Here is a 280,013-nt window from a genome sequence, read left to right on the forward strand (position 1 = left end):
GGGGGGAAGAACGATGGTGGCTACGGACTTTAATACTGCCATAATTCCTATCTTTGGCTGTCTTTAGGATATGTCGGAGTAATAGGGCTGAGGGAGGGGTTTTCCATCTGCGGAAACTAATCCTCTAGATTCCCACAGAGGTAGGAATTCGGTCAAACAGATGCAGATATATAAACTGTCAGAATATATGTCGGCTGGGGTCGGGAACGAGTCGGGGTGATTTACAATATAAGCTATGGCTGCTGGTTCTGCTGCCTGTGAGCCTAAATGTCCTGGCAATTTCAACGATATTTCTTCTAGGGCGTGTCCCTGCGCGTCCCCTACACATATACCGCAACCGGTAATCCTTTTTCCGTTTAAAACTGTGGAGGAGCCTTCCAGATAGATCCTAAGGGGTGCGCCTATGTCTGTGGGCTGGGGTCTCTGGGGTGTAGTACCTGGTTTCGGGGGAGCTGTCTTTCGTACAAAGGGCCCTGTATTGTGTCTAGTGGATACTATTTCACACTCATGTGGGGTACCTGCATAGTGTAAATTATCAGTGAGGAAAGTGTGTGTCTTTGTCCTCTTTACTGTTATGTCCCATCCCTGTAAGAAAAGGGTCCAACGGGCTGCGTGAATCTGGCTGACTGTGCCATCCTTAAGTCTACCAATAAGTAGGAGTTGTGTTGGGGTGTGCTCGGTTAAAATGGCGATGGGGTTGAGTCCTGTAATGTAGGCGAAGTATTGTACTGCCCAAAAAACTGAGAGCAGGTGCCTTTCGCAGGCAGAAAATCCTTGCTCGACTGGATCTAATACTCGTGAGGAGTAGGCCATGGGGCCTAATCGATCATGGCGTTCTTGGAGGAGCACAGCCGAAAGGGTTCGGTCGGTGGTTGCAACTTCAATTGCATACAGGGAGAGTGGATCTGGGACCTGTAATGCGGGGGCTGTGCTGAGGGCTCTCTTTAAAGCATCCACGGCATCCGTGTGCTGTGGAAGCCATTCCCAAGGTGCCTGCTTCTTGAGAAGTTTGGATAGGGGCGCTGCCTTTGTGGCAAAACCGTCAATGTGGTTTCTACAGTAGCCAACCAGTCCTAGAAATGACCGGAGGGCTGTGACATTATGGTGCAGGGGTAATTTGACGATCGAGTCGATTTGTTTCTGCTCGATCTCGCATTTGCCTTGTGTGATTCCTGTACCCAAGTAAATCACTTTTTCCTGTAAAATCTGGGCCTTTTTGGGGTTCATTTTACAGCCAATTTGTTGAAGGAGTCCTAATAGTTCGGCGAGAAGTGCAATGTGCTCTCCCTTAGTGTCCGTCGGTAGAAGCAGATCGTCTACATACTGGACCAGACAATCGGGTCGGGATAATTTTGCGAAACCATTTGCCAGCTGTCGGTGGAAAATGGAGGGGGAATTGTGGAAGCCTTGTGGAAGGCACGTCCACGTATATTGCTGTCCCTGGAAGGTGAAAGCAAATTTATATTGGCACGCTTTATCCAATGGAATAGAGCAAGAGCCATTGCTAATGTCCAAAACTGAAAAATGTTTTGACTGTAGTCCCTGTTTGAGCATGGTCTCGGGACTCGTGGCTACGGTGGGGGCTGCTACTGGGGTTACTTTGTTTAGTTCCCGATAATCAATGGTCAGTCGCTATGATCCATCGGGTTTCCTGAAGGGCCAAATTGGGGCATTGTTTGTTGAGGCTACTGAACGGAGTACGCCTTGGTCAAGCAGACTCGGAATAACTTTTGAGATTTCTCCCTCTGCTTCTTGGGGAAAACTACTGCTTTTGGGGTCTGGGTTCGGGACCTGTGATGTTCACCAAGCCAGCGATCTTGCCACAGTTGTGCTTGTGCTGTGCAAATGCTGCTTTGTGTTGCTGCAGGACTTCCCTAACCTGTTTGTCCTGACTAATGGCTCGATAGTCGAACCAGAAGTCTACTGCGCTAATTCTATTTTTATAGTCTCCAACTGTGAGCATGGCGGGGGCTCGTGCTGCCTTTGCCATTCTCCATACACATTTGTTTACTGGATTGAATGATAGATTGTGGGAGCTCATAAAATCAATACCTAAAATGTGTTTGGCTGTCTGGGGTAGATCGACCAGAACTACAGAGTGTTTAGTCTTAATGTTCCCTATCTGGATTGCTACAGGGGCTGTGATGTGTCTCTGCTGTAAATGCCCTGTAAAACCGCTGAGAGTAATGGTGTCCGTGGTGGGCCATGTGCCTCGCCGAAACATCGTGGAGGAATTGAGCGTGGTGCGGGACCCTCCTGTGTCCCAAAGAAATTCTACGGGGTGTCCCCGGACTGTGCCTGCCACTACCGGTCTCCCGGACTTGTCCCAAAGGATGTCACAGACCCAAGTTGGGGAGCCCGAACACCATCAGTCGGTGCCGTTCATATCTGCATTATCAGAATGAACGCTAACACTGTGAATTGGCTTTGCCCTATTCTTATTTAGGGTGCCTGTCTGCTGGTTTCTCTGCTGTTTCTGGGGCACATTGCACTCTCATGCGTAATGTCCTAATTGGCCGCAATTATAACACTCCTGGGATTTAGTTTGCTGTGGGCTGTTTCTTCCCTCGTTTACCCATGCGGGGTTCTGGTGCGACCTAACTGGATGCATGTTCGCATCTGCCTGCTCTTCCTCTGCTCTACCATAAGCTGATTTACCTTGAACGGACTGTTCCCAAGCACGGGACAATCTCTTTAAAACCCATTTCTCGTTGTGGGCCTCGTCTGAGGGGTCGTAATTTGTGCAAGCTCTCTGTCCTGCCTCTGTTGCATGAAAGACTAGGATGCAATTCCATTTGGCCATATTATCTGGGGTGAAATGGGCGCGGGCTAACTCTCCAAATACCGTTGTGAAATGAATCCACAGGCGTCCATGAAACATGAAAATCGCTTATTGGGCGTGTCTTAGGTGGCCGTTGGCTTTGCTTTGTTTGTGCTTTCGGTTGGGGAACTGGCGCCGGGATGTCTGGAGCTGGATCGGTTGCTTGAGTGTCTTTCCTTTGTTCCCGGAGATGGGCCATCAATATGTTAATTGACCTACAGTTTCAGTCCCGTCTGGGAGCTGCCTTCCCAATACGCATACAGGCTCTGTGCCTGCTTGCTTTCCTAACATTCTCCACAGTTCCCTACATTCTTTGCGAGCGTTCATTTTGTATTCTGGAAGTGGCCATCCCAGATGGCTACAGTATGTTGTTAAGTATATCGTTATTTGAATAAAAATATTTTAAAAAAGAATTGAGATTTTATAACATAAGTGATTGAGTTTTGAACACAGTAATTACTTTGGTATGTTGCAGATTCCATAGAATACATTAGCCACTAGAGGGCTTTATTTAAAGAGGAAGGAAGTACTGACTGCATTGAGAGGTTAAAGCACCACGCAGTTTCATTTTACTTATGGCTTAAAACCCTTATGAATAAATGTTGCCTCGCAAACTGTGAATGCTGTCAGTTAAGCAGCTCAGGTAAAGTTTGTTTTCCTTGTAAAGGAGGATGGTTTCAGAATACTGTTACTAAACTCTAGAATTGCATTCACCAAAATTAAAAAGGGACAATGGAATCTTTTCATTGCTAATCATTTTTACGATTATGTTTTATATGTTATGTTGATAAGATCTATCATTCAGCCATCAGGACTGTGGCAGATGTAAAGATTAATAATCATAGAGGAATTTCTACAAATGATAACTAGCAGTGTTTCATATTAAATACATTATTGTAACTCACTGATCTGAATCCACCACCACCTCCTCCCTCGTACAATTAGCACCTTGATGATTGTCCTTTGCAAAAAAATGACTTTGAAGTAAAGGACAATTTAAAGTTTTTGCAGGGTGGCAATCTCTTGGAGATGCACTGCAAAAAAATTGAAGATGTGGTAGTGAGTGGGAATTGCCGTGAGCGTCCCGGCACTCGACCCAGCGAGGCCGGCAACGCAATTCATTGTAAATTGGCCTACTTAACAAGCCCGCATAGGCTTCCCGTCGCAATAAAGGCTTGCCAGCTGCTTCGGCAGCTCCCTGCTAACGAGGTCGAGCAGCACATCAGCTACACTTGCTCAGCCAACCGCAGCTAGCTCACAATAATGGCACCCAGGAGACCGGCCCCAAGATTCGGAAATGCTGACATTTGAAGGCTGTTAGACGGTGTAAAGGCCAGGTGTAATGTCCTGTTCCCCCAGGGTCCTGGAGCGTGTGCCACAAGGCAGCCACTGCTGCCTGGGATGAGGTGGCGGCAACTATAAGCTTGGGAAATGTGACCAGGAGGACGGCTTTCAGCGCAGGATGAAGGTCAACGACCTACACCAGGCATCACGAGTGAGTAGACACCAACCCCCCGCCCCGCAGGGAGCATCCAACCCCCAACTCCCCATGCAACCCCCAGCCCTTCCTCCACCCCCCACTCCTCAGCCCTTCTTGCAACCGCTCCTTCACACCCCCTCTCCCACCACTGTGAACCACGCCTGTGGCTAACGATGACCTCTCTGTGTCTCTTCAGGAAAGGCTCTCCCATAATCATCGGGAAAAGTCCCAGACTGGTGGAGGGGTGCCAGATATAAGAATCCTCGCCTCCTTTGAGGAGCGTGCCCTGGAGGTGGCGGGGGTGGCCGAGGACAGATTGAATCCCCGCAACTGCGCCACGCCGCCCCGACGCCGGCACGTGATACTCCTTGGAGCGGAGAATCGGTATCATTGGCGCCGGCGCGTTTGGCGCGGCGCCAGTCGCGGGCCGCTCTACGTGGCCGGGCCGCCAATTCCCCGGCCCGAATGAGCCGAGCGGCCGCTCTAAAAAGGCAGAGTCCCGCCGGCGCCGTCCGCACCTGGTCGCATCCGGCGGGAACCCTGCGCGCAGGGTCGGGGGGTGGGGAGGGTGGCTCCGACCCGGGGGGTGCCTCCGACCCCAGAGGGTGCCTCCGTTGGGGCCTGGCCTGCGATCGGGGCCCACCGATCGGCAGGCGGGCCTCTCGCTCCCCAGGCCTATTTTCCTACGCGCGGCCCCTGAACTCCCGTGCCATGTTGCGTCGGGGCCGGCACGTCAAGGGAGGCCTCGTTGAGGGAGGCTACCACTCCAGCACAGTGCTAGCCCCCTGTAGGGCCAGAACCCCCAGGGGCCTGTTCACGCCGTCATGAAACGTGACGGCGTGGACACTCTGCCGCCGAATGGGAGAATCCATCTTTTGTCTCCACTGCAAATTATTTTATGGCCTCAAAGTTCACAGGGTGTGGTCTAGACATCACTATTGCCCTGTCTGTGCTCCACAACACTGTCTTATTGGACATCTATTATGGGGTGGGAGAAGTGGGACTGGGAATTTGAGAAAGTCCGGAGGAAAGTTGTTTATTTTTGACTAGAACAATGCAGGTTACAGGTGTTTACAATAGAAGATTTCAAAATTAAGAAAGGAGACAATTCAATTCCTTTTCTTTTTGTTCAGTGATAATTTCATGGCTCTAATAATACATATTGAAGAAATTGATTTCTTTGTCTTGTGAAATAGATAAGTCACCATTATGGTAATGTCCCATCCCATCCACGCAAGTTGAAAGTTCAATGTGTGGCTTAGGAATATAAAAAGTACAGTAGTAAAGTTAAACACAGAAAAACAAGCCATCAAAATAGTTAAGTAACTTCAAAAAATATCAAAGGTCATGAATAGATTTCATTTAGAAAAATATTAACTCCAGCCAGCTATCAATTTTACAATTATTGTTGATTATAAATTATATTGTTTTCTTTTATATAAGATTCCCTAATGTTTACCGTCGATCTCAGAAAATGAGACAAAGGGCGTGATTCTCTGGCCTCATTACGCTCTCGCTCAAGCGAAACGAGGCCGGTGAATAGTGGGAGAGGCCAAAAACGAGATTCACACCAGGTACCAAACAGTTTGCAATGCAACCGGCCCCCTCCCAGAGGCAAAATCGGGATCTCGCTGTAGCGTAACGAGAAATCAATTCTCACAATTTAAGTCCCATTTCCATACAATTAATGAGAACCACCCATTATCCAATGGCCTTCCGTCATTCAGTGGTCTCCCCAGCAAGTGCAGCACATGATTTCAAAATTTGCAAATAATACAAAGATTAGAAACATTGTCAACTGTCATAACGGTAGTCTTGAATTTTGTAGACATGTTGGTGGTTTGGGCAGACAAGTGGCAGATGAAGTTCAATGCAGAGAAGTATGAGGTGATTCATTTTGGCAGGACGAATACGGAGAGACAGCATAAATAAAGGGAGAGACTCTATAAGAGGTGCAGGAATAAAGGGGCCTTGGTGTATATGTACATAAGTCATTGAAGATGGCAAGGCATATATCATCAGCTTTATTAACCTCATTTGGAGAATATGCTGCCTCTTTTTGAAAAGGCCCACCAAACCATACAACAATGAGGTGGTCCAGAATGCTGTACCCCGCCAAGCTCTGAGTGGCTTTCCAGGGCAGGGAATACTATTGCACTGCACCGGTGGAAGAAGATTAATTTGTGCACAAGCATGGGCTGGGGAGGTGTGGTAGTCACCACTAGCAGTATTATATGTATTACAGTAAGGCACGTATAATAGAGGTACATGGGTAAATCCCTGCCTGCTGGCTCCGCCCAGTCGGCGGCTTATAAATGTGTGTGCTCGCCGGTGCTGCAGCCATTCTGGTTCCAGCTACAGGAGGCACAACATCTTTGCTCAATAAAGCCTCGATTATTCCACTACTCTCGTCTTTGTGGTAATTGATAGTGCATCAGAAGGCAACAAAACCAGCAGTGAGCCAGACATTTAATCTTATCGGTCAACAAAAATGGAGAGACAATTTGCGTGGGACTGAACCGCCTCGTCTTCAAATATTACGTTGAGTCTCAGAAAGGAGGGGGTGAGAGCAGTATGACGCAGGAGGGGGTGAGGAGGAGGGAAGGGGGAGAATTGTTGCACATCGGTCGGGGGGAGGCATAGATTGACCCGGGAGGGGGGAGCGACCACTCTAGCGGGTGGTAACACAAGGCAGTACGAGTGAGGGGAGGGCGCAACACCTGGCAGGGAGAGGATGCCTGGTGACAGGGAAGAAAATACTCTAGATGGGGGCAGAATAGGGGGATATATGGAGGGGAAAGGCGAGGAGGAAACTTGTAGAGACAAGGGGGGAGGGGGCTGTCAGAGCAAGGGGGAAAGTCGAGGGTCGGGGGCGGTGGTGGGGGGAAGGGGACTAGGCTGGCTATGACAGATCGCACTTGACGGCAAGGAAAACAAAGGCACCACAAACAACCACGTTGGAGAGCCTCTAAACAAAGGGAAACCCTGGAATGCAGGAGGACATCCACATGGCGTACATAACAATGCGGCCATCTTGGATGGCCCTTGGACAAAAGGAAACCCCGGAGCGCAAGGGAACAGCCACATGGTGAGTACAGTGACCAAGGCCATCTTGGATGGCCTCCTAACAATGGGAAGCCCTGGAGTGCAGCGGTGCATCCACAAAATAAGTATGGTTGATCCCGCAGGAGGGGGAGAGGAAGAAAACCCTCAGTCAGAATAGTCACCTGGAACATCAAGGGACTTAACTGCCCAGAGAAAAAATCTAGAGTCTTTGCCCACCTGTAAAGTCTGAAAGCCAACATAGTCCTCCTCCAGGAGACCCATCTGAGGGAGAAGGATTGACTGCAGGTAAGACAGAGCTGATTGGGGCAGACGTACCATTCGTGCTACGGGAGGTGGGCTAGGGGAGTGGCCATACTGCTCAATAAGAGGACAGCATTTCCAGCAGCGAGAACGGTTAGGGATGCAGGAGGATGGTACGTCATGGTTAGTGGTGTCCTGGAAGAGGCACCGGTGGCCCTTGTAAATGTGTACGCTCCCAAGTGGGACGATGTGGAATTCATGAAAAAAACCATGGCGGACATCCCCAACATAGACACACAATGACTCATCATGGAGGTGTGGGGAGGGGGGGGGGGGGGGCGGCTTTTAACTGCATACAGGACCCACGGACAGACAATCAAATCTCAAATCGGGGAAGATGTCAAACATGGCAAAAGAACTGGGCAAGTTCATGGAACAGTTGGGGCAGTGTAAGAAAACAACGACATATCTCCAGATACCAGGACGTTAGTCAAAGAGCTGCTGGATGCGGGCGACCTATGGAAGGGAAACTGTGGGGACCTGAACAGCGACTACTGGAGGAAGTACATTCCCCCCGGATGAGAGACGGGAAAAATGGGAAGAGGGACAAGGCATTGAGAAAGGGGAAAGACACTGGTTTGAAGCATTGCACAGGGCGAACTTCACCTCCACATGTGCAGCGCTCAGCCTGACACAGCTAAAGGTGATGCACAGAGCGCACCTAACCAGAACCCGAATGAGTCGGTTCTTTCCAGAGGTGGAGGACAGATGTGAACAGTGCCAGGGAGGCCCGGCCAGCCGCACCCACATGTTCTGAGCCTGCCCCAGACTTGCCAGCTACTGGACAACCTTTCTTGAGGCAATGTCCAGACTGTGGGAGTGAGGGTGGAGCCATGCCCAAAAGTGGCGGCCTTCAGGGTCTCAGACCAGCCAGAATTCTTCATGGGGAGGGGGTCCGATACCCTAACCTTTGCCTCCCTGATCGCCCTCCGGAGAATCCTGCTCAGTTTGCGATCGGCAACACCACCCAAGGCTGCAGACAGGTGGAATTTCTCAAACTGGAGAAAATAAAATTTGCCATTTGAGGGTTGGAAGAGCGTTTCCACAGGACATGGAAGCTGTTCACCAACTTGTTCCAGGGTTTGTTTGTAGCCAGCAACTCATAGAGTAAGGTGAGGGAGAGGGGGAGACTCAAGCGAGTCACAGAATAAAGATGAAACGGAAAAGGGGAGAGACGGAAGGTGGGGGATGGGGACGCGGGGGAGGACACTCGAAGAAAACGAGAGGGACAAGGGACTAAAACTGTAGTTAGACATCTATAAATACACACCCGGGCAAACTAGCAACAGCAACATGGCCACAGCAGGGGTTCATGGCCACAGCAGGAGGGAAAGCAATTGTATGTAAATATCTATGATGTGGAGATGCCACCATTGGACTGGGGTGGGCACAGTAAGAAGTCTTACCACACCAGGTTAAAGTCCAACAGGTTTGTTTTAAATCACTAGCTTTTGCACTCACCTGACGAAGGAGCTGCGCTCCGAAAGCTAGTGATTCGAAACAAACCTGTTGGATTTTAACCTGGTGTTGTAAGACTTGTAAGACTTCTTAATGTAAATATCTGCCCTGACTTCTGCCTGTCCTTTTACCGCCTTTTATTTCTTGCTCATTTTGGGTTTTTTTTCCTCTGGTCGGCGTTATGTAAAGTATAACATATGAAATACAAAATGTGAAAACCCAATAAACACTTTAAAAAAAGGTTAATGCCGTAAAAAGGGGGGTTTATCCTCCTTCACTTTGACGGAGTTGGATTGCAATACTAGGCCTCGAGAACCTGCCTGTATCTCACCTGACCTGGATTGGAAAGTTGGGCAAGACAGAATGGAAGGAATTTAGTGTAAGTAATTGGGCACAGAATGGCAATCTATGCCACTCGAAGGAAGTTATGGCCCTCTGGAATTGGGCTCTGACGTTATTTTGGCTATGTCAATTCCTATGAACATTCGGGCCAACGTTTCAAAGGATTGCTGATTGCTACATTCAAACCAATGTTCATTTGCTTCCGATTTTAGTTTTTACCTTGAGTCCCTGCCATCTCTCACAGTTCAGGGCTTACCTTGGTGCTCTTGATGGGCCTCACCCTTGCAGTAACTAGACACTTAAATTATTTCTGGTATGAGTCAAAGAGCTTTTATTGGACTGAGCCACACCTTGATAAAATAGCTGGAAAAGTTTATGGTTAACATTTAGCGAACGGTTTAGCTAATGATTTACCACAGGGTACAGCTGGGATATATTCTTACTGAACATAATTCACGTGTCTGCTCCGTTCATTGCCGTAGGATTTATTAATTCTTTGATTCTGTTTTTACAGCAAAATGAATTTCACTGGAAAATATAAATTTACGAGTGAAGAGAATTATGAACAGTTTATGAAGGCTTTAGGTAAGGAATCATTTTCTGGTAACGCCATCATTTGGGTCATATGTATATCAATTTTCATAAAGACCTTTTTTTCTGGAAAATGTTGGGAAAACAGATTTAATGGGTCACCACTCAAATAATGACTGGCACAGAATATGTTTGTGGTGATTTTACTGAAATGGTGGAAGTGAATAGAAAATGTTAATAACCCCATTTTCTTTCAGTTGAGTCGCCCCACTGACTCAGTCAGTTTGTCCCGTAGGTTTCTGACAAGTACTAACCAGAAAGCTTTCAGTTCCACTCATAGTCTGTGTTGCCTTAACTGATACGTCGCATGAGGGATGTTACAATGTTTGAGGGATATTACAATGTTTGAGGGAGTCAATTTTGCCCAAGGGTTTCAGCCTATCTACAGTCAGTGAATCTCTCTGGAAGTAAACATATTTGGATGTTGAACTGAGAATTGCATCAGGCATGGCTAGGATAAACTGGACACAATAGCTTACTAACATTTACTGGCACATGAATATGGTCACTGGGAAAAGCAGCTGAGTGCAACCATGCAACTGTCAATAAATGTGCTTGTGTCTTCAGCAGAGCAAGAGGAAGGGGGAATCAGTGAGGGGAAGAAAAGGACTCATTCAGAATTATTCTAGATAACACTGGTTACATAAATCTCTCCTTTTGGCCCAACAAAGCATATCTATTTTTGATAACTCTCCACCTCATTTCTCTGCCTGTCCATCATAGACATCAATGCCCTCTTCAGAAATATAAATAGTGTTTCTTACCAACATTTATACTGTCATGATATGCAGACATGTACATAATGAGATACAGACAGGCAGCTAATGAACACAGAGAACAGGACATAACCAATCAGCAGAAAGAACACTTGGGGGTGGCTTCCCACTATAAAAGGCACGAGGCACTCACACTCTGCCTCTTTCCACAGGGGACATCTACAGAGTGAGTCGGGTGTATATATCACATAACACCTACGGCACATGGCTAATAGCTAATCTAGTTCAGTCAGACAGAGTAATCACATTTAGGTTAGCAGAGAGTCGAACTCACAGAGAAATGAGCTAACTGTGTGACAGGTTCAATAAATCAAATTGAACTAACTTCAAGGTCTGGAGTATCTTTCAGTTATAGCTGCATCCAGTTGCAGTCCGTGTTATCTCAGTGTGCTTAACACGTCATGGTACCAGAAGACCGCTATCCCTAGGTGGTTTACCTCAATCTGTTCCATGACGACCAGCAAATGTATCCCGGCACCATGGAGAAGATCCAGGCTCCTCAACAGCTGCGGACCTTCGGGAATCTCGGTGCCAACTGGTGGACTTTCAAGCAAAGGTTTCTGCTGTACATCAAAACCTCAGACCTCAAGGGTGCGTCTGATACAAGAAAGATTGCAGTTCTCCTCTCAACTGCGGGGGATCAAGCCATCCAACACTTCAACTCGTTTAACTTCACCGAAGGCCAGGACAAGACAAAGTTTCAGACCATCCTGGACAAGTTTAATAGTCATTGTGAAGTGCACACCAATGAAATCCTCAAGGCTATATATTCAAACAACGCCTACAAGGTAAAGATGAATCTTTCAACTCCTTCTTAACTAATCTCCGTCTACTAGCGCTGTCCTGCAGCTTTGGTGATATTGCTGACTCCATGATCAGAGACCAAATCATTTTTGGAGTTCTCTCTGATCCTCTGAGAGAGCAGCTTTTAAAAATCAAGCGTATGACCCTGTCAGTCGCGATTGAAACATGTACAGTGCATGAGCACGCCAAAAATCGGTATTCCCAATACAAATCGGCTGAAATTGAGAAACTTGCCTTCCACGAAGCAGAGAGTGTGCAGGCCATCACCCGGATGCAGTGCCTCAGCATTGATGAAAGTGGCCATTTCACGTGCTGTTCCCAGAGCCCCACGCATGCACGATGCGAATGGGTTAACGAAGCGGTCGATCACCACACTGCGCAGATGCGTACATCTAACGACCGCACTGCGCATGTGCGACGACGCACGGAGCGTAACGACGTCATGACGTGCCCAAACTGCGGCACCATCCACTTAAAGAAACACTGCCCTGCAAGAGGCTGGCGATGTTTAAATTGCAGAAAGCCTGGACACTGTGCAGCCTTGTGCAGGTCTGCACCACCAGTCAAGGGCTAGTGCTCCCAATTCCAACGCAGGCGCATTCGGAGTGTCCAGCAAGGTTTACAGGATTCTGATCCTGGCAGTACAACGGGTCCAGAGGAAAATTGCCTGGACGCTCCCTACCATGTGGGCATCATTACCACACGTGAACATGCCTCACCAACATCTTCACAAAGCCTGCCCATCCTCACTGTGGATTCCAAGGACGAGTGGCATGCTGTGATGCAAATAAATCAATGCTCTATCCAGTTCAAGCTGGACACAGGTGCTTCTGCCAATCTCCTTTCACAGGCAGATTTCAGCTGCATCAAGAAACAATCCAAGCTCCTTCCAGCAGCCTGCCAGCCCCTGGACTATAATGGCAATGCCATCACAGCACTGGGATCCTGCCATCTGCTCGTCTCCAACAGGAGCATTCACGCAAGGCTAAGGTTTGAAATCGTCAAGCCATACAGGGCCTCCCTGCTTGGTGCACATGCATGCAAGCTGCTAAACCTTGTGCAGCGGGTCTACACAATGACCTGCCCCAACATGGATCTTTAAGCCGGCATTGACAACATCCTCGTTCAGTATCCGGATGTGTTTGACAGGATGGGCACTCTGCTATATCAGTACAATATCCTGCTACAGCCTGATGCCACGCCTGTGGTCCACGCACCACGCCAGGTCCCAGCTCCACTGAAGGAGTGCCTGAAAGCGCAGCTAAAGGATCTTCAGGACCAGGGCATCATCTCCAAAGTTACAGAACCGACTGACTGGGTCAGCTTGATGGTATGCGTAAAAAAGCCTTCGGGGGAGCTGCACATCTGCATTGATCCCAAGGATCTCAACCAGAATATAACGCAGGAACACTACTCTATCCCGAAGCGGGAGGAACTCACAAGTGATATAGCACATGCCCGGTTTTTCACTAAGTTAGATGCGTCACATGGATTCTGGCAAATCCAGCTGGATGAGTCCAGCAGAAGGCTCTGCACCTTCAACACACCGTTTGGCAGGTACTGCTACAATTGTATGCCGTTTGGCATTGTCTCGGCCTCGGAGATCTTTCACCGCATCATGGAGCAGATGATGGAGGGCATTGAAGGGGTTCGTGTGTATGTGGACGACGTTATCATATGGTCCACAACCCCCGAAGAGCACATCTCTCGTCTCCAGCAGGTATTCCGCCGTGTCCATGCCAATGGCCTCAAGCTGAACAGGGCCAAGTGTTGCTTTGGCATGTCGACACTTAAGTTCTTAGGTGACCAGATATCTCAGCAGAGTGCGCGCCCGGATACAGACAAGGTCAAGGCCATCGAAGCATGAAGACCCCTGAAGACAAGAAGGCGGTGCTGCGCTTCCTAGGCATGGTAAACTTTTTGGACAAGTTTATCCCAAACCTGGCCTCACACACCACGGCCCTCAGACACCTGGTGAAAAAGTCTACTGCCTTTGAGTGCCAGGCAGCTCATCAAGCAGAGTGGTTGGAGCTGAAAGCCAAGCTCACCACTGCACCTTTATTGGCATTTTTTGACCCTGACAGGGAAACAAAAATCTTGACAGTTGCAAGCCAGGACGGCATCGGCGTGGTGTTGCTCCAGCGCGATGACACCTCATCCTGGGCACCGGTTGCCTACGCATCACGGGCGATGACACCCACCGAGCAGCGGTACGCCCAAATTGAAAAGGAATGCCTGGGCCTTCTCACTGGAATTCTCAAGTTCCACAATTATGTCTACGGCCGGCCGACGTTCACTGTCGAGACGGACCACAGGCCTCTGGTTCACATTATCCACAAGGACCTGAACGACATGACGCCCCGGCTGCAGCGCATCCTCCTCAGTCTCAGAAGGTACGACTTTGAACTCGTGTACATGCCTGGCAAGGAGCTCATTATTGCAGATGCCTTGTCCCGCACCATAATCTTGCCTGCTGACCCGCCGGCATTCATCCAACAGATTGAATCACAGGTGCAGCTGTGGGCCAGCAACCTCCTGCCGTCGGATGAAAAGGTGATCCGCATTTGCGACGAGACAGCAAAAGACCCTCTTCTACAGTGTGTCAAGCGCCACCTCGCCAATGGCTGGCAAAAAGGGCAGTGCCCTCAATTCTTCAATGTGAAGGACGACCTGACGGTGGTTGATGGTATCCTCCTCAAGCTGGACGACATTGTCATTCCACTCAGTCTCCAGAGCTTGGTGCTCCGGCAAATCCACGAGGGGCATCTGGGTGTCGAGAAGTGCAGGCGCAGAGCCACAGCAAGCTGTCTACTGGCCTGGGATTAATCAGGACATCTCAAATATGGTCCTCAACTGTCTGACCTGTCAAAGCTTCCAGCCAGCACAGAGCAAGGAGACACTTCAGCAGCACAAAATCGTGACCTCCCCGTGGTCCAAGGTGGGCATCGACCTCTTTCACGCCAATGGTCGTGTTTATATGTTAATCATTGATTATTTTTCCAACTACCCAAAAGTCGTGAAGCTCTCGGACCTCACATCCAAGACCGTCATCAAGGCCTGTAAGGAGACGTTCTCTAGGCATGGTATTCCACTCACTGTCATGAATGACAACAGTCCTTGCTTCAGCAGCCAAGAGTGGTCAAGATTTGCCCAGTTATATCAATTTCATCACGTCACTTCCAGCCCACATTACCCGCAGTCCAAGGGGAAGGTTGAGAAAGGGGTGCACATAGTGAAGCAGCTCATCTGCAAGGCCGCGGATTCGGCTTCTGACGTCAACTTTGCACTGCTTGCGTACAGGGCAACCCCTCTGTCTACCGGCATGTCACTGGCTCAACTCCTGATGAACAGGGACCTGCAGATGACTCGTTCAGCCACACACTTGCCTGACCTGGATCACCTTCCGGTGCTGCAGGAGGTGCAGAAACTCAGGGACCGGCAAAAGCAGGGCTATTTGCCTGTGCTATCCCCGGCGGATGCTGTTCGGATCAAGCTACTTGATGGAGGCTGGTCAGATTCAGCTGTCGTTGTTCGACAGGCTGCTCCTCGATCGTATGTTGTGCGAATGGCTGATGGCTCTGTTGTGCTGCGAAACAGACGGGCACTGCGCACAGTTGCCCGCCCGCAACCACATTCTTCATTCTTTCCATCTGTTATTGTGTCACCTCCTGATACCTCGAACTACGAGGCCACCAGTCAGGCTTCCATCCCGCCTATCAAGGCGCCGTGGTCCTCACCACCACCTCTCCGGCGGTCGATCAGGATCACACGCAAGCCCTAGAGACTGGACTTATGAACATTTGTTTTGTTTGCTATGTTCTGTTTTCGCACATTAGACAGCTGTCTTCACATGTACATATGTTCCCATCTGCCATTGTATGTAAATAAGTTAGTTTTTCAACCTACACATGTAAATACTTTCACATATGCTACAGAAAAACATTTCAGAAGGGAAGAAGTCATGATATGCAGACATGCACATAATGAGATACAGACAGGCAGCTAATGAACACAGAGAACAGGACATAACCAATCAGCAGGCGGAACACTTGGGGGTGGTTCCCCACTATAAAAGGCACGAGGCACTCACACTCTGCCTCTTTCCACTGGGGACATCTACAGAGTGAGTCGGGTGTATATATCACATAACACCTATGGCACATGGCTAAGAGCAAGTCTGGTTCAGTCAGACAGAGTAATCACACTTAGGTTAGCAGAGAGTCGAACTCACAGAGAACTGAGCTAACTGTGTGACAGGGTCAATAAATCAAATTGAACTAACTTCAAGGTCTGGAGTATCTTCAGTTATAGCTGCATCCAGTTGCAGCCCGTGTTATCTCAGTGTGCTTAACACGACATATACTACTTGCTCCAATGGCCCTTCTTGGTTTTAAATTATGTCCTGCAGTTTATACACAGGGAGAAAGGGATCTGATGCACTCTCAAGGAGAAAATAAATCCTTGTATTTCAGTCAAGGAAACTCTCTGCTTTCTATTGTTTCACACTTTCCATGATTAATGTTTTAAAAACAAACCAAGGGACAACAACCTCACACCTCGTGACACAAAATTATAAGTTAGGAACCATTCCTACTTACTTGGCGCTGGGCAAGGGAATGCAAGAGATTTCATTTGAGAAAGATACAATTTTATAAGGTATAATCAAGCCATCAGAATATTACCACTTTTATTATAGTTTTGCCCAGCTAGAAATTTCTCCCCTTGCAATTTCATTTTCTCGGTCCCTGAAGCCATGCTCTGTGGAGAACATGCCCTTTAATATGAACTGTACAGTAATTAAGCTGAAAACAAAAACACCACAGGCATACTGGTGTGATAAACTGAGGCAGCAGCAGTGAGCAGTCTAATCCTCAGAGTACTGTTAGGTCGAGACCAACCAGCCTGAAAGAAATCTGACATTATATCATTATATCTCCTGCTGCAGAAATAATCATATTTAAAAACACATCATGCACACATTTTTGCCTCATTTTTCCTCTTTCTTTTGCTCCATCTTTCATTCCACATCTTTGCTTGCCTCAACTCCCACTCCTACTGTTTGCCCCACCTCTCTTCCTCTCTCTTTTCTGTCTTCTCTCCCTTCTTCTTTGCTTGCTTCATCTCGATTTGCTTTGTCTCTCTTCCCCTTTCTCCACCTTTCCTTCACTCAGTCGATACTTGCTTTATTTCTCTTCCTCACTAGCTGTGTTTGTCCCTCTCTCTTCCCCACTCCTCCCCCTCCCCACATTACCTCCTCTTTTGTACTCTCTTATTTTTGCCTTGGTGCACAGGCAGTAATTTTCTATCTCCCTTTCATAAAAAATTATGTTTGTCATGATGCAAAGGTTGCTGGGATATTAAGTAGTATAACCAAGTGTAGAAATAGATTAAGTGAGTGGCACGGAGTCTGCAAAACCCATGCTGAACCAAAAAGGATAGATCCAAATATTTTTCAAATGGTAAAAAACTAGAAATGTTGAAGGTCCAAAGAAATTTAGGTGTCCATGTGCACAGATAACTAAAACGCAGTTGTCGAAGTGCCAAATAAAAGTTTAAAGGCTAATGCCGGCAGCACGGTAGCATGGTGGATAGCACAATTGCTTCACAGCTCCAGGGTCCCAGGTTCGATTCCGGCTTGGGTCACTGTCTGTGTGGAGTCTGCACATCCTCCCCGTGTGTGCGTGGCTTTCCTCCGGGTGCTCCGGTTTCTTCCCACAGTCCAAAGATGTGCAGGTTAGGTGGACTGGCCATGATAAATTGCCCTTAGTATCCAAAATTGCCCTTAGTATTGGGTGGGGTTACTGGGTTATGGGGATAGGGTGGGGTGTTGACCTTGGGTAGGGTGCTCTTTCCAAGAGCTGGTGCAGACTCGATGGGCCGAATGGCCTCCTTCTGCACTGTAAATTCTATGATAATATCCACTCATGTATATAATGAGATGCAGACAGGCAGTGATTGACACACAGGATAACCAATGGACACACACGACACAGAACAACCAATCACCAGACAGGACACCACTACTATAAAGCCCACAGGACATTAAGACTCTCCCTCTCTCACAGGACACAGCTATTGAGATAGTCAGAGTGCACAAGCCAGTGAGCACCATCTCCATGTGGTAGAGAGCTAGTCTGGTCAAGCCAGTAGGAGGTTATCAGCTAGATTAATAGAGTGTCAACCCACAGCAGATTATGTACAGCAATCAGCAGGTTCAATAAAACAGTGTTGGACCATCTCCTATGTTGGAAGCCTGTTTCTAGTTTCACTGCATCCAGTTGCAGTCAACGTTGAACCAACTCAGTTAACACATCAATGCTAACTATATAAAAAAAGATAATTTGCTTAAGCAATTCAAAGTCCTGGTTCCACCACATCTGGAGTGCTGTATACATCTCTCAGCACCAAAACTTATAAAGGACATATTAGCCTTGGAAGTATTGCAGTGCAGATCCTCCAGAATGTTACCAGGGCACCAAGGATTACATTATGAGGAGAGATTGCATAAACCCAGCTTGTATTCCCTGGGATATAGAAGGTTATGGGGTAATTTTGAAAATAATTGATGGGGTAGCTAAAGAGAATTGCTGCTGGTGACCAGAGGGTACAACCCTAAAACTAGAGCCAAGTTTAACAGATAGAAGTTGGGGAAAATGTCTTGAAGCAAAAGGAGGTAGAAATGTGGAACTCTCTTCCACAAAAGACAGTGGGTGAGATTCTCCGTCCCGCTGCACCCGTTTTCTGGTGCGGCGTGCCCCCGCCGGCAGTGGGATTCTCTGCCCCGTTTCTCACTGTGGGCACCCCACACCGTCGGGAAATCCACGGCCGTGAGTCCACTGCCGGTGGAACGGAGGATCCCGCTGCAGGGGAATCCAACACCGTAGGGTTGAGCTCAATCAATTTGAAATCTGAGCTCAGTTTCCCAAACCAATTGTATTAACGTATAAGGAGTCCAGTTAGGATATAGTTCAACCACGATCTCCTTGATCGGCTGGAACAGGCTTGAGGGGCTGAATGGCCCACAACTATGTCCTCCATTCTATTGAAAAGCACTTGTGTCTATCCTCCAGGTTCAGAATTAGAATGGCATGGAAGCACTTTGGTCCAGGCCAAACCCTTAAGTCAGCAAAAGGGGAAGACATAACAGTGTAACTGCTGGCCTGCATTCCAGGCTGCCTGTAATGCAACCCTCTAAGTGCTGCTAGAGAGGACAGGAAAAATCATCCAATCTCTAAAATAAGTAAAAACGTTGTCATGTGAGAGTTCCTTTAAGACATGGATGTTTAAGCAATGTACCTTTAAGAAAACAGTAATGTCAGAGAGTGGGTGGAGCTGAGGTCAGGTCAGCCATTTTGCAGTTTAGTTTTGCAGTTTGAAAAGAGCTTGGGGAGTGTCTGTGTTTGCAGTGAGCTGGATCTCTGCCATGAAAGACTATCTCTGGATCATCTGGGCAATTTAAACTCATAATAGTAAAGCCTTTAACCTGATGTGATTCTGTTTAAAGGTGTTAAGTCTCTTGGAAGTTTGAAGGAACATTTTGAGGAATTATTTACTGTTGCAATATTTTCTGAGTTATCTTTGAAGTAAGGGGTGTTAAGAGATCCAATGTTTATTTAAGATGTGAAGTTGAGTTCATAGAATAAACATTGTTTTGTGTTTAAAAACCCACGTGTCCATAATTGTAATCCCACACCTAGGGAACAGGCCGTGTGCTAGGAAAAGCAACAAATACATTAAAGGGAGAGGTTGTTTGAACTCCATGATACACTTTGGGGTTCTGAAAACGCCTCGCCCACAACAACGTTCAATTAATTTCAACCCAAACCTGTTGTCATCCTTTTTCATGCATCTTGACATAGGGTTGTCACCTTTGGTTGGAAGTATACCTACTACACCCAGTCAAACACCACTTTTTCCCCCCAACTCTAATACTTGAATAACTAATAAACAAGTGGTTGGAGAAGATTTTATTTCATTTCTGTATGATTTTGTCCTCCGTTTGTTCGCAGCAATGTCCAGGAGATTTAATTTATGGAGACTTCAAGTCTATCCTGAAGGGTTATGTGGTAGTCGGTATTAGAGGTATTACGGTACCATGTAATGCTGTAAGACCATTAGTGTAGGAGGTACTGTTTTCATTGGTTAAGCCTGCCTGTTGGTTCCGCCCAGTAAGGCGGAGTATAAGAGCCCGTGTCTCCCCAGCAGCTGCCTTCTGTACCCGCGCTGCTGGGGGAAACATCTAGTGTAATAAAGTCTTCAATTGGCTCCAATCTCGCTTCTGGAGCTATTGATCGAGCATTAATTTATTACACTACATTTTAAAGAATGGAGCTCCGAATCAAGCCGGAGTGTCTGTAACTCAGCCCCCACGTGGCAAACTCAGCAGCAACCTGCAAGCACAGGCTGGCCTGTTTCAATGGATATCTCAGGATGGCCACAATTACACCCACGGAGGACCAGAAAATGCAAGTTCTGCACTCGAGGGTGAGTCCTGAGATCTACACTCTCATCGAGGATGCGGCCGATTTCGAGGCCGCAATGAATCTGCTGAAAGAACACCTTTTTTTGCCCTGTAAACCAGGTCTACGCCCGACATCTACTAGCGACGAGGCGACAAATCCCTGGGGAATCGCTGGAGGAGTTCTACCATGCGCTCCTGGTGTTGGGGAGGAACTGTAACTGCCCGCAAGTTTCAGCCAGCGACCACACAGAACTTTTGATCCGGGACGCATTTGTTGCAGGTATGCTGCCCTCCCAAATCTGCAACGATTGCTGGAGAAAGAGACACTAGGCCTCAAGGAGGCATGGGCCCTTGCTAGCTCCCTGGATGTGGCCTCCCAAAACGCCCGCGCTTACGTCACCGACTGCGCGGCAGCCCCTTGTGCAGCGTGGAACCCCCCGCGACCGACTCCGATGCATCTCCAATGCCCCCACAAACTTGTGCTGCAAGACTGCCAGGCAATCCCGGAGGGCCCCGCTGCTATTTTTGCGGGCAAGCCAAGCACACCCGACAGCACTGTCCGGCCCGCTCATCCCTCTGCAAAGGATGCGGCAAAAAGGGCCACTTTGTGGCGGTATGCCAGGCCCGGGCGGTCGCTGCGGTCTCCGGAGGCGAATCGAGACCGCCACCATATCCCTCTCTATGGGCCACATGCGGCCAGCGGGTGCCGCCATCTTCCTCCTTCAGGGCCATGTGTGGCCTCCGGGCGCCACCATCTTGTCTCTCGGACACCACGTGTGATGGATGGGTGCCGCCATCTTGTGCATCCCCAGCCATGTGCGACCAGTGGGTGTCGCCATCTTGGCTGGACTCTCAGGACCCCGACTTGGATAACCACACACCGCTCGAGGAGAACATCCAACTTCTTCCACGACTAGCCTCGGTGACCCTGGACTAGTCTCGGCCCCGAACACTCTCGACTGCAACGATGACCGTGCTCATCAATGGCCACGAAACATCCTGTCTGATCGGCTCTGGGAGCACGGAGAGCTTCATGCACCCCAACACGGTAAGGTGCTGTTCTCTCCCCGTTCACCCAGTTAACCAAAAAATCTCCCTGGCCTCCGGGTCTCATTCAGTGGAGATTAAGGGGTTCTGCATAGCGAACCTCATGGTCCAGGGAAAGGAGTTTAAAAATTACCGGCTCTACGTCCGTCCCCACCTCTGCGCTGCCGCACTCCTAGGGTTAGATTTTCAATGCAACCTCCAAAGCTTAACCTTTAAATTTGGCAGCCTTATACCCCCCCTCACTGTCTGCAACCCCGCGACCCTCAAGGTCGATCCGCCTTCCCTGTTTGCGAACCTCACCCCGGATTGCAAACCCATCGCCACCAGGAGCAGACGGTACAGTGCCCAGGACCGGACCTTTATTAGGTCGGAGGTCCAGCGATTACTGAGGGAAGGTGGCATTGAGGCTAGCAACAATCCCTGGAGAGCTCAAGTAGTGGTTGTAAAGACCGGGGAGAAGCATAGGATGGTCATCGATTATAGCCAGACCATCAACAGGTATACGCAGCTTGACACGTACCCTCTCCCCCGCATATCCGATCTGGTCAACAGAATCACACAATACAAGGTCTTTTCCACGGTGGATCTAAAGTCCGCCTACCACCAGCTTCCCATCTGCCTTAGCGACCGCAAATACACTGCTTTCGAAGCAGATGGGCGGCTCTACCACTTCCTAAGAGTTCCCTTCGGTGTCACTAATGGTCTTCCAACGAGAGATGGACCGAATGATTGACCGGTACGGTTTGCGGGCCACGTTTCCGTACCTCGATAATGTCACCATCTGCGGCCACGACCAGCAGGACCACGCCACCAACCTCCGAAAATTCCTCCATACCGCAAAAATCCTTAATCTCACATATAACAAGGATAAATGCGTGTTCAGCACCGACCTCTAGCCATCCTCGACTACGTAATGCATGATGGAGTTATAGGCCCAGACCCTGAATGCATGCGGCCCTCATGGAGTTCCCCCTCCCTCACTGCTCCAAGGCCCTGAAACGCTGCCTGGAATTTTTCTCTTATTATGCCCAGTGGGTCCCCAACTATGCGGACAAGACCCGCCCGCTAATCCAATCCACGGTTTTTCCCCTCTCGACAGAGGCCCGCCAGGGCTTCAGCCGCATCAAAGTGGACATCGCAAAGGCCACGAGGCACACCATAGACGAGTCCCTCCCCTTCCAAGTCGAGAGCGATGCGTCCGATGTAGCTCTGGCGGCCACCCTCAAACAAGTGGGCAGACCCGTGGCCTTCTTCACACGCACCCTCCACGCTTCATAAATCCGCCATTCCTCAGTTGAAAAGGAGGCCCAGGCCATAATAGAAGCTGGCCGGCAAGAGATTTACTCTCCTCACTGACGAACGGTCGGTGGCCTTCATATTCGATAATGCACAGCGGGGCAAGATAAAGATCGACAAGATCTTACGGTGGAGGATCGAACTCTCCACCTACAACTATGAGATCTTATATCGTCCTGGGAAGCTAAACGGGCCTCCTGATGCCCTATCCCGCAGCACATGTGCCACGCACAAGTGGACCACTTCCGAGCCCTCCACGAGGACCTCTGCCACCCGGGGGTCACTCAATTCTTCCATTTCATTAAAACCCGCAACCTGCCCTACTCCATCGAGGAGGTCAGGACAGCCCCCAGGAACTGCCAAATCTGCGCGGAGTGCAAACCGCACTTCTACAGGCCAGAGAAAGCACACCTGATAAAGGCTTCCTGTCCCTTTGAACGCCTCAGTATGGACTTCAAAGGGTCCCTCCCCTCCACCGACCACAACACATAGTTCCTGAACGTGATTGACGAGTACTCCCGGTTCTCATTCGCCATTCCCTGCCCTGGCATGACCGCAGCCACCGTCATAAAAGCCCTCCACAGTATCTTTACGCTGCTCGGTTTCCCCGCCTACATACACAGCGATAGGGGGTCCTCCTTTATGAGCGACGAACTGCGTCAATTCCTGCTCAGCAAGGGCATCACCTCGGGCAGGACGACCAGTTACAACCCCCAGGGAAACGGACAGGTAGAGAGGGAGAACGGAATGTTCTGGAAGACCGTCCTACTGGCCCTATGGTCCAGGAATCTCCCAGTCTCCCGCTGGCAGGAGGTCCTCCCGGATGCCCTCCACTACATTCGGTCACTGCTGTGTACCACGACCAACCAAACACCTCATGAACGTCTTCCTGTCTTCCCTAGGAAGTCCTCCTCCGGTACCTCGCTCCCAACCTGGCTGGCAGCTCCTGGACCCATCCTGCTCCGCAAACACGTGCGGGCGCACAAGTCGAACCCATTGGTCGAGAGCGTCCATCTCCTCCACGCTAACCGTCAGTACGCCTACGTAGCATACCCCGACGGCCGACAGGATACGGTCTCCCTAAGGGACCTGATGCCTGCTGGATCCCCACACACCCACCACCAATCCCACCCTCCCTCCCACCGGCGCACCCCACAGCCGCCCCCTTCCCAGATGGATCGTTCCTCCCACCGATCCCGTCTAGGGGTGATGAAGCTGCCGACGAAGCCGAAGCCACACTCCCGGAGCCACAGATGCCCGAGCCGGCGCCTGCATCACCACTGAAGCAACGACGATCGCAGAGGACAACCAGGGCCCCCGATCGACTAATTGCTTCATTCTGAACTGTAAATAAATTTTGTAAATAGATGCGATGTAACGAGGCTAAACCACTGTACTGATGTATACCTTAACCTCTACCACTGTGTAATGCGAGGCCACCACCCCCGCCAGACTCTTTTTTTAAAAGGGGGTGAATGTGGTAGTTGGTATTAGAGGTATTACAGTACCCTGTAATGATGTAAGACCATTGGTGTAGGAGATACTGTTTTCATTGGTTAAGCCTGCCTGCTGGTTCCGCCCAGTAAGGCGGAGTATAAGAGCCCGTGTCTCCCCAGCAGCTGCCTTCTGTACCCAGGCTGCTGTGGGAAACATCTCGTGTAATAAAGCCTTCAATTGTCTCCAATCTCACTTCTGGAGTTATTGATCGAGCATCAGGTTAGTAACCTTACTTGGGGTATGAGGACAATTGCATACCTTTGTAATGAATGAAGCATAGAATCATAGATTCATAGAATCCCTACAGTGCAGAGGTAGGCCATTTGGCCCATTGAGTCTGCACCGACCTCTGAAAAAGCACCCTCCTTAGGCCCACACCCCAACACTATCCCAGTAATCCCACCTAACTGTTAGACATTAAGTGGCAATTTAGCATAGCCAATCCACCTAACCAGCAAATCTTTGGACTGTGGGAAGAATCTGGAGACCACAAAGACACGGGGAGAATATGCAAACGCCACACCCCCAGTCAGCCAGGGTCAGAATCGAACCCGGGTCCCTGGAATGTGAGGACAGCAGTGCCAATTCCTGTGCCACTGTGCCACCCCACATGGGGGGGAACATGGGGAAATTGGATGTGCAGTCTTACTGGGGAAATGGTGCACCCATTCTTCTCTTTTTCTGGGCTCGTTTTTGGGATGGGAGCATCGCTGGCAAGGTCAGCATTTGTTGCCTTTCCTGAATTACCCTTGAGCAGGTAGTGATGAGCTGCCTACTTGAACCTCCGCAGTCCATGTGGTGCAGGTACAGGCAATATGAATGGCTATACGACAGACCGAATGAAAAAAGTCTGTTTGTTTGTTGTATTGCTCTTTTCTTTAAATTTTGTACATGTGGAACAGCAACTGAACAGCTGATTGACATCTGAAGAAATCTCCACAAATGATTGATCAGTCTGTCTGTGAGAAATGATATGTCCATATTAATTTTAGCTCTGCGTGTTAGCTTCTGTAGGATGGTGAGAAGCTGTTACTTACGGTGTTTTAAAGGAAAATTCTATGCCTGGGATTCTCCGTTTCTGCGGCTAAGTGCCGGCGCCAACAGAGAATCCGTGGTGCTCCACGACCGGAAAATCGGTGCAAATCCCTCACCAATTCTGATACCAGTGAGGGGCTAGCACAGTTGCCGTGTGGAATACCCGCGGATCGTGTGGGGAACGGCTGTAGAATCGCCGGGTCCCAGGCTGTGCCTGTGCAATGCTGACAAGCTGCAGCTGCGCATGCCTACGCCCCCACCGGTTGCACCGGGAAACATGGCGCCTGCTGTGCTGGACCGCGTACCTGCCCACACAAACCTCACAGCCCATCCCCTGGTCATGGCCCGCCATTCTCCCCAGCCCTAGCAGAAGCCCCCCCCCCCCCGGCCAGCGGCACAGATCCCAGATGTGGCAGCGCTGGACACTGTCCGCAGCGGAATGCCAGGTTCCTGACCGCTGGGACTATACGTGGCCCACGCCATTGGGAACTCGCCCACTGCGGGCGGAGCATCGCGGGTGGGCCAGCTGCTGATGCGTCAACGACATTGCGACTGCGCGCAGCGCGCATCCCGATGATGCCGATTTGGAGGGGACGGAGCATCACCAACTGGAGTCAAACCGGCGCCTGCCCCGATTCCGGTGTCGGAAGCCATTGTCCGCCTGATCGCCGATTTCGGAATCGGGCTAAGGAGAATCACGCCCCTAATATTTCGAAGGCCAGCTGCAATAAACCAAGCCCATCAGTATTGATTTAGATAAAGTGAAAATTAGTGTTTGCGATAGTATTCCTCATCATGGGACGTCCCTTATAGCCTCTGCATTAACATGGTACTTACTATCTACTCTGCAGGTGTGCCGATTGAGCATGGGGAAAAAATGAAGTTTGACACAGAGATTGTCCAGAATGGGAATGATTTTACTTGGTCTCAAATTTATCCATGCCACACAACAACAAATACATTTATTGTCGGAAAGGAGTCGGAATTTGAGATACTGAATGGTGATAAAGTCAAGGTAAATCTGCAAGTTGCCAGCTGAAGAAGTGAATTTCCTTGGTGTTTCTGCATATTGGGTTAAATGTTAAGAGGTTTGGAAATCCATGCACAGCAGTATTAAACTAAATATCCGCCCTTCACGTTTAAGTCTGGGCAGTGGGTATCAGGAGGTACAATGGGCTGCTTTGGGCTATTTGAACAAGGGAGCACCATACCCGAGCATTATTTCCTTTAACGTTTAGATGTTATGCACAGCCAGTTTTCTCAGTTGGTGTTGTGTGGTTGCTACGCTTGCTCAGCTCGGCAGAAACAATGAGCTGGGTATTTCAGTAGCGTCAGGACCCTGGTACCAAGCTCATATGAGCCCACCCATGCCGCCAGAACGCCCTCATTTGCAACTTTTCAGGTCATACTCCTAATTGGCATAGCTATGACATGACGAATTGGTGCCATAAAGTTCTGTTTTACATTGATTTCATTCTGGAAGATCCGGTATCTCTTTTTGAAAGTATAATTGCATTTTATTACCATTTTTAAATCAAAGAAAAATGAATAATTCCAAACCTATGAAAGGTTTAGGCTTGAAATTACTATCAAACTGCCATGCTGGTGCGTACAACTTGACACACGTAATTCTCCACTTGTTGAGTCAAGTTTAACTTTCCCCCAAAAAATGGGTAATTGGAGGTAACCAGGCAAGCTGGTTAGATAGACATCTAGAAACAAGGCTCCTTGTTGTTCTCTTGGATGTCACCTACCTTATGGTCAGGATCGACTACACCAGTCAGTGTTCACCAAAAGGAAGTGGACTTTGCTTGACTTGGTTCATCTCTGGCTCATGGCTCCCTGAATAGTACTCTCAATTAGTTATTTGTTTTGCGAATGCTAAGAGTTCAAAGCAAAGATTAAATTAAGACTGTTAAAACAGGAATTCAGGATTGTGCCACCAGCTTGATTGTCATTTAACTCCATATAGACAACGGATCATTATCAATACTTCAGATGCTACAACTTTTATAGATTTACAATAAAACAAGAAATGGATCACAGTCTAAATATATAGCAGTGGGATCTGTTTTTGAACACGTGCGTGTTGCCATGGAAGTTGAATATATTCTGTTGAAAGTGAACAGTGCACTGTTTAATCAAAATTAAAGGCTTGTTCACTTCAAATTATCTAGAATAAATGAAGCCCAGAGACTAGTGGGAACTAGATAATCAAAAAATATATAGTTTGCTATCTAATGGATAGGAGCAATGTTTAGTGCAGTATTCTAACCAAAGAATCCCAGATTCAATTTGGCGCTGCACTCACTCCATACGACGTATGATCAGAAGTAGGCCACTCAGCCCATCGAGTCTGCTCCATCGTTCAATGAGACCATGGCTGATCTGACATAATCCTCAACTCCACTTCCCTGCTTTATCCCCATAACACTTGATTCCCTTACTGATTAAAACTCTGTCTATCACGGCCTTGAACATACTTATCGACTCAGCCTCTGCAACTCTCTGAGGTAAAGAATTCCACAGATTCACTACCCTCTGAGAGAAGAAATTCCTCCTCATCTCGGTCATAAATGGGCGACTCCTTCCTCTTTGATAATGCCCTCTGAATCTAGACTCTCCAACAAGAGGAAACATCCGCTCAGGATCTACCCTGCTAAGCTCCCTGAGAATCCTGTATGTCTCCATAAGGCCACCTCTCATTCTTATAAACTCCAATGATCACAGGCCCAATCTACTCAACCCCTCCTCGTAGGAAAATCCCTCCATACCCGGGATCAACCTAGTAGACCTTCTCTGTACTGCCTCCAGTACCAGTATATCTTTCCTTAGATAACGGGACCAAAACTGTTCACAGTATTCCAGGTGTGGTCTAACTAGTGCCTTGTATAGTTTTAACAGTACTTCCCTATTTTTATAATCCATTCCCTTTGAAATAAAGGCCAACATTCCATTTACCTTCCCAATTACCCGCTGAACTTGCATGCTGGCTTTTTGTGATTTATGCACGAGGACCCCAAATTCCTCTGTGCTGCAGTTTTCTGCAGTCTTTCTCCATTTAAATAATATTCAGCTGCTTTATTCTTCCTACCAAAATGCATAACTTCATATTTCCTACGTTATATTCCATCTGCCATCACCTAACCAGTCCATGGTGGCACGGTAGCACAGTGGTTAGCACTGTTGCTTCACAGTGCCAGGGACCCAGGTTCGATTCCCGGCTTGGGTGACTGTCTGTGCGGAGTCTGCATGTTCTCCCCGAGTCTGCGTGGGTTTCTTCCGGGTGCTCTGGCTTCCTCCCACAAGTCCCGAAAGATGTGCTTGTTAGGTGAATTGGACATTCTGAATTCTCCCTCGGTCTGCCCGAACAGGCACAGGAGTGTGACGACTCGGGGCTTGTCACAGAAACTTCATTGCAGTGTTAATGTAAGCCTACCTGTGACACTAATAAAGATTATTATTATTATTCCTCAGCACCACTTGCCTTCCCACCTATTCAGGGCAATAGTTGGAGTTATCGCTACCAGAAGGGGGGTTAAATGAAATAGCCAGGACTTTATTTCAGGACAGGGTGTTATTCAATAACATACGTAGACTTTGAATAAAGATTATCATATTCTGCAGGCAGTGCAACTCTGAACAGAACTATCAGCATTTATGGAGCTAAACCCCAATAGGAGTCGGCACTGAATTTTCAGGAGACACCTTGCCAATCTCATATTCCACAATTTAGAAGAAACTTCTAAATTGGTTAGAAGATGGAACACGCTATCACTTGAAGTAGAGGTTATTAGCATAGGTGCATTTAAGAGGAAGCTAGATAAGCATGTGCTGGAGAAAGGAATAAAAGGATATTCTGGGTATAAATTCTACGTAATTGAAAAAGGGTTCTTTTTGTTTTGATTTCCTTCAGACCACAGCAAAGCTGGAAGGAGGGAAACTACTCATGAATTTTTCTAAGTACGTTCATACTGCTAAGATTGAAGGAGACAAACTGGTTGAAGTGAGTATCCGGTTTGAAAATGTTTTGAATGTTGATTTAATTATTTTTACATATAGGACTGTTTTGTTGCACAGTGGTCCTGCGATTAAAAACCAAATTTCTTCTTGCAAACAGATATCAGTGTGTGATGAGATCACTTTAAAAAGACTCCATACAAAAACAGTTTAAGATGATGAGGACTCCGGTCTCCAAGAACTACTGTGGACAATAAAATAATTCCACAGTAAATAAATAATTCAGCATTTCTGAAACATTGTATTTGTGCGCATAAAGGAAATAAAATGCCAGAGGACGAACCATTGAATAAAGTTGTAAAATGAGAATTTTGGTGTGTTTCTGTTTGTTCTTTACCATCACCAATGTTTGTCACCAGTACAGCGTTAAGAAATAACATAAAAACAGTCAGGCACAAAATTATACTGTAACTTTTATGTTAAGCTCATAGCAAGGGTTTAGACGTCATAGATTATCATAGAATTTACAGTGCAGAAGGAGGCCATTCGGCCCATCGAGTCTGCACCGGCTCTTGGAAAGAGCACCCTACCCAAGGTCAACACCTCCACCCTATCCCCATAACCCAGTAACCCCACCCAACACTAAGGGCAATTTTGGACACTAAGGGCAATTTATCATGGCCAATCCACCTAACCTGCACATCTTTTGGGCAGTGGGAGGAAACCGGAGCACCCGGAGGAAACCCACGCACACACGGGGAGGATGTGCAGACTCCGCACAGACAATGACCCAAGCCGGAATCGAACCTGGGACCCTGGAGCTGTGAAGCAATTGTGCTATCCACAATGCTACCGTGCTGCCGTACTTGCATCAGTGCTGTTCTGGACAAGGGAGTTACCTTCCTTTCTTTGCTGTCTAAGCTGTATTATTCATTCAGTGGAAGCCTGTCAGGTAAATAGGACGTGCACCGTTTGTACATGCAGACAGGTTCGACCATTAGATGCGGCTGCTCTGTTCAATAAGGTCAATGGATTACTGAATGCACTGGATCAGATGATTTTATCCAGTACTGTTGTCCAATGAGTAGAAACATGGTGAAAGCCTTAATCTACAGCTCATGCAAGTTCTATTAATTGACAACAATGCATTTTGAAATCAGATGATAGAATACTCTGGATAGAATCTGGTGGAACCGCAATGCTACTTTTTAATAGTCAGCCTCAGCAATCGACAGAGCCATATTTGCAGCTCCAAAGGCAGCAACATCCCTTATTTTAAAAGCTACATTCAGAGTAAAGAAGAAAAAAATGGAAACGTGGAATAAAGCAAAATGCATAGCAACTTCATTCGCATCTGTGAAATATATTTCAGATATGACTCTCTCTCCTCCCTCTCCCTGCAATCCACCCCCCTCCCCAACATCTGAACACTCAGGAGCATGGACACGTATTGGACCCATGAACATTTCATTTGTACATCTGCCGACACTTGGAGCTAAGGTTCTCCCATGCCACATTAAAGATTTAAGTTTCTAACTTCACCCCTGCATGTATTCAGGCCCTTTCAGGCTCTCTGCTGAACATGGCAGTTACAGGGCGTCATTCTCCGACCCCCCGCCGGGTCGGAGAATGGCCGTTGGCCGCCGTGAATCCCGCCCCCGCCGAAGTCTCCGCTCCCGGAGATTGGGCGGGGGCGGGAATCCGGCCGCGCCAGTTGGCGGGACCCCCCGCTGGATTCTCCGGCCCAGATGGGCCGAAGTCCCGCCCAGGAATTGCCTGTCCCGCCGGCGTAAATCAAACCTGGTATTTACCGGCGGGACCAGGCGGCGTGGGCGGGCTCCGGGGTCCTGGGGGGGGGCGCGGGGCGATCTGACCCCGGGGGGTGCCTCCACGGTGGCCTGGCCCGCGATCGGGGCCCACCGATCCGCGGGCGGGCCTGTGCCGTGGGGGCACTCTTTCCCTTCCGCCTCCGCCACGGTCTCCACCATGGCGGAGGCGGAAGTGACTCTCCCCACTGCGCATGCGCGGGAAATTGACAGCGGCCGCTGACGCTCCCGCGCATGCGCTGGGAAACTGACAGCGGCCGCTGACGCTCCCGCGCATGCGCCGCATTTCCGCGCCAGCTGGCGGGGCAACAAACGCCATTTCCGCCAGCTGGCGGGGCGGAAATCCCTCCGGCGTCGGCCTAGCCCCTCAATGTTGGGGCTAGGCCGCCAAAGATGCGGAGACTTCCGCACCTTTTTGCCGGCGTGATGCCCGTCTGATTTGCGCCGGCTTTGGCGCCAGTCGGCGGGCATCCCGCCGTTGGGGGAGAATTTCGCCCACAGTTTCAGTCAAGCAGGACCCAAGCACCTTGGGCGCAATTCTCCCATCGGGAGACGAAGTCCCGACACCGGAGTGAAAACCGGAGTGTCTCACTCCGGCGTCGGAGGCCGCTCCCAGCCCCCTATTCTCCCGCCCCCGGGGGGCTAGTAGCAGCGTCGCGACATCCTCCCCGCGGCCGCCCCGCAAGAAGATGTTGGATGGATCTTGCGGGGCGGAAGGAGGTCCTCCTTCAGAGAGGCCGGCCCGCCTATCGGTGGGCACCGAACGCGGGCCAGACCCCTTTTGAGGCCACCCCCAGTGCAGGAATCCCCCTCCACCCCCCCCACAGGCCGCCCCCCCAGCGTTCCCACGCTGTTCCCGCCGGCAGCGACCAGGGGCAAAATTCTCCGTTTTCGGCGCAAAGTCCGCCGATCGGCGCCAAAAACGGCGCAAATCCGACCTTCATCACGCCGCCCCAAACGTCGCAAAGTCTCCGGCCCGGAATAGGTTAGCAGCGACATGACGGGATCCGCGCTTGCTCACGTGCTTCACGCCGTGCGGCGTCATACACGCCGCACGGCGTGACGGCTCATCAGGACGCACTGCTCCCCCCCCCACCCGACCGGAACACCCAACCGGAACACCCGACTGGATGGCTGGCCGCCGCTCAGCCCCCGAGGTTCGAGTCACGCGATGTGGAGGCGCTCCTGGATGCGGTGGAGCAGAGGAGGGACGCCCTGTATCCCGGGCACGGCCGCAGAGTTGCCCCACGCCACAGCCGGCGTCTGTGGAGGGAGGTGGCAGAGGCCGTCACCGCTGTGGCCCTGACACCACGGACAGGCACCCAGTGCCACAAGAAGGTGAATAACCTCGTCAGAGCAGCCAGGGTGAGCCTCCTCCCCTGCCCGATATCCATATCCCCCATATCCCCCCTCCCCCATATCCCCCTCCCCCATATCCCCCCTCCCCCATATCCCCCCTCCCGCGCGCACACAACAATAGGGAGCATGTGAGGACTGGAGGAGGCCCCGCTGATGAGAGGCCACTGACCGAACACGAGGAAAGGGCTCTGGAACTGGCTGGCGGACCTGAGGACCGTGAGGTTGCTGATGCAGAGGTCGGGGGCGTACTAGCAAGTGAGCCACCGACAGCCCGTCCCCATATCCCCCCTCCCCCATATCACCTGATCACTGCCTGCGTGTCTAACCATGCATGCTTCATTGTGTATCGCAGGGGCAAACGTCGAGGCACCCATCCCCGCAGATGCAGACCGCCCGCATGATGCCCCTCGGAGGCCACGGGAGACGGAGAGACCCGGACCCTCCGCCATGCGACGCCCGCATGATGCCCCTCGGAGGCCACGGAAGACGGAGAGACCCGGACCCTCCGGCATGCGACGCCCGCATGATGCCCCTCGGAGGCCACGGGAGACGGAGAGACCCGGACCCTCCGGCATGCGACGCCCGCAGGATGCCCCTCGCACACCACGGGAGACGGAGAGACCCCGATCCTGCGGCATGCGACGCCCGCAGGATGTCCCTTGGAGACCACTGGAGACGGAGAGACCTGGAGCAATAGGGAGACGACGCCCCCGTCTCGTGCGGATGCGACGATGCAGGCGTGTGCCACCCAGCGACGAGAGGGGCAGCCACAGGCCCCCGTCACAGCCGAGCCAGGACACCACTCCCCAGGACACCATTACCCAGGACACCACTACCCAGGACACCCCTACCCGGGACAGCACTACCCAGGAAAACGAAATACCGGACAGTGACACAGAGTGGATGGGTGGAGATGAACCCCCACCCCAAAGTGCCATGGACTCAGAGTGGGACGAAGAGCACGACACAACGCCACTGCTGTCACCAACACCCTCCACCATCGCAGAAACACTCACCTCGGTTGTGCACTTTAGTGATGAGGCGTCTGGTACACTCACTGGTGTGCACAACACAGCCGTCCCGGTACAGCAGGTGGAGGTAGGAGCAGCAGAGAGGCCGGGCGGTCGGAGGGCAGCCTAGCCCAAGCGAAAAACTGCCGCCCAGATGGATCCCGGGTTCCTGGAGTTACCACACCCACCCATAGATCCGATGCAACCACCGAACCGGAGACGAGCGATGAGGGTGACGGCCGGCTTGCGGCGGCTGCAGTCGCAGGTGGAGGAGTCCACCCGCGTCCAGGAGCTGGGAGTAGTGCTGGTCATGCGTGCCACCCAGGCCGACACCGCACGGGTGGCGTCCGCGGTGGAGGCAATGGGTGCGACGGTGTCAGACATGGGGAACGGTTTGCGAGACCTGGGGCTTTCCGTGCAGGCGGCGTCTGTGGCCCAGGACATGGCTGCACTCTCACAGGAGGCCATGAGCCAGTGCCAGCGCCAGATGGCAGAGACGCTCAACGCCATGGCCCAGTCTCAGCAGTCCATAGCCCAGTCTCTGCAGGCCATGGCCCAGTCTCAGCAGGCCATGGCCCAGTCTCAGCAGGCCATCGCTGAGGGCATCGGCGCCATTGGCCATGTGCGAGCCGGCGTCGCACAGTCACAGACAGGGTTTGCCAATCCCCTGAGCTCCATGGCTGCAAACCTGCAGACCCCTGTCGATACCAGCACGGGCCTCCAGGACTGGCAGCGCCAGGTGTCGGGGGGGCGTCGGATGGCCAGTTCGTTCGCATCCCCCACACATGTAGAGGCCTAGGGGCCATCGGGCACCCCGAGGGAGGAGGAGGTGCTGTGGTCCGTCCCGGGTCCCCCTGTAGGGGAGGTCCCGGAACACCGCGACACCTCGGACTCCCCCCCTTCCGTCCCAGGTGCATCGGGTGGGCAACGGGCAGGACAGGCTGGCAGCACGCCATCCCAGTCGCCCGGGCCGCAGCCTGGCCCATCTAGGCCAGGATGCCCCAGGAAACGGCCGCCAAAGGGATCCCGTGTCAGAGGGCAGGAATCACAGGAGTCCACCTCCAGTTCTGCTGTGCCGTCTGGGGAACCACGTAGACGTAGTCAAAGAGCCCGTAAGGCCAAACAATTAGACACTGAGTAAGTTGGCACAGGTGCAGGGCACAGATGAGTTTTAGGGGCTAGGGCACGTGCATGAACTCCTTTGGTTATTAAAGTCAATGTTACACCTACAGAAGCTGCCTTTGTGCTCTGTCCAAAGCGTGCGGGGGTGTCATGTACGTTGAGCGCAAGTGTGTGTGTGAGGGGTGGTCTTACCTCAGCCCCAGGTGAGTCTGCCCCGTTCCCCCTGGGCCGCCATCAACATCCCCCCGGGAAGAGGACGGGACCGTGCGCTGCAGTGTCACAGCCGCATGCAGGGATGGTCCGGGTGGATGGTGGTACTGTGGCCATGGGTCAGACATAGTCCAACGATGTGGAGCCAGGAGCTCACCGCAGGGCGGGTTGTCATCATCCTCCATGGCCTGCAATAGACACGCGTCCACCCGCAACTGTGTGAGCCCGGCCCGTTGTGCCGCAGGTGGATCGGCAATGGGGGGGGTGGTGTGCATGCGGGTGGGGTGGGTGTGGTTGGGGAGGGGGGTGAGGGTGCTGGGTGGGTGGATGGGTGGGGGGTGTGGGTGGTCGGCTGTTGCCATGGTGTGCGGTCTGTGGCCATACTACCCGATTCCCACGCCCATCTAGTCAGTGAAGCGGGCGGCTATCAGTCTGTCCCGTGCCCGCTGGGCCAGCCGGTAACGGTGGACAGCCACCCGCCTGTGTCTACCCCGTCTGCCCTGACCATTACCCCCATCCCCCTCATCTGGGGAGGACTGCGCCTCTTCCTGCTGCTCCTCCACTCCGCCCTCCTCTGCCTGCGGCACATCGCCCCTCTGCTGGGCTATGTTGTGCAGGACGCAGCACACCACAATGATGCGGCCGACCCTATCTGACCGATACTGGAGGGCGCCCCCAGAGAGGTCCAGGCACCTGAAACGCATCTTCAGCACGCCAAAGCACCTCTCTATCACTCCCCTTGTCGCTACATGGGCATCATTGTAGTGGTTCTCCGCCTCATTGCGTGGCCTCCGTACAGGCGTCATCCGCCACGATCGCAATGGGTAGCCCGTCGCCCAGCAACCAGCCCCTCAGCCGGGGATGGCGTCCCTCGTACATGCCGGTGATGTATGACCGCGACAACACGTATGAGTCGTGTACACTGCCCGGGTAACGGGCGCAGACTTGCAGGATCATCATGCGGTGGTCGCAGACCACCTGTATGTTCATTGAATAGGTCCCCTTCCTATTGGTGAACACGGCCCTGTTATCTGCAGGTGGCCGCACGGCGACGTGCATCCCATCAATCGCGCCCTGGACCATGGGGAACCCGGCCACGGCAGAGAAGCCCACGGCCTGGGCATCTTGGCTGGCCCGGTCCTCAGGGAAGCGGATGTAGCAGTGCGCAATGGCATCTAGGGCGTCTGTCACTGCCCGGATGCACCGGTGCACCGATGTCTGCGATATGCCGGACAGGTCCCCACTCGGTGCCTGGAATGACCCCGTTGCATAAAAGTTCAGGGCCACCGTAACCTTGACGGACACGGGGAGAGGGTGTCCCCCGCCAGTGCCACGCGGTGACAGGTGTGCCAGCAGGTGGCAGATGTGTGCCACGGTTTCCCGCCTCATCCAGAGTCTCCTCCTGCATTCCCGGTCCGTGAGGTCCTGGTATGACTGCCGGGGCCGGTACACACGGGGCGCCCTCGGGTGCCTCCGTTGCCGTGGGGCCGCGACGTCCTCCTCCCCCTCCTCGTCTTGTCGGTCAGGTGTCCCTCCAGCCTGGGCGGCTGCCGCCTGCCCCTCTGCGGCAGCCTGCGCCGCCTCTCTGGCACGCTCCTCCTCATCCAGGGCAACATGGACATTAGCGGCTGCCGCCACGGCGGCCAACATCGCTGGCTGATCGGAAAATATGACGGCCTGGTGGGGGGGGGGGAACAACGACATGTCATCATTGCCCATACCCCCTCCTCCCCCCAGCCAGGTGGCATGGACCACATGGGTCCAACTGTTGGAGACTGGCACCTGGCCAGGTGGACAAACTCACTTGCCCTCACACCACCCCTCCCCGGCACGGACCCCATCCTCCTCCCCGGCACGGACCCCATCCCCCCTCCCCGGCAAGGACCCCCCCATCCTCCTCCCCGGCACGGACCCCCCCATCCTCCTCCCCGGCACGGACGCCCCCATCCTCCTCCCCGGCACGGACCCCCCCATCCTCCTCCCCGGCACGGACCCCACCATTCCCCCTCCCAAGCATGGACTCCTCCCTGGCACGGACCCCCCCATCCTCCTCCACGGCACGGACCCCATCCTCCTCCCCGGCACGGACCCCCCATCCTCCTCCCCGGCACGGACCCCCCCATCCTCCTCCCCGGCACGGACCCCATCCTCCTCCCTGGCACGGACCCCCCCATCCCCTCTCCCCGGCACGGACCCCCCCATCCTCCTCCCCGGCACGGACCCCCCCCATCCTCCTCCCCGGCACGGACCCCCCCCATCCTCCTCCCCGACACGGACCCCCCCATCCTCCTCCCCGGCACGGACCCCCCCATCCTCCTCCCCGGCACGGACCCCATCCTCCTCCCCGGCACGGACCCCCCCATCCTCCTCCCCGGCACGGACCCCCCCCCCCATCCCCCCTCCCCGGCACGGACCCCCCCATCCCCCCTCCCTGGCACGGACCCCCCCATCCTCCTCCCCGGCACGGACCCCATCCTCCTCCCCGGCACGGACCCCCCCATCCTCCTCCCCGGCACGGACCCCATCCTCCTCCCCGACACGGACCCCCCCCCATCCTCCTCCCCGGCACGGACCCCCCCATCCTCCTCCCCGGCACGGACCCCCCCATCCTCCTCCCCGGCACGGACCCCATCCTCCTCCCCGGCCCAGACCCCCCCATCCTCCTCCCCGGCACGGACCCCCCCATCCCCCCTCCCTCCCCCGGAGCCCAGCCCACTCTAACCACCCCCCCCCCCCCCGCCGCACACACACACACAAAGCCCTACACACACCTCTCCCCCACACATTCAGACTGCGGCCACGCCATCGTCTGTCCAGCGGCCAACCCCCCAGGCCGTCACCCACCTCCACGCTGGTCGGCATAAACCTTGAGCACAGGTTGACGCCGATTGAAAGGAGGTTTGATTTACGCCGACGTGACCCGTCATCACGTCGACGGGACTTCGGCCCATCCGGACGGGAGGATATCGGCAGCCCCAAAATCCATTGCCTTACGCCCACCCGTGCCATTCTCCGAGGTCTGCGGCGCCATTGACGCCCCGCCGACTTCTCTCCCTTCGGAGATTTTGGCGGGGGCGGAATTCACGGCGGCCAACGGCCATTCTCCGACCCGCTGGGGGGGGGGTCGGAGAATGACGCCCCAGGTGTGGGCGGCGCCGGCGGGAAGCCGTCGTGTTGGGTAGGCCACTCGACCCATCCGGGCCGGAGAATCGCCGCTCGCCCGTTACATACGGCGAGCGGCGATTCTCCCAGCGGCCAGCCGTGATTCTCGCCGCGCATGTTTTTTTTGGGGGGGAGAATCGCGTGCAGGTGCCGGGGCGGCGTGGCGGGACTCGCGGGGCGGCCCAGCGATTCTCCCACCCGGCGTTGCGGGGGAGAATTCCACCCCTTATACCAGATCTCTGCCTATTCAAAACCCTAACTGAGCATGAGGCTCAGTATAAGTACAGCCCAACTCTGCAACATCAAGACAACGGACAGAAACAGACCTAAGGCAGAAAAGAGACTTGGAATAAAGATACCCCCGAACCAGTTGAATGTTGAAACAACAACACTTGAAATAATTGGTTTAATACAATGTTGAATTTATTTCCGCCCACACCCTGACACACCATTAACCCTCAGCACCAGCTCCACCATCTGTCTGTTTTTGGAACTTACATATACAGAATTCTTAGGCGGGACTGCAACATGCCTGTGTGTTTACTCAATTTGCTCATTCTTCCTCATTGCTCAGTCGATGGTTTTAAATAGGGATTAAATTATGAAAGAAACAACAGGATTTTATAAAGTGCATTATGTACATTTGAGGAATATAGTATTGATATGGTGTTGTTAAAATGCTTGTGGACCACACTGGTGTTACTCCCTCAACTTACCACCCCAGTTACCATTGTAGGTATAATTTCAATGTTACAGAGTCTAGAACAGATTATTTCTGTCCTCCCTGAGCTCACCTAAGCACACATGGGTTACAGTTTGACAGATGTCTCAGTAAAGCTCCCCACCTTTTGTACTTCACAATTGCTGATATGGTACAAATGCTATGCACGGTAGCACAGTGGTTAGCATTGTTGCTTCACAGCACCAGGATCCCAGGTTCGATTCCCGACTTGGCTCATTGTCTTAGCGGAGTCTGCATGTTCTCCCCGTGTCTGCGTGGGTTTCCTCCTGGTGCTCCGGTTTCCTCCCAAAAGACATGCTTGTTAGGTGAATTGGACATTCTGAATTCTCCCTCAGTGTACCCAAACAGGTGCCGGAGTGTGGCGACTAGGGGCTTTTCACAGTAACTTCATTGCAGTGTTAATGTAAGTCTACTTGTAACACTAATAAAGATTATTATTATTATATTGCACAAACGTTCATTGGTTTGGGATATTAAAGATGCCAGTGCTGCCTAGAAATTATGAATACTGGTGTCCTAGTAAAGAAATAACTGATTTTTTTCTAGGTTAGTGCATAAAAATTAGCAAGTCGATGATGAGGGAGTTATCCATTTGACTGAGGAATGAGAAGAAAAATTGAGGAAAATTCTGTGTCGAGTGTGTGGCGGCGCAGTGGTTAGCATTGCTCCTCACAGTGCCAGGGACCTTGATTTCATCCAGCCTCTTGTTACTGTCTGTGTGGAGTTTGCAATTTCTCCCTCTGTCTGCATGGGTTTCCTCCAAGTGCTCCGATTTCCTCCCACAGTCACAAAGATGTGCAGGTTAGGTGGAATGGCCATGATCAATGCGCGGGGTAACAGGGATATGGGGTAGGCACGTGTGATGTGTTAGGCAGGTTAGTTCGATGTGGACTGCACTCGATGCCGGGAAGTTAGAAACAGGCATCTAACACAGGAGAAGATCCAACACTGTTTTATTCAACTAGGTGAACTGCTGTACATATTCAGCTGTGGGTCGACACTATACTGATCTGACTAGTGACCTTGTAGTAGCCTGACCAGACTTACTAGCTACCGCATGGTGTTTGTGCTTGCTAGCTCGTGGACTCTGACTGTCTCAGTGGCTGGGTCCCGAGAGAGCGGGAAACCGAGTGCCCTCTGGCTTTATAGTGGTAGTGCCAGTCTGGTGATTGGCTGCACTGTGTTGTGCGCTTACTGGTCATCCTGTGTGTCAATCACTGCCTGTCTGCATCTCATTATATACATGAGTGGATATTATGACATCTCCCCCCTTTTTTTTTCGAGTTAAATAAATACTGAGGTATGTATATATATATATATATATATATGCCTGACTATATACAAACGGTGATTGAACAAACGTATATACATGGGAAGGTGTTGATAGTGCAGATACATGGCAAACTAAGCAATATTTACAAGAGTTAAGTCGATGGATTCAGTCACAAAAATTTACAAAAGTTAAGTCTACAGATTCAGTCTTTGTAGCGGGCAACGAATTCTTGTCGATCACCGCAGAGGTGGATCAGGAGCTGCCTGCACATGGAGAGGTGGGATCGCTGCCATTGCGGTGGTCGCGTGGGCCGGCAGGATCGCTGGCAGATCGGTGGCCTGGTGGCAGTGTACGTCCGGAGGAAGCATGATAGCCGGCGGAGCACTGCGGTCAGGTGGTGGGCATGGAACTCTTCGCAATACTCGTCTGTTGCACCGTAGCAGGGAGCCATCAGCCATGCGAACAATGAAAGACCTTGGGGCAACTTGTTTGACGACAACAGCTGTGGCTGACCAACCGCCCTCAGGCAACTGGACGCGAACATGATCGGCTGGAGCCAGCTCAGGTAAATCCGTGGCATGAGCATCATATGTGGCCTTCTTTTGGGCCCGGGACTGCTGCACTTTTTGTAGTACCGTGAGGCGGTCAAGGTCTGGAACATGGATGGCTGGAACTGTGGTCCTCAGTGCGATTCATGAGCATCTGCGCTGGAGACAACCCAGTGGACAGTGGGGTTGCCCTGTATGCCAGCATTGCCAGGTTGAAGTCGGAGCCTAAGCCTGCAGCTTTGCACAGCAACCGCTTGACAAGATGGACCCCTTTCTCGGCCTTCCTATTTGATTGCGGGTAGTGGAAACTGGAGGTAACGTGATGGAAGTTATAGGACTGTGCAAAATCAGGCCATTCCTGGCTATAAAAGCGAGGATTGTTGTCGCTCATTACCGTGAGCGGTATCCCGTGCCTGGCGAACGTTTCTTTGAAGGCTTTGATGACCGCCTTATACGTGAGGTCGGACAGTTTCACCACTTCTGGGTAACTGGAGAAGCAGTTGACCAGGAGTATGTAGTCACGACCCTTGGCGTGAAAAAGGTCTACACCTACTTTGGACCACAGAGAGGTCACGATCTCGTGCTGTTGCAGTGTTTCCTTGGGTTGAGCCGGTTGAAACTTCTGACCAGTGGGGCAGTTCAGGACCGTGTTGGCAATATCCTGGTTAATGCCCGGCCAGTAAACCGCCTCCCGAGCTCTGCGTCAGCATTTCTCGACTGCAAGGTGACCCTCATGGAGTTGACCCAGCACCATAGCCTGCATGCTTTGAGGAATAACGATCCTGTCGCGTTTCAGAAGGATTCCCTCCACAACCGTCAGCTCGTCTTTAACATTAAAGAATTGGGGACATTGTCCCTTCTGCCAGCCATGGGCAAGGTGCTGCCTCACACGATGCAGTAAAGGATCCTTGGCCGTTTCCTCACAAATTTGGACCACCCGTTCGTCAGAAGCTGGGAGGTTGGTGGCACACAATTGCACTTGCGCTTCTATGTGGCAGATGAAGTCACCTTGTTCACACGGTGTGGTGATGGACCGGGATAGGGCATCTGCAATGATCAGCTCTTTGCCTGGCGTGTAGACAAGTTCGAAGTCATAGCGGCGGAGTCGAAGAAGAATTCGCTGTAACCGTGGTGTCATGTCATTTAAATCCTTCTGGATTATGTGGACTAGAGGCCTGTGGGCCGTTTCCACCGTGAATTTTGGCAGGTCATAAATGTAGTCATGAAACTTGACTATTCCTGTCAGGAGACCCAGACACTCCTTTTCGATCGGGACATACCGTTGCTCAGTGGACGTCATGGCCCTGGAGGCATATGCCACTGGAGCCCAGGACGAGGAGTCATCTCGCTGGAGGAGCACCGCCCCAATGCCGTCCTGGCTTGCATCAGTTGATATCTTGGTCTCCTTGGTTGGGTCGAAGAATGCTAGAACTGGGGCTGTGGTGAGCTTTGCCTTCAGCTCACGCCATTCCGCTTCATGTGTGGACAGCCACTGGAATTCCGTTGACATCTTGACGAGATGGCGGAGGGCCGTGGTGTGGGATGCCATATTGGGAATTAATTTCCTGAGAAAGTTGACCATCCCAAGGAAGCGGAGGACCGCCTTCTTGTCCTCCGGGGTCTTCATGGCGTTGATCGCCAGGACCTTGTCGGCGTCTGGCCGCACACCCTGCTGCGAGATGTGGTCGCCTAGAAACTTTCTATCAGATTGACCAAATGAGCACTTGGCCCTGTTGAGCTGAAGACCATGTTCATGAATTCGCTGGAAGACCTGCTTGAGGCGAGCGATGTGTTTCTGGGGCGTTGTGGACCAGATGATCACGTCGTCCACGTATACTCAGTTGATGCCCTCCATCATCTGCTCCATGATGCGATGAAACACTTCGGAGGCAGATATGATGCCAGAAGGCATGCGGTTGTAACAGTAGCGGCCGAACGGGGTGTTCAACGTGCACAGCTTGCGACTGGACACGTCCAGCTGTATTTGCCAAAAACCCCGGGAGGCGTCCAACTTAGTGAAGAATTTGGCATGAGCCTTCTCACTGGTTAACTCTTCACGCTTCGGGATCGGGTAGTGCTCCCGCATGATGTTGCGGTTTAGATCCTTGGGATCAATGCAAATGCGGAGCTCCCCTGATGGCTTCTTTACGCAGACCATGGAGCTGACCCAGTCTGTTGGCTCCGTGACCTTCGAGATGATGCCCTGGTCTTGGAGGTCCTGTAGTTGCTTTTTCAGACGATCCTTGAGGGACGCCGGCACCCGGTGTGGTTAATGGATTACAGGGGTGGCGTTCGGCTTGAGCAGTATTTTATATCGATACGGGAGCGTGTCCATTCCATCGAATACACTGTGGTACTGCGTGATAATGTCATCTATGTCAGCTTGCAAATTTCCATCGGGCGAGGTCGTCGCCGGTGACGATGACATGGTGTGGACTCGCTGAACCAGGTTCAGGAGCTTGCAGGCGCGAGCACCAAGCAGGGACACCTGTCAGGCCTGGCGATTTCAAATTGTAACATTGCTTCGATCGCCTTGTTGGATACCCCTAGTTGACACGAGCCGCTGGCAGCTATGGCATTGCCATTGTAGTCAAGGAGCTGGCAGGCCGGTGAAAGAATGCTTGGTCGGGCCCGGATGGTGTCGAGGTCGGCTTGTGAGATAAGGTTCGCAGACGCGCCGGTGTCCAGTTTAAATCGGATGTGAGCCTTGTTAACTGTGAGGACAGCACACCACTCGTCGTCGGGATCCACACTGAGGATCGAGAGGTGTTGCGCAGGTGTGGTGGAGGCCAGCTCATGTGTGGTTATGATGCCCACCCGACATGGAAACTTCAGGCCAATGAAGGCAAGCATGCCGTATGCCTTCTTGACTACCTTCTCCACTTGTGTTGCCCCTTTCAGTGACCTGTGGACCTGTACACCTAGATCTCTCTGACTTTCAATACTCTTGAGGGTTCTACCATTCACCGTATATTCCCTACCTGTATTAGACCTTCCAAAATGCATTACCTCACATTTTTCCGGATTAAACTCCATCTGCCATCTCGCCGCCCAAGTCTACAAACGATCTAAATCCTGTTGTATCCTCTGACAGTCCTCATCGCTATCCGCAATTTCTCCAACCTTTGTGTCGTCTGCAAACTTACTAATCAGACCAGTTACATTTTCTCTCCAAATCATTTATATATACTATACAATGGTCCCAGTACTGATCCCTGCGGAACACCACTAGTTATCGCCCTCCAATTAGAAAAGCACCCTTCCATTGCTACTCTCTGCCTTCTATGATAGCCAGGTCTGTATCCATCTTGCCAGCTCACCCCTGATCCCGTGTGACTTCACCTTTTGTACTAGCCTACCATGAGGGACCTTGTCAAAGGCCTTACTGAAGTCCATATAGACAACATCCACTGCCCTACCTGCATCAATCATCTTTGTGACATCTTCGAAAAACTCTATCAAGTTAGTGAGACATGACCTCCCCTTCACAAAACCATACTGCCTCTCACTAATACGTCCATTTGCTTCCAAATGGGAGTAGATCCTGTCTCGAAGAATTCTCTCCAGTAATTTCCCTACCACTGACATAAGGCTCACCGGCCTGTAGTTCCCTGGATTATCCTCGCTACCCTTCTTAAACAAAGGAACAACATTGGCTATTCTCCAGTCCTCCGGGACATCACCTGAAGACAGTGAGGATCCAAAGATTTCTGTCAAGACCTCAGCAATTTCCTCTCTAGCCTCCTTCCGTATTCTGGGGTAGATCCCATCAGGACTTATCTGCCTTAATATTTTTCAAGACGCCCAACACCTCGTCTTTTTGGATCTCAATGTGACCCAGGCTATCTATACACCCTTCTCCAGACTCAACATCCTTCTCTTTGGTGAATATTGATGCAAAGTATTCATTTAGCACCTCGCCCATTTCCTCTGGCTCCACACATAGATTCCTTTGCCTATCCTTCAGTGGGCCAACCCTTTCCCTGGCTACCCTCTTGCTTTTTATGTACGTGTAGAAAGCCTTGGGATTTTCCTTATCCCTATTTGCCAATGACTTTTCGTGACCCCTTCTAACCTCCTGACTCCTTGCTTAAGTTCATTCCTACTTTCCTTATATTCCACACAGGCTTCGTCTGTTCCCAGCCTTCTAGCCCTGACAAATGCCTCCTTTTTGACGAGGCCTACAATATCTCTCGTTATCCAAGGTTCCCGAAATTTGCAGTATTTGTCCTTCTTCCGCACAGGAACATGCCGGTCCTGAATTCCTTTCAACTGACATTTGAAAGCCTCCCACATGTCAGATGTTGATTTACCCTCAAACATTCGCCCCCAATCTAGGTTCTTCAGTTCCCGCCTAATATTGTTAGAATTAGCCTTCCCCCAATTTAGCACATTCACCCTAGGACCACTCTTATCCTTGTCCACCAGCATTTTAAAACTTACTGAATTGTGGTCACTGTTCCCGAAATGCTTCCCTACTGGATTGGATTGGATTGGATTGGATTTGTTTATTGTCACGTGTACCGAGGTACAGTGAAAAGTATTTTTCTGCGAGCTGCTCAACAGATCATTAAGTACATGAGAAGAAAAGGGAATAAAAGAAAATACATAATAGGGCAACACAACATATACAATGTAACTACAAAAGCACTGGCATCGGATGAAGCATACAGGGTGTAGTGTTAATGAAATCAGTCCATAAGAGGGACATTTAGGAGTCTGGTGACAGTGGGGAAGAAGCTGTTTTTGAGTCTGTTCGTGCGTGTTCTCAGACTTCTGTATCTCCTGCCCGATGGAAGAAGTTGGAAGAGTGAGTAAGCCGGGTGGGAGGGATCTTTGATTATACTGCCCGCTTTCCCCAGGCAGCGGGAGGTGTAGATGGAGTCAATGGATGGGAGGCAGGTTCGTGTGATGGACTGGGCGGTGTTCACGACTCTCTGAAGTTTCTTGCGGTCCTGGGCCGAGCAGTTGCCATACCAGGCTGTGATGCAGCCTGATAGGATGCTTTCTATGGTGCATCCGTAAAAGTTGGTAAGAGTCAATGTGGACATGCCGAATTTCCTTAGCTTCCTGAGGAAGTATAGGCGCTGTTGTGCTTTCTTGGTGGTAGCGTCGACGTGGGTGGACCAGGACAGATTTTTGGAGATGTGCACCCCTAGGAATTTGAAACTGCTAACCATCTCCACCTCGGCCCCGTTGATGCTGACAGGGGTGTGAACAGTACTTTGCTTCCTGAAGTCAATTACCAGCTCTTTAGTTTTGCTGGCATTGAGGGAGAGATTGTTGTCGCTACACCACTCCACTAGGTTCTCTATCTCCCTCCTGTATTCGGACTCATCGTTATTCGAGATCCGGCCCACTATGGTCGTATCATCAGCAAACTTGGAGATGGAGTCCCTACTGAAACTTCTACCACCTGGCCAGGCTCATTCCCCAATACCAGGTCCAGTACAGCTCCTTCCCTAATTGGACTATCTACATATTGTTTTAAGAAGCCCTCCCGGATGCTCCTTGCAAACTCTGCCCCGTCTAAGTCCCTAGCACTAAATGAGTCCCAGTCAATATTGGGGAATTTGAAGTCTCCCATCATAGCAACCCTGTTGTTTTTACTCGTTTCCAAAATCTGTCTACCTATCTGCTCCTCTATCTCCCACTGGCTGTTGGGAGGCCTGTAGTAAACCCCCAACATTGTGACTGCACCCTTCTTATTCCTGATCTCTACCCATATAGCCTCGCTGCCTTCTGAGGTATCCTCCCGTAGTACAGCTGTGATATTCTCCCTAACCAGTAGCACAACTCCGCCACCCCTTTTACATCCCCCTCTATCCCACCTGAAACATCTAAATCCTGGAACGTTTAGCTGCCAATCCTGTCCTTCCCTCAACCAGGTCTCTGTAATGGCAACAACATCATAGTTCCAAGTACTAATCCAAGCGCTAAGTTCATCTGCCTTACCCGTAATACTTCTTGCATTAAAACATCTGCACTTCAGACCACCAGACCCGCTGTTTTCAGCAACATCTCCCTGTCTGCTCTTCCTCAGAGCCATACTGGCCCTATTCCCTTGTTCTCCCTCAATGCTTTCACCTTCTGACCTGTTGCTCCGGTACCCATCCCCTGCCATACTAGTTTAATGATATTTGGAAGTTCTTGTGAATATTCCACTTTCCAAATATCTCTTTAAACCCATTTCCCTCTGTAATGACTTAGTCAGGCCTTTGAGATTGGCCAATTACAATACGAGTTCCCTGATTAGTAGCCCAATCAGGGAACACCTTTCTCTGTATATAACAGGGAGTGTCAGATCCGCTGCACCCCCAGTGTAGGCAGCAAGCGTAATGCACCTGGTTGTGTAAATGAAAGGAATTCTGCCTCCGTGGACTAATTACACCCTCCCTTCCCGACACCCAAGAATAAGTGAGGAGCTCACAGACCTCTTTGTGAAGAAGGTGGAGACTATTCAGCTGCATCACCACTTTCCCCTTTCCTTTTTTTAAATAAATTTAGAGTACCCAATTATTTTTCTTTTCCAATTAAGGGGCAATTTAGCGTGGCCAATCCACCTAACCTGCATATCTTTGGGTTGAATGGGGAGAATGTGCAAACTCCACACAGACAGTGACCCAGGGCCGGGATTCAAACCCAGGTCCTCAGTGCCGCAGTCCCAGTGCTAACCACTGTGCCGCATGCCGCCGCCCCCTTTCCCCTTTCCCAACATCTAAATCTCCCCCCCAGCATAACAACCACCAGGCGTCCTCCCGCCTAGACTTTTAAGGTTCCATTTTTCTCTAGTTTTTATCCTATCTTCTCTCATGACTTTGAGAGACTGTCTTCTCCATGAAATCTGCTTCCTCTACTTAAGTCCTGTTAAATTGCTGGCCTCTCTAGGTCACATGTTAGCTGACCTTGTGAATGTTCCATACCCTTTCAAAATTACCACCACCACCGCATCCCCTTACCAATTAGAAAATCAACCCAGGACCTCTTTGACCTTGCAAAGTCCTGACCCTTTTCTTCCAAAGTCCTTGAGTATCTTCTCCCTGACAGACCGCAGCAGAAGTTCATGCACTTGGTGTCATATTTGACCGTGAAAAGAACTCTCGACCACATATCTGTTCCATCACCAAAATCCCCAGTTCCATCTCCATAACATTGGCTGACTCTGCCCCTGCCTCAACTTGTCTGCTGCAGAAACCATCATTGGCAGCCTCATAACCTCTAGGCTTGAATATTCCAAATCACCCCTGAATGGTCTTCCATCATTCACCCTCCATAAACTTGGGCTCATCCTCAATTCTATTACCCTTATCCGAGCTCACGTCAAGTTTAATTCACCCAGCACCTCTGTGCTCACTGAGCTACATTGGCTCCCAACCAGTAATACCTGAATTTTAAAATTGTCATCCTTGTCTTCAAATTCTTTAATGCCTCCTCCCCCCCTCTCTCTATGCCTTTGTCCAGCTCCACACATCTTCAAGAACTCCCACTCCTCTAATTCATGCCTTGTGCACATTCATATTTTCAGCTACCTGGACCTCAAGCCTGGACACGGGGAGACAGCGGCATAACGGTATTGTTACTAGATTAGTAACCCAGAGACCCAGAGTAGTGCTCTGGGGACCCAGGTCAAATGCTTGTTGATGGTGAAATTTGAATTCAATGCAAACCCGTAATTAATAATCTAATGATGACCCTGAAAACACTGTCGAGGTTGAGAGTTGTAAAAACCCATTGGATTCACTGATGTTCTCCAGTGAAGGAAATCTGCCATCCTTACCCGGTCTGGTCTACATGCGACTCCAGGTCCACAGCAATCTAGTTGACTCTTATTTGCCCTCTGAAATGGCCTAGCAAGCCAAGCCATTCAGTTCAGAGTGTGGACGGCACAGTGGCACTGCTGCTTCACAGCGCCAGGGACCTGAGTTCAATTCCAGCCTTGGAATACTGTCTGTGGGAGTTTGAACGTTCTCCCCGTGTCTGCATTGTTTCCTCCAAGTGCTCCGGTTTCCTCCCACAATACTAAGACACACATGGTAAGTGGATTGGCAATGATAAATTTCCCCTAGTGTTGAGGGACACTAATCCACCCAGGGATATGCAGGTTAGGTTATGGGATTATGGAGATAGTACAGGGTGGATGGGTGAGTGGACATGGGTAGAGTCGAAGGGTCAGTGCAAACTCGATGGGCTGAATGGCCTCCTTCTACACTATAGGATTCTATGATTCAGGGGCAATTGACCTCCATAAGCCTAAAAGAAGAGCCCAGGAATGGTGCACATTCTCCAGTGTGATAACTTACATAATATGGGGCAGCATGGTGATGCTGTGGTTAGAACTGCTGCCTCACGGCACCGAGGTCCCAGGTTCGATTCTGGGTCACTGTCCGTGTGGAGTTTGCACATTGTCTCCGTGTTTGCATGGGTTTCGCCCCACAACCCAAACATGTGCAGAGTAGGTCAATTGGCCAGGCTAAATTGCCCCTTAATTGGAAAAAATGAATTGGGTACACTAAATTTATTTTTTAAAACTTACATAATCAATCATGTGGGTAAACGTCAGACACGTTGGCACCTAGGCAAGGCTCTCGGGGAAACACAGCAAGACCCTTTGTTAAAAATAGGAATGAAAAGGCAGGAAATCACAACGCAGCAGGTACACTGCAACCAACGATTAAATTGCCCTCGGGTCTTTGTCTGATAATGTTCTGCACCCAAATGTAGGAAAATGCTGGTGAAAAACTACCAGCAGACAACACTCTTCTGTGGCGACCTCTCTATGGATCTCCTGCAATGGAGCAAAGTTTTCAAAATACTCAAAAGCCACATGAAGGAACAAAGGAATAAGGGGACAAACTACCCCTGGTTGCCATGGTTCATTCCTTGCTTTGCAACAGATCTATTCGTCACTAATACAGAACTCTCTCTATGTTGGTACAGGCAACTCGGGCACTGTGGTTTCAAGATTGTTCACTTAGTTAATTCATGCAGTTTGTAATTTCAAACAAATGTTCCCCCACCTCATCAAAAGAAAAGAAAAGCTTGCATTTCCAAAGCAGTTTTTTCAACCATTGGACGTCTCAAATTGCTTTACGGTCAATGAAGTACTTTTGAAGTGTGGTCACTTCAAAGTACTTTTGAAGTGTGGACAAGTGTGGCCAACCTGTCCACTGCAAACTCCCGCAAACAGCAATGTGATAATGGCCAGGTAACCTGTTTTTGTGATGTAGGTTGACAGATAAATATTGGCCAGGACACCAAAGATAACTCTCCTGCTCCTATTCAAAATAATGCCATAGGGATATTTAACATTCACCCAAACAGGCAAATAGGACTTAAAATCCATATTTTAAATGAAACATTAAAGTCTTTTAAATTGGTTTATCAAATTTGATCAATGATACATCATGACCTGGGAGAGGGGGTTAGCCTTTCTGCCATCTCAGTGAACTAACTCCATGAGTATTGCACCTTTCAGGTCTGCAGGCAAATCCAGCTTCCTTCTCTGGTTTGTCCTGTCAGCTGATCACAAAAGGACAGCAGTTACATTGCCGCTGGGTGAGACGAGGATCATTTCCCCACTGTTCCCATTCATTGTCCAGAGGTTCCTGTGGGATCAGCACATGCCCACATTGCCGAGCTCGGCAGGGAATAATCTCACTTAAATAGTCTACCCAAAATCTTTGTCAACACTCACACATCAATAATAACCATCTGGAAGATGCATAAGAGGTTGAAGAGCGATCCTGTTAATGTTCTACATGAAGACATCAAAGCCCTCAAGAGAAAGGGACAGAGGGGAGAAAACTCCGCAGAAAAAATAATTGTGACTGAGAAAATTCTACGTTGTTTTGTTTAATTGTTTTAAGAATATTGTGGAACGTTTTCAGAGGGAAAGAAAATTTTGTATATCCAGAGTTATAATTATAAACAAGTTATTTTCAAGCTGGAATTCAACCACACAATTTGGAGTTTGCAGTTTTCTGATCCAGCCCCATCTACTGTTGACAAAGGGAAGTACAAGTAGCGAGCAGTGCATATGAAATTCCAACTGAAGGCAGGGATTATTACATTTCCTATTAAATCAATTACATTTAATCCATTAAATTAAATCTATTAAATTACATCCTATTAAATTTTATGATTTTTCACCAATTTTCTCCCCTACTGACTTGCTGGCAAACAGATCCTAGAGTGTCCAAGTGGTTCAGCTTCACATTTGAGTTGAGACAGGCTATTCAACATTGGAAGAGCAATGAAGGCATGCCGTAAATTCCTGGTTCCCCAGTATCTATTGGAAATTCCCAGGTAAGGGTTCTTGCAGCATTTATCCAGAAGGGCTAATTTCCCCTGGACAATTGCACTGCAGTGGGAACTATCTGACAAAGCGATTTTAATTGCTTACTTCAGATTGTTCAGCCAGTGTTATTCTTTTTTTCCTTCTTTTTATATAGAAATTTAGAGTACCCAACTACTTTTTTCAATTAGGGGGTAATTTAGTGTGGCCAATCTATCTAATCTGCACATCTTTTGGGTTGTGGGGGTGAAACCCACAGAGCCAGTTTTACTCTAATAGTTACTCTGAAAGAGTTGGAAGAAATAAAAGCACTTTTAACTTCAGCGTAACTATTTTAAACACCCAGACCGAACCCTGTATGGGATATTCCCCACTCAGGCCCCTGCCTCCCCCCAACGAATCACTCCCCTCCCGGGTATTCCCAAACCCCTCCATGACCGCCCTGGGATTTCCCCACATCCTGAACCCCAGTCGCATTAGACACCCCCATCTCCACAATCCACTGCCCGATTCTACATCACCAAATCCCAACCTCACTCCCCTGACCAGGCATGACCCCCCCACAGATGTTGAGTCCCTCCTCCACCCCCGGATTCTTGACCCTAACCTGACCCCTCCATCAACTCGGGCCCCTCGCCCACTCTCCCCAATGTCTGAATCCTGACCTCTCACCTGACCCCCTCAACCCAAGACCACCCCACCTACCTCCAACCCAACCCCTTCACCCCCAACATCTGACCTCCTTCACCCTGCAACATCCAATCTCCCAACTCCGCCCAACCACCCCTTCAACTCGACACTACACCCCAAACCTAAGATTACCCCCCTGACCCGACCCTTCCCCCAACCCGACATGACATTCCCAACCTGGCCTTCCCAAACAACAAAACTTTCCCGACCAGCCAAATACCATCCGCTTACCTACATCCTGGCCTGTTAATTTACTGGGCCCTTTAAATCTATCTTTACAGCAGAAGGCACAGTAAAAATGGAGGCGAGGCCTCCATGAGTTTACTGGTCCTGGAGCACTGTGGCCTTCGGCATTCTTTCACTGCAGGCCCCAAGCTTATCCAGCCAGCAGAGATTTCAACTAAGCTTTCCAAGCTGGTCAGTATGCTTTAACTCTTGCAATTCCAACAAGCCATCACTTTCCGATGCTGGGTGGAAGTTATGACCCTTGGAAAAGCATTTTCATGCAACGAGTGGTTAGAATTTAGAATGTGCCGTCTGAGATTGTGGCGGAGACAGGTTCAATCGAGGTACTTAAAATGGGATTAGATTGTTATCTGAAAAGGAAGAATGTGCAGGGCTATGGGGAGAAGGCAGGTGAGTGGCGGTCAATAAATTGCTCCTAAGAAGAGTTTTCATGCCAGAGATGATTTGCAGGTACTTAGCATTGAAATTGGTGTTGCTCCGAGGTGCTCCAGCAGACCTAAGCTTTCTGCACAGTAGTAATTCCCCTAGGCCAATGACAAGAGCCAGGAGAGGGTTGGTACGAACTGAAGGAGGTGAGGAAGTAACCGAGGATAAACTAAGGGATGATGCAGACATAACTGGGAGTGAGGTTCGACTGCTAATGTAAATTGAGAGGAGGGAGAAAGAGAAGAGGTTTGGTAGGAATTGGGAAGGAGTAATGGCAGAAAACTAGCAGAAACAGACAAAAGGGCTAGCATGAAATGATGGGGTAGAAATAAAGAAGGAATGCGCTCGCATATCAACCAATTAGTAACATTCCATATAATTGATGTGAAATACCTCATAGCACTTCATGGGCAATGAATTATTCTGAGTGCAATCATTAGTATTTTTATTCCTGAAAAGTGGCAATGCCTTGCACACAAAAATAGGTCACAAACAATTTTTGCCCCCAAAAACTGATAGTGCTTGAGGGATGCATCAGGGCAGTGAAAGAATTCACTGCTCTTCTCCAAAATAGTGCCTTGGGATTTTCATCATTCACTTACAAACATGTCCAACAAGCAGTGTCAGCCTTGACTATGTGCTTGGCCAAATCTTTTTAAGACCGTATTGACATTGTGAGGCAAGAATATTAAGGGATATGAAGCAAAGACCGTTCTATGGTTTTGAGGAATATAACAGCCATGATTGACTTGACCAGCTGAGCATGCTGAATGAGCTGATGGCCTAATTGTGTTCCTATGTCTAACGATGATATGCATTATAAATAGATCAAGGTAATAGTTTGCCTTTGCATCGTGACACAGAAATAAGAAGTCCATTCATCCCAATGAATCTGCATAGATTAGATTTCCAACCTCAACCTTGCAGCAGGGTGAGATATCAGAGTTGACATTAGCTACTACGTCACCAAGGGAGGAGTTATTAAAGATGGGATTAAATGATCCCAAAATAATCTCAGTCATTTCCCAGCAGTTAGTTCAATGACAGGAATGAGTCTTTGTGCAGATTATACGTCATAACCACAAAAGCGCGGCACGGTAGCACAGTGGTTAGCACTGTTGCTTCACAGCGCTAGGGTCCCAGGTTCGATTCCCGGCTTGGGTCACTGTCTGTGTGGAATCTGCACGTTCTCCCCGTGTCTGTGTGGGCTTCCTCCGGGTGTTCCGGTTTCCTCCCACAAGTCCCGAAAGACATGCTGCTAGGTAATTTGGACATTCTGAATTCTCCCTCAGTGTAACTGAACAGGAGTGTGGCGACTAGGGGATTTTCACAGTAACTTCATTGCAGTGTTAATGTAAGCCTACTTGTGACAATAAAGATTATTATTATGTGCTCATCCATGACCAGGAAGTACTAACAAACTGTGTGTCATGATATTCAGATAAACATCATGGTGCAAACATACATACACACTGATGGACAGATCAATGGACCAATCAATACACACACATCACAGCCAATCACAGGCAAGAGCATACACACAATAAAACGGGAAACACATTTCTCGCTCATTCCAGCAGGAGACAGCTCAGGGCACAGTGCTCACAGCAAGCAACTCAGACATTCACCAAGTGCTGAGTGCTTCTCCAAGATAGTGTTAGGGCTGGGTCCACAGGTTAGAGGGTAATGAACGAACCACAGTAACCAGTTTACAGATGTTATTAGTGTTAGTAATAAAACTGAGTTGTACCATCCGCAACCGTGTTGGTTCGTCTATGTAGCAGAGCACCCAACACGACATAGTACCAGGATTGGAACCCAGTAACAGTGAGACCTACCTACGCAACTTAAGGAATCCGCCATCCTGCGCCATGGACACCATCAGCCCGCCGCAGCCGCTCCAAATCGCTGGAAACCTCGGCGTCAACTGGAAGCTGTTTAAACAGCGCTTCCAGTTCTTCCTAGAAGCCACAGAAAGGGAGAATGCTTCGGACACCAGGAAAATCACCCTCCTCCTCGCCACAGCAGGGCAACACGCCATCCACATCTACAACTCCCTGGTGTTCGCGGAAGGTGAGGACAAGGCGAAGTACAAGACGGTCCTTCTCAAACTCGAGCAACACTTCAGCGCGAGGTAAATGAGAGTTTCGAGAGGTACCTCTTCCAACAGCGCCTGCAGGGTAAGGATGAGCCTTTTCAATCTTTCCTGACACACCTCCATATCCTCGCGCAGTCCTGCGGTTACGAGGCCACCTCCGATTCCATGATTCGGGACCAGATTGTTTTTGGGGTCACCTCGGGCACCCTACGCCAGCAGCTCCTCAAAATTAAAAGCCTCACCCTAGCCACCACCATCGAAGCCTGCGTCCTCCATGAAAATGCGACCAGCCGCTACTCCCAATTCCAGGCGGCCGAATCGGCACGGCAGGGATCCTATGCGGCCGAATCGGCAAGGCAGGGGTCCTACGAGGCCGAGCGGGTCCAGGCGATCGATTTCCTCCAGGCCCGCAGCCCGGAGGAGGGCGGCCATTTTGCGCGCTTTCCGCGGCCTCCCGCGCTTGTACGCGCCAAAAGAGACGTCGACGCAGAGGGACATGACGCGCAGGCGCGCTCTACGCAGGACCGAACTGCGTATGCGCGATGGCGCAACGAACGTCATGACATCACGACGTGCGGCAACTGTGGATCCGCACATTTAAAGCGGCAATGTCCGGCAAAGAACCGACAATGCCTCCGCTGTGTCAAGATGGGCCACTACGCTGCCAGTTGTCGAGCAGCTCAACCTGCCAACGCTCCCCAATTCCGACAGCCTCGCAGGGACGTGCGGACCATTCAGCCTCCGTACTCCGAGTCATACCTGGACGATATACAAACCGGTGATACAGACGACCGGGAAGCCTTCCGTGTTGTGGTCATTGACAGGAACCGGATGTCTCCAAGCAGGACCCACCAGCCGATGCCAGTGAACAGTGTCAATCCGGGTGATGAATGGTGTGCCACCCTAACGGTCAACTCGAATTCGTCGCCCACCTACTAGGCTGGACTTATGAGCCTGTTTGAACATTGAACTCACTGACGTATTATGCCACAATGATAATATGTTTCTCTTTTTGTCGTTACAGGAGTTCGTTTTGATGCTTAATGTTTACACATGTTTTGTTTATGGTACAACCTCATTGCTCTGTTGCACCTGACACCTTCCTATGTATATAGTTTAGCCTCATGTACATGTTGTAGATATTGCACACACACATTCAGCTGCATTCAGTACACATCTATATTTATTACCACATAGGCACATATTCTTGTAAAAAAGGGGGATGTCATGATATTCAGATAAACATCATGGTGCAAACATACATACACACTGATGGACAGATCAACAGGCCAATCAATACACACACATCACAGCCAAGAGCATACACACTATAAAACGGGGATCACAACACTTCCCGCTCATTCCAGCAGGAGACAGCTCAGGGCACAGAGCTCACAGCAAGCCACTCAGACATTCACCATGTACCGAGTGCTTCTCCAAGATAGTGTTAGGGCTAGGTCCACAGGTTAGAGGGTAATGAATGAAGCACAGTAACCAGTTTACAGATGTTATTATTGTTAGTAATAAAACTGGGTTGCACCATCCGCAACCGTGTTGGTTTGTCTATGTAGCAGAGCACCCAACACGACACTGTGGACACCACAAAAAATGGATAACAACCTTTAAAAGGGGCGCTGGTTCTTTTAAGCCCTGCAATCCTTTCTTTTAACTTCAGTTACTGGTTTCGGTATGTGCTGAAATATTTCCTGCCTGTGGAGCATCAGTGAGAAGTCAGTGTGGACAATTCTGAAGGTCAAGGGAACCTGTCTTACATGTACCCTCGTCTTTACCATGAACGGAGCTATAAAAATACAGCAATTGTTGTAACTAAGCAATAAACGATGAAATTAGTATGCAGCACTGAGTCAATGGCCTCATCAGCAGAAGAGGTGTGCGTTTATTGCACCCGGGCTCTTGTGCTGCAGTGCACTGACCTCAGGAAACTTTCAATGTGAACTCGTGCAAGATTATTACACACTTTTATCTCAAATTCCAGCCATTTGTGCCCATTTGTTTATCAGGGTGGGTGAGTGGATCCCGACTCTTTCTTCGTGCCATGCAGTTCTGAGACTCAGCTGGGAGACAACGTTCAGACTGTCAATGTGGGACAAGTGTGTTGAAATATACAAAACCATCCTTGTTTGTTTCGGTTTTCTTTATCGGTCTTCGGATTTTCTCTTTTGGTAATTTTAATTTTTCCTTGGTTGTTTTTGCGAGTATTTTCCGCTCTTATGCAACTTGTAATTTAACTTACTAATTGAAATGTGACACATAAACTGTGAAAACCAATAAAAACATTTTTTTTAAAAGGAAAATGTTGACTTCTGGGGCATCATTCTCCGACCCCCCAGAGGGTCAGAGAATGGCCGTTGGCCGCCGTGAATCCCGCCCCCGCCGGTTGCCGAAGTCCCCAAAGGGAGAAAAGTCGGCGGGGCGTTAATGTCGCCGCTGCCGCGGAGAATGTCACGGGTCTGCGCAAGGCAGCCGATTTTCGGCCTGCCGATATTCTCCCTTCCGGATGGGCCGAAGTCCCGTCGACGTGATGACCATTCACGTCGACGTAAATTAAACCTCCTTTTCATCGGCGTGACCCTGTGCTCCAGGTTTACGCCGACCAGCGTGGAGGTGAGTGACGGCCTGGGGGGTTGGCTCTGGGCAGGCGATGGCGTGGCCGCAGTCTGAATGCGTGAGGAGAGGTGTGTCTCGGCTTGTGTGTGTGTGTGTGCGGCGGGGGGGTGGTTAGAATAGGCTGGGCTCCAGGGGAGTGCCGGGAGCGGGTCCGTGCCGGGGTGGGGGATGGGGGGGGGTCCGTGCCGGGGTGGAGGTTGGGGGGGGGGTCCGTGCCGGGAAGGGGGATGGGGGTGTCCGTGCCGAGGTGGAGGTTGGGGGGTGGGGGGGTCCGTGCCGGGGAGTGGGATAGGGGGGTTCGTGCCGGGGTGGAGGTTGGGGGGGGGGTCCTTGCCGGGGAGGGGGATGGGGGTCCGTGCCGGGGTGGAGGTTGGGAGGGGGGGGTCCGTGCCGGGGGGGGGGGGGGGTCCCTGCTGGGGAGGGGGATGGGAGGGCAAGTGAGTTGGTCCACCTGGCCAGGTGCCAGCCTCCAACAGTTGGACCCATGCGGTCCATGCCACCTGGCTGGGGGGAGGAGGGGATATGGGCAATGATGACATGTCGTCGTTCCCCTCCCTCCACCAGGCCGTCATGTTTTCAGATCATCCAGCGATGTTGGCCGCCGTGGCGGCAGCCGCTCATGTCTATGATGCCCTGGATGAGGAGGAGGAGGAGCGTGCTAGAGAGGCGGCGCAGGCTGCTGCAGAGGGGCAGGCGGCAGCCGCCCAGGCTGGAGGGACACCCGACCGACAGGACGAGGAGGGGGAGGAGGACGTCGCGGCCCCACGGCAACGGAGGCATCCGAGGGTGCCCCGTGTGTACCGGCCCAGGCAGTCATACCAGGACCTCACGGACCGGGAATGCAGGAGGAGACTTCGGATGAGCCGGGAAACCGTGGCACACATCTGCCACCTGCTGGCACATCTGTCACCGCGTGGCACTGGCGGGGGACACCCTCTCCCCGTGTCCGTCAAGGTTACGGTGGCCCTGAACTTTTATGCAACGGGGTCATTCCAGGCACCGAGTGGGGACCTGTCCGGCATATCGCAGACATCGGTGCACCGGTGCATCCGGGCAGTGACAGGTGCCCTATATGCCATGGCGCACCGCTAAATCCGCTTCCCCGTGGACCGGGCCAGCCAAGATGCTCGGGCCGTGGGCTTCTCTGCCGTGGCCGGGTTCCCCATGGTCCAGGGCGCGATCGATGGGATGCACGTCGCCGTGCGGCCACCTGCAGATAACAGGGCCGTGTTCACTAATAGGAAGGGGACCTATTCGATGAACGTACAGGTGGTCTGCGACCACCGCATGATGATCCTGCACGTCTGCGCCCGTCACCCAGGCAGTGTACACGACTCATTCGTGTTGTCGCGGTCATCCATCCCCGGCATGTACGAGGGACGCCATCCCCGGCTGAGGGGGCAGACTCACCTGGGGCTGAAGTAAGACCACCCCTCACACACACACTTGCGCTCAACGTACATGACACCCCCGCACACTTTGGACAGAGCACAAAGGCAGCTTCTGTAGGTGTAACATTGACTTTAATAACCAAAGGAGTTCATGCACGTGCCCTAGCCCCTAAAACTCATCTGTGCCCTGCAACCGTGCCAACTTCCTCAGTGTCTAATGGTTTGGCCTTACGGGCCCTTTGACTACGTCTACGTGGTTCCCCAGATGGTACAGCAGAACTGGAGGTGGACTCCTGTGATTCCTGCCCTCTGACACTGGATCCCTTTGGCGGCCGTTTCCGGGGGCGTCCTGGCCTAGATGGGCCAGGCTGCGGCCCGGGCGACTGGGATGGCGAGCTGCCAGCCTGTCCTGCCCGTTGCCCACCCGATGCACCTGGGACGGAAGGGGGGGAGTCCGAGGTGTCGCGGTGTACCGGGACCTCCCCTACAGAGGGAGCCGGGATGGACCACACCACCTCCTCCTCCCTCGGGGTGCCCGATGGCCCCCAGGCCTCTACATGGGTGGGGGTTGCGAACGGACTGGCCATCCGACGCCCCCCTGACATCTGGCACTGCCAGTCCTGGAGGCCCGTGCTGGTATCGACAGGGGTCTGCAGGTTTGCAGCCATGGAGCCCAGGGGGTTGGCAAACCCTGTCTGTGACAGTGCGACGCCAGCTCGCACATGGCCACTGGCGCCAATGCCCTCAGCGATGGCCTGCAGAGACTGGGCCATGGCCTGCTGAGACTGGGCCATGGCCTGCAGAGACTGGGCAATGGCCTGCTGAGACTGGGCTATGGCGTTGAGCGCCTCTGCCATCTGGCGCTGGCACTGGCTCATGGCCTCCTGTGAGAGGGCAGCCATTTCCTGGGCCACAGACGCCACCTGCACGGAAAGCCCCAGGCCTCGCAAACCGTTCCCCATGTCTGACACCGTCGCACCCATTGCCTCCACCGCGGACGCCACCTGTGCGGTGTCGGCCTGGGTGGCACGCATGACCGGCACCACTCCCAGCTCCTGGACGCGGGTGGACTCCTCCACCTGCGACCGCAGCCGCCGCAAGCCGCCCATCACCCTCTTCGCTTGTCTCCGGGTCGGTGGTTGCATCGAATCTATGTGTGGGTGTGGTAACTCCAGGAACCCGGGATCCATCTGGGCGGCAGATGTTCGCTTGGGCTGGGCTGCCCTCCGACCGCCCGGCCCCTCTGCTGCTCCTACCTCCACCTGCTGTACCGGGACGGCTGTGTTGCGCGCACCAGTGAGTGTACCAGACGCCTCATCACTAAAGTGCCCAACCGAGGTGAGTGTTTCTGCGATGGTGGAGGGTGTTGGTGACAGCAGTGGCGTTGTGTCGTGCTTTTCGTCCCACTCTGAGTCCATGGCACTTTGGGGTGGGGGTTCGTCTCCACCCATCCACTCTGAGTCACTGTCCGGTATTTCGTCTTCCTGGGTAGTGCTGTCCCGGGTACTGCTGTCCTTGGTAGTGGTGTCCCGGGTAGTGGTGTCCTGGGTAGTGGTGTCCTGGGTAGTGGTGTCCTGGCTCGGATGTGATGGAGGCCTGTGGCTGCCCCCCTCATCGCTGGGTGGTCGCTCCCGCACGTGACGGGGTGTCGTCTCCCTGTTGCTCCAGGTCTCTCCGTCTCCCGTGGTGTGCGAGGGGCATCCTGCGGGCGTCGCATGCTGGAGGGTGCGGGTCTCTCCGTCTCCCGTGGTCTCCGAGGGGCATCCTGCGGGCGTCGCATGCCGGAGGGTCCGGGTCTCTCCATCTCCCGTGGCCTCCGAGGGGCATCCTGCGGGCGTCGCATGCCGGAGGGTCCGGGTCTCTCCGTCTCCCGTGGCCTCCGAGGGGCATCCTGCGGGCGGTCTGCATCTGCGGGGATGGGTGCCTGGACGTTTGGTCCTGCGATACGCAATGAAGCATGCATGGTTAGACATCAGGCAGTGATCAGGTGATACGGGGGAGGGGGATATAGGGAAGGGGGGATATGGGGACGGGCTGTCGGTGGCTCACTTGCTAGTACGCCCCCGACCTCTGCATCAGCAACCTCCCGGTCCTCAGGTCCACCAGCCAGTTCCAGGGCCCTTTCCTGGTGTTCGGTCAGTGGCCTCTCATCAGCGGGGCCTCCTCCAGTCCTCACATGCTCCCTATTGTTGTGTGCGCGCTTCTCCTGTGGGGTGGGGGGGGTGGCAGGGGTAAAAAGGCAACACTGTTAGGCAGGTATATGAATGCACGCCATCGGTTGCGCGTGCATTGCAGAGGTTAAGGTTAGGGCTGGATTCACTTGGGGATATGGGGGAGGGGGGGATATGGGGGAGGGGGAGATATGGGGGAGGGGGGATATGGGGGAGGGGGGGATATGGGGAGGTGGGGATATGGGGGAGGGGGGATATGGGGAGGGAGGATATGGGGGAGGGGGGGATATGGGGGAGGGGGGATATGGGGGAGGGGGGGATATGGGGGAGGGGGGGATATGGGGGATATGGGGGAGGGGGGATATGGGGGAGGGGGGGATATGGAGGAGGGGGGATATGGGGGAGGCTCACCCTGCCTGCTCTGACGAGGTCGTTCACCTTCTTGTGGCACTGGGTGCCTGTCCGTGGTGTCAGGGCCACAGCGGTGACAGCCTCTGCCACTTCCCTCCACAGACGCTGGCTGTGGTGTGGGGCAACTCTGCGGCCGTGCCCGGGATACAGGGCGTCCCTCCTCTGCTCCACCGCGTCCAGGAGCGCCTCCACATCGCGTGACTCGAACCTCGGGGCTGAGCGGCGGCCAGCCATCCAGTCGGGTGTTGCGGTCGGGTGTTCCGGTCGGGTGGGGGGGAGCAGCGCGGCCTTATGAGCCGTCACGCCGTGCAGCGCGTATGACGCTGCATGGCGTGAACCACTGCGCAAGCGCGGATCCCGTTACGTCGCTGCTAGCCCATTTCGGGCCGGAGACTATCGACCCATTTTTCCGACGTGACGCAAGTCGGATTTGCGCCGTTTTTTGCGGCGATCGGCGGACTTTCCGCCGATAACGGAGAATTTCGCCCCTGGTGTTCAGTAGTTAAATTCCTGAGGAGACAGCAAGCCTCCAATGCCTTGCCCCAAAGGCTGAGCCCAGGCAGTTAGCATCAGTTTGACAAGACAGGGGAAGTTAGGAAAACCAATTCCTTCTGCAAATTCGGCACAAGAATTTTCCAACAATTCCAGTAGATATTCATCGAGCTGATTTGTTCCCTCTAACACCCAAGCTCAGTGAGACCACCCGGACTTTCCCTCCAGTTCAGTAAGGAGCTCAACACAGACCACATTTTGAACATTCCTGAGCCAAAGACTGTGCTCCATTCGACTTCCCCCTTACACAGATGAGTATGAACTGCCCCGGTAATTTGGGGTGGTGTTTCCCCTTAACAAGGGAAAGCTACTCTGTATAAAAGCCTGACCTGGGTGCAGGTGGAGGAGGTTGGCCCTTTGGGGAGAGGAGTGGTAGTTTTTTTATTTCTATGTATACAGGGCAGCATGGTGGTGCAGTGGTTAGCTCTGCTGCCTCACGGCGCCGAGGTCCCAGGTTCGATCCCGGCTCTGGGTCACTGTCCATGTGGAGTTTGCACATTCTCCCCGTGTTTGCGTGGGTTTCGCCCCCACAACCCAAAGATTTGCAGGGTAGGTGATTGACCACACTAAATTGCCCCTTAATTGAACACAAATAATTGGGTACTCGAAATTTAAAAATCTCTCCTGTTTGGGTTCTACACTGCAGACCCAGAATTTGGTGATATGTGGGAGTCAATAAACTGTGAGCAGATGCTCTGTGGTGACAGAAAGGTTGTTCAGTGCCACATAGCAGAGACTGAGGAGACTCTCTTAATGTAGCAGAGATTGACAAGATTCTCCACGTAGCAGAGACGGAGGAGACTCTCTTAATGTAGCAGAGATTGACAAGATTCTCCATGTAGCAGAGGCTGAGGAGACTCTCTTGGTGTAGCAGAGATTGACAAGATTCTCCACGTAGCAGAGGCTGAGGAGACTCTCTTGGTGTAGCAGAGATTGACAAGACTCTCCACGTAGCAGAGACTGAGGAGACTCTCTTAATGTAGCAGTGATTGACAAGACTCTCCACGTAGCAGAGGCTGAGGAGACTCTCTTGGTGTAGCAGAGATTAACAAGACTCTCCACGTAGCAGAGTCTGAGGAGACTCTCTTGGTGTAGCAGAGACTGAGGCGACTCTTGGTGTAGCAGAGACTGAGCAGACTCTCTTAATGTAGCAGAGTCTGAGGAGACTCTCTCGGTGTTGCAGAGGCTGAGGAGACTCTTGGTGTAGAAGAGACTGAGGAGGCTCTATTGGTGTAGCAGAGACTGAGGAGACTCTCTTGGTGTAGCAGAAACTGAGGAGACTCTCTTGGTGTAGCAGAGACTGAGGAGACTCTCTTGGTGTAGCAGAGACTGAGGAGACCCTCTTGGTGTAGCAGAGACTGAGGAGACTCTCTTGGTGTAGCAGAGACTGAGGAGACTCTCTTGGTGTAGCAGAGATTGACAAGACTCTCCACGTAGCAGAGACTGAGGAGACTCTCTTAATGTAGCAGTGATTGACAAGACTCTCCACGTAGCAGAGTCTGAGGAGACTCTCTTGGTGTAGCAGAGATTGACAAGACTCTCCACGTAGCAGAGTCTGAGGAGACTCCCTTGGTGGAGCAGAGACTGGAAAAACTCTCAATGTAGCGGAATCTGAGAAGACTCTCTTGGTGTAGCAGAGACTGAGGAGACTCTCTTGGTGTGGCAGAGATTGACAAGATTCTCCACGTAGCAGAGTCTGAGGAGACTCCCTTGGTGGAGCAGAGACTGGAGAAACTCTCAATGTAGCAGAATCTGAGAAGACTCTCTTGGTGTAGCAGAGACTGAGGAGACTCTCTTGACATAGCAGAGACTGAGGAGACTCTCTAGGTGTAACAGAGTCGGAGGAGACTCCCTTGGTATAGCAGAGTCTGAGGAGACTCTCTTCATGTAGCAGAGACTGAGGAGTCTCTTGGTGTAGCAGAGACGGAGGCCACTCTCTTAATGTCGCAGAGATCGAGGAGACTCTTGGTGTAGCAGAGACGGAGGAGACTCTCGTAGTGTAACGGAGTCTGAGGACACTCCCTTGGTGTAGCAGAGTCTGAGGAGACTCCCTTGGTGTAGCAGAGTCTGAGGAGACTCTCTTGACATAGCAGAGACTGAGGAGACTCTCTAGGTGTAACAGAGTCGGAGGAGACTCCCTTGGTGTAGCAGAGTCTGAGGAGACTCTCTTCATGTAGCAGAGACTGAGGAGTCTCTTGGTGTAGCAGAGACGGAGGCCACTCTCTTAATGTCGCAGAGATCGAGGAGACTCTTGGTGTAGCAGAGACGGAGGAGACTCTCGTAGTGTAATCGAGTCTGAGGACACTCCCTTGGTGTAGCAGAGTCTGAGGAGACTCCCTTGGTGTAGCAGAGTCTGAGGAGACTCCCTTGGTGTAGCAGAGACTGAGGCGACTCTCTTAATGTAGCAGAGACTGAGGAGACTCTCTTTGTGTAGCAGAGTCTGAGGAGACTCCCATTGTGTAGCAGAGATTGAGGAGACTCTCTTAATGGAGCAAAGACTGAGGAGGCTCTTTTGGCCTAGTAGAGTCTGAGGAGACTCTCGTGGCGTTGCGGAGTCCGAGGAGAATCTATTGATGTAGCAGAGTCGAAGGAAACCCGCTCGCTGTAGCACGATCTGAAGTGAATATCATGGTGTTGCAGAGCCTGAGGAGACTCTCTTAATGTAGCAGAGACTGAGGAGACTCTCTTGGTGTAGCAGGGACTGAGCAGACTCTCTTAATGTAGCAGAGTCTGAGGAGACTCTCTCGGTGTTGCAGAGTCTGAGGAGACTCTTGGTGTAGAAGAGACTGAGGAGGCTCTCTTGCTGTAGCAGAGACTGAGGAGACTCTCTTGGTGTAGCAGAAACTGAGGAGACTCTCTTGGTGTAGCAGAGACTGAGGAGACTCTCTTGGTGTAGCAGAGACTGAGGAGACACTCTTGGTGTAGCAGAGACTGAGGAGACTCTCCTGGTGTAACATAGACAGAGGAGACTCTCTTGGTGTAACAAAGACTGAGGAGACTCTCTTGGTGTCGCAGAAACTGAGGAGACTCTGTGTAGCAGAGACTGAGGAGACTCTTGATGTAACAGAGACTGAGGAGACTCTCTTGGTGTAACAAAGACTAAGGCGTCTCTCTTCGTGTAGCAGAGTCTGAGGAGACTCCCATTGTGTAGCAGAGATTGAGGAGACTCTCTTGGTGTAGCAGAGACTGAGGAGACCCTCTTGGTGTAGCAGAGACTGAGGAGACTCTCTTGGTGTAGCAGAGACTGAGGAGACCCTCTTGGTGTAACAGAGACTGAGGAGACCCTCTTGGTGTAGCAGAGACTGAGGCGACTCTTGGTGTAGCAGAGACTGAGGAGACTCTCTTGGTGTAGCAGAGACTGAGGAGACTCTCTTGGTGTAGCAGAGACTGAGGAGACCCTCTTGGTGTAGCAGAGACTGAGGCGACTCTTGGTGTAGCAGAGACTGAGCAGACTCTCTTGGTGTAGCAGAGACTGAGGAGACCCTCTTGGTGTAGCAGAGACTGAGGCGACTCTTGGTGTAGCAGAGACTGAGCAGACTCTCTTAATGTAGCAGAGTCTGAGGAGACTCTCTCGGTGTTGCAGAGTCTGAGGAGACTCTTGGTGTAGAAGAGACTGAGGAGGCTCTCTTGGTGTAGCAGAGACTGAGGAGACTCTCTTGGTGTAGCAGAGACTGAGGAGACTCTCTTGGTGTAGCAGAGACTGAGGAGACTCTCTTGGTGTAGCAGAGACTGAGGAGACCCTCTTGGTGTAGCAGAGACTGAGGAGACTCTCTTGGTGTAGCAGAGGCTGAGGAGACCCTCTTGGTGTAGCAGAGACTGAGGAGACCCTCTTGGTGTAGCAGAGACTGAGGAGACTCTCTTGGTGCAGCAGAGACTGAGGAGACTCTCTTGGTGTAGCAGAGACTGAGAAGACTCTCTTGGTGTAGCAGAGACTGAGGAGACTCTCTTGGTGTAGCAGAGACTGAGGAGACTCTCTTGGTGTAGCAGAGACTGAGGAGACTCTCTCGGTGTAGCAGAGACTAAAGAGACTCTCTTGGTGTAGCAGAGGCTGAGGAGACTCTCTTGGTGTAGCAGAGACTTAGGAGACTCTCTTGGTGTAGCAGAGACTGAGGAGACTCTCTTGGTGTAGCAGAGACTGAGGAGACTCTCTTGGTGTAGCAGAGACTGAGGAGACTCTCTTGGTGTAGCAGAGACTGAGGAGACTCTCTTGGTGTAGCAGAGACTGAGGAGTCTCTCTTGGTGTAGCAGAGACTGAGGAGACCCTCTTGGTGTAGCAGAGGCTGAGGAGACTCTCTTGGTGTAGCAGAGACTGAGGAGACCCTCTTGGTGTAGCAGAGACTGAGGAGACCCTCTTGGTGTAGCAGAGACTGAGGAGACTCTCTTGGTGTAGCAGAGACTGAGGAGACTCTCTTGGTGTAGCAGAGACTGAGAAGACTCTCTTGGTGTAGCAGAGACTGAGGAGACTCTCTTAGTGTAGCAGAGACTGAGGAGACTCTCTTTGTGTAGCAGAGACTGAGGAGACTCTCTTGGTGTAGCAGAGACTGAGGAGGCTCTCTTAATGTAGCAGAGACTGAGGCGACTCTTGGTGTAGAAGAGACTGAGGAGACTCTCTTGGTGTAGCAGAGACTGAGGAGACTCTCTTGGTGTAGCAGAGACTGAGGAGACTCTCTTGGTGTAGCAGAGACTGAGGAGATCCTCTTAATGTAGCAGAGACTGAGGCGACTCTTGGTGTAGAAGAGACTGAGGAGGCTCTCTTGGTGTAGCAGAGACTGAGGAGGCTCTCTTGGTGTAGCAGAGAATGAGGAGACTATCTTTGTGTAGCAGAGACTGAGGAGACTCTCTTGGTGTAGCAGAGACTGAGGAGACTCTCTTGGTGTAGCAGAGACTGAGGAGACTCTCTTGGTGTAGCAGAGACTGAGGAGACTCTCTTGGTGTAGCAGAGACTGAGGAGACCCTCTTAATGTAGCAGAGACTGAGGCAACTCTTGGTGTAGAAGAGACTGAGGAGGCTCTCTTGGTGTAGCAGAGACTGAGGAGGCTCTCTTGATGTAGCAGAGAATGAGGAGACTCTCTTTGTGTAGCAGAGACTGAGGAGACTCTCTTGGTGTAGCAGAGACTGAGGAGACTCTCTTCATGTAGCAGAGACTGAGGAGACTCTCTTGGTGTAGCAGAGACTGAGGAGACTCTCTTGGTGTAGCAGAGACTGAGGAGACCCTCTTGGTGTAGCAGAGACTGAGGAGACTCTCTTGGTGTACAGAGACTGAGGAGGCTCTCTTGGTATTGCAGAGACTGAGGTGACTCCCTTGGTGTAGCAGAGTCTGAAGAGACTCTCTTGGTGTAGCAGAGTCTGAGGAGACTCTTGGTGTTGCAGAGTATGAGGAGACTATCGTGGTGTCACAGAGACTGACGAGATTCACTTAATGTAACACAGTCTCTTGCTGTAGCAGAATCTAAGGAAGCTCTCTTGGTGTAGAAGGAATGGGAAGACTCTCTTGGTGTAGCAGAATCTGAGGAGACCCTGTTGGTGTAGCAGATGTCATGTTCTGGAGACTGGCTGATATGAATGATGCACTACATAATATCTAGTTCTTGACTAGTTAAAACAATTTATTATGAAATAAATGTGTGGTAAAGATAAATGGAATAAATATATACCAAACTACTAGCTAACCAGCAATACTAGAGCTACTGCAAAATACGTCTATCCATCAACATGACCTACTCCCAACTCATGGAGTCACATGGAAGGTTTACAGTGCTACCTGGTGGTCGGAGGTCATGTGCAATATTATATAGAAGATTGCTTATGTATATCATCACATCCCCTTTCGTTTGGAAATGTAGTTATTTACATTCATTAGATAATTTTTCAATATGATGTGCATAAATATTTACATCTTTAAAGTATTTACAGTCAATTACAAATTCAGTCTCTCAGGTTTACGGCTTAGACTTGTTGAACGTCTGAGTGGCTGCAGAACTTGTGAAGTTACTTCATCTTCGTTTGTAGCTGTGGACGCTGCTTGTTGTTCTTCTTGGATCCACTTTTTGCGGTTACATCACAAAACGTTGCTGAACTTTCAGCAGAGCTCGTCTGTTTCTCCTTAAGACAACGCGTTCATCCGTGATGATGAGAAATGAATTTGGACCTGCTTGTACCTTTGCACACTTTGACCATCCATTCCCTTTGAAATCCTCCAGTCTGACTGTGTCATCTGCCTGCAATGGTTGGAGTTTTCTCGCGGATTCATCATCAAACCTCTTTGTGAATTTGCCCTCAAATCTCCTCTGCCTCCTTTTTTGAAAGAACGGTTGCCTCTCTCTACTTTTGGATAACGGACTCTTTCGGCAGTTTGAACCGAAGCTTCCTACACCGTGTGCAGTTTTTTAGCTGCAATCTCCTACACTATGTGCAGTTTGTCCCATTCCTTCAATATCTCGGTTGATGCCTGGCCAACAGGCTGTGTCGTCGGCTCTTGCACTTTTTTCTTCCTGTGTGCCCTTCCTGAATTTTACTAAGATCCACCGTCCTTAATGCTTGCGGAATTACTATTCTCTGTTTTTGCAGCAACAATCCATTTGTATCACTCAACTCTGCTCTTACATTATAAAAACTTGAGCAGGAACTTGGCCATCCCTTGTGGAGATATGTTCTCATCTATTGCAAATCTGCGTCTTTGGTGGTTTCTTCCTTTATTCTGACACAACCAATAAAGTTTACCCAGTCTGTAGGTTCTCCTATGCGCTTAATTACGCCTAAACTGTCATCCTTTCTGGCGCAGCCTCCAATTTGTCTCTCAATGGAGCTGGTAAATGTCTCGGTGCACGAATCACTGGCTTCGTGTTCTCCTTTAATTTGATTTTGTGAGTGTAAGGTAATGTACCAAAGCCTTCAAATATCTCAGGAAATTCCTTCAGTATGGAATCTACTGATGCATATTGTCTGGTTGCAGTGTTGTCTGCACTGTAGACCCGCTTAACTCCTCATACGCTTCTACTCCTAGCAGAGATCCGCATTCCGCCTCTACAATGGAAAATTTGATAATGTGAACTCCGTTTTTCACATTGGCATCGTGCTTGCATGCTCCTAACGACGTAATTTAATTTCTGTTGTAGTCTCTTAACAACACCATTTAGTTTACTATTTACGGTTTAATTCTCAGCTCTTTGAAATCTGACGAATTGATTAGGTTGGCCCTCGCACCTCTGTTGAGTTTGAATGTTATTGATGTGTCATTAATCATTAAGGGCACTGTCCATTTGTCTTTTTGAGTATTTGCATTTAATTCACTATTGCTGCAAATTGTCAAGAAAGCATTGTCGTTTGGCATGACTTGGCGATTCTTGTCTTCAGTGGAAATCATGTTGACAAAAAATGTGTCTTCAATGCATACTTCATCAACAGTGTTGATAACTTTTGCTTGTTCTGCTTTTTTCCTAGAAAAGCATTGTGTCGAAAAATGATTTCTGCCATTACAGTTGGTGCATATCTTTCCAAACGCTGGACATTGTCGTGGAAAATGTCGTTTGCCGCATCGCAGGCATGAAATGGCGCATCGGATCAGCCACTCAAAATGGCCCCCGGTGCTGGGGCCATGTTTTTTACTCGAGTGTGTCACTACACTAATGGCGTTGGCCGCCTCGTCTGCCTTCATGCCAAAATGCCGGACATTCAGTGTGATGATCTGCTTTGCTGCAAGCTCGATAGCGTGACATATTTTAATAGCATTGTCAAGTTAAAACTCGATTTCTCTTAGAAGTCTCTCACGTACCTTTTCATTGGAGATCCCAAACACAATCTGATCGCAGATCATTGATGACAGGTGGGTACTAAAATTACACGACTGCGCCTTGAACCACAAGTCACTCAGAAAACTATCAAATGACTCACCTGCTTTCTGGGTGCACGTGCAAAATATATAGCCCTCAAAGGTTTTTTAGGAGAGCAATGCCGATCAAATTGCTTGAGAACTTCATCAAAGTTCTTGCTACCTGCCTCGCTTTCGAAGACAAACGTGTTAAACATTTCAATTTCTTGGGGAACTGCTACAGTGAGCAGCAACACGATTCGCCTCTCATCGGGCTGTGCCTGCAACAGAGAGTTTGAACTGCTGCTCAAACATCCGCCAATTCTTGTCTATGTTACCGGTAACCCAAAGCTGTTGAGGTGCCTTGATACCTTCCATCCTGTGCTTCGAAGATACCTTCCATCCTGGGCTTTGAGTACAAGTTGGCAGTAGTTTATGAGGTTAGTAGAAAAAAATATGAGTTTTCTTAAAGTTTGTTCTTCTTCTCTGGAGTTATCTTTAAATGTTCGGATCTTTGCAGAATCTTTTTGTTCTTAGTCGACCATCAACCCTGGTACCATGTCATGTTCTGTAGACTGGCTGATATGAATGATGCACTACAAAAAATCTAGTTCTTGACTAGTTAAAATAATTTATTATGAAACAACTGCGTGGTAAAGGTAACGGGAATAAATATATAACAAACTACTAACTAACTAACAATACTAGAGCTACTGCAAAATATGTCTATCCATCAACATGACTTACTCCGAACTCATGGAGTCACATGGAAGGTTTACAGTGCCACCTGGTGAGACTCTCTTGGTGTAGCAGAGACTGAGGAGACTCTCCTGGTGTAGCAGAGCCTGAGGAGATTTGTTTCATGTAGAAGGGTCTGAGGACACTTTCGATGTGTAGCAGAGACTGAGGAGACTCTCTTGGTGTAGCAGAGATTGAGGAGACTCTCCTGGTGTAGCAGAGATGGAGGAGATTTGTTTCATGTAGAAGTGTCTGAGGAGACTTTCTATGTGTAGCGGAGACTGAGGAGACTCTCTTTTGTAGCACAATCTTAGGAGACTTTCTTAGCCTAACAAATTCTGAGGAGACTCTCTTGATGTACGGGAATCTGACAACACTCTCTTAATACAGCTGAGACTGAGGAGACTCTCTTAATGCAGCAGAGACTCAGGAGACTCTCATAATACAGCAGAGACTGAGGAGATTAGTTTCATGTAGCAGTGACTGAGGAGACTTTCTTGATGTAGTAGGGACTGAGGAGACTCTCTTAGCGTAACAAATTCTGAGGAGAATCTCTTGATGTAGAAGAATCTGACGAGACTCTCTTAATGCAGCAGGGACTGAGGAGACTCTTCGCGTAGCACAGGCTGAGGAGACTCTTGGCGTAGGACAGACTAAGGAGACTCTTGGCGTAGCACAGACTGAGGAGACTCTTGGCGTAGGACAGACTGAGGAGACTCTTGGCGTAGCACAGACTGAGGAGACTCTCTTAATGCAGCAGAGTCTGAGGAGACTCTCTTAATGCAGCAGAGACTGAGGAAACTCTCCGAATGTAGCAGAGTGTGAGGAGTACCTCTTAATGGCAGGCGGCACACTGGCACAGTGGTTAGCACCGCTGCTTCACAGCTCCAGGGACCTGGGTTCAAATCCGGCCTCGGGGGATTTTCTGTATGGAGTTTACACTTTCTCACCGTGTCTGTGTGGGTTTCCTCCCAGCGTCCAAAGATGTGCAGTTTAGGTGGATTGGCCATGTTAAATTGCCCATTAGTGTCTAAAAGGTTAGGTGGGGTTGCTAGATTACAGGGATATGGTGGAAGCGTGGGCTTAAGTAGGGTGCTCTTAGGCACCACAGTGGCGCAGTGGTTAGCACTGTTGCCTCATGGCGCTGAGGTCCCAGGTTCGATCCCGGCTCTGGATCACTGTCCGTGTGGAGTTTGCACATTCTCCCCATCTTTGCCTGGGTTTCACGCCCACAACCAAAAATGTGCAGGGTAGGTGGATTGGCCATGCTGAATTGCCCCTTAATTGGAAAAAATGAATTGGGCACTCTAAATTAAAAAGCATTAACTAGAAACTTAACTGGACCAGTTTCCCCATGTGTCTGCTACACTTTTCCTTCTAGATGACAGTGTTTGCGTGTTTAAAAGATGCTTTTGAAGAATTATTTTTGTGTTGTTGTAATACACATTGCTGCCACTTGCACATACCACCATTGTGCGGTGGTGGCTGGGGTGATCAAATGGGCTGCTTTGTCCTGGGTGGTGTTGAGCTTCTTGACTCTTGCTAGAGTTGCACTCATCCAGGCAAATAGGGGGTGTTCCATCAAACTCTTGCCTTGTGCCTTGTAAATGAAGGGCAGGCTTTGGGAAGTCAGAGGATGAGTTACTCGCCGCAGAATTCCCAGCCTCTGATTTGCTCTTTTAGCCAGAGTATTGATTTGGTTGGTCCAGTTAAGTTTCTAGTTAATGATGGAGGAAGGTCATTGGTGAAGCAGCTGAAGATGGTTGGCCCTAGCACACTACCCTGAGGAACTGCAGCGATGCCCTGACATTAGCCTCCAACCACCATAAGCATCTTCCTCTGTGCTGGGTATGACTCTAACCAGGAGAAGGATTTCACCCTCAATCCATTGACTTCAGTTTTGCTCGGGCTCCTTAATGTTACACTGGGTCAAATACTGCCTTGATGCCAAGAGCAGTCACTCTCAATTCACCTCTGGAGTTCAGCTCTTTTGTCCATTTTTGCACCAAGGTTGTAATGAGGTCAGGAGCTGAGTAGCTCTGACAAAACCCAGACTGAGCATTGGCGAGCGGTTTATTGCTGTGTAAGTGTCACTTTCTCTAATTACAGTGGTTAGCACTGTTGCTTCACAGCTCCAGGGTCCCAGTTTCGATTCCCGCTCGGGTCACTGTCTGTGCGGAGTCTGCACGTTCTCCCCGTGTCTGCGTGGGTTTCCTCCGGGTGCTCCGGTTTCCTCCCACAGTCCAAAGATGTGCAGGTTTGGTGGATTGGACATCATAAATTGCCCATAGTGTCAAAAAAGATTAAGTGGGGTTACTTGATTAGGGGGATATGGTGGAAGCGAGGGCTTAAGTGGGGTGCTCTTTCCAAGGACTGGTGCGGACTCAATGGGCCAAATGGCCTCCTTCTGCACTGTAAATTCTATGATGTTTAATGGATCAGATATAAGCTCTGCAGTCCTGTCACATCCAGCCATGAATGGCGGAGGACAATTAACTTAATGGAGGAGGAGGCTCCACAAATATCCCCATCCTCAATGAGGTGAAGGCCAGCACATGTGATATGAAGAAATGGCTAAAGGTACTGGATAATGCAAGGGCCAAGGGCCCTGACAATACTCCAGCAATAGACTTGTGTTTCAGAACTTACGCACTCCTAGCCATGCTGTTCCAGTACAGTTACAAGACTAGCAACTACCGGGCAATGTGGAAAATTGCCTTGATATGTCTTATAGGCAAAAAACAAACAAATCAAACCCAGCCAATTACCGGCCATCAGTCTACTCTTGATAATCACTAAAATGATGGAAGAAATCATCAACAGTGCTATCTTGTGGCACTTGCTTAGCAATGACCTGGGGCGAAATTCTCCCCCAACGGCGCGATGTCCGCCGGTTGGCGCCAAAGCCGGCGCCAATCAGACGGGCATCGCGCCGGCCCAAAGGTGCGGAAGGCTCCGCATCTTTGGCGGTCTAGCCCCAACATTGAGGGGCTAGGCCGACGCCGGAGGGATTTCCGCCCTGCCAGCTGGCGGAAATGGCGTTTGTTTCCCCGCCAGCTGGCGCGGAAATGCGGCGCATGCGCGGGAGCGTCAGCGGCCGCTGTCAGTTTCCCAGCGCATGCACGGGAGCGTCAGCGGCCGCTGTCAGTTTCCCGCGCCTGCGCAGTGGGGAGAGTCTCCTCCGCCTCCGCCATGGTGGAGGCCGTAGCGGTGGCGGAAGGGAAAGAATACCCCCACGGCACAGGCCCGCCCGCGGATCGGTGGGCCCCGATCGCGGGCCAGGCCACCGTGGGGGCACCCCCCGGGGTCAGATCGCCCCGCGCCCCCCCCCCCCAGGACCCTGGAGCCCGCCCACGCCGCCTGGTCCCGCCGGTAAATACCAGGTTTGATTTACGTCGGCGGGACAGGCAATTCCTGGGCGGGACTTCGGCCCATCCGGGCCGGAGAATCCAGCGGGGGGTCCCGCCAACCGGCGCGGCCGGATTCCCACCCCCGCCCAATCTCCGGGAGCGGAGACTTCGGCGGGGGCGGGGGCGGGATTCACGGCGGCCAACGGCCATTCTCCGACCCGGCGGGGGGTCGGAGAATGACGCCCCTGCTCACTGACGCTCAGTTTGGGTTCTGCAAAGGTCACTCATTACAGCATTGGTCCAAACAGCACAAACAAATTAAACCCCAGAGATGAAGTGAGAGAGACTGCCCTTGACATCAAGTCAGCAATTAACTATGTGAGACATCAAGGAGCGCCAGTAAAACTGAAGTCAATGGGACTCAGGGGGAAACCCTCTGCTGGTTGGAGTCATACCGAGCACAAAGAAAGATGGTTGTGGTTGTTGGAGGGCAATTATCTCAAGCTCCAGGACATCACTGCAGGGAGTTCTGAAGCTCTGAAGAAGTCATAGGGGCTCAAAATGTTAACTCTATTTCTCTCTCTCTGCAGATGCTGCTAGATCTGCTGAGCTTTTCCAGCACTTTGCTTTATTAGTGAAAATCCCAGTGATGGTCATATTTCCTTTCTGTAAGTTAAATTTTGAAATACATTTCAACTTGTCATGTTCCAATTGGACACATTCATCTGAACCCATCAGGAAGAGACATTGATGACAAAGAGATCAATACACGGTCAATAACAAATCATTACATTAATGGCTCTTGTGTCAGGTCAAATTTACATAATGTGCCACAGATATGACAGTTAATTTCTATCATTTGAGGTAAGATATTTGAGTCGGTAACTAGTGCAAACCTACAGGATGTTGCTGTACTTTCATTACACAAGGTATTCTTGTTCTACAATTTGAATAAATCTATTGCATTATCTTGTGGAGTACTCATTCTACCACCTTCTGATGCCATGGTACCTTAAGCCGGATTACAATGAAGAATTAGCCCCTAAAATTAGTAAAAATTACCAAGATATTGGACACGCAAGGTATTCATTAGTCCACTTGAATTGAAGACTCATTTATGGCAATGGTCTGAAAAGTTGGATCTGAGGCGGCTTCTAAACATTTTAAAACATAACACTGCTTATATTGTTTCAGACTGTGCCTCTTGACAGTGTATAAAGCCCTCAAAATTATGTCAATAGGTCATATCTTTATGTGTGGTTCATCCCGACCTCACAATGGTTTAGTTTATCAATGGCAGCATGGTAGCACAAGTGGATAGCACTGTGGCTTCACAGCGCCAGGGTCCCAGGTTCGATTCCCGGCTTGGGTCACTGTCTGTGCGGAGTTTGCACGTTCTCCCCGTGTCCGCGTGGGTTTTCTCCGGGTGCTCCGGTTTCCTCCCACAGTCCAAAGGCATGCAGGTTAGGTGGATTGGCCATGCTAAATTGCCCGTAGTGTCCATAAGGGTTGGGAGGGGTATTTGGGTTGCAGGGATAGGGTGGAAATGAGGGATTAATGTGGGTCGGTGCAGACTCGATGGGCCGAATGGCCTCCTTCTGCACTGTATGTTCTATGTAATCTATGTAATTAGGTCTCCCATTGTTGTCTCTCACAGAATTTTTCATTCTTCTTATCAAAAAACACTCACTGGATGTCGTTTTCTAATTATGTCAATGCCTGTGCAAAATTCCGATTGGCTGAGAACTGGCAGTTAAAACCAATTGCGTCATTTTAGCATTACCTCATCTGACACACTTGGGAATTTATAACATTTATATAGCATCTTTAACAGAGTAAAATGACCCAAGGCACTTCACAAGAACTGTATCAAACAAAGTTTGACACAAGGTCACATAAGATGATATTAGGGTAAATTCTTTGTCCAAAAGGTATATTTTAAAGGCCATCATAATGGAAGGAGGAGAGGTTTAGAGAGGCAGTTCCAGAGTTTCAGGCCTGGGCTGCTGAATGCACAACCATCAGTGGAGGAGCGATAAAAATCAAGGATGCTTAACAGACTAGGATTGGAGTAGCACAGACTTTTTGGGGGGGTTATCAGAGATTACAGAGATAGGGAGGGGGTGAGTCCAAGAGAGATTTGGAAACAAGGTTCAGAATTTAAAAAGGGAGGCATTGTCTATTGGGAGCCAAAATAGGTCAGCGAGAACACAGGTAATGTGTGAAGTCAATTTGACATGAATCAGGACATGGGCAGCAGTGTTTTGGATGGACTCCAAGTTTATGAACGGTAAGATATGAGGAGACCAATCAGAAGTGGATTGAGGAAGGAAGGAAAAGAAATAATGAGAACGAAGAAGAAAGAGGTGGTTGTTAAGGATAAGAATGGAGTCATAAGATATAGGAGCAGAATTAGGCCACTTGGCCCATCAAGTCTGCTCCGCCACTCAATCATGGCTGATATTTTCTCATCCCCATTCTCCTGCCTTCTCCCCATAACCCCTGATCCCCTTATTAATCAAGAACCTATCTATCTCTGTCTTAAAGACACTCAGTGAATTGGCCTCCACAGCTTCTGCGGCAAAGAGTTCCACAGATTCACCACCCTCTGGTTGAAGAAATTCCTCCTTATCTCTGTTTTAAAAAATCGTCCCTTTAATCTGAGATGGTGTCCTCTGGTTCTAGTTTTTCCTACAAGTGGAAACATCCTCTCCACGTCCACTCTATCCCAGCCTCACAGTGCCCTGTACGTTTCAATAAGATCCCCTCTCATCCTTCTAAACTCCAACGAATACAGACCCAGAGTCCTCAAACATTTCTCATACGGCAAGTTCTTCATTCCAGGGATCATTCTTGTGAGCCTCCTCTGGACCCTTTCCAACGCCAGCATATCCGTCCTTAGATATGGGGCCCAAAACTGCTCACAATACTCCAAATGGGGTCTGACCAGAGCCTTATACAGCCTCAGAGGTACATCCCTGGTCTTATATTCTAGCCCTCTTGACATGAATGCTAACCTTGCATTTGCCTTCTTAACTGCCGACTGAACCTGCACATTAACCTTAAGAGAATCATGAACAAGGACTCCCAAGTCCCTTTGTGCTTCTGCTTTCCGAAGCATTTCCCCATTGAGAAAATAGTCTATGCCTAGATTCCTCATTCCAAAGTGCAAAACCTCACACTTTTCCACGTTGTATTTCATTTGCCACTTCATTGCCCACTCTCCTATCTTGTCCAAGTCCTTCTGCAGCCCCCTTGCTTCCTCAATACTACCTGTCCCTCTACAGATATTTGTATCATCTGCAAACCTAGTAACAGTGCCTTCAGTACCTTCTTCCAGATCATTAATATATATTGTAAAACGTTGTGGTCCCAGCACAGACGCCTGAGGCACACCACTAGTCACCAGCTGCCATCCTGAAAAAGACCCCTTTATCCCCACTCTTTGCCTTCTGCCAGTCAGCCAATCCTGTATCCATGCCAGGATCGTACGCTGAATACCATGAGCTCTTAACCTATTTAACAGTCTCCTCTGCGGCACCTTGTCAAAGGCCTTCTGGAAATCTAAATAAATCACGTCCACTGGTTCTCCATTGTCTAACTTTCTGGTTACCTCCTCAAAGAACTCTAACACATTTGTCAGACATGACCTCCCTTTGACAAAGCTGTGCTGACTCAGTCCTATTTTACCATGCACTTCCAAGTGCTTCGCTATCTCATCTTTAATAACAGACTCTAAAATCTTACCAATGACCGAAGTCAGGCTAACCGGCCTATAATTTCCCGTCTTCTGCCTCCCTCCCTTCTTAAACAGTGGTGTTACATTAGCCACCTCCCGGCCCTCTGGGACCCTTCCTGCCTCCAGTGATTCCTGAAAGATCATCACTAATGCCTCCACAATTTCCTCAGCTATCTCTTTTAGGACCCTGCAGTCCATCCAGTCCAGGTGATTTATCCACCTTCAGACTGTTCAATTTCCCCAGAACCTTCTCCTTAGTAATGGTCACTGCACTCACATCTGCCCCCTGGTTCTCCTGGAGCTCTGGCATCCCACTGGTGTCTTCCACCGTGAAGACTGATGTAAAGTAACTATTCAGTTCGTCTGCCATTTCTTTGTTTCCTATTATTACTTCTCCAGCCACATTTTCTAGTGGTCCAATGTCTATTTTTGCCCCTCTCTTACCTTTTATATATTGAAAAAATCTCTTCCTATGTTCCTTTATATTACTAGCTAGCTTGCACTAGTAATTCATCTTCTCCCCCCTGACTGCTTCTTGTTTCTGGCCCCGTTTTACTTCCCTCCGACTTCCTACATCTGATCCCATCCCCCTGACGCATTAGTTTAAACCCTCCCCAACAGCTCTAGCAAACACCGCCCCCCCCCCCCCCCCAGGACATTGGTTCGAGTCCTGCCCAGGTGCAGATCGTCTGGTTTGTACTGATCTCACCTCCCCCAGAACCGGTTCCAATGCCCCAGGAATTTGAATACCTCCCTCTTGCACCATCCCTCGAGCCACACATTCATTCTATCTATCCTGACATTCCTACTCTGACTAGCTCATGGCACTGGTAGCAATCCTGAGATTACTATCTGTGAGGTCCTACTTTTTAGTTTAACTCCTAACTCCCCGAATTCAGCTTGTAGGACTTCATTCCGTTTTTTACCTATATCATTGGTGCCTATGTGCACCACGACAGCTGGCTGTTCACTCTCCCCCCCACTCCCCCAGAATGTCCTGCAGCCGCTCCAAGACATCCTTGACCCTTGCACCAGGGAGGCAACATACCATCCTGGAGTCTCAATTGCGTCCACAGAACCGCCTGTCTATTCCCTTACGATTGAGCCCCCTGATGTGTTGGGTGTTCCGGATCACAAATAGGTCACCAACACTGGAAGTGGTGAAACTCTATTTTATTATAAGGTTAACTATATTAACATACTTGAACTGTGGGTAAAGGCAATACCAGCTTTAACTGTTGACCCTTGCCTAGTCCTAACCAGGTGATGCACTCAGCACATGGTGAATGTCTGTGTTGCAGGCTGTGAGCTCTGTGCTCCGAGCTGGCTGCTACAAGAATGAGCGGGAACTCTCCTGTCTTTATAGTGCGTGTGCTCTCACTGGTGATTGGCTGCAGTGTTGTGTATGCTGATTGGTCCCACTGCATGTCCATCAGTGTGTGTGTGAGTGTCTGCACCATGATATACTGGTGTATATTATGACATCCCCCCTTTTATATAAAGAATATGTGCCTGCGTGACAATAAATATCGTGTAGTGAATGTACCTGACTATGTGTGTGCGTGTTATTTACATGACTATGTACATGATGCTAATCTATTTACATGGGAAGGTGCCTGGTGCTGAGAAATAGGATGTCACACCACCAACAAAATGAACATTATATACAAACTACTGGAACGATAAAACAGGATAACAGAACAGATCAAAGAGACCAACATCGTAAAACTCATAAGTCAGGTCTCTGAGATGGGTGACAAATTCTGGTTGACCGCCTCAAGGGTGGGTCAGGAGCCACCGGCTGAGGAATGCGCTGGGTCACGGCAGAGTGAGGAGGATGCAGAGTATTCGGAATCTCCACATAGTCCAGGTTGGGGACAACAGGAGGGCGTGGCACCGGTGGTGGATCACGTAGTGAGCGTGGAACGAGATGAAGGGCACGCCGATTGCGGCGGCGAATGGAACCATCTGACAGACGAACCAGGAACGAGTGGGGAGGCACCTGCCGAAGAACCACAGCAGTTGCAGACCAGCCACCCTCCAGAAGATGGATGCGGACGTTGTCATCCGGCGCCAGAGCAGGGAAATCAGTCGCCCGAGCGTCATGTGCTGCCTTGTGTTGTGCACGAGACTGTTGCATCCGCTGAAGGACCGGAACGTGGTCGAGGTCTGGGACGTGAATGGACGGCACCATGATCCTGAGGGTGAGACCCATGAGCAGCTGGGCTGGCGACAGGCCCGTGAAGAGTGGGGCCGAACGATAGGCCAGCAGGGCGAGGTAGAAGTCGGACCCCGCATCGGCAGCCTTGCAGAGGAGCCGTTTGACGATGTGGACGCCCTTTTCCGCTTTGCCGTTGGATTGGGGGTACAGGGGACTGGATGTCACATGCACAAAGTTGTACCTGCTGGCAAAGTTGGACCATTCCTGGCTCGCGAAGCAGGGGCCATTGTCCGACATCACAGTGAGTGGGATGCCGTGACAAGCAAAGGTCTCCTTGCAGGCACGGATGACCGCCGATGATGTGATGTCGTGCAGGCATACGACCTCTGGGTAGTTTGAAAAATAGTCTACAATCAGAACAAAGTCCCTGCCGAGCGCATGGAACAGATCAACGCCTACCTTAGACCAAGGGGACGTGACCAACTCATGGGGCTGTAGGATTTAACGTGGCTGGGCCGGCTGGAACCGCTGACAGGTGGGGCAGTTGAGCACTGTGTTGGCGATGTCCTCATTGATGCCAGGCCAGTACACAGCCTCTCATGCCCTCCGTCGGCACTTCTCCACGCCAAGATGGCCCTCGTGTAGCTGTTCCTAAACGAGCTGGCGCATGCTGTGCGGGATCACGATGCGGTCCAGCTTCAGGAGGACACCATCAACTACTGCCAGATCGTCTCTGATATTGTAGAACTGCGGGCATTGGCCCTTGAGCCACCCGTCTGTCATGTGGCGCATGACACGTAGTAGGGGGTCAGCCGCAGTCTCGCGGCGAATGTGGATAAGGCATTCATCCGTGGCCGGCAGATTGGAGGCCGTGAAGGCCACATGGGCGTCAACCTGGCAGACGAACCCCTCTGGGTTACATGGGGTGTTGACTGCCCTGGACAGAGCGTCGGCTACGATCAGGTCCTTGCCCAGGATGTATGGGAGCTGGAAATTGTACCGCCGGAGTTTAAGCAGAATGTGCTGGAGGCGAGGGGTCATATCATTCAGGTCTTTTTGTATAATGTTGACCAGCAGGCGATGGTCGGTCTCGACAGTGAATTGGGGGAGGCCGTACACGTAATCATGAAATTTGTCGACCCCAGTCAACAGGCCCAGGCACTCCTTTTCGATCTGCGCATAGCGTTGTTCCGTGGGGGTCATAGCACATGACGCATATGCAACGGGGGCCCATGATGAGGCCTCATCGTGTTGCTGGAGCACCGCCCCAATGCCGGATTGGCTGGCATCTGTTGAAATTTTTGTTTCCTTCGTGGGATAAAAAAATGCCAATGCCGGGGCCGTGGTAAGCTTGGTCTTAAGCTCCTCCCATTCGCGCTCATGGGCGGGAAGCCATTGGAAGTCTGTCGTCTTCCTGACCAGGTTCTGGAGAGCTGTGGTATGGGAGGCGAGGTTGGGGATGAACTTCCCCAGGAAGTTGACCATGCCCAAAAATCAGAGGACCGCCTTCTTATCCGCTGGCTTTTGCATGGCCGTGATGGCTGCCACCTTGTCCACATCTGGCCGCACACCCAACCGGGAGATGTGGTCCCCTAGGAAATTGAGTTCCGTCTGGCCGAAGGAACATTTGGCTCTGTTGAGGCGAAGGCCTTGGTCCCGTATTCGTTTGAAAACGCGCTGGTGGCAACTGATATGCTCCTGCAGTGGACCAAATGATGGTGTCGTCAACGTAGACGCGCACACCCTCAATGCCCTCCATCATTTGCTCCATGATCCGGTGGAATACTTCTGATGCCGATATAATCATGCATGCATAATTTTTCACCTCATGCCAGTCTAACAATCTAAAACAATCACACAAAAAATAAAAAAATGGAGATTTCCACAGAATGGGCTGGTTTTCTACGATCCTTTCAAGTGCAGTAAGTTATGTAAATATAACTAAGTCAGACACGTCAACAACATGGATGCTCCCCAGCTTGTATATATGAATGGTGTTCTCAGGCAGGACAGCGATTGGAATGCTGTTGTTGGTATTGGTGCCTCTGAGCTGTGGAAGTGAGTGTGTGTGTGGTGGGGTAGGGGTGACTGTGTGGGGTGTGTGTGTAGGGTGTGTGGGAGTGTGTGTGTGGGGGGTGTAGGTGTGCGTGGGGTATGGGTGTGTGTGCGCGTGGTGTGTGTGTGTAATGTGCGGGGGGTATGTTTGTGGGCTGCATGTGGGGGGGGGTGGATTGTTGGGGGGGTGTGTGTGTGTGTGAGTGAATGTGTGTGTGGAGATGTGTATGTGTGTGTGTGGAGGTGTGTGTGCATGTGGATGGAGGTGTGTGTAAGTATAATGAGCAATAACTGAATAACTGTCCAACACTTGAATAAAACCCTGGGGAATTGCTGAATTGGTCATTCTGAATTCTCCCTCTGTGTATCCGAAAAGGCGCCGGAATGTGGGGATTTTCACAGTAACTTCATTGCAGTGTTAATGTAAGCCTACTTGTGATAATAAAGATTATTATTATTATTATTATTATTATTAATCTCCATCCCAGCAGTTTTATATTAGAAAGATGTTGTTTAGCTGAGCCAGGTGCACAAAGGGGTTCCTGGTTTGACTCTTGCTCTGTGCTACGTTCACTGACCTCAGTTTGGGATGTCTACAGTGATGCCTCCACAGACCATCAAGAGTAACTACAGCCCAGGGTTCCTGCTGCTGATCACCTTCCAAAATTATAAAGCGCTTGCGAAGTTTTCAGCAACACATCAGAATTGACCTTGAAAGCCCAGGCGATGGTCATTTAGTTTGCAGGGCTATGGGTAAGAATAGGGAAGAGGTAGTTCAAAGAGTCAATATAGGCAAGATGGGGTGGGTAACCTCCTCCTGTGCTGTATAATTCTATCTTTCCATGATTCTAGGGAATGAATGATGAATATTTGTGTGTTCTGTTCCAATAGAGTTCTGATGAAGGACCATCTCTGAGCACTTTCTTTTTTGCCTGTCCTTCAGTTACCCTGCTGTGCATTTACAACCTTTTTACAAAGATAGATGAGTCCATCTTTAGTGAAGTTCGCATCAAGGACAATGACATCTATGTCAATGACATTTCCAGGGCATTGTACATTTTATGCCATAAAAATTATGTCATTGCCTTATATCATACACATGAATATAAAAATTTGGTTAATAAATCATAAGGGTGTGACTGCTCCATGAGTATAAATTACAGGCAGGCTAGTCACTGTATTCACTGGTTTCTTTATTTCCAAACTCACAGAGTGCCTGATCCCAGCTCTATCATTATGGCTTTCTCCGGCAAGTATGAAGTTGCAAGTCAGGAAAACTACGATGAGTTTATGAAGGTCCTGAGTAAGTTACACTAATTAACTGTAATAGTTTTAGTCAAATAATGTTGTAATAAAATGATGTTACTAATTATGTTAATTCTGCTAATGTTGGTCCTAATAGCTTTACTGAGTTGAACTTCACTGTAAAGGATCTTGAGATTTTTTTTTAAAGCAGCTTTCTAACAAGGAACACATACAACAATGTGAATGGTGATTTGTCACTGGGTGGAAGTACGAACAAACACGAGGTGCAGCAGATATTGCACTGACTTCAACACAAATGTGCCCCAGAGGTTGCTGGGGAGGGTCTAATTTGATCACAGCTTCTGTTCAACTATTGTTTCAGTTATTGTACATCAACAGCGTATTAGCTTTGTTGACTGCTGCCCTGCATTGGTTGGAGTCCAATTTAGATTTCGAGGTCTCGTTCATCCTCAACCGATTCAACATCATACTTTTTTGTCATCCGCTTTGCAACCTTACATGCAGTATTTTATGCTTGTCTGAATTAAGATTCATCTCTCATTGTTTGGCCCTGTCACGTTTTGCTCCACTCATCTGCAAATTTGACCAATTTGCTTTGGAATCCATCCAGTCAGTGTAAATCAGATTGAACCAAAAGCTTAGTAATGTCCCCACCCCGGACATTACTGCTCTAATCAGTACCCATTGCTTTCTCAATAATAACATCTCTTTTCATTTAACCTTGTGTTACGTTGATTTTGCTGACAAAATGAAAGGCACGGCCTGGATAAGGATTTGAACAACAGCTTAGAAAAATTATTTGGTGCACTTGAATGACCCAAAAAAGCAGCAACCTTCTGTAATACGGAAAGATGTGCTTAGATACAAAGAAACTGGAGGTTGGATTCGACAACAAACCTGATACACTAGTTATTTACCTCCAGAATATCCTGCTGATACCATTGAGAAGGGAAGGAATGCCAAGGTAATCACAGAAGTGACCCAAAATGGAAATAATTTTACTTGGTCCCAAGTTTATCCGGGAGGTAAAACCATGAAGAACACGTTTGTGATCGGCCAGGAATCAGAGATGGAAACTATGGATGGCAAGAAATTTAAGGTGAGCTTGGAAAATGTCTGTGCTGTACAGAAAGCGTTGAGCTTATTCCAGTATTCCATTAATTAAACAGTCAGATATTATGAGCAAACAAAGCATTTAGAAATAACACTTTTAAAAAGTCATCATGCAAAAGGTCTACCTCCTGAACAGATGGAAGTGGACTTGAGTGTTCGGGTCTCTGCCATGTTAGCCATTTCTGCTTGGGAACACATTTAGTCCGAATATAACCCTTGTTAATAAAGTGCACTTTTATTAGCTTCTGCTGAGCTATGTGACCAGAGATGTTTGGCTAAAGGGGAGAAAGTTCAGGCAAGATTTTCATTCAATAATACCTACTGGTAATCTGCATGCATGGGAATTATGTGAAGATAGTATTGAGCTCAGTTATATTGCATCCTATGGTCAAATATTTAATGACCACCCACTATCTAGGTTCTGATGGGCAATGCCTGTATATTGGTGCTCCAATACAAGCCAGTGCCTACAGAAAGGGAAAATCTAGTTAAAATTAATGATATGGTTCTAATATTTATCCTTGAGGGCCGCAACATAATTTAGCTTCTCCCCAAAATACAAGACAAAACATGGAATCCACTTTTAAAATTCTGTATTGAACATCATCTCTGCAGGCAGCACAATGACGCAGTGCTTAGCACTGCTGCCTCACGACGCCGAGGTCCCAGGTTCGACCACGGCCCTGGGTCACTGTCTGTGTGGAGTTTGCACATTCTCCCCGTGTTTGCGTGGGTTTCGTCCCCACAACCTAAAAGATGTGCCGGTTAGGTGAATTGGCCACGCTAAATTGCCCCTTAATTGGAAAAAATTAATTGGGTACTCTAAATTTATTTTTTTAAAAGATCATCTCTGCATCTCTCATCCGAGGGAGAAGTTTTAAGAGTTGTAAATCCATCTCTTCTGGTTTTAATTTTAGTAACGCATGGCCTAGTTGATCTAAATATATAAGGGAAGTGCCATTTTGTTATGAGATTGAATGTCAAAATCACAAATACTCAACTGAGTGCTGAATCTAGTTTTCCTTTCGTTCAAAATCAGGCAACAGTTAAAATGGAAGGAAATAAGATAGTTTGTGACTTTCCAAACTATCACCATACTTCAGAAATTGATGGAGCAAATCTTGTTGAGGTAAGTGTCTCCAGTTAGAAAATAAACTCAATATGGTAGCTGAAAAATGGGCATCTGCTAATTTGCTTCATTTCTTTTTCTGGCAGACCTCCACATGCAGCGGTGTTGCTTACAAGAGAATTAGCAAGAAACTTGCCTAAGACAGCAAAACTCCAGTTACCAATTTGGAAATTTAAAATGTATCACTATACATTTCAACTATCTGTTTTATAATAAAAGGATAACAATTTGAGTGCTGTTGATTTGTTTTCTTAACTATACAATAGAATTAAATTGTATGCCACACAACCACCTGATGTTTTCCATACAGAGAACTACAGTTCTTTCCCAATGCTCGAGTCTGGTAATTGCAGTAGTCAGTATTGAACTGAGCCATGTAGGGTGGACTAGAAATATCCCTAATTCGGCCCTCAGACAACATTGGATTAGTCAATTCCTGAAAAGTGGATAGTGTTTGAGGACAGGATTGTGCTCACTCAAAAGTCAAAGATTGGCTGGCACATGAATAATGGCAGTTGACTAAGATACTGGAGGGTAGCTGATATACTTTGAGATGTAACCCAGTGTGAATACTGTCATGATATTCAAACACACACATCATGATAGACACACCAACAGACAAATCAGAACACACACCACCACAACCAATCACAGAAAGATATAAAAGCACAAACACGACACCTGGTGGTCAGTATTAGCTGGAGAGGAGGACAAGGACAGACCTGCTACACGACACACTCAGGGAGACAGCACGTGCAGAGTATCCAGAACGAACTGTATATAAGAGTTAAAATAAAATAGAGTTGTACCACATACAACTGTGTTGGCTCATCTGTGCACCAGAGCATCCAACACCACATGGTACAGGAGTGGATCGATACCTGCCGGCATACCTCAGTGTACACAGACAACCAGCAGTGCCCAGGCAAAATGATAGAGCTCCCGGTTCCGCAGCCGCTCCAGTGCTACGGCGATCTCCGCGAAAACTAGCGGCGATTCCGGCAAGTGTTCGAATTGTTCCTGGTGGCAGCTGAACTCCAAGACCTGGATGATAGCGAAAAAATTGAATTTCTCCTCACCATCGCCGGTGCAAGGGCAAGAGAAATATTCACAAGGTTCAGGTTCTTCAGGAGGCAGCAAAGGTACGATTACCAGGCAGTCCTGGACAAACTCTCCAAGTACTGTGAAGAAAACGCAATCCAATCGGCAAGTAAAGGTAAGAAAAGCGGCAGTACTCACCTCGTGGCTGGGATCCCGGAGCCCGAATTCTCAGAGGCCGAAATCCCGGGCCTGAGAGAGGGCTGGGACGAGGTTGGCGGCCATCTTGCTAAAGGTATCACGCTAGCACAGTTGCGCGAGCAGTGCGCAGAACCGGAAGTTTCGTTTGCGCATGCGCGAGATGCTGCGCATGCGCAGTCAAGAAAGCGGCCATCGGTAAAGGAACAGCGATCTGAGCATGCACAGTCGCTTCCTACGTGCTACATACCGAGCGTCAGGATGTCAGAGGCCCCAGACCGCACCAATTTAAAGGGGAAACGTCCCAAATCCAATTTAAAAGGGAAACGTCCCAAATCAAAAAAACAAAAATCTGTTAAAGCTGTAAAACAACCTTCCCTCACCTGGAATGACAGCACATTGCCGCAAATTGACCCAGGAGATGAATTTGACCTCCGAAGAACCCTCCGACAAGCAGTTACCTACGCACAAGCCGATGATTCCGACCTCGAATACTTCGATGACGATCTTTACAGTGTTTCCGGACCTCGCGAGCCCAATGATAGCTCCGTGGTCCTATACGACTATGACTCGGACGAACCTTTCGTGTTGCACATTGGCGGCCCCCACACTGAATCCGACGCAGATGCGGATTCATTTTTCGGATTTGAGGATCTTCAATCCAGCAGATATGACGTCCCAACTTATCAGTACCGGATGATGCTGCAGCCTGACATTAACAGACAGGGAGTGGTGCAAGCACACGGAGAGCGCCCTGCTGCCACACAGAGCGTGGTCCACGTCCCGCTCAACATTCCCGACTCTATGAAAGAAGACATAGAACATAGAACATAGAAAATAAGCACAGAACAGGCCCTTCGGCCCACGATGTTGTGCCGAACCTTTGTCCTAGATTAATCATAGATTATCATTGAATTTACAGTGCAGAAGGAGGACATTCGGCCCTTTGAGTCTGCACTGGCTCTTGGAAAGAGCACCCTACCCAAACTCAACACCTCCACCCAACACCAAGGGCAATTTGGACATTAAGGGCAATTTATCATTGGCCAATTCACCTAACCCGCACATCTTTGGACTGTGGGAGGAAACCGGAGCACCCGGAGGAAACCCACGCAGACACGGGGAGGACGTGCAGACTCCGCACAGACAGTGACCCAAGCCGGAATCGAACCTGGGACCCTGGAGCTGTGAAGCAATTGTGCTATCCACAATGCTACCGTGCTGCCCTTGAGAACAAATAAATCTACACTATATCATTTAACCGTAATCCATGTACCTATCCAATAGCTGCTTGAAGGTCCCTAATGTTTCCAACTCAACTACTTCCACAGGCAGTGCATTCCATGCCCCCACTACTCTCTGGGTAAAGAACCTACCTCTGATATCCCTCCTATATCTTCCACCTTTCACCTTAAATTTATGTCCCCTTGTAATGGTTTGTTCCACCCGGGGAAAAAGTCTCTGACTGTCTACTCTATCTATTCCCCTGATCATCTTATAAACCTCTATCAAGTCGCCCCTCATCCTTCTCCGTTCTAATGAGAAAAGGCCTAGCACCCTCAACCTTTCCTCGTAAGACCTACTCTCCATTCCAGGCAACATCCTGGTAAATCTTCTCTGCACCTTTTCCAAAGCTTCCACATCCTTCCTAAAATGAGGCGACCAGAACTGTACACAGTACTCCAAATGTGGCCTTACCAAAGTTTTGTACAGCTGCATCATCACCTCACGGCTCTTAAATTCAATCCCTCTGTTAATGAACGCGAGCACACCATAGGCCTTCTTCACAGCTCTATCCACTTGAGTGGCAACTTTCAAAGATGTATGAACATAGACCCCAAGATCTCTCTGCTCCTCCACATTGCCAAGAACTCTACCGTTAACCCTGTATTCAGCATTCATATTTGTCCTTCCAAAATGGACAACCTCACACTTTTCAGGGTTAAACTCCATCTGCCACTTCTCAGCCCAGCTCTGCATCCTATCTATGTCTCTTTGCAGCCGACAACAGCCCTCCTTACTATCCACAACTCCACCAATCTTCGTATCGTCTGCAAATTTACTGACCCACCCTTCAACTCCCTCATCCAAGTCATTAATGAAAATCACAAACAGCAGAGGACCCAGAACTGATCCCTGCGGTACGCCACTGGTAACTGGGATCCAGGCTGAATATTTGCCATCCACCACCACTCTCTGACTTCTATCGGTTAGCCAGTTCGTTATCCAACTGGCCAAATTTCCCACTATCCCATGCCTCCTTACTTTCTGCATAAGCCTACCATGGGGAACTTTATCAAATGCCTTACTAAAATCCATGTACACTACATCCACTGCTTTACCTTCATCCACATGCTTGGTCACCTCCTCAAAGAATTCAATAAGATTTGTAAGGCAAGACCTACCCCTCACAAATCCGTGCTGACTATCCCTAATCAAGCAGTGTCTTTCCAGATGCTCAGAAATCCTATCCTTCAGTACCCTTTCCATTACTTTGCCTACCACCGAAGTAAGACTAACTGGCCTGTAATTCCCAGGGTTATCCCTAGTCCCTTTTTTGAACAGGGGCACGACATTCGCCACTCTCCAATCCCCTGGTACCACCCCTGTTGACAGTGAGGACGAAAAGATCATTGCCAACGGCTCTGCAATTTCATCTCTTGCTTCCCATAGAATCCTTGGATATATCCCGTCAGGCCCGGGGGACTTGTCTATCCTCAAGTTTTTCAAAATGCCCAACACATCTTCCTTCCTAACAAGTATTTCCTCGAGCTTACCAGTCTGTTTCACACTGTCCTCTCCAACAATATCGCCCCTCTCATTTGTAAATACAGAAGAAAAGTACTCGTTCAAGACCTCTCCTATCTCTTCAGACTCAATACACAATCTCCCGCTACTGTCCTTTATCGGACCTACCCTCGCTCTAGTCATTCTCATATTTCTCACATATGTGTAAAAGGCCTTGGGGTTTTCCTTGATCCTACCCGCCAAAGATTGTTCATGCCCTCTCTTAGCTCTCCTAATCCCTTTCTTCAGTTCCCTCCTGGCTATCTTGTATCCCTCCAATGCCCTGTCTGAACCTTGTTTCCTCAGCCTTACATAAGTCACCTTTTTCCTCTTAACAAGACATTCAACCTCTCTTGTCAACCATGGTTCCCTCACTCGACCATCTCTTCCCTGCCTGACAGGGACATACATATCAAGGACACGTAGCACCTGTTCCTTGAACAAGTTCCACATTTCACTTGTGTCCTTCCCTGCCAGCCTATGTTCCCAACTTATGCACTTTAATTCTTGTCTGACAACATCGTATTTACCCTTCCCCCAATTGTAAACCTTGCCCTGTTGCACGTACCTATCCCTCTCCATTACTAAAGTGAAAGTCACAGAATTGTGGTCACTATCTCCAAAATGCTCCCCCACTAACAAATCTATCACTTGCCCTGGCTCATTACCCAGTACTAAATCCAATATTGCCCCTCCTCTGGTCGGACAATCTACATACTGTGTTAGAAAAGCTTCCTGGACACACTGCACAAACACCACCCCATCCAAACTATTTGATCTAAAAAACATGCAAGACTCCAGAGCGCAGTCCTCGCATGAACCAGAAGTGACTCCAGTGTCACAAGCCTCCACAGAGAGCTCGTGGACAGCCTCCACGATAGAAGCAACGCAAGACTCCAATGTGCGGTCCTTGCAGGAACAAGACCATAAGGGTCTAGCAACCTCTCCTGACCAACCAGCGGCAGACGATGCAAGTCTGCCATGCTCACGTGAACAGCAAGAAGGCTATAACAGCCTACCATGCTCCACTACACAGCAGCATGACCATGACGGTCTCTCATGCTACAATGAAGGGCACAGCGCTGAAGACTGTTCAAGCCCAACTGAAGACAAGCCAAAGGAATCGCCTCTTCCAAGCCCGAAGAAAAAAGGTTTATGCGCTGGCCTTCAGGATCATTATAGCCGAACAGAGATTAATAATGCTGCACGGTCACAGAAGGATGCTGAGGATTTGCTAAAGAAATTAATTGAATGTTTAACTTGCAAGGAGCAGACTGAGAATTGCCAGTGTTTTAGTACGGATCGAAAAAATGGACAAGACATTGATCCTCAGGTAATGGATATAACACAACCTGAATCATATCTACAGCAGGGACAAATGTCTCCCTTCAACACAACGCCGCAAAGTCCCAACTTCGGAGACCAGCAGTTAGTCAGTAATGACTCTTCAAACCTTGAGGGGAACATTAATTGCATTGAACCTATACACACTCCACTGATAAATGAGCAGAACATTGGAGCAAGAATCCTGAGGACACCGACATCGAGTAGCCAGATAACGAATTTCAAACCCGCAGCAGTTTCAAGTGAACCAAGTGTGCTTTCCACTAATGGTGAAGATGCAGATAAGGTCGACCCGATTATCCATTGTACCACACTAACCCCAGTGATTAAGCAGTTATGTATGGGGAGTATAATGTGGGCAATTGAGAACAGTAAAAGAGAGACTGTGACCATGCCAGTCCCAGCAAAATCAGACCCAGAGACCATGAAGGCATGTACATTAGACAAAGATACAGATGAGGTACCTGAGAAGAAAAGTGAAACGGAATGTTCTTTGGAAAATAGTACAATTTCACCCTCGATGGCTCGAGCCTCTCCACTGGTTGGTGCATTCCTGCATGTTCCGACTCCAGAAGTGCAGCTTCAGGGAATCTCGGCTGCCTCCAGTGAACCTGTTGGGACTCCGGATGGGGAGCATCGACGGAAGGCAGACCGGACTCCAGATGGGGAGCAGCCAAGCGCCGACTCTGATTCGCGCACGCCAGACCTTGCTCCGGACGGGCGGTGTCGCGGCCTCGGTGATGGCACGCTCAGGGTGACGGCGGATGCCACGGCGACAGGGAATGGATCACGTGGCAGTCCCACTGGGTCGGCAGTGGCGACCAGCACCGGCGGTCCAAGACGGACACACCAATTCGCGCCATCGCCAGACGTTGATGCGAGCAACAATTCCCTCTCCAAGGCGACATGCTTCGACGTTTCTCTGCGGAGTCGACCTTCCGGCACAGCAGGTGGCCGGAACCAGCGTGCACGGTCTCGGCCAACTTCCACATCTGGCACAGTCATCGCCTTGCATGATATTAGTGATGGTGCTACTTCGATGGCAACGACCCATCGGCTACAAGATGCTGTCCACCACAAACATAAAAAGAAAAAAGACTCCACCTTGTTCCTGGCATGCAGGGCGGATGGATTGGTGCCTAGGTGCAATCAGCGAGCTTTGCGCCGCCTTCCACGCTCGCAACTGAACCGTACGCACACGCCGGATCCTCCACTGGTCCCCAAGGATGACTTCGTGGAGATGCCACGGATCATGCCCCTTCCATCGCCACCAGAACCAAACCACAACCAAGGCAACACTAACAAAGATGTTGAATGTTATATTTGCACGAATGAAAAACCAAGCACTGCACGAAGTACAACAAATGGAAAAGTAGAGACTTCGGCAACAGCATCACCTCCAACAGTCCAAGGTGAACCAGTGTGAACCCAAATCTCCACAGCTGAACCGGCTTGAGGACCAGCCTATTCGTGAGGCGGTCACCCATTAGACTGGACTTATAACGCTGTTCATACGTTCAAAAAGTCAAACACTTCTGTATTATAACCTGCTGTTGTTTATCGTTCCAGATATCGTCTGACCGGACCACTGTTCAAGTTGTTTTTTTTCTCGCATTCATGTTTTGTTATGGTACAACCTTGTTAGTGTGACGCACCTGACATCGCCCCATGTAAATAGTTACGTCATATACACACGCTGTTGTAGAGGGTTTGAATATCTGTGTGTGTCTCTCTCCAGCTGGCACTGAAACTTCAGAGGCCAGGGGATGTCGCACTGGGACACTTCCACTGAAGAGAGCACTGATTCAAGCCTGCCGTTTATTCCTAACCGACAGCCTGAGACTTATATCACACAGATCTCCAGACCCCTACCAATACCCAGGTGATTCTCTCTCTTGCCGGTGGTGCAACAGCCACCCGGTTCCTACTCCACTAGAGTAGCTTTCCCAAGAGAGAGAATAGGACACTGCTGTTTATTCCCTAACCAGCAGTCTGTCCTGAGTGAATCGCTCAAGATGACCCTCGATTCCTGAACCCGGAATTAAGGTGAGGAGTATTTTAACAATGACTTGGTCAGAGGTCGCTGGTGAAAGATTGAAGAATTTAAACGACTCCAATTGTCATCAAATCAAGGTTTATTGTAAAACCCAGGTCAAAATCATCAACAGAAGAAACACAATACAATCTTATGCTCTAATATACACTATGTCTATTCAAAAGTAATATAGCGGACACAACGAAAATTCTTATGCTTACACAGCTTTTAGCAATATCACAAGGCACAAAAACAAGTTCCCTTCCCCAAAGCCTCAACCACTATTAAAGTCAAGGGAGTTTCGTAAGCTGCTGCGGAGTACTTACGGTCACAGGCTGCAGAGGTCAAGTCAGGGGTGCAGAGGTCGAGCCACGAATGAAGGAGACCCCCAATCGAAAACACAGCCCTTTTATATTGTTTTACCTGGCTTTGTCCTGTGGTCGGCCAGCCCCTTTTGCATTGAAAAAGGTAAGGTTTAAAGTTCCCGCTGGTCCTGCCCCCTTTGAGCCGGTCAGACCTGTCGAGATGGGAGTACCTCCCCTAGGTCCGCCTCCAGTCTGTTTTTTTGAGATAACGAGGTTGAGCTCCCTTGAAGATTTTCAAAGACTTCCATCTGCTCTGGAGATCGCTGCTATGTTGATGGGGTGTTGATTGGATTCTGCTCTGGTGGAGGCCAGGTCATTTACATCTGCATGGGGCTATGACCATCCCATTGTCCTGCTTGCATGCAAGCCTCCTGTGTATTCCCGTGCCCCTTTGTCTGTGTTTTGATGTTATCTTGTTGTCTGTCTCCTTCTTCCTTGTAGCTCCTAGGGGGGTGTTTGCAAATATTTATGTGTTTATGTCCCTACTCAGCTCAGCGGGCCAAGCCTGCTGGGAAAACTGGTTCTGTTCCCTTGGCTGGAAAGTCAGTTTACAGTCTCTGAGTTTCTCCAAAAGGGCCGAATTGCCCGAAAACCTTACAGATGCCCCTTCGATACGTCCCTACCTGCTTGGACCGTATCGACACAGGTGAAGGGCAATTGTTTGCCTTTGTGTGGACCGTAGGTCCCCCCCTCAGCAACATGCGAAATTACAATTCCCAAGACAGTTCCCTTAGTCTAGGCTACCCCTGGTTTCAATGAAAGGGAAAGACGAGACCATATCTAATTTAAGCAGACAGTAACATATACACATTTCACCGGAACCCCAAACGTAAGGGTCCCTGTACATATATCACAATCAAGTACACATTTCACCGGAACCCCAAACGTAAGGGTCCCTGTAACCCGCGAATCCATACAACTATTTACAATTGCATCTGTTTATTTCACCAAGGATCCTCCTTTCTTGGCTGCACTTCGCTTCTTCCCGATGAGGGCTCTTCATTTACTCTCCATCGTCGATACCTGCAGCTGAGAGGTTTAGTCCAACTGAGGCGACAGCACAATGTACCCCCTGTACAACATTTCCTTTGTGGGGCAGACACTAAACCATTCTCAGGCCCCCCCCTGGTGGTGATCGGACAGTTGTGAGGGTCGATCGGTTGGGCTGTGGGCAGGGGTCGCTTTACCTGAACCAGCAGTTCGGTAGCTTCTACAGTCATCCCTTCCCTGGGCGTTACACATCCCTCCCCACTGTGGTCAATTTATCCCGTTCCCTGGGTTCTGCCACCACCTTACAAAAGTGATTAATGCCCCTTGTGGGCACGCCTTGGTAGATCCCCATGAACACAAATAAATGCCCTGGTCAGAAGCCCACCACTTATCCCAGCAAACGGTGATCCTACCCGGTGACCCCGTGATGGTCCGGTAGGTGTTGTCCAGTCCGTTCCCAGTCCGAGGACCGATCCCTCATGTCCAGCCTCAGCTTCCTGGGCCACCACCATCTCCCCAAAGGAACGTCCCCCTCACAGGTTAAACACACCCGCCTGCCCCCAGTCACCCTAACCCGGTCAGTCGAAGGACTCTTCTGTCTCGCCTCTGCGGAGTTCTCCCGGTCCCACCATCGCCAAGATCCTCAAACTCCACATCGTCGGGTGCCCCATCTGTAAAAAACAAAACACATTCTTGCCTCTACAGCCCTACCTACCTTAAAGTGCATGGGTTCTATCCAGTGGCAGCAGCAGCTCCCGCTTTGAAGTTGCCGCAGCCTGTCTGTGGTTCTGTGTCCACAGCCCGGCTCCCCAGGGTCCTAGTGCCTGCCGCTATCCGGTGGCAGCAGCAGCTCCTGCTTTGAAGTTGCCGCAGCCTGTCTGTGGTTCTGTGTCCACAGCCCGGCTCCCCAGGGTCCTAGTGCCTGGTGCTTCATCATTTTACCCTTGCACCAGGCGCTTCTGTGTTCCCACGATCCTAAATACTTCACACACAACTACACACTAATTAGAACTAACAGGGGGAAAGAAAAAGGAATATGATATATACAATGCCACCCGTCTCCGGGTGGCCAAATTAAAACTGTGCCCCGCTAAACTGGGGCAGTCCACCTGTTTGGTCGAACGGCTCGGGCCAGACCGTCCCCTCCCGGGGGTTCGGGCTGCCCCTTGCCTCTCCTTTCCCAACAGGGTTCGGTGATCCCTCATCGCTCCCTTCTACTCGGGCCCCCTTACTGCGGGACCGGGTGACAGGGAGGTGTGATGGGGACCATCTTACCGGGGGCTTGGAGACCCGATTGCTCCTTCGTCCCCTGACTGGTTCCCAAACCCAAGGTGATACCTCCACTTCCTCCGCCTCCTTAGCCTCTATACTAAGGCAGGCCACCTGACCCACAGGTAAGGGCTTGGGAATCGTTCCTGTCCCTGGGCTGGGTGCTTGCAGCACTGTCGGTCTCTTTGGGACTGCCCCTTCGGGACAGCACCTTGTCACCGGTTGTGTGACCGTGGAGTCAGGGACCTCCCCCACCGTCGTTAATTCTACGGGGGGTTTCTCCACTACCACCCCCCGTCTTCCCCCCACCTTGCTCTTTTTTGTCCTTCTGGGGTGGAACAATTTAAATTGACTGATGTGGCGTTCGCATGGGTCCCACCTTAAGGGATTTAAACTGCAAATAGCCCCTGAGGCAGCCTCCAGAATGGGACCCTGCACCTGGACCGGACCAGGGTCTGGGGCTAGAACTACCCCTGCGCTCCCTTTTTCCTGAGGCTGCTCCCTGGGTAGTCATACGGGTTCTTGTGGTGTGGGTGCGGGCAGGCCCTGGCCCGTTGCCATTGCCACCTGTCCTGAGCCTTGCAAAAGGGCTAAAATTTTACTTATCTCGATGGTTCCCGGGGCAGCTGCTCCTACCGCCGGGGTCTGACTCTCTACTGCGGGAGCCCTCTCCTGCTTGCTAGGGTTTCTACATTCCCTCTTGAAATGCCCGGCCTTCCCACACCCGTAGCATACCGGTTTCTCGTCGGAGGTCCGGGTGCCCTCATGCTTCCACTCTCTCTTAGGGGCTGCTGGCGCGATTTCATGCACCCTACCCTTAAGGGGCTTGTCCTCACCCCTCTCCCCATTACGATATGCGAGGGTAAGTTTCCTAAGGACCTCTGCCTCATTAAGGTCCGGACTCTGCGGGTCGAACCAGTGTTCGGCCTTTGCTCTAACGTGGGGGAGACAGTTAGCTACGAGGGTCTTCAGCCAGTGGGCTGTTCTCTCATCTAAATTCCGTCTATCCGCGGGAACCCCGCATGCCTCCATATAGACAGTCCACAGTCTGTCTGCGAACATGGTGGGAGATTCCCCTGGTTGCTGCTTGGTTTCCCCCACCCTCATGAAAGGGCTCCCCAGATTCAAGCCCATTGCCTCCAGAACAGCAGTCTGTGCTGCCGCCCAGGTGTCAGGTCTTCCCCCATTCCCAGAGGTCACTGTCCTGCATAGCTGGGCATCTAGGGTTATCAGGAGCATCTTTATTTGCTCCCCTTCGTCGCAGTCATTGATGTTGGCAGCCTGTTCCACCTCCATAAAATGCAGCGACGGATCCCCCTTTGGAGTTAGTCTGGGAACGTGGGCCACCATCCCCCTGAGCGCGGATGCCCCATGAGGAACGATAATGTCGCCCTCAACCGGTCCCCTGTTTGCCATCCCCGCCGGGGGACCATACCTTCTTTGCCTGACAGGGCACATCTGCCCTACCTGGGGTTCCTGCTCCTCCTCCCACTGTCCAGCTCTCCTGCCTCGTTGGGTAGCCCCCCTGTCCCCGGGCTAACTACCCATATAGGAGACGCCGCTATCTGGGGATACACCACTGACCCCCCTTGGACCTGCCCCTGACCGGGCGGTCCAAACCCTACCTGCTGACCCGGCCCCATCACCGGCATCCCAGGCAGCGGTCTGTCCCCATCCCATGGGGACCCACATACGAAACCAGGCGGACACGCCGCCAGCTGGGGGTACCCTGCCGACCCCCCTTGGACTTGCTCCTGAACGTGCAGTCCGATCCCCCCCTGCCGACCCGGACACAATCCCGGTGCCTCAGGAGGCGGTCTATTCCCCTTGGCCTTTGGGGAATCATCCGCTGCGAGGAGCACCTTGCCCCTAGGGAACCCCCCTGGACCTACCAGGTGTATCTGTCCCCTGAACTTGGACAAGGTCTCCTCCAACTCCGTTATTCGTGCCTGGCACGGCCCATGGGCACAGTCCCCTACTTCCTCGCGAGCCACTCGGTACGCTGCCTGGATGTCCCGGAACATCCCCTCCAGCTTCCTACACTGCTCTGTACTCCGAGCATAGAGTCCCTGGAGCCTCCGTTCCTTTTCTTTACCCTCCACTATCTGGCAGTGGAGATAGTCCTTCTCACATCTGTTAGACTCGCTTTCCTGTTTCATTTCTGCCACTTCCCCCCGCAGTCGTTCCGCTGCGCTAGCCTCCTGCTCTAACTCTTCGATCCTTTGCTCTGCGTTGACTACCTGCTGAGACAGGCAAACCAGCCAAACTGCCTTCTCCAAGTGCTTTTTGTGCGCCTTACTGTCTGTCCATGCAGCCGCTGCCATTACCGGTTGCTCCGCATTGATTAATTCTGAGACCCAAGGTTTGGTGAGGTTGACCTTTTGCCACAAATACGAGGATATTCTCTCCTCCATTTTGCTTCGTTCCCTCACCCCCTCTGCCAAGTCACATACTCCAAACCACCGGGCTCCTGCCTGACTCGCCATTGTTGAGGGTGCCATCTCCGCTACTCCACTACTGGGCCGATATCTGGGGTTTGAATATCTGTGTGTGTCTCTCTCCAGCTGGCACTGAAACTTCAGAGGCCAGGGGATGTCGCACTGGGACACTTCCACTGAAGAGAGCACTGATTCAAGCCTGCCGTTTATTCCTAACCGACAGCCTGAGACTTATATCACACAGATCTCCAGACCCCTACCAATACCCAGGTGATTCTCTCTCTTGCCGGTGGTGCAACAGCCACCCGGTTCCTACTCCACTAGAGTAGCTTTCCCAAGAGAGAGAATAGGACACTGCTGTTTATTCCCTAACCAGCAGTCTGTCCTGAGTGAATCGCTCAAGATGACCCTCGATTCCTGAACCCGGAATTAAGGTGAGGAGTATTTTAACAATGACTTGGTCAGAGGTCGCTGGTGAAAGATTGAAGAATTTAAACGACTCCAATTGTCATCAAATCAAGGTTTATTGTAAAACCCAGGTCAAAATCATCAACAGAAGAAACACAATACAATCTTATGCTCTAATATACACTATGTCTATTCAAAAGTAATATAGCGGACACAACGAAAATTCTTATGCTTACACAGCTTTTAGCAATATCACAAGGCACAAAAACAAGTTCCCTTCCCCAAAGCCTCAACCACTATTAAAGTCAAGGGAGTTTCGTAAGCTGCTGCGGAGTACTTACGGTCACAGGCTGCAGAGGTCAAGTCAGGGGTGCAGAGGTCGAGCCACGAACGAAGGAGACCCCCAATCGAAAACACAGCCCCTTTTATATTGTTTTACCTGGCTTTGTCCTGTGGTCGGCCAGCCCCTTTTGCATTGAAAAAGGTAAGGTTTAAAGTTCCCGCTGGTCCTGCCCCCTTTGAGCCGGTCAGACCTGTCGAGATGGGAGTACCTCCCCTAGGTCCGCCTCCAGTCTGTTTTTTTGAGATAACGAGGTTGAGCTCCCTTGAAGATTTTCAAAGACTTCCATCTGCTCTGGAGATCGCTGCTATGTTGATGGGGTGTTGATTGGATTCTGCTCTGGTGGAGGCCAGGTCATTTACATCTGCATGGGGCTATGACCATCCCATTGTCCTGCTTGCATGCAAGCCTCCTGTGTATTCCCGTGCCCCTTTGTCTGTGTTTTGATGTTATCTTGTTGTCTGTCTCCTTCTTCCTTGTAGCTCCTAGGGGGGTGTTTGCAAATATTTATGTGTTTATGTCCCTACTCAGCTCAGCGGGCCAAGCCTGCTGGGAAAACTGGTTCTGTTCCCTTGGCTGGAAAGTCAGTTTACAGTCTCTGAGTTTCTCCAAAAGGGCCGAATTGCCCGAAAACCTTACACTGTACACAACACACGCACACACTCTTAGATGCACTCACGACACAATTATATTTATAACCACGTAGGCACATATCTTTGTAAAAAGGGGGGATGTCATGATATTCAAACACACACATCATGATAGACACACCAACAGACAAATCAGAACACACACCACCACAACCAATCACAGAAAGATATAAAAGCACAGACACGACACCTGGTGGTCAGTATTAGCTGGAGAGGAGTACCAGGACAGACCTGCTACACGACACACTCAGGGAGACAGCACGTGCAGAGTATCCAGAACAAACTGTATTATAAGAGTTAAAATAATATAGAGTTGTACCACATACAACTGTGTTGGCTCATCTGTGCACCAGAGCACCCAACACCACAAATACCACCTTTAAAAGCAGGAGGAGGAAGTTTCTCATCCGATATCTGAACAGAAATTGGGGTCTGGTATAGTATCCCAACAAATTACAGAGCAAAAATAGGCCTTAAGGCGCAAGTGGGGGTGCCCTGAATCAAAACCAGATGCTCCAAGGTCAAGTCCCAAATCCTGGACTTAAGGTCCAACGAAGGTATGTTCATAACCAGGTCAAACATGTTGAGTATCAACATTTAAATCCTTCAACATAGCTAATAGTGGGCGTTAAGAGCAAGTAAAATTCCTGTTCAGGCAAGATTTTCATTCAATAATACCTACTGGCAATCTGCATGCATGGGAATTATGTGAAGATAGTATTGAGCTCAGTTATATTACATCCTATGGTCAAATATTTAATGACCACCCACGATCTAGGTTCTGATGGGCAATGCCTGTAAGATGGTGCTCCAATACAAGACAGTGCCGACAGAAAGGGAAAATCTGGTTAAAATTAATGATATGGTTCTAATATTTATCCTTGCGGGCCGCAACATAATTTAGCTTCTCCCCAAAATCCAAGACAAAACTTGGAATCCACTTTTAAAATTCTGTATTGAACATCACCTCTGCAGGCAGCACAATGACGCAGTGCTTAGCACTGCTGCCTCACGACGCCGAGGTCCCAGGTTCGACCACGGCCCTGGGTGGAGTTTGCACATTCTCCCCGTGTTTGCGTGGGTTTCGCCCCCACAACCTAAAAGATGTGCAGGTTAGGTGGATTGGCCACGCTAAATTGCCCCGGGGCGGGTGGGGGGGGGGGAGGGGGGGGGGGAGGGTGTCAGTGTGGACCTGATTGGTGCCATCACCATGGGTTTTGATCCTCATTCCGGGTGGCATGGTGGCGCAGTGGTTAACACTGCTGCCTCACAGCACCAGGGAGCCGGGTTGAATTCTAGCCTTGGGTGACTGTCTCTGTGGAGTTTGTACATTCTCGCCATGTCTACGTGGGTTTCCTCTGGGTACTCTGTTCCTCCCTCAGTCCAAAGATGAGCAGGTTATGTGGATTAGCCATGCTAAATTGCCCTTTGTGTCCAAAAGATTAGGTGGGGTTACTGGGTTGAGGGGACATGGTGGGGGCATGGGCATAGATAGGGTTCTCCTTCAGTGGGTCAGTGCAGACTCAATGGGCTGAATGGCCTCCTTCTGCACTGTATGGATTCTATGATTATGGCTGGGCTTGATTTGGTACCTGCTTCCTTACATTTTCAATGATAGAGGTAATGGCACTGGTGGGTTGGACCTGCCTTCTGGTAGAGAACTGAAGAAGAGCAGTATCAACCTGGTAGGGAACAGCCTATGGCCAGAACTGCATAATTGAAATAATGATAAATTCACACAACACAGCGGAGGTATCCGATTTACAGAGTACACTTGTTACTTGCTGTACACATGAACATCTGAATTAGGAGTAGGACACTCGGCCCCTTGAGCCTGCTCCACCATTCAATGAAATCGTGACTGATCTGATTGTAATTTCAACGTTGCATTCCTGCCTACTGATAACCTTTCACCCCCTTTTTAATCAAGAATCTATCGAGCCCTACCTTGAAAATATTCAAAGATTCTGCTTCCACTGCCTTGGAAGCGAGTTCCAGAGACTCACGACCTTCCGAGAGCAAAACCTTCTTCTCACCTCGGGTCTTACATGAGCAACCTCTTAATTTGAAACAATGACCCCTACTTCTAGACTATGCAACAAGAGGAAATATCCTCTCTGTGATGATATGCAAACATGCAACCAATGAACTCAGAATAGGACACAACCAATGGGCAGTCAGTACTCTCAGAGGTGGCATCACCACAAGGGGGCATGACATGAACACTACAAAAGGGATGAGGCACTCACACCCTGCCTCTTTCCACAGACATTTAGCGAGTTAGACAGGGTTGATCAGCAGCATCAGACCCCAGCATGTGGCTGAGAGCAAGCTGGTACAGTTAGACTGAGTTACTACAGTTAGATTAGCAGAGAGTCGAACTCATTTGAGAACTGTGTTAATAGCTCATTTCAGAGTCTGGAGCATCCTTTAGTTAAGACTGCATCAAGTAGCAGCCTGTGTTATCCGAAGCAGCATAACACAACACTCTCCACATCACGCTGTCAATAAATACCCCTCAGGATCTCAAAGCTTTCGGTCAGGTCATCTCTTACACCTTTAAACTTTAATGGATACAAACCTAATTTAACCAGCCTTTCCTCGTAAGTCAAACATTCCTGAAATTAGTCGAGTGAACCTTCTCTGAGCTGCTTCTCCTGCATTTACGTCTTTCCTGAAATAAGGAGACCAATACTGTACACAATACTTTAGACGTGGTCATACTAATGCCCTGTACAACGAAGCATAGCCTCCTTACTTTTGTAATTAATTTCCCTCACAATAAATAACATTCTATTAGATTTCTTAATTACGTGGTGTACCTATATACCAATGATGATACATTTCTAGTCAAGATGGCAGCGAGCTTGACAGTGGTAGTGTTCCCATGGGCTAGTTGGCTTTATACCTCTAGGTGGTAGAGCCCTGGGTTTGGTGATGATGTCGACAAAGCCTTCGCGAGTTGCTTCAGTGTGTCTTGCAAATGCTATCAACTGCAGCCACTGTGTGCTGGTGGTGGAGGTAGTGAATGTATAAAGCATTGATGGGGTACCCATTTTGTGGGTTGCTTTGTTCTAAATAGTGTTGAGCTCGATGTTGTTGGCGACGCGCTCCTCAGGCAAGTGGGGACTATTACATCACACATCTAAGTTGCACCTTATAGATGGTGGAAATGCATTGCGGAGTCAGGGGTTAAGTTACTTGCCACCCAATCTCTGACCTGTCCTTACAGCTACAATATTTATGTGGTTAGTCCAGGTTAATTTCTCTTCGATGTTGGCCCCCAGGACGTTGATAATAGGGAATTTGACAACTGTAATGAAATTTAATTTCTCTTCTTGGAAATCATCCTTACCTGGTATTTGTACGACACAAGTGTTACTTTACCTGCCTTTTATCAGCCCAAACTGTTTCTAGGTGGTACCACACATGGGCATCAACTGTTTCATTATCTGAGGAATTGTAAATGGTAATCAGCAATGAACTTTTGGCATTATAGTGGAAGGAAGTTCAATGATGAAGCGGCTGGGCCTAGTATAGAGCCCTGAGAAACTCCTGTTTCGACATCCTTGGACTCCAACAACCACAAATATTTTCCTTTGTACTAGCGTGAATCCAGCCACTAGTGTTTTTTCCCCATTGATTTAAATTTTACTAGGACCCCTTGATCGAGCGCTGCCTTTATGTCAACGGAATCAGTCGAATTGATGTAGATTTATTGGCATGTGCACCGAGGTACAGTGAAAAGTATTGTTTTGCGGACAATCCTGGCAGATCGTTCCATGCATGAAAAACATAAGATATACGGTAAATTTAAATTTAAATACGTAGACCATGGACATCAGATGACGTATACGCAGTGCAGTGCTATAACAGTAAAGAAGATAAGCAGAGAGATCAGTTCATTCCATAAGAGGGCCATTCATGAGTCTGGTAACAGCGGGGAAGAAGCTGTTTTTGAATCTGTTAGAGCGTGCTCTCAAGATTTTGTGTCGTCTGCACCGTTCTAAAATGTTACACTTTAATAAATCTTTAAAGGAAGAAAAACACAATTTGGTGATGTTGAAGGGCTGGATGGGCACATGGAACAATATGAAGGAAGTCTGACAAACCCATTTGTTAATATTTTCGAACTTCATTTTGTACTGTGACTTTGAGCAGAGCCTTTCTGGTCTGTCGTGACCCTGGATTTATTGATATTGCAGGAGTTTAAGAGTGGGAAACATTGCTGCAACAGAGCATTTACCTCGATGAAGGAAGCAAGGTAGGGGGGAAAAATTTTTTTTTAAAATAATTTACTAAATTAAAAAATATTTTTATTGGCATTTCCAACTTTTAACAATATACAAGTTTGACGTATTTACAAAGTAGCAGCTCAAGTGTGTCTTATATTTACAAGCCAGTTAATGTCTTATGTACAACAGTTTTTACAAGCGTCCCCCCCCTCCCCCCACGGCCCCATCCTTTCCTTCCCTGTTGGAGGCAAGTTGTGTTTTTCTTTTTCCTTTTGGCCCCCCGCTGGTTTTTAAAATGTTTTTTAATTTGTTTGGTTTTGGGGGTGGGGAGGGAGGCTGCGTGGCCCTTCCCCTCCTCCCCTTGCCCTCCGTGCTTTGTTTTGTGCCGTCTTTGGCATCTCTTCCTCCCTTCCCCTTCTGCCCCAGTCTCTTATACGTGCCCTCCCTTATCTTTCTCTCTCTTTCCCCCCCTTCCTAGTCGTTGTTTATCTCTAATTGGCCTTGGAACAAGCTGATGAATAGCCCCCAGCTTCGTGGAATCCCTCGGATGGTGTACTTGAGCTTCTCCAGGTGGAGAAATTCCGACAGGTCTGCCAGCCTATCTGCAGCTATGGGTGGTGCTGACGATCGCCAGCCGAGCAGGATTCTCCGGCATGAGATTAAGGAAGCAAAAGCCAGGCATTGGTCCAGTTCCCCATATGAAGGACTGACTGGTCCGAAACCCCGGAGACTGCCACTCTCGGGTACAGCTCCACCCTCAGCCCCACAACCATGGACATCGCCTCGAAGAAGGCTGTCCAGAACACGACAAGTCTGGGGCAGGCCCAGAACATGTGGGCATGGTTGGCCGGGCCTCTTTGACACCGTTCACATTTGTCCTCCACCTCCGGGGAGAAAATTTTCATTCGGGTTCAGGTGGGTTCTGTGCACCATTTTAAACTGCATGAGGCTGAGCCTTGCGCAGGAGGAGATGGAGTTGGCCTTGCTCATTGCTTCACTCCAGAGTCCCCAACCCACTGCCATTGGGGCTGGTTTAGCACAGGGCTTAATAGCTGGCTTTTAAGGGCAGGCCAGCAGCACGGTTCAATTCCCGTACCAGCCTCCCCGGACAGGCGCCAGAATGTGGTGACTAGGGGCTTTCACAGTAACTTCATTTGAAGCCTACTTGTGACAATAAGCGATTTTCATTTCATTTTTCATTTCATCCCCAGTTCATCCTCGCAGTTCCGTCTAGCTTCGTCCAGTGATAGTCTTTCTTTTAATAAGTTTAGAGTACCCAATTCATTTTTTTCCAATTAAGGGGCAATTTAGCAAGGCCAATCCACCTAACCTGCACATCTTTGGGTTGTGGGGGCAAAATCCATGCAAACATGGGGAGAATGTGCAAACTCCACAAGGAACAATGACCCAGAGCCAGGATCGAAACTGGGACCGCAGCACCGTGAGGCAGCAGTGCTAACCACTGCTCCACCGTGCTCCCTGTCCAGTGGTGGCCTTGCCCTATCCAGTAACTGTCCGTATATGCTCCCACATTTCCCTCCCTCCTTATTGTCCGTGTCGATTAGCTTCTCTAGGAAAGTGGCTGTCGGAGCCCTGGGGTACCATGCCGTCTCCTTACGGAGAAAGTGCTTAATTTGGAGGTAGGTCCTCTGTCAGTTCATCTAAAGTCGCGGGTCTGTCCTCTGTGTAGAGGTTCCTAACCGTTAACGTCCCCCCATCCTGTCTCCACTTTTTAAAGGTGGCGTTGAGCATGGTGGGCAGGAATCTGTGGTTGCCACAGATGGGGGCCATGGAGGAGATCTAAGTTAGGCCAAAATGTTGCCTCATTTGTTTCCACGTCTTCAATGTGGCTCCACCACTGGGCTGGATGCATGCTTTGATGGGGGGATGGGAGCGCCCTGCCTCCTTTAGTGTTGGGTGGGGTTACTGGGTTATGGGGATAGGGTCGATCCCTTGCAGGAGGACTCCTCCAGCCTCACCCATGTGTTTGGCTCACATATCCATCTCCTCACTCTCTCGGCTGTGGCCACTCAGTGGTAGTTCTGTAGGTTCAGTAAAGCTATATTGCCCATGTTTTCCTCCTTTGCAGCATTGACTTATGGATCCTCTGGTTCTTACCCCCCACCAACAACCCACCAACCCCCCCCCCCCCCCCCCCCCCCCCCCCCCCATTTTGGGCTAGTTTGAATGGTAGTCCCCTCCGGCTCTGTCCCTCCCCCATTCAGGTTCACCCCTCCTTCCCCCCCCCCCCATTTTGGGCTAGTTTGAATGGTAGTCCCTCCAGCTCTGTGCCTCCCCCGTTCGGTTTCACCGGGAATGCCTCGCTCTTGCCAAGGTTGAGTTTGTAGCCTGAGAAGGCTCTGAACTCTCTCTCAAGCTGCACGATTGCTTTCAGGCCGTTCTGTGGGTCCGAGACATAGAGGAACAGGTCATCCTCATAGCGCGACACTCTGTGCTCTCTGCCCCCTCTTTGTATACCCTTCCAGCTTTTCGTGACACACAGAATGATCACCAGTGGTTCAGTTGCCAGGTGAACAAGTAGGGACAGTGGGCATCCCTGCCTTGTGCCTCTGTGTAGTTGGAAGTATTCAGAGCTGGTGGTGTTAGTCCGAACGCTCACCTTGGGGGCGTTGTACAGGAGTTTTGCCCAAGAGGTGAACACTGTCCATAGCCCAAACCGCTCCAGCACCTTGATGAGGTAATTCCATTCGATGGGGTCGAAGGCCTTTTCTGTGCCCAGGCAGTTGATCACCACTGGCGTTCTCGCCCCGGAGGGGGTCATTATTACATTCAGCACGGTGGTGCCGCGGTCCCAGATTCTATCCAGGCCCTGGGTCACTGTCCGTGGAGTTTGCACATTCTCCGTGTCTGCGTGGGTCTCACTGCACAACCCAAAAAAGATGTGCAGGTTAGGTGGGTTGGCTCTGCTAAATTGCCTTAATTGGAAATAAAAATTATTGGATAATCTAAATTTATTTATTTAAAAAAATATATTATTCAGCCACCTGATGGTTGCAGTTATCTGCCTATTCTTAATAAAGCCTGTCTTGTCCTCTGCGACCACCTCTGGTATGCAGTTCTCCAGTCTCTTAGCCAGGACAGTTGCAAGCATCTTCGCATCTACATTCAGCAGTGAAATGGGTCTATATGATCCACATTCCATCAGGTCCTTGTTTTTCTTGGGTATCATTGGCGTGTATTAGCATAGGAGGCAGGGTGCCCCTCACCAGCGACTCTGCGAACGTGTCCCACAGGTGTGGGGCCAGGCTTGTGCAGACTTCTTGTAGAGGTCCACCAAAAACCTGTCGGGTCCCGGCCCCTTCCCCGCCTGCAGGGAGCTGATACTCTCCCTGATCTCTCCCAGTCCTATTGGTGCTTCCCCCACCTATCGTCCCCCACGACTGACATGTTCAGTCCATTCAAGGAACCGCCCGGTCTGGGGGTTCGGAGGTGTACAGTCCTCGGTAGAATGTTTCAAATGATTGGTTGATCTCTTTTTGCTCGAGTCTGTGCGAGTCTCACCCCACAACGCAAAGCTGTGGAGGTAGGTGGAGTGGCCAAGCTAAATTGGAAAAGAAGAATGGGGCACTTCAAAATTTATTTTTTATTTTTATTTTTTTAAGTGTCTAAAGTAGGTGGGCGGGGACTGGGGGCGATGGATATTGGGACGGTGGGAGGTGTTGGACATAGATGTCGGTGGGATATAGAGGGTGTGGTCAGGACAAAGGGAAATCTAACAAGAGGTGGGAGGAGAGAATCCAATGCAGGTGGGGGTGGTGCTTAGTGGGGTGGAAGCAAGTCCCCTGTGGGATCAGGAGTGTGGGGGCGTACCGTGAGGTTCGATCTGGGTATTTTAAATAGTTACGTTGAACTTGGAAGTGTTTTATTTCATCTAGCCTTTTCAGAGTAAACTATTAGCATAAGCTTGGTGGAATGAGTCCCTACACAGTTCAATTGTCATGGGGAAGTTAGCAATTCTGGACAATTGATTTACATAGTTTGCTCTTTCCAAGGGTCGGTGCAGACTCAATGGGCCGAATGGCCTCTTTCGACACTGTAGTGATTCTATGATTCTAAGATACTTACCTTGGAACCTCCTAGAGGGATCTGCCAGCCCATCTGTGGAGTACCCCCAAATCCCATGCTGGGGAGCCAGCGTCTGTGATCCCCACCTCAGTACCCAGCAGATAAGTGCATTATGGAGTGGAGCACCAAGTCAAACAGACAGGAAAACCCAAGTTCAACTCCTAGTTTAGTTGATTTCCCCCAAGTCAAAAATGGGCTCACTATTTAAGCTCACTTGATCTTGAAGATGTAAAAATAAGTACTCAAGATTCTGGCTTGCGTTTGTTGAACCCTGATGGTGCAGGAGCGTGGATGTAGTTGAGAACAAGATTGGGTGTGGGTGTTTATGATCTCCACATCTACTACTGCAAGTAGTCACTGACTGAGTCAGACACAAAGCTCATAGAATTGCATCCCCAAACAAGCTACTACCTTCATATGGAGGGTAAAAGGATAAAATTGAGAAAGTAAAAGCAATGTCCTCTAAGTATTGATTGTTTTTCAGCTTTTGGTAAGTGATTTAAAGGTAACTATCAGTCTATTATTAATTTGTTCAAACTAAATTTTGGAAGACAGAGTTAAATTGAATCTGCAGCACAGAAAAGTGTATTTGGCCCAACTGGTCTCTGCTGGTGTTCATGTTCAACGAGCCCCCTCGCACCCTTCTTCATCTAACCTGATCCTTTATTTCCCTCCCCTGCATGCTTATTGAGCTTACACTTAAAAGCATCTAAACACTTAGCCTTAACTACATCTTCTGGTGGAGAGTTCCACATTCTCTTTGGTTAAATAAATTTCTTCAGAATACTCCATTGGATTTCTTAAGAATTATCTTATATTCATTAACTCTAGTTCCAAGTCATAGAATCTACAGCGCAGAAGGATGCCATTCGGTCCATCAAGTCTACACCGGTCCTTGGAACGAGCAACCTACTTAAGCCTACCCTATTCCCATAACCCAGTAACCCGAAAAACAGTATGACAAAAAACTGGTTAATACACTGGGGGATGGGGAGGGGAGAAAGAGACATCATTTTGAAGGGTTGAGGGGGGGGAAAAAGCTTCATTGACTAAATTAATCAAACTCAGGGGATAAACCCCATGGCCCGGATGGATTTCTCCCACTTATTTCAAAATAACCTAGAGAAGAGGTAGCAGAGGCATTACAAGACATATTTAATAATTCATTAGAAAAAGGTACAGGGTCAGAAGGCTGGCCGATGGCCAATGCAATTCCTATGTTTAAGAAGGGAGTTTAGCATCAGTGCTAGAAAAAGAATAATGGAATATCCACCGAGCTGGAGAACAGAGGACATCCGGAGATGAAAAATGAACAGACAGCATGATTTAAGAGAAAATCTTGCTTGACCAACCTTGCTGAAATATTTGAGCAAGAGATAGAGAGTAGACAATGGTAATGCAAACTATGCAATTTATCTTTGAGAAGGTGCCCTTAATGAATAAGATCAGAGTGTGGGGAGTCAGGAACAGGTGGAAGAACAGATTGCTAGCTGGCTTCAAGGCAGAAAGCAGAGTAGGAGTAAACAATAAGGTGGAAACGGGGTTCGACAATTATTACATCAACAATTCAGACTTGAATGAAAAACACAATTTCTAACTGGGAGGATACTCAATACTGAGGAGTGCAGCAAATTACAGGACATTAATGAACTTGCAAAATGGCCCAGAAAATGGCAAATGGGTGGGTATACCAATCAGGAAAGGTTAAACAGGCTGGGACTCTTTTCTCTTGAAAACGTTTGCGGGGTAATCCAATAGGTCTTGACAGCTACTAATATAGCAGATAGAGAGAACATTTTCTCTAGTGGCAAGAGCATAACTAGGAGCCATCAATTTAAGGGGGACATCAAGAAATCCAATCGGAAATTAACTGGTGGGAATGTCAAATCTCCAATAGGGTGTGGCTGAAGTGAGCAGTTTAGATACATTTAAGGGAAAGCTAGGCAAGCACTAGAGTTACAATGAAAGATTTAGATGAGGCAAGGTGAGAGGAGGCTAGAGTGGAGCATAAGTACGGACTTGGACTGGTTAAGCCAAACGGCCTGTTTCTGTGCTATATATCCTATGAAATTTAGTTTTGGACTTCCCAAAAATTGAAATACTTTCCCCCACATCTACCCTATCAAACCTTTAATAAGCTGAACGGCTTCTTTTCCAGAGGAAGAGAACAACTTGTTCGGGCTTTCCTGATAAATACATCTTCAGTTCTGGCATCGTCTTAGTATATCCTTTTTTGCACCTACACATTGCCTCTATACTCCTTTTATAACACAGACCAGAACTGTACAAAGTGATCTAACCAAGGTTTGATAAGAGTTTAACATAAGTTAGACCTAATTACTGGTTAACTAGATTTTAAGTACAGATAGCAATTCAGCAACCCAGCAATTCAGGTTATCCTGGAATCTTGCTATAACCCAGACGAAGGCGTGATTGTCGAAGACAATGACTGTTGCTGGGAACTTGCCATTAAATATTACTTAATGTGATGCCAATAAATATCACAAACCACAAAGATGAATGAAAGGTTCTTATTTTAAACATCTTGACTAGGCCGTACACCATCATGGACATCAGCAAAGGACCAAATAGGCATTTTTCTTCCTTACGGTAAAGGTACCCAGAGAATCAAAGTCACTCTCTATCTCGAATGGATATCGATGAACAGCCAAAAATAAGGCTCACTTGCGACCTGCAACGCTGGTGGCTGTTACTTCTTTTCTTGTAGCTTCCATATCCTGTTTCCTATGACTATGGCTCAGGACTCTAAGTAGCTTAAAATTCTATTATTTAATTACTCAATGTCAGTTTACTGTGGTTTTGGGCCTCAGTGTCCTCTCACTCGAGAAATGTCTACTGAAGTAGCCCTCCCTGCCAACAGAGACATCCAAGTTACTTTTTAAAAAATCCATTCTTGGAACGTGGGAATTTTGGCAAGGCCAGGGCAGCACAGTGGTGCAGTGGGTTAGCCCTGCAGCCTCATGGTACCAAGGTCCTATGTTCGATCCCGGCTCTGGATCACTGTCCGTGTGGAGTTTGCACATTCTCCCCGTGTTTGCGTGGGTTTTGCCCCCACAACCCAAAGATGTGCAGGCCAGGTGGATTGGCCACGCTAAATTGCCCCTTAATTGGAAAAAATGAATTGGGTACTCTAAATTTATTTTTTTTAATAAATAAAATTATTGGCAAGGCCAGCATTAATTGCCTGAGAGTGGTGGTGAGCCACTTTCTTGAAGCAGTGCAATCCCTGTGGCATAGGTACATTCACAGTGCTGTTCAGGAGAGAGTTCCATAATTTTGCAACAGCGTCAGTGAAGGAACGGCAATACAATTCCAAGTGACTGACTTGGAGGGGACCTTGCAGGTGGTATATCCATCTATCTGCTGCCCTTCCAGGCGATAGAAGTCACAGGTTTGGAAGTGTTTTGAGGGAGCTTAGGGCTCAGTGTATGCTTTTCTATACTTTCAACTTTGAGGCTGTATGTAACATATCAACACTGATCCGGAGAAGAGAGAACAAAGCTAGAAAATAACAGTCACTTATCATTTAAGATTTCAAAACTAGGTGTTCCCATGAATTTGCTAACACTATTGAGACAGATTTAAGTGTAAACAATGAAATGAAGACAAGAATCAACAGACTGGCATTTATTTTTAAAAAAGTACACAGGGTTTTACAGTCATATTTGCTTAAACTTCAATTAGCCAGGTCTAAGATTTATTTAAATAATATTACTAGCAAATATTAGTGTATCATTCAGCAGGTATTTGACTCTTGCCTTACAGTTCTTGAGAATACATGGATATTTGGCATACTGTGCCATTAAAGAGGTCCCTTTAAAACAGAACATCTCTGGACAGGAATAAAATGAGCTAACTTTGTATTAGCCGATCGGAGCTACAATAATATTTTTGGTCACTAGTTATTCCACTTGGTTTCTCATGGTTTGACAGTACAGTCACATATGCAACTTGCTTCACAATTCCTTCATATATTCACTAGAATGCATCTTACATTATCCTGTCTCGTCTAATACAATGTGCATTACCCTACCTTCTATTCAGTAAAGTAGTTACTGGCTGTAGTATCTAATTAATAGGGTGTATGCACAGCACCACATGTAATGCATCCTCAATTGTGTGCCCAGTCATATCAAAATTTTAAACAATGTCTGCATTTGAAAGACAGCATCTCATTTCGTCGACCAGTCCAGTAAATCATACGCAGAAGATTTCTAACCTCCCAAAGCACAAGCCACACAATTACTTTTCTCAGACTCCCCGTCACATTCCATTCCATACAGTTTTGAGAAAACCAATAAATGTCTCATCATAAGATGCAAGTTCAATTAGAAAATGGCTGTAAGCCTTAAAAGTAATTAGGCATCCATTTTTTAAATTTGTAAAAGTAAACCTTTGAGGTTACCCTGCACAACAATTTATATGTATAAGATATCAAGATTTAGATGCAGAAGGCACTTTTAAACACACTGTCTGACACTGTGAAATGTCTCCAGGGTAGTCATTCCTCAATGAATCTGTCTTGTAACGAGATTGTTTAGTTATGTTAAACGACATTTAAAAAAATAAACACAGGCCAAGAACTTCAGGCAGATTGAGGTCAGAATTTGATCAGAGGTTAAAAAAGTTCTGCAGGAGAATTCAACCCTAATGTGTTACATTTAATAAGCTTCTTTTTAAAAAATAAATAATTTATCAAGAGTTGGATTTTTGGACACATTCAAACTATCTATATTTATTTTTTTTAAAAAGAGTACAAACTGCTGGTTCAGCACACATTTGATGTCAAGTGCAATGATGCCATAACACAACACTATGCTGAATGGATACCTGCTGCCTCTATTGGCATTATCAGCCAATGAACTGAAACAAATATCAGTTATTCTCTGGCTACCCCAAACCATGTGGAATGCACTGACAGCAATTCAATCAACTGTTGTACATTTTTCATTTGATGACTGATCTAAAATTGACTAATCTGTGCAATCCAGGGGTAAATGCAAAGCTGTTTCATCCTGGCAACAGTATTGTTCATATCCCATACTGGAGTGACTTCCTGGGAATGGGACTTTCCAGCTAATTGACACTGAAGCATTTGTATAAACTACAGCGGGTTATCACTGAACTCCAAGTCATTAAACTATTTGCTATGTTCATCAATTTGAATTCACTTCCAAGATGCTCCTGACAAAGCCTATGGAAGTAATTACTGCTGAAATGAATAAAGACCACAGTTCATTACAACAGGTCTTGACATGACACAGAAAGAAACAATGGATTACTTAGATGCCTAACACTAACACATCATTGCACTAAGTCACTCATCCCATGAGCCTAAAACACCCACCACATTAAAAACTGAAAAAACTAAAATGGTAAAGTTTTAAACAATTCTCCCTTCCTGAAATGTTTCTGTAAAATCTAAAAGTAAACTATAACCTTCAGCTATAGGTTCCGAATTGTAGCTAGATTTTCTTACATACAAATTAAGAAAGGTCTTGCTTGATCTTTTTTTGTCCCTCTCCATTACAGGAAACGTCAACCCCTGGTACTTTGCCCAAGTGGACATCCTTCATGTGTGAACCTGGACAGTTAGTGTTCGTGGCCAATTCAATCAGGGAGATAGATTATCACAGCCAAGTTTGACTCTGTCCATATATAAACAATTCCTGCAGTGGGCTACAGCATAGTGTCAAGGATGCGAGTCCAGACTAATTCCCCTCCCTTAATTTTGGGATCCTCAGGTGACTTGTGGAAACCTCCTCACCATCACCCCCACTAGGGATGGGCGAGGCAAAGTAACAATTTGCTTCAATTAGGCAGTAATCTTAGCTTAAATACGAGCACTTAAAAAAATAATTACACTGAAAATGAAATATGCTATACATTTACTGAAACAAGATCATTCTGAAGATTACAGCATGTTAAATTTTGGATCTGATCTGAAAGCTGAGTTTTGCGAATTAAATAAGGTTGTATGAATTGAATTTGTTAGTTTACAATAAAGCCCATGTAAATAAACCGAGCAAAGATCCCCAAAGTAGGCATTTTACAGAAAGCAGTTAAAGAAAGCCTCTTTGGATACCTTGGCACCAGAAAAAAAAAAACATGTAAATAGTGAAGGTCTGTAGTACTCTAGCACTGCTAGTTGTCATCTTCAATACTGTGGAGGTGAAACTCAGGTCAGATAGGAGAACCCAAGTTATCCTGAGGTAATTATCTTGAATTTATGCTGATCCAACAAAAACAGCAAGAGGTATTTATTATTTTGTTTCTGCAAAATCTCAAGAGGCCTTAATGAGCTTTTAATCATCGAGGAATTTACCCTTGCATGTGCACACGGGACTCTCACCGAGCTTGTTTGGTTGTGCCAGCTCCTTGGTTTCACCATTAATACAACAAAGAGGAGTTCTCTTGTTCTCTAAGCAGCCAGTGTTGAATCCAGAAAGAAGGTTTAAATATCAGTTCTGTGTTACTAATCTATCCCCTAAAGTTCTGTTTCGAAACTTAAGAATTTTCAGTAGGTTACATTTGCCGAAGAGCAGTGATATACATTGAACCAGTGAGTGCATCTCTCATAGCACATGCCGACCCCCCCCACCCCCCTCCCCACCCCAAAACGAAAAGGTATTAATTCACAAATGCAGCAGGCAATCATTGTCTGGGATGGTTACAGTTACTATGATTAGCAGCAGTCTTAATGTAAGAAGTCAATTGCTGCAACACTGCCTTGCTAGCTATGCAATTGAAATGGGATACAGTGCGGTAAACAGTTTAAAGTGAAGGTACAGCTAAGACACAAACCATATTGCACTAGCAAATGTCTCAATACTCCCTGGGTAAAACACACCAGAACATCGCAGGCAACATGTGTTAAATTAACACAAATGGGGCTAACAGCATTGCCTTCAAGTAAAAAAAAGTATGTCCCCCCCACAGCTTTCAAGTAAACAATATAAAAACATCACAGTAATAACAACCCTTTATGTGAGTTAAGGCAGCAGCTTAAAATTCTCTTCAAAAAAGTATCTCTTCTTCTCCAAATCTATCAAAATATTTTCATATGGCTTCCTGACATCCCATTGGACTATTTAGTCTCAAAAATGTTTGTACAGAATACCAACACTGGGACATTCTGTCTAATGTAATTAGCATATTTCCAGAAAAATTGTAACAAGTAAAGCTGCGTGGTAAATGTGTTCATTTGCATATCCAAAATAAAAAGTTAAGTCGATGTAACAAATTGTATCGCTTCTGAGAGACAGTTTCCAACGCCGAAAAGTAGATGGTATTTACCAGTTCGGGAGGATGGTTTAAAGAAAAAGCATTATTGCAATTACTGTCATCTGTCAAAACAGCCAGTTGCATATGTTTGATGTCCACTTAAAAAATTACTGCCATAGGCCACAGCGATGCAGTGTCTGGGCTCTGCAGTTATGGCAACCTGCATAGCTATGGGTCCCTGAACAGGCAGAGCCCTTACTGTGGGCTGTAGGCTGGCCTGTAAACCTGGGTATGACTGTAGAGTATAGCTGTTGCCGGTACTTCCTGAGACAATGGCAGCTCGGCGACCCTGCAAGTGGCTCCTATGGGCCTGAACTGAAGCCGGAGGTTGCAATGGCGAATGGAACTGTACGAGCTGTGAGGAGTTCTGGGTGAAGTGTTGATACTGACCCTGCTGGAACAAGAGTTGCGGTGAAGACTGGTGTTGATGTTGCTGCTGCACTGTTGTTTGCTGTTGTAGAGTTGACTGTTGTCCTTTGGTTTTGTTGGCTTCTTTGACATCATTATCATGGGCACTAAATACAAAAGATACCTCGGATTAGACATTTTCAAATATTATCCTCCAACTTTCACTATATGTCCCATCAAGGCAAGCCCAATAATGCCAAGTTTCATTAATTTGAGTTTATAATGGTTTGATTACTGCAAAGACTTTGCTAACTTGAGGTAATTTCTAATACCCTTGCATATCAGATTTTCTTCATAATTGGTTGCTAGTTTATTGCAATTAATGCACTTTGCTCTAATAAACACAGCTAGTTGAAGGGGTCAAATATCAGAGTGCTAACTTCAAAATTGAAGGAGAGAAGCTCCGCACATTACATTTTGTGTTCTACTCTAAACCTTCCACTGCAGGTCATTTATACAATTCAAAGAGACACTATATTAACCAGAGTGCCTTGAGTCTTTAGTCTTACGACTCTTCCTACTTTTTATAATTTCTTTGAATAATTATGTGGGATGAGTGACGGCGCCGAGGACTCTGGTTCAATCCCGGCCCCGGGTCACTGTCCGTGTGGAGTTTGCACATTCTCCCCGTTTCTGTGTGGGTCTCGCCCCACAACCCAAAGATGTGCAGGATAGGTGGATTGGCAACCGCTAAATTGCCGCTTAATTGGGGGAAAAAAAAGAATTGGCCACCTAAAATTTATTTATTTTTTAATTATGTGGGACGAGAAAAATTAGTCATTCAAGATCAATAAGATTATTCAAGATTGTGTTTCACCCAAAAATGACTGGATTTCTAGAAAACAAAGAAGAGATCCAAAGGATTAATTTGTTGCAGAAATAATACATTCTGGTCTAAAGAAGTTCATTACTCAAAAAAAAAGATTCAAGCAGGAATAATCTAGGACCAAGTATCAAATAATGTAGGGCAGTTTTTGTGCATCTTCCAACTGTTCCTCTCCTCCAAAGGTCTAACTTATTGTGGCACCTCATCCAAATTACTCTTCATACATGACCAGACAACATCCAAATGTAGAATATGGATTTGAAACGTTAATCCTGTTCATTTTTCTACAGATGCAGCCAGACCTGCTGAGATTATCCAGCATTTTATGTTTTTATAACATGCATATATATGCAGGCTATTCAGCCATGGAAAACATTATGAGAATCGTTCTTGTCCACAAGTAAACTGCATACTTTGATACCTTGACTCAAGTCAAAAGACAATGAACAGAAGCCGGAACCCCAACTAACATCTCACTTCACTGATCCAGAGGTGTGGGTGTCAATTGTACTGCTGCCCAAACTAATAAGCATAAACAGACCAAGGATTCAATCTAGAACCTTCCTGGTCTGTACGATCCAGTTTTGTTGCAGGTAAATGCATTTGGAAACCTCGCTGCAACAAATGCTGCAACTTCAAATGCACTCGCTATAAATGTTTTGCAGCACAAACCATCTTCCATGGCATTGCTCACATGAAAAGAATGGGAGAAAATCGTGGTGAGAGCCAGAAACAGACTGGATTGGAACAGAATTTGCCAATACAGAACTGGATCCAGAACTTGAAATCTTCTAGAGAAGCACAGAGAACCAAGGTAACACTTAATATAAATATATTAAAAAGTCAAGCATCCAACTAAATTCAGATACCATCTGAGCCAAGCTGTCAGGAAGGACTATCTCAGAGTTAGGATTTTGTTAGGAAAACAAAGGCAGTTTTAAGGAGTTGATATTTGTATTGGTAAACATTAGAAATAAGGTATAGTTTTAAATGGGTTTAATTTAATGTTTGTGTGCCTGGATGGGTAAAACCTATAGTTTGATTCATGCTGGATAAAGATGTTCGTATGTTTGGGGGTCAGTTCAGTTCCAACTGTATTTCTAATGCGCTTAGAGGGCCACGGTGTGAAGAATAAATAAAAGGCATAAGCATGTGGGTGTTGCTTAGCAACTGGGGCCTTGTATGGTAGAGAGGTTTAGCTAAATTTGCTAGCAGTTGAAGATAGGCTCTGAGAGAGAAGGCAGGCAGCGAGAGTGAAGGCAGCTCTCGCAGCTCTGCTGGAAGCAGTGGGTTTTGGAAGGCTAAAGAGGGAACATCACTCTCAGCCTTGTTAGAAGAAAAGCTATACTATGGAGTACTGGTTAAGAAAACAGATGCCAGAAATTGTGTCCAGCTAGTTAAGGAAACTAGAGAAACTAAGAGAAGTGTCCAAGCAGTCTGGAGTTAAGTGATTAGGGACAAAGGTATGATTCATATGAATTCAAGGAAGAGTAAACAAACTGTTCTGAATTAAAGAGACAATTGCAGTAACCAGATGTAAAGTGGAGCAGCAGCCTTCAATGGTAAAACAAATGCCCAATGCTACTTTAATACAGCCTGGGAATCAAGAGTTAAAGTAATCGTGAGCAGTTAGCACAGCAGTCAAGACAAAGAAATCCTAAAGAGGTTGGTGTAAAATCCTGGACTGGATACGCTGTTAAAAGTGGAGAAGCTTTGTTTAAGTGGCATTTGGAAAACGTGGTCTGGATTTCAGAATACAAACTGCCAAGGGAAAGCATTCTTATGAGAGAAGATTTTAAAGCATGCTTTTGGGAGTGGTGTTTGGATACTTTCATGTGACAGTCATCTGGGGGAATTCTAAGAAGAAATCTTTTTGTATTTGGCCAGTCATCTTGTGTGCATAAAAGGTACTGTGGTATCAATGAGACCATTAGTGATTAAGATATACTTTGTAATCTGTGTTAATCCTAAAACCTGTGTGTAATTGTTAAACTAAGGGGGGGGGGGGGGGAGTAAAGTAGTTTTGTATCATAATCCAATTTTTTCATATTTGACAACTTTTATTCAGGTTATGAAAACTAATTAGAGATCCTGTAACTCTATTCCTCCACATTTATATACAAAGAGCAAAAGTCACAGTCTTCTGAGCCTGGGTTACATTCTGGGGTCTTCCTGTCTAGCTGTATCAACTGGGATTTTAACAACTTGCAGATAAAAATACAGTAAACTACATGTTATCCAGAACTCCACCAACCCAAATTCTCCTCTAATCATAATTTCTGATGTTCCTGGGGCAGAACGGTAGCGCAGTGGTTAGCACTGCTGCCTCACGGCACCGAGGACCCGGGTTCGATCCCGTGTAGAGTTTGCACATTCTCCCCATGTCTGTGTAGGTTTCATCCCCACAGCCCAAAATGATGTACAGGGTAGGTGAATTGGCCACGCTAAATTGCCCCTTAATTGGGAAAAAAATAATTGGGTACTCTAAATCTATATTTAAAAAATAATTTCTGATGTTCCTCTAATAAGAATTTGTCACTTTATTAACCAGAAGTTATGAAGTTATCCAGGACATATATCTATATACTGTATTATTTTATATTTTTATTTTATATTTTAATCTGTGTCGTTAAGATTTCAAAGCAAAAAGAATACTGTTCTTCACTTTCTCAGTACTTACATATTAGTTCATACCATGTATTCCATTGGTAAATGGAACGCCGTTAACCCTCATTTTTGATTAACCAACATAAATTGTCTCTTTTGATAGTAAAGATTTGACTGTAGTTGCTTCGCAAATCATCATACAATCAGTGCAGATGGAGGCCATTCGGCCCATCAAGTCTGCACCAAACCTCTGAAAGAACACCCTAACCAGGCCTATCCATGCAACCCTGTAACCCCACCTAACCCGCACAACCCTTGATAAGAAGGACAATTTAGCCTAAGGGCCAATTCACCTAACCTGCACATATTTGGACTGTGGAAGGAAACCCATGCAGACAAGGGGAGAACGTGAAAACTCCACACAGTCACCCAAGGTCAGAATGGAACCCGGTCCCTGGCGCACCACTATGCCATCGTGCTGCCCCTCTTGGTACTAACTGCTCATTGAAAATAATCCCCAAATTGATTCAACCTACACAACATCATGAGACATTCAGCATGTGCAGCTGTCATTTGGTGTACTTATCATACTAAATAAAGCAAACTAGACCAGTCCTGAATGTTTGATGCTGTACAATAATTTAGTCCTCTAGAAATCAGACTCTGAATGAGTAGGAGCAAACATATACAGCAACGTATATTCTTTATTTCTCCACCATCTCACTAAACAGAATCTTTGCTAATGGGATTTGACTGTAACAAACAGAAATTACAGGTTCTAACTTGTTTCTTTGGAGTCAATTTTTAATTTAACTGAAAGAGATTAATCTGAGAAACATGCACATAAAATGTAGAACAGGAATAAAGGGAATAAATTACCTTTTGTGAAAGAATAACTTTGATACATTCAAATTGGATCTTAGCTAGGGTAGTGGTGGGGGTTGTACTATTGGTTTCAATACCTTTCTGGTGGGAGTTGGTGAGTACAGTAGGAATAAGCAAGTGTTCCAGTATGTTTAAAAAAAAAGTTTTTCCAATTAAGGGGCAATTTAGCGTGGCCAATCCACCTTACCTGCACATCTTTGGGTTGTGGGGGTGAGACTCATGCAGGCACGGGGAGAATGTGCAAACACCACATGGCCAGTGACCCAGGACAAACCCGGGTCCTCAGCGCAGTGAGGCAGCAGCGCTAGCCACTGTTCCACCGTGCTGCCCGTGCTCCAGTATGAGACACCATTTTTGGAAAATATGCACCTGTAAACATCAAGCGATGACATAACTAATTTCAGGTGCCTCACGGCGCTGAGGACTCTGGTTCAATCCCAGCCCCGGGTTGCTATCCGTGTGGAGTTCACACATTCTCCCAGTGTCTGCTAGGGTCAATATTCCAGCCTAAACTAACACTTTCAGAACTGGGGAGAGAAACTGGAAGGTGGGGAGGAAATGGATTTGCTTTTCTCTTTTTATTGAGTGTAATTCCTTTTCTTAACAGCCGGAGGGAGAAAATCAAATTTTAAATTGGAAATGACTTTCTAAAGCACTGCTTGGCACAAACAGGATTTACATGTCCCTAATGCAAGGCAGTAATGGGTTCGCTTAGCTGTTTTGCTTCAACCAGATGTTAAATTGGGATTGCTGGGCTGTAATTCAGTTTACAATAGCACTGGAATATGGAACAAAACATTAATTATTTTAAATTCTACCTCATGGCATTCCAGCAATTGTGTCATGTTTATTGGTCAGATACCCATCAAATGCAAAACAAAACCCCTCAGCATTGAGAACAAAAGTGAGAACCATCTTAGCCAATGCAGAGTTCAATGCTCGTGCGATTTGACAATCATTTTCAAACACACTTAAGGAGCAAATGTAATTTCAGTAATTATGAAAGATGAAAGGTCAAAGAAGCAATGACAATTAAATAGTGGGAAGAGGCTGCAGGGCAGCCGTTTTCAGTTCTCTTTGATCAGAGTTCTATGGAAGGGCCGCGAATTCAGGATTTGCAGCATTTATGCTGTAAATGTTGTAACATTTATAATATTTAATCTTCCAATTATTTATAAACCTAAAATTAAACTAATGAGGGATTGCAATAGTCTGCACACGCAACATAGAACCTATTGAACTCGGATTACTCGGGTCAGAGCGGCTGTCTTCCTTCGCATGGCATCGGTGTGGAAGCAGCATTCCTGAACCGATCAGATTCCATGAAGACTTTTCAATTATTTCCACCTGCACTTATCTGTGTAATTCTTGGTCCTATTCTTAACCAGACAACACCATCAAAAAGAGAGCTGGATGAATAGCAACTGCTTTATTTAAAAGTTCCATGCAGAAGAAAATTGGCACAGGAAAAGGAATTACTCTTAAGAAGTCAGTCTCTAATTGAGAGCAATCAATTTCTACAGATGACAGAAAAAGGGGGTGGTAGATGACAGAGAGAGAGAAAGGAAGGGGGAGAAGAGGAGACAGAGGAGAGAGGGGAAGGATTAGGATAGAGGGGAATGGGAAAATGGAAGGGGAGAAAAAGAGATAGGAGTTAGAGGGAGAAAGGGCAGAAAGGATAAAGAGGGGGAAAAGGTGAAAGATGGGGAGGAATGGATAGGAGGTAGAAGATGGAGCGAGAGATAGAAGAGTGAATGCGAGAGAAATGGGAAGTGGGAGATGGGAAAGAAAAGTAGGAGGAGGAAGTGAGAGGGGAGAGGATGATGGATAGAGAAGCAGTGAAATGAATGAAGGGCAATGGGTTGGAAGGAAAGGAAAAGAGGGAGATTGAGGGGAGGGAGAGGGAGAGAAGGAAGTAGATAGAGAAGGGGAGAGGGATGAAAGAGAGAAGAGTTGGGGAGGCAGAATGTGGAGTGAAGAACATAAGGAGGGGAATGGAGGAAGAGAGGTGTAAGTGCACGGTAGCACAGTGGTTAGCACTGTTGCTTCACAGCTCCAGGGTCCCAGGTTCGAATCCCGGCTTGGGTCACTGTCCGTGCGGAGTCTGCACATTCTCCCCGTGTCTGCGTGAGTTTCCTCCAGATGCTCCGGTTTCCTCCCACAGTCCAAAGATGTGGTTAGGTGGATTGGCCTTGCTAAATTGCCCTTAATGTCCAAAAAGATTAGGTGTGGTTACTGGGTTATGGGGATAGGGTGGAGGTGTGGACTTGGATAGGGTGCTCTTTCCAAGGGGCGGTGCAGACCCGATGGGCCGAATGCCCTCCTTCTGCACTGTAAATTCTATGATTAGTGGAGAAAGGGAGAAAGAAAGAAGGCAGGGCGAATGGAAATGTCCTTTTAACTCTCAAATTTTATTTTTGGCGTACTGCTTTTACTCTGAGCTGTTTGTGCTGTCGGCTTAACCAAGTTCAGATGACCTAAATGCTTCCAAAACCTTTACAGCTACAGGAGCATAACATTTTCGATGATCAGTCTGAGTGGAGAGATGAAAAGGATACTGATCCACTCAAATAATAATAATAATCCTTATTAGTGTCACAAGTAGGCTTACATTACCACTGCAATGATGTTACTGTGAAAATCCCCTAGTCGCCACACAACGGCCCCTGTTCGGGTACATGGAGGGAGAATTCAGAATGTCCAATTCACCCAACATAAACATCTGGGAGGAAACCGGTGCACCCGGAGGAAACCCACGCAGTCACGGGGAGAACGTGCAGAGTCCACACAGACAGTAACCAAGTCAAGATTCGAACCCGGGTCCCTGGCGCTGCGAAGCAACAGTGCTAACCACTGTGCTGTCGTGCCATCCTGTATCAAAACCTTTGTCAGAACTCACTTTCTTAGTTTTTGTATGTGCAATGTCACATTAAGAACTATAAACAAATTAAGAGTGTGGAATGTTCCTTCAAATAGGTTAGCATGTTGTATGATTTCTATAATATTCTTCAAGCGTAAGTAAATGAGATACGCATGATCTGCAAACAGTTGGATCAGGTGGAGCTAGCAAATAATGAAAGACTTAATGAAAGACTGTATGAAAAAAGAGCCTCTCTTAAAGACAATTAACACTTCAGCTGCACCAATTATGTACCAAAAAGCTAATTTTAAGGAGATAGTTATTCATTGCATTCTTTAAATGTTTGGGGAAGGAATTGGGTGCTCCTTCAAGTAGGGATCAACAAGCAAGCATGCAAGTGCAGTCCATAATTAGATAATTGCACACAGGCTCTAGATGGAATGGTATTGAAGGATTAAACCATTCTTGCTTCCTCCAAACTTTATATCCTTAAAGATTCATTTTGAACTAACATGAGAAAATACCATTGCGAAAGCTCAGTGTCTTACAAGACGAGAGACAATATCCTGCTATATATTGTAGCAGGACAGATGAGTAAAGCAGGTATTCATTGAAATACCTGTAATGAAGTCTCCTTTTTCATTCTAGTACCTTTTACAAAACTGTGTGTCCTTTCTAGACAGTACTGAAGGAAGAACAACTACAGATCACAGTTAGACTGGAGGATATCCCCAACAAGTTTATATACTAAATCCAGGATATTTAAATTGTCATGTGAGAGTCCTTTAAAAAATGGGTGTTTATAAATGGGTGTGTGTATATAAATATCTGTAGTGAGAGTACTTTTAAGAAATGGGTGTTTATAAATGGGTGTGTGTATATAAATATCTGTAGTGAGAGTACCTTTAAGAAATGGGTGTTTATTACTGCAGTGATGTCAGAGAGTGGGGGGAGCTGGGCTGTCTGTCAGCTTTTTACTTTCATTGTAGGCTGTTTGCTGCAGGGTGTGTTTTAGTTTTGTTTTCAGTGTTGGAGCTGAAGCCAGACCAAGCAGGTGTACTGCTGTTCTCTCTGCCATCAAAAGACTATCTCTTGATCATTTGGTGAATTCAGAATTATAAATGTTCTCAGTAGTGAATGTAAACCTAATGTGCTTCTGTTGAAAGGTGTTTCTTCTGGATGCTGTTTGGGAAGTTATTAAGGATTACTTAGTGTTGTATTCTTTGGGATTGCATTTGAATTGATGGTTGCTAAGATGTTCACTGTATGTTTAAAAAAGGTTAACTTGAGTTCATAGAATAAACATTGTTTTGCTTTAAAAAATACTTTTCCATTTCTGCTGTACCACACCTGTAGAGTGGGCCGTGTGCTCCCCATACCACAATCTATTAAAAGTTGCGGGTCAGGTTAACTCCATGATACACTTTGGGGTTCTTTAAACCCTGGCCCATAACAAAATATACAATATTATTCAATAAAATGCTCAGAAAGTCATCTTTTTTTTAAAAAAATGGTTAGATTGGATTTAGTACTTGAATCCACTATAGGTAGTCTGTAAGAATATTAGAAAAGGATGATGGAATGTTTTACAGCATTGCTGGAATTCCATTTGAGGATGATACACAAATCACAATTGCATAGAGAAAACCATGGTCCTTGATTTTAAACAGCACTCTTTTTATGTTATGTAAATAAGAAAAAAAGTGAATGCATCTTACATAAGCATGAGCTCAACACAGGCAGTCAGGTGCTCCCACGTATACCCAGTCAGCAGGTGAAGGTGAGTGGTCAGGGATGGACTGATGTGCAAACAAATACGGGAAGCAGTTATACAGGCAGCTGCTACCAGTGATGGACGAAAAGTCAGAAAGCTGTGATCTACAACAAGAACAACAGCACATAAGATCAATCTTAAAGAATGTAACCTATTCTTCACCAAGTCTTCCCCCATCGCCTGATTATCTACTGACTTACATTGGCTCTCATCCTTCACATATTTGCAATTTAAAATTTTTACCTTTAATTTCAAATTTCTTCATTGTCTCACTCTCCCTCACCTCCTCTAGTCTTACCACAACTATTCAAATCTTCAAATTCATAATGCAAAGTAAAAACGTTAAACATATTTTGCCACCTTACCATCAAGTCCCATTTCCAACATTCAGCAGAAGGGCAGAAAGAATGAAATAAATTGAACCTACCTAACACCGCATTATATCTTAATTATACTTACAAGTGTTTTGCAACCAATTAATTATTTTGAACGTATAGCGTCTACTAATGAATCTTAAAATAGCAAAACAGACGAATGACCAGACAGTGTGTTTTTCTGGCGTCACTGGTTTATTAAGGAATGCTTGTTATACCCATATGGTGCAGCACAGTGGTTAGAACTGCTGACTCACAGCGCCAGGGATGCTGATTCGCTTCTGGCCTTGGGTCTGTGTGGAGTTTGCACGCTCTCCACATGTCTGCGTGGGTTTCCTCCGGGTGCTTTGGTTTCCTCCCACAGTCCAAAGATGTGCAGATTAGCTGGACTGACCTTGTTCAATTGCCCCTTAGATAGAGTTAGGTGGATTTGCCATGATCAATGTATAAGGATATGGGGGTAGGGTGGGGAGTGGGCCTAGGTAGAGTGCTCTTTCGGAGGGTCGGTGCAGGCTCGATGAGCTGAATGGCCTCCTTCTGCACAGTAGCGATTGTACTCTTTAAATAACCCCCATTAAATATTTTACTCCTTTGACCAATCAGACCTGGAGCATAAGTTTCATGTCTCACATGAACGATGACACTTATAATGCAGCAATCTCTTAATGTTACTTGTGAGTATTCAGATAGTGTGTTCTTCCTACATTACTTTTATTTGGGAGAAAACAGGAGAACCTATTACTTGGTGACTCATTTATCTCAAAACTTAAATGACAAATTATTAAATGGCGTAGAAGTCTCCTACTCGCCCTGGATTGATCTCTGATCTTTTGATGAATTAAGTGATCTCAGCTCAAGTGACAGCTGTGATACTACAACTGGGATCTAATTCCTGGTTGTTGTTGTTGTTCCTGTGGAGAGTGCACAGGTTGGGGCAATGGAAGAGAAAACGGTTGGGCTCCCCTATAGTGCTGTTCATCCCCCTCTCAACCCTCCACAAAGAACACAATCTGTATTTGATGCACATGATGAGTGACCATTTGGGTGAGGTACCAGAGGCTACCCAGTGCAAGTCAATACCTTCTGAGAGCAAGGGAAAAAGTCATAAGATAAAAAAACCTCTGTTACTAGGATGTACAATAGGAAAATATGTTTCTTTGTTCTAGGTGTGCTTCAAATTTTGGGCAAGGTGTTCAGGAGCAGGAAGCAACAAAGTATTGAGACGGTTACAAATGATAGTCCCGCATATTGGGCAGCACGGTAGCATTGTAGATAGCACAATTGCTTCACAGCTCCAGGGTCCCAGGTTCGATTCCTGACTTGGGTCACTGTCTGTGCGGAGTCTGCACATCCTCCCCGTGTGTACGTGGGTTTCCTCCGGGTGGTCCGGTTTCCTCCCACAGTCCAAAGATGTGCGGGTTAGGTGGATTGCCCATAGTGTCCAAAATTGCCCTTAGTGTTGGGTGGGGTTACTGGGTTATGGGGGTAGGGTGCTCTTTCCAAGAGCCGGTGCAGACTCGATGGGCCGAATGGCCTCCTTCTGCACTGTAAATGCTATAAACACCACTGAACTTACTGCTATATTCACAGTTTCTTCTTTGCCAAACATACCTTGAAGAGAAACTTCTAAAAAATAATGGGTGTATTTTTCCATGAAGGCTTTGGTTTTGGCAATGGAGGTGAGCGGCCAGCCATTATGGAGGTCACTCTCGTGGACGGAGCCAGAGAGGTAGTAGTCGATGAAGTGTGCCGCTGTGGGCATACAGAGGTTCCAGTTGAAAGTCTCCAGCAGCAGCAGCTCCATCTGCAGCAGGTCTCGTTTGTTCAGTACGAGGTGCAGGCTGCTCATGAAGCCCAGGCTGTTGAGCTGTTCCAACTTTGGCACTCTATCTTCTTTCTCTTCGAATTTGCCTAGAAACAAAGCAGCAATAAAATGGTGAACTTTCCACTTTCCAACACTCTTTACCACATATGACTCATGCAGAAGGGAAATTCAGAGCTAGCAACCAACTTCCTTTCAAACTAATAATATTTATAGCTACTTGACAAATTTTGCATCCACCACGTTCTGAGATTCCTGCCACACTGGAGCACCCTCATGACTGAACTAAAATTTCTAATCAATTCTACCAAAGAAGTCTCCTCATAGATTGATATTTTTCTTTAAAATTTTAATTCTCAAACTTTTTCTTAAAATACATGAGTTAAACAAAAACTGCACTTAAATCAAGGGGGTGGCATGGTGGCACAGTGGTTAGCATTGCTGCCTCACAGCTCCAAGGACCCGAGTTCAATTCCGGCCTCGGATGACTGTGTGGGGTTTGCACTTTTTCCCCCGTGTCTACGGGGGTTTCCTCTGGATGCTCCGGTTTCCTCCCGCAGTCCAATGATGTGCAGGTTAGGTGGATTGGCCATGCTAAATTGGCCCTTACTGTCCAAAAAGGTTAGGCCGGATTACGGGGATGGAGGCGTGGGGTGCTCTCTCCGAGGGCCAGTGCAGACTTGATGGGCCAAATGGCTTCCTTCTGCACTGTAAATTCTATGATCTATGATTTAAGACATATTGAGAAAGGCAACAAGGTAATGGGGTGCAGTTTCAGGTTTTTAATTTCCCATGCTCTTGTTTCAACAATGTCACCATATGTATTTGGGAAAAAACTGAGGAACTTGGTGGAAGTGAGCTGGTTAAAGCGGAATTCATAACATGTACTACAAACGGAATTAGTAAGAGCCACACGCACATGGAGTGCCTGATATCTGGTATAATGGCATGTTCAGCACAACACTCCTCAACCTCCCCCAACCCCATGAGGGGAAAGCACCAATCTCAGTTATTCTTATATAGCTTATATATTTTTCTATAAGAATCACAGTAGGTGAAGAGCAAGGCTATCCAAAGATTGATATTAAAAAGATGAACAACATAATAAAACAATGGTGGATTTAGAGAAAATAAATGCACCCCCTCGCAGCCACATGTATTATACTGTTTAAAGTTGATTATATAGTGTAGGTTAACTGGGACATAAAGATATGGTGCGGAGCTTACAGAATCGAGCAAAACAAGTAGGTTAGTGTTTGATAGCAAAGGACAGTCAGTCATCCTGAATAAACACCAACTTTGCTGTACATTAACACAAGAAGAATCAGCTAAATAGCTGTAGTTCACATGAAACGCACAAGAGATGAGAGGACAAGAGAACAGACCCCCCAAAAAGTTTTCTACATTAAAAAACCTTTGCCATCTTGTCTTGCACGTCATTGTACCTAAATTTGCTCCTCCATGTTTTCTGTTCTCAAGTGCTCTCGATCTCAACAGCTCCATGATTCATGTTCATTCAGTTGTTGCTTGGTAACAGGTGTTCCCTTGCTGTGGCTTACTTACTATATAATAAATTGTATGCTTGAATGCAGACCATAGTTTCTTTATAATTTATTAAAATTGAACTTCCATACATCATAACCACAAAAAGCAGAACAGCTGCAGTAATTGTATTTCACATCAATAGCCCCAGCTCTGTGCTTCTCCCAAACTGTTTCTGACAATATCCATTCTGAATGCCATGCATTCTTGATAGTATTTCACTACATTACATTATTCAGAGTAATTAAAGTATCCCTTCTTACTCATGAATCAAGACTGGCAGCGAGTATATATCTTTCCTTCTCCCCTTCATGGGAAGGAAAGGAAACATGCCGAGAGTATGCCATTATTTAAATACCAAAAGGCTGCACTGTTTTATGCTTATACACACACACAGACAAAAACAGAAATAAGATTAAAGTATCTTCTTGGGGTGCAATTCACATAATTTATTTTATTCATTCATGGGATGCGGGCTTCGCTGGCTAGGCCAGCATTTACTGACCATCCCTATTTGCCTATGAGAAGGTGGTGGTGAGCTGCCTACTTGAACCGCTGCAGCCCCTGTAGTGTAGGTACATCCACAGTGCTGTTAGGGAGGTAGTTCCAGGATTTTGACATAGCAACAGTGAAGGAACGTCAATATATTTCCAGGTCAAGATGTTGAGTGGCTTGGTGTAGAATTTATAGTTGGGTGGTCTTCTCATGTGAATGCTGCACTAGTTATTCTAGATGGTAGCAGTCGTGTGCTTGGAAGGTGCTGAATATTGTTGGAGCTGCCTTCTTTCAGGCAAGTAGAGAATATTCAATCACACTCCTGGCTTCCTAGATGGACAAACTTTGGGAGTCAGGAAGCGAGTTATTTACCGCAGGATTCCAAGACTTGGCTCTTGTAGCCACAGTATTTATACGTCTAGTCAAGTTCAGTTCTGGTCAGTTGTAATCCCTGGAATGTTTAGGAGTTCAAGCTAGTTCCATGCAATCCATGGCTGGGCAATTTGGAGATGGCAATAAGGCGTATGCTTTTCAGGGGCTTTATCCAATAACCCAGTTGATTAGGAGAGTGAACGGCTGAAAGAGGGACCTGAGGGTCCCCAGGTTTAAACACCATTCTGTGGCGAATCAGCTCTTTTCAGACAGAACAGCATGAAGGAAGGGCACTACAACTGATATTGGTGTGCACAGAGAGAGAAAAAGAGGGAAACAACAAGGCACAGGAGCTTCCTTGATCAATATCAGCAATGCTGCCAGAGCATGTGTAGCCATCTGGGATGGCCATGTCCCGATTACAAAATGGACACTTGCAAAGACTGCAGGGAAAATTGGATAATGCTAAGAAACAAGCAGGTGCAAGCTCTGTCTGTTGATTAGAACCTTAAACACTCAGACAGGACAGAAACTACCAAACGATTTACATACTAATGAGCCATCTCTGGGGACAAAGGGGAAACATTTAGATACACAATGTTAGGACAGACTCCCAGTGCCAGAAGAAGCTAAGACAAAGCTGACTGACAGTCACCAGGACACGCCCAGCGATCAGGGAACCACCCCTCTATTGGAGGAATATCGATACCGATGATTGGGAAAGATCCAATTAGTTGAGGCCAAGTTCAAGGCCCGCCCAAAAGAGCGCGAAGCCCTTTTGGGTATAAACAGTATCCCCCAAGGGAGAACGCCCTCCTTTGGCTCTCAGCGAAGAGAGAGGCCAGCCTAGCAGCTACAGCAGACCAAGTAAGTTCCAAGTCAACGCACGCTACGAGATAGACGCTCCTAGTTACTACCCTGTAAACAGCTCAACCCAGCAGCCTCAGAACCGAGCAACGGCTATTGTTCCTCTGACTGAGTGGTGTAGCCACCTGGGTTGGCCACTTCCCGACTTAAAATGGAGATCCACAAAGGCTGCAGGGAAATTCAGCCAACACAGGCAAAATTGAGCAAGTGCAGAAATCATGTGTATTGAAACTTGCAAAAACCAGACAGCACTGAAACCAGCAGCCATCTGCATAGTAATGAGCGATTCCAGGGCACAATCGCAACACTTAAGGTGAATAAAGCCAAGCAGGAGCCAAGACAAAGGAAGGCCAACGGACATTTAGGGACCGCGCAGCGATCAGGGAACAACTCCAGTATTGGAGAAATCGATCCAAATGATCGGAACGCAGTCCAATCATTTGGAACCAGGTACGGGGTCCGCCCCAAAGGGCGGGAAGCCCCTGGGGACTATAAAGTAAAGCCCCCAAGTTCAAATCGTCCCTCTTTGGCAGGGTCACTCAGCAACTTGAATCAACCCGTGAGAGTGACCTGTCTAAGCTGCCGCATCAACCAACTAAGTCTCCAGTCAATGCTCACTACGAGATAGGCGCTCCTAGCTACAAGTCCATACCAGCTTTTGAATCCTGCAGACTCAGGACCTGAGTGAGAGGCCATTTGTTCCCCTGACCTGGTGGGCCAGTCCGAAGCTAAGTATAGGCCTTTTACTGATAGGAATAATCTAGAAAGTAGAGTTTATGCATGAGTAGTGATTTACTGTGTATAATAAATGTGTTTTGATTTGAATCTTACTAATTGGTGTGTTGAGTTATTGATCATTACTTGAACTTGAACCTTGTGGCGGTATCATAAAGATACCTGGCGACTCTAGAGCAAAGGTCAAACAAACAGCGCAAATTACGAATTAAGAGCCAACCAAAAGTTAGCATCAGTGGGCGCCCAAAGCTAAGTATAGGCTTTACTAATAGTGGTAGTTTAGTTTGGAGAGTTTATGCATGAGTAGATTTGACTGTGTGTAAATAAATGAGCGTTGCTTTTGAGCTTACTAACTGGTGTATCGAGTCATTGATCAGTATTCGGTTCTGAGCCTTGTGGCGGTGTCGAAAGATACCTGGCGACTCTTGAGCAAACGTGATTAAATGGAGCCAAATTAAGAACCAACCAAAAGTTAGCAACACATGTATTCCAGAGGACAAGAAAGACCAAGATCAGTCTAGTGTCTGAAGCACTCCACAGTTGAACAGTGTCAGTCTTGACTTAAAGAAAGAATGAAATAAACAGCACAAGCTCCCTTAATTCACTATATACAGAATTAGACAGGGAACATATACAAATGACATTGATTTTGGCACCAGAAAATTCTGTTTCAAGAAGTAAAACTGTACCATTTCCATAATCAGAGGTAGCACCCTGGTAACACTCGCCAGGCAGCACCATGTGGCCCACCGATACCCACCTTCACATGAGCAGAAATCCAATGATTTCACTCATGGAACCTGCAGCCTGGAACTCAAGTGGCAGAAGGGGATAGGGAAGGATTTGCAGACAGGAAATTAAAATCCTTTCCTTGTGGGATATTTTACTGCAGTCGTGTTGATGAGTGTTTCTAACCTCTGGCTCACTATCCCAGTATTGTAAGTGGATTGCTGAGTGTTAGATGAGGCAATATAATCCCAACACTCACAGCAACCTACAATCCACTTACATTCCTTGGATAGTGAGACAGCGTTTAGAAACACTGAGCAACATGATTGCAGTAAAATATGCCACAAGGAAAGATCTAAGTTCCCCATCTGCAAATCCTTCCCTTCTGGCCTCCATTAAAAAGAATTTCCAAAATCCATCACTGCCGGTCCAGGAGTGAAATTCACAACATTCTCTCATCCTGCTGCCAGTGATGATCATGTGTGCATACGCCCTGTTGCACACTGCTCCCATTAATATGCCGGTGGTTAACCCAGGCCTGTTATCAGCATACAACTGTGCTTGCACGGCATTGGCAGAAGACCAGCCATGTGAAAATAACTCCCATAAGTAACTGATAGTCATTTATTCCCCGATTACAATAGCAATGTTTCACAATCCTCCCACACAGTTCAATTCTTTAGCTGTTTTGAAATTTAGTCCAGAAGATAGAGCAGAGGGTTTTGAGCATCCATTGAATTGTAACCCAGCAGGAAAACAATTCCTTGAGGAGAGCAGATGGGAAGAAAACCCAGCAGGAAAACAATTCCTTGAGGAGAGCATATGGGAAGAAAATTAAGGGAAATCGTGAAAAAAAGGAAACAGAAATAAAGGATCTTTAATTATGGCGTATAGAAACTTCAGTTTCTTCGCAATTCAGGCCCAAGTCCAGATATGGACTTGGTAAACTAAGGCTGAGTCAGCATGACTTCAAGGGGAGGTTACGCCTGACAAATACGTTAGAATTCTTTGAGGCTGTAACGAGAAAGTTAGACAAAGAGAGCCAGTGGATGCGATCTATTTGGATTTCCAGAAGGCCTTTAACAAGATGTAGTACAGGATAAATAAGATAAGAGCATGGATAGAGGGTTGGCTGACTGACAGAAGGCAGAGAGTGAGGATAAAGAGGTCTTTTTCAGGATGGCAGCCAGTGGCTTGTGATGTTCCCAGGGACCACAACTATTCACGATATGCATTAACGATCTGGAAGAAGGAACGGAGGGCATTGTTCCTAAATTTGCAGATGATAGAGATATGTCGAGGGACAGGTAGTGTTGAGGAAACGGGGAGGCTGCAGAAGGAGAGACTAGGAGAGTGGGCAAAGAAGTGGCAGATGGAATACAATGTAGAAAAGTGAGGCACTTTGGTAGGAAAAATAGAGGCATAGACTATTTTCTAATGGGGGAAAGTTTTCATAAATCTGAAGCAGAAAGGGACTTAGGAGTCCTAATTCAGGATTCCCTTACGGTTAACATGCAGGTTCAGTTAGCACTTAGGAATAACAGGAAGGCAAATGCAATGTTAGCATTCATGTCAAGAGTGCCAGAATATAAGAGCAGGGATGTACTGCTGAAGCTGTAAAAGGCTCTGGTCAGACCCCATTTTGAATATTGCGAGCAGTTTGGGCCCATATCTTGAAAAGCATTTTTATTCCAATTTTCAATATTTTACATTTCACAACAAAATAAACACATTAAATCCGCCCCTCACCAGTCTGACAGAGGAAGTCAAAAAGGACCTGCAAAGATGGAACACACTTCCACTCTCCCTCATGGGGAGAGTGCAGATGATCAAAATGAACAAACTGTCCAAGTACCTCTTCCTACTTAGATCTATGCCGATCTATCGCCCCAAGGCCTTTTTCAATTCACTGGACAAATTAATCACGGCGTTTGCACAGATGGGGAAGAATGCTAGGATCCCAAAGAAGGTCCTACAGAAAACAAAGTCCAGAGGAGGGCTAGCCCTCCCAAACCTACAATACTACCACTGGGCGGCAACAGTAGAACAAGTAAGGGGATGGATTAAGGAGCCAGAAGCCGAGTGGGTGTGCGCGGAGGAGGCCTCCTTCAGGAGAACTCGCTCCGGGCCCTTGCCTTGGCGGCACTCCCACCCCCACCCAAAAAACACTCTAGCAGCCCAGTGATGGTAGCCACCCTCCAGATCTGGAAGCAACTACGGCAGAAATTTACGTGATTTTGCTAATTATATAACGTGGTTGGTTTTATATGGTTTGTATCATCTTCGCTTTTTTTTCTCTTCTTTGTGTACATCTGTAAATATACTATGTTCGAAAAACCCACTAAAAAACATTGAATTAAAAAAAATTCCCCACCCAATAAGAATCCCCCTACCCCCCAAACAGCTGACGGTAACCAACTCTGCAAAATGAACAAACCCCAACTCTTGCAGAAACCCATCACTCGCACCCCCCTCCCCCAAACAGGGAAAATTTCGCATTCTTCAGGGCTCAAGACTCCAGTAGGTCCCTTCCCTCCGCTGAGGCACAGGGTGGAGAAGCTGACCCCCACCCCAACAGGATCCGGATCCGCCTGTGAGCAATCATCTGCCCCTGCACCCATCTGCAACTACAGCCAGTCTGACACCCCGAATATGGCCTCCAGGGGACTATGTGCAAAACCTCCAGAATGGTGCTGGAAACTGCCCTCCAGAACCCTTCCAACTTCGGGCAGGACCAGACATATGCACATGATTAGTTGGACCCCTCGCACACTGCTTCAGGTGTCCTCAACCCCCTCAAGCAGTCAGCTCACCCTGGACATCGTCAGGAGTGCCCTGTACACCATCTTCAACTGCATCAGCCCCAACCTTGCACACGAGGTTGAGGTGTTCCTCCGCAGCACCTTGCACCACAATCGCTTTTGTCAATACCACCCCCAACTCCTCTTCCAACTTTGCCTTCATTCCCTCCATGGAAGCCTTATCCTCTTCCAAAATCCTCCCATAAATCGCTGAGACGATCCCCCCCATCCCAAACCCCAGGAACCTCACATTATCCTCTCCAGCTGAAATCTGTGATTTCCCCCTGATCGGTGTCACCCTCGACTCCACTCCCAACCTTAAGTGCTACTGGAACTGCCCCCAAATCTTCAGTGTGGCCACCACTATATGACTTCCGGAATACTTCCCAGAAGCCAATGTGAGCGACATTGTAGTCAACGCCCGGAACCCTGACCCCCCAGGTGAATCCGCCTCCATTCTTCTCCACAAAGCCTCTGCCTCCCTATTCCGACACTGTGCCATCACTGCATTCGCCACCCAGTCATAATATATCAAATTCAGGAGGCCTAAACCCCCGACTGCCATCCCCTCGGCAGTATTACCCTTCCTTATCCTGGCCAACAAGCGAAGGAATCAGCCTGTCCACCCCCTTGAAACAAGCCTCAGGCAAAAATATTGGTAGGCGCGGAAATGAAAACAGAAACTGCGGTAAAATGTTAATCTTCAGCACCTGCATCCGGTCCGCCAACAACAGAGGAAAATATCTCACCACAACAAATCTGCTTTCACCGTCCCCAACAAACTTGCGTAATTTAACTTCTGAAGACCTGCCCAGAGTCCCGAGGCACCTGGACCCTCAGATACTTAAAATGAGATGTTGCCACACGGAATGGTAACCCACCCCGCCCCAACCCCTATCCCTGGAGAGGAAACCACAAAATACTTGCTTTTCCCCTAATTTAGCTTCTGGGGCCTTGTATCCAAGAAAAGACGTGCTGGCCTTGGAGGGGTCCAGAGGAGTTTCACAAGAATGACCCCCTGAATGAAGGACTTGTCATATGAGGTGCTTTGTGGATTCTGAGTCTGTACTCAACAGAGTTTAGAAGGGTATGGGGGAATCGCATTGAAGCTTACAGAATACTGAGACACCTAGATAGAGTGGATGTGGAGATATTGTTTCCACGAGTAGGAGAAACTAGAACCCAAGGGCACAGCCTCCGACTGCAGGGACGATCCTTTAAAACTGAGATGAGGAGGAATTTCTTCAGCCAGAGAGTGGTGAATCTGTGGAATTCATTGCCACAGAAGGCTGTGGAGACCCAAGTCACTGAGCATCTTTAAGCCAGAGATAGGTAGGTTCTTGATTAATAAGGGGATCTGGAGTTACGGGCAGGAGAATGGGGATGAGAAATTGATCCGCCATGATCGAATCGCAGGGCTGACTCAATGGGCCGAATAGCCTAATTCTGCGCATATATCTTATTGTCTTATGTATCATACTATTGCATTGTGCTATGTAACACCAGTAATTGTGCAATTAGTGGTATTCTTTATGGCAAAGCAACAAAAAGGATTAAGGTCAAGGCTTTTTACTTTTCCTACAGATTGGAGGCTAGCTAATGTAACCCCATTATTGAAAAAGGGGGCTAGAGAGAAAACAGGGAATTACAGACAACTAATGTCAACATTGGTCGTGGGGAAAATTCTAGAATCCATTATCAAAGATTTTATAGCCGAGCACTGAGAAAACAGTGGCAAGATTAGACAGTCAGCATGGATTTATGAAGGAGAAATCATGTTTGACAAATCTACTGGAGAATGTAACTGGTAGAGTTGATGAGGGAGAGCCAGTAGATAAGATTTATTTGCACTTTCAAAAGGCTTTCAACAAAGTACCAGCCAAGATATTAGCAAATAAAATTAAAGCACAGGGGATAAGGGGTAATGTATTGAGATGGAAAGAAACTGGACAGCAGACAGGAAACAAAGAGTAGGAATAAAAGGTCTTTTTCCAAATGGCAGGCAGTGACTAGTTGGGCACCGCAGGGATCGATGCTAGGACCCCAGTTAGTCACAATACATATTAATGATTTAGATGAGGGAACAAAATATAATATTTCCAAATTTGCAGATGACACACAGCTGGGTGGGAGAGTGAGCTGTGTGGAGGATACAGAGATCCTTCAGTGTGATTTGGACAAGTTGAGTGAGTGGGCAAATGAATAGCAGATGCAGTATAATTTGGATAAATGTGAGGTTATCCACTTTGTAGCAAAAATGGGAAGGTAAACTATTATCTGAATTGCCATAAATTAAGAGACGGGAATGCGCAACGAGACCTGGGTGTCCTCATACACCAGTCACTGATTCCTGGGTGGCAGGACAGACGTACGAGGAGAGTTGAAGTTGGTTAGGATTGTATTCGCTGGAGTCCAGAAGAACGAGGGGAATCTCATAAAAACCCATAAAATTTAACAGGATTAGACAGGGTAGATGCAAGAAGAATGTTCCCGATGGTGGGAGTGTCCAGGACCAGGGGTCATAGTTTGAGGATAAGGGATAGACCATTTAGGACAGAGAGAAGTCTCTTCACCCAGAGAGTGGGGAGCCTGTGGAATGTTGGTTACCACAGCAAGTAGTTGAGGCCAAACATGGTATCTTTCCAGAAGCGGTTAGATATAACACTTGAGGAAAATGAGATCAAAGGATATTGGGGGGGGGAAGAAAGAGGAGGAGAGGAGTGCGATTAGGCTATTGAGTTGGATGATTGGCCATGATCATAATGAATGGTGGAGCAGGCTCGAAGGGCCGAATGGCCTCCTATTATTTTCTATGTTTCTATCTATTGTGTCTACCACTGCATTACTAATTTCATACCTGTGTGAAGTAACATCTTCTAGATTTGTAATTATGTACTTCATTATTAGTGGCACTGTTAATTTAACTGAAAAGCTGGGTCTGCATATTAAATTTGAAGGTTTATAGTTTGTCCTTTTACCATAAACTACATTCAGAGTTTTTCATAGACTTGCAGGTCCTTGGATGTGTGCAAAACACTGATACTCCATATGCATGTCACATGCAATGCATCCGTCCCATCCCATCTAGAGCAAGAAAAAAAACAGAAGATACTGGACAATCTCAGCAGGCCTGACAGCATCTTTGGAGAGAAAAGGGAACTAACGTTGAGAGTCTGGATGACTTTGTCAACGCTTTGCCGAGATTGTCCAGTATTTTCCGTTTTTGTTTCAGATTCCAGCATCTGCAGTAATTTGATTTTAACATCTAGAGCAAGGTTGTCCAACATATGGCCCAAAGGTCATAATCTGGCCTATCACACCTCTCTATCTGACCTGTCGACTTCATTGTTCAAAACACAGCAAATGGAGCGACACCTGCAAGGACAAGCTGTTTCTCTACCACATTTGCTGCTGATAGGCCAAATGCAGGAGGGAAACAGTCTATGATTGGAGAAGCAGTAAACATTGCGAAGGTGAGCCGCCATGGTGCATCCCTTCTCTCTCGCCCTCTCCATGCAGTCAACATTCCCCTAAAGGAGCACAGGGGTGACGATGCCACAGTCCCAGCAAAAGAACAGTTTTGTGCAGGTGTGCCTCCACAGGCACCACACCACCTAGCAGCACTGTAAAGATATGGTTATATTTCCCTACATTTGTTAATAGTGAAAAAAAGTGTCAGCAACACAAGAAAACAAAGGTAAGTGCACCCTTTAAGGGATTTGCCCTTGGATGTGTTGAACAGCCTGTATAAAAGCAACAGATATTGCTTTCACTGGTACTGTGTTCACTGGAATGAAGCTTCTACAGGTGCTGCTGAAAACACGATGGCAAACTCACAAATCCACCAAATGACTGTGATTTAGTGCTTTACATTTGCCTTGTTCATTACAAATATTTTTGGTTTAACCTTTTGTCAGGCCATGGAGATTTGAAAATTGACATGTGAAGTTATGCTCTCATGGCGTAAAACAAAATTTGGTACCGAGGGCTACCTAGTGGAATGTTGTTTCGAAGGAACAGATGCTTTTCCTACATAAATGGGAGTTCCATTGAAAGAGAATTCTTACCCGTGACAGTAGCTCAACCTTTGCATGTTCATCATTCCCATGTTTTTCAGCCTCAGGAATGGTCTTATCTTCTCCTTACTTAGAACTAATCATATGCAATGGTCATCAATCACAATTAGCACTGCTGTCTCACAGCGCTGAGGACCGTGGTTTGATCCCGGCCCCAGGTTACTGTCATGTAGGGTTTGCACATTCTCCCCATGTCTGCGCGGGTCTCACCCCCACAACCCCCACACCCCAAAAAGATGCGCAGGGTAGGTGGATTGGCCACTCTAAATTGCCCCTTAATTAGGAAAAAATTGGGCCGTTTTTATTTTAAATCAATTGCAGAGGAAGCAGGATCCTGACACCAGGTAATCCTTTCACCACCCCTCACTGGTGTGAACATTCCCCATGGGTGTATCTTTGTAAGGCAAATACTATGCAGCACATGGGAATGCAAAGATTTAAAACAAAGCAAAAGCAAAACGTAGTCAAGTGAAGGAAGTAACAAAGAAATGTTACATCTAAATATCTGTTAGGATTTTCCAGCCCCAGGCCTAGGAGGGGTTTGCACCCATCTTTTCTTTTAAATGATATGGTTGATTTAAGCATGTGACCGGCAGCTGTATTAGAATTCAATGGAAAGCTGCTCGTTTGTTTGGCTACATCAATTGTCAGTCACCGTTTAGCTTGTCAGCCTCAATACCCTCCACACTATGAGTCACAAACTCAAAGCTTTAGTCGACTTTTATGGACATTGTATTTAACAAAGTGCTTTTTCACACCATATAGAAACCATAAGAAAAACGTGTAGAATTGGAGCAATACCAGACTACTTGGTAGGTTGTCCATAATCTAACATATGCTCTCAACATGTAGGTACATACTCCTTTAAAGCACCACATTTCCACTTTCTTGTTAGTTACATTACTTAATTAAAATTATTAGACAAGTCAATACTTTCCACTTTCAATTATCAATAGGGTTCAGCTAACCAGCCAATGCTACTACCTCAAAATGATGATAAAAGTCAAGTCGCCATAGTCCCTAATGACCATTGGCTGCTTTCCCCTTTTGAGGGAGAGAGCTGACTGGTAGCGATTTAACCTGAGGATCACCACAAGGGGGCACGGTTGAGAAGGCGAGGTCTTCAGGAATGACCTCCGCCGGTACGGGAATTGAACCCATGCTGTTGGCGTTGCTCTGCATCCAGCCAACTGAGCTAAAATGATATTCATGTGTTGATTATTGGACAATTCTTTGCACATCACTAGTTAGAAATCTGATTAACATTATTTTCATCAAAACGGAAGAAAAATGCAAGTTAACCAAGAGAGCTAGAATTTGCACAAAGGTTCATAAAGTTAGCTATTGAGTGCATGTTGGATATCCCAAAGTAGGAAGCATTACAGATATCCTCACCTAATGCCAACACTTGTATACTTGAAGTTAGGGTTGCAAGGTATAGCCATTCAGCTCATCAATGATATACCTGTCCTTTTCTCCACGGGCTATCTAGTTTAATCCGACTTTCTGTTCACACATCATCCTCTTGGTTAACATTCTTTTTGATCAACCATCGAATATCTGTTACCACACCCTGGGCTTGTGCGCTGCCAATTCCAGCCCCACTTGACTTGGAGTCGCAACACCAGTGAAATTAGATTTATTTAAATAGCCACGGTCTTTGGCTGGGCCCAATAAACTAGTCACCAGGTTTGTAACTTTAACACACAAGTAACCTTTCATTATGAACAGTATTTTTCATTAACAGACAGAAAATGTAGCTGGTTATCGACTACCTATTCCACCCCCCCCTTCCTAACTCACCCCCCTCTTTATATGCACACATACAAACCACATAGAGGGGAAAGGGTGGTGGAAAAGGAAAGAGAATAATAAAATAAAAGGGTAACATTCTTTGATTCACAGGTATGACTTCCAGTGAATGTCTTTCTGAAGCTCAGGCTTCCAGTTTGGCATTTCATTTCTTCCAGGCTTGATATGGTCTTCTGAGGCAAGGTTGTCTACCTTCCCTGCAGACTCAGGATCATTTCAGGTTCACAGTAAGAACATGTATAAACAATCACTGCTTTCAAAACAATAGATCAGTTATTTTACTTCTCACCCTGAAGCACAACAAACTGCTGGCTTTGATGCACTTAAAAGATCTTCAGCTTCTTGTCTGGGCAGGAAAATCCCCGCGGGTGAGGAAGGCAATGTTGAAAGGAGCCGCAGCGAGGGGGGACTGGCATTGCCAAATCTGATCAACCACTATTGGGCGGCTAACATAGCCATGATAAGGAAGTGGTGGGTACGGGGTCTATCTGGGAGCGGGTGGAGGCGGCTTCGTGCAGGGGCACCAGTTTGGCAGCCCTGGTCACGGCTCCCTTACCGCTTGCGCCGGCCGGGTACTCCACCAGCCCGGTAGTGGGGGCGGCCCTGCAGATTTGGGGCCAGTGGAGAAAGCATGCAGGGGAGGTGGGTGCGTCGGTCTGGGTTCCAATTTGTGATAACCATCGATTCACCCCCGGGAACATGGATGGAGGGTTTCGAACATGGGGGCGGGCGGGGGTGAGAAGGGTGGGCAATAAGTTCCTGGAGGGGAACTTTGCGAGTTTGAGGGAGTTAGAGGAGAAAGCTTGGCTGGAAAGGGGAAATGACTTTAGGTACTTAGAGGTGCGGGACTTTGTACGCAGACAGGTCCCATCCTTCCCACGCCTCCCGCCAATAGGGATCCAGGACAGAATAGGAGACGGAGGAGAGGGAAGAGTCTCGGATATTTACAAGGTGCTCATGAAGAGGGAAGAGTCCCAGACGGAGGATCTGAAATTCAAATAGGAGGAGGAGCTCGGCAGGGAGATGGAGGACGGAGTATGGGTGGAAGCCCTGAGTAGGGTAAACTCAACCGCAACATGTGCCAGGCTCAGCCTGAATCAGTTTAAGTTCGTTCACCGGGCCCACATGACGGTGGCTCGGATGAGCAAATTTTTTGGGGTAGAGGACAAGTGCGCTAGATGCGCGGGAGGACCAGCGAACCACGTTCACATGTTTTGGGCGTGTCCTAAGCTTAGGGGGTACTGGGAGGGATTTGCGGGGGTCATGTCCCGGGTGCTGAAAACAAGGGTGGTGATGAGTCCAGAGGTGGCAATTTTCAGGGTTTCGGAAGACCCGGGAGTCCAGGGGGAGAAAAAGGTCAATGTTCTGGCCTTTGCTTCCCTGATTGCCCGGCGGCAAATACTGCTGGCATGGAGGGGCTCAAAACCCCGAAGACCGAACTATGGCTTTTGGACATGTCAAGTTTTCTTGGTATGGAAAAAAAAATCAAGTTTGCCTTGAGGGGATCTGCATTGGGGTTCGCCCGAAGGTGGCAAGCATTCATCGACTTCTTTGTGGGAGAATGAACGTCAGCAAGGGGGGGGGTGAGATTAGCGTAGAGTAGGAGGGATAAATAGGAGGGCAGTGTCTATGGGAAAGGAGCGGGTATGTGCATTATGGTTTGGTTGAAGCGTTGGTTTTCCATTGATGTTTGCATATTTCTGTAATCTGTAACTCTTTACAATGCCAAAAAATACCTCACTAAAATTGTTTGTTAAAAAAAAGATCTTCCGCGTCCACCTACAGACAGCAGGCATCAGAGAGAAAACAGCTTCCTTCACTTCTCAGGTCTGATCACTCTTGGAGGGTTCTCTCAGAATCACCACCCAGCTGGAACCAATCATTGACTGTTGTCAAGCAGAGCACTATCCCTGGCCAACCCATTGGTTACCAGTTAGCCAATCAAACTGATTCCTTCCAAAACCCGGTCCTCCCATCCACTTGGTGGAGAAGAGTCTGGCTTCTCCTTCTCCCAAACACAAAGCCTGAGAATACAGTATCCTGGAAAGCAGGCTGTTTTAAACTGGAGTCTTCTGCTTTCTTCTCTCTACTTAAAAGCACATCCCAATCATTGATCCATGGACCAAAATAATGAAATAAATGGGAGCAAAGGACATAGATACGAAGGACTTTTACACATCCTTGTAAAACCATCTCTGGGTGCTGTTTCTGCACAAATTTGTGGAAACAATCTACATTTTAACTACTGTGCTAAGAACTTTTCTGAACTCCATATGATATATTGTGTTGTGTCATCTCAATAAGTGGACGGTGAAAACAAAGTCACTATTTACAATGTTGTAATCCTACATAATCAGAGACCTCCTTAAGTACCTCAACCTTCTGGCTTAGCACACTGGGCTAAATCGCTGGCTTTTAAAGCAGACCAAGGCAGTCCAGTAACACGGTTCAATTCCCGTAGCAGCCTCCCTGAACAGGTGCCGGAATGTGGTGACTAGGGGCTTTTGGCAGTAACTTCATTTGAAGCCTACTTGTGACAATAAGCGATTTTCATTTCATTTCATTTCTGAGGTCCAATGATAAAAGTTCTATCCTCATGCCCCACTTCATAACTGTAATCCCTACCCTTGGGCAACATCCTGATTAAATCAATACTGCACCTTTTCCACTGCTATCATACCCTTTCGAGAATGTTTTTTATACCTAGGTAAAGAACGAGGTGCATCCATTTTTCAATTGTTATTCTCCCCGAGTGATTCCCCCATTGAACACAACATCAATAAGGCCCTGGGTACTTTCTAACTTGCTTAACTGCCAGGGCAGCTTAGCTGTAAGTTTAGCAAAATGTACAGTGTGGAGTGAGGGACAGTATCACCAGTTCACCACACCTGTGCTACAGTCTACTGTGCGAATATTGAGGATTATCTCTCAAAATTGGCCACACTCTTGATTGTGGTGCATTGTAATATAGGTAAAGGCGCCAAATTTTGTGATGCAAAAATAAAAAGCAAATCCAAAGGCTTCCTGTAAACCCAACAAGAGACTACATATTCCTCTTAATCAAAATGTCCCACCTCTTTGGCATTAGTGTGTACCATCTTCAAGATGTATTGCAGAAACTAACCTAGGCTTCTTTGACAGCTCCTTCTAAACTCATGGCCTCAACCACCTGGGATGACAAGGGCAGCAGATACATGGAAACACCACCACTTGCAAGGTTCCCCTCCAAGCCACACACCATCCTGACTTGGAACTACATCATCGTCCCTTCACTATCACTGGGTTAAAATTCTGGAACTCCCTTCCTAACAGCACTGTGGGTGATGTACACACATTTGGACTGCAGCGGTTCAAAGAGGCCGCTCAGCATCACCTTCTCAAGAGAAAGTGTGGAAGGTAAGAAGTGCTGGCCTAGCCAGCGACGCCCACACCATGAAAGATTTTTTTAAAGGACAAAGTTTTTATTGACAGGGGAGTTGAGGGTTATCGCAGGCAGGAAAGTGGAGTTAATGTATCAATCAGATCAGCTATGACGCTACTGAATATCAAAGGAGGCTCAAGGGACCAAATTACTTACTCCTGCTCCTATTTTATTGAACCCTGGGTATTCTGCAACTTTTCACATCCCACTCTCATCATATATTGGAGTGAACAAAATAAGTGCACAACATCAAGTATTGCCCCTCCCTCCACACATTTCCTCTAAACACTTACTTTTACTGGGGTGCAATGAGAATCAAAGTTTCATTTCTCTAATTGATCCGGAGTTGATTGAGTTAATTACTTCATCACAAAACAGAAACCCAGTCATATCTTTTCCTACACTTTACCTACCTTGGGGTGTTGAGTGGGGATTTACAGGGTCAATTTACTCTCCTTTAAACACCACACAATGGGCTTAAAGCATTTGAGCTTCCTTTATATTGGAAATGGAGGAATTGTTACATTTCTGGAGTTTTTAAAATCATATTTATTACAAAAGTGATTTGGCGAAAAAGGAATTACTTAAAATGTTGCAATTTTAAAGTATGGTATATGCCTGACAGTGGAAGTGAAATGTTGGGTGAGTATGATTCTAATAAGCTAGCTTTAATATGGTTTCCTCATAGCAGCAAATTCTATATATTATTTAGATCCTATGCCTGGGCGCCAGAAAAATATCTCATCGATTATATGAAAAACCTTTGGTTATCAGTACAGGAGGAAGATCTCTTCATTTAGAAAGACAACCAACCAAGATGTTGCGCTCTTCATTTTGTATTATGCTAATACAAGTTGTATTGGTTAATGCAAATTAATAGGATTATAACTTGGGTTCTATACTTTCCATTTTGCGGTGTAATAAACCAACAATTTAAATCTAGCCTCACCTAGCATTAACTCAGTCCACTTTCAGTGATCTCATAATAAATGTGCAAAAGACAAGGATATCTGGTTCAGGTTAAGAGGAGGTCCTAGTGTTATACTGCAGGGTCACACTATCATACAAGTAGATATAGCACAACATATGTACAAAACAATGGTACACAGACTGCTTGTGGCAGTGACTATTGCAATTGACCCAGAGAATGTTATCAATGGTACACCTAAATTTTAAAAGATGTTACAAGTCATTGGATTCTGGGTCTCTCATCAGTTGACAACTCCAAATGTGGCCTGCAATAATGAATCTAGCAAATGTATTCTCGGATTATCACCAGCCTCATCAACATCCTGCTAGATGCAATATATAAATAGCTTTACATATTACCATGAATACCATCACAATGGGTAATCAGGTGCACTTGCGGAGATGCGATACACAAGGATTCAGCCTAGCCAATTTATATCAACCGGATTTGGGACCTACTCTTTCGCGTTCCCTCGGGATCAAATCAGTGGTTTGAAATATTACAGGTGCAGTTTGAACCAAGTTAAACGTTCCAGCTTTGTCTGAAATCTTAAATCAAAGCTTTTCAGTCAATGGTGAAAGCACAGCATTGTCAACAAATCGGGAAGGTCCCCAAGTTTGATCACCAGTCTTTGCTGAGTTAGTAAAAGAGGCACTGTAGATGTCATCAGACACGTCCAGAGACTAAGAAAGGGAGATAAAAGAAATCAAGGTTAATAATCCTATTCTTTTTTTTTAAAATGAATTCAGAGTATCTAATTATTGCTTTCTCAGATTAAGGGGCAATTTAGCGTGGGCAATCCACCTACCAGGTGAGACCCACGTAGACACGGGGAAAATGTGCAAACTCCACACAGACAGTGACCCAGGACCAGGATCGAACCTGGGATCTCAGCGCCATGAGGCAGCAGTGCGAACCACTGCACCACCTTGCTGCCCAGTAATCCTATTCCTTAACCACAAATGAGTGTGCCTGGTGTGAATGGAATCCAGTTTGCCGATGATGTATTTTATGGTAAAACCTATTGCTGACACTTGTGGTTGCTTAGTTGTGGGAAACTGTCACTTGACAATGTACTTATAATTTCTCTCATGTACCAAAGGGCAACCAGTGCTTATTGAAATGCCTCCAATTAAAAGTCACTTGATTTAGGATAGGAGGCCGAGGGTGGAGGGGGGGGGGGGGGGCGAGGGCAAGGGGGGGGGCGAGGATAGGGGGGGGGCCGAGGGTAGGCAGGAGGCCAAGGGTAGGGGGGAGGCTGAGGGTAGGGGGGTGGCCAAGGGTAGGGCAGGAGGCTGAGGGTAGGGAGGGTTTGGGGGGGGGGGGGGGGGGGGGGGGGAGGCCGAGGGGGGGGGGGGGGGAGAGAAAGAGGCCGAGGGGGGGGGGGGGGGGGGGGGAGGAGGCCGAGGGTAGGGGGGAGGCTGAGGGTAGTGGGGGAGGCTGAGGGTGGGATTGGGCCAAGACGAGAAACAAAGAAAATTTGAGTTTTGTACATAAAAGCTAAATTTAATTATTTTAAATGTTTCTTTCTTGGAAAACCCATTATTTCTCAAAAAGGAGTGAAAACAAATTCTGAACAACATTCCGATTCCTTCTCTACTCCGTCCGAAGCAGAGGAGCTTTTGAGCTATTTACATTATTGTTTTATTATCCCTGAGAAAGTTTGGAAAAATTCCATCGGGCAGAAGTAATGGGATGGAAAATTAGGTGGTCAAATGAAATTACCCTCTGCCATCTGCACAGAGCACTCTACGCTTAAAACCATTTCAGCATTAATTATTCCAAAGTACACAAGATGCTGTTTAAATTCTACAATGGTCAAACTGCTGACAATATTTTTCAGAATCGGTGTTCCACTGTCCAAATCACCCTCTTTGAGAAGTGCCTTATTAAACATAATTTGAAGGGAACATTACAACAGGAAACAGCCAGCTACAAATGCAATAAGACCACAGCACAAACTTTATATTGTAAGTTACTGGGGAATATTACATTAGGATACCAATAGGTAGGTCACTTATTTTCTGCCAAGTGCACATTTAGAAACTGTTTAAGTTTTGACTTCTAAATTAACATTTGAGCTTCTACATTTTATCTTAATGTATCTTCGCACACTATTTTCCCTTTGGTGAATAGTGGGGAAGTGGTGGAAGGATTCCAGAGTTGATTATCAGCCAGTCGAACCGTGTTATGAACACTCCTTCCGTGGCCAACAAGTCCTGGCATTAGACTTGAACCCGGAGCTTCTGATCCAGAAGAAGGGACTTTACCACTGTGCCACAAGACCTCTTAGCTTCTACATAAGATGTTGTCGAATCTATATTACAACAATGTAACTTCTGTTTATATAACACCATAACATAAATTTTGCAGTTATGCAGCAAAAGTTATGGTGTTTTGCATCATAAAACATGCCAAGGCACAGCACAGGAATGTTATCAAACAAAATTTTACACCAAGTCACATAATAAGATATCAGTGCAGATGACTATGGCAAAGACGTTGTATTTAAAGAATATCTTAAGGGAGGAGAAAGGCAACGGTAGAGACACCGTTTTGGGAAGAGAATACCAGAGCTTAAGCCCTTAATGGCTGAAGTTAGCAATTGTGAAGTAACTAAAATCAGCGATGTGCAAGATGCCAGAATTGAAGCAAAACAGGTAAGTCGTGGGTGTCGGACTGGAGGATGTTACAGAGATAGGGACGGGTGAGGTCATGGAGGGACTGAAAAACAAGGACAAGAACTCTAAAATTAAAAGCTCAATCAGTTTACACGGGGGTAATGGGTGAAACGGGCCGGGTGTGAAAGATAGGAGATCAGTCAAGGTTTCATTCGAATTGTCAAACCTAGGAGGTAGAAAAGGCATGGATGAGGATTTCAACAGTAGATGAGCTGAGCTAAGGGAGGAGTCAGGTGATACTAGAAGATACAAATAGATGGTCTTAGCGACAGCATGGATATGTGGTTGGAAGCTCGTCTTGGGGTCAAATAACACCAAGATTAGGGCAGCACGGTGGTGTAGTGGATAGCACTGGGACTATGGCGCTGAGGACCTGGGTTTGAATCCCAGCCCTGGGCCACTGTCGGTGAGGAGTTTGCACATTCTCCCCGTGTCTGCGTGGGTTTCACCCCCACAAACCAAAAGATGTGCAGGTTAGGTGGATTGGCCATGCTAAATTGCCCCTTAATTGGAAAAAAATATAATAATTGGGTACTCTAAATTTATTTTAAAAAACACCAAGGTTGTTGGCAGTCTGGTTCAGTCTCAGAGAGCTGCGTCAGATAGAAAGGGCGGGATTCTGTGATCCTGAGGCTAAGTGTTGAAGCTGTCAGAAACGCCGTCACAGTGGCCGGTACCGGTGCCAACGCGTGCATGCACTTTGGCTCCCTTCTCCACGCCGGCCCCAACACAACATGCCACAGGGGCCGGCGCGGAGGAAAGGGGGCCCCCAGCCAGAGAGGACGGCCCAGGCCACATCGGAGGCTGCCCCCCCCCAAACAGGCCGCCCCCCGGACTCTTCCACGCCGAGATCTGCCGGCTGAGAGCAGATGTGAACGGCGCCGGCGGGACCAGGGTCTTTTTTACGACGCCCGCTCAGTCCTTCCGGGCCGAGAATCGTCCGGGGGGGGGGGGGGGGGGGGGCGCTTACTGGCGCCAAATCTCAACTCTGCAGAGAATCGCGTCCCGGCGTCGGGGCAGCGTGGCGCGATTCGCGACGGTCACAGGGATTCTCTGGTCCGGCCCAGGGCTGAGAGAATCCCGCCCAATGCGCCCATAATTAGGGAAGAGTGACTGAAGACAGTGGCTTCAGTCTTCCTAATATTTAGTTGAAAGTAATGCCTGCTTATTCAGTACAGGGCATCAAGCAAGCAGTCTGACAAATCAGAAGCAGTGAGGGGTTGAGAGTGATCATCGTGAGATACAACTGGGCGTCATCAGTTTACATATGTAATAACAGCATGCTTTGAGATTATGTCACTGAAGAATGAACACAAGTTACAATTACACAACCAAGTTCTCAAGAGAAGTTTCCACATTTGCCAGTTTTATTAATACTTTTGCAACCCTGAATTAGAGATGTACATTTTTGTGGGTCCAAAGTACTGTTTGCTCTGGAAGCCAGATTTGTTTACGAATGAAGAGAGGTTCATACATTCATGCCAAGTTATTGCTAATTTTCATCCCATTACATACAACCATTGCTCCATATTTTATATTGCAGTTTTAAACTGCCGTAAAAAGATAAAGCACCATAATGCCATGTTTTAAGTCTCAGCAGTATAGCTGTACATTTTCTCTTTCCATAGGCGGTTTGCGTCTGGTGAGAGCGTTTTTAATATTTCAACACTGAGAAAGACACTGGTGCTTACAGGCATGTCAGTAATATTCGCTCCATGATCACCATCTGTGTATTGCTTGAAGAGATACTATCATTGGTAGGATATGGGGAGGAACTGCACAAGATGTTGGGAGTCAGAGGAATGTAGAATTTGAGAGGTTATAGTATTCGAGTAGGTTAGAGGTGGGAAGGACGAAGTTAAAGAGGGACTTTTTTTAAAAAGTAATTTAAAGACCGATGCAATTAAAGCAAATTCTGGTAGCACATTGGTAATGTCACTTGATTTGTGTAGTTCTTATATGTTATATACAGTGGCTAATAAAGAGCTCATTCATTTTTGATTTGAGCATTGTTGTCCTGAATTCAGGTCAAAAGAAAACCATTGGGGTAAAAGCAGCTGTGAACAAGTGCGTTGAGTGTTTTTGGAGCTGCACTCTCCAGGCAAGTGAAGAGTATTTCATCACACTTCTGATTTGTACCTTGTAGAATTTGGGGAGGTGTGTGGTGACTTACATATTTCAGGATTCCCAGCCTCGGTCTTGCTCTTATAGCCATAATAATATTTATATAATTGGCTCAGTTCAGTTTATGTTCAATGGTAATTCCCCCCCCCCTTCAGATGACTCGAAGATGAGTGGTAGAGTAAAGTGCGCCGAGGACACAAAGTCTGCAGAGGGATATAGATAGTTTGAGTGGGCAAGGGTCTGGCAGATGGAGTACAATGTTGGTAAATGTGAAGCCATTCATTTTGGTAGGAATAATAGTAAAATGGACTATTATTTAAATGGTAAAAAATTGCAGCATGCTGCTGTGCAGAGGGACCTGGGTGTCCTTGTGCGTGAGTCACAAAAGGTTGGTTTGCAGGTACAGCAGATAATTAAGAAGGCAAATAGAATTTTGTCCTCCATTGCTAGAGGGATGAAGTTTAAAAGCAGGGAGGTTATGTTGCAGCTGTATAGGGTTCTGGTGAGGCCACACCTGGAGTACGGTGTACAGTTTTGGTCTCCTTACTTGAGAAAGGAGGTACTGGCACTGGAGGGGGTGCAGAGGAGATTCACTAGATTGATTCTGGAGTTGAGAAAATTAGGTATGAGGAGACACGGAGTAGACTGGGACTATACTCATTGGAATTTGGAAGAATTATAGGAGATCTTATAGAAACACATAAAATTTTAAAGGGAATAAATAAGAAAGAAACGGAGATTGTTTCCACTGGCGGGTGAAACTAGAACCAGGGGGCATACTCTCAAAATAAAGAGCAGTTGTAGGACTGAGTTGAGGAGGAACTTCTTCACCTAACGGGTTGTGAATCTGTGGAATTCCCTGCCCAGTGAAGCAGTTGAGGCTATCACGTTGAATGCTTTTAAGGCAAAGATAGATCGATTTTTGAACAGTAAAGGAAGTAAGGGTTATGGTGAGCGGGCGGGTAAGTGGAGCTAAGTCCACAAAAAGGTCAGCCATGATCTTATTGAATGGCGGAGCAGGCTCAAGAGGCCAGATGGCTTACTCCTGCTCCCAGTTCTTATTTTTATGCTCAGCAATAGGAGGCCAATTGGCTAATCAAACAAATGTCAGCTTTCTACAGAGCAATCCAGTCAACCCCACTCCCCTGTACAATCCCGTAAGCCTGTAAGTTTATTCCCTTTAACTACCCATCCAATTTTGCTTTGAAATCACTACTTCCACTTCATAGAATTTACAGTGCAGAAGGAGGCCATTTAGCCCATCGAGTCTGCACCGGCCCTTGGAAAGAGCATCCCACATATCCACACTTCCAACCTATACCCATAACCCAGTAACCCCACCTAGCCTTTTTATTTTTTGGGACACTAAGGGCAATTTAGTATGGCCAATCCACCTAACCTGCACATCTTTGGACTGTGGGAGGAAACTGGAGCACCCGGAGGAAATCCATGCAGACACAGGGAGAATGTGCAGACTCCACACAGACAGTGACCCAAGCCGGGAATCGAACCTGGAACCCCGGAGCTGTGCTACCGTGCTGCGCCATTCTTCTGGGCAGTTCCAGAAGATGGACATTGCCTGCACTTGTATGGTATGAATGTTACTTGCCAATTAACAACTCAATCTGGAATTTTGTCCAGGTCTTGCTGCATATGGAAACAGACTGTGTCAGTATCTGAGGAGCTGTGAATTGTGCTGAACATTGTGCAATCAGAGTGAATATACCCACTTCTAACCTTATAATGGAAGGAAGAATTCATTGATGAAGCCGCTGAAGATGTTTGATCTAGGACACTATCCCGAGGATCTGCCAGCGATTGCCTGGGAATAAGGTTGACCTCCAACAACCAAAGCCACTTGCCTTTGTGCTAGGTATGACCCCAACCAGTGGAGAGGTGTCTCACGATCAACACTCACTTCAATTTTGCTCGAGCTTCCTGATGCTACTCAAAGCAAATTCAGCCTTGGATGAAGGCGACACTTACTTCACTTTCAGCTTTTGTCCATGTTTGGCTTTGAATTATTGTTGAAATAAGATTAATTGTATCAACCTAATTAATAGGGAAAGGCTATTTCTGCCAGTGTGAAACTTTGCAGTGGCTCACTGTTATGGCCTTAGTTGACTAGTGGTATAGAACTTGAGTATTGCTGAAAAAGAGAGACATACTTTATTGAAGATTTTCATCTCACACTCATCAGGATATTTGCAAGAATAATGTAGGGAAAACAATACATTTATGCTGTTTGAGGGTGCTGATTGGTTTGCAAATGGTCTCTGATCGGGAGAGGTGTTGTGATGGAGAATGCATTAGTTGATGGTGACTGACAGTTAACGGTCAAGCATGTTTGATTTTAAACCCGACAACTTGCCTCTGATGGGTCAAGACAATGCCGTGGAATAAACCACCAAATGGCTGTCACTTATTTGTTTAGCTGAAACAGGTGCAATGCGTGTTCATGTTCTGTTGCCAGAGAACAGGGCCGTGTATTAATGTGACATTCTTGTGAATGTCCAGAGTGTAAAACGAAAAGCTTCCAACAAAAAAAAATTTCATCAATACTCCTGTTACACAGTTGTATCGTTGAATTAAACACATCAAGGATTTCAATTTATTGTACTTTATTCTTTCAGAATTTATAATATAATTGAGCAAAAGTCGCCTAATCGCGGATTCTATGCAGATTGCGGCTGTGCAGGTTAGGTGGATTGACCATGATAAAATTGCCCCTTAGTGTCCAAGGATGTGCGGGTTAGATGGAGTTACGGGGATAGGTCAGTAGGGTTGGGGAGTGGGCCTTGGCAGGCTGCTCTTTCAGAGCGTCGGTGTATACTTGATGGGCTGAATGACCTCCTTCTGCACTGTAGCGATTCTATGATTCCTTTAAATTGCATTCTTGAGAATGTCCAGAGTGCAAAACGAAAAGGTTCTGACAAAAAAAATGTAATTTATCATCAATACTCCTGTTACACAGTTGTATCGTTGAATTAATCGCATCAAGGATTTCAATTCATTGTACTTAATTCTTTCAGAATTTATAATATATTCATCTTTACATACAAGGGGCTTTTCACAGTAACTTCATTGAAGCCTACTTGTGACAATAAGCAATTATCATTATGCATGTCGCTCCCAGAACATGCAAATCACCACACTGCAAACACAACCAACAGTTTTATATTGGCTGTCAGTGTAATTCTTAGCATGCTGAGAGTTATTTAGCAAATGTTGTCTAATCGCGGAATCACTTCTAATGTTGGACATTATGTATTGAGTTTTGCAAACACAGGCTGGTAGGTATGGTTTGTGTGATAGGCTGAATGTCTTTTTGGCTTGACGGCAGCATCCTGTTAGTGGTAATTATCACTCATGTTGCTACTGCATAGTAGCAGTGTGAAAAAGCTAGCTTCACCTGCTGCTGAAACATTTGAGGGAACTTATCAGAGGCAGACTGGGAACTTCTCAAAGCCAAAAGTGATGGTCTTAGGCCCATGAGTTTGGATGCTATAAAGTTTGAAATGATCTGATAAGGGTAGCTATTGTCCCGCAGGATGTCTGTGCTGCGCCCTATTTCAGTAGTCAAGTTACGTGTGAACAAATGGCTTGGGTCCTGCTTATGAAGTTGCCGTTAAGGCCAAGCTTAAGCATGTGGAACTGTAAGAATCCCAATATGTATTAATTTGTTGATTTGCGGACGACACAATATCACAATGGTTAGCACTGTTGTCTCAGTGCCAGGGACCCGGATTCAATTCCGGCCTTGTGTGAGTGCACCAGTTTCCTCCCACAGTCCAAAGATGTGCAGGTTAGATGGATTGGCCATGATAAAATTGCCCCTTAGTGTCCAAGGATGTGCGGGTTAGATGGAGTTACGGGGATAGGTCAGTAGGGTTGGGGAGTGGGCCTAGGCAGGCTGCTCTTTCAGAGCGTCGGTGCATACTTGATGGGCTGAATGACCTCCTTCTGCACTGTAGCGATTCTATGATTCCTTTAGATTGTGTTCTTGAGAATGTCCAGAGTGCAAAATGAAAAGCTTCTGACAAAAAAAAAATCTAATTTATCAATACTCCTGTTAGTGTATCATTGAATTAATCGCATCAAGGATTTCAATTCATTGTACTTTATTCTTTTAGAATTTATAATATATTCATCTTTACATACAATTACTTCAGTGTATTATCTCAGCGTCAAATTATTGCCAGAATGCATTCAAAAGGCTAGTTTCTCAATTCAAAGCTAACACCAATATGGAATTTTTAAAAACTGTAAATATCGAGATAAATATTTTTTTAAATTTCGATTCATTACTAACAACTCCACACATCTAATTTTTGAAACCTTATACCGTGTCCATAATTTATAAATACCTGCTGAATGATGCTTGCCCAAGTGTAATGACAGCCGCTTGCCAATGGTGGCACTGTAGCATGCCAGTTTTGCTTCTCCGGGTTCCTCAGCCAACATTGCAAGAAACTGCACAACCAGTTGTTTTCCAAATTGCAGTACGTTAATCAAAATATAAAATTAAATCCCAAATATCAGAAAAACATTTGGCTTAGAACGGAAACTGAATTACATTTATACACTGAGCCAATTATTCCTGCCGCTCAACCCACTTCATTCCAGGAGTGCACTTATTCGGGACTCCACTGTTCAATGCATATTCAACTAGTAATATATTCAAAATTGAATGCCTGTACGCACGTTTGTTTGTCACACTTAGCAAATTTATAAATCCACATAATGGCAATGGTTGTGTGTAAACTGGTCAGTGTAGTTACACCCTACCATCAATGGTGGTGCTGTATCTTTGCATCTCCCAGCTCATCAATCTGCACTGCAAAGAAACCCCTCTGCTCCACTTTTGAACTGCAGTAAGCTTGCCATTTGATTTCATACTTATTTGTAGTTAAAAGTTGGTCCTAAAGTTCTGAAATTCCCTCCTTATAGCTCCCTACCTCACTTTCCTCCTTTAAGATACACCTTGAAACCTACCTTTTTTGCCCAAGCCTTTGGTCATATGATTTATATCTCCCTGCGTGTCACACTTTGTTTTATAATGCTTGTTTTATTACATTAAATAGAGTAAATAAATATAAATTATTGTTGTAGGTGGCACGGGAAACATCATTTCCTCCCCCATCCTTTTTCTTTCCTCTAGTTTCACCAATATATCTTAGTTGAAGCAATTTGCATCGTCCCATTCGATACTATGGCTAAGGACAGCTCACTTGGCACTGAACAGTAGCTGAAACCTATTGGTTAGTGTAGCTCAAGGTCACTGGGCAGTACACTAAATTACTGAAGGGTTATTAATCAATATGCTTGGAAATTCGATCATTACCCCTACTCCACCTCAGCAGGTCTCCCTGGTTTCCTTAGAATGTCAAATTTAAAATGTAGAGGTCTGCCTTGCTCACCAGATTTGCTGTCTGAGATTTCAGCCTTGCAGGTGGAATCTGCAAGTTGTTTTTTCCTAGCACCCGTGTCTGAACATCACGTGGGGCATCAAGTATAAAAACTGTCAAGTCTTGCTACAGTTGTATAGAACCTTGCTACGGCCGCACTTGGAATATTGTGCACAATTCTGGTCGCCACACTACCAGAGAAGGCTTTGGAGAGGGTGCAAAGGAGATTTACTAGCAATTTGCCTGGTCTGGAGGGTGTTGCCTGCTCTGGAGGGTGTTAGCTATGTGGAGAGGCTGAATAGACTGGGACTGTTTTCATTAGAAAGACAGAGGTTGAGGGGTGACCTGATAGAGGTCTACAAAATTATGAGGGGCATGGATAGAGTGGATGGGCAGGCACTCTTTCCCAGGGTGGAGGGTTCAGTCACCAATGGGCATAGGTTTAAGGTCCGTGTGGCAAAGTTTAGAGGAGATGTGCGAGGCAGGTTTTTTTTACGCAGAGGGTGGCGAGTGCCTCGAATGCGTTGCCAGGGGAGGTTGTGGAAGCAGATACATTAAAGACATTCAAAAGGCATCTTGACAAACACATGGATAGGTGGGTAGAGAGGGAAACGGCACAAGGAAGTGCTGAAGGTTTTGACAAAGGTTGGTATCATGACCCTGTTCCTGTGCTGTATTGTTTTTTGTCCTTTGTTGAAAGGTGAGGCCAATTAGGGACTAAAATAATAATCTTTATTAGTGTCACAAGTAGGCTGTCGTTAACATTGCAATAAAGTTACTATGAAAAATCCCTAGTCGTCACACTCCAGCGCCTGTTCGGATACACGGAGGGAGAATTCAGAACGTCCAAATTATCTAACAGCACGTCGTGGGAAAGATGATCTTGGTTGAGACATTAAATGGGTACGTGGTGGTTAGCACTGCTGTCTCAGTGCCAATTCGATTCCGGTCTTGCATGTTCTCCCAGTGTCTGTGTGGGTTTCTCCTGGTGTCCCAGTTTCCACCCAGTCCAAAGATGTGCAGGTTAGGTGAATTGGCCATGATCAATTGCCCCTTAGCATCTAAGGTGTGCAGGTTAACTGGGGTTACAGGGATAGGGCAGAGGAGTGGGCATGGTAAGGGTGCTCTTTCAGAGGTTCGGTTCAGTGCAGACCCGATGGGCCAAATGGCCTCCTTCTGCACTGTTGGGATTCTATGGATTACTTGCATGAGACTTCACAACAAGAGAATAGGATACTGCCAATGTATTTGTAAAAGAGACAATAGCAATCATGAACAGAATAAAAGTGGAGGATGCACTGAAAAGGTTGGCAGTCCAAAGTAGAAAATACATCCAATCCAGAGGGATGCATCCTATTATTGAGGGAAGCAAGTGTGGAAATTGCCGAGTTATGACCTTTCCAATTCTCCGTAGATAAACGAGTGGTGTCAGAGGACTGCTTATTTTAAAACCCAATTTTAAGAAAAGGATAACCCCAGAAAGTGTAGGCCAGACAACCTAACAAGCATGGTCGAGAATCTGTTAAGAGTCAATAATCTGGGAGAAAATCACATGGCACCTGGGAGGTATGGGATAATAAATTAGATCAATCATTTGCCTTTCCCAAATCCAATTTTGGACTAACTTGATGAGTTCTTTGGAAAACAGCGGGGGATGAGGAAGGTGGATATGCACTTTCAGACAACATTTGAAAAATATATAAGAGAGTTATGAGCAAAATCAAAGTTCATGGGGCTAAAGGGTCATGATGGCCTGAACACAAAAATGGTTAATGGACGAAAAGTAGAATGGAGTGGTCAATGGTAGTTTTTCAGACAGGAGAGAAGTATATAGTGGTATTCCAATGGGATGGTTTTAGGAGCACTTCTCTTTTTGATCTATATTAATGCCCTGGGCCTGGGTATGCAGGGTATCGTTTCAAAGATGACACATTGTATGAAAGTCAATGTAGAAACGGCAAAGCAGATAGTGTAAGAATTCAGGTAGACAAACTGCTGAAATGGAAAGATAGATGGGAAATAAAATTCAATGCAAAATGTGAAGTGCTACATTTTGAAAATGGACCCAGGAAAGAGACACTAAGGAGTATCTATATACAAATCTTCAACGATGACAGGGCAAGTTGAGAATGTCAAGACTGGAGAGGGTGCCAAAGAGATTTACTAGAAAGGTATCAGAGAGGAGGACTTCGGGACTTCCGGTGGCGACATGGCGGAGGAAGTTGCACGTTGGGTGGCTCCTGCTCGAGGCTTGATTTTTTTTAAGAATTTACTGCCCGGTCCCAGGGACAATGTTTCGACAAGTTAGTACAGGAACACAAAAGGACAGGAGGGGGATGTCTAAAAACCAAAAGAAAGCTGCTGTGAAGAAGGGGGCGAATGAAGATTCGCCGTCGAGTGAAAGGGTCAGCTCGGCAACTGGAAAGATGGCGGAGGCTGGGTCGGGCCACACTGCTCACGGCAGAAAAGATGACCGAGGTGATGGCTTTGGAATTCGAGAAACAGTTTGCAAAGCACATGGAGGAGTTGATGAGGAAGGAGATGATGGCAGCATTGAAGGTGCCGGTGGAGGAGGCGATTGACCCGGTGAAGGCGGCAGTGTTGAAGACGTCGACCGAGGTATGGGAGCAGGGTGAGAAATTGAGGGGAGTGGAGGAGGCCTTGTTGCAACACAGCAATCAGCTCACCTCGATGGGCGAGGAGCTGCAGAGGGTGGTGAAGGGCAACCAAGGTCTGCGAGCGAAGGTGGAGGACCTGGAAAACAGATCGAGGCGGCAAAATCTGAGGATCGTGGGCCTGCCCAAATTGGTGGAGCGGTTGAGGCAGCAGTTTAAGCTGGGGGCTGGGTCAGGGGACATGCCGATTAGGGGGAAACCATAGATTTGAGCCAGGGAAGCTGGATGGGAGGAGAGGGGTATCAGGATATTAAAAGACCTGTTCCTGGGGGAACATTTTGCGAGGCTGGATGAGTTGGGGGAGAAATATGGACTGGGGCAAGGGGAAGGGTTTAGGTACCTGCAGCTCCGGGACTTCGCTGAGGAGGAGATTCTGAGCTTCCCGAAAGCGCCGGCCCCCTCACTGTTGGAAGAGATACTGACGGCAAGGGAAATGGGAGAGGACAGGATGTCCATGGAGGGGATCAAAGTCAAGTGGGAGGAAGACTGTTTGTGACGTGAGGTGCTCTGGAGGGTGAATGCCTCAACCTCATGTGCAAGGTTGGGACAGATACAGCTGAAGGTTGTGTATAGGGCGCACCTCACGAGGGCGAGGATGAGCCGACTCTGAGGGAGTGGAGGACGTATGTGAGCAATGTGGGAAAAGCCCCGCAAACCACATACGTATGTTTTGGTCCTGTCCGAAGCTAGAGTAGTATTGGAGGGAGGTTTTCAGTGTCATATTGGGGATAGTGCAGTGAACCTGGAACCTGGGCCCCAAGAAGACATTTTCGGGGTGTCATAGATTATCATAGAATTTACAGTGCAGAAGGAGGCCATTCGGCCCATCGAGTCTGCACCGGCTCTTGGAAAGAGCACCCTACCAAAGGTCAACACCTCCACCCTATCGCCATAACCCAGTAACCCCACCCAACACTAAGGGCAATTTTGGACACTAAGGGCAATTTATCATGGCCAATCCACCTAACCGGCACATCTTTGGACTGTGGGAGGAAACCGGAGCACCCAGAGGAAACCCACGCACACACGGGGAGGATGTGCAGACTCCGCACAGACAGTGACCCAAGCCGGAATCGAACCTGGGTCCCTGGAGCTGTGAAGCAATTGTGCTATTCACAATGCTACCATGCTGCCCCTGTCAGTCCGGAGAGGGCTGCAGGGACAGATGTTTTAGCCTTCGCCTCACTGATTGCCCGGAGGCGGGACCTGTGGGGATGGAGGTCACGTCTCTGCCCTGAACCTCGGCTTGGCAGGGGGATCTACTGGAATTTTTGACTCTCGAGACGGTGGAATTTGAGATGATGGGGGATGAAGGAAGGGTTCTACAATTCATGGGGACTGTTCATTATGCACTTTCAAGAATTGGTTGCCATCGGACAGTGCGGGGTGTTGGGGTTATTGTTGTTCTTGATTATACTGTTCACTGATTGATTGTTAATTTTCTTTTTTTTTTTAAATTTAAAGTACCCAATTTATTTTTTCCAATTAAGGGGCAATTTTGCATCGCCAATCCACCTACCCTGCACACCGTTTGGGTTGGGGCGAAACTCACAAACACGGGGAGAATGTACAAATCTCACACGGACAGCGACTCAGAGCCGGGAACAAACCTGGGACCTCGGCGCCATATGGCAGCAGTGCTAACCACTGTGCCACCATGCTGCCCGTTAATTTTCTTTCTTTTTAAAAAAATTTATAAATTTAAAGTACCCAATTATATATATTTTTCCAATTAAGGGCCAATTTAGCGTGGCCAATCCACCTAACCTGCACATCTTTGGGTTGTGGCGGTGAAACCCACGCAGACATGGGGAGAATGTGCAAACTCCACACGGACAGTGACCTAGGGCCGGGATTAGAATCCGGGTCCTCAGCGCCGCAGTCCCAGTGCTAACCACTGCGCCACATGCCGCCCCAATTTTCTTTTTTACTTGGAATGCACGGGTGATGTTTTGGTTTGTATACTGAATGGGATGCTGTTTGGGGGGATTGGTACTGTATTTGTTTTTGTTTTCTTTTGTTGTTTATTTTATGAAAATGAAGAGAATAAAAAGTTTTTTTTTTTTTAAAAAGAGATGAGGACTTCCAGTTACCTGGAAAGACTGGAGAGGCTGGGGTTATTCTTCTTAGAGAAGAGACGATCAAGAGGAGTTTTAATAAAGGCATTAAAATCATGAATGGTCTTGATCGCAGTAAAGAGAAAGTAATTTCAATGGCAGGAGAGTCTATAACCTGAGGCAGCATGATTTTTTTTTAAACACAAAGCTGTTGTGACCTGGAATGTGCTACCTGATAGGGTGGTGAAGCTGATTCAATAGTGGTGAAGCTGATTCAATAGTTACTTTCAAAAGAGAACCAAGTACTTGAAGGAAAACAATCCACAAAATTGTCAGTTTGTCACAGCCACTACTGGTTTCCCATCTACTTCCAGCTCAGAGAAACTGATGGAGCAATTTGAAAATATATTCAGGACAGCAATCTAGCAACCTATTGTTCTCCCTGAACTACACCTTTTTAAATTGCTTTTGGTATGTGAGCATTGCTGACAAGGCTAGCATTTATTGCCCATTCCTAATTACCCTCGAGAGGCTGGTAGCAAACTACCTCCTTGAACCACTTCACCCACAATGCTGTTAGCGAGGGATGTCCAGGATTTCAGACTAGTGACACTGAATGAATAGTGATAATTTGTGACTTTGAGGGGAACGTGTGCATTATTTTGTCCTGGATAATTTCAAACTTGTTGTTATCAGTCACACTCATCCAGCCAAGTGCAGAGTATTCTATCCCAACACGTGTCTTGTAAATGGTGAATAGGTTTTGGGGAGCCACTGGTTTCAAAATTGCCAGCTTTTGTGTTGAATGTCAAGGAGAGGAAATTATTCCTGTTGGAGATGGTCATTGCCTGACACTTAATGTGACACGAATGCTCCATGCCACTCTTTAGCCCAAGCCTGATTGTTGTTCAACCATCTCCCCCACTCCCTCCCCAATTCCTACTGACTTCAGTTTTGCTGGAGCTCCTTGATACCTGGGAACTAAATAGCCCAGGCAGAACCCAAACAGGTGCTGAGTGTTTGCCACTTGATAGCACTGTCAATCGCACTTTCATCACTTTGCTGGTGATTAAGAGCGAGCTGGTAGGCAGTAATTGGCAGGATTGGATTTGTCCTGCCTTTTGTGGACAGGACATGTCCATGCAATTTTTCAGGTTGTCACCTAGTGCCAGAGAGGTAACTGTATTGGGGCACTTTAGCTTGGGTCATAGTTAGGTCTGCCACAATTGGCATGTTTTCAAGGCTGGTTGCCTTTGATGTGTGTATGTGTAAACTGAAGTGGTTCTTGATATGCAGTGCATAGTGTTGCTGAAGACCGACATCTATGATGATAGCGGGTCCTCAGGACAAGATCAGGATGGATCATCAAGTCAACATTTCAGGCTGAACCTCTCCGCAAATGCTTTATCCTTGCCTTTTGCACCTAAGAATTGGGCATCTCCATCAATAGAGATGTTTGCGGAGTTGCCTCTGCTTCAGGTTAACATAAATTCTCCACCACCATTCACGACCAATTGTGGAAGGACTGCAAAGATTTGATCTGATCAGTTAGTTAAGAGATCGCTTTGCTCCATTTACACATGGCTAGTATGTGTGTAGTTCTGTATTTTAATTTCACCTGGTTGGTAACCCATTTTAAGTATGCCTGTTGCTGCCCTTAGCAAGCTCTCCTACCCTCCCCATTGAACCAGATAATGGTAAAAAATGATATGTTGGACCATGAGGTTATAGACTGCGGTTGAATACAATGCTGCTGCTGCCTCATGGCTGTCCAGTTTTGACAGTGGTAGTGCTATACAACACGATGGATAATGTCCTCACTGTGGTGGTCACCTCTACAAAAATGGTGCAATTGTCATTCCTACTAATACTGCCGTGCTTGGTGTGGAAAAGATCATGTAGGTTTTCTTTCTTGTTGGTTCTCTTACCACCTGCTGCAGGCCCAGTCTAGCAGGTACATCCTTCAGGGCAGCCAACTCAATCAGTAATGACACTGCCCCGAGTATAGTCTGTGCTCTTGATAACCTCAGTACCTTTTCCAAGTGGTGTTCAACATGGAGGAGTATTGATTCATCAGCTGAGGGAGACAGCTGGATCTTTCCTTGCTTCAGTCTGCCGTGTCATTGAGGCATCATGGGGTCCGAGTCAACATTGAAGACTCCAAGAGCTACTCCTTTCTGACTGCATATTACTGTGCTGCCACCAATGGTGGTGTTTCTTGCTGGTGGGACAAGGCATACCCAGGAATAGTGAAAAAAATCTGGGACATTGGCTCGAAGGTGATTCAGTGAGTCTGAGTGTCTGGCTATTGCTTGACTAGTCTGTGGAATAGCTCTCCCAATTTTGCACAGGACTCCATATACTTGGAAGAAGGATTGTGCAGGGTTAATTGGAAAGTGTGTGCCTTTGCTATTTCAACTGCTGAGGTGAATGCCAAGTGATCTTATAGAATTTACAGTGCAGAAGGTCTATCCTGCCTCGTTCTTATTTGACTTCTCGGTTGCACTTTTATACAACGGAGTAGCTTGTAGAACCATTCAGAGAGCAGTTAAGAGTTAGCAACATTGCTGTGGTTCTGGAGTCACATGTAGTCCAGAGGGCAGCAGATTTATTTTCCGGAGGAGCATTAATGAACAAGACGGTTTCGCAAACTAGTTTCCTGCACTGTAGGGATTCTATTCTATGACCACCATTATGGAGGCTAGCTTTTAATTCCAGATTTATTCATTCATTGAATTGAATGTTTTCCGGAAACGTGGTGGGGTTGAACTCTTCACTGGAGGATTAGTCTGGGCATCTAGATCACTAGTCCAATAACATTACTATCCCCCTATAATAAAGCGCTCTAGAAAGGGAGTTTGGAGCCAGCAATTTTAAAGCTGATATACCCAATTAAAATTAGAACCCCTACTTTTGTTATTATTATTGTACAAAGGTCACTGTCTATGTGGAGTTTGCACATTCTCCCCGTGTGAGTGGGTTTCACCCCCACAACCCAAAGATGTGCAGGGTAGGTGGATTGGCCACACTAAATTGCCCCTTAATTGGAAAAAAAAAATTGGTTACTCTAAATGTGTTTATTAATAAAATATTATTGTACAAATTCCTTTAAAATAATTAAGTAAACAGATCATTTTTATTTTTAAAATTGCAATATAGTAAATTTGCTCGTGAAAGGGAATGCAAAATATGTATTGAATTACAACATCTAATGCCTAACAGCATGGCTCATCTTAAGGACAGTCTTAGTTGCACGGCTTTATTTAGGTTTCCAGTAGACCATTTCCCTGACGTCTATGTGGTGACACACTAGCAGTTTTCTGGAACAAATCTAATATCTATCCTTTTGGCTGCATGTCAGACAAATCTATTATGTTTCCATTATCTCCTATTTCTGCCGCTAGTCCCAATCAGGGACTGAGAACTTTGAACCATGACCTTTGCCCTCCCCCAGTTTTCCACAGTAATGGAAAATACTTACAAGTGCAGTCAGTCAGTATTCGAGCCAGGTACAAGGCAGTAGTGCAGATGCAGAAAATTGGCTTCAGTGCCTCAGGCATGAGAGGAGATAAATACTGAGGTTGCCAATTTTAATATCTGTTAGTTACTCCCCTGAAATTGCATGGGTGACAAATACTGGATAAGGAAAGGGTTGAAAAGAACAAACTTGCATTTCTCCATCCCATGGCACTTCAGAGTCAATTTTTTTTTAGATGTAACCACTGCCATTGCATGCACAAATAATAGTGCTAAATTGAGCATAGCAAGATCCAACCAACTGACACGCTACTGTTTTTCTGTTGGTTGTGGATAAAGTTATCTTCTTCAAACTGTGCCACACAATCTGTCCCATCCACGTGATTATGTACACGGGTCTTGCGCCTCTAGCAGTGTAGCACTCAAATAGTCATTCAGTTGTACAGAATTGGAGTATTGCTGAAAAATACATTTTGTCAAAACTTTTCATTCCTGTGATCATCAGGGCAATCGCAAGAATTTCAACATCAGAGTAAACAACAACTTTATACTGAAGGAGAAGTGGTGACTGATTGGTTGGCAAATGGACCCTGATTGGTAGAGGCATTGCCATGGAGAATGCACCAGTTGATAGTGACTGACAGTTAATTGTCAAGCACTGTTTGAAATTTAAACCAGACAGCTCGACTCTGATTAATCAAGGCTTGCCATGTAAAATGAACCAGCCAATGGCCATCACTTATCTTGTTTAGCTTAAACATAGAACATCACAGCGCAGTACAGGCCCTTCGGCCCTCGATGTTGTGCCGATCTGTGAAACCACTCTAAAGCCCACCTACACTATTCCCTTATCGTCCATATGTCTACCCAATGACCATTTGAATGCCCTTAGTGTTGGCGAGTCCACTACTGTTGCAGGCAGGGCATTCCACGCCCTTACTACTCTCTGAGTAAGGAACCTACCTTTAACATCTGTCCAATATCGATTTCCCCTCAATTTAAAGCTATGTCCCCTCGTGCTAGACATCACCATCCGAGGAAAAAGGCTCTCACTGTCCACCCTATCTAATCCTCTGATCATCTTGTATGCCTCAATTAAGTCACCTCTTAACCTTCTTCGCTCTAACAAAAACAGCCTCAAGTCCCTCAGCCTTCCCTCATAAGATCTTCCCTCCATACCAGGCAACATTCTGGTAAATCTCCTCTGCACCCTTTCAAATGCTTCCACATCCTTCCTATGATGCAGCGACCAGAATTGCACGCAATACTCCAAATGCGGCCGCACCAGAGTTTTGTACAGCTGCAACATGACCATGGCTCCGAAACTCAATCTCTCTACCAATAAAAGCTTACACACCATACGCCTTAACAACCCTCTCAACCTGGGTGGCAACTTTCAGGGATCTCTCTGCTCATCCACACTACCAAGAATCTTACCATTAGCCCAGTACTCTGTCTTCCTGTTATCCCTTCCAAAATGAATCACCTAACACTTTTCTGCATTAAACTCCATTTGCCACCTCCCAGCCCAGCGCTGCAACTTATCTATGTCCCTCTGTAACTTGTAACATCCTTCCGCACTGTCCACAACTCCACCGACTTTAGTGTCATCTGCAAATTTACTCACCCATCCTTCTACGCCCTCCTCCAGGTCATTTATAAAAATGACAAACAGCAGTGGTCCCAAAACAGATCCTTGTGGTACACCACTAGTGACTGGACTCCAGGCTGAACATTTCCCATCAACCACCACCCTGTGTCTTCTTCCTGCTAGCCAATTTCTGATCCAAACTGCAAAATCACCCTGAATCCCATGCCTCCGTATTTTCTGCAGTAGCCTACCGTGCCTACCTAACCTTATCAAACGCTTTACTGAAATCCATATACACCACATCAACTGCTTTACCCTCATCCACCTGTTTGGTCACCTTCTCAAAGAACTCAATAAGGTTTGTGAGGCACGACCTACCCTTCACAAAACCGTGTTGACTATCTCCGATCAAATTATTCCTTTCCAGATGATTATACATCCCATCTCTTATAAACCTTTCCAAGACTAAACAGGTGTAGTGTGTGTACGTGTTATTTCTGTCTGTTTCCAAATGGACCACACTCCAAGCCTGACAATCTTAAATTATTTGTCAGCGCAATGCTTAGCAGAGTGAGGACTAGTTTCACCTGCTGCTCAAAGTTTTGAAATATCGTGCTCTTCCGGGACAATCTGAGGTAGGCTGGACACATTTCAGTACCGAAACTGACAGCTTTCGGCCTGTTCACGAGTCTGCGTGAGATCCAGCTCAAAATTATCTGATTAGGGAAGCCATTATCCTGTAGAATGTCTTTGATGCACCCTATTCCAGCATAAAGCTTGTATGGTGAGCAAATAGCTTGGGCCTTTTAAGATTGACAATTGGCTAAGCTTCTAGCGCGTGGAACCATAAGAATCCCCTGTGAGAATGACCAGTGAAGGTAGGCTTGGGGTAGACTGTGGTAGAAAACTCCCTAGCAGATTTCTCAACTAGTACACCAAGCAATTTTGTTCTTTGTTCAATGGGAGTTCAGTTGACTGCTCCATTTTGAAGGTGATTTGAGTGCAGAATGGAGCCCATTAAAAACATGCATCAAAATGGTTTCACGCTGCTTTGGATTCAAATACAGCAAATGTATCATCTACATATCGGAAATATGCAAGGAGTAGGAGGTTAGGTGTTATTCCATCGAAGACACGCTTCTCATGGAACCCCACAAAGATATTTGCTTGAGCTGGGCCTAGAGGCACACACAGTATTGTTAAAGCTGAACTCAGCTGCACAAGTTGCCGAGTTCATAAGTTCATTGAATACTGATTCATGCAATGGTGGCAAGTCCAGTCACCATGATATACTGCTGCAGTGCAAATATCTCATGAACCCACAACTTTCTGACTTAGTGGCAAGTGACATTTAAGTCTCCTGTTATTGGCAGCACTACTCAGTGTAAGCAAACAGAGGTCTATAGGAGTAGCATCATCGGCAGCACGGTAGCACAAGTGATTAGCACTGTGGCTTCACAGCGCCAGGGTCCCAGGTTCGATTCCCCGCTGGGTCACTGTCTGTGCGGAGTTTGCACGTTCTCCCCGTGTCCGCGTGGGTTTCCTCCGGGTGCTCCGGTTTCCTCCCACAGTCCAAAGACGTGCAGGTTAGGTGGATTGGCCATGCTAAATTACCCGTAGTGTCCATAAGGGTTGGGAGGGGTTATTGGGTTGCGGGGATAAGGTGGAAGTGAGGGATTAATGTGGGTCGGTGCAGACTCGATGGGCCGAATGGCCTCCTTCTGCACTATGTTCTATGTATGACTCATAAAATATGTCTCTGATTTTGCCATCAGGGTAAGGCTGCCAGTTTTACTCATGCAAACATCAGGGAATGTATTGTTGCTGCATGTTTGTCCTCTGGATCGCAGTTTAGGAAAGAGCTCAGCAAACTAATGACCATCAATTCTGAACTAGAAATATATTAAAAAAGGAGGTGCACAGGAGTATCTTTCCTATGTTTAAGCACAAAAATAGAAGCAACTTAAAGGGGCCTTATTATTTAAGGAGTTGCACTACCTGGTAGTATAGAAATGGCTACTATATTAAACACTAATGAATACACAATGCTTTTAAGGTTTATACTGGAATGGGAAACTTTGCAGTCTAATGAACACTAAGGCTCACATAATAAAGTGAAAATCTACATGACACAAGCCATTGCATTCATGTGAAAGCTTGTCAAAGTTAATTTAAAATGTCACAAAAAGCCTCAGGGAAGTGCAATTCGGAGACAGAAAGAGCACATCTTTGTATGGCTAGCTTCTTCTCATTACGCTTATGTTCTAGAATTATGATGCAGCATGAAACACTTACCACCAAATTACACCGTGAATCCGCAACTTTACACTCTGTCTCTGCTTACATCATATACTTCTAATTTTGTGCTATAGTTAGGGATAAAGAAAATTAAAATCACTAGATTAGGACATTGCTTTATCAACAAGTTCCCTCTGATCATTGCTGCGTCAGGCAATATTGCTCTAATCCGTCTCATTTGCATTGTAGATGCAGACTATGTCCCTCACGAGAAAGCTGATCAGGGTAAATCTGCCACATAAATTTATAGAGACGTTGTAATTTAGGTCTTTGTTGAATGTAATGTTTTCTGTTAATTTCCAACTGCGTGGAAGGTCATTGAATAAAGAAATTAAATTTTTAACTATAAAGTCTGTCATTTTTCATTTATTTATTCATTCATCAAGGCCCTGACATTTAAAGACACAGAATGTCAGCTAAAGCATTAAGTACATCAATAAGCATTTTAAACACAGCTCTACAAGATTATCCTAGTTGCGTTTCATTAAGAATACAATTGCAAATAAATATTATGCCTAAAGGAAATTTCAACTCAATCAACAAACTTATGGTGCACATCAACTCAATTTCAACCATTAAGTTTTTATATTCTCAGGCGTGGTAGTGCATAGCAATGTTTTAGGATGCGGTCAAATGGATCTGTGTCCCCGGGGAGTGATTCTCCAACCGCGTTGCGCCCAGCACATGTCCCGCTACGTCAGGAGAATAGCGGGCGAGCCCCTCAGTGCACGATGCTCCCGGCCCGCTGCAATCTGGTTCACGCACTCACTGGGCGGGAAACAGATTAGCATATTTAAATCTATGGTGGGCCAGTTTCAAGCTGGATTCACCGGCTCTCAGTATTATCTCCCACTGCGCAGCGCGAGGCCGCTGGGAATCACTAGTGCTCTCCACCTCTGGCCCACACAGAGGAGGGGAGGGGCGGCAGTGAGAGAGAGAGAGAGAGAGAGAAGGACGGAGGAGAGGGAGAAATAGACCACTACTCTCTCTCTGAAGGGAGACCCATTGGGAGGGGCCTTGGTGGAGGTGGGCTGAGCTGTCACTGAAATTGGGGTGTCCTTTAAAATTGGCACCCCGATCACTGTTGCCGGATTGTTTAGGCCCCACTCCCCTCTTGTGCCAGTGCAAATCACGCCCCAACCCAAACAAATGGCTAAGCGGGGGGGGGGGGGGAGATCGAGATGCGAAAAGTTGCACCAATTTCCGTGCCCAAAATGACACTTAATTTCGTGGGAGAATTCCACCTATAGTTCCTGTATCGGTGCAACTTTCCAGTGAGAACAGCCACAGAAGTGAAAACATTACACTGCCTGTTTAGAGGCTGATGATTTTATTTTAATGAGACATTTACTGTATTTTTGTCAGTGTTATAAATACAGAATCTATCATGCTCCTGGGGCTCCTAAATAGGTTTGGGAAAACCTATATTATGTTTGTTTGCCAAATGTAGATAGGGGCACTGCAGTCCAGCATGTCCAAGGCCAGTTTTGCAATCAAGCACGGCTATTACTTGACTTTTTATAGTTAAAATTCACATGGTTCATCAATACTGATTGGAAGCTTTGTGCTATTTAGTCAGCAAGGTCCCATTAGGGAACTGACTTTGGGTTAGCTAAATTGATAGAGAAGGATCCCATTATTCCCTCAGGTGCCATTAAATGAACCAGCCTAGTTAATCAATAGTGTTCTGGAGTTCTTCAGAGTTCACATTGGCGATCTTAAATTTAAAAATGATAGAGTAGCTAACAATATTTAAGGTTAAGAAAGCCTAAATCATAAAATAATCCCTATGAGAATGACCAGCATTTTCAGACAGGAATGGGAGGTGCACCTCTGGATACAATGCCAAGTGAAGTGTCTTCTATGCTGATGCTTCGACTTGAAGTCGGATTAAGTTTTTAAGCTTGCATATGAAAGTGATAAGGTAGCCAAGTATGATGAGTCAAACAATAATCACTGCCTTCTATTGCCATCTGTCTTCCCCAACACCAATTTATGGGACATCCTAGCATTTTGAATAAAGAATTCCATGCAGAGGGCAACAGGCTGGCTGAAACATAAGCCATTGCTCTGGATTGTGAGCCCACTTAGCACAGATGATTTGGAGAAGAGCTTTCAAGATTCCAGTTTTGAAGTCAGATTAAAGCAAGTTAAAATATCTGTTGGCAACTACAAGTGTCCTGGTCCGCCATTTGTATTGTGGAGACAAGTGTTAGGACAATTTGTGTTGCTCTACTGAATGTGTGAAGCTGCTGACGCAAGTGCACCTAGATGATTGTGGTGTGACACTTATACTACAAATTGAGCACCCCTTATTCGAAAAGGTCTGAAATCTGCACTTTTTTTCGAGCGCCGAATCATGTTTCTAGTAAAAAAAATTAACACTGTGTTCATCCGAGATCCGCTAGCTCTGTGATGTTTCACAACTATACCTTTACAGGTATTTCAGAATTTGAAAAACTCCAAAATCTGATACACTCTCGGCCCCAGGCATTTCGAATAAGGGATGCTCAACCTGTGGTAATACCACCTTTAAAGCTTCACCAAATGTTACTGATCATAACTCAATGTTTTATTGCAAAATGCCCGACTCCAAAACTATTTCAGTCAGAAATGGACAAATCCTGCATTGCATCCAGATAAATGGGAAACTGTTTTATGGAGGAGACAGACAGGAAGAGTCTTGGGAACTACAAAACATTATCCAATATGGAAAGATTGCACCATAGTCAGTCTTTTGATACTGGGTAGTATTCAACACAAAACATATTTTCCCTTGTATTGAGTTATTCAGGTCTTTTATCAGAAATAACAAAGATAGTTTATGCTTCCCACTTACACAATAGTTTCATTCCATTTATTTTTTAAGGAATATTAAGAGGAATCACTTGGTCTTTTAGATGACTTGTGGAATAAGTTGACATTATAAAGAGGGAGTATTACAGTTTAAGTGAATGTTACACAGTAATTGGCTGCACTTAATTATGCTAAGCTGTGAAAGCATCAATTTGAATAGACTTCAGAAAACTATAAGAAAGCAATACTGGCCAATGCCAGGGCACTATGGCATCTGCCACTTAGGCTTGAATGATACATGTAAGGGAACACTTAAAACAAAGAGAAATGTGATACTCTGCAGTAATGTGGAATACATCTGAAGAAGCAAAACCATAAAGCACAACACAGTGAAATGACTTAAGTTCCCATCTAATAGCATCCCCTCAGGCACACAACTGGGTCAGAGTACAATGCATCATTGGTTAATTTTAGTAACACCCTTGATTGAAACCAGAGTTCGCCAAGAAAGCGGATCTTTAGTAGATCACAACTTTTATATATTGTCGCAGAGAATACATGAGAAGTGGTAAACAGAATATCTGGATGGAACAGGAGAGGGATCCCTAAGGACTATATTACATTTTGTTCTTTTTCTTATGATAAAGGACAGTACAAATATGGAACATTTTGTTCAATTGCTGTTCAATCGCATACTTGAATGACAACAACTTAAGAACATGCACTAAACAGCAAAAAAATCATTTTAAATGGTCATTTTTCCTCCCAATTGTGTCTCAAGGAACTGCTGAGTGTAGTTCATGGTCAGTGGTAACCAGTACAAAAAGTGCCCATTGTTCATTTTAGTCCAAACACAGAGTTATCAGTGGACTATTCCAAGATGTTAGAGGCATTACACAATCTGGTCCTTTGATACCTTTTTATTTCGTGTAAATAATGCTGAAGGAAGCATGCCATTTTTTACACTTCTTTCAGCAGCAAGACACTTCTGGGTCTGTTACTAGAGAGAAAGTAAGAGTCCAGTTACATAGCTTCAGCAATGAACCCTTAACCTAAGCTAGATGCAGCATTCACATTTCAACACTGCGAATTTTGAATATAACTTATGATAAATCTGCTGTTGAAATCTTTTAACATGCAACGGATAAATCAGCTGTATCAGGAACAGGCAAGGACGGAACCCAACAATTCTATTCTCATAGCCAGAGAATTTAATTCATAACAGACCACAGCTTTTGTAACACCACTAAATCATTTGAGGATAAGATACACTGATGAAGCAAGGGGGGGAAATAGTTCAGGATCCCTGCTCCTAATCACAATCAAACAATCCCTGCTGGAAATGCACTTATAGACATTGGAGTCCAGGATCCTGCTACCTAGCTCAAGAAAAATGCTCTTTCTACCCACCTACCACCCCAAACAAAATCCATCACATGGACTACATATAAAAGCATGAATGTAACCACGGCCCAGAAAAGAGTCAACATATATCAAAGAGAAAGGGAGAAACGTAGGATGGTATTAATTTATTTTGCCATGGGATATGGGCTTTGCTGGCACAGCCAGAAGTTGCTGCTCATCCACAATTGTTCTTGAACAGAGGCTGGCTAAGCCATTTCAGTTGGGCATTTATGAGTCAACTACATTGCTGTATATCTGGAGTCACATGTCAGCCAGACCAGGTAAGGATGTCAGATTTCCTTAAAAGGACAGTAGTGAACCAGATGGGTGTTTACAACAATTAATGATAGTTTCCTGATCACCGTTCCTGAAACTAGTATTCAACACTAGTTTTATTAATCAAATGTAAATTCCACCAGCCGCCATGATGGGATTCGGACCAGTGTCACCGGAGCATTAGTCTGGACCTCTGGATTACTACTAGTCCGATGACATGAGAACTATACCACCATCTCCCCAGTATGTCCTTACAAGCCCCATTTTCCCAAATTGCAATAGTGACTATACTTCAAAAAGTACTACACTCTCCAAAACAAAGCGTCAGTTTAACGTTCTTTGAAATATGAAACCTCCAGGGCGGCACGGTGGCAAGCACTGCAAGGCGCCGAAGACCTGATCTCGATCCCGGCCCCGGGTCACTGTCTGTGTGCACATTCTTCCCGTGTCTGCGTGGGTCTCACCCCCACAACCCAATGATGTGCACTCCACAACATACCAGTATATCCCCCTTTAAAATAAACAAAATATTTAATGCCCAGAGGTCTCAAAAAGAAACATAGGAACAGGAGTAGGCCACTCAGTGCCCCCAAGCTCCTTCCATCATTCAATGAGATCATGGTTCCTCACTATCTTAACTCCACCAGCCACTTTGGTTCAACATCCCTTAATATCCTTGGCTAACAAAAATTTGTCACACATTTAAAATTAAGAGGCTAGCACGATTGCTTATCAAAGGGGTGTGTTCCACACGTCTACCTTTCATTGCATGAAGAAGCGTTCCCTTATTTCTCTCCTGAATATCATGGCCATGAGTTTTAAGGTTCGGACTCCTCATCCTAGTCTTCTCCACCAGTCGCAAAAGTATCTACTCTATAAATTTATTTCAAAATCATAACAATTTCAATCAAACTACCTCTTAACCTTCTAAATTCAAGGCAATATTAGTTAATGTAATATTTCCTCAATTTCATCCTTGGAACCCTGATCAAATATGGATAAATAATACCCTTGCTTTTGTGATGCTAAGCAGATGTCCTCACTACACTGCCTGCATTATACTCCATCTGTCACTCACTTTCTTGATGCCTCTTTGTAATTTTATGTTGCCATCTACACTATTTCTGATGACATGAATATTTGTATCATTGGCAAACTTGGATTTATGACTTTCTATTCCCTGATCCAATTCATCAAAAAACAAACTGAATAGTTGAAGCCTTAGCACAGATCCTGATGGCTCACTACTGGTGACTTACTTCCGGTGACTTATTTCTAATTCAAGTGTATATCCCATTATCCCGAACGTCTCCCTCACCAGGCTATGAACTTTAATTATAGCTAACAGTCTCTTGTGTGGAATCTTCTTTGAATATCTTCTGGAAATCCAAATTACATGCATAGACATTCCCCTGCTGACTACTTTAGGTACTTTCTCAATTGATTTGTTGTACATGATTTATCTTTATAAATAATAACAATCTTTATTATTGTCACAAGTAGGCTTACATTAACACTGCAATGAAGTTACTGTGAAAATCCCCGAGTCGTCACATTGCAGCGCCTGTTCAGGTACACCGAGGGAGAATTCAGAATGTCCAAATTACCTAACAGCACATCTTTTGGGACTTGAGGAAACCGGAGCACCCAGAGGAAACCCTCGCAGGCACAGGATGAAAGTTGGTTCCCCAATCAATTCAAATTTCTCAACATGCTCCATCACACTGTCCTTAATTATAGATGTAATAACTTCCCCACAACAGATGCCAGATTAACAGGTCTACAATTTCCAGCATTTTTTACCATTTTTAAGTTATAATTGTAATTTTCTAATCAAGATGGGGAATTCCTCAATTGAGGCAGCTTTGAAAGATTATCCATAAAGTATCTGCAATTGGATGGCACGGCAGTGCAGTGGTTAGCACTGCTACCTCATGGCACTGAGGACCCGGCTTCGATCCCGGCTCTGGGTCACTGTTCCTGTGGAGTTTGTAAATTTTCCCCGTGTCTGTGTGGGTCTCACGCCCACAACCCAAAGATTTGCAGGATAGGTGGATTGGCCATGCTAAATTGCCTCTTAATTGGAGAATAAAATGAACTGGGTATCCAAATTTTTTTTATTTTTTTTTAAAGTATTTGCAATAAATTACTGATTATTTTTGTTTTTACTTATTTACGGTTTCCCCTTAGTTTAAATTATCAATGACTCTTTTCCCATTTGTTTCAAATGCCCAACATTTGCTAAATCTCTTATTTACCAAGCTACCCCACCTATCAACATCCTGGGGTGGATTACCACCGATTAAAAGAGGTCAGAGGCTCGGAATTCTGCGGGAAGCAACTCATCTCCTGACATGCCCGCCAAAGCTTGTTCACCATCTACAAGGCGCAAGAGTCAGGAGTGATGATTAAATCCTCTTCTCTTGCCCGATAGAAGAGGTAAAGCGTAAATGGGAGTATGAGTTGAGAAAGGAACTAGAGGCAGGTTTGCGGGAGGATGCTCTGAGTAGAGTCAACACGCCCTCATCGGGCGCAGGCTCAGCCTGATACAATTCAAGGTGGTCCGACGGGCACACATGATTGTGGCCCGGATGAGCAGGTTTTTTGAAGGGGTGGAGGACAGGTGTGGGAGGTGTGGGAGGTGTGCGGGCGGACCCGCGAATCATGTCCACATGTTTTGGGCATGTCCGAAGCTGTGGGGATTCTGGCAAGGATTTGCCAATGTCATCTCCACGGTACTAAAGACAAGGGTGGCGCCAAGTCCAGAGGTGGCAATTATTGGAGTGTCGGAAGACCCGGGAGTCCAGGTGGGGGCGAGAGAGGCTGACATTTTGGCCTTTGCCTCCCTGGTAGCCCGGATACGGATCTTACTGGCGTGGAGGGACTCAGAGCTTCCGAAATCGGGGGTTTGGGTTAGTGACATGGCCAGGTTTCTCAGGCTTGAGAAGGTGAAGTTTGTCCTGGGAGGATCAACGTTAGGGTTCGCCCGGACGTGGCAGCCGTTAATCGACTTCTTCGGGGAAAATTAAGCTATCAGCAGATACGATGGGGGGGCGGTAGTTGAGGCATGATCAGCGAGAGGAGGAGGGGGAACTGTGTGTGTAAGCCATGTTGGCGGAGTATGATTGTTGGATGGGGGGGGGGGGGGGCATTATTTACTGTGTTATGTTTGCATTCAAAATTGTTGTTAAAAAATCACAAATGCCTTAATAAAATGTTTTGTTTTTAAAAATACTCTTCTCTTGCCTTGGATGTTTTTAAAATTTAGAGTAACCAATTCATTTTTCCAATTAAGGGGCAATTTAGTGTGGCAAATCCACCTAACCTACATATCTTTGGGTTTTGGGGGCGAAACCCACGCAAACACGGGGAGAATGTGCAAACTCCACATGGACAGTGACCCAGAGCCGGGATCGAACCTGGGAGCTAACCACAGCGCCACTGTGCTGCCCTTCTCTTGCCATGATGATTGTGGCTCCAACAATAGTGGGCCGAAGGGCCTGCACTGTGCTGTGCTGTTCTATGTTCGAACACTCAAGAAACTCAAACAACATCCAAGACAAAAGCAGCCTGTTTGATCGGCACCCTATCCACCAACTTAACCATAACTCCCTCCACAATTGACATGCACTGACAGCAGCATGCACTATATAAAAGGTGCACTGCAGCAATTCACCACAGCTCTTTTTTTTTAAATTTAGACTACCCAATTATTTTATTTCCCAATTAAAGAGCAATTTAGTGTGGCCAATCCACCTAACCTGCACATCTTTGGGTTGTGGGTGTGAAACCCACACAGACACGGGGAGAATGTGCAAACTCCACACGGACAGTGACCCAGGGCCGAGATTCGAATTCGGGTCCTCAGTGCCGTAGTCCCATTGCTAACCACTGCACCAGCCCTCCTTGCCATGCCACAATGGCCGGCTCTATTTATTTATCTTTTTAAAATAATTTTTATTGAGGTTTTCACAGAATATCAACAACAAAATGAAAAAGGAACCCAACAGGGTTAAATACAAAAGTCACAAAAAAAAGCAACCCTCCATACCCCCCTCGCCCCTGTACATAAATAATAAATTAACACCCCAATTTAACACAAAGCAAACATGGCAAATATATACACCCCCTCAGATCCCCCCGTGTAATAAACAAAAATAAAGTAAACCACCCCCACCCCGCGTTGCTGCTGCCATTGACCAATGTCTACCGTTCTGCCAGGAAGTCTAAGAACGGATGCCACCGCCTAAAGAATCCTTGTACGAATTTCACCCTCTCCCACTTAATAAACCCCGCCATATCGTTGATCCAGGATTCCACGCTTGGGGGCCTCGCATCCTTCCACTGAACAAGAATCCTCTGCCGGACTATCAGGGGCGCAAAGGCCAGAATACCAGCATCTTTCGCCTCCTGCACTCCCGGCTCCTCTGCCACCCCAAATATTGCGAGCCCCCAGCCCGGCTTGACCCTGGAACCTACCACCCTCGACACCGTCCTCGCTACACCCCTCCAAAATTCCTCCAGCGTTGGGCATGCCCAGAACATGTGGGTGTGATTCGCTGGGCTCCCCAAGCACCTAACACACCTGTCCTCACCCCCAAAGAACCAGCTCACCCTTGTCCCGGTCATGTGTGCCCTGTGCAGCACCTTAAACTGTATGAGGCTGAGCCTCGCGCATGAAGAGGAAGAGTTCACCCTCCCTAGGGCATCTGCCCACGTCCCTTCTTCGATCTCCTCTCCCAACTCCTCCTCCCCCTTCCCTTTCACCTCCACCACCAAGGCCTCCTCCTCCTGCATCACCTGGTAAGTTTCCGAGATCTTCCCCACCCCCGAGAGCACCCTGTGCTGTACTGTGCGTGGCAGCAGCCGCGGGAATTCCACCACCTGCCGCCTGGCAAACGCCCTTATCTGTAAGTGTTCCCCGGGGGGGAGCCCATACTTCACCCAGGCTCGCGAACTTCCCGTCCACAAACAGGTCTCCCAACCTTCGTATCCCTGCCCTGTGCCACCCCGAAAACCCTCCATCTGTTCTCCCTGGGACGAACCGAGGCCCCAACTTCCCTCCTGTGCCACCTCCAGTGCCCCCAGATTTTGAGGGCAGCCGCCACTACCGGGCTCGTGGTACACCTCCTTGGAGGGACCGGCAGCGGCGCTGTTGCCAGCACCCCCAGACTCGTACCCACACAAGACGCCGTCTCCAACCTCTTCCGCAGCCCCCTCCCCCTCCATCACCCACTTCCGCACCATCGTCGCATTGGCGGCCCAGTAGTACCCACAGAGGTTGGGCAGCGCCAGCCCCCCCCCCTATCTCTACACCGCTCCAGGAACACCCTTCTCACCCTCGGAGTCCCTCGCGCCCACACAAACCCCATTATACTCCTGTTAACCCGCCTAAAAAAGACCTTCGGGATACACACGGGGAGGCACTGGATCGGGAACAAAAACCTTGGGAGCACCGTCATTTTGACTGACTGCACCCCACCCGCCAAGGACAGCGCCAACCCGTCCCACCTCTTGAACTCCGCCTCCATTTGCTCCACCAGCCTTGTGAAATTAAGCCTATGCAGGGCCCCCCCAGCTCCTGGCCACCTGGACCCCAAATACCTGAAGCTCCTCTCTGCCCATTTTAGTGGGAGCTCGCCAATCCCCCTCTCCTGGTCCCCTGGGTGAACCATGAACAGCTCACTCTTCCCCATGTTGAGCTTGTACCACGAGAAACCCCCAAATTCCCTGAGGATCCTCATTATCTCCGGCATTCCCCCCACCGGGTCCGCCACATATAGCAGCAAATTGTCCGCATAGAGCGACACCCTATGCTCCCCCCCACCCCAACCCCCTCCAGTTCCTCGACTCCCTCAGTGCCATAGCCAGGAGTTCAATTGCCAGTGCGAAGAGCAGGGGGGACAGGGAACACCCCTGCCTCGTCCCTCGGTGCAACCGAAAGTACTCAGACCTCCTCCTGTTCGTGGCCACACTCGCCATCGGGACCTCATACAACAGCCTAACCCACCTGACAAACCCCTCCCCAAACCTCTTCAGCACCTCCCACAGATACCCCCACTCTACCCTATCGAAGGCTTTCTCAGCGTCCATTGCCACCACTATCTCCGCCTCCCCCTCCCTCGCCGGCATCATGATAATGTTCAGAAGCCTCCGCACATTCGCGTTCAACTGCCTCCCCTTCACGAACCCCGTCTGGTCTTCGTGGATGACCTGCGGCACACAATCCTCAAGGCTAAGACCTTTGCCAGCAGCTTGGCATCTACATTTAGCAACGAAATCGGCCTGTAAAACCCACACTGCAGGGAATCCTTGTCCCGCTTCAGGATCAAGGAGATCAGTGCCCGGGACATCATCAGGGGCAAAGACACCCTCCCTCCCTTGCCTCATTGAAGGTCCTATCTAACAACAGGCCCAACAGGTCCATATATATTTTATAGAATTCGACCGGGAAACCATCCGGCCCCGGTGCCTTCCCCGCCTGCATGCTCCCTATCCCTTTGGTCAGCTCCTCCAGCCCAATCAGGGACCCCAATCCCGCCACCAGTCCCTCCTCCACCTTCGGAAACCTCAATTGGTCCAGAAAGCGGCCCATCCCTCCCTCCTCCAGTGGGGGCTCGGACCGATACAATTCCTCATAAAAGTCCCTGAAGACCCCATTGATGCCCACCCTACTCCACACCACACTCCCTCCCCTGTCCTTAACTCCCCCGATCTCCCTAGCCGCGTCCCGCTTCCGCAGCTGATGCGCCAGCATCCGGCTTGCTTTTTCCCCGTACTTATAATTCGCCCCCTGGGCCTTCCTCCACTGCACCTCCGCCTTCCTGGTGGTCACCAGGTCGAATTCGGCCTGGAGTCTGGGCCTTTTCCTCAACAATCCTTCCTCCGGCACCTCCGCATACCTCCTGTCTACCCTCACCATCTCCCCCACCAGCCTCTCCCTCTGCTCCCTCCTCTCCTTGTGGGCCCGAATGGAGATCAGCTCTCCCCCTAACCACCGCCTCCCATACCATCCCCACTCGGACCTCCCCGTTATCGTTGGCCTCCAGGTACCTCTCTATGCTTCCTCGGACTCGCTCACTCACCTCCTCGTCCGCCAACAGCCCCACCTCCAAGTGCCACACTGGGCGCTGGTCCCTCTCCTCCCCCAGCTCTAAGTCCACCCAATGCGGGGCGTGATCTGAAATGGCTATTGCCAAGTACTCGGTATCCTCTACTCTCGCTATCAACGCCCTGCTCAAAATAAAAAAGTTGATCCGGGAATAAGCCTTATGGACATGTGAGAAGAATAAAAACTCCCTAGCCCCGGCCTTGCAAATCTCCAAGGGTCCACCCCTCCCATCTGGTCCATAAACCCCCTCAGCACCTTAGCCGTCGCCGTCTCCCTACCCGTCCTAGACCTGGAGCGATCCAGTGCCGGATCCAGCACCGTGTTAAAGTCTCTCCCCATTATCAGGCCCCCCACTTCCAAGTCTGGGATCCGACCCAACATGCGCTGCATAAAACACGCATCGTCCCAGTTCGGGGCATACACATTGACCAGTACTACCCTCTCTCCCTGCAGCTTACCACTTACCATTACGTACCTACCGCCATTGTCTGCCACAATGCTCGACGCCTCGAACAACACCTTCTTTCGCACCAAGATCGCCTCGCCCTGATTTTTGGCATTCAGCCCCGAATGAAACACCTGACCTACGCACCCTTTCCTCAATCTTACCTGGTCTGCCACCTTCAGGTGTGTCTCCTGGAGCATGACCACATCCGCCTTCAGGTGCGCGAATACGCGGGCCCGCTTGACCGGCCCATTCAGTCCCCTTACATTACAGGTTATCAGCTGGATCAGGGGGCTACCCGCCCCCCTCCCCCACCGACTAGCCATAACCCCTCCTCGGCCAGCCACCCGCCTGCACCCCACACCCGGCCCGTTCCCCGCGGCAGCAGACCCCTTCCTACTTGCTCCAGCTCCCCCTTGACCATAGCAGCAGCAACTCGATTCCCCCCCACCCACCCCCCCTGGCTAGGACCCCTCCTAGCTGCTTTACTCCCCCCATTACACTTCCGCAAGTCAGCTGACTCTTGCTGACCCCGGCCACTCCCGCCTCTCCTTCGACTCCTCACATTGTGGGACACACACACCTCTTCTATTCCCCATCTGCAGGCTCTCCACCTTCCCCTTCCATCCAAACGCGGGAAACAACCCTCGCTTTCCCGGCCCGGCCCCCTCCAGTCTTCAGCGCGAGAAAAAGCCCGCACTTTCCACCTACCCGGCCCCGCCATCTCTGACGCAGCTCCTTTTAGAAGCCCAGTCCCCTCACCCCCGACTCGAGCCTCCCCCCCCCCCGCGGGGCCCCATCGCACTGTCGGCCATCCACCCGGTTCCATTTGCTTACCTCACTCCAAGAGCCCCCCCGACCAACCCAACCAAAACGGTGCCCAACCCGCCCTAACCACCCTCACTGAACCAGAAAGAAAAAAAAAAAAAACAAGAGCAAAGGACCCCCCCTCAAAATGTAACATATCAACCGCAATCCCCAAACGCCCATCCCGACCCTCAATTTGTGTCTAACGTCTCGGCCTAAACAAAGGCCCACGCCTCCTCCGGAGATTCAAAGTAATGATGGCAGTCCTTGTAGGTGACCCACAGTCGCACCGGCTGCAACATGCCAAACTTCACCCGCTTCCTGTGCAGCACCGCCTTCGCTCGATTGTACCCGGCCCTCCTCTTCGCCACCTCCGCACTCCAGTCCTGGTACATTCGAACCTCCGCGTTCTCCCACCTGCTGCTCCTCTCTTTCTTGGCCCACCTGAGTACCCACTCCCAATCAGCGGATCGATGAAACTGCACCAGCACTGCCCGCGGAGGCTCGTTAGCATTGGGCCTCCTCACCAGCACTCTATGGGCCCCTTCCAGCTCCAGGGGCCCCTGGAAGGACCCCGCTCCCATCAGCGAGTTCAACATGGTGACCATATAGGCCCCCACGTCCAGCCCCTCGAGCCCCTCCGGGAGGCCCAGAATCTGCAAGTTCTTCCGCCTCGACCGATTCTCCATCTCCTCGAACCGTTCCTGCCATTTCTTGTGGAGCGCCTCGTGCGTCCCCACCTTTACCGCCAGGTCTAAGATCCCGTCCTCGTTGTCGGAGATCTTTTGTCAGGCCTCGTGGATCGCCACCCCCTGGGCCGTCTGTGTCTCCAGCAGCTTATTGATAGAAGCCTTCATCGGCTCAAGCAGGTCCGCTTTAATCTCTGAAGCAGCGCTGGATACCCTCCTGTTGCTCCTGCGCCCACTGCATCCACGCTGCCTGGTCCCCACCCGGCGCCATTTTGTTCTTCTTCCCTCGCACCTTCTTCGGGTCCACCTCCACTTTTTTAGTCGCCCCGCTCCTGGTAAAAGCCATATACTGTCGGGGAACTATTGTACTCTCCTTCCCACAGCGGGAAACGTCGAAAAAACTCCGTTGGGGGGCCTGAAGAGCCCAAAGGTCCGTATTTTGTGGGAGCTGCCGAATGTGCGACTTAGCTCCGCATAGCCGCAACCGGAAGTCACTACACACCAACCTGACTTGAAACTATATCACCATTCCTTCACTGTCGCAGGATCAAAACTGTGGAATTCCCTTTCTAGCAGCACGGTGAATGGGCCTGCGTCACTGCAGGGGTTCAAGACGCAGTTCACCAATACCTTTTCATTTTAAAAAAATATTTAGAGTACACAATTAATTTTTTCTCATTAAGGAGCAATTTTAGCATGGCCAATCCACCTACCGTGCACATCTTTGGGTTGTGGGGGTGGTGAAACCCACGCAAATACGGGGAGTATGCAAACTCGACACGGACAGTGACCCAGAGCCGGGATCGAATCTGGGATCTCAGTGCCGTGAGGCAGCAGTGCCAACCACGGCGCCACCGTGCTGCCCAGCACCAATACCTTCTCAAGCCCAATTAGGGATTGGCAACAAATGCTGGCCTAGCCAGTGACATCCACATCCCATGAGCAAATTTTTTTTAAATGAGCAGATTCACCCAACTTTCACTATGTCTTGTGCTTAAAAGCTCTACATTTTGTCAGATATCCTTTCAATGTATATTCACCAAATCATCATATGCCTGCTGCATCTGTAGTACTAGCCAAGCATCCCATATCAGTAGAGACAAAGGCTGTGGTCCAAGTACAGCTTCAACTGAAACGTTGTCATGTTGCAAGAAAAATCATTACCAGTGCCAAACAATAAACTTATGTAGCTTCAAGCTGAACTTTTAAATACTGCTCTTCTCCCCACTGATTACTAACAATTAAAACCATCTGATCCATCATAAATATTTAGCTTGGGATGAGAGATCTCTCATAAAATGTTTCAGTTCCTCAACTATTAGCAAAACATCTCACCAATATTCCACAGGAGAGAAGACTACAAAAATACCTTCATGTGCAAGACTGAGCTGACTAAATTTTGCAACTAGAACAAGACTTCTCCAGCACTACATGGCAAATTTTAAGTCTGGATAAATTGGGTGCAATCCTGTAGCGAATCTCAACTGTAAAAGCTACATTTGTGGAATTCTACAAATCCTCCCCCACCAAAGGGCTCCAGATTGCCCATGCGTCCTCTGATCAACCATTCATCTGCACCATTCATCCCTTAGCAACAAGGTTGCCAATGCAGTGATGTCATAACAATGCCATCTGCTCACTAAAAGATCTGCCATGTGGTGAAAACACTGTTCACCTCTGACCCTCAGTTCATTGGTACATAAAATGAGTCAAAATAGGAAGCGCTTGAGAGTAAAGGAATGATCTAAAAGCTTATGCACACATGTACAAAGATGGAATTGTGCCTGTTTTCCTTCCTCCTTTCCTAACCAAGATGTACTGAAGCCCGTTGTTATGCCTACTTCACAACCCAAACTGAATCACTTAATGCAGCTAAGACTGAGAATCATGCCCAAAACGTTCCTAGCCTGCCTGGTTAGAGTTATCCAGGCTTTGTTTTGACAAAATTTAATCTAATAAAATGTGACTAAAGTTGAATTTGTACTCTCAGGATCAGTTTTTATACACCATACAAGTTATTAATGCAATTATTTCCAGATCATACCACAAACCACTTGTCTTAAGACTGAAGGACAACTCTATTAGTGACAAAAATGAGAATACACATTTTTATGGAAATACCATCCACTCCAACTGAAGTAGCAGTCTTATTACACTGCAAAGAAATTGAATATTTAATGATTGTTTACACAGCGCAGAGTGATCCTGTGTAAATAGGGTGTTATATCATGCCAAACTGCTTGGATAAATTGACATGGAATAAAATGGAAGTACCTTAGGAGGTGGGTTGAGTTTTAAGAGAAGCCTCAACTACCTCTTCCTTTACTGTTAACTCAGGTGACAGCTGTGTGAGGGAAGTAGAGAAAAAAAACTTTTTTCAGCAATTCAGGTCAGAACAAGCTGATTAGGGGTTGGTTCAGCACAGGGCTAAATCGCTGGCTTTGAGAGCAGACCAACGCAGGTCAGCAGGATGGTTCAATTCCCTTACCAGACTCCCCGGACAGGTGCCGGAATGTGGCGACTAGGGGCTTTTCACAGTAACTTCATTTGAAGCCTACTTGTGACAATAAGCGATTTTCATTTTTCAGCTGGCAGATGATATGAACCATGTAATCCTCACATACATAGAAATGATAGGATAGTTATAGTGACCCAAGATCATATTACAAAGGGACATGATGCAAATTACTGCACACAAAATCACAGTAAAGCTGAACTAAGATGGTAATTTAAAGCCAAGGAAAATTGCCTTAAAAAGCACCATGGTACAGGCCTGTACAAATTTGCCACATTTCCATTTCCAACACTCCATTGGTTGGTGATGCAGGATGTCAAAACAATTAATATAAACAGGATAATTTTACAAATTAAAAGGGGAGGTTTTTTTTAAAAACACCATTCCCACCTCTGATTTTAATTTCCCAAATCAATTAATATATACATATGCAAATCCTGGGCAAAAAGAAACACCAAAGTGTGCTGATTGTAAATGCATGGAGAGGTGGGGATAGGAGAAAAAAATAATAATTTTGTGTTTGAAGAGGCTGCATGACAATGTTATCAATTTAGTTTTCCAGAAGCAAAAACCATATTGTAGTTTCAGTTCTTCAATTAGTTCCAGTGTTACATTGCCTACAACCCCTTCACAATAAGAATCTGCAGTTTAAAAATGAATAGGGTGGAAAGGTCTTTTGCATGAGTGCAGTAAAAACCAAGAAAACATGTTTTTGTTCCTGCATTTAGCAATGAAGCTTTTAAAAAGTAATCAAATTTCCCCTATTCAGGTTACTTTCAAAATTCACAGCTTCTGAATTTCAAGCTCTTGCCTCAGTCCTTTGTAACTGGTTTAGTGTTGTGGTTTAAGGCAATTGAGCCCACAATTGTAGTGTTAGCAGAGACTCACATTTGTCAACAATGATTCAAATAGAAGTTATACAGACTGCACTTGATCACCTTCCCTGCTGGAGGCTGAATTGTCAGTGAGCATTGATTGGTTGAGGAAAGGTAGGTTGATCCCAGGTATGGAAGGATTTTTTTTTATGAGGAGAGGTTGGGACTGTACTCATTGGAGGTTTGAAGAATGAGGCGCAACCTTAGAGAAATTTAGGATTCTCAGGGTACATGCTGAGAGGTTGTTTCCCCTTGAGGGAGTGTCTAGGACCAGAAGGCATAATCTTAAGAGTAAAAAGTCACTCATTTAAAACAGGGATGAGGAGGGGGAATTTCTTCTCTCATAGGGCAGTGAATCTGTGGAATTCTTTAATCACAGAGGACTGTGGAGGCTGGGTCATTAGGTATGTTTAAGACGGAGATAGACAGATTTTGAATTTGTAAGTTAATCAAGGTTTATGGGGATAAATTGGGATAGTGGATTGAAGATTGTCATTTCAGATCAGTCATGATCTCACTGAATGATGGTGCAAATTCGATGGTCCGAATGGCCTACTTCTGTTCCTAGGTCTTATGGAGGATTGAAATCCTTGCCACAGGCATCCAATTATCATCAAAGCAAAATAACATTGAATGGTGAATACATGAAGAAATGCATCCTGGATGAAGTTGCTACCTTTAAGAAAGGAAGGGGGTTAATTGAGTGGGGAAGATAGAAACTAATTGTTGACTCATAGCACTCAAGCCTTTACCTTGTGGCAACTATTTGCAAAGGAGGGGCAGCACGGTGGCGCAGTGGATAGAATTGCGACTGCGGCGCTGAGGACCCAGGTTCGAATCCCCGGCCCTGGGTCACTGTCAGTGTGGAGTTTGCACATTCTCCCCATGTCTGCGTGGGTTTCACCCCCACAACCCAAAGATGTGCAGGTGAAGTGGATTGGCCACACTAAATTGCCCCTTAATTGTAAAACAAAATTGGGTACTCAATTTTTTTTATTTTTTTTTTTTTTTTTTAAATCACTTTTTTAAAAAAAAGCTATTTGCAAAGGAGAAAAAGGTTTGTTTCTAAAATTTATGTTTTGCACATCTTTGGAATACAGTCGTAAAAGACGGCACGGTAGCACAGTGGTTAGCACTGTTGCTTCACAGCTCCAGGGACCCTGGTTCAATTCCCGGCTTGGGTCACTGTCTGCGCAGAGTCTGAACGTTCTCTCCATCTGCTTGGTTTCCACCTGGTTAGACATAGACATAGAGTTTATAGTGCAGAAGGTGGCCAGTTGGCCCATCGAGTCCGAACCGGCCCTTGGAAGGAGCACCCCACCCAACCCCACACCTCCGCCTCATACCCCAGCAACCCCACCCAACCCCTTAGGACACCAAGGGCAATTTAGCATGGCCAATCCACCTAACCTCTACCTCTTTGGACTATGGGAGGAAACCGGAGCACCCAGAGAAAATCCAGGCAGACACGTGGGGAACGTGCAGATGTGCAGACTCCGCACAGACAGTGACCCAAGCCGGGAATCAAACCTGGGACCCTGGAGCTGTGAAGCAACGGTGCTAACCACTGTGCTACCGTGCCAGTTGTCCGTTTTCCTCATACAAGTCCCGAAAGACGTGCTTGTTAGGTGAATTAGACATTCTGAAATCTGCCTCCGTGTACCCGCACAGGCGCCAGAGTGCGGCTACTAGGGGATTTTCACAGTAACTTCATTGCAGTGTTCATGTAAGCCTACTTGTGACACCAAAGAGTATTATTAGAACACCTGCCAGTTTATCCTGGTTTGAATTCAAGGCCTCATTGATTTGTAGACTAGTTTTATTTCTTAAAATGGCAAATCACGTAACACTATAGTTATTTCTACTGTTGTAGGTCACATTCAATTCCGATCAGAGGCCACGATGGCAAAGAGCCAACAAGAAGCTGCAACCGTTGTAAATAATGACAGACAACTACGGTAAATAATGAAAGACAACTGATATATATATATATATATATATATATATTTATTAATATATATATATATATATATATATATATATATATATATATATATATATATATGTTGTTGTTTACATTGTGTGTTCGCACGTATCTTTGTTCTGTACAATATGAAAAATTCTTAATAAAAACATTTTTTTTTTTTTTTAAACTGGCAAAGAGCTGGTTATATAGCCCAACTCTGCAGTTGGTGGAGCAGAAGACACATCTGACCAGGGACAATTTGATGAGCTTAATTGTATGGTTTATGGCTGTGGTTATGCGAAGAATCTTATTCCACAGCTGAATTGACTCAAGGTTTCCTGAATTCAGGTATTTTGCAAATGGGGTTAAAATAGTGCGTTACGATTCAGAAGTTCAGCCCTTGTTCTTGATTGTTAACCCTTTGTCCAAAAATATTTAAAGAAAGAACATGGCATGAAATGGTGACGTTTTTCAGAATGTACCGATCAGTGGATATGGCAGAAAATTGGATATGGCAGAAAATTGGGAGGGGAGATATTTGGGCATTGCGTTTTTCAAATATTATACTGCATCGTTTGTTCACTATAGACACAAATAAATAAGCAATACACCCATGTACAAAATTCTTGGCGAATTAGCAAGATAGGAAGGTATCAAGGACATTCTCTGATTTACAATGACAGCCAATTTATTTAGCCCATTTTTATCGAAGTAAACTGTCCTAGCATTAACTTTTCACAGATTAAACTTTGAAATTTTTTATGTCAAATGAATATCTTTCTGATACATTCAGGAACATCGTTACAGCACTGGTGTTTTAAGAATCTTCAGCACAGGAACCATGTACGGGCAGCACGGTAGGACAGTAGTTAACACTGTTGCTTCACAGCGCCAGGGACCTGGGTTCGATTCCTGGCTTGGGTCATGTCTGTGGGTAGTCTGCATGTTCTCCCTGTGTCTGCGTGGGTTTTCTCCAGGTGCTCCGGTTCCCTCCCTCCCCGAAAGATGTGCTTGTTCGGTGAATTGGACATTCTGAATTCTCTCTCAGTGTACCCGAACAGGCGCCTTAGTGTGGCGGCTAGGGCATTTTCACAGTAATTTAATTGCAATGTAAGCCTACTTGTGACACTAATAAAGATTATTACTGCAGTGGATCTGCAACACATCTTCCCAAACTGTCAGGTCACCATAGCTGCCAAAAATCTCCCCATTTGGGTGGCACACATCTCATCGTCCAGAATGAATGCTGTTCCATCTCCATATTTGTACGAACATAGCACATTTTGTTAAATAACTAGGAACAACTCCTTTCTGACCAGATGGCAGCACATACACAAATCAGGAATGTTAGGGCGGAACAATGGGATTGCAGCTTAATTTTTTTTTAAGCAAAAACTTTGAAAGTCTACTTGCTAAATCATGTCCCTTCCCTTCGACTTATAAAAACTCTAGAGCAACCATATATCCTGTAACGTGTGTTGAGTTTTTGAAAAGTCAGTAAATTATGGTTTTGAATTACTATCTATCTATAAACAACAAAACCAGAAAACAATATGTAACAATTTTACGGGTGTTACTATATGCTCAGCAGATGCTGTGAGTCTGGCTAACATGGTTAGATTTTTTCTTGTCAAGAGGAAAGTAAAGTAAAACAAGGGCGAAAGAAAACTACACTTGGAATTTAATGTGAAGTCAAATGAAGGAATAATCAATCTAAATTTAGAAACTCTCAGGAACATATTCTTTCCCGAACCGTTTGACATTTTACTTGGAAGACTGTGTAGGAAATATCACTTCTTTGATCTTGGGTATTTTAACAGACAACTTCCTCCTGCTTTACCAGATGCATTATTCCCCGTCTCACTCAGTTCCTGGACTAAGCAAATTCCCAGGCACACATTGCACAGTTTAACTCTTTCAATAAACCATGTGCGAGGGAAGTACCCAGCTGAATAGCATCAGAGTAGGCTGCTGTGGCAACCTTTGTCTTCTCGCAATAACAGGAACATATGGCAGGTGCCCTGAAAGGCATGTTTATAGCCCAAGGGCGCAATTAATAGTAGTGCTCTTTTCCAAGCTATTCAGTCCAACAAAATAACTACTCTTTCCATACTTTACATGGGACATTTTTTCCTCCTAAAAGCCTGTGGGGTGAGACGTGAATTCTAAAAAACACAATTAATGATCGTTTAGAATATGGACATAGATAAATGCTATGTCGCTGAATGTTTCTGCACCCAGGTGCAATGGAACTGTCACATGCCTAAGTTTACTTCCATCTACATTAAAATCTAGCATCAAATCAGAAATAAAAGCAGGAGTAGGGTATACTTGAACATGCTTTGCCATTCAGTGAGAGCAAACTGCTAGAAAAACAAATGGAACAGGAGGCCATTTGGCGCATTGCATGCATGTCAGCCCAAAAAAAGATCTATCCAGTCACATCACACCTTCTAAATCTTGATCCTTCCCCTGGAAGCTACTCCACATCAAATGCATAGCGAAATGTATTTTTAAATGCAGTGAACTCCAGACTGTCCTCATCACCACCACCACTCTTTGGGTGAATAAATTAGTCAACACCCTGTCTAGTCTCTTGAACAATTACTACAAATCTATGCTTCTTGATATTGACATCTCTACTAATAGAAATAGGACACAGTCCCGAGGCCAGACATATAGTACAAAAGGCAGAGCAGGCTCAATGGGCCGAGTGGCCTACTCCTAATTCATATATTGCGAATGAGGAATCTCGGAACATAGGAGCAGCAGTAGGCCATTCAGTCCATCAAGCCTGCTTTGCCATTCAATATAAACATGAGTAATCATCTAATTCAATGCCTTTTCCCCACACTACTACCCCCATATCCATTCACATCATTGGCATTTTGAAATCTATCAATCTCTATTTTAAACATACTCAATGACTGAGCTTCCACAGGCCTCTGGGTAGAGAGTTCCAAGATTCACAACCGTCGGTGTAAAAAACATTCTCCCCATCTCGTTCTAAGTGACTTACCCCTTATTTGGAAACTTTGCCTCATGGTTCTAGACTCCCCAACCAGGTGAAAAATCATACCAGCATCTACCCATGAAATGAAATGAAATGAAAATCGCTTATTATCACAAGTAGGCTTCAATGAAGTTACTGTGAAAAGCCCCTAGTCGCCACATTCCGGCACCTGTTCGGGGAAGCTGTTACGGGAATTGAACCGTGCTGCTGGTCTGCTTTCAAAGCCAGCGATTTAGCCCTGAGCTAAACAGCCCATCTATCCCTTTAAGTGCTTTGTAGATTTCTTGTAACTGAAAAACACCATACTTGTGGAGCAGTGGTAGCATTCTTTATCTCTGGGCCAGAAGCGCCACTTCAGGACTTTATGACCATGGAAGGCATGTGTATAATGTGGCTATACAGCTTGATCATCAGCCTGTAAATCTTTGCAATACATCTCACGGCAGGAGGGAGCAAGAGTTTCCTGGTTGAGCATACTGCAGAAGTGTGTTTTTCAAACTTTTTTTGCCCGGGACCCATTTTTACCAACCAGCAATCCTTCGAGACCCACGCTTGCCTACCTTGCAACCCATGCCACCCGACGTTTACAGTTCACACCACCCGAATTTCACAACCCACCATTGGCACTTACCTTTAATGTGACAGGTGAGCCTGCTTGGTTCTCATGATTTGACTTGCTTTGTCATTCAATGTTATATTTCTGTTAAGGATTTCAGCTAATGATTTTAGAATTATCATAGAATTTAGAGTGCAGAAGGAGGCCTTTCGGCCCATCGAGTCTGCACCGGCTCTTGGAAAGAGCACCCTTCCCAATGTCAACACCGCCACCCCATCCCCATAACCCAGTAACCCCACCCAACACTAAGGGCAATTTACCATGGCCAATCCACCTAACCTGCACATCTTTGGACTGTGGGAGGAAACCGGAACACCCGGAGGAAACCCACACACACACGGGGAGGATGTGCAGACTCCACACAGACAGTGACCCAAGCCGGGATCGAACCTGGGACCCTGGAGCTGTGAAGCAATTGTGCTAACCACAATGCTACCGTGCTGCCCATAAGTTCTCACTGCATCCGTTGAAAAAAATTGAGAGGCATGTCCTTGAACTCGCCATGCTTAAATGTCTTCGAAGTTTTGAGGGCTTTAAACTTTCATTTGCCAGTACTTCCCTGCATATAATGCACATGGGCTTCATATCCTGATTTGCATTGGCGCAATTAATAAAGTCATACCTTAAAAAATCATTATACTGCTTTGCTCCTTATTTCAGCTTCTTCTTAATTGGCTGTTCACCAGCATTGCTTTGTCCTGCCTTGGATTCTCCTGAGCAGCTCTTTCCAGCTGATTTAGTTGAAAGATCCTGGCCAGTTTGTGTCTCTGGCCCTCTCTTCCGTATTACAAAATGATCCATTTTAAAGTTCTTCAGTCCTGTTGCTTGCTTGCTGCTAACAAAATACTGGAATCTCTTCAGCCCAGGGCACATGACCTGCTCTCTGCCGCCGATCCAGGCAGAACACTCCGCAATTTAAAAAAAAAATCTGCTCTTTGGTTAGTGCACTGATGTCAGGAGACGGCGGTCTGCCCCAGTGGGGCGTAATACCTGAAGGAGGGGGAGGTACCATACGAGCATCAAGGTACTCAGACGCTCCATTACACACAAACTGTCTCTTTCTCCCTGGGGTCAATTTAGCAAAAGGTGACACACCTGCCAATTGAAGGTAGGAACCCAGTCAACCCTCTATAGCAGATCTAATAACCTGATACTTGTATCAAACAATACCATAATTCTCCAAGGCACTGCTGATGATTGATCAGACGGCCCTTCTCACTTATTGGATTTGGAGGAGTTGACCTGTCGGCTTAGCAGGGAGCTGCAATTCTTCCCACCTGAACCCACGTAACTCTTAAGCCAATGCCCAAAGAGATACGGTGGCCCCAGCTGTCCGAACTGTGTTCAACAATGGTAAGTTCTGCAAGTTTAGCTGCGTAAACTGGGCACTGGTTTGGGTGTTGCCACTTTGCATCCAAGCTCGGCAGACAAAGCTACAAAGAGTTGCGCAGATTTCACATCAAGCACAGAGGAACTTAAGTGTAAATTTCTCAATAGCTTGGTTTGGAAATTCTTAAATGTGACAAATCAAATTTCTTGACATGCCAAGGCAGCTGGCCAAATGCAACCAGACGGTAACAGAAAAATCATTTCTAAAATCGGTTATAAACAGAAATAGCGTCTGAATTAAGAAAATTTCAAGCAGTGATGTTAAACAGACTGCACACAATTAATTTTGTTCTACTTTAGAACACTCCTGTATGCTGATGAGTTTCTCATATTACAATCTACATTTTTTTAAGAAGGGCTGTGTAGTTCTTTGACAATTCAGTACTCAAGACTTTTTTTATTTTCAAAAAAGTCAAATAATTCTAAACCAAAATACTATCACGCCAAAGGAACAAATGTTTGAAACCAATTTTCATCTTCTCCTCAACTTCCAGGAATGCCAGAAGTTACAATAGAACTTTAGTAATTCAAAATCGTTGCTTTCATCTATAGAAGTCCAATATCTGGGCAATCAAATGACATTACAGAGATTCAAAATGGAGACTTGGGGCTTTCCCAAGGCAAGAACCAATTGAGCCATATACACAAGGAAAATCTCAGGTCCAGTGATACTTGCGGGTCTTAGCCAGGTCGACAGAAGGACTATCTACGGAATACGTGGAGGGGTGAACAAAAAATCATTGTTATTGTTTCTAATCACCTCCGGTATGTCCTTGGCAGCAGAGTGGGTAAAATCAAAGTCTTGAGGATCAGATGAGCATAGAATCAAGCTCAGCAGTAACGTCTTCTGTGACCAACCAGCCAACACCCATCGTCTCATACACAGAGAATGGATGAGAAGGTGCCAATGACAGTATACCTCTGTAGTCAACAGCCTAGTGCCAAGAGTGCAAAAAGGAGGTAAAAAATTAAAATATCACACAAAAGCAACTGTTGTCCAGGGTACAATAGCCTGATAAAGAGTAGCAATTCATAGGTTGTGATTTTAAATTGAGAGATTAAACCTAATTCATTAGATCATTTGTGAGCTGGGACCCGAAAAACATGACCAAGAAAGCAGCTGGACTGCTCAATACCTCAACTGACTCATCAATTTCCATCACAGAAGAGAACTGTTCCAATGCCTGGACTAGCCTACATGTGGCTCCAGACCAACACTACAACAACCTACATTTGTATAGCATTTTAACGGAACAACATTGCTAAGTGCTTCACAGAAGCGTTATAATGCAAAGTTATTGCACCAAGCTACACAAGGACATAGGAAAGAGTCAACAGGCAGGAAGGGAATGGCTGACCACCAGGCAGAGCAAGAGGACTAGGCAGGCAGTGCAGGAATCTCTTGTGGCCATTCCGCTACAAAACAGATGTACCGCTTTGGATGCTTTAGAGGAGAACGGCCTCTCAGGGGAAAGCAGTATCAGCCACTTTTGTTGCACAGTTGCCTCCGCTGCTCAGGGGAGGAGTAAAAGTATGTGAACACAATAGTTGTAGGGGATTCAATTGCAAGGGGAATGAATAGGCATTTGTTGCCTCCCTGGTGCTAGGGTCAAGGATGTCTCAGAGCGACTACAGGACATTCTGGAACTATACAAGGTGCAGGTGAGAACAAGGTGCAGGTGAGAACACATCTGGAGTACTGAGAGCAGTTTTGGTCCCTTTATTTAATGCAAGATATTATTTCATTGGAGGCAGTTCAGAGAAAGTTCACTAGAATGATACTTGGTATAGAGTGATTGTGTTTTGAGCAAAAGTTAAACAGGTTGTGACCCTGCTCATTGGAATTTCGAAGAATAAGAGGTGATCTCATTGAAACATATGGATTCTTAAGGAGTTTCACAGGGTAAATGTTGAGAGGATGTTTCCCCTCATTGGAGAGTCTAGGACCAGGGGGCATAGTCTCAGAATAAAGGGGTGTCAATTTAAGACTGAAATGAGGAAGAATTTCTTCTCTGAGAGGGTTGTGTGTATTTGGAACTCCTTGCCACAGAGCGCTGTGGGGGCAAAGACGGTGTGTATATTTAAGGCAGAGATAGATTGATCAGTAAGGGAATCATGGGTTATGGGGAAAGGGCAGGGAAGCGGACGTGATGAATATTGTATCAGCCATGATCCTATTGAATGGCGGAGCAGGCTCAAGAGACGAACAGGAGGTTAAATTACCAAAAGGAGCGTCTTAAAGACAAAATGGAGGTAGAAAGGCAGAGGTGTCGGAAGACTATCCCACAATGTGGCTGACTCAATGCCCTCAGGGCAACTGAAAATTAGTAATAAATGCTGCATGTCACCTTCTCTATGTCACCTATATTCCAAAAATCAAGACCAGTACAGTTTTCCACCTTGGCCAACTAAATCAAAAAGGATCTTTAATGCTTCTCAAAAGGATAATACCCCTTTAGCTATTTGATTTTATCACAACAAATGGAGTTTCACCTTCATAACATAAAAGCACGAAAACCCAGTCGCATCAAAAAAGATTCCACGAAACATGCTACCACAGAGGAAAAATAACACAAACTAACAACGTCAGAAATCTGATAGCTGAAAAGAGCTATGCTTGGACCGGGAGTTGAGAGTATACAACCAAATTTCTGATTTATAGCACAACTTTCAACCTATTTTAATCATTAAGCCTGCAAACCAGAATGACTTGAATTTAAAAAAAGGCTTGTTGTTATGGCGATAAAAGTGTGACAATTTATGCAGTGTGCTAAGCAAGGAAACACATTGGGGAAATATTATGCTTGGATCAGGATTAGACAGACTATTACTGCTGCATCAAAAATCCCACTTTAAATGGAAAGAATAGAGTCATTTGCTCCACAAGAAGTCTGTCTGGGATCAGGTATGTGTTTGCCTTTTATCTGAAGCGATGTTCATTTCTCTCAGCCTACTTATTGACAAGATACATATTTGAAGGAAAGGACTTTTAGTGAATGGGGCATTGTGATTAGGGTTATCCACTTTCAGAAATATTGAGAACCTTTTATTAACCTCTGGCAACATTTAATATATTTTTGCAGCTGCTACACACTGATAGCAAAATCTTCCTTTCATTTCTGGCCAGCATACGACCCTTACAGTTGACGGTAATGGATTGTTATTTAAAACTAATCATTGTTCCCTGAGGCAGGGATTGAACTATAAATGGTGATGTAATAATTTAATCAGCACGTCTGTCTGGTTTAGCACGGGTAATGGGCCGGTTTCACACTTGGTCACTACTGTTCACACCCAGCATTTGGAACTTGGTTAAATGGAGGTTGAACAAACTGCAGTCTCAGACTTCAAACAGTTCTCGTATTTCACACAACCACACTGTTCATAGCTAACTTTGATTTGCCCAACTGCAGCCATTCCTACTCAACATTCGCTCAGTTCTAATCTTCAATCAAGACACCAGCTCTATAGTTCAGCAGTCACGCATTACAAAAGGCTTGAGTGTGGCTGGAAGGTGATGATCTCGGTGCTCACTAGTTTCAATTTTAATTACTGAAAGAACACCACCATTGTGTGTGCGGGGGCAGGAGGAGGAGGTGTGATTGGATGTGGGGTTTACAGGGCAGATAGGCTGCCACTTTTTCTGATGAGAACTATAATATGCGGCGAGGAAAAACGCCGGATGAAATTCGGATATAGAGGAGCGCATGATAATACATTTTGAAAGGATGAGCGAGGAGACATATATTTTAAATGATACAATTTTAAATGTGTTACAAGAACAGAGACCTGGGGGTACCTGTGCAGTTAAGCATATGGGATGCTGGACTTTATAAATAGATGCCTAGAGTACAAAAGCAAGGAAGTTATGCTAAACCTCCGTACTCCCAGAATGCCTTGATCCACTGCAATTCGCATACCGCTGCAACCGGTCCACATCAGACACCATTTCTCTGGCCCTACACTCATCCCTAGAGCATCTCGAAAACAAGGACTCCTACATTAGACTCTTATTTATTGACTACAGCTCCGCCTTCAACACCATAATCCCAGCCAAGCTCATATCAAAGCTCCAAAACCTAGGACTTGGCTCCCCACTCTGCAACTGGATCCTCGATTTTCTGACCAACAGACCACAATCAGTAAGAATGAACAACAACACCTCCTCCACAATAGTCCTCAACACCGGCGCCCCGTAAGGCTGCGTACCTAGCCCCCTACTCTACTCCCTGTACACACACGACTGCGTGGCAAAACTTGGTTCCAATTCCATCTACAAGTTTGCTGACGATACGACCATAGTGGGCCGGATCTCGAATAACGATGAGTCCGAATACAGGAGGGAGATAGAGAACCTAGTGGAGTGGTGTAGCGACAACAATCTCTCCCTCAATGCCAGCAAAACTAAAGAGCTGGTAATTGACTTCAGGAAGCAAAGTACCGTACACTCCTGTCAGCATCAACGGGGCCGAGGTGGAGATGGTTAGCAGTTTCAAATTCCTAGGGGTGCACATCTCCAAAAATCTGTCCTGGTCCACCCACGTCGACGCTACCACCAAGAAAGCACAACAGCGCCTATACTTCCTCAGGAAACTAAGGAAATTCGGCATGTCCACATTGACTCTTACCAACTTTTACAGATGCACCATAGAAAGCATCCTATCAGGCTGCATCACAGCCTGGTATGGCAACTGCTCGGCCCAGGACCGCAAGAAACTTCAGAGAGTCGTGAACACCGCCCAGTCCATCACACGAACCTGCCTCCCAACCATTGACTCCATCTACATCCCCCGCTGCCTGGGGAAAGCGGGCAGTATAATCAAAGATCCCTCCCACCCGGCTTACTCACTCTTCCAACTTCTTCCATCGGGCAGGAGATACAGAAGTCTGAGAACACGCACGAACAGACTCAAAATCAGCTTCTTCCCCCACTGTCACCAGACTCCTAAATGACCCTCTTATGGACTGACTTAATTAACACTACACCCTGTATGCTTCATTCGATGCCAGTGCTTATGTAGTTACATTGTATATGTTGTGTTGCCCTATTATGTATTTTCTTTTATTCCCTTTTCTTCTCATGTACTTAATGATCTGTTGAGCTGCTCGCAGAAAAATACTTTTCACTGTACCTCGGTACACGTGACAATAAACAAATCCAATCCAATCCAATCTTTAAAACAATAGTTTCATCCCAGCTAGTGTGGTTATGTTCACTTCTCAGCATCACACTGAGGAAGATTGCAATGATTTAAAGAGGGTATAGAAGGGATTTACTAGAATGGTTCCAGGGATGAGTGATTACAATTATGCAGGTAGAGTGGAGAGTTTGGGTTGTTCTCCTTCAAGCACACAGCTTGATAGAGGGGTTTAATATCACAACGGGTAAATAAAGCAAAAACTTTTCCAATGACTGAAGGATCAATAGAAAGGCAGTGCAGATTTAAGGTGCTTTGTAAAAGAACTAGAGGTGGCACTAGGAGAGACTCTTTTAGTCAATAACTAGATAATATTTGGAACACACTCTCCAAAAGTGTGGTAAATATAGATCCATGAGTAGCCTTCAGAGGGAAATTGAATAAATACCCAAAAAAGAAAAGATTTGCAGGGATATGGGAAAGAGCGAGCAAGTGGGACTAACTGGATTGCGCTTCAAAGCAGCCAGCAGGGACTGGAGTCAAATGGCCTCCTTCTGCACTGTAGTGTTCTATGATTCATTCTACATCTACGAATCTCAGTACTCTGTTTATGTTGTCCAAAGATTCACAGGATTTACAAGCACTTTGTAAATCGAGTTTAGCATTGGTCTTCAACATACCAAACTGAAGGAGAGAAATTATCTATTTCAGTGTGGTATTGCACTATTTCCCGATAGAGTTGCAACAAGTGCCACCAAAGTAACATTGTGAATGCACCCCAAATTGACCCATAAAAAACAATGTAATTTCAATAGATTTTTTCAAATAAATCAAAGGGAGCCATGAAAAAGGTTGTTAGTCAAGTCCCACTTTAAAGACAGTAAAAATATAAACCCCTTTACGTGCAATATTGAGGGAGCACTGTATTATCAGAGGCTTCATCTTTCGAAGGAGTGGTTAAAACTGAGGCCCAGTCTTACCACTCAACTGATTATGTAGTCTTGTTCATAAAACAGCCCCAGGGGTTGGGGGTTTCTTTGAGCATCCTGATCAATATTTGTTCAACATCAGCGAAACAAATTATCTGGTCGTTATCACACTGCAGTCTATGGGGCCTTGCTCTACACAATCTGGCTACCATGTTTCCCTGCATTACAATAGTGACAGCACAGCGATTCATTGACTGTGAAGCACTTTCAGACAGAAATGCACCCTAAAGCTACAATACTAACAAAACTAGTCACATTCAACTTTAGAAATAGTAGTGCTAGGTAGCAGGCAATTGTTGTGGCAAACTTCTGAGACCACGTGACCTCCTCATCTGAGGTTTCGGCAATTCTCGGAGGCCACCTGACACCCCAGTCAATGGAATCACAGCTATTTTGCTGGAGAACAGACCTTTAAAACCCACCGTCAAGATCTGGACAACGGGAGGGTAGGATTTGCAGTTTTGCCATGTTATGCTTGTATAATAGTCCCTTGTAAATAGAATCACAGAATCCCCACAGTGAAGGAGGAGGCCATTCGGCCCATCAAATCTGCACCGACCCTTGGAAAGAGCGCCCTAACCTTGACCACCCCTTCACCCTATCCCTGTCACCCAGTAACCCCACCTAATCTTTTGGACACTAAGGGGCAATTTAGCATGGCCAATCCACCAACCTGCACATCTTTGGACTGTATGAGGGAACCAAAGCACCCAGAGGAAACCCACACAGACACATGGAGAAAGTGCAAACTCCACACAGGCAGTCACACAAGGGCGGAATTGAACCCGGATCCCTGGCACTGTGAGGCAGCAGTGCTAATTTCTGAGCCAACATGCTATAAGTTTCTGCCTGCAAATAAATTGCTGTTTTCATCCACTGCTGGTCACCTGGAGTTTCCATGATCACATTGACGAGGAGGAGAAAAGAAATCGGTGCTCCAATTTCAAGGACAAAAGAAGCAGGCCTTTCCCATCAGAATCAAAGCAATTCAGCATACTACAAAAGAAGTGCCATCATGCCGTTTTTTGGTAAGCTTGAACTTTTGATGCAGAGAATAGTGAATTGTGAGGATGACGCTGAGCAACTTCAGAGGGAAATTGACAAGTTGGCCACATTGACAGACGCCAGGCATACGAATTTCAATGCAGAGAAATGGGAGGTAATGCATTTTGGGAGAAGAAAAATGGGGAGAAAATAAAAGCTCAATGGTACAACTTTGGGGGAGGGGAGTACAGGAGCAGAGGGAGCTCAGGGTTCAAGTGCATAATTCTCTGAAGGTCAGCAGGCAAGTTGAAACAGTTAAAAAGGCTTATGGATTCTTGGGTTTATAAATAGAGGCATAGAGTAGAGGAAATAGTGACATACAAGGAGAGGTAGTGGCGTACAAGGGGAGGCAGTGACGTAGTAGTACTGTCACTGGATAATACACTGGAGACAAAGGGTAATACTCTGGGGACGCAAGTTCAAATCCCACCACGGCAAATGGTGGAAACTGAATAGAATAAATATCTGCCATCTTTGCCTGGTCTAGTCTACATGTGACTCTTAAATGCTCTCTGAAATGGCCCAGCAATTTGCTCTCTGAAATGGCCTAGCAAGCTACCCAGTTATAAAATTGCTACAAAGTCAATAAAAAGGAAAGAAACTGGACGGTTCACCGAACATCGACCTAGGCACTAGCAACAACAGCAACCCAGCCTTGTTGACACTGCAAAGTCTTCCTTACTAACATTTGGGAGCTTGTGCTCCCAAAATTGGAAGATTTGTCTCAGACTAGTCAAGCAAAAACCTGACAGTGATACTCACCGAATCATACTTACAGTTAACGTCCCAGACACCACTCTCACCATCCCTGGGTAAGTCCTGCTCACCGGCAGGACAGAATGGCAGAACAGTGATATACGGTCAGGAGGGAGTTGCCCTGGGAGTCAAACATAGACTCTGGACCCCTTGAAGTCCCATGGCTTCAGGTCAAACATGGACAAGAAAACCTCCTGCTGATTACCAGGTGCCGACCACTGTCAGTAAATCAGTACGCTTCAATGTTTAACACCATTTGGAGGAAAGACTGAGGGTGACAAGGGCACAGAATGTACTCTGGTTGGAGACTTCAATGTCCATCACCAAGAGTGGCTCAATAGCACCACTACTGACTGAGCCCTAAAGACTGGGTCTGCGATAGGTGGTGAAGGAATCAATACGAGGGAAAAACATACTGGACCTCATCCTCACCAATCTGCCTGCCGCAGATGCATCTGTCAATGACAGTATCAGTGGGAGTGACCTTGTGGAGACAAAGTCACATCTTCACATTGAGGATACCTTTGATTGTGTTGTGTGGCACTACCATAGTGCTACATGGGTAGATTCAGAACATATCTAGACAACAAGGCAAGACTGGGCATCCATGAGGCACTGTGGGCCACCAGTAGCAGCAGAATCGTACTCAGTGAAATGAAAAAATGAAAATCGCTTGTCACAAGTAGGCTTCAAATGAAGTTACTGTGAAAAGCCCCTAGTCGCCACATTCCGGCGCCTGTTCGGGGAGGCTGTTACGGGAAGACAATCAGTAATCTCATGGCCCAGCACATCCACCACTCTACCATGCCAGGGGATCAACCCTGGTTCAATGAAGAGTGCAGGAGGGCATGCCAGGAGCAGCACCAGGCATATCGAAAAATGAGACGTCAACCTGGTGAAGCTACAACACAGGACATGCCAAACAATATAAGCAGAAAGTGACAGACCGAGGGAAGTGATCCCATAATCAACTGATCAGATCTAAACTCTGCAGTCCTGCCACCATCCAGTCGTGAATGGTGGTGGACAATGAAACTTACTGGAGGAGGAGGCTCCACAAGTATCCCCATCCTCAATGATGGAGGAGCCAAATACAAATGTGCAAAAGACAAGGCTGAAGCATGTGCAATAATCTTCAGCCAAAAGTGCTGAGTGGATGATCCCTCTCGGTCTCTTCCAGAGGTCCCCAAATGCCAGTCTTCAGCCAATCCGATTGATCGCGCATGGTATCAAGAAACAGCTGAAGGTACTGGACACTGCAACGGCTATGGGCCTTGACAATATTCAGGCAATATTGCTTGGAAGACTTGTGCTCCAGAACCATCGCTGTTTGACATTCAATGGCATTACCATCACTGAATCCCCCACTATCAACATCCTGGGGGTTATCATTGACCAGAAACTGAACTTCCCTAGTTATATAAATACTGTGGCTACAAAATCAGGTCAGAGAATGGGAATCCTGCGGCGAGTAACTCACCTTCCCACTCCCCAAAGCCTGTCCGCAAAGCACAGTCAGAAGTGTAATGGAATACTCCCCACTTGGATGAGTGCAGCTCTAATAACACTCAAAATGCTTGACACCATCCAGGACAAAGCAGCCCACTTGATTGGCATCCATTCCACAAACATTCGCTTCCCTCCACCATCACGCACAGTAGCAGCCGTGAGTACCATGTACAAGATATACTGCAGGAACTCACCAAGGCTCCTTCGACAGCAGATTCCAAACCCACGACCATCTAGAAGAACAAGGGCAGCATCACACTTGGATGTTCCCCTTCAAGTCACTCACTATCCTGACTTGGAAATATATCGCCATTCCTTCACGGACGATAGGTCAAAATCCTGGAACTCCCTCCCGGATAGCGTAGTGGGTGTGCTTACACGAAATGGACTGCAGCGGTTCAAGAAGGAAGCTCGCCATCATCACCTCAAGGGCAATTAGGCATGGGCATCAAATGCTGGCCTCGCCAGCAAAGCCCACATCACGTAAAACATTTTTTTTTTTTTTAAATCAAGGAAGTGATACTACAGCTCGACAAATCATTGGTCACACCACATTTGGAATAGTGTGTTCAGTTCTGACACCTTTTTTAAGGAAGGACGTTAAACCCCAAAGAGAGTGCAGAGGAGATTTACTAGAATAATACCAGGAATGAGGAATTTTAGATACATGGAAAGGTTAACAAATTTGGGCTTGTTCTCCTTGGAGCAGAGAAGATTTAGAGGTAACCATATTGAGGTGTTCAAAATTATGAACGATTTTGACAGGGTAAAGAAGGAAATTCTTTTTCCACTATGTCAGTGACCAGGGGGTCACAATTTCAAGATGGCCAGCAAGAGAGCTAGGAGTGAGACGAGGAGAAAATTCTTTACTCAGAGTTGTTGGGGTTTGGAATGCGCTGCCTGGGAGAGTGGTGGAGACGGATTCCACAGGTTTCAAGAGAGCTGGATACATATTTGTAAGTGATGAATTTAGAGGGCTACGGAGATAGGGTTGGGGAATGGGACTAGCTAGGCTCGTTCAGAAGCCAGTGCAGACACGATGGGTCGAATAGCATCTTTCTGTGCTGTAACATTCTATGAAGAAGATTGGGTGCAATACATTGAGCGTATGCGTTAACTTTTCCAAAGTAAATAATAGAGGGGGAAGGGAAACAGATAATTATTTTGCTCACAGCTTGTGGCATCCAGATGTACAGTATAATAAGAAGCTTGACCTCCCCCGAGGCTCCTGAATCAAAATCATTTAATGATGAACTTGGGACTTCCAGTAGGCAACCATGTGGGCGCACATTTGGTGACTCTCGCTCATGGCGTTTTTTTCAGACCTTTTCCCCGGTTAACAGGTGGATGTGAGGCGGAATATAGGACCCAGAGAGTGAGGGGAAGAGATTTGCCCTCTGGTGTATGGAGCTGAGGGCTAGAAGTGGTCAGAAAAGAGGGAATCAGTCGTTTGGAGCTGGTACGGCCTGCAACGCATGTGGAGATGGCGGAGGGACAGGGAGCGGCCCTGCCGGCTCAATGGTGGAAGGAGAGCCTGGAGGACCTGGCCGGGGCGGTGGATTCGATCAAGGTGGTGATTGATCGCGTGGAAACGAAGCTAACGGTCCAGGGTCAGGCAATCCAGAAGATGGAGGAGGTGGTTGGGGAACACAAGGAGCAGTTAGCCACGATGGCAACGGAGGTGGGGCTGATGTGCGATCAGCAGAAGAGGCTTCAGGAGAAGGTCGTGGACCTAGAAAACCGGCCACGCAGGCAGAACATAAGGATCATTGGCCTGCCGGAGGGGAATGAAGGATCAGATGCTGGTGCGTACGTGGGGAGGATGCTGGAGAAGTTGCTCAGAGAGGGTGCAATTGCACGGCCATTGGAGGTGGATCTAGCGCACAGGTTGCTAATGAGGAAGCCCCAGGGGGACGAGCCGCCGAGAGCGATGGTGCTGCGGCTGCACTGGTTCCTGGACAAGGAGCGAATTATGAAGTGAGCCAGGCAGACGAGGCGCTGCACCTGGGAGGGTCGTGAAATTCGAGTGTACCAGGACCTTGGTGCAGAGTTGGCCAAGAGAACGAGCGAGCTTCAACAAGGTCAAGGCAGCCCTCTACAAGAAGGGAGTGAAGTTTGGGTGACTGTACCCAGCACGTCTGTGGGTAACCTACAAAGGGAATTGGATCGGCAGAGGAGGCGGTAGAATTTGTCAGAAAAAATGGACTAGTAGGACAAGGTGGACTTTGAACGTTAGTGGAGATGCTGTTATGATGTTGCTGTTAACTTATGTTTGGGGCCATTTTTTGTTTTCCAGAGCCTCACAACTTTTATTCCCAAGGTGTTCTTCAAAAAGGTAAATGCAGAGACATGCAAGGACATGAGATTGGGGGCACTGTTGACGGCACCTCTGCCGTTCTTGCCGGTTCGGTACTCCACAAGCCCAGTGGTAGTGGCAGCCCTGAGGGTGTGGGGACAGTGGAGGCAGCACATGGGGTTAGAGGGGAGGTCGGTGTGGGCACCGATATGTGCTAACCACCGGTTTGCTCCGGGGGGGGGGGGGGTTTCGGAGGTGGCAGTTGGCAGGGATCAAGAGATTTGGGGATCTCTTTATTGATGAGGGTTTCCCGAGCTTGGAGGAGCTGGAGGAGGAGTTTGAGTTGCCAGGTGGTAATGGGTACCAGTATCTACAGGCAAGGAATTTTGTGCGGAGGCAGGATTCGACCTTCCCGCACCTGCCGCTCCAGGATAAGGTGGTGTCAAGAACAGGAATAGGAGACGGGGAGGTCTCAGAGCTGATGGAGTGGGAGGGAGCACCAATAGGAACGGTGAAGAGAAAGTGGGAAGGAGGGATTTGGGGGGTTGGGTTGGAGGCCGGTTTATGGGAGGAGGCTCTGTGGAGAGTTAGTGTTCTTGTCATGCGCCAAGCTCAGCCTGATACAGTTTAAGATGGTCCATAGGGCACATATGACTGTGGTCTGGATGAGCAGGCTCTTTGAGGGAGTGGACGATAGGTGTGGGCGCTGTGCGGGAGGTCCTGCTAACCATGTCCATATGTTTTGGCCGTGTCCGAGGCCGAGGGGTTTCTGGCAGGAGTTTTCTGACGTCATGTCAGAGGTTTTAAAAGTGAGGGCGTTCCGAGTACAGAGGTGGCGATCTTCGGTGTGTGGGAGGACCCGGGAGCCCAGGGGGTGAGAGAGGCCTTTGCCTCCCTCTTGGGCCAGAGACCGATCTTACTAGGGTGGAACTACTCGGAGCCCCCAAAATCGGGGGTGTGGGTTAGCGACATGGCGGGGTTTCATAGACTCGAAAAAATTAAATTTATCTTGAGGGGTTCGTTGCAGGGGTTTGCTCGGAAGTGGCAGCCATTCATCGACTTCTTCGAGGAAATTTAAGCCGTCAGCAGGGTGGGGGGGGGGGGGGGGACATGGGTGAGATTAGTAAGGATAGGAGAACCAATAGGTGGTTGGGGAAGGTGATATTATTTGTGTAAGCCATGTTGGCTGGTGTTGCTTATATTTCTGTGCTTTTGTTTCTGTTGAAATTTGATGTTTAAAATTGTTAAAATTATAAATGCCTCAATAAAATATTTTCGAATGACGAACTTGAGGAGTTGGTTAAGAATCGTTACCATCAAAGATCGGAGTATTTTCGGCTACACAGGGGAACAAGGCAGGGGTGTCCCCTGTCCCCATTACTGTTCGCGTTGGCAATTGAACCACTGGCCACAGCGTTGAGAGACTCTAAGAAATGGAGGGGGGTGGTTAGAGGGGGAGGGGAACACAGAGTGTCACTCTACGCAGATGACCTACTGCTATATGTTGCAGGCCCTGTAGAGGGGATGACAGAGGTTATGCGGATATTGAGGGAGTTGGGAGATTTTTCAGGATACAGGCTAAATATGGGAAAGAGCGAGCTCTTTGTAATACACCCTGGGGACCAGGGAAGAGGAATAGATGTCCTGCCGTTAAGGAGAGTGGAAAGGAGCTTCCGATATTTGGGGATCCAGGTAGCTAGGAGCTGGGGAACTCTACACAAACTTAATCTGAGGCGGCTGGTGGAGCAGATGGAGGAGGATTTCAAGAGGTGGGACATGCTGCCGCTCTCATTGGCGGGCAGAGGGCAGGCGGTATGATGGTCGGAGTGATGGTTCTCCCGAGTTTTCTTTTTGTGTTTCAATGTCTCCCCATTCTGATCACGAAGGCATTTTTCAAGAAAATAGACAGGAGCATTGAGTTTTGTGTGGGCAGGGAAGTCCCCGAGGGTAAGGAGGGGGTTCCTGCAGCATAGTAGGGTCAGAGGGGGACTGGCGCTGCCGAACCTGGACGACTACTACTGGGCCGCCAATGTGGCGATGGTTTGTAAGTGGATGAGGGAGGGAGAGGGGGCGACGTGGAAGAGGCTGGAGATGGCGTACTGTAAAGGAACGAGCCTAAAGGCGCTGGTGACGGCGCCGCTGCCGCTCCCCCCGAAAAGGTATACCACAAACCCAGTGGTGGTGGCAACCTTAGGGATCTGGGGGCAGTGGAGGTGACACAGGGGGGTGACAGGTGCCTCGGTGTGGTCCCCGATCAGGAACAACCACAGGTTTGTCCCAGGAAAGATGGACGGAGGGTTCCAGAGCTGGCAACGAGCAGGAATTAGGAAACTGAGAGATTTGTTTATAGATGGGACGTTTGCGAGCCTGGGAGCGCTGGAGGAAAAGTATGAGTTGCCCCAGGGGAACAATTTCAGATATATGCAAGTGAGGGCGTTTACGAGGCAACAGGTGAGGGAATTTCCACTGTTCCTGACACAGGGGATCCAAGATAGAGTGATTTCCGGGGTATGGGTCGGGGAGGGCAAAGTGTCCGAAATATATCAGGAGATGAGAGATGATAGGGAGGCGATGGTAGAGGAGCGGAAGGGAAAATGGGAAGAAGAGCTGGGAGAGGAAATTGAGGAGGGTCTGTGGGCTGATGCCCTACAGGGTAAATTCCTCGTCTTCGTGTGCCAGGCTTAGCCTGATTCAATTTAAGGTTCTACACAGAGCACATATGATGGGAGCAAGACTGAGCAGGTTCTTTGGAATGGAGGACAAGTGCGGAAGGTGCTTGGGAAGCCCGGCGAACCACACACACATGTTCTGGTCGTGTCCGGCACTGGATGAGTACTGGAGGGGAGTGGCAAAGGTGATCTCAAAGGTGGTGAAGATCCGGGTCAAGCTGGGGGTTAGCTATATTTGGGGTAGCGGAAGAGCCGGGAGTGCAGGAGGCGAAAGAGGCCGATATTCTGGCCTTTGCATCCCTGATAGCCCGACGAAGGATCTTACTCATGTGGAAGGAAGCGAAACCCCCCGGCGTGGAGGCCTGGATAAACGATATGGCAGGGTTCATAAAACTAGAACGAATGAAATTTGCGCTGAGAGGATCGGCTCAGGGGTCTCCAGGCAGTGGCAACCGTTCCTTGACTATCTCGCGGAACGTTAAGGGAAAATAGATCGCCAGCAGCAGCAGCCCCCGGGGGGGGGGGGGGGGGAAGAGAACGGACTATTTTTTTGTTACTTTGTTAGTTCACTATATTATTTAAATAATGTTATTTATCAGTTACTGTGCTATTTTTCTGTTGATTTGTAAAGTGGAAAAATTCTGTTTGAAAACTTTAATAAAATATATATATTTTTTAAAAGAATTGTTACCATCCAAAACCCTCCATTCTCCTTCAGAGGTATGAATTGAATTCGACCTGGAGGGCCCGATGCGAGTCTGTTGCGGTCTTCATGACCAGATTAAGGAAACTGGCAGAATATTGCGGTTTTGGAACATCCCTTAACTATATGTGAAGGAATAGACTGGTGTGTGGGATAAATAACCTGGCGATCCAAAAGAAATTGCAAGTGGGATCAGAGCTAGACTTAAAAAAGGCGATTGAAATAGCCTTGTCCATGGAAGGCCTCAAAAATGGCAATCAATAATTATAGTTTGCCTGGGGACACAAGGTCGAGGCTACCTGTTTGAACAGGGGAAGGATGACTGATAGGGGAAACATAGGTAAAGCCTGCCGTTTTGATCAGGCAACAAATTTCAATGTGTGTTTCAGATGCAGGGAAAGTTCATGCTCTGGAAAGGTGCAGTTTCCAGAGTGCTGAGTGTTTCAGGTGTGGAAAAGAGGAAATTTACGGCATAAATTTAGTAACAAGCAGAGCCTGCCCAGCCCAGGAAGGGACAGAAGCAAGTATCGGTCCACAGCATGGAGGAGGACCAGTCACCTGAGCGAAATGTGTCAGCGTTTAACCACATTGACGTAGGCAAAGTGGCCCCATTAGCCATAGTTTTGTTAATAAATGGACACCCTTTGAAGATGGACACAGGGGCTTCGGCGACCATCATAGGGGAACAAACGTACCGTTACTTACAAAATGGGGTCCAACCATTGAGACTGGAGAACAGAGGCTAGCCACTTATACAGAAGAGGCACTTGGAATCAAGGGTACTACAAAGACCCCAGTAGCTGACGGACAGCAGTCAACTCGACTCCCGTTTGTTGTCATGTTGGGACATGAGCCAAGTTTAATGGGGTCGGACTGGCTCCAACATATTAAATTGAACTGGAAAGAAATACTTAAGCTGAGCAAGGAGGGGGGGCCTATACGAGGTCATCTGGAAATATCCCGAGGTCTTCCAAGACAAACAAGGAAAGATAAAGGAGCTCCCAAGCTAAAATATACACGGACCCTGAAGCAACACCCAGGTTTTACAGGGTATGGCCAGTCCCTTATTCCATGTTGGAAAAGGTGGAAGCAGAACTTAAAAGTCATGAAAACTTAGGCATCATAAGACCAGTGCAGTTCGCAGAGTGAGCTGCACCTATAGTTCCTGTCATCAAACGGACAGTCCACAGTTGCAGGGATTACAAACTGACCGTCGATCGAGCGGCCAAATTAGACTTGTACCACATACCCAGAGGATCTTTATGCTAAACTCGCTGGCGACTTGACATTTATCAAACTAGATATGAATCATGCTTACGTGCAACTGGAATTAAATGAATCGTCCGAGAGTATGTGACCATCAACACGCACAAGTGCTTGTACAAATATACCCTTTTACCATTTTGAATATCGTCAGCGTGCGCAATTTTCCACTGTACCATGCCATGGAGAATTTATTACAGGGATCACCTAGAGTTGCAGTTTATTTAGTTCATGTATTAATTAATGGCTCTCCAGGAGAGGAACACTTAGCCAACTTGGCGAGGTATTAAAGAGGTTTACGAATGCTGCTGTGTACTTAAAGGGCGAGATAAATTTATGTTTCAGGCCAGCAAGGTGACCTATCTAGGTTACAAAATAGACGCAAAAGGACTGCACCCCTTTGAAGAGAAAGTAAAAGCCATAAGAAAAATACGCGCAACAATAAACTACCGAATTGGAAGTCCTTCTTGGGGATGATTAACAGTAGATTAATCTCAAATTTGGCTACCTTGTTAACACTTCTGCATTCCATATTGAAGAAACACTTAGTGGTTTTGGAAGGCACCTCAAGAAGTTTTCAATCAGGTAAAGCAACGACTTCAGTCCACTAATCTACTGGTCCATTTCGACCCCAAAAGGATCTTGTCCTTACCTGCGACACGTCTCCACATGGCGATCGTTTTCAGCATCAAAAATCTACCAATACATATGTGGAAAACATGACGGACCATAAACTATTATTTGGGTTATTCCAGGAAGATCAGGAAATTCCTCCCATTGCATCTGTCTGGATACAGCGCTGGGCGTTAATGCTCACTGTGCACAGGTATACCTTGGAGCATCAATATGGGGCCCAGATATGTAACGTTCATGCTTGGAGCCATCTTCCATTACCCATAAGCTCAATTCCCCCATCGGTACCGGAGGAAGTTTTAAAAAAAAAAATTTAGAGTACCCAATTATTATTTGCAATTAAGGTGCAATTTAGGGTGGCCAGTCTACCCATCATGCAGATCTTTGGTTGTGGCGGTGAGACCCACGCAGACATGGGGAGACGCAGACATGGGGAGAATGTGCAAACTCCAGAAGGACAGTAACCCAGGGCCGGGATCAAACCCGGGTCCTCAGTGCCATAAGGCAGCAGTGCTAACCACTACGCCACCATGCCGCCTCAGAGGAAGTTGTATTGACTAAACTTCTTAGAAACGTTGCCTGTATGGGCAAAAATAAATCAGAATTTTTTCTTTTAAAAATAAAGTTAGAGTATCCAATTCATTTTATCCAATTAAGGGGCAATTTAGCGTGGTCAATTCATATACCCTGCACATCTTTGGGTTATGGGGGCGAAACACATGCAAACACAGGGAGAATGTTCAAATTCCACAGACAGCAACCCAAGCCGGGAATTGAACATGGGACCTCAGTGCCGGGAGGCTGCAGTGCTAACCACTGTACCACCGTGCTGCCTTCTAAATCAGAGCTTGGGCGCAAAGCGATCCTATCCTGTTGAAAATCAAGAATATGGTCAAGCGTCAGAGGCAATGAAATCTTATTTGACTCGAAGAAAGGAATTGAGCTGCAAAGACAGCACGCTTCTTTGGGGGTCACAAGTGGTTCCGAATCCGGAAGACAATTATTATTGAAGGAATTGTATAATTCCCACCCAGGTATAACCAAAATGAAAAGGCTAGCAAGTAACTGTGTATGGTGACTCGGCATTGACAGCAATACAATGAACATAGTCTAGCAATACGACTAATGTCAGGTACAACGGAACTTGCTCACGATCGCCCCTCTGCACCCATGGGAATGATCTGGTAGATCTTGGGTGAGAATAAACATTGACTTTGTTGATCCTTGCATGGGCTCAATGTTCCTTTTTATAATAATCGTTATTAGTGTCACATGTAAGCTTACATTAACACGGCAATTAAGTTACTGTGAGAATCCCCTAGTCGCCACACTCCGGCGCCTGTCCTGGTACACGAAGGGAGAATTCAGAACGTCCAATTCACCTAACAAGCATGTCTTTTGGGACTTGTGGGAGGAAACCGGAGCACAAGAAGGAAACTCACGTAGACATGGGAGAACGTGCAGACTCTGCACGACAGTGACCCAAGCTGGGAATCGAACCAAAGTCCCTGGCGCTATGAAGCAAGTGCTAACCACTGTGCTACCGTGCCACCCGGTTATTGGAGGACGCACACTCAAAATGGATGGACGTATACCGAATTAAGTGCACTACCATTTACGCAATGGTCGGAAAATTGTGTCAGAGTTTTTGCGTTCGGTGAGTACCAGAGGTCCTGGTTTCAGATAACGGTACTGCTTTTACCAGCCTGGAGTTTCAACGGTTTATGGCTTTCAATGGTACCAAGTACATTAAAACAGCATCACACCACCCATCATCCAATGGTTTGGTAGAATAGGCTAGACAAACATCCGTAAGGAGGCAGCAGTTGCCAGCATCTATAGATATCACAATTTCATGATTTTTGTTGTCATATCAAACCACTCCACACTCAACAACAGGCATTTCCCCACCTGAACTGTTAATGGGGCATAGACAGCGTAACTCCTTTTTTTTCTCAATTTAGAGTACCCAACTAATTTTTTCCAATTAAGGGGAAATTTAGCGTGGCCAATTCACCTACCCTGCACATCTTTTGGGTTGTGGGGGCGAAACCCACGCAAACACGGGGAGAATGTGCAAACTCCACACGGACAGTGACCCAGAGCCAGGATCGAACCTGGGACCTCGGCACCGTGAGGCAGCAGGGCTAACCCACTGTGCCACCATGCTGCCCTAGACTGCGTAACTGATGGAGCATCGTATTCCCAAATTTAGCAGGAAGGGCAAGTTTTTTTTTTTTAATTTCGAGTACCCAATCATTTTTTTCCCAATTAAGGGGCAATTTAGAGTGGCCAATCCACCTACCCTGCACATCTTTTGGGTTGTGGGGGCGAGACCCACATAGACACGGGGAGGACGTGCAAACTCCACACGGACGGTGACCCAGGGCTGGGATCGAACCGGGTCCTCAGCCCCGTAGGCAGCAATGCTAACCACTACACCACAGTGCCGCCCCTAGGAAGGGTGAAGTTGAGGCAAGATATTCAAAAGAGAAACCATGACTGATCAAAGACGGAGAGAACATTTGAAGTGAACATCCTAGTTTTCGTAAAAAAACTTTGGAATTGGTCCTTGCTGGGTCTCAGGGATCGCTGTGGCTAAGATGGGCCAGTATCAAGCAAGATAAGAACCCAGGATAAGGGGCAGCATGGTGGGGCAGTGGTTAGCACTTTGGCCTCACGGCGCAGAGGTCCCGGGTTCAATCCCGGCCCAGGGTCACTATCCATGTGGATTTTGCACATTCTCCTCATGTCTGCATGGGTCTCAACCCCACAACTCAAATAAGTCACTGACCACGCTAAATTGTCCCTTCATGGGATAAAAGGAGAATTGGGTACTTGAAACGTATATTAAAAACATCCAGGATAAGATACTGAGAAAACATTTCGACCATTTGAAAAAAAAAAGACCCTCCACAAGAGCCAGTAGCATCACTAATCCCTGACATGCCCGACGTTTGTACCAAGGAGCAGCACGGTGGCATAGTGGTTAGCACTGCTGCCTCAGAGCACCAGGGACCCAGGTTCGATTCTGACTTCAAGTGACTGCCTGTGTGGAGTTTGTACTTTCTCCCCGTGTCTGCATGGGTTTCCTCCAGGTGCTCCAGTTTCCTCCGATATTTCAAAGATGTGCAGTTTAGGTGGATTGTCCATGACAAATTGCCCCTTAGGGTGGGGTTACAGGACGGGGGATTGCGCCTAGATAGGGTGGTCTTTTGAAGCATTGGTGCAGACTTGATGCGCCAGGTGGTAGAAGTTTCACGGCCAGGTGGTAGAAGTTTCAGTAGGGGAGCATTTCGGGAACAGTGACCACAATTCAGTAAGTTTTAAAGTGCTGGTGGACAAGGATAAGAGTGGTCCTAGGATGAATGTGCTAAATTGGGGGAAGGCTAATTATAACAATATTAGGCGGGAACTGAAGAACCTAGATTGAGGGCGGATGTTTGAGGGTAAATCAACATCTGACACGTGGGATGCTTTCAAGTGTCAGTTGAAAGGAATTCAGGACCGGCATGTTCCTGTGAGGAAGAAGGATAAATACAGCAATTTTCGGGAACCTTGGACAACGAGAGATATTGTAGGTGTTGTCAAAAAGAAAAAGGAGGCATTTGTCAGGGCTAAAAGGCTGGGAACAGACGAAGCCTGTGTGGAATATAAGGAACTTAAGCAAGGAGTCAGGAGGGCTAGAAGGGGTCACGAAAAGTTATTGGCAAATAGGGTTAAGGAAAATCCCACGGCTTTTTACACGTACACAAAAAGCAAGAGGGTAGCCAGGGAAAGGGTTGGCCCACTGAAGGATAGGCAAGTGAATCTATGTGTGGAGCCAGAGGAAATGGGCGAGGTACTAAATGAATACTTTGCATCAGTATTCACCAAAGAGAAGGAATTGGTAGATGTTGAGTCTGGAGAAGGGTGTGTAGATAGCCTGGGTCACATTGAGATTCAAAAACACAAGGTGTTGGGCGTCTTAAAAAATATTAAGGTAGATAAGTCCCCAGGGCCTGATGGGATCTACCCCAGAATACTGAAGGAGGCTAGAGAGGAAATTGCTGAGGCCTTGACAGAAATCTTTGGATCCTCACTGTCTTCAGGTGATGTCCCGGAGGACTGGAGAATAGCCAATGTTGTTCCTTTGTTTAAGAAGGGTAGCGAGGATAATCCAGGGAACTACAGGCCGGTGAGCCTTATGTCAGTGGTAGGGAAATTACTGGAGAGAATTCTTCGAGACAGGATCTACTCCCATTTGGAAGCAAATGGACGTATTAGTGAGAGGCAGCATGGTTTTGTGAAGGGGAGGTCGTGTCTCACTAACTTGATAGAGTTTTTCGAAGATGTCACAAAGATGATTGATGCAGGTAGGGCAGTGGATGTTGTCTATATGGACTTCAGTAAGGCCTTTGACAAGGTCCCTCATGGTAGGCTAGTACAAAAGGTGAAGTCACACGGGATCAGGGGTGAGCTGGCAAGATGGATACAGACCTGGCTATCATAGAAGGCAGAGAGTAGCAATGGAAGGGTGCTTTTCTAATTGGAGGGCGATAACTAGCAATGGAAGGATGCTTTTCTAATTGGAGGGTTGTGACCAGTGGTGTTCCACAAGGATCAGTGCTGGGACCTTTGCTGTTTGGAGTATATATAAATGATTTGGAGGAAAACGTAACTGGTCTGATTAGTAAGTTTGCAGACAACACAAAGGTTGGTGGAATTGCGGATAGCGATGAGGACTGTCAGAGGATACAGCAGGATTTAGATTGTTTGGAGACTTGGGCGGAGAGATGGCAGATGGAGTTTAATCCAGACAAATGTGAGGTAATGCATTTTGGCAGGTCTAATACAGGTAGGGAATATACAGTGAATGGTAGAACCCTCAAGAGTATTGAAAGTCAGAGAGATCTAGGAGTACAGGTCCACAGGTCACTGAAAGGGGCAACACAGGTGGACAAGGTAGTCAAGAAGGCATACGGCATGCTTGCCTTCATTGGCCGGGGCATTGAGTATAAGAATTGGCAAGTCATGTTGCAGCTGTATAGAACCTTAGTTAGGCCACGCTTGGAGTATATTGTTCAATTCTGGTCGCCACACTACCAGAAGGAAAAGGAGGCTTTAGAGAGGGTGCAGGAGAGATTTACCAGAATGTTGCCTGGTATGGAGGGCATTAGCTATGAGGAGCGGTTGAATAAACTTGGTTTGTTCTCACTGGAACGACGGAGGTTGAGGGGCGACCTGATAGAGGTCTACAAAATTATGAGGGGCATAGACAGAGTGGATAGTCAGAGGCTTTTCCCCAGGGTAGAGGGGTCAATTACTAGGGGGCATAGGTTTACGGTGAGAGGGGCAAGGTTTAGAGTAGATATACGAGGCAAGTTTTTTTTTTTTTTTTTTTTTTTTTTACACAGAGGGTAGTGGGTGCCTGGAACTCGCTACCGGAGGAGGCGGTGGAAGCAGGGACGATAGTGACATTTAAGGGGCATCTTGACAAATACATGAATAGGATGGGAATAGAGGGATACGGACCCAGGAAGTGTAGAAGATTGTAGTTTAGTCGGGCAGCATGGTCGGCACGGGTTTGGAGGGCCGACGGGCCTGTTCCTGTGCTGTACTTTTCTTTGTTCTTTGTTGTTCAAATGGCCTTTTTCTATGATTCTATGATCAAAGCATTGAAGGGACTGTTGCAAGCCTTTATAAGCCCAGAAGCTGTTGCCACTGGGGTAGGAGAAGGAGCAGGTGAAGAGCTACCTGTGCCAAGAGAAATACATAGAGAAGCCGGCCCAAGCGCAAAAAGGATCCCAACCAGTTATTCTTTGTCGCTCTCAAAGTAAACAGAAGTCCCTGACAGATTGGGATATTCAGATCGGGATTTTCAGGTACTAGGAGACTGAAGCGGGAAGGATGTTGCAGCGAACGTCGGAGGCCACGTGACTCCCCGGCCAATGGAATCAGATCTTGCAGTTTCAGCTGGAGCTGGCCTTTAAAACCCAGTCAAAATCTGGAGAGCAGTGGGGTAAGGGTTGTATAAATAGTTTTCTGCCTGTCAATAAATAGTTGTTCTCATCCACTGCTAGTCTCCGTTTCCGTTATCACAACAATAAAATGCTTAATTACAAATATATTATTTTCACATAATTGGCAAATAGAAAACACTGTTCCAGCGCCACTACTACAATAGTTCAGAAACTAATCACAAATTATGAATACCTCAAAATTCACCGGAACGTTTCCTGTGACTTCCCACAGGGATCTAAAGGCACAGTCCCAGGCAACATTCCTCTACTTTATCCCTGTTGGGCACAACCTGTTTATTATATTGTGCAACCGCTTATATATGTTAAAGGAAATGTTGGTTGTGTACAACCTGCAATGCAGTAACATTGTGCATCGCCACACTGCTGTGTAGCTTAGAGGAAGCATTCAGTTGCTGTTCCGAATGATCTGATTCCAATCACAGCGGTATTGAGCATGCAGGTTAGCTCCCAGATCCGGGATAACAAACTGTCAGCTTTCCAGTTCCTGATCTCCTATCTACAGATCTCCTACTGACAAATGGGTAAATGATCAAATGAGAACAAGACATGAATCAGTTATGATGCTACCACCTACTACCCTTAAACCATAACTGAAAGACCTGTTGACATTCAGTGTCTTGACTCAGCCATGAAAAATGGACAATTGAACAGGATATCTGATAGCTGATAGGCTTTTAACTCAGGAAGAGTCAGCAATTAACTTCCAGTGATGAGGAAATCCATCACTTCTATGCATGTAATCAGGAACAGTTCAAAGGAGAAAACAAGTCCCAGGAGGACCGGACACTGCAAAATATACTTTGAGTCAATTCAGTAGCAAACAAGTTGGCATTAATATGGGTACAAGAATCACAGCTTGTTTCTCTTTCTGAAATCAACCCAGTATTTAATGAGGGTGAAGGAGAGCTTTCCTCAACGATGCAGAACATATCAACAAATGCAAGAACTTGTATTTATATAGCATATGTCTTTTAGAAATATCCCCAAAGCACTGGGTGGTATGGAAATGCATTGATAGTGCTCAGATAAACTGCAGCCAATTTATACAAAGCAACATCGTGCATTTGGTAATAATCATGGAATCGATCTTTAGTGATTTGGTTTAAAGAATAAAGTAGGCCAGGGTCGCTGCATCAGCCTACAGCTGTATGAATGGATATTTATGGTTCCCCAATGACCCTTGACTAAGTATTGCCCAATGCGGCGCTAAGATATTTTGACCAGAAGGCTCCAGGTTCAATTTCTGGACTGTGCTAAGCTTATTTATACCAGCAAGTGAACTGCCATAATTGGCTTCAGAACCCATGAACTAAACAAAAAGAAACAACATTCAGAGATCCTACTCGCAAATAAAATCCAATGATCTTTGCTTGAACTGAGCTTACGTGTATGCTATCGAAGAAAGGATGAGTTTCAGCCATGCCTCCTCTCCTCCAAATTTAAACACCTTTCAGTAAAATCTAATTTTAAAATACCTTCTTGTGAAAATTGCGAACAGGCAGTGAATTTCTGTGGAACAATATTGCAGCAAGGAGTCAAGGGAAGATAAAGCAACAATAAAAAATGGGGCTCATTTGTAAATCTGTCAGGTGAACACTTCTTGTGGCAGTAACTTGATATGCAGAGCTGCTCCTTACCTTTTGTACCTATTGGAACAATTGGGCCTCCAAAGTCCCTGTGCCTAAGGTACTGATACTAATGTACTGGGCCGCTTGTATGCTACATAACACAAGGATACACCGAACAAATTCAAATCCTAGCCTAAAGACTTTTCCACATTTTTGAGATGAACACATATGGATGAGTGCTGCACTGACAGAGGTGCTCCTCTTTTAGATGTGCCATTGGATCTTGGAAGAAAGCAAGAGAGTTTTGCCTGTGGTCTGGCCAACATTTATTCAAACAAAAATAAATCTGGTAATTTGATTAATTTAGTGGACCCTCAAAAACATTTCTGACGTTCCTTGAGATCATGGCTAATTTATGACCTCACTCCACATTCTCACTTTTGCCCCATATCCTTTAATAACTTTGGCTAAAATGACCATCAACCTCCGTTTTAAAACTGGTAATTGATCGAGCATCAATTGCCACTTGCAGAACGTTTTGCATGAAGTGTTTCCCAATTTTAAAAAATCTTTTGACCCTTCCCCTCCCCTCCCATGCCTCACTTTGTACCTTCCTTGGGATCCCTACGTCCTCTCCCCCCTCTGCCCCTGTCGCTTGTGCGTGCCCTCCCTTGTCTTTCTCTCTCTTTCTCCCCCACCTTACTTCCTAGTCACTATTTGCCTTGAACATGTCCTGGAACAAGCTGATGAATAGCCCCCAGGCTTTGTGGAAGCCCTCGTTCGACCCTCGGATGGTGTACTTGCTCTTCCCCAGGTGGAGAAATTCCACCAGGTCTGCCAGAGGGACTGTAGCTGTGGGTTGTGCTGCTGATCACCAGCCAAGCAGGATTCTCCGGTGTGCAATTAAGGAAGCAAAAGCCAGGGCGTCGGTTCTCTTTTCCCATATGAAGGTCTGGCTGGTCCGATACCCCGAAGACTGCCACTCTCGGGCATGGCTCCACCCTCACCCCCACAACCTTGGACATCATCCCGAAGAAGGTTGTCCAGAACCCAACAAGTCTGGGGCATGCCCGGAACATGTGGGCGTGGTTGGCCAGGCCTCCCTGGCACCGTTCATATTTGCCCTCCACCTCCGGGAAGAACCTGCTCATTTGGGTTCTAGTTAGGTGGGCTCTGTGCACCACTTTAAACTGCATAAGGCTTAGCCTAGCTCAGGAGGTAGAGTTGGCCCTGCTCAGTGCTTTGCCCCAGAGGCCCCCACCCACTTCCGTCCCCAATTCGTCCTCTCATTTCCATCTAGTTTCATCCAGTGGTAGTCTTGCCCTGTCTAGCAACCCTCCATATATGTTCCCACAGTTCCACCCCTCCTTATTATCCGTGTTGATTAGCTCCTCTAGAAGAGTGTCCCTCGGGGCCCTGGGGTACTTTGCCGTCTCCTTACAGAGTAAGTGTTTGATTTAGAGGTGCCTGCGCTCCTGTCCCGTCGTTAGGTCCAGGTCCTCCGTCAATTCATCCAAGGTCATGAGTCTGTCCCCTATGTTTGCTTTAATTTTTTGACTATGCCCCAAAGTCCTAAGCTCCCCCACTAATGGAAATAGTTTTTCCCAATCAGCCCTCCCTGCTCCCCTTTAATAACTTGAAATCTTCGATCAAATTAGTACTTCCAAATTCCAGAGTATACAACCTTTGTTCATTTAATCTCACCTCATAATTTAACCCTTGGAGCCCAAGTATTATATTGGTAAATTGGTGCTGCACCTCCTCCAAGCTCACTATACTTCCCAAGTGTGGGACTTAGAACGAGTCATGGTGCTCCATGTGTAGCTTTATAAAGATGAAGCATGGCCTCAAACCCCTTGCATTCTGCTCCTCTAGATATAAGGGCCATTAGCCTTTTAAATCATTTTCTCGACTAGTTCCTGACACTTTAATAATCTATGCACACTAACTGCTACTGTTTCTAGATTTTCACCATTTTGAAAGTACTCTGTTCTATCCTCCAAAGTGAATGACCTCATTTGCCTACTTTGAAATCCATTCACCTAATCAATCAATACCTGACTATACAACATGAAAGCAACTACACTTCAAAATGACTTAATTGGCAGAAGCATCTGCGACATCCTGACATCATGCACAGCGTTATATTAATACAAGTTCTTTCATTCTTACATAGATTAATTCAAAAATGGTTGGACCAAAAGAACTTTCAGCAGTAATTCCAATCAAGTATTTAGGACCAAGAGTGACAGATCACAATCAGTCAATTGAGACCCCCTTTTAAGATAGTCGCTAGTTATAATAATTTTCTACTTTCCTCATGAGGACAAATCTCTCCATAAATTGTATCTGTGATCGGTCTAACCATTTCATCAGTCAAGTTTGCTACAATCCTCACTATTTATACATTATGTGGAGATGCCGGCGTTGGACTGGGGTGAGCACAGTACGAAGTCTTACAACACCAGGTTAAAGTCCAACAGGTTTGTTTCGATGTCACTAGCTTTCGGAGCGCTGCTCCTTCCTCAGGTGAATGAAGTGGTCTGTTCCAGAAACACATATATAGACAAATTCAAAGATGCCAAACAATGCTTGGAATGCGAGCATTAGCAGGTGATTAAATCTTTACAGATCCAGAGATGGGGTAACCCCAGGTTAAAGAGGTATGAATTGTCTCAAGCCAGGACAGTTGGTAGGATTTCGCAGGCCAGATGGTGGGGGATGAATGTAATGTGACATGAATCCCAGGTCCCGGTTGAGGCCGCACTCATGTGTGCGGAACTTGGCTACAAGTTTCTGCTCGGCGATTCTGCGTTGTCGCGGGTCCTGAAGGCCGCCTTGGAGAACGCTTATCTGGAGATCAGAGGCTGAATGCCCTTGACTGCTGAAGTGTTCCCCGACTGGAAGGGAACATTCCTGCCTGGTGATTGTTGCGTGATGTCCGTTCATTCGTTGTCGCAGCGTCTGCATGGTCTCGACACTCAGTACTCAACACCGACAACTGCCAATCTCCAGACGCAATTCTGCAACTCATCCGCTTCATTCTGGATCACAACGTCTTCACCTTCGACAACAAGTTCTTCATCCAGACGCACGGACCAGCCATGGGGACCAAATTCGCACCCCAATACGCCAACATCTTCATGCACAAGTTTGAACAGGACCTACTCACCGCACAGGACCTTCAACCGATGTTATACACCAGATACATCGATGACATTTTTTTCCTTTGGACCCACGGCGAAGAATCACTGAAACGACTACACGATGACATTAATAAGTTCCACCCAACCATCAGACTCACCATGGACTACTCTCCAAAATCAGTTGCATTCTTGGACACACTCGTCTCCATCAAGGACGGTCACCTCAGCACTTCGCTTTACCGCAAACCCACGGAGAACCTCATGATGCTCCACTTCTCCAGCTTCCACCCTAAACACATTAAAGAAGCCATCCCCTATGGACAAGCGCTCCGTATACACAGGATCTGCTCAGACGAGGAGGAGCGTAACAGACATCTACAGACATTGAAAGATGCCCTCGTACGAACGGGATATGGCACTCGACTCATCGATCGACAGTTCCAACGCGCCACAGCGAAAAACCGGACCGACCTCCTCAGAAGACAAACATGGGACACAACCGACAGAATACCCTTCGTCGTCCAGTACTTCCCCGGAGCGGAGAAACTACGTCATCTTCTTCACAGCCTTCAACATGTCATTGATGACGATGAACATCTTGCCAAGGTCATCCCCACACCCCCACTACTTGCCTTCAAACAACCGCGCAACCTCAAACGAACCATTGTTTGCAGCAAACTACCCAGTCTTCAGAACAGTGATCACGACACCACACAACCCTGTCATGGCAATCTCTGCAAGACGTGCCAGATCATCGACATGGATACCACTATTACACGTGAGAACACCACCCACCAGGTACGCGGTACATACTCGTGCGACTCGGCCAACGTTGTCTACCTCATACGCTGCAGGAAAGGATGTCCCGAAGCGTGGTACATTGGCGAGACCATGCAGACGCTGCGACAACGAATGAACGGACATCGCGCAACAATCACCAGGCAGGAATGTTCCCTTCCAGTCGGGGAACACTTCAGCAGTCAAGGGCATTCAGCCTCTGATCTCCGGGTAAGCGTTCTCCAAGGCAGTCTTCAGGACCCGCGACAACGCAGAATCGCCGAGCAGAAACTTATAGCCAAGTTCCGCACACATGAGTGCGGCCTCAACCGGGACCTGGGATTCATGTCACATTACATTCATCCCCCACCATCTGGCCTGCGAAATCCTACCAACTGTCCTGGCTTGAGACAATTCACACCCCTTTAACCTGGGGTTACCCCATCTCTGGATCTGTAAAGATTTAATCACCTGCTAATGCTCGCATTCCAAGCATTGTTTGGCATCTTTGAATTTGTCTATATATGTGTTTCTGGAACAGACCTCTTCATTCACCTGAGGAAGGAGCAGCGCTCCGAAAGCTAGTGACATCGAAACAAACCTGTTGGACTTTAACCTGGTGTTGTAAGACTTCGTACTATTTATACATTGGCAAGCTTCAAAATTATACTCCCTATATTCAAGTTCAGGTCAAAGCATTGGCGTTAGTACCAATTCCTGGAAGATCTGACTTCTCTCGTGTCAGAACAACATTGTTCACCACCACTCTCTGCCTCCTATACTCTCAGCCAATTATCTACCCAAGTTACACTCACCCCTTTAATCTCAGTATTCCTGTTGGCGTCTTGACTAAGTGATCAAACACCAAATAAATATCCAAAACATCTGATAAATTATTTAATTTGATGTGAAAACTGCTCAGACAATATTGGAATACAAGTCACGCCGTCCCAACTTTGATCACAAGTTTCAGCTTATAAATACAATGCAGAGACGGAAGTTAATTCCCAGATAGCAAGGCGAACCTCACAGTTTAATTACTGTAACTGAGAGAATCTCAGGTCAACAGCACAGTTTAAGCACCCAGTGGAGCGACATTCTTGTACACAGGGTGCCGTGCCCCTCATTTCAGACATGCACAAACTGGTTCCAACAAATTGTCCTCTGTGATAGCGACACTGACATCACAATGAAAACAATAATCAGCCATATACATGATGTTGGACTGTACAAGCAAATGATACCACCAGCCTCAGACCAGTATCTTCAATAATCCCAACATACCAGCACCAATCATGCAAAACCCACTAAAGGAAAGGCTGCTTTCTGGTCCTAAAATCCAGTGTACATACCTACATGCTGCCAATGGCTGCAAGATCAAATGTAGCACACATGCTAGGAAGCAAAAAAACAATAGAAAAACAGCTCTAAATAGTCTTAAATAGGGCAGTCGTGAGAGCTGCTACAATTTTACCAACAAAACCATTCAAAAGTAACCACCAAGCAATGTGAGATGATTAGATATAATTGCTCACCAGGATCATGAGTTGGAGGTGAAGGAATCAAAGACATTCATAAAGTATCTTTCAATACCTCAGGACTTTCCAAAGCATTGTACAGCCAACAAAGTACTTTTGAAGTGTAATCACTCTTGTAATATTAGGAGAAGCAGTAGCCAATTTATACACCGTGAGGTCCAACAAACAGCAATGAGATAATGACCATGGTTATGATCTCGTTTGAGACGAGTAATGTATTTTTTTTATAAAGAAGAAATACAAGATCCCAGTTATTTACCGAAAGAATGAAGCCACAAGATTCTACGGTTTAAACAAAATTACTTCTACTATACAAGAGTCAAACAAAGCAAACACTAAATCCGATCTTGGGCAATGTCTATACTCCAAAACCTTAACATTCAATTAAACACGAACAGGCAAATTACAGTCAATTATAAACACTTCCTTGCAAACTTGAAGTTCCTCTTCTTGGATTCCACTGGATCCTTAGCACATAGCAGCACACAACAACCCCGAGTTCCACAGGCATTATTTTTTTAACCAAAAATGGCACGTCTGCAGAAGCTCCTCTATTTACAACAGTCTGGATGGCATGGATCCACCAATGTTATCTTCAAGTCGCAGAAACAGCCACAGCAACTATATCTTTGCTTATTCTCAGCTTCTGGATCTAGCCTCAGACTTCTTCAGCCTGCCTGCACGGCACTACTGGAATCATCATCTACCACTATACCAAAATAATTTATCGGATGTAACCTTTTATTGGATTTCACCCAGGGAAAGTCTCTCCTGAATCATAGAATCCATACAGTGCAGGAGGCCATTTGACCCATCGAGTCCGCACCAGCCCTTGGAAAGAGCATATTTAAGCCCATGCCTCCACCCTACCCCCATAACCCAGTAACCCCACCTAACCTTTTGAAAATTAAAGGGCAATTTAGCATAGCCAATCCACCTAACCTGCACTTCTTTGGACTGTGGGAGGAAACCGGAGCACCCAGAGGAAACCCACGCAAACATGGTAGAAAGTGCAAACTCCACACAGTCACCCGAGGCCGGAATTAAAGCCGGATCCCTGGAGCTGTGAGGTAGCAGTGCTAACCGTTGTGCCAGCATTCTGCCCACAAGAGAATTGCTTTGCATTGGCCAGGAACTGAACCCAGACCTCCCACGTGGCAGGCGAGAATTCTACCACTGAGCCAACAATGCTGCTCCACATTTTTGGTTTCCAATCTCAGCTTTAGTCTGTGTTTCCTTAGGAACTGGAAAGGTCAGTTTCCTTTCTTAGTTTCCCATTTCAATTAGGGTCTGTCTCAAAACAAACAAATTTTGCCCACAGATCCGATCACACCAGTTAATTTATTTCACTGGCGTGAAAGAAGAATCGGCCGTGAAAGCAAAAAAACTCCTCGGTTTTTTAAGTCATGTTGGATGAGGAATAATCACTGGCCAGGATACAGAGGAAAAATCTCCTGCTCATTTTAAGACTATTGCAAAGGGATGCAAAGGGATCTTTTATATTCACCCAAGCGGGCATACAGGGCTTTAGCTTACTATTCATCCAATAGACGCCCACTCCAAAACACAGGATTTCTACTCCTGCGCACTGTTAAATGGCCCTTGCAAATAAGTTCTGATGTGCCCAGCTGTTATGCTCCCTTGGGTGGCACGGTGGCACAGTCATTAGCACTGCTGCCTCACAGCACCAGGCATCAGGGTTCAATTCCGGCCTTGGGTGACTGTGGAGTTTGCACTTTCTCCCCGTGTCTGCATGGGTTTCCTCTGGGTGCTCTGGTTTCCCCCCCACAGTCCAAAGATTTGCAGATTAGGTAGATTGGCTATGCTAAATTGCTCCTTAGTGTCCAAAAGGTTAGATGGGGGTTACTAGAATACAGGGATAGGGTCGTGGGATGGGCCTAGGTAGGGTACGCTTTCCAAGGCTCGATGCAGACTCTATTGGTCGATTGGTCGCCTTCTACACTGTAGAGATTCTATGACTCTATGAAGTTGAAATGCCCTGTGTTTGTGTTCACACATCAAGAATGATCATTCGGGTTAGGTATAGACACGAGCTATCACCAATTCTTTCTGTAAGCCTCTGGGCTCCACTGACAAAGTAGGCTAATGACAACAGTAAAAATTAAGAGGCGTCTTTGGACATCTTTGAACGTTCTATGAATCTTTCACTTAGGGTTCTGTAAAGCTTTCAAAACTAAAGTAGATTCCACTACTTTATGTACTATCAAGCAGAAAATTGCTGTACTAACAGCTAATGTTGTTTAGAGCTTTTACTGCAATGATTCTGTTGCTCCTACAGAACATGCTTCAAAGGTGTGAATGAAACTCCTTTAACGTCAATTTAGAGGACATTCTGCTTTTCCTCACAATCAGTGTATTTAAAATCAATCATGAGTTGACTTCAGTGAGACCCGACAGCCAATACCAACCATGATAAATCACAATTTCCCCCATCCCCAACAGTCCTCAGTCCCCAGAGGATTTTTAACTAATAATCCAGGTGCTGGTTTCAATGGGATCACAGTCAACTGATGGAGAAACAGCCCAGAAATATCCAGCTTATAATAATAATAGCTTATTGTCACAAGTAAGCATCAATGAAGTTACTGTGAAAAGCCCCACATTCCGGCACCTGTTCGGGGAGTCCGGTACGGGAATAGAACCCGCGCTGCTGGCCTTGTTCTGCATTACAAGCCAGTTGTTTAGCCCAGTGCGCTAAACCGGCCCCTAATGAGGAAGCACATAAACTCCATCTGCATGGTGTGCATTTATAAGCAGATGTGAAAAATCTTAGAAATGTTTACAAAGAACAATACAGCACAGGAACAGGCCCTTCCACCCTCCAAGCCTGTACTGGTCATGATACCAACCTTTGCCAAAATCCTCAGCACTTCCTTGTGCATATCCCTCTATACCCATCCTATCCATGTGTTTGTCAAGATGCCTTTAGAACGTCTTTAATGTATCTGCTTCCACATTCACCACCCTCTGCGTGAAAAATGTGCCTCGCACATCTCCTCTAAACTTTGCCCCACGGACCTTAAACCTATGCCCCCTGGTGACTGACCCCTCCACCCTGGGAAAGAGTGCCTGCCCATCCACTCGATCCATGCCCCTCATAATCTTGTAGACCTCTATCAGGTCACCCCTCAACCTCCGTCTTTCTAATGAAAACAGTCCAAATCTATTCAGCCTCTCCACATAGCTAACACCCTCCAGACCATCAACATGCTGGTAAATCGCCTCTGCACCCTCTCCAAAGCCTCCACATCTTTCTGGTAGTGTGGCGACCAGAATTGTGCACAATATTCCAAGTGCAGCCTTACCAAGATTCTATACAACTGTAGCAAGACTTGACAGTTATTAAACTCGATGCCCCACGTGATGTTCAGACACGGGTGCTAGGAAAAAACAACTTGCAGATTCCACCTGCAAGGCTGAAATCTCAGACAGCAAATCTGGTGAGCAAGGCAGACCTCTACATTTTAAATTTGACATTCTAAGGAAACCAGGGAGACCTGCTGAGGTGGAGTAGGGGTAATGATCGAATTTCCAAGCATATTGATTAATAACCCTTCAGTAATTTAGTGTACTGCCCAGTGACCTTGAGCTACACTAACCAATAGGTTTCAGCTACTGTTCAGTGCCAAGTGAGCTGTCCTTAGCCATAGTATCGAATGGGACGGCGCAAATTGCTTCAACTAAGATATATTGGTGAAACTAGAGGAAAGAAAAAGGATGGGGGAGGAAATTATGTTTCCCGTGCCATCTACAACAATAATTTATATTTATTTACTCTATTTAATGTAATAAAACAAGCATTATAAAACAAAGTGTGACACTGAGCCACGCAGGGAGATATAAATCACATGACCAAAGGCTTGGGCAAAAAAGGTAGGTTTCAAGGTGTATCTTAAAGGAGGAAAGCGAGGTAGGGAGCTATAAGGAGGGAATTTCAGAACTTTAGGACCAAGGCAACTGAAGCACAGCCACCAATATGAAGCAATGACCTTTGTGGATGCTCAAGGGACCAGAATTAGATAAGTGCAGATGTCTCAGAAGGTTACGAGGTTGGAGGGGATTACAAAATGAGGGCGAGGGGAACACCCTGGAAGGATTTGAAAACAGAGGGGAGAACCTTAGGAGAGTTTCCAGCAACTCAAATCACAGAATTCTTTGATATTACACCACACATCCTCCCCCAACTTAGAATAGTGGCACTGTGCCAAATGAAGCGCACGGGCAGGAAAAACATCTCAAAGGGTTGTTTTGGGTACACTTGGCTTCACGTGCAATCCGTCCCATCAGTTGCTGGGGAGGAGTTAATGCAACAATCACAGTTTCAGCAAAAACTGTTAGGTGAAAATTGCTACTGTAAAATAATGCTTCCATTCATTAAATTTGCCACAATAAGAGGAGATAAGGTGATAATCAAATCATGAAATTTTACTTTCGAGGCATAATTTTGCAAGGTTTCATAACTGGTATGGCAACTGATTAGCAACAAGTATGAACATAGATGGGTTACAATACTGTAATCCTATTATCCAACCCACATTTATTGTTAAGGAGGCTAAAAGTTAAACCTGGGTGTGTATGCTTCAGCAAAATTATCCTGCAAAAGATTTTTTTTTTTTAAAGATAGCTTGCCGCTTTAAACACGAGGCAAATAATAAAATGTTGGAGTGAAACTAACAGCCTACACCAGTTCTTCGGTAAACCTTTGTTTTATTCAGCAGAAATAAAAACTGTATGGACATCTTAAAATAGAAGACTTAATCATGACAAACAAAATATTAGGCCATCGTTGTGTTCCAAATATTTTGGTATGCTTTGACAACAGCAAATCACAATAACAGAAACAGTAATAACTGTTTCCATGTTACTCCTCCATTCTCCCTCCCCCTCCGCAGTCATACCCTTGCTATTCTTGATAACTGATAAAAGGCTGAAGGTCACTGAAAGAAAATCTGCTTAACCAAAAGATTTAAAGCAAAAACAGAAAATGCTGGAAACATAATGCAGGTCACTCAGTAGTTGGAGTAAGAACAGGCAGGGTGACATTTCAGCTGGGCCCTGTCAATGACCTTCGATCCAGAATCAATACAGTAAAGAAATATGTAATTTCTTTAGTCTTTGGAATCTGTAATTGTTTTTAAGAATGTTTAAAAAGGACTTTTACGAGTTTGCATCAATTGTAAAGGGATCAATTCTCAGAGAAGAAATACTGGCCCATGTGACCAAGCAATCCTTGACCTGGAAGTACTACCAACAGGAAGTTAGGAATGAAACCATGTGGCTGGCAGGCGCCAAGGGGAGCCGCAGGCGCCAAGGGGAGCCGCAGGCGCCAAGGGGAGCCGCAGGCGCCAAGGGGAGCCGCAGGCGCCAAGGGGAGCCGCAGGCGCCAAGGGGAGCCGCAGGCGCCAAGGGGAGCCGCAGGCGCCAAGGGGAGCCGCAGGCGCCAAGGGGAGCCGCAGGCGCCAAGGGGAGCCGCAGGCGCCAAGGGGAGCCGCAGGCGCCAAGGGGAGCCGCAGGCGCCAAGGGGAGCCGCAGGCGCCAAGGGGAGCCGCAGGCGCCAAGGGGAGCCGCAGGCGCCAAGGGGAGCCGCAGGCGCCAAGGGGAGCCGCAGGCGCCAAGGGGAGCCGCAGGCGCCAAGGGGAGCCGCAGGCGCCAAGGGGAGCCGCAGGCGCCAAGGGGAGCCGCAGGCGCCAAGGGGAGCCGCAGGCGCCAAGGGGAGCCGCAGGCGCCAAGGGGAGCCGCAGGCGCCAAGGGGAGCCGCAGGCGCCAAGGGGAGCCGCAGGCGCCAAGGGGAGCCGCAGGCGCCAAGGGGAGCCGCAGGCGCCAAGGGGAGCCGCAGGCGCCAAGGGGAGCCGCAGGCGCCAAGGGGAGCCGCAGGCGCCAAGGGGAGCCGCAGGCGCCAAGGGGAGCCGCAGGCGCCAAGGGGAGCCGCAGGCGCCAAGGGGAGCCGCAGGCGCCAAGGGGAGCCGCAGGCGCCAAGGGGAGCCGCAGGCGCCAAGGGGAGCCGCAGGCGCCAAGGGGAGCCGCAGGCGCCAAGGGGAGCCGCAGGCGCCAAGGGGAGCCGCAGGCGCCAAGGGGAGCCGCAGGCGCCAAGGGGAGCCGCAGGCGCCAAGGGGAGCCGCAGGCGCCAAGGGGAGCCGCAGGCGCCAAGGGGAGCCGCAGGCGCCAAGGGGAGCCGCAGGCGCCAAGGGGAGCCGCAGGCGCCAAGGGGAGCCGCAGGCGCCAAGGGGAGCCGCAGGCGCCAAGGGGAGCCGCAGGCGCCAAGGGGAGCCGCAGGCGCCAAGGGGAGCCGCAGGCGCCAAGGGGAGCCGCAGGCGCCAAGGGGAGCCGCAGGCGCCAAGGGGAGCCGCAGGCGCCAAGGGGAGCCGCAGGCGCCAAGGGGAGCCGCAGGCGCCAAGGGGAGCCGCAGGCGCCAAGGGGAGCCGCAGGCGCCAAGGGGAGCCGCAGGCGCCAAGGGGAGCCGCAGGCGCCAAGGGGAGCCGCAGGCGCCAAGGGGAGCCGCAGGCGCCAAGGGGAGCCGCAGGCGCCAAGGGGAGCCGCAGGCGCCAAGGGGAGCCGCAGGCGCCAAGGGGAGCCGCAGGCGCCAAGGGGAGCCGCAGGCGCCAAGGGGAGCCGCAGGCGCCAAGGGGAGCCGCAGGCGCCAAGGGGAGCCGCAGGCGCCAAGGGGAGCCGCAGGCGCCAAGGGGAGCCGCAGGCGCCAAGGGGAGCCGCAGGCGCCAAGGGGAGCCGCAGGCGCCAAGGGGAGCCGCAGGCGCCAAGGGGAGCCGCAGGCGCCAAGGGGAGCCGCAGGCGCCAAGGGGAGCCGCAGGCGCCAAGGGGAGCCGCAGGCGCCAAGGGGAGCCGCAGGCGCCAAGGGGAGCCGCAGGCGCCAAGGGGAGCCGCAGGCGCCAAGGGGAGCCGCAGGCGCCAAGGGGAGCCGCAGGCGCCAAGGGGAGCCGCAGGCGCCAAGGGGAGCCGCAGGCGCCAAGGGGAGCCGCAGGCGCCAAGGAGAGCCGCAGGCGCCAAGGAGAGCCGCAGGCGCAAAGGAGAGCCGCAGGCGCAAAGGAGAGCCGCAGGCGCAAAGGAGAGCCGCAGGCGCAAAGGAGAGCCGCAGACGCAAAGGAGAGCCGCAGACGCAAAGGAGAGCCGCAGACGCAAAGGAGAGCCGCAGACGCAAAGGAGAGCCGCAGACGCAAAGGAGAGCCGCAGACGCAAAGGAGAGCCGCAGACGCAAAGGAGAGCCGCAGACGCAAAGGAGAGCCGCAGACGCAAAGGAGAGCCGCAGACACAAAGGAGAGCCGCAGACACAAAGGAGAGCCGCAGACACAAAGGAGAGCCGCAGACACAAAGGAGAGCCGCAGACACAAAGGAGAGCCGCAGACACAAAGGAGAGCCGCAGACACAAAGGAGAGCCGCAGACACAAAGGAGAGCCGCAGACACAAAGGAGAGCCGCAGACACAAAGGAGAGCCGCAGACACAAAGGAGAGCCGCAGACACAAAGGAGAGCCGCAGACACAAAGGAGAGCCGCAGACACAAAGGAGAGCCGCAGACACAAAGGAGAGCCGCAGACACAAAGGAGAGCCGCAGACACAAAGGAGAGCCGCAGACACAAAGGAGAGCCGCAGACACAAAGGAGAGCCGCAGACACAAAGGAGAGCCGCAGACACAAAGGAGAGCCGCAGACACAAAGGAGAGCCGCAGACACAAAGGAGAGCCGCAGACACAAAGGAGAGCCGCAGACACAAAGGAGAGCCGCAGACACAAAGGAGAGCCGCAGACACAAAGGAGAGCCGCAGACACAAAGGAGAGCCGCAGACACAAAGGAGAGCCGCAGACACAAAGGAGAGCCGCAGACACAAAGGAGAGCCGCAGACACAAAGGAGAGCCGCAGACACAAAGGAGAGCCGCAGACACAAAGGAGAGCCGCAGACACAAAGGAGAGCCGCAGTCACAAAGGAGAGCCGCAGACACAAAGGAGAGCCGCAGACACAAAGGAGAGCCGCAGACACAAAGGAGAGCCGCAGACACAAAGGAGAGCCGCAGACACAAAGGAGAGCCGCAGACACAAAGGAGCCGCAGACACAAAGGAGAGCCGCAGACACAAAGGAGAGCCGCAGACACAAAGGAGAGCCGCAGACACAAAGGAGAGCCGCAGACACAAAGGAGAGCCGCAGACACAAAGGAGAGCCGCAGACACAAAGGAGAGCCGCAGACACAAAGGAGAGCCGCAGACACAAAGGAGAGCCGCAGACACAAAGGAGAGCCGCAGACACAAAGGAGAGCCGCAGACACAAAGGAGAGCCGCAGACACAAAGGAGAGCCGCAGACACAAAGGAGAGCCGCAGACACAAAGGAGAGCCGCAATCAGGGGAGTGGCGGGCAAAGGTGATCTTAGAGCACAGATGTAGATTCAAAGAGAAATCAGAAACAGCAAAAGGAACAGAGAATTCTTGTGAGAGGAAGCAAATTCTCAGGGAGAGGTTAGTTTGTAAATTTGGCAGAAAAGGAGGCAGGTGGTTTTTGGAATGCTGAATAGGCGGTAAACATTGGACAAAATATGATCAAGGGTCTTCTGAGTTGGCTAGGAAGGAACTCCAGAAAGTTACATAAACAAGGCTGTCATGGCCAAACGGAGAGAGGGATTGTAGAAACGTGCCTCACTGATAATTGTATCCATGAAACTCAAAGATGAAAGCTGTTGTCAGTAGAAGTCTTGATCTACCCTGCGTAAATAAAAGCGGCATGTTATGGATAGTGCCACATTAGTGCAGGGAGTGATGTGGGTGATTGCGGATGCAAAAGATGTATTTTTGTAGTGAGATTTACCTTTTTATTTGAAGTATAATTTTCCTGCTAGTTCATATGCAATTTGTGTTGGTTCTGATTCATGTTAAAGTAAACGCTATAAAAAGTGGAATCCTGTTGGTAATTTCTTAATTTGAGGATCATTCAGAATTTTTTGGGGGGTTTATTGTTTTCCCACAGGAATGGACAGTCTTTTCAGGGATTCTAATGGCTTATCCAGTAAACCTAAGACGCAGACCAGGAAAGACCCCAGGTTCAATTCCCAGTTTGTGCTGTTAGTACCAGATGGAACTTGCATTGATATAACGTGTTTTTCATAACATCAGGACGTCCTAAAATATTTCATGGGAACATGTCAATGATGTGCTGCTGAAATGCAATTGCTATCATATTATAGGGAAATATGACAGCCCACTTTGTGCACAGCAAAGACTCACAAACAATGAGACAAATAACCAGAAAGTCTGTGAGTAATGTTGGCTGAGGGATAATTGTTGGTTAGGGTACCAGATGAACTTTCCGGCTCTTCAAAAGGTGCCATTGGATCTTATACATCCAACTGAGTGGCCTCAATTTATCATCTCATTCAAAAGATGACACTTCCAACAGTTCAGCAACACCGTAGTACTTTACTTAATTATTAGCCCACAATATTGTGGCTTGAACCACAGCCTTCTAACTCCAACACAATAGTACTAGAGGCAAAGCTGACATCTGAAGCACCTACAAAGAAATTCAATGGCAGTGGCTTAGAATAAACTGGCCCACGTTCCCACTTGTAATGACATTGGGAACGAGCAGCACCAATCTCAGTTATGTGGCCCTGATGACGTCATCCGTTGACACTCAATGTGTGGTTACATTAATATAGAGCAGTTAGCAAGCTAGAAATGCACAGTTAGAAGCTATGGATTGATAGCCAGAACAAGACAATGTGTTCAAGAGGGAAGGAAGGGGAAGAGAATGAACATCAACTTCCCCCATTAAAAAAACTGTTGATCATAATCTAACACTCATATGGACTTCTAAATAGATTTTCAGCAAAGATCGACTGTCATGCTACACTATTTCAAAGGAGTGCAATGGTAACTTACATTTATACTCACAAATAGTCAGCTGCCAACACACAATTTATTTTCACAAATTGCATTAAGGAATTCAGTTATAATGTAGTTTATTACTGGCATGTATCGAATTGAAGATTGCACAAACAGTAACCCCTGAAGTTGAGGCCTAAACTGACTCCAAAGTGTAAATTCACTGAATGTCAAAGGTTCATTTGACCTGAACCAAGTATTTAAAGTAAAGATCCTTCCTCTGCATTCTCTAAACATTTAAATATCTATATAGGAGAAAGCACAGCCCATCTGTATATTCAGATCCATGCAAAACTCTCTGCTAAACACAGTAGCTTCCAGCCTGACAGGAATGAAGCAACAAATCCACAAACTGCAGCTATTGGTCTCAGACTGGTAGCTACAGCGCAAATGCACCCCAAACCGTGTTAATGGTTGCATGTAACAGTGCCTCACATCAGATTTTATATTTGTTCAAGAAGCGAAGCCACATAAAAAGATAGTTACTTCCACCTGAAAAGTATCAGTCTGTACTGAAGTAAGGATTGGAGTGGAACAGTCACTACATCACACAGCAAAGTAAAACCATTTAAAAACAATGCAACTATGTTGTAGTAAACCAGAGCTTTCACTGAATGGAGCAACATTTAATACAGCAAGGATGTAAAAAATCAGTCCTCAATTACTTTTTAGATACAGAATAGTTGAAATGTTTACTTGTCTTCAATGTCCTCAGGATGATATGTGATTCAATGTCAAACATTATTTTTTTAAACTATTAACATTTAAATATGCATAAATATGAAATGGACAGCAATTGCTCCATTTGCACTTTCAGATGCAAGCCATCTGCAACTTCATAAACAGATCACCTCATAATAGAAACAAAATCTGACAATCATTTCAAATTATACTCAATATTCATGCAGCTCAATTTTAAAAAATCTTTGACAACTTACAAGCTAAGCATACTTACTAGCTAGGAGGAGGCAGGAAAGGGCAATGACATACAGTTGTTTCGCTGCAACATCGTAGTGGTCCATAAAGAGGTCTAGTAAGTAAACAGCGAGGTGACGTGCTGTAGGGCAGAGCTGGTAGCGATTGCTCAGGATGGCGAGGAGGTCAGCAAAATAGCGGCGCAAGCCAATCTGTGGTGAATGAGCCTTGTAGACAGGCAGTTTCAGTTCCTATGCACACAATGCAAAAGAGCAGGGTAAAGAAAGGGCAGCGTCAAATGTGTGTCTTTATAGAAAGAATACCTAGAAGCTCTCGCTTGCCACCTGCTAGTGGGGTCTGGCTGCTTAGCAACAAACACACTTTAAAAAAAAACAACACAGAACATTTCTTGGAATAGGATTTATGCCAGGAAGAAATCCAAAAGTACAGTCTGTCACAGGGAGCTGTGTAGCTGCGGTAGGAAACCTCATAATAAAAACAATGTACAAAGCCCAAGCACAGTACCAGGCCATGCTTCAGTAAGCTCCAGGCTTTTCAAAGCCCGTGTCAAATGGCATATTTTTCACTCAATGAACAGCTGCATGCTGAGCTTGGTGATGCTTACAGGTGATCCTCATTATGGCAAACAAAAAGTCACATTTCAGACAGCACTCAAATTGGTTGTAATAGTAAGTAAAGTTTGCCCAACAGGATATAAAAAAGAACCCAAGAAAAAAAGATTCACGCTTGCCATTTGACCTCCTTCCAATTGTTTTCCAGGATCTTTTCAATTTCTGTCACCCATTTAGACCTCCTGGTGGGATAAGAAAGAAGTCCCAAAACCTATTTGCTGTTTTAACACTTAGACCGAGTTTATTTTTCCCATGCTCTGTGTTCAACAACCAAACAGGAATCTCAAAAATTCCCAGCAACATGACGTTTTGCGAATAAAATCTCTCGGTTCCATTTCATTCATTTTAGAAGGTGGCTCACCAGCACCTTCTCAAGGGTAATTGCTGTTTCAAGTCCTGTTTGAAATCTGGTAAATTACACTGTCTTTAGGAACTAGGCTAGAGAAAGCAAGCGCCAATGCTGTACAGTCTTGATATGGATATATATATTGTTTCAGATAGAGGTTTCAAAGCTTAAGAGAACCCAATCCTTTTTTTTTCTCAATCAAGGGGCAATTTAGCATTGCCAATCCACCTACCCTACACATCTGTGTTGTGGGGGTGAGACCCACACAAACATGGGGAGAATGTGCAAACTACACACTGACAGTAACCCAGGGCCAGAGTCGAACACGGGTCCTCGGCGCCGTGAGGCAGCAGTGCTAACCACTGTACCACTGTGCTGCCCTTCAAAACTTAACTTTTATCACTAATTTTCAAAGCCAGGTATTTCACTTATAAATCCCAAACAAGTCAACCCCAAGTTTTATCATTTTGCTGCAGCTACATTATAAAATAGATATTTAGGAATGATGAGTAGAAAACCTAGACCAACTATTTACAGCAGCATGAAACATAAACAACTTGCGCCCTTAAACGATTCGGTTATGATACAGAACCTATACTTGGGAGTAATTTTGTTTTGTGTTTAAAGTGCCCAATTATTTTTCCAATTATGGGGCAATTAACCATGGCCAATCCACCTACCCTGCATCTTGGAGTGAGACCCACGAAGACACTGGGAGAATGTGCAAACTCCACACGGACAGTGACATGGGACCGGGTTCGAATCCGGGTTCTCGGTGCTGTAAAGCACCAGTGCTAACCACTGTGCCACCTAGTTTCAGTAATTCTCGGTGAAGTTCTAATAAACGATGACATGTAATTTTAAATGCTAAGAAAGGAAATGCACCATAGCCATACAAACATCTAATTACTGTAGGAAATCATTGTATCCTGGGAACAGTTTGATATAACTACTAACATTTGCAAAATAGGACCTTGTAACTTCCTACAAACGGGGGAGAACTGTTCAAAATAAAAATCTTTTCAGTAAAGAGATAATAAAATGCTTACAGAGTGAGTCGAGGCGCTCCTTTGCTGGTTGTTGATTCAGCATAATGTGCTACTTGAAAGGCAACTAAACTCTTAAGGTTGAAGATACCCCAAAGGGGCTGCACAAACCCAACCTCAGATTATTTAAGTTCAATTTCAGTTATGAAGCGGAGCGGGGGGCGGTTTAAACACAGCAATCCAGTCCTAAATCACATTATTCAACAACCCAGGTGGCTTCAATAAGTGATCGCATTGTCCTTGGGCCAGTGAAATAAGCAAAAGCAGAGATACATCACAAAAATTCAACAGAGAGAGGAGAATCAGCAATATTAAAAAAAAGGTGTTTCAATACTGGACGTAAAACTAAATAGGCATCACTGCTGGTGTACACCAATTTCCAGGGATGCAGTTTACATTTAATCTGCAAGTTTTTAAAAAATACTTCCAATGACAGTTCTCTAGTCCGTTTCTTGTGTTTAGATTAAAGTTTTGTACATTAGTCATACAAGCATTAATCAAAGTCAAATTTCTGAAAATCTAAATGAAACACAGGCTCTGTTATAAAAGCCAGTAAACTAGATTGTGACATCAAATAGTTGTTGGGCACTGCATCACCATTTTGCACTCATTTCACATTCTTAAAGGCCCCATTCTGAGCATTAAGTTACAGACAGAATTATATTGGCGAAGTTAAATATTTTACATTCATCACTGTCTTCACAACTGCTTTTACCTCTTCAAAAGCTAAATGAAATATTCTGAGTGTTTAAAGGAACAAGTCTCACATTTATTTTCCATTGGCACCAAAGCAAAGCAGAAATATAGATTTGATACTGCATTGTGACACAAGTTAGAAAAGGACATTGATGTGGTGGGGGGGGGGGGAAAGAGAGAGAACGGAGTACTTAAAACTGTCCCATTTAAACAGAGAACATACTTCACACATAAGCAGTGTTCAAAACTCAAATCGGCAACTCATTTACAGGACAAACACCAAGAAGCATTGCATCAACAACCACGAAGTTTAGAAACTTTTAATGGCATCAAGAAAAATTAAGGGGCAGCTCATTGGTACAGCGGTTACCACTGCTGCCTCACAGTGCCAGGGACCCAGGTTCAAATTCTGTGTCATCCCAATTGGGAGCATACACATTTACCAATACCACCGGTGCCTCTTCCAGGACACTACTGACCATGACGTACCGTCCCCCTGTGTCTATAACCGTCCTGGTCTCGGCAAATCTCGTCCTCTTGCTGATCAGTATGGCTACTCCCCTGGCCTTGGTCCTGTAACATGAATGGTACGCCTGTCCCACCCAGCCCTTCCTTTCCAGCAGTCTGTCCTTCTCCCTGAGGTGTGTCTCCTGCAGACAGACTATGTCAGCTTTCAAACTTCTCAGGTGGGTGAAGACTCTGAATCTTTTCACCAGACCAGCGGGGGACGGGGGCGGGACGGGGGGCGGGCGAGGGACGGGGGCGGGCGACGGGGGGCGGGCGAGGGACGGGGGCGGGCGAGAGGGACGGGGGCGGGCGAGGGACGGGGGCGGGCGAGGGACGGGGGCGGGCGAGGGACGGGGGCGGGCGAGGGACGGGGGCGGGCGAGGGACGGGGGCGGGCGAGGGACGGGGGCGGGCGAGGGACGGGGGCGGGCGAGGGACGGGGGCGGGCGAGGGACGGGGGCGGGCGAGGGACGGGGGCGGGCGAGGGACGGGGGCGGGCGAGGGACGGGGGCGGGCGAGGGACGGGGGCGGGCGAGGGACGGGGGCGGGCGAGGGACGGGGGCGGGCGAGGGACGGGGGCGGGCGAGGGACGGGGGCGGGCGAGGGACGGGGGCGGGCGAGGGACGGGGGCGGGCGAGGGACGGGGGCGGGCGAGGGACGGGGGCGGGCGAGGGACGGGGGCGGGCGAGGGACGGGGGCGGGCGAGGGACGGGGGCGGGCGAGGGACGGGGGCGGGCGAGGGACGGGGGCGGGCGAGGGACGGGGGCGGGCGAGGGACGGGGGCGGGCGAGGGACGGGGGCGGGCGAGGGACGGGGGCGGGCGAGGGACGGGGGCGGGCGAGGGACGGGGGCGGGCGAGGGACGGGGGCGGGCGAGGGACGGGGGCGGGCGAGGGACGGGGGCGGGCGAGGGACGGGGGCGGGCGAGGGACGGGGGCGGGCGAGGGACGGGGGCGGGCGAGGGACGGGGGCGGGCGAGGGACGGGGGCGGGCGAGGGACGGGGGCGGGCGAGGGACGGGGGCGGGCGAGGGACGGGGGCGGGCGAGGGACGGGGGCGGGCGAGGGACGGGGGCGGGCGAGGGACGGGGGCGGGCGAGGGACGGGGGCGGGCGAGGGACGGGGGCGGGCGAGGGACGGGGGCGGGCGAGGGACGGGGGCGGGCGAGGGACGGGGGCGGGCGAGGGACGGGGGCGGGCGAGGGACGGGGGCGGGCGAGGGACGGGGGCGGGCGAGGGACGGGGGCGGGCGAGGGACGGGGGCGGGCGAGGGACGGGGGCGGGCGAGGGACGGGGGCGGGCGAGGGACGGGGGCGGGCGAGGGACGGGGGCGGGCGAGGGACGGGGGCGGGCGAGGGACGGGGGCGGGCGAGGGACGGGGGCGGGCGAGGGACGGGGGCGGGCGAGGGACGGGGGGCGGGCGAGGGACGGGGGCGGGCGAGGGACGGGGGCGGGCGAGGGACGGGGGCGGGCGAGGGACGGGGGCGGGCGAGGGACGGGGGCGGGCGAGGGACGGGGGCGGGCGAGGGACGGGGGCGGGCGAGGGACGGGGGCGGGCGAGGGACGGGGGCGGGCGAGGGACGGGGGCGGGCGAGGGACGGGGGCGGGCGAGGGACGGGGGCGGGCGAGGGACGGGGGCGGGCGAGGGACGGGGGCGGGCGAGGGACGGGGGCGGGCGAGGGACGGGGGCGGGCGAGGGACGGGGGCGGGCGAGGGACGGGGGCGGGCGAGGGACGGGGGCGGGCGAGGGACGGGGGCGGGCGAGGGACGGGGCGGGCGAGGGACGGGGGCGGGCGAGGGACGGGGGCGGGCGAGGGACGGGGGCGGGCGAGGGACGGGGGCGGGCGAGGGACGGGGGCGGGCGAGGGACGGGGGCGGGCGAGGGACGGGGCGGGCGAGGGACGGGGCGGGCGAGGGACGGGGCGGGCGAGGGACGGGGCGGGCGAGGGACGGGGCGGGCGAGGGACGGGGCGGGCGAGGGACGGGGCGGGCGAGGGACGGGGCGGGCGAGGGACGGGGCGGGCGAGGGACGGGGCGGGCGAGGGACGGGGCGGGCGAGGGACGGGGCGGGCGAGGGACGGGGCGGGCGAGGGACGGGGCGGGCGAGGGACGGGGCGGGCGAGGGACGGGGCGGGCGAGGGACGGGGCGGGCGAGGGACGGGGCGGGCGAGGGACGGGGCGGGCGAGGGACGGGGCGGGCGAGGGACGGGGCGGGCGAGGGACGGGGCGGGCGAGGGACGGGGCGGGCGAGGGACGGGGCGGGCGAGGGACGGGGCGGGCGAGGGACGGGGCGGGCGAGGGACGGGGCGGGCGAGGGACGGGGCGGGCGAGGGACGGGGCGGGCGAGGGACGGGGCGGGCGAGGGACGGGGCGGGCGAGGGACGGGGCGGGCGAGGGACGGGGCGGGCGAGGGACGGGGCGGGCGAGGGACGGGGCGGGCGAGGGACGGGGCGGGCGAGGGACGGGGCGGGCGAGGGACGGGGCGGGGCGAGGGACGGGGCGGGCGAGGGACGGGGCGGGCGAGGGACGGGGCGGGCGAGGGACGGGGCGGGCGAGGGACGGGGCGGGCGAGGGACGGGGCGGGCGAGGGACGGGGCGGGCGAGGGACGGGGCGGGCGAGGGACGGGGCGGGCGAGGGACGGGGCGGGCGAGGGACGGGGCGGCGCGAGGGACGGGGCGGGCGAGGGACGGGGCGGGCGAGGGACGGGGCGGGCGAGGGACGGGGCGGGTCTGGGTGGGTGAGGGACGGGTCTGGGTGGGTGAGGGACGGGTCTGGGTGGGTGAGGGACGGGTCTGGGTGGGTGAGGGACGGGGCGGGTCTGGGTGGGTGAGGGACGGGGTTGGGTCTGTGTGGGTGTGGGACGGGGGGGATCTGGGGGGGGGTGAGGGACGGGGTGGGGTCTGGGAAGGGGGGTGGGACGGGGGGTCTGGGGGTGGTGAGGAACGGGGGTGGGTCTGGGGAGGTGGGGGTGGGTGGGTCTGGGGGGGTGGTGAGGGACGGAGGGGGTCTTGGGTGGGTGGGGGGAATGAGGTGGGTGGGGGGAATGAGGGGTCTGGGGGGGGTAGGGATGGGGGTGGGTCTGGGGGGGGTGAGGGATGGGGTGGGTCTGCGTGGGTGAGGGACGTCTGCGGTTTGGGGGGGTGGGTCTGGGTGGGTGAGGGACGGGGGCGGGTGTGGGTGGGTGAGAGAAGGGGGCGAGTCTGGGTGGGTGAGGGACAGGGGTGGGTCTGGGTGGGTGAGGGACGGGGGCGCGTCTGGGTGGGTGAGGGACGGGGGTGGGTCTGGCAGGCGAGGGGCAGGCAAGGGATGGGGCAGGCGAGGGACGGGGGCGGGACGGGTCTGGGTGGGTGAGGGACGGGTCTGGGTGGGTGAGGGACGGGGACGGGTCAGGGTGGGTGAGGGAAGGGGGTGGGTCTGTGTGGGTGAGGGACAGGGGGGGATCTGGGGGGGGTGAGGGACGGGGTGGGGTCTGGGGGGGGTGTGGGACGGGGGAGTCTGGGGGGGGTGAGGAACGGGGGTGGGTCTGGGGAGGTGGGGGTGGGTGGGTCTGGGGGGGGTGAGGGACGGGAGGGTCTGGGGTGAGTGGGGGGAATGAGGGGTCTGGGGGGGTGAGGGATGGGGGTGGGTCTGGGGGGGGTGAGGGATGGGGGTGGGTCTGTGTGGGTGAGGGACGTCTGGGGTGTGGGGGGGTGGGTCTGGGTGGGTGAGGGACGGGGAGGGGGGCCTGGGGGGGTTGAGGGACGGGGGTGGGTCTGGGGGGGTGAGGGACGGGGGTGGGTCTGGGGGGGTGAGGGACGGGGGTGGGTTTGGGGGGGTGAGGGACGGGGGTGGGTCTGGGGGGGTGAGGGACGGGGGTGGGTCTGGGGGGGTGAGGGACGGGTGTGGGTCTGGGGGTGGGTCTGGGAGGGGTGAGGGACGGGGGTGGGTCTGGGGGGGGGTGAGGGACGGGGGTGGGTCTGGGGGGGGGGGTGAGGGACGGGGGTGGGTCTGGGGGGGGGGTGAGGGACGGGGTGGGTCTGGGGGGGGGGGGGACGGGGGGGGTCTGGGGGGGGGTGAGGGACGGGGGGGGGGTGAGGAACGGGGGGGGGGTGAGGAACGGGGGGGGGGTGAGGAACGGGGGGGTGAGGAACGGGGGGGGGTGAGGAACGGGGGGGGGTGAGGAACGGGGGGGGGTGAGGAACGGGGGGGGGTGAGGAACGGGGGGGTGAGGGACGGGGGGGTGAGGGACGGGGGGGGTGAGGGACGGGGGGGGTGAGGGACGGGGGGGGTGAGGGACGGGGGGGTGAGGGACGGGGGGGGGTGAGGGACGGGGGGGGTGAGGGACGGGGGGGGTGAGGGACGGGGGGGGGTGAGGGACGGGGGGGGTGAGGGACGGGGGGGTGAGGGACGGGTGGGGTGAGGGACGGGGGGGGTGAGGGACGGGGGGGGGTGAGGGACGGGGGGGGGTGAGGGACGGGGGGGGGTGAGGGACGGGGGGGGGTGAGGGACGGGGGGGGGTGAGGGACGGGGGGGGGTGAGGGACGGGGGGGGTGAGGGACGGGGGGGGTGAGGGACGGGGGGGGGTGAGGGACGGGGGGGGTGAGGGACAGGGGGGGTGAGGGACAGGGGGGGTGAGGGACAGGGGGGGTGAGGGACAGGGGGGGTGAGGGACAGGGGGGGTGAGGGACGGGGGGGGGGTGAGGGACGGGGGGGGGGTGAGGGACGGGGGGGGGGTGAGGGACGGGGGGGGGGGTGAGGGACGGGGGGGGGGTGAGGGACGGGGGGGTCTGGAGGAGTGGAGGGGTGAGGGACGGGTTGGGGGTCCGGGGGGGTGAGGGACGGGTTGGGGGTCCGGGTGAGGGACGGGTTGGGGGTCCGGGGGGGGGGTGAGGGACGGGTTGGGGGGGGGGTGAGGGACGGGTTGGGGGTCCGGGTGAGGGACCGGGGGGGGGGTGAGGGACGGGTTGGGGGTCGGGGGGGGGGGTGTGAGGGACGGGTTGGGGGTCGGGGGGGGGGGTGAGGGACGGGGGGGGGAGGTGAGGGACGGGTTGGGGGTCCGGGGGGGGGGGGTGAGGGACGGGTTGGGGGTCTGGGGGTGAGGGACGGGGGGGGGGGTGAGGGACGGGTTCGGGGTCCGGGACGGGGGGGGGCGGTGAGGGACGGGTTAGGGGTCCGGGGGGGGGGGTGAGGGACGGGTTGGGGATCTGGGGGGGGGGTGAGGGACGGGTTGGGGGTCCGGGTGAGGGACGGGGGGGGGGGGGGTGAGGGACGGGTTGGCGGTCCGGGTGAGGGACGGGGGGGGGGGGGGGTGAGGGACGGGGGGGGGGGGGGTGAGGGACGGGTTGGGGGTCCGGGGGGGGGGTGAGGGACGGGTTCGGGGTCCGGGTTCGGGACGGGGGGGGGGGGGGTGAGGGACGGGTTAGGGGTCCGGGGGGGGGGGGTGAGGGACGGGTTGGGGGTCCGGGTGAGGGACGGGGGGGGGATGAGGGACGGGTTGGGGGTCCGGGGGGAGGTGAGGGACGGGTTGGGGGTCCGGGGGGAGGTGAGGGACGGGTTGGGGGTCCGGGGGGGGGGTGAGGGACGGGTTGGGGGTCTGGGGGAGTGAGGGACGGGTTGGGGGTCCGGGGGGGGGGGGGTGAGGGACGGGTTGGGGGTCCGGGGGGAGGTGAGGGACGGGTTGGGGGTCCGGGGGGGGGGTGAGGGACGGGTTGGGGGTCTGGGGGAGTGAGGGACGGGTTGGGGGTCCGGGGGGGGGGGGGGGTGAGGGACGGGTTGGGGGTCCGGGGGGGGGGGGTGAGGGACGGGTTAGGGGTCCGGGGGGGGGGGGTGAGGGACGGGTTGGGGGTCTGGGGGGTGAGGGACGGGTTAGGGGTCCGGGGGGGGGGGGGGGGTGAGGGACGGGTTGGGGGTCCGGGGGGGGGGGGTGAGGGACGGGTTGGGGGTCCGGGGGGGGGGGGGGTGAGGGACGGGTTGGGGGTCCGGGGGGGGGGGGGGGTGAGGGACGGGTTGGGGGTCCGGGGGGGGGGGGGTGAGGGACGGGTTGGGGGTCCGGGGGGGGGGGGGGTGAGGGACGGGTTGGGGGTCTGGGGGGGGGGGGGGAGTGAGGGACGGGTTGGGGGTCCGGGGGGGGGGGGTGAGGGACGGGTTGGGGGTCCGGGGGGGGGGGTGAGGGACGGGTTGGGGGTCCGGGGGGGGGGGGGGGGTGAGGGACGGGTTGGGGGTCTGGGGGGTGAGGGACGGCGCGGTCGGGGCGAGGGGTCGATGAGGACCGCGGGGGGTGGGCAGGGTGGCGGGGCCGGGGAGGAGGGGGTTAGTTGGGGATCTCCGCTAACGGGCCGCAGCTCCACACTCGCACTCGGAGCCAAAGTTTGTGCGAAAATCAGGCGGCCCCGGCCCGGCTGAAAGTTTGCCGGTAAGTGAGGGTGGGCGAAGCCTGGTCCCCCCCGGGCCGGTACCCCCGGCCGGTACCCCCGCCGCACCTTGACTCTCAGCGCTTGGTGGATGTCGCTCGCCAGCTGCCCTTTCCACCACTGCTCCTCCGGCTCCATCCTTCCCATCCACACAAAGAGGCTCTTCCGATCCGAGCACACAGGCATCCGGCACCGACGGCGGCCGGGCGCTGGGAACTCGTCTCCCCCTCCTCCCAACCACTGCCGCGGGGCCTGAGCTGCAGCTGGCCACGGACCAGACAGCGGAGAGCCGGAGCCCCGACTCCGAGCTCAACCCCAACCGCAGCGGCTGCAGCTCCACAGCCAACAGCGCATGCGCCAGCAGACCACGGCCATGCACGCTGGGGACGGGCTTCGAGGGAATGGGGCGGAGCTACAGCAGAGTGGGGCGGAGCTACGGCAGAATGGGGCGGAGCTATAGGAGAATGGGCGGAGCTACAGGAGAACAGGGCGGAGCTATAGGAGAACGGGGCGGGGCGATATGAGACAGGAGCGGAGCTATATGAGAACGGGGCGGGGCTATAGGTGAACGGGGCAGGGCCAATGGTGAATGGGGTGGAGCTATACAAGAACAGGGCGGAGCTATAGGAGAACAGAGCGGAGCCAAAGGTGAACTCTCTGAGGGAAGAAGTTCTTCCTCATCTCAGTCCTGAATGGTTTTACCCCTTAGTCTTCAGCTGTGACCCCTAGTTCTGGATGTCCCCAACATCGGGAACATTCTTCCTGCATCTCGCCTGTCCAATCCCATCAGGATATTATATGTGTCTATGAGATCCCCACTTATTCTTGTGAACTCCAGTGTGTGCAAGCCCAGTCGATCCAGTCTTTCTTCATATGTAAATCCTGCCATCCCGGGAATTAGTCTGGTGCACCTTCACTGGACACCCTCAATAGCAAGAATGTCCTTCCTCAAACTAGGAGACCAAAACTGCACACAATACTCAACATGTTCCTCATCAAGGCCTTTTATAACTGCAGCAAGACATCCCTCTCCTATACGCAAATTCTCTCGCTACAAAGGCCAGCATACTATTAGCTTTCCTCATCACCTGCTGTACCTGCATGCCAATCTTCAGCGACTGTTCCACCATGACACACAGGTCTCGTTGCACTTCCTCTTTTCCTGAACTGCCACCATTCAGATAATAATCTGCCTTCCTGTTTTTGCCACCAAAGTGGATAACCTCACATTTATCCACATTTATTACATTTGCCAAGTACTTACCCACTCAACCAGCCTGTCCAAGTTACCCTGCAGTTTCTTTGCATCCTCCTCACAGCACACACTGCCACCCAGCTTAGTGTCGTCTGCAAATTTGGAGATATTGCAGACAATTCCATCGTCCAAATCATTAAAGAATATTGTGAACAGTTGGAGTCCCAACACTGAACCCTGCAGTATCCCACTAGTCACTGCGAGCCACACTGAAAAGGACCTGTGTATTCCCACTCTCTGCTTCCTGTCTGCCAACCAGTTCCAGTTATCTATCCATGCCAATACATTACCTCCAATGGATTGGATTGGATTGGATTTGTTTATGTCACGTGTACCGAGGTACAGTGAAAAGTATTTTTCTGCAAGCAGCTAAACAGATCATTAAGTACATGGGAAGAAAAGGGAAGAAAAGAAAATACATAATAGGGCTACACAACATATACAATGTAACTACATAAGCACTGGCATCGGATGAAGCATACACTGTTGCTTCACAGCGCCAGGGTCCCAGGTTCGATTCCCAACTTGAGTCACTGTCTGTGCAGAGTCTGCACGTTCTCCCGTGTCTGTATGGGTTTTGTCCAGGTGCTCCGGTTTCCTCCCACAAGTCCCGAAAGTCGTGCATGTTAGGTGAATTGGACATTCTGAATTCTCCCTCAGTTTACCCGAACAGGCGCCGGAGTATGGCGACTAGGGGCTTTTCACAGTAACTTCATTGCAGTGTTAACGTAAGCCTACTTGTGACAATAATAAAGATTATTATTATTACCATGAGTTTTAATTTTGCTCACTAATCTCTTGTGTGGGACCTTGTCATAAAGATACACAACATCCACTGGTTCACCCTTGTCCACTCCACTGGTCACATCCTCAAAAAATTCCAGAACATTTGTCAAGCATGATTTCCCTTTAGTGAATCCATGCTGACATTGACCGATCCTGTCCCGGCTTTCCAAATGCTCAGTTATTTCATCCTTAATAATTGACTCCAGAATTTTCCCCACCACTGGTGTCAGGCTAACCGGTCTTTAATTCCCCGTTTTCTCTCCCCCCTCCTTGTTTTAAAAAGTGAGGTTACATTAGTTATCTTCTAATTCATTGGAATTCTTCCAGAGTCTATAGAATGCTGGAAAATGACCAATGCGTCCACTATTTCTATGGCCACTTCCTTAAGCGCTCTGGGATGCAGAGGATCAGGCCCTGTGGACTTATCAGTTTTAATCCCATCAATTTTCCCAATACAATTTCCTGACGAATAAGGATTTCCTTCAGTTCCTCCTTCATGCTTGACCCTCTGTCCCCTAGTAGTTCCGAAAGGTTATTTGTGTCCTCCTTAGTGAAGCCAGATCCAAAATATTTGTTCAACTGGTCTGCCATCTCTTTGTTGCCCATTATGAATTCACCTGATTCTAACTGCAAGGGACCTACATTTGTCTTCACCAGTCTTTTTCTCTTTACATATCTGCAGAAGCTTTTGCAGTCAGTTTTTATGTTTTCTGCAAGCTTACTGTCATACTCTATTTTCCCCCATCCAAATTAAACCCTTTGTCCTCCTCTGCTGAATGACCTGAGGCGTGCTGCTTTTTCTGGCTAATTTATATGCCTCCTCTTTGGCTTCAACACAATCCATGATTTTTCTTGTTAGCCATGGTTGAACCACCTTCCCCATCTTATTCTTGCGCCACACAGGGATGTAAATTGTTGAAGTTCATCCGAGTATTCTTTAAATGTCTGCCATTGCCTATCCACCGTCAACCCCTTAAGTATCCTTTGCCAGCTTATCCTAGCCAATGCACATCTCATGCCATCAAAGATTTTTTTTATAAACTTAGAGTACCCAATTCATTTTTTTTTCCAATTAAGGGGCAATTTAACGTGGCCAATCCACCTACCCTGCACATCTTTTTGGGTTGTGGGGGCGAAACCCACGCAAACATGGGGAGAATGTGCAAACTCCACACGGACAGTGACCCAGAGCCGGGATCGAACCTGGGACCTCGGCGCCGTGAGGCCGCAGTGCTAACCCATTGCGCCACCGTGCTGGCCTCTTGCCATCAAAGTGAGCATTCTTTAAGTTCAGGACCCTAGTCTCAGACTTAACTGTACCACTCTCCATCTTAATCAAGAATTCTACCATATTATGGTCACTTTTCCCGAAAGGATCCCGCACCACAGCGTTGCTAATTAATCCTCTCTCATTGCACAATACCCAGTCCAGGGTGGCCTGCTCTCTAGTTGGTTCCTCGACATATTGGTTGAGAAAAGCATCCCTTATACACTACAAGAAATCCTCCTCCATTGCATTGCTACCAACTTAATTAGCCCAATCAATATGCATATTGAAGTCACCCGTAATAACTGCTGCACCCTTACTGAACACATCTCTAATTTCCTGTTTGATGCCATCCCCAACTTCACAACTACTGTTTGGTGGTCTGTACACAACTCACACTCACGGTTTTTGCCCTTTGGTGTTCCGCAGCTCCATCCATACAGATTCCACATTGTCCCGGCGAATGTCCTTCCTTACTATTGTGTTCATCTCTTCTTCAACCAGCAATGCTAGTCCACCTCCCTTTTCTTTCCTTCTACCTTTCCTGAATAATGAATACCCCTGGATATTGAGTTCCCGGAGCCAGGTATCCGTGATCCCAATTACATCATATCTGTTAAAGATTGTCAGCGCAGTTCATTCATCAACCTTATTACAAATCTCGCATTGAGATTCAGTGCCTTCAGGCTTGTTTTTTCGACATTTATTGCCCTTTTAGAATTATGATGTAATCTGGGCCTTTTTGGTTTTTGTCTTCAGTTTCTCTACCTTCCACTTCTCCCTTTACTGCCTTTTGTTTCTGTCCCCACCTTACTTCCCTCAGTGTCACCTGGCTTGAGGGATCAATTGGGATAGGAAGTGGATAATCATCCCAGGGGGTGGAGTCCCCTCTTAGGCAGCAGAAATCCAGAAGACAAGTAGAAGATTTGGAGAGATTAGGGCAGTCGGGTGGGCTGCTCTCGGGCAGTCATGAGGCTGCTGGCCTCTGTACATTTTTCTTATTAATCAATACCTTTTGTGTTTCTGTAGTAACTGGCCCACAACATGCCTATACTTCCGTAGGAAACTAAGGAAATTTGGCATGTCCACATTGACTTTTACCAATTTTTACAGATGCATCCTAGCTGGCTGCATCACAGCCTGGTATGGCAACTGCTCAGTCCATCACGCGAACCCTCCTCCCATCCATTGACTCTCTCTATATCTCCCGCTGCCTTGGGAAAGCAGGCAGCATAATTAAAGACCCCTCCGATCCGGGGTATTCTCTCTTCCAATCTCTTCCATCAGGCAGAAGATACAAAAGTCTGAGAACACGCACTAACAGATTCAAAACAAACTTCTTCCCCGCTGCTACCAGCCTCCTGAATGGTCCTCTTATGGACGGAACTGATCTCTCCATGCATCTTCTCTACTGTGTTGCATTACACTCCATATGCTTCACCTGATGTCGTTGTCTATGTATTTACATTGTATGTCCTGTGTTTTTCATGTATGGTACGATCTGACATGGACTGTATGCATTTCTGCTGGGGTCGGAAATGAGTCGGGGTGGTCTACAATGTACGCTATGGCTGCCGGTTCTGCTGTCTGCGAGCCTAGATGTCCTGGCAACTTTAATGAAATCTGACCAAGGGTGCGTCCCTGCGTGTCCTCTACATAAATGCTGCAACCGGTGATTCTCTTTCCATTCAAAACTGTGGAGGAGCCATCCACATAAATTTTCAAGGGTGCGCACGTGTCTGTGGCCTCTGGGGTGTATTACACGCTTTCCTGGGAGCTGACTTAGGTATAAATGGGTGTGAATTATGGTTTGTGGTGATGATCTCATACTCATGTGGGGTACCTGCATATTGCAAATTGTCGGCTAGGAAAGTGTGAGTCTTGGTTCTTTTAACTGTAATGTCCCGTCCCTGTAAAAGAAGGGTCCAACGGGCTGCGCGGATTTGGCTGACTGTGCCACCTTTAAGTCGACCGTCTAATAATAGTTGTGTTGGGGTGTGTTCAATAAGAATGGTGATGGGGTTGAGTCCTGTAATGTAGGCAAAGTACTGTACTGCCCAAAAAACTGCGAGCAGATGCCTTTCGCAGGCAGAATATTCTTGCTCAACAGGATCGAACACGCGTGAGGCGTATGCCATGGGGCGTAATTGGTCATGGCGTTCCTGGAGGAGCACAGCCGAAAGGGTTCGGTCGGTGCTTGCAACTTCGATTGCGTACGGGGAAAGTGGATCTGGGACCTGTAATGCGGGGGCTGAGCTGAGGGCTCTCTTTAAAGCATCCACGGCATCCTTGTGCTGTGGAAGCCAGTCCCAAGGTGTTTGCTTCTTGAGAAGATCGGATAGGGGCGCTGCTTTTGTGGTGAAACCGTCGATATGGTTTCTGCAGTAGCCAACCAGTCCTAGAAATGCCCGGAGGGCTGAGACATTATGGGGAAGGGGCAATTTGACGATCGAGTCAATTCTCTTTTGCTCGATCTCGCGTTTACCATGTGTGATTACTGTACCCAAGTAAATCACTTTTTCCTGCAAAATCTGGGCCTTCTTGGCGTTGACTTTACAACCAATCTGTTTTAGGAGTTCGGCGAGAAGTGAAATGTGCTCTCCCTTTGTGTCTGTCTGTAGTAGCAAGTCATCTACTTACTGGACCAGACAATCGGGTGGGGAAAATTTTGCTAGTCCATTTGCCAGCTGTCGGTGGAAAATGGAAGGGAAGTTGTGGAAGCCTTGTGGAAGGCACGTCCACGTATATTGTTGCGCCTGGAATGTAAAGGCAAATTTGTACTGGCACGCTTTATCCAATGGAATGGACCAAAAGCCGTTGCTAATGTCCAAAACTGAAAATAAATTTGACTGGGGTCCCTGTTTGAGCATGGTCTCGGGATTCATGGCTACGGTGGGGGCTGCTACTTGGGTTACTTTGTTCAGTTCCCGGTAATCAATGGTCAGTCACCATGATCCATCGGGTTTCCTGACGGGCCAAATTGGTGCATTATTCGTGGAGGCGACTGATCTGAGTACGCCTTGATCAAGCAAACTCTCTATTACTTTGGAGATTTCTCCCTCTGCTTCTTGGGGAAAACCGTACTGCTTTTGGGGTCTGGGGTCGGGACCTGTAATGTTCACCAAGCCAGCTATCTTGCCACAGCCGTGCTTGTGCTGAAATGCTGCTTTGTGTTGCTGCAGGACTTCCCTAACCTGTTTGTCCTGACTAATGGCTCGAGGGTCGAACCAGAAGTCTCCTATTGAGCTAATTCTGTTTTCATAGCCTCTAACTGTGAGCGTGGCAGGGACTCGTGCTGCCTTTGCCATTCTCCAAACGCATTTATTTACCGGGTCAAAAGAGAGGTTTTTAAAAAAAATTTTTTTTAGTGTTGTAGCCAGTTAAAGTGGCTCACTCCCGATTTAGAATGGCTAACCCCGATTTAAAATGGCGAACGGCAAAGGCTGATGGGAAAATCAGCCAACAGGACTAAAACATGCAGCTGCAGGTAAACTGTGTATTCACCTCTGGGAAGGCCAGACAAGATCGATACCTGCAGCCATCAGCACAACAAAACACCAGCCATCTGAATACTAATGAGCAATCCCCGGGAACAATGTGCAACATTTTAGACACAAAGCCAACCCCGACTTTTTGGCGCCAACAGGAGCCTACACAAAGGGAGGTGAACGATCACCCCAAGACCACCCATCGATCAAGGAATCGCTCCAGCATTGGAGAATATCGAACCAAGTGATTGGGACAAAGTCCAATCACTTGGAACCAGGTACAGGGTCCGCCCCGAAAGGTGGGAAGCCCCTGGGGACTATAAGTATAGAGTCCAAGTTCAAATCGACCCATCTGCTACCCCTTCTGCACCCTCCTGCGACCCTTCTGCTCGCCTTCTACAACAGCCGCTCAAATTGTAAGTCTTACTTCAACGCTCGCTATGAGATAGGCGCTCCTAGCTATCGATCTGTACCAGCTCCGAATCCCGCAGGCTCAGAACCCAAACGAAAGGCCATTTGTTTCCCTGACCTGGTGGGCCATTTCCAAGTTAAGTATTGGCCTGTTAGTTGTAGGAAGTAGCTTAGACGTAGAATTTATGCATGAGTATTGATTACTGTATATAATAAACGTGCGTTGATTTAACTCTTACTAAGCGGTGTGTTGGATTATTGATCATTACTCGGACTTGAACCACGTGGCGGTATCAGAAAGATACCTGGCGACTCAAGAGCAAAGGGGATCGAACAGAGCAATTAAACTAAGGCTAAAGTTAGCAGCAAAAGTGTACCCAATTCATTTTTTTCCAATTAAGGGGCAATTTAGCGTGGCCAATCCACCTACTCTGCACATCTTTTGGGTTGTGGGGGCGAAACCCAAGCAAACAAGAGGAGAATGAGCAAACTCCACACAGACAGTGACCCAGAGCTGGGATTGAACCTGGGACCTCGGCGCCGTGAGGCTGCAGGGCTAACCCACTGAGCCACCATGCTGCCCTGATCAAAAGAGAGGTTGTGGGAGCTCATAAAATCGATTCCTAGGATGTGTTCAGCTGTCTGGGGTAGATCGACCAAAACTAAAGTGTGTTTAGTCGCAATGTTCCCTATTTGTATCGCTACAGGGGCTGTGATGTGTCCTTGTTGTAAATTACCTGTAAAGCCGCTGAGTGTGATGGTGTCTGTTGTGGGCCATGTGTCTCGCTGAAACATCGTGGAGGAATTGAGTGTGGTGCGGGACCCTCCTGTGTCCCAATGAAATTCTACGGGGTGTCCCTGGACTTTGCCTGCTACTACCGGTCTACTGGACTTGTCCCAAAGGGTGTCGCAGACCCAAGTTGGGGAGCCCGAACACCGTCAGTCGGTGCTGTTCATGTCTGCGTTCTCTGAACGGGAGCTAACGCTATGGATCGGCTTTGCCCTTTTCTTATTTGGGGTGCCTGTCTGTTGGTTTTTCTGCTGCTTTTGGCGTGCGTTGCACTCTCGTGCATAGTGACCTAATTGTCCACAATTGTAGCATTCCTGGGATTTGGGTTGCTGTTCCTGGCCTCATTTACCCATGCGGGGTTCTGGTGCGCTTTAACTGGATTCATGTTTGCCTGCTCTTCCTCTGGTTTTACAAATGCGGTTTTGCCTTGGACGGATTGTTCCCCAGAGCGGGACAATCTTTTCAAAACCCATTTCTCGTTGTGGGCCTCGTCTGAGGGGTCGTAATTTGCGCAAGCTCTCTGTCCTGCCTCTGTCGCATGAGAGACTGGGATTCGCGTCCATTTGGCCATATTATCCACGGACAAATGGGCGTGGGCTAACTCTCCGAATACTGCTGTGAAATGTATCCACAATCGTCCAGCAAACGCTGTAGGGTGTGATGTCTTGGGTGCTTTGTATCCGTGGAACACATGCAGGCTACCAACACTTAAAATAGAAAAACACTATTTTATTAAGCTGGAAACTGTTGAACATACTTTCACTGTGGGTTAACACAATGTTAGATTAAACTAAAGACCTTTGCCTATCCTAACCAGTCTATGCGCACAGAACATGGCGAAGGTCTGTGCTGTAAGCTGTAAGCTCTCTCCTTCTGGGAGGCTGCATTCCAAATGAGCGGGAAAACTGATGCCCTCTGTCTTTATAGTGAGTGTGCTCTAACTGGTGATTGGCTGCGGTGTTGTGTGTGTTGATTGGTCTTGCTGTGTGTCCATCGGTGTGTGTGTCTGCACCATGATATACTGGTGTATATTATGACATCCCCCCTTTTATTAAAAAATGTATGTGTGTGGCAATAAATAATGTATGGTGAGAATGTTCCTAACTACGTGCAGGGTGCGAAGACATATTTACAGGACTATGTACATGAGAACTAAGTTATTTACATGGGAAGGTGCCTGGTGCAGAGAAGCAGTTTGCAACAAGAGTAACGAGATCAACACTATATATAAACCAGGGAAACAATCAAACAAAGCAACAAAACAATTCAGAGAGTCCATAAATTCGAAAAGTTCATAAATTTAGTCTCTGAGGTGGGCGACGAATTCTGGTTGCTGACCAGCCACCATCGGGAAGATGGACGCGGACGTTGTCACCTGGAGCCAGAGCAGGGAGATCAGCTGCACGGGAGTCACAAGCCGCCCTGTGCTGTGCACGAGACAGCTGCATCCGGCAAAGGACCGGAACGTGGTCGAGGTCTGGGACATGATGGACGGCGCCGTCGTCCTGAGGGTGCGACTCATGAGTAATTGGGCTGGCAACAGGCCAGTGGACAGTGGGGCGGAGCGATAGGCCAGCAAGGCAAGGTAGAAATCAGACCCAGCATCAGCAGCCTTGCATAGGAGCCGTTTGACGATATGTACTCCCTTCTCTGCTTTGCCGTTGGATTGGGGGTACAGGGGACTGGACATCACATTATCAAAATTGTACCGCCTGGCAAAGTTGGACCATTCTTGGCTGGCGAAGCAGGGGCCATTGTCCGACATAACCGTGAGCAGGATGCCGTGTCGAGCAAATGTTTCTTTACATGCACGAATGACTGCAGATGAGGTGAGGTCATGCAACCGTATCACCTCTGGGTAATTCAAAAAGTAGTCCACGATCAGGACATAGTCTCGACCCAGCGCGTGGAACAGGTCGATGCCCACCTTGGTCCATGGTAACGTGACCAACTCATGGGGCTGCAGGGTCTCACGTGGTTGGGCCGGCTGGAAGCGCTGACAAGTGGGGTAGTTGAGCACTGTGTTGGCTATGTCCTCATTAATGCCGGGCCAGTACACTGCCTCTCAGGCCCATCGGCGGCACTTTTCCACGCCAAGGTGGCCCTCGTGTAGTTGTTCCAGGACAAGCTGGCGCATGCTGTGCGGGATGACAATGCGGTCCAGTTTTAGAAGAACCCGTCTCCTATCGCCAGATCATCTCTGACATTATAGAATTGAGGGCATTGGCCCTTGAGCCACCCGTCCATTAGGTGGCGCATGACACGCTGTAGCTAGGGGTCAGCTGCCATCTCGCGCTGAATTTGGACGAGGCGTTCATCCGAGGCAGGTAGATTGGAGGCCGCGAATGCCACATGGGCGTCAACCTGGCAGACAAATCCCGCTGGGTCACATGGAGTGTTGACTGCCCTGGAGAAAGCATCAGCAATGATGAGGTCCTTGCCTGGGGTGTATACCAGCTGGAAGTCGCATCGCCGGAGCTTGAGAAGAATACGCTGGAGGCGGGGCGTCATGTTATTCAAGTCTTTCTGTATTATATTGACCAGCGGGCGATGGTCGGTCTCGACGGTGAATTGAGAAGTCCGTAGACATAATCGTGAAATTTAACAACACCGGTCAGAAGGCCCAGGCACTCCTTTTCTATCTGCGCATAGCGCTGCTCTGTGGGGGTCATTGCACATGATGCATATGCAACGGGGGCCCATGATGAGGCCTCATCACGTTGAAGGAGCACTGCCCCAATGCCGGATTGACTGGCATCGGTCGAAATTTTGGTCTCCTTTGCTGGATCAAAGAAAGCTAAGACCAGGGCCGTGGTCAGTTTTGTCTTGAGTTCCCTCCATTCGCGCTCATGGGCAGGGAGCCATTGGAAGTCTGTCATCTTCCTGATCAGGTTCCTGAGAGCCGTGGTATGCGAGGCGAGATTAGGGATGAATTTCCCTAAAAAATTGACCATGCCCAGAAATCGGAGGACCGCCTTCTTGTCCTCTGGTGTTTTCATAGCTGTGATGGCAGCTACCTTGTCCGCATCCGGGTGCACACCCAATTGGGAGATGTGGTCCCCAAGGAACATGAGTTCCGTCTGACCAAAAGAGCATTTGGCCCTGTTGAGACGGAGGCCATGCTCATGTATATGACTGAATACGCGCTGGAGGCGACTAACATGCTCCTGCAGGGTGGTGGACCAAATGATTATGTCATCGACATAGATGCAAACACCTTCAATATCTTCCATCATTTGTTCCATAATCCTATGGAACACTTCTGATGCAGAGATGATCCCAAACGGCATCCTGTGGTAACAATATCTTCCAAAGCGGGTGTTAAACGTGCAGAGTTTCCTGCTGGATTTATCGAGCTGGATTTGCCAGAATCCGTTTGAGGTGTCGAGTTTGGTAAAGAGCTTGGCGCGAGCCATCTCACATGTGAGCTCTTCGCGCTTGGGAATTGGATAGCGCTCTCTCATAATATTGCGATTTAGATCCTTGGGATCAATGCAAATTCTCAATTCGCCGGAAGGCTTTTTTACACATACCATGGAACTGACCCAGTCGGTCGGTTCCGTGACTTTGGAAATCACTCCTGGATTCTGGAGGTCCTGCAGCTGCTGCTTGAGGCGGTCCTTAAGGGGTGCTGGGACCCTGCGCACAGGTGTGGCATTCTGTTTTAATAAAATCTTGTAGGTGTATGGGAGCGTGCCCATGCCCTCGAAGATGTCATGGTACTGGTTGATAATGACATCGAGCTGCGCCCTGAAGTCGGTGTCCTGAAAGGCAGACGCGTCAGCAGGAGAGAGAGAGTGAACTCTCAGAACTAGGTTCAACAGCTTGCAAGCCTGCACGCCAAGCAGGGAGGCTTTCGAGGAGCCCACGATTTCAAAGGGAAGGATGGCTTTGCCTGACCTGTGCGTCACCTAAAGTTGGCATGAGCCGCTGGCAGCAGTGGCGTTGCCATTATAATCTAATAGCTGGCAGGCTGATGGCAGGCTAGCTGGTTGGACACGAAGGCTTTGGAGGTCAGACCGTGCAATGAGATTGGCGGAGGCACTGGTGTCCAGGCGGAATCGTATTTGGGACCGGTTGGCCGTAAGGGTGGCACACCACTCATCGTCTGGATCGATGCTGTATACCGATAGAGGCTGGATTCTTTGCTTCGGGGACACCCTGTTTTTTGTAATGATACCGACTCGAAAAGGCGCCTTCGGGTCCTCGGTGTCAATATCGGGTAGCAGGTCCGAATCGGGCTCGGTGACCATGGGTTGAACGGCCCGGACATTCCTGCGAGGCTGGCTGGAGCGACAAAAGTTGGCAGGCCGAGCTGATCTGCATAAAGCAGCATACTGGCCAAGTTTACCACATCGCAGGCATCGTCGGGATTTGGCAGGACAGTGCCGCTTTAAGTGGGCGGAGCCACAGTTGCCGCACGTTGTAGCATCAGTACGCTCGCTGCCCCACCGCGCATGCGTGGTGCAATCGTACGTGGTGCGCGCCTGCGCATTACGTTCGTCGCCGTACCCTCCTTCGGTGCACATAAGCGCGGGAGTCCGCGAAAAGTGCGTGAAATGGCCGCCTTCATCCAGGCTGAGGCCCTGGAGTTGCTCGATTGCTTGGATCCGTTCTGCCTCGTGCGGACCTTGCCGCGCCGTTTAAGCCGCTTGGATGTGGGAATACCGACTAGTGGCGTGTTCATGTAGCACGCAGGTCTCGATGCCAATCGCTAGGGTGAGCTGCTTTACCTTGAGGAGCTGCTGGCGTAGGGGGTCCGACTGAACACTGGAAACCATCTGGTCGCGTATCATGGAGTCGGAGGTGGACCCGTAATTACAGGACTGCGCAAGGATGCAGAGGTGGGTGAGAAAGGACTGGAAAGGTTCATCCTTACCCTGCAAACGCTGTTGGAATACATAGCGCTCAAAACTTTCATTCACCTCGGTGTCGCAGTGACTGTCAAACTTAAGGAGGACCGTCTTGAACTTTGATTTATCTTCACCATCGGCAAAGGTGAGAGAATTGAAAATGTGGATGGCATGGTCCCCGGCCATGGATAGGAAGAGAGTGATCTGAGGCAGCTTCCCGGTCTGTGGCTTCAAGGTAGAGCTGGAAGCGTTGTTTGAATATCTTCCAGTTGGCCCCCAGGTTACCGATGATGTGGAGCGGCGGTGATGGGCGGACGCTGTCCATTTTGCAGGATGGCTGTATGCTGGTTGAAGGCAGATCACTTGCAGGTAGGTCTAAGAAGTTCTAACATCCCTCAACTACTGGTACCATGATGTGTTGGGTGCTTTGGATCCATGGAACATTTAAAATAGAACAACACTATTTTATTAAGCTAGAAACTGTTGAACATACTTTCACTGTGGGTTAACACGATGTTAGATTAAACTAAAGACCTATGCCTATCCTAACCAGTCTATGCACTCAGCACATGGTGACGATCTGTGCTGTAAGCTGTAAGCTCTGTCCTTCTGAGAGGCTGCATCCCGAATGAGCGGGAAAACTGATGTCCTCTGTCTTTATAGTGTGTGCTCTAACTGGTGATTGGCTGCGGTGTTGTGTGTGTTGATTGGTCTTGCTGTGTGTCCATCAGTGTGTGTGTCTGCACCATGATATACTGGTGTATATTATGACAGGGTGCTCTGTTTTCTTTTGCCCACACTTGTTTAGGCCTTCTACGGGGTCTCCTCTGTTATGGCCGATCGCATCCAGGATCGCTGTGTGCATTTCTTAGAGTGTGCCTCCTACATTCTGTGGGTCGGGAAGGGCTGCCACGACTGAAGGGTCGAGGCTTAAAACTGTGAGCTTCACTTGCTCCTTTTCGTCCAGGCCGTACATGGTAGCCTGCGGTTTAACTCAGCGAGAAACTGGTGGGGGTCTGATGTGGGAAGGAATGGTGTAATTTTTCCACACACGTCCCATAATTAGGTCATGGTTAACGGGGTTACATATAGGAAATCTGCGTTTCCTTCTGCTGCGGCCCTGCGGTGTGTGGTTACAGGGTTCATGGGTGTGGGTTCTGCCTGTTCAGTCGGGGGTTGGGGTGCTTTTCCCTTTTGTGGCTTTTCTTGCGTACATGTCCCATGTACGTATCTGTGGGCAGTTTCATTTAACTCCTGCCAATCGGGGCCGTTTTCCTGGTCTAACTGTGGTCCAAACGTACTTTGAAACCCATTCTGGACAGAAAGCAGAGATTGCAATTCTGCAATTTGCTTCCGGCAATTTGCGTGATCTACGGAGCTCTGCCTTTGTTCCGTCGTGGAAGTGTGCAGGGCTCATAGGGCTGCTTTTAAATCATTGCACTGTTTCTGCAATTGCTCTACCTGTTGCTCTGTTTCTTGTCTTACCAAGACCGCGCATTGCGTGTCCTGGTAGGCCTTATCGTACTGGGTCTGAAAACTACTCAAATGGGCGAGACAAGACTGGTGTGCCATCTTGGCATCATCCACCTCTCTGTCCCTCGCTGCTAACTGTTCTCTTAACGCCTTATTCTCCTTCTCAAATTCACTCACATCTCCCTCACTATTTCTGACTCTCTCCTCAAACTCTCTACGGAGCATCCTAACGACCTCCTCTGTGCCTCGCAATTGTGCCAAGCAGGCCATGATTGCCATCGGCTTGCGAGCTTTCCTCAAGCTCTTCTTATGAATCTCTGACAGGTTCTCCCACGAAGTATGTCCTATACTCCCGGGACCTGTTTCATCATTGGCACAGAATTCACTCCAAAGGGGCCATCCTTTCCCTTTGAGATATTTTCTGATCTCTTCTTCCCATACGGGACGCTGTCCTACTCTACTGGTCACTGCGACCTCAAATCTTTGGGGGTTCATAAGGCGTTCCATTGCCTTCATTGCCATTTTCTCTCTATCTCTGGGTCTCTACTGAATTTGGGACAGGGGGTGATAAAGTGGTGATGTAAACACAGGTACGGCTTACGCTATTTTCCGGCCTACAAAACACCCGACAGTTTTACTCAACAAAATCTCTCAGGTTTACCTTATATCCCTGTTAGTACGCATGTATTAACACACTTCCGAATCTCGGAGGTTTGATCAGTATCGTTCTCACACTTGTGGTTTTTCTGTTTCCAATTGGATTCCAATTCAAATTTGGGTTCTCTCGGAGTGACTAGGCCACTTCTAGGTCGAATCCCATCAGAGCTCGCCAGTAAATGTTGCTAAATGTTTCTTTATTTTGTTGGCTCTGAATATGGCGGTCAATATGGTCGCCTTCCTTAATTCTAATTATGTTTGCTCTAGAGTCGCCAGGTATCTGGGGAAGTGGCCATCCCAGATGGCTACACTATGTATTTACATTGTATGTCCTGTGTTTTTCATGTATGGTACGATCTGACTGGACTGTATGCACAATACTTTTCACTATAGCTCAGTACATGTGACAATAAATCTAAATCTAATCTAATCTAATTTAATCTTACATCAGGACCCTGTGACCCCATCACCCAATGGGAATCAAGCACGGAGATCTCGGTGCAGAATTTTGGCTTTTACAGCCAGAGTAGATCCTAGAATTAGTAGTGATAAGAGTGTGAAAGTCTCTGTGTAAATAGCGTTTGAGAGCGGCATGGTGGCGCAGTGGTTAACACTGCTACCTATGAGGGCAGCACTGTGGTGCAGTGGGTTAGCCCTGCTGCCTCACGGCGCCAAGGTCCCAGGTTCGATCCCGGCTCTGGGTCACTGTCTGTGTGGAGTTTGCACATTCTCCCCGTGTTTGAGTGGGTTTCACCCCCACAACCCAAAGATGTGCAGGCCAGGTGGATTGGCCACGCTAAATTGCGCCTTAATTAGAAAAAAATGAATTGGGTACTCTAAATTTATTTTAAAAACACTGCTGTCTACGGCACCAAGGACCCGGATTCGATCCCGGCCCCCGATCACTGTCCGTGTGGAGTTTGCACATTCTCCCCGTGTTTGCGTGGGTTTCACCCCCACAACCCAAAAATGTGCAGGTTAGGTGGATTGGTCACACTACATCGCCCCCTAAGTAGGAGAAAAAAAAAATTGGGTACACTAAATTCAGAATTTTAAAAAAGTAAATACCGTTTGTAAGTGAACCATTATAATTTGTTATACATGCTGACTGGTGGCGCCAATCCTGCCTTTACTATATTGGTGACGAGGTAAATCAGAGCGATTTCAATTGCAGTGAGGAATTCGACGAGAACAAACTGCAAAGTGAATGAGATCGTTCAAGGCCTGAGGAAGTGAGAACAAACATGTCTCTCTTTGGGAAGCTAGAAGGCTTCCACCTGACTACTGAGAATTGGCTGCAGTATATCGAATGGCTGGAGTATTTTTTCAGGGCTAGCAGAATAAAGGGGGAGGATAGAAAGAAAAGAAAATCTTGCCACATTTGGGAACCAGAGTTATAATCTGATTCATAGTCTAACATCTCCGGAGGCTCGCGATACTAAATTGTTGCCAGAACTATTGGAACGAGTGAAGAGGCATTATCACACTAAAGCCTCGATGACATTGCAAAGATATTAGTTTAACACGATGGGGAGGGCCCCACAGGAGACCATCACAACATTCGTAGCCAGGCCAAAACAGATCATAGAGGGACTGATTTTAGATCAGCTTTAAATGTCTGCTAAGAGCGTGTCTCATATGCAGTATGAATAGCGTAACCATGCAAAATAAACTGTTGGCTGGGTCCAAGTTGACTTTCAGGACAGCATTAGAAATGGCGACAACAATCGAGAGTGCTGATAAGGATGTCCAAGAGTAGGGGGCAGCACAGTGGTGCAGTGGTTAGCACTGCAGCCTCATAGCACTGAGGTCCCAGGTTCGATCCCGGCTCTGGGTCATTGACCGTGTGGAGTTTGCACATTCTCCCTGTATTTGCGTGGGTTTCGCCCCCACAACCCAAAGATGTGCAGGATAGCTGGATTGGCCCTTAATTGAAAAAATTAATTGGGTAAATTTTAAAAAAAAGATTATGTCCAAGAATTACAATGCTAACAAAACTTTGGAGTCCACTAGTTAGGATGGGAAACCGCAAGTAGAAATGGTGTCAGATGAAGGGCGCGGGGTCAGGCTCAGGCAGTTAACTGAGTACAGAAACGGAAACTATCACTAAATACCAAAAAATTAAGCAGCCGAGCAGTAGCACAGCGTGCTTCTGATGTGGGGGATACCATTCACCAGAAGTGTGTCAATTCAAAGGAGCCGAGTGTTATGGGAGAGGGAAAAGAGGCCATCTAAGGCACAGCTGCAGAAGCAAGCAGGGCCAGACCAGTACAAACAGAGCAAGTAATCAAGCATCAGTAAATAACATGGGGGATTGTCCATTAAGAAATCATACTGTCACGTCCTTAAACATTGTGGAAGAGGGCAAGGCAGCCGCCATCAGCATCGCGATGATAGTAAACAGCCAGCTACTGAAAATGAAGGTGGACACAGCCACTGTTATAAGCAAACTTATCTACTGGTATCTGAAAGAAGGAACTCAACACCCAAAGTTGCTGAACACTACAGCAAACCAGAGAGATAATAAAGATAGTAGGAACAACTATAACCCCTGTGAGTTACGGAGAGCAGTCAGCACAGCTTCCACTGATGGTTGTGTCAGGACAGGGACCGATCTTGATTGGACATGATTGGCTCCGGGAGATATTGTGGTAAACCACTGTTACACCTTTATTAGGTGATGTAAGATAGGACCTGTACTACAGGTACATTGGTAGTCCCTGCCTGCTGGCTCCGCCCAGTAGGCGGAGTATAAATATGCGTGTCCTCCATTCAGCATCCATTTCGCCGGCTGCTGTGGGAGGCCACACATCTTAGAGCAATAAAGCCTCAGTTGTATCCAACTCTAGTCTTTGTTCAATTGATCATGCATCAATTTATTGCTCTAAGATTTCTAAAAGATGGACCTCCGAATCAAGCCAGATCGCCTGCAGCTGGATCTGCAATCAAGCGACACCAAAGAGGACTTTAATCACTGGCTAGCTTGCTTCGAGGCGTATTTCAACTCAGCGACCACCCCTGTTCTGGACGCTCAGAAGATACAGATTCTGTACTCAAGGTTGAGCTCCAACGTGTTTCCGCTGATCCAGGACGCCCCGAACTACGCCGACGCCATGGCGCTTCTCAAAGAAAACTACGCACAGAAGACAAACACGCTCGTTGCCAGACATGCACTCGCCACTCGTTCTCAACTCCCTGGTGAGTCCATAGAAGACTTCTGGCGGACCCTAATCCCACTCGTCCGGGACTTTGACTGTCAGGCCGTTACGGCCACTGAACATTCGAACCTCCTTATGCGGGATGCGTTTGTTACGGGGATTGGGTCGGACCTCAAACGCCAAAGACTGTTAGAAGGGGCCATGCGTGATCAAGCTGAGACAAAGAAGATAGCGCTCTCTATGATGGTTGCCTCGCGCAACAGTCAGACCTACCCCCCCAGCCGCGTGGCCCACCCTCCTATGCATCGTGGACCCCACAGACAGCTGCCCAGCGGGGGCCTTACCCAGTCAGTACGCCTGCAAAAAGGGGCACTTCGCCACGGTGTGCTAGGCCCGCGCAGTCGCCGCTTTCGCCCCCACCCCCCTAGTCTACACACAATGGGCACCGCCATCTTCATCTCCCCAGACCACGTGCGGCCATGGGCGCCGCCATCTTGTCCAACCAGAGCCTAACCCTCAAATTCGGCGGGCCCCTACCACCCCTCACTGTGTGCGGCCTCGCGACCCTAGAAGTCGATCCGCCTTCTCTCTTCGCAAATCTAACCCTGGATTGCAAACCCATCGCCACCAGGAGCAGGTGGTACAGCACCCAGGACAGGACCTTCATCAGGTGCGAGTTCCAGCGGCTGCTTCGGGAAGGCATCATCGAGGCCAGCAACAGCCCCTGGAGAGCCCAAGTGGTAGTCGTTAAAACTGGGGAGAAACACAGAATGGTTGTGGACTACAGTCAGACCATCAATCGGTACACGCAGCTCGACAATACCCCTCCCACGCATATCTGATATGGTCAATCAGATTGCACAGTACTGGGTCTTCTCAACAGTAGACCTCAAATCCGCCTACCACCAGCTCCCCATTCGTAAATCGGACCGGCCATACACTGCTTTCGAGGCGGACGGTCGCCTCTATCACTTCCTCAGGGTTCCCTTCAGCATCACTAACGGGGTCTCAGTCTTCCAAAGGGAGATAGAACGAATGGTCGACCAGTACGGTTTGCGGGCCACCTTCCCGTATCTAGTCAATGTCACCATCTGCGGCCATGACCAGCAGGACCACGATGCCAATCTTGCCAAATTTCTCCACACCGCCACTCTCCTCAACCTCACCTACAACAAGGAGAAGTGCGTGTTTAGCACAACCTGCTTGGCAATACTTGGCTATGTGGTCCAGAATGGAGTTCTGGGGCCCGATCCCGACCGCATGCGCCTCCTCATGGAGCTCCCCCTTCCCCCCTGCACCAAGGCCCTCAAACACTGCCTGGGGTTCTTCTCATACTACGCCCAGTGGGTGCCAAACTATGCGGACAAGGCCCACCCACTCATACAGTCCACACACGTTCCCCTGGTGGCCGAGGCACAACAGACCTTCCCCCGTATCAGAGCCGATATCACCAAGGCCGGGATGCACGCAGTAGATGAGACACTGCCCTTTCAAGTAGAGAGCGACGCATCGGACATCACCCTAGCCGCCACCCTCAATCAGGCAAGCAGACCCGTGGCATTCTTCTCCCGCACACTTCATGCCTCAGAAATTCGGCACTCATCCGTCGAAAAAGAGGCCCAAGCTATTGTTGAGGCTGTGCGGCATTGGAGGCATTACCTGGCCGGCAGGAGATTCACCCTCCTCACTGACCAACGGTCGGTAGCCTTCATGTTCAATAACACACAGTGGGGCAAAATCAAAAACGATAAAATCTTGAGGTGGAGGATCGAGCTCTGCACCTATATTTATGAGATTTTGTATCGCCCCGGCAAACTCAACGAGCCCCCAGACGCCCTATCCCGAGGAGCATGTGCCAGCGCACAAATACACCGACTCCGGGCCCTGCACGACAGCCTTTGTCACCCGGGAGTTGACAAATGTACCATTTTGTCAAGGCTCGCAATCTGCCCTACTTGGTCGAGGAAGTACGGACAATCACCAGGGACTGCCAGGTCTGTGCGGGGTGCAAGCCGCACATCTACCAGCTGGACCGTGTGCGTCTGGTGAAGGCCTCCCACCCCTTTGAACGCCTCAGTGTGGATTTCAAAGGGCCCCTCCCCTCCACCGACCGTAACACGTATATTCTCAGTGTGGTCGATGAGTACTCCAGATTCCCCTTCGCCATCCCATGCCCCGACATGACATCTGCCACCGTCATCAAAGCCCTAAACACTATCTTCGCTCTGTTCGGTTTCCCCGCCTACATCCACAGTGACAGGGGATCCTCATTCATGAGCGATGAGCTGCATCAGTTCCTGCTCAGCAGGGGTATTGCCTCCAGGAGGACGACCAGCTCTAACCCCCGGGGAAACGGGCAGGTAGAGAGGGAGAACGGGACGGTATGGAGGACCGTCCAACTGGCCCTACGGTCCAAGAACCTCCCAGCCGCTCGCTGACAGGAGGTCCTCCCTGATGCACTCCGCTCCATTCGGTCATTGCTGTGCACCGCTGCTAACAACATACCCCATGAACGTCTTTTTGCCTTCCCCAGGAAGTCCACATCCGTAGTGTCGCTCCCGACTTGGCTCGCAGCTCCAGGACCAGTCCTGCTCCGTAGGCACGTCCGACTCCACAAGGCAGACCCGTTGGTGGAGAGGGTGCAGTTGCTCCATGCAAACCCCCAGTATGCCTATGTGGCGTACCCCGACGGCCACCACGATACTGTCTCCCTCAGGGTCCTGGCACCAGCAGGTTCCACACACACACATCCCTCTGGCCCTGCGCCACCCTCCCCTCCCCCGGCGCTCCCAGCATTAACCCCACGAGGACCACCCGTCCTTCCCCTGACCACGCCCGAGGATGAAGAGGATTTTGGCATGCTCCCGGAGTCACCGAACATCGGTCCAGCATCGACATCGCCGCCACCACTACGTCGCTCCCAGCGGAACATCAAGGCACCGGACCGGTTAAACCTGTACCTGGTCCTCCGGACTTCAAAATACTTTTTTTTTCTGCTCAAATACTGTAAATATAGATTCATTGCTGTATATAGTTCTCCACCATCCCAGCTGGACTCAATTTTAACAGGGGGTGAATGTGGTAAACTACTGTTACACCTGTATTAGGTGATGTAAGGTAGGACCTGTACTACAGGTTCGCCGGTAATCCCTGCCTGCTGGCTCCACTGCTGCCTGTGTGTCCTCCATTCAGCAGCCATTTCGCCAGCTGCTGTGGGAGGCCACACATCTTAGAGCAATAAAGCCTCAGTTGTATCCAACTCTAGTCTTTGTTCAATTGATCGTGCATCAGATATAATTAAACTGGCTGGAGATCCTTTAACATAAAAGGAGGAGGGGGCCTGAATGAGATCTTAACGAAGAATCAAGAAGTATTCCAGGAAGAACTTAGAAAGATTAAAGGATTACAAACTAGGTTCCATATAGATCCAGAAGCTACTACAAGGTTTTTAAGGCAAGGCCTTTATGCATTAGAGGAAAAAGTTGAAACAGATTACGATGACTTGGGCATCATTAAATCTATACAATTTGCTGAGTGGGCCACACCCATCATGTTACTAACCAGAGGGAGCTACTTTTAAATGCTCCCTCAACATTCAGTCCCAGCCAACACACAAGTATGGCAGTGCACAGACGTGCTCTTCACTTTTGAGTATTGTTGCTCTTTTTAGCCTTAGTTTTATTACCTCTGATTATGTCACCTTTGCTCACCAGTCGCCAGGTATCTTTCTGATACCGCCACGTGGTTCAAGCTCGAGTTATGATTAATAAGTCAGCACACCGCTTAGTAAGATTGAAATCAACAGTCATTTATTATATACAACAATTAATGCTTACACAACAATCCTACTATCTATATAGAAACCTATCACTACTGGCCAATACTTAACTTTAGGAAGGGCCCACCAGGTCAGGGAAACGAATGGCTTATCGAATTGGATCTGGCCCGCGGGATTCAAAAAGGCTGATATGGGTCGATGGCTAGGAGTCTTTATCGGGTAGCGATCGCTGGAGTCAGACTTACTGTTTCTGGTCGATGTTCTTGCGAAGGCTGCGAGCAGGTGAAGAAGGGAGAGAGAGAGAGATCTGAACTTGGCCCCTCACTTTATAGGGCCCAGGAGCTTCCCGCCTCTCGGGGCGGCCCTTGACCCTGAGTCCCAAGTGATTGGACTTGTTCCCAATCACTGGGGTCGATGTGTCCAATAACGGGGCGATTCCTCGATCGGGGGTGGTCGTTCATCTATCTTTGTTTCGGCCACTGCAGGCGCTGACAGGTCTGGCCCGGCATTCAATTGCTAATATGTTGCAATTGTTCCCGGGGATAGCCGATTAAACTGCAGATGCCTGGGTTGATGTGCTGCTAATAAATAGTCTTGAGTATGGATCTGGGTCGACTTCCCCAGAGCCGAATACGCTATTCTGTCTGCAGCTGTCCGTTTGTGTCCTGTTGGCTGCTTTCCCCATCAGTCTTTTTGGTTAGCCATTTTAAATCGGGTTTTGGCCAAATTAATAGGGAATCAGCCATTTTAGGTGGCTACAGTATACCGATCAGGCCAGGCTTTTTGACACTGCAGCTATGACATGGGACATCCTGTTGGGAGGACAAGCAACAGGGTCACCAATACCGCCTGGGAGGCAGTGGCAGCGGCTGTCAGTGCGGGTAGCATGACAAGTAGGACTGCTGTCTACTGTAGGAAGAAGACCAACTATCTCCACCAAGCTGCAAGGGTAAGTTACTACCTCTCTCCTGGCATCAGTTCCTCCTGCAACCCCTCAAACTCCCAACCCTCCCCCCCCCCACCCCCCCTCCCACAAATCACTGGCTGACACCTCACATCATCCTCTCATCCGATCTTCATGCTTGCTCCTCAGAAGCCACTGGCACCCACCAACACAACCCCTTCAATCCAGGCGCGGTGCCCACACATGCCACCTGCTATAGACTCCTCCCGCGACCCATCAAGCGAGAGGCTCACAATGCCTTCTCTTTGTTCCTGCGGGAGAAGATAGCCCATAATAAGCAGGAAAGGGCCAGAGTACCAGAGATTCGAGTCCTCACCCCTATGAGGAACGGACCCTGGAAATCGCAGGGTTGTTTGAGGAGAGAGCAGCCACCGACAGTGAGGTTGGCCTGTGCCGCAGAGGTGAGGATCCACTGCCCTTCATCCAGATGACCTGTCTCAAGCGAGTTGTTTGTGCCAGAGAAAATGATCCTTCTCTCTCACTGACCATATCTCCATCTGATGGGGCTGGGCCATCCGGATTCGATCCCCCCTCCCCCGCCATCTCGGAAGACAGCTCCGATGAGACTATCATCCCCATCTTCCACCAACGCAGAGAAAAACACCTCAGTGGGCGACATTAGTGGACAGGCTTCTGGGCACAGTTGGTGAGCAGCACAAAGTTGCAGATTCACATCAGGTGCAGGCAGCAGCATCCAAGGGAATCAGCAGCCTGAGGTCTGTTGGGTCCCTAAACACAGCTGAGTCTCAGTCAGACGCAGAGCCTCTGGACAAGGTTATCCCAGAGTTGTTGCAGATGATAGGACATTGCTGTGAGATTCAGGAGGGGATATCAGCAACATTCCAGTGAGTACATAGCCGATTGCAGGAATCCCAAAGGCTACAAGCACAGGAGATTTGTCGGCATTGCATGGCACCGAGGCCAACACCAATTCCGGGACCAGTGAGAGGCTAGTAGCGGCACTGGGTAAAACTCCCAGCTCCCGCGCCAAAAATGGCTGGAGAATGGCTAGGTCTGTGGCTGCGCATGTGCATGGTGGCGACCTGCAGCGGTCGCGCTGTACAACATGGCGCCAGCCGTAAGTGGACCCGACCTGCCAAATATGACCCCACAGGACACCCCTGGCCACTCCTTGGACATCCCCCACCAGTAGCCCAGCCCTCGCGGAAGCCCCCTCAGGTGGCGGCACGACTCCCGACCGATTGTGGCGATGCTGAACACAGTCCACGGCTGCCATGCTGGGTTCCAGACCACTCAGACCACACGTCAACCACGTGGACAAAAGAGCTGAACACCAGAGGTGAGGTGAGAGTGACTGCCCTTGACATCAAGACAGCATTTGATAGAGTACGTCATCAAGGAGCCTTAGCAAAACTGGAGTCAATGGGAATCAGAGGGAAAACGTTCTGCTGGTTGGCAGTCATACCTGACACTAAAGGAAGATAGTTGTGGTTGTTGAAGGTCAGTCACCTCAGTCCCGAGACATCACTGCAGGAGTTTCTCAGGGCTTGGTCTTGGGCCCAACCAACTTCAGCCGCTTCATCAATGACCTTCCTTCCATCATAAGATCAGGTTTGGGATGTTCGCTGATGATTGTACAATGTTCAGCACCATTCACAACTCCTCAGACACTGAAGCAGTCCACATTCAAAAGCAGCAAGACCTGAACAAGATCCAAGCTTGGGTTGACAAGTGGCAAATCACTTTCATGCCACACAACTGCCAGGCAATGACCATCTCCAAATAGAGAGAATAAAACCGTTGCTGTTTGACATTCAATGGCATTACCATCACTGAATCCCCCACTATCAACATCCTGGGGGTTATCATTGACCAGAAACTGAACTGCCCAAGTTATATAAATACTATGGCTACAAAATCAGGTCAGAGAATGGGAATCTTGCAGTGAGTAACTTACCTTCTGACTCCCCAAACCCTGTCCGGAAGGCACAAGTCAGGAGTGTAATGGAATACTCCCCACTTGGATGAGTGCAGCTCTAATAACACTCAAAATGCTTGACACCATCCAGGACAAAGCAGCCCACTTGATTAGCATCCATTCCACAAACATTTGCTTCCCTCCACCATCACGCACAGTACCATGTACAAGATATACTGCAGGAACTCACCAAGGCTCCTTAGACAGCAGATTCCAAACCCACGACCACTACCAACGAGAAGAACAAAGGCAGCAGATACATGGGAACATCACACTTGGATGTTCCTCTTCAAGTCACTCACTATCCTGACTTGGAAATATATCGCCATTCCTTCACTGTCGCTAGGTCAAAATCCTGGAATTCCCTCCCTGATAGCGCAGTGGGTGTGCTTACACGAAATAGACAGCAGCGGTTCAAGAAGGAAGCTCGCCATCATCACCTCAAGGGCAATTAGGCATGGGCATCAAATGCTGGCCTAGCCAGCAAAGCTCACATCCCGTAAAAATTGATTTTTTTTATAATCAAGGAAGTGATGCTACAGCTCTACAAATCATTGGTCACACCACATTTGGGATAGTGTGTTCAGTTCTGGCACCTTTTTTAAGGAAGGACGTTAAACCCCAAAGAGAGTGCAGAGGAGATTTACTAGAATAATACCAGGAATGAGAAATTTTAGATACATGGAAAGATTAACAAATTTGGGCTTGTTCTCCTTGGAGCAGAGAAGATTTAGAGGTAACCATACTGGGGTGTTCAAAATTATGAACCATTTTGACAAGGTAAAGAAGGAAATTCTGTTTCCACTGGTTGGTATGTCAGGGACCAGGGGGTCATAATTTCAAGATTGCCAGCAAGAGAGCTAGGAGAGAGATGAGGAGAAAATTCTTTACTCAGAGTTGTTGGGGTTTGGAATGCGCTGCCTGGGAGAGTGGTGGAGACGGATTCCACAGGTTTCAAAAGAGAGCTGGATACATATTTGTAAGTGATGAATTTAGAGGGCTAAAGAGATAGGGTTGGGGAATGGGACTAGCTAGGTAGCTCATTCAGAAGCCGGTGCAAACACGATGGGTCGAATAGCATCTTTCTGTGCTGTAACATTCTATGATGAAGATTGGGTGCAATACATTGAGCGTGTGCGTTAAATTTTCCAAAGCAAATAATAGAGGGGGAAGAGAAACAGATAATTATTTTGCGCTCAGCTTGTGGCATCCAGATGTACAGTATAATAAGAAGCTTTACCTCCCCTGAGGCTCCTGAATCAAAATCATTTTAATGATGAACTTGTGGACTTCCAGTAGGCAACCATGGATTGAGTGGTTGCACATTTGGTGACTCTCACTTGTGGCGATTTTTTCGGACCTTTTCCCTGGTTAATAGGTGGATATGAGGCAGAATATAGGTGCTAGAGAGTGAGGGGAAGAGATTTACCCTCTGGTGTATGGAGCTGAGGGCCAAAAGCGGACGAAAAAGAGAGAATCAGTTGCTTGGAGCTGGTGCGGCACCTGCGACGCACGTGGAGATGGCGGAGGGGCAGGGAGAGCCCCTGGGGACGGAGCATTGGGGGAGGGCCTTCTGATGACGTACCAATGCCGTTCCAACAGTGTGCGGCACTTGATGCAATGACGCCGGTTTCAAGGGGGCAGAGACTCGAAAACCGTTGTCAAACCGGCACTGCCCCTGATTTGCCCGTCGGAAGGGATTCTCCGCCCGATCGCCGAATACAATATTGGCGTCAGGCAATGGAGAATCGCGCCCCAGGTATCACCCCTCACAGGTTCCTGAACAGAAATGGAGGAGAAGCCTGAGAATGTGTTATCAAGTCCAGAACTTTGTCCTCGAAATGATCTGCCCATAAATGTGTACCTTGCAGGCCCTCCCACACGGCCCAATCTCACCAAATCCTGGCATTCACATATTCCACTGGTGCTCAAGGTGCAGGTGAACATCCTTGACATCAAGCATGTTTAACCCATGGTGATGCAGCACTCACCGCACCAGCAACAAAAGCATCAGCAATCTGCAAAAGTATTTCTTCAACGGTGTCATCAGGTGGCCCATTTGGATCAATATCGCGTGCCAGGTCCCGCAGCGTCCGACCTCATGGCTCACTTAAATATCTCATCTGGATCTTGCCCAGCGAGGGCGAGACTCAGCTTGTGACATCTCGCAAAATCTTGTTACTTCTCTCGAGGCGTTCCGAGCATTGCAAATCTCGCGAGAGGCCTCTCACGAGATTTAATGGTCTCGTCGCGGCATAGAGTCGGGCACGACGAGGCCGTTCGGTCTCGCCTTGTAATTTTACTCAGTCCATTTCTTCATTTATAGCTGCTACTGGGATCTTACTTTTATCCTCTATGTGAGATTGTCCACTTTGGCAGAACATTTAGAAAGGGAAATAGTGTTTGACAAATGTATCAGAGTTTTTGAGGATGTGACAAGCAGGGTGGATAAAAGGGTGTATTTGGTTCTCCAATAAGCATTCGACAAGGTGTCACGGAGAAGATTACTACACAAGATAAGAGTTCATGGTGTTGTGGGTGATATATCAGCATAGACAAAAGATGAGCTAACTAACAGGAAAGAGAGGGTCAGGCTAAACAGATCATTTTTAGGTTGGCAAACTAACCAGTGGAGCACTGCTGGAATCAGCTGCTCTGCCTCAACTATTTACAATCTATATTTTTAAATTCATTTATGGGATGTGGGCATCACTGGCTGGGCCAGTAGTCATTGCCCATCCAAATTGCTCTTGAGAAGGTGGTGGTGAGCTTCCTTCTTAAAGTGCCACAGCCTGTGCTGTAGGTACACCAACAGTGCTGTTCGGGAGGGAGTTACAGGATTTTGATCCAGCGACAGTGAAAGAGCGGTGATATAATTCCGAGTCCAGATGGTGAGTGACTTGGAGAGGAACTCCAAGTAATGGGGTTTCCATGTGTCTGCTGCCCTTATCCTTCCAGCTGGTAGCAGTCAAGGAGCTTTGGCGAGTTCCTGCAGTGCATCCAGTAGATGATACCGCTGTTGTCACTGTTCGTCGGTGGTGGAGAGAATAAATGTTTGTGAATGGGTTTGCCCTGGATGGTGTCAAAATTCTTGAGTGTTGTTGGAACTGCACTCATCCAGGCAAGTGGAGAGTATTCCATGACAATCCTGACTTGTGCCTTGTAGATGGTGGACAGGCATGAGGTGAGTTACATGCCACAGGATTCCTAACCTCTGACCTGCTTTTATACCACAGTATTTCTATGGCTATTCCAGTTCAGTTCCTTATCAATAGTAAACCCCAGGATGTTGATAGTGGGGGAATTCAGCAATGGTAAATCCATTGATTGTCAAGGGGTGATGGTTAGATTCTTTCTTGTTGGATGTGGTCATTGACTGGCACTGCGAAGCATGAATCATAGAATTCGTACAATGCAAAAGGAGACCATTCGGTCCTTTGAGTCTGCACTGACCCGCCAAAAGAGCACCCTACTTAATCCCACTCTCCCACCTTATCCCCATAACCTGCATATTTTTGGACACTAAGGGGAAATTTTGCATGGCTAATCCACCTAACATGCACATCTTTGGACTTTGGGAAGAAACCAGACCACCCGGAGGAAACCCATGCAGACATGGGGAGAATAAGCAATTTCCACACAGTCACCCAAGGTCAGAATTGAACCTGGATCCCTGGTGCTGTGAGGCAGCAGTGCTAACCACTGTGCGAATGTTACTTGCGCATGAGTTTGATGAAGGGACCGACTATACTGTAGCCAAATTTGCTGATACAAAGGGAAAAGTAAGTTATCAGGAGAATACAAAGAGTCTACAAAGAGATTTAGATAGGTTTTATGAGTGGGCAGAAATTTGGCAGATAGAGTATAATGTGGGAAAAAGTGAGATTGCCAACTTTGTGTGGAAGAATTGAAAATCAGAATATTATTTAAATAGAGAGAGCTGCAGAATGTTGTCATACAGAGAGATCTGATTGTCCTTGTGCATGAATCACAAAAAATTAGCATGGTACCGGAAGTAATTAGGAAGGCAAATGGAATATTGACCTTTATTGCAAGAAGGGGTTCACCTCTCAGAGGGTCATTGGTCTGTGGAATCCCCACCCCCCCCCCCTCCCCCCCAGAGAGCAGTAGAGGCTGCATTATTGAATGCATTCAAGGCTGGGCTTGACAGATCTTTGATTGGCAATGGGAGTCAATAGTTATAGGGACAGGCAGGAAAGTGGAAATTAGGCCACAATAAGATCAGTCCTGATTTATCGAATGGTGGAGTAGAGCTGATAAACGAATGGCCTATCCCTGTTCCTATTTGCTATGGTCTTATGATCTTACAGGAGAATAGAAGCAACGGCGGGGCTTAACATAACCAGCGATTGGTATGGCGGAATCCACTCTATATTAAAAACTGATCAGAACTGACTTCATATTAAAACATGTATTAACTCTATATTAAAAACTGATGACTGATGAAGTCATGTATCTCTTGTAAACCATTACTTATCGCAATAATGTTTTTTAACAAGTACTACAGACATTACTTTTGTAAAAGCCCAGCTGCAGTGAGCTCATTAAGTCTAGTGGCCTTGTCTAGAAATAAGCCTTACCAACTAAGGGAGGCTACTGCTTGTCCAGTGGCCTTGCCAACTAAGGGAGGCTACTGTTTGTCTAAAAATAACTGTTGGGAGTTGACCTAGTATCTTCAGAAGCAGGTGCTCTGCTAAACCTCCCTTCGGCTCCCTAAGTAAGAAAACCTTATACATGTTTAAGCAAAGGCTGCAAAAAGGGATTCGCTTCGAGAGCTGTTTAGGAGATTGCTGAGTGTTTACCTGACCAAGCCACTGCCTTTATCTCGACTCGTAGAGTTCTGCTCTTGATTGAGTATTGAACTCCGAGGCTACTAGCCGTTGTAAGTATGAATTGTTTATAGCTTAAGCAATTATGTAGTTAGGGAGTTCAACGGCTAACTCATCACATATCCTGTATTTGCTGAACTGTATCATTTATTAAAAACTTGTATTACCCTTATTCTTTAAATAAATTGCGTATATATTTTACCATACAGATCCGTGTCTATTTTCATAAATAAGTGTGATATTTAACTAAGGCTCATTATATTCTCACCTCTGAGGCTACTGGAGGATGACTTACCCATACCCGGCTCTCAGAATAAGAAAGATTTAGCTTCAGTTAAGGATAAGATAGCCCCCTAAGTGATAGTCTATCTCGTATATCGAAGGTAGTGAAAGCAAGAAACATTGTTGATACTATAATTAGACATCCCAAACAGCCAGTCTTACTTTAGATATTGATAAGATCTTGTCTGCTAGCTTACAACCTCAACTAATCGGGAAGATCTTAGGTAGAATACTCCTCGACTGTCACATTGGATGATAGTGGGACATAAGCTGGGCTACAGGAGCCATGGTGGGGTTACAGGGGAACAGCAACAGATCAATATGGGCACAGCGGTGGAGCTACAGGCAGAGGCAGATTTACAATGAAACACACCGTGCCTAGGCACAGGGTCCTGACCAATGGAGGGGGAGGGGGCCCTGCGCCGGCAGGTGTACAGGGCACCCAATCAGAGCCTGAACACTTTGCATTTGTATTTGTTTTTTTTTAATAAACATTTTATTGAGGTATTCTTTTGGTATAGAAACAACAACAAAATAGGCAAGATACATGAAACCATAAACATAGTGCAAAAACCGTTTACCTTTCGTACAGGTCTCACTCTTATTGACCCCCTGTTCTAACCTAACCTACTCCCTCCCCCCCACCGCATCTGCTGACGATTAATTTTCCGCAAGGAAGTCGACGAACGTTTGCCACCTCCGGGTGAACCCGAACAGTGAACCTCTCAAGGCGAACTTAATTTTCCCCATACAGAGAAAGCTAGCCATGTCCGATAGCCAGGTCTCCGACTTGGGGGCTTTGGGTCCCTCCATGCCAAAAGTATCTGTCTCCGGGCTACCAGGGAAGCAAAGGCCAGAACATCCGCCTCTTTCTCCTCTTGGATTCCCGGATCTTCCGACACCCCAAAAATCGCCACCTCGGGACCCAGCGCCACCCTTGTTTTTAAAACCTTGCACATGATGTCTGCAAGCCCCTGCCAAAATCCCCGAAGCTTTGGACATGTCCAAAACATATGGACATGGTTCGCTGGCCCTCCCATTTTGTGCACCTGTCCTCCACCCCAAAGAATCTGCTCATCAGGGCCACTGTCATGTGAGCCCGGTGCACAACCTTAAATTGTATCAGGCTGAGCCTGGCACATGTTGCAGACGTGTTGACTCTACTCAACGCGTCTGCCCATAAACCATCCTCTATCTCACGTCCCAGCTCCCCTACCTACCCTCTGGAAGTTACTATGTCCTGAATCCCCTTCAGCGGTAGGAGAGGGAAGGTTGCCACTTGCTTACGAAGGAGGTCCCACACCTGCTAGTATCTGAATTTGCTTCCCCTCACCAACCCAAACTTTTCCTCCAGCGCTCTCATACTCGGGAAACTCCCCTCTATGAACACATCCCCCATCCTCTCAATCCCCGCTCTCCGCCATACCCGGAACCCCCCATCCATACTCCCCGGGGCAAACCGGTGGTTATCACAAATTGGGGCCCAGACCGATGCTCCCACTGTTCCCACATGCCACCTCCACTGGCCCCAAACTCTCAGGGCCACCGCCACCACAGGACTGGTGGAGTACTGCGCCGGCGGGAGCGGCAGAGGCGCAGTTACCAATGCCCCCAAACTGGTGCCCATACAAGAAGCCGCCTCCATACGCACCCACACCGACCCCTCCCTCACCACCCACTTCCTGATCATGGCTATGTTAGCCGCCCAGTAATAATTGCTAACATTTGGCAGCGCCAGCCCGCCCTCTCCCCGGCTCCGCTCGAGCATTACCTTCCTTACCCGCGGGGTCTTGCCCGCCCAGACGAAGCCCGTGAATACCCTGTTGACCCGCTTAACATAGGACCGTGGAATAAAAATGGGGAGACATTGAAATACAAATAGGAATCTCGGGAGGACTGTCATTTTCACCGTTTGTACCCTCACGGCCAGCGACCACGGGAGCGCGTCCCATCTCCGGAAATCGTCCTTGATTTGGTCCACTAGCCGGGCCAGATTCAACTTATGCAGCCAGTCCCATTCCCGCGCCACTTGGATGCCCAAGTACCTAAAACTACTCCCTACTGACCTAAACAGCAGCTCCCCCAGTCGCCCCTCCTGTCCCCTCGCCTGAACCACAAACATCTCACTCTTATCCATGTTAAGCTTATTCCCTGAAAACCGGCTGAATTCCCCTAAAATCTTCATGATTTCCTCCATCCCCTCTACTGGATCCGAAACGTACAGAAGCAGATCATCGGCATAGAGCGAAACCCTGTGCTCCCCGCCCCCCCCCCGGACCAGTCCTCTCCAGCCCCTTGAAGTTCTCAGAGTAATTGCCAACGGCTCTATAGCCAGCGCAAACAACAGTGGGGAGAGGGGGCATCCCTGTCTCGTCCCCCGGTACAGTCTAAAATAGTCCGAAGTTGTCCTGTTCGTCCGCACACCTGCCACAGGAGCCTGATACAGTAATCTGACCCAGTCAATACAGCCCCGCCCAAATCCGAACCCGTACCTCCCACAGATAGTCCCATTCTACCCAATCAAAAGCCTTTTCTGCATCCATTGCGATCACAACCTCAACCTCCCTACCTTCCGGGGGTATCATGGTCACATTTAACAACCTTCGTACATTGGCCACCAACTGCCTACCCTTAACAAACCCCATCTGGTCTTCCCCAATAACGTCCAGAACACAATCTTCAATCCTGGAGGACATGACTTTGGCCAGCATTTTGGCATCCACATTCAGCAAGGAGATCGGCCTGTCGGACCCACACAGCTCCGGGTTCTTGTCCCGCTTAAGAATCAGCGAAATCATTGCCTGTGACATTGTCGGGGGCAGCACCCTCCCTCCCTTGCCTCATTGAACATCTTCATCAACACCGGCCCCAATATCCCAGAGAACTTTTTATAGAACTCTACTGGGTACCCATCCGGACTCGGGGCCTTACCTGCCTGCATGGCCTTCAAGCCCTCCACTATCTCTTCCAGCCCAATTGGGGCCCCCAGCCCTTCTACTCGCTCTCCATCCACCGTTGGGAAATTCAGCCCCTCCAAGAAGCGCCTCATCCCCTCCGGGATGGCAGGGGGTTCCGACCTGTACAGCCTGCTGTAAAAAATCTCTGAGCGCCTTATTCATCCCTACCGAATCACCAACCAGGTTCCCCTCACCGTCCTTTACTTTCCCTATCTCCCTAGCTGCCTCCCTCTACTGGCCTTCTCTCCATGTTCATAAATCGCCCCCCTCGCCTTTCTCAGCTGCTCCACCGCCCTCCCTGTGTCAGCAAACCAAACACCGCCTGCAACACCTGCCGTTCACTTAATAGCCCTGCCTCTGGGGTCCCCTCATACCTCCTATCAATCTGTAGTATCTCTTCTACCAGTCTGTCCGTCTCTGCCCTGTCAACCTTCTCCCTATGAGCCCGGATCGAGATCATCTCCCCCTTACCACCACCTTCAGTGCTTCCCAAACCACCGCTGCCGAAGTTTCCCCCGTGTCATTGACCTGCAGGTACTTCTGAATACATTTCCTCAGCCGCTCGCACACCCCTTCATCCGCCAAAAGTCCCACATCTAACCTCCAGTGCGGGCGCTGGTTACTGTCTTTACTAACCTGTAGGTCAACCCAGTGCAGAGCATGGTCTGAGATTGTAATCGCCGAGTACCCCGTGTCCACCACCCCAGCCAGAAAGACTCTGCTCAAAATAAAAAAATCAATCCGGGAGTACACTTTATGCACGTGTGAGAAGGAGAACTCCTTCGCCCTCGGCTGCCCAAATGTCCATGGATCCACTCCCCCCATCAGCTCCATAAACCCTCTTAGCTGCTTTGCCATTGCTGGCACCCTGCCCATTTTCGAGCTTGACCGGTCTAAGCCCGGGCCCATAACTGTATTGAAGTCCCCTGCCATGACCAACCTGTGCGAGTCCAGGTCCGGAATCTTCCCCAGTATCCTCTTTATAAATTCCACATCATCCCAATTTGGCACATACACATTTACTAATACCACCACCACCCCCTCCAATTTCCCACTAACCATAATGTACCGACCTCCCACGTCCGAGACTATTCTACCCGCCTCAAACACCACCCGCTTATTAATCAGGATCGTGACCCCTCTAGCCTTTGAATCTAGTACCGAGTGAAACACCTGGCTGACCCAGCCTTTCCTCAGTCTGACCTGGTCCATTTCCTTAAGGTGCGTCTCCTGCAACATCTTTAACCTGTCCCTGCTCCACTCCGAGGTCCCCATCTGCTTCAAGAAGACCAACATCATACCGGTACCAAAGAAGAACCAGGCAACGTGCCTCAATGACTACCGTCCAGTGGCCCTGACTTCAGTCGTAGTGAAGTGCTTCGAGAGGTTGATCATGAAGCACATTACCTCCATACTCCCAGAACGCCTTGATCCACTGCAATTTGCATACCGTTGCAACCGGTTCACATCAGACGCCATTTCCCTGGCCCTACACTCATCCCTAGAGCATCTCGAAAACAAGGACTCCTACATCAGACTTCTGTTTATTGACTACATCTCCGCCTTCAACACCATAATCCCAGCCAAGCTCATATCAAAGCTCCAAAACCTAGTACTTGGCTCCCCACTCTGCAACTGGATCCTCGATTTTCTGACCAACAGACCACAATCAGTAAGAATGAACAACAACACGTCCTCCACAATAGTCCTCAACACCGGGGCCCCGCAAGGCTGCGTACCTAGCCCCCTACTCTACTCCCTGTACACACACGACTGTGTGGCAAAACTTGGTTCCAACTCCATCTACAAGTTTGCTGACGATACGACCACAGTGGGCCGGATCTCGAATAACGATGAGTCAGAATACAGGCGGGAGACAGAGAACCTAGTGGAGTGGTGTAGCGACAACAATCTCTCCCTCAATGCCAGCAAAACTAAAGAGCTGGTCATTGACTTCAGGAAGCAAAGTACTGTATACACCCCTGTCAGCATCAACGGGGCTGAGGTGGAGATGGTTAGCAGTTTCAAATTCCTAGGGGTGCACATCTCCAAAAATCTATCCTGGTCGTCGACACTACCACCAAGAAAGCACAACAGCGCCTATACTTCTTCAGGAAACTAAGGAAATTCGGCATGCCTACATTATCCCTTACCAACTTTTACAGATGCACCATAGAAAGCATCCTATCAGGCTGCATCACAGCCTGGTATGGCAACTGCTCGGCCCAGGACCGCAAGAAACTTCAGAGAGTCATGAACACTGCCCAGTCCATCACACGAACCTGCCTCCCATCCATTGACTCCATCTACACCTCCCACTGCCTGGGGAAAGCGGGCAGCATAATCAAAGATCCCTCCCACCCGGCTTACACACTCTTCCAACTTCTTCCATTGGGCAGGAGATACAGAAGTCTGAGAACACGCACGAACAGACTCAAAAACAGCTTCTTCCCAAGCTATTACCAGACTCCTAAAAAACCCTCTTATGGACTGACCTCATTAACACTACAACCTGTATGCTTCATCCGATGCCAGTGTTTATGTAGTTACATTGTATATGTTGTGTTGCCCTATTATGTATTTTCTTTTATTCCCTTTACTTCCCATGTACTTAATGATCTGTTGAGCTGCTCGCAGAAAAATACTTTTCACTATACCTCGGTACACGTGATAATAAACAAATCCAATCCAATCCAACATCACCCCGTCCGCCTTCAATCCCCTAAGATGCGCGAACATATGTGCTCTTTTGACCGGCCCATTTAACCCTTGTGGTAGTATGCATTAGGGGTCATGTGGGACTGTGAAGCCGTGATGTCATTGGCTGACAGATCCCGGGTCCTGGTTGGCTGTTGATCTCTAGCTCTGCCCTGAAGGCGGAGTATAAGAACCAGGAATTCTCCCCGCAGCTCCAGTCTGTTGCTGAACTGCGGGGAACGAGTCACGCTTAATAAAGCCTCATCGACTTCACCTCTATTCGTCTCTCGGGAGTCTTTGTGCGCTACAATTTATTAAGCGTGCTTAAAGGACTATGGAGCTCAGGATTGTCCCGGAATGCCTGAGGATCAGCCCCCACGCAGTGAACTCAGCAGCAGTTTTTAAACACTGGCAGACTTGTTTCGAAGCCTACCTCCGAACGGCCCCCAGCCGGGTCACAGAAGACCAGAAACTACAGGTCCTGCACTCGAGGGTAAGCCCGGAAATTTTCCCTCTCATAGAAGACGCAGAGGATTTCCAGACGGCGTTCGCAGCACTAAAGAGCATCTATGTTCGCCCAGTGAACCAGATCTACGCACGCTACCAACTCGCAACGAGACGGCAAAGTACCGGAGAATCGCTGGACGAATTCTACGCCGCGCTGCTAATTTTGGGACGGGTCTGCAGCTGCCCGCCGGTAAACGCGATTGAACACACGGACATGTTAATTCGCGATGCGTTTGTGGCTGGTATGAACTCTCCCCAAATCCGCCAAAGACTTTTAGAAAAAGAGTCGCTAGGACTCTCAGAGGCACGGGCCCTTGCAGCCTCACTAGATGTGGCCACGCGAAACGCCCGCGCCTACGGCCCCGACCGCGCGGCAGCTCCTTGGGCTTCGTGGACCCCCGTCGCGACAACCCCCCCCCCCCCCCCCCCACAGGCTTGCGCGGTTCAGATGCCAAGTTGTCCCGGGGAAGCCCGCTGCTATTTCTGCGGCCAGGCAAAACACCCCCGGCAGCGCTGCCCGGCCCGCGCAGCGATTTGCAAGAGCTGCGGGAAAAAGGGCCATTTCGCGGCTGTGTGCCGGTCCCGGGGGGTCACCGCTGTCCACGGAGAAGAAGGAGTCCTGTGCGTTCCAAACGCTCCCCAACCCCCCCAGCGTCCCATGTGCGACCCGCAGGCGCCGCCATTTTGGGTCCCGGCCACCACGAGGGGAGGAGGGGCGCCGCCATCTTGGGACCCCCAGCCCTGCGCGACGCATGGGGGTGGCCATTTTGTCCACCCCCGCCGCCATCTTGGGACCCCCCAGCCATGTGCGATGCATGGGGGCGGCCATTTTGTTCACCCCCGCCGCCATCTTGGACGGCAACAATGGACCCTAGCATCGACGGCTCCACGGGGTTCGAGGAAGACGCTGAAGCACTACGACCACGTCTGGCCTCAATGACGCTGGACCAAGCACGGCCCCGGACGCTCCAAACGACGACAACAACGGTGCTGATCAACGGACACGAGACACCATGCCTGGTCGACTCCGGGAGCACAGAAAGCTTCATCCACCCCGACACGGTAAGACGCTGTTTTTTGACCATCCGTCCCAGTGCGCAAAAGATTTCCCTAGCTGCAGGATCCCACTCCGTACAGATCAAAGGCTCCTGCATAGTGACCCTAACGGTGCAAGGGAGGGAGTTTAAAAACTACAGGCTCTACGTCCTTCCCCAACTCTGCGCGCCCACATTACTGGGATTAGACTTCCAGTGCAATCTGCAGAGCCTAACTTTCCAATTCGGCGGCCCAATACCCCCACTCACTATCTGCGGCCTCGCATCCCTCAAGGTTGAGCCCCCATCCTTGTTTGCAAACCTCACCCCGGATTGCAAACCCGTCGCCACTAGGAGCAGACGGGACAGCTCCCAGGACCGGACATTTATTCGGTCCGAAGTCCAGCGGCTACTGAAGGAAGGCATAATCCAGGCCAGCAATAGTCCCCGGAGAGCACAGGTCGTAGTAGTAAAGACAGGGGAGAAGCAAAGGATGGTCATAGACTATAGCCAGACCATCAACAGGTACACACAGCTAGATGCGTACCCTCTCCCCCGCATATCCGACATGGTCAATCAGATTACCCAATATAAGGTCTTCTCCACCGTGGACCTCAAGTCCGCCTACCATCAGCTCCCCATCCGCCCAAGTGACCGCAAGTACACAGCCTTCGAGGCAGACGGGCGATTATACCACTTCCTAAGGGTCCCATTTGGCGTCACAAACGGGGTCTCGGTCTTCCAACGGGAGATGGACCGAATGGTTGATCAACACGGGTTGCAGGCCACGTTCCCGTATCTCGACAACGTAACCATCTGCGGACCGATCAGCAGGACCACGACGCCAATCTCCAAAAGTTCCTCCAGACCGCTAAAGCCTTGAACCTCACATACAACAAGATCAAGTGCGTTTTTAGCACAAACCGGCTAGCCATCTTGGGAGATGTAGTGCGCAATGGGATAATAGGCCCCGACCCCGAACGTATGCGCCCCCTCATGGAATTTCCCCTCCCTCACTGCTCAAAAGCCCTAAAACGCTGCCTGGGGTTCTTTTCATATTACGCCCAGTGGGTCCCCCAGTACGCAGACAAGGCCCGCCCCCTAATACAGACCACGACCTTCCCTCTGTCGACAGAGGCTTGCCAGTCCTTCAGCCGCATCAAAGCGGATATCGCAAAGGCCACGATGCGCGCCATCGACGAGTCCCTCCCCTTCCAGGTCGAGAGCGACGCCTCCGATGTAGCTCTAGCGGCCACCCTTAACCAAGCGGGCAGACCCGTGGCCTTTTTCTCCCGAACCCTCCACGCCTCAGAAATCTGCCACTCCTCAGTGGAAAAGGAAGCCCACGTCACAGTGGAAGCTGTGCGACATTGGAGGCATTACCTGGCCGGCAGGAGATTCACTCTCCTCACTGACCAGCGGTCGGTAGCTTTCATGTTCGATAATGCACAGCGGGGCAAAATTAAAAATGACAAGATCTTAAGGTGGAGGATCGAGCTCTCCACCTTCAACTACGAGATCTTGTACCGTCCCGGAAAGCTGAACGAGCCGTCCAATGCCCTATCCCGCGGCACATGTGCCAACGCACAAATTAACCGTCTCCAAACCATCCACGAGGACCTCTGCCACCCGGGGGTCACTCGGTTCTACCATTTTATAAAGTCCCGCAACCTCCCCTACTCCGTGGAGGAGGCCCGTACAGTCACAAGGAACTGCCACAACTGCGCAGAGTGCAAACCGCATTTTTTCAGGCCGGATAGTGCGCACCTGATCAAGGCTTCCCGTCCCTTTGAACGCCTCAGTCTGGATTTCAAAGGGCCCCTCCCCTCCACCGACCGCAACACATACTTCCTGAACGTGCTGGACGAGTACTACCGTTTCCCCTTCGCCATCCCCTGCCCTGACATGACAGCGGCCACAGTCATTAAAGCCCTTAACACCATATTCACACTGTTCGGTTGCCCAGCATACGTCCATAGCGACAGGGGGTCCTCCTTCATGAGTGACGAGCTGCGCCAGTTCCTGCTCAGCAAGGGTATAGCCTCGAGCAGGACGACCAGCTTCAACCCCCGGGGGAACGGGCAAGTAGAGAGGGAGAACGGCACGGTCTGGAAGACCGTCCTACTGGCCCTACGGTCCAGGGATCTCCCAGTTTCACGGTGGCAGGAGGTCCTCCCGGACGCCGTCCACTCCATCCGGTCGCTACTATGTACCACCACTAACCAAACGCCTCATGAGCGCCTCCTTGTCTTCCCCAGGAAGTCCTCCCCTGGAACGTCGCTGCCGACCTGGCTGGCGGCCCCAGGACCCATCTTGCTCCGGAAACATGTGCGGGCGCACAAGTTGGACCCGTTGGTCGAGAGGGTTCACCTCCTCCACGCGAACCCGCAGTACGCCTACGTGGAGTACCCCGACGGCCGACAGGACACGGTCTCCCTGCGAGATCTGGCGCCCGCCGGCAACACACACACCCCCTCGACACCAATCACCCCCTCCCTGCCACCGGCGCACCCCGCGACAGCCCCCTTCCCGGGAGGATCGGTCCTCCTCCCAGGTCCGACCAGAAGTGAAGCTGAAGCTGAAACCGTAAAGCTCCCGGAGGCGACAACACTGGAACAAGCACCACCACCACCGGGGCTGAGGCGATCGACAAGGACGACCAGACCGCCCGCCCGACTCGCATCGGTGTAACACTAGAATGTTGTGGACTTTAACGAGAATGTTTTTTTTTCTTTTTCCCTCTTACGAATACTGTAAATAGTTCAAAACAAATAACCCTGTACATAGCCCAGTGTAGGGCACTGTAATGACATGCAAAAGTTTTTTTTCCTCCCAGGACCAGCCTTGTAAACCCCTACC

At 48.4% G+C, this 280,013-nt stretch overlaps 3 protein-coding genes across 4 annotated transcripts; 2 read left to right on the forward strand and 1 right to left on the reverse strand.

The window, feature by feature from the left end:
• Nucleotides 1–3,321: 3,321 nt before the first annotated feature.
• Nucleotides 3,322–29,303, forward strand: LOC140426842 (gastrotropin-like). 2 transcript variants are annotated; one of them, XM_072512071.1, is made up of 5 exons: nt 3,322–3,464; nt 9,982–10,052; nt 25,826–25,989; nt 28,891–28,980; nt 29,095–29,303. In XM_072512071.1, the coding sequence occupies exons 1-5, from the start codon at nt 3,442–3,444 to the stop codon at nt 29,146–29,148; spliced, it is 402 nt and encodes a 133-aa protein (XP_072368172.1). In that variant the 5' UTR covers nt 3,322–3,441; the 3' UTR covers nt 29,149–29,303. The 2 variants fall into 2 exon arrangements, with proteins under 2 accessions (XP_072368172.1, XP_072368173.1); XM_072512072.1 differs by lacking the exon at nt 3,322–3,464 and adding an exon at nt 4,234–4,316.
• Nucleotides 29,304–82,141: 52,838 nt separating this feature from the next.
• On the forward strand, nt 82,142–84,680 carry LOC140427445 (gastrotropin-like). Its single transcript, XM_072512967.1, has 4 exons — nt 82,142–82,246; nt 83,133–83,308; nt 84,362–84,451; nt 84,538–84,680. Exons 1-4 carry the CDS (start codon nt 82,180–82,182, stop codon nt 84,589–84,591), a joined length of 387 nt encoding a protein of 128 aa, XP_072369068.1. The 5' UTR covers nt 82,142–82,179; the 3' UTR covers nt 84,592–84,680.
• Nucleotides 84,681–110,267: 25,587 nt separating this feature from the next.
• On the reverse strand, nt 110,268–240,351 carry ccnjl (cyclin J-like). Its single transcript, XM_072512073.1, has 5 exons — nt 240,078–240,351; nt 230,437–230,647; nt 125,285–125,584; nt 123,244–123,403; nt 110,268–114,454 (listed from the first exon to the last, which is right to left on the reverse strand). The coding sequence occupies exons 1-5, from the start codon at nt 240,192–240,194 to the stop codon at nt 113,998–114,000; spliced, it is 1,245 nt and encodes a 414-aa protein (XP_072368174.1). The 5' UTR covers nt 240,195–240,351; the 3' UTR covers nt 110,268–113,997.
• Between the last annotated feature and the right edge of the window lie 39,662 nt (nt 240,352–280,013).

Source organism: Scyliorhinus torazame, chromosome 7, assembly GCF_047496885.1.
Source record: "Scyliorhinus torazame isolate Kashiwa2021f chromosome 7, sScyTor2.1, whole genome shotgun sequence".
Classification (NCBI taxonomy): domain Eukaryota; kingdom Metazoa; phylum Chordata; class Chondrichthyes; order Carcharhiniformes; family Scyliorhinidae; genus Scyliorhinus; species Scyliorhinus torazame.

Excerpts from the sequence above, each read along its gene's own strand:
- LOC140426842 (XM_072512071.1), top strand. The coding sequence starts at position 3,442 with ATGCTGTCAGTTAAGCAGCTCAG. Across the intron at positions 25,990-28,890 it reads TGAATGGTGATAAAGTCAAG|ACCACAGCAAAGCTGGAAGG; the intron begins GTAAATCTGCAA and ends GATTTCCTTCAG. Across the intron at positions 28,981-29,094 it reads AAGGAGACAAACTGGTTGAA|ATATCAGTGTGTGATGAGAT; the intron begins GTGAGTATCCGG and ends TCTTGCAAACAG.
- LOC140427445 (XM_072512967.1), top strand. The coding sequence starts at position 82,180 with ATGGCTTTCTCCGGCAAGTATGAAGTTGCAAGTCAGGAAAACTACGAT. Across the intron at positions 83,309-84,361 it reads TGGATGGCAAGAAATTTAAG|GCAACAGTTAAAATGGAAGG; the intron begins GTGAGCTTGGAA and ends GTTCAAAATCAG. Across the intron at positions 84,452-84,537 it reads ATGGAGCAAATCTTGTTGAG|ACCTCCACATGCAGCGGTGT; the intron begins GTAAGTGTCTCC and ends TTTTTCTGGCAG.
- ccnjl (XM_072512073.1), bottom strand. The coding sequence starts at position 240,194 with ATGCCTGTGTGCTCGGATCGGAAGAGCCTCTTTGTGTGGATGGGAAGG. Across the intron at positions 125,585-230,436 it reads TTCCTGCCTCCTCCTAGCTA|GCAAATTCGAAGAGAAAGAA; the intron begins GTAAGTATGCTT and ends CTTTGTTTCTAG. Across the intron at positions 123,404-125,284 it reads TTTAGAAGTTTCTCTTCAAG|ATCACAGCTTTCTGACTTTT; the intron begins GTATGTTTGGCA and ends TTCTTGTTGTAG.